The following is a 288,358-nucleotide window of genomic DNA, read 5'->3' as shown; positions in this document are numbered from 1 at the left end:
CAACGATGGAAGGGAGGGCAAAAGCAGTATTGCCTTGTCACCACGCTGGACGTTAAAAATGCCTTTAACACAGCAAATTGGAACAACATTCTTGCAGCATTGCGAAACTTTAGAGTCCCGGAGTATCTCACAAGAACAATGGAGGACTACTTCAGAAACAGAGTTCTGTACTACAGATCACACGGAGGGACGCATACTTATGATGTAAAAGGAGGCGTACCCCAAGGATCCGTTCTTGGCCCTCTACTTTGGAATGCAATGTACGACGGAATCTTGCGCATCCAACTTCCGAGTGGCGCGCGACTGGTGGGCTTCGCTGACGATGTTGCCATAGTAGTAGTGGCTAAATATCTGGCACAAGCCGAGGAAATAACTGCGCGTTCCATCGGAATGGCTAAAGACTGGCTAGCTTCTGCAGGTCTCGAGCTTGCAGTACAAAAGACGGAAGCTGTGCTAATAAGTAGTCGTAAAACGGTTGAGGTTGCCAACATCATCGTGGACGCCACCACGATTACCTCTTCACGGGCCATCAGGTATCTCGGTATACACCTGGACACGCGCCTGTCCTTCAAGGAGCATCTGGAGCTTGTTGGAGCCAGGGCAGCTGAGTTGGGACGATCACTTAGCCGCATCATGCTCAACAGCAGAGGCCCAAAACAGGGTAGGCGCCTGCTGCCTCCACTATGCTCTATGGGGCACCAGCCTGGGCTAATGCCATGACGGTCAAGACATATAGGAGACGCCTAGAGACCACATACCGTCTTGCGGCGCTGAGGGTCTGTTGCGGCTTCCGCACAATATCAGACGATGCAGCTCTTGTTATAGCAGGTATGACGCCCATCGACCTGCTAGCACATGAAGCACAACGCATCTATGCCACCAAGATGGAGTCAGCGCCGAGTCCTGCTGAGCTAAAGGTTGTCAAGGCTGCGGCACGTCAGGAAAGCTGGGACGCTTGGCAACTTCGCTGGACGAACTCGATCAAGGGCAGGTGGACATTCAGGCTTATTCCCGATCTGAAAATGTGGCTGCAACGGAAGCATGGCGAGGTAACTTTCGAGCTGACACAGATACTCAGCGGTCATGGATGCTTTGGGGAATATCTCTTCAGATTTGGTCACCAGGCGAGTGCGGAATGCACTTGGTGCAGGAACGGTGAGTCGGAGAGTCCTGATCATGCTCTCTTCGCATGCACTATGTTTGCGACAGAAAGGCAGGCGGCCGAACTGCTGTGTGGTGAGCCATTATCTTCACAGAATCTGGTTCCACTGATGACGTTAAACCAACGAAATTGGACAGCTATTTGCACCTTTGCGAAACAGGTGATCAGCAAGCTTCGCGCGCGCGAAAGGCAGCGCAATACAGGCGGGGTCTGAGAAGCCCACATCCCCCCTCCCCCCACACACCCTGCGATGCAATACCCCCAGGCGGTCCCGCAGTCTCCTATATCTTCAATCTCCCACTTTCTTCTCCTTCTTTCGATTAAACCTATCTTTCTTGGTTGCCAACTGTATTCTTTTTTGTTAACCTATTTGTAATTCCTTTTTTACCAAATAAACGAATTTAAAAAAAAAAACATATGTACATATGTACATACATATGTAAATCGCAAAAGACTTTTTGCATCGTTGTTCAGTACCAAACGGTCTGTGAACAAGACGAGCAATAGAGAACGAAAAAAACGGTCTTCGGTTGAGAGCGAGCAAAGTTCTTATGTGAACAACTCAATCGGTTGCTGTGGGACTTTTTGCTCAAAGTCTGAGTGAAAAACTCTTATATTGCGACCGCACGAAACGGTTGACAGTTATTTGCGAGCTCTGGTATAAAATAAACAACCTAAATTGTGTGGATTTCCACATGCTTAATTCTTCAAGACTTCGGGGTTTTCAGTGGAACTCAGACGGAACAAATGCTGCTATTGAAAGGCTTCGCCTAATAATTTCTACTTTATGCTCACAAGAAAAATTGCAGTCTTTGATTGAATTACTATAAAACTTCAAAACTTTGTTGGTCACTCCCCAGTCTATCATACCAATACCTAGTTTCTCTAAAAACACTTCGTTTGAAAGCAAATAGTTTTGGTGATGATCCACATACACTGACGAGCAAAACTGTAACACAGACTCAATGTTCTCACTTCATCGGTCTATATTATCTGTTCTACTTAATGCATGTTCAAGATCATAGTCTTGTTTTGTTAGGCAAATATTTGGCTATCTTAACTACAAATTATAAGTCATTTGATAAGCTGGAAGAATTTTACCAATCATAACTGTAAAAAAAGTCAAATGTTACAGTTTTGCACTTGCAAAAATTTTTAAACAAATCTTTTTATTAGTTATTTTTTAATAACGGGTCCACAGCCCTTTTGATTTTTTAAGGTTGTCTACACGGTTTGGCATAATCTGCGTGTAGCATCGCACCATTTCAGGTGAAATCGCTTACCAGACGTCCTTTGTTCTCTCCCACAACTCCATCATGCCATTTGGAGGGACCGCATATTTCGCAAGCTGCGATTTGACATGGCTCCATAGGTTCTCTATAGGATTCAAATCCGGGGACTGCAGTGGTCACTTCATCGTTTGAAATTTTGGGTTTGATAACCAATTTTTAACCAAATGGCACCAAATGTGTGCTTTGGGTCATTGTCTTGCTGAAAAATGCATTTTTCAGCAGCAAGACCCATGTTGCCAATGACTTCTGCCAAATTTTTTTACAGAATTTTTAGATACTGCTCCTTACGCATTATTCCATCGATTAATACTAAGGGCCCAACTCCATTTTTGGAAATACAGCCCCAAACCATTATGGACCCACCACCGTGCTTAACAGTTTGCCGCACTGTGTTTGGCGATTGGACTGTGGGATCCCTAGTCCAATACCACGACCGTCCGTCTGATTCAAAACGATTAATTTTGGTCTCATCTGACCAAATGACCTTAAAAAAAATATTTTTAGCAACTGTCTAAACATTTTATTTCTGACTTACGGCATCCCAATCTGACGAGACTGCGACGGACGGTCCACTCACTGGCATTCAAATTCAACATGTTAGCCGCTTTTATTGGCGTAATATCCTGATTGGTGGTAACTACATATGTTAGCCACGTGGCGCGTGTCACGTTCGCTTAAAACTCGTGATCGGCCTCCTATATGTATTAATTTTGATATTTTCTGGACAGTTTTTTTTTAAACGCTGCACTGTCATGTGGCTAACATCAAATTTATTTATTCAAATTTAAAGCTTCCTAACGGATTCACCGGCTATTAGTAATTCGATTATTTTCTTTTTAGTTTCACAATCCATCATAATTTTTTTACAACTCGACTAGAAATGATCAATGCTTAGCGATTTAAACGAAAACAAATAAGCTTTAACGGTAAAAAATCATAAAAACCCCAATAAATAAGCTCCCTTGCATATTTATAAAGTCACTTGAAAAATAGCAATATTTCCAAAACTACTAACTGTAGTTCAATACGGTATATTAAGAAAATGAAGAGGAAAAAGAAACAAAAATAATACAAAAACAATTGGCTTAATCCAAACCAACGGTATTTTTAAATATACACTTAAGCTAAGTCTTAATGTTGCATATTTATTAAGTCACTGTTCTTATTTTTACTGTAGTTTAAAATTAACTGAAAAAAAAATCAAAGAAGCTAACATCGGCTATGCCGAAGTTTGTATACCCTTGCAGTCCTTGGTAATAATAATTTTACATGTTCAAAATTTGTTTTCTGCAACTCAATTCATCAATATACAAACAAAACAATTTTACTCTCATATTATCACATATGTAAATTTCATAGCATACTTGATTTTTATGAAAATGTTTCTTCTAGTTCTTCTAGAGCTATATGATATAGTGGTCCGATCCTTATGGTTTTCATACTTTATTTTTTCCGGGTAATAAAAACCCCCGAAAAGCCCGATAGCTCTTAAGACGGCTGAGTAAAACGCGTACGCACAGACGGACGGACAAACGGACATGGCTATATCAACTCAGCTTCTCAGGCTGATCAAGTTGAAAACTGGCGATTTTCGGCATATACTCTCCGTGTGAGTATCCTCCATAGATTCTCCATGGGATTTAGATCGGGAGAACAGGCAGGCCACTCTAAAACTTTGATTCCTTTGGAGGAAAACCATGCTTTAGTCTCCCGACTGACATGGACTCTCGCGTTGTCCTGCTGAAAAGTATGTCGTGCATAGCCATTTTCATCTAAAAATGGTACCAGACTACTTTCCAAAGTACGGATGTAATCAACGCTTTTCATTCGTGATGATCCACTTCTAATGAAAGGACACCACTTATGGAAAATGCTCCCCACACCATAATGCTCCCACCACCAAAATTTCTCTTGGCACATTGAAGTGGTTTCTTCCGAATATCATGCCAATAGCTTCGAAATCCATCTGGACCATCCAAATTCCATTTTTTTTCGTCAAAAAAAAATTATCTAAAAAAGAACTGCTTAAAATCTGTCGAGTTTAAAATATCCTTGATTTGGGGTTACCTCATTCCATATTGTACTCAAATTGCCTAATGCAAAATTTAATCTGGCAGTCTTATGACGTGCCAATAGATTGGGGACTTGCTTCATTTTTTCATACCGGAGTATTCCGGAACGTTGAAGAGTCTGGGAAATCGTGGACAGCGATACATTAAGGCCATTTGTCGAACGCAAACGTGATAGTGACATTGAAAAGTTGCTGGCGTTTCGCACAATTTGCCTTTCCTTTTGCTTGTCGAGATGCCTTTTACGTCCTGTTCTCTTTATAGAGCCATACGAAGATGGATTTATTAAAAAGTTTCGTACAACGGATTGACTACGCCCAATTTGACGAGCAATACCTCGATCACTGACACCACTATCGCTTACGGCTATAATCTTGCACTTTTCAATATCACTTAGAGATTGTCCACGAGGCATTTGCGCAAATTTATGGTTTTCTTAATTAATTCGTCCAAACTCCGCCAAATCTAATCTCAAACTGCATCAGAAAGCTCTAATTCTAAAGGTGACTTTATAAATATGCAACAGTGAAAACTCGCGACCATTCGATAAACAAAGTACCGTTAGTTTGGATTAAGCCAATTGTTTTTGTATTATTTTGGTTTCTTTTTCCTCTTCATTTTCTTAATACACCGTATTGAACTACAGTTAGTAGTTTAGTTTTTGCATTGCAAGTGCAAAACTGTAACATTTGACTTTTTTTACAGTTATGATTGGTAAAATTCTTCCAGCTTATCAAATGACTTATAATTTGTAGTTAAGATAGCCAAATATTTGCCTAACAAAACAAGACTATGATCTTGAACATGCATTAAGTAGAACAGATAATATAGACCGATGAAGTGAGAACATTGAGTCTGTGTTACAGTTTTGCTCGTCAGTATATATCCTTGACGTGTAGTCACTATCAGTTATTTTAACGCCTCTGCTTGTAGAATATGCTATAAAATTTCAAATTTGAGTGCCTACTTGCGTGCATTTCATACATCCATTGAAGGATGAATGACCTTTTAATCCGCATATAAACGATTTAGCGGGGGCATCACATTATCCGATTTCAATGAAAAATATGTCATTCGACGGGAAATTCAATTCACTTTCTTCACAGAATAAACAAAAACAACCCAAAGCCAACCAAATTTTTTTACTTTATTTCTAATAAAGTTCTTAACAAATCCATATAAAAAAATAATTCGATATTGTTCACGCGTTGCCATAAGCTCTCCAGGTTTGTTGGCGCTGTTTTATATTGTCCCAACCATATCACAATTGACCATAAATTCTCAATTGGATTGAGGTCAGGACTTTGTGCTGGCCACTTCATCAGCTTGAATTCTTGGTTAGATAACCAATCTTGGACAATTCTAGCTGTATGCTTAGGGCCATTATCTTGCTGAAATGTAAGATCTGTTGTACCATAAGCGCAATAAAATTGCCAAGATTGGTCTGCAAAATGTTTAAGTAATCTTCCTTTCGCATTATTCCATTAATTTTGGCTATTTTTGCAGAACTCCACCAAGTAAAACATCCCCATGCCTTAACGTGCCCGCCTCCGTGTTTCACAGTTTCGCTGACATGTCGCCTTTGAATAGTTTCTCCGGGCCTTATCCAGCAGTATTCCTTTCCTTCGGACTGATATCGGTTAAAGTTGGACTGGTCTGACTAAATAACCTTATTCCAGCCCTCAATGGTCCAATGCCGACGCAAATTGCAGACGTGCCTTAACATTTTTCTCGGACAGTGCTGGCTTTTTTTGTACCATACACCCATAGGGTGAAATGGTATATTAAAGTTGCCAAAATGTACAGTTGTGTTCAAAAATATAGTAGCGCATCACCTTAAAAAATTTAAATTAATTTTTCGACATGTTAAACATTAAAAATTAATTTTATTTTTTTTTCAAAGAATAGGATATAAAGATGAGAATATGACTAGATTCCGTTTGTTTTACATTGGTTTTTATAATATTTTAATGACTTTTGCAAAATACACCAAAAAGTACCTGTTCAAAATAATAGTAGTGGCTACAAAGGAGTAAAAAAAAACAGTTTAATTTAATTCAAAAGTGATTTTTTGATTTATTCTTACTTAATAATGTATAATACTTTGTTGTATAGCCTTTTTTTCAAATTCCGGCATCGCATCGCCGTATCATTGACTCGATGAGGTCCTGGCAACGCTTCAAGAGGATTTGCGACCATGCTTTCCCAAAATAATCCTAGATACACCACAAACAACAGTTAGGCATCGTGACATGAGCATAAGACTAATTAATCTTATCTACTTCTAACAAACTACCAAATTTTATTGAAATCGGATTAGAAACATGCAAAATATGCGTATGAACGTATTTTACTAAGCGTTCCACAAGGACAGAATTGGCCGTTGGCTAGTGGCGGAGCTAGAGTGGTCGTATGTTTGTAGAGTGAGCGAGATAGCACATAGTATGAAGCATGTTAAAACAATTTAATAGACATATGTACATTTGGTTTTCGAAATTTGAAATATTTGTTTCACTTGGTGTATGGTATACCCACTTTGAACAGTCGAAGCAAAAGCAACAGCATAAAATTAAGTAAGTAAGTCGACTCGCTTTTTTTTTTTTTTTTTTTTTATTATTTTTGGCTTTTTTAAAAAGATAGAAAAGAAGTCAATTAGAGACAGGTCAATTTATATACATATATATGCATTTACAAATAAATTTAAAAGAAAGCAAAAAATTTTGTTGTTAACATGTATACATGTATATGATTTTATACATATGTACATATATAAATTATCTCAAGGCTCGAACCCTAGCGAAGGATACATTCTTTTTGGTATAAGAATTTCTTTTTTTTGCTTCTAATTTCTTTCTCGTATTAGAGAGAGCTTTTTTTGTAATTGTGTAAAATAATGTGTCTCAATAATAATAGAAATAAAATACAAAAAAACAATGGTGATACAAATGGTCATACACTGGTGCAAGCCTTATTTATTTGCAGCAAATTTGTTTGCAATTGCACGACCATATGTATATATATACATAAAACCAGATTTAACAATTAAATATTTCATTAACTTTATTTAAATTTTCTAGTCTACATAAGTATATATTATATCTTGAATCTTATTTGTCAAAAATTCTTATTAACTAAAATCACAATTTATTGGTGCAGTCGTACCACTATACCAAACGCCCTATTTAAGCGAACCTGTATTTGATTGATCACCCTATCTCAGCGATGCTTGAGCGGCGAAATGTTGGAAACATATTTTCCCGCTGTTGGTACCCCTACATTTTGACAATTTTCTCGAAAACGTTACGCTATTGGGTATTGGGATTATAACAAGCATATTCCAAATAGAACTCCAACAAAGTCAGCCCAATTTTTCATACAATTTGTGTAATCAAAGATTGTCATTAAAAACTTTGGAGACTAGGGTTGACGTAATGGCGAATGTCCTGAAAAATAAAAATGGAATTTCGTTATATACATTCTACTGCCAGAGTTTGCAAAGTCATAGACTCGACCTAACAGATGTCGTTTGTGAAATGAGTTACATATATTCTATTACTAGCCGAGACGTGGATGAAAAACGATAATGTAATAGATATTCCGAATTTCAAGTGCATTGTGCATTATAAACGACCAGCGGTTCGAACTGGAGGAGTAGCAATCTATGAAAATCGAAATGATACAGTTACCATTGTCACAGCAGATATGGATATAATCATGAGGAGTAATACAGATTCATTGTGGCGAAGTTCAAGTATCGGGGACATTTGTGCCGCCACATGCAGAATGGAGGACGGTACTGAACTAGTTATAGTAGTCCTTTACATATCGCCGGGTAATAGACTTGAGCACATAACTTTGTTCATCCACCGAACACTTCTGGAGTATACTGAGAAAGGTTCTCGTCTACTTGGACAAAATTTTCATAAACTCCCACTGATTTTGGCTGGAGACTTTAATGTCAATTTCGCAGATGAAAAGTCTGCGCCGCTGAAAACTTTTCTTTTCGAAGAATTAAATTTAACAATGAGCAGTAATCCTGCAGAATCTACAAGATATAACACAACCATAGATGCTGTTTTTTCACGTTTTTTAACCCACATCCAATCACAAGCATAAATTTCATATTTTAGTTACCATAAACCAATCATTTCCGTGATAGAGTATGGGAACAATTACATAGGTTCAACGAAAATATTCGGGAAAATATCTTTGTGAAAAACTCTCACTGTTAGAAAAAAATTGAATACTCCAACGAGTCAAAATTTAAACGAAGATAAATATTATTGCTTTCATGTTTTGGTCATGTGCAAGTTTAATAAAAATATGTACATATGTTTATCAAAGAAGCCACTGTAAATAAAGCATTGTAATACTGCGATGAGCTGAAATATACTATGTATTATTTATCAGAAAAATACTATTGCTTTCATTTGTTGTTCATGTTTATTCATTTCTGTTATTGTATATGACTGTAGTTCATCGTTTACTCGACGAATTCCTAGAGAGCTTCGCTCTACCCGGGTGTCCTGTGACACCTCATTGCGTTTTTTTTGTTATTCTTTATTCCAACATCAAAGCTAACTGTAGTTCTTTTGTTTCGGACAGCCGATGCTTATGATCAACGTCTCTCTCTTTCTAGCTACCGTCTTGGTGTGGCTTCAGCGTCGACGCGTCGCGGAGAGGACAACCTCTCGACAGCGGACGCTACGCTGCATGCCGACACTAAGGAGACCATAAGAAAATCAAAAGTGAAAGAGAGGGACGGCGATCGTGATGCGTACCAAAGCACAGAGGCATCGTATGTTTTTTTCACCGTTAGGATCTAAGTAGGCAGAGCAAGGGTGGGTTTGAACACAGATTGAATTAGAGAAAAATCGGTGGCTCAATGGAGACCTACTAAAACTACAATTCTGTTGTGCTCGAGTTCGAACCCCGACATAGGTGGAGTTTCCCCCCGATGAAGCATTACTGAAAGGTACACCCAGCGACAAAAAAAAAAGCCGCACCCGGCCGTTTTGCAAATTGGTGTGTTCTTTGCTCAGAGATTCATATAAATTTCAATGCATTGATTAATTTAAAATTTTTTTTGGATTAATCAATCAATTCCACATACATTTTTAAAAATTTAATTTTTTTACGTCTTTTATCCAATTAAAAAAAAACAATTTTTCTAAAATCACACAAATTAATTGATTTTTCACTAAGTTGGTCCTCTTAAGTAAAAAAATTATTAAGTAAAAAAACAAAGAATTTTCAACAAAAACAAAATTTTTTCATATTAATTAAACTATTTGCTGTTAATATAAATTATAATATAGTCCAAAATATTTCATTCTGAATTTTTAAATTAAATTATAAAGTTATCAATATTTGGTAGTGCCACCTTTGGCCTTAATAACACATTTGACCCTATTCGGCATGGACTCGTACAAAGTCTCCAGATACTCCGCCGTTATATCCTCGAACCACACTTTTTCAATCGTTTTCATTAATTCCTGTAATGATTTTGGCTTTTCCTATCGTATTTTGGCACTCATAAGGGCCCAGACATTTTCAATAGGATTGAGGTCAGGACTGTTCCCTGGCCAATCTAATGACTCAATACCAAGTTCTGACTTCAAAATTGATATCTGTGGTTAGCGGATAGTTAAAGTTTATTAAAAAATGATCGGTATGACTAATTCTTGAAAATCCACTTACATAGCGCGCCCGATGACAAGGTGCAGAATCGTCCTGGAATATGGGCTCTTTTTCTCTTTCAGTAATCGACTCTGCATTCACCATCCCTTGAAGCATAATAAGTAATTCTGTTTTGTATCATAACATAAGGCGAATGCTTAACAGTGGCAACACAGCAGTTTTCCGAATATCGCTCTCCGTTTCTGCGCCGAACTTTCAAGCAGCCATCGGGTCCAATAAGATTAAATTTGGACTCATCAGAAAATATGATCCGTGACCATTCAAATTGACCCCAATTTTGCTTATTTTTCGCCCAGTTTAAGCGAGCTGTCTTCATTTTCTGGTTGAGAAGAGGTTTTTTGGCTGGTGTCCTTGCTATCAAACCCATCTCCTTGAGCCGACGTTGAATAGTCCGAGCCGAAATTTCTTTCGTTAATCGTTGCTGCACTTCAGATGCAATTTCGACGGCATTTTTGAAGCGATTCTGGAGGCTCGTTCTCATAATAACGCGATTCTCCCGTTCATTTGTGCAATTTTTTCTGCCTGATCCTTTCGTCCTCCCCAATTCCTCCGTCTCACGATATTTTTTCAAAAAAGCGTCGAACTGAACTTTCATTAAAATTAGTTTTATTAACTATTTCACGATTCGACACGTTTTGCTGAGCCAAAGCAATAATTTTGGCCTTTTCAGTGAGGGTCATCTGTTTTCCTTTAACCATATGTTCACGCCACCGGGTGAACAGCAGTGAGCGGCGAAGAGCAGTGAGCGGTGAGGAGTGAGGAGGGTTTTTTGATCCTCGGCATCTACGGTCACACCAGGAGGAGTGACTTGGTTTTTCCAATGGGCACCGCCATTTATTCTGAATCGAGCTTTTCACCCGAACACCCGTTCTTTTTCCTGATTCTTTTTCTTTTACGATTTGTCATTTTTTTCAACCCGAACCATTTCGTGTGTGTCGGGCTCCCTGTGAATATTAAAGCATAAGTTTTGTTTAACCGAAGTTATCGCGCGTTATTAATTCACCACTTGCTCACCATATCCAGAAGAAATTGGCACCCGCCAACTACTTGTATATTATTTGGGTCCTTCCGACCCTCCACGAACATTGGTCCTTCGAGCCGGATATCCTTCCGCTCCTCCAGCTTGCATCGGCGGAATTCCTGATAAGTACAAAATTTCATTATTCATTTCATCATTCATTTCATTTACATACTACTAAAAGTGTGAGGTTTTCCCGCTTCTCCATAGCGACCTACACACTTTTACATATTGTATGTACATACCTGACCTGTTCCAAGGTTACATGGTAGTTCCTAATCCTTAGCGTGATTGTCCAACGTTCTCGTTTTACATTCCACGATTATCCATTTTTATTTATGTTTTTTCCTCGCACTTGTCCAAATCCACTTTTTTACATATGCATATCTACGTAGTACGTACATACATACATCGTCACCTGTTGATGTACGCGCATATGTACATATCCATATACATATAATCCCTTCGCACATTTACCACAACACAAAAGGCAAAAAAAAAAAAAAAAAATATTCTTTTTAAAATAGCACTTAACGTATGCACCGCGATTTCTTGCGCGTTCGAATTAGGTGCGAAATTAATTTCCTCACGCGCGTCTTTGGATACCGGTACACTTGCTTACATACGTACATACATGCTTACATAGTCATACATTGCACATACATACATATGTACATATCCACAACACATAATACATTTCGGTGTCGCGCATTGATTTAACACAACCCCACATCCAATTAAATTACCATTACTTACGTTTTTTTGTTGTTGTGAACAACGCGTGTGCATACTTATCTATGTATATACTCACCTGTGTACTTATGCATGTACGTACATACATACAGTGGCTCACAGCTTATTTGATACAGGGCAATTTTTTCAATTGCTTGTGTCATAACTCAAAAGCCTTAAAGAATATCGAAAATATTTATATGCCACATTAAAGAGGACAACTTCAAGTTTTCAAAAACAAAAACATTTAATTCAAAATATAGCTGTTCAACAGCAAAAACAAAAACAAAGCAAAATAACTCAAAAACTTTGCTCACTGCTTATTTGATACAGTGTTAGTAAAATGCTTAAATTGTTTACAGACGAAGATCTTTATGGAAGCGACCACTACCCCATACGAATTCAACTATTTCCGTCAGCCCACACTCACACAATACACAAAACACACAGATATAAACTTCATTTAGCAAACTGGAAATTATTTCAGGAAAACTTAAATAAAAATGCACAAGAACTAACTATAACAAATAATACAAATCAGTCAGCAGCCAGACTGCTAAAAATAGTCAAAACATCTGCTAACAAGTCAATACCCACCTCCAACCCCAATAAAATAAAGAAACACAGCGTTTACTGGTGGACCACAGAGCTAAACGAACTAAAAAGGAAAAGACTAGGTGTCTTAACAAGCTTAGAAAACACTTAAACACCGAAAATATGTTAAATTACAAAAAAGCGAACGCCAAGTTTAAATATGTAGCAAAAAATACACAAAGAACAGCCTTTACAAAATTTACGGAAGACATAAACCCTAACACAACAACAAAAGCTCTCTGGGACAAAGTACACTTCATCACAGGGATTAGGAAAAACACATACGTACATGCCATAGAAACGGAGACAGGAAACACCTGCGACCCAACAGAGATAGCGAATGCATTTTGTAAAACATGGTCCGACTACTCACAAGACTCAAACTTCTCAGAAGCTTTCAAACAAAACAAAAACACCTACCTAGCACAAACCACGTACAATCTCAGACATAGAGCCAAAATAATTGAAAAACCCATAACATCTATTGAACTCCAATCTTGCGTCAGTTCTCTAAAAGGATCTACTCCCGGACACGACAATATAAACTATGAGATGATAAAAAAATTTACTCCATCAGCATACAACAAGCTCCTAGAACTCTACAACAGAATACTAGATACCAGCATAATCCCCCACCAATGGAAAATTGCAACAATAATACCAATTAACAAACCTAACAAACCAAAACATCTGCTAAACAGTTATCGCCCCATATCCTTGCTTCCCTGTCTATCCAAGATCCTAGAAAAAATAATATCAAAGCGGATTATTTGGATGCTTAACCAAGAAAACCTCCTCTCTACTAACCAATATGCATACAAACAAAACCGTTCCTCCATTGATCCTCTACTAATAATGGACAATTACATCTGCAACAATTTGTCCACCAGAAATCACATATCGGTCCTATCAATCGATATGGAAAAAGCTTTTGACAGAATAGGCGCATACTGTATCTTACAACAACTACTTGAATGGAAGCTCGGCCCAAAAATAATAAACTTTGTACGCAACTATCTAAATAATCGAAGGATCAGAGTCAAAATTAACAATACTCTCTCAAAAGCTTTTGATTTAAAAAAATGGAATCCCTCAAGGTTCCCCGCTGTCTGTTACCCTTTTTCTTGTCGCTTTCAATAAATTAAATAAACTGATCAATGAAAACAAGTTTTTCTCTCACACCATGTACGCGGATGACCTCTGTCTCTTTTTTAAACCAAACGAAGGCTACAACACTCAAATAAACAATCTCTTTGCCAAAATCCACAATTGGTGTGACATTAGTGGCACAAAGTTGTCCGCCGAAAAATCTACCCATCTACACATATGTAAAAAACACAAATGCAAAAACATAGAAATAACAATTAATAATGTAAACATACCAAAAACAAAACACCTTAAAATTCTAGGTCTAACATTTGACAATAAGTATACCTGGAATGAACATGTAATAAGATTAACCAATACTTTAAATAATAGACTAAATGTAATTAAATGCTTAAGTAATTATAAGCTTAAATGTAACACCTCATCCCTCATTAACATAGCAAAATCCATTATCCTCGCTAAAATTGATTACGGCTTTGCCATTTATGGAAAAACCTCTAAAACAAATTTAAAAAAATTATCCACTCCCTATCACTCCTCTATACGACTTTCACTTGGCGCCTTCCGCACTACTCCCATCAAAAACATGATCGCAGAAAGTGGACTCCCTGACCTAAACAGTAGGCTGCAATGGAGCTTCAGCAGACACATTAAAAACATTATAAATGCAAAGGGATCTTCGCTACAAGACCCACTAACCAAACTACTGAGACGTAAGAGACGCATGAAAAAACCATCCAGTCTGGAAATTATAAGCAACAAAGCTGCAGATCTTAATATAATATGTCCAACGGAAAGAAAATACAAGGAAAGCCTCCCACCATGGACAATAAATAGCCAACAGCTCCATTCTGTTCGACCTTGCGCAACACAAAAAAGACACAACACCAAACGAAGTCTACAAAAAACGATACAACAAAATCAGAGACGAACACAACCTATGGACTTTTCTCTTCACTGACGCATCCAAATCAAATAACACAACAGCCTTTAGTGTAGTCACTGAGGACAACAGAATTATAAAAGAGGCAGTAACCCCACAATACACGTCAATATTCACAGCAGAAGCAGAAGCCATCCTCAGCGCGGTAGAGTTTGCAGTTAACGCAAGAAGAACAAAGTTTGTGATTTGCACTGACTCTCTCTCCACACTCTTGGCCGTTAGCAACCCAAACAAAAGCGATCCTACAATAACAAAAATTCGGGATAAAATCAACTCAAACCCCAAAAGGCTAAAACTACTATGGACACCTGGTCATATTGGTATCAAAGGGAACACACAAGCGGACACAGCAGCAAAATGCGCCACAAAATCTCCTCTACATCTGCATAACACTTACAACAAAAAGGACATCAACAAATTAATCAATTCAAACACCACAGCAGAGCTGAAGTCAACGTGGAATCACTACACACATTTCTACAAAACCATTAATCCAGAAATGCAACCAACTAACCTGCCAATAAAAAATCAAAGGAAACATGCAGTAATATATACACGATTCCGTCTTGGTCACACAAAACTTACTCACGAACACATACTAAACAAAACACCTCCACCCATCTGCCCGTACTGCAATAGAAATAACCTCACAATCCAACACCTTACCTACCAATGCCAACACATTATCAATATTAGCAAATCCCTAAATTGCCCACCCCCTAACATTCTCATCTCAGAGGCTAACCTCTCTAATATAAAAAACTTTATAAAAATAATTAATACATTAAATATCTTAGAATAATTGTAAAAAATAGTATAAAAACTCCAGCCTGAAGGCCTTTGTCGCTCTGGCTCAAAACTCATTGTAACCTAGAATTAATTCTTTTTTACAATTAAATAATAATAATAATAATAATAATAATGCTTAAATTTAATGTTAGTTCTTATTTTAATATTTGGTGTGCATCCCTTTAGCCTTAATAAGAGCCTGCAGTCTATTTGGCATCGAATCCACCAACTTTTGGGTGAAGCTAGGTGTGATTTTGGCCCATTCCTCCAGCAAGGCTTTTTTTAAGTCTTCCTTATTGGAAATCTTATGTTTCCTGACTTCTGTATCTAATTTGGCCCATAGATTTTCGATGACGTTCATGTCAGGAGACTGTGCCGGTGGTTTCATAACATGCGGGCAGTTCCAAATTAGCCACGTTTGAACGATTGCGGCCTTGTGTTTCGGGTCGTTATCCTGATAAAAACTGAAATTGTCCACTATTCCCAGCTTTTCGGCGGTTTGGAGCAGGTTGTTCTTTAATATATCGAGGTACTGCATTTTTTCCATATTTCGCTCTACGAAAACTAAATTTCCGACTCCCGCTGCGGACATACAAGCCCAAACCATCACGTGGCCACCTCCATGTTTCACTGTAGCTTTTATATTCTCCATTTGAAGCTCAGTGTTCGGCTTTCTCCACACATAAGTCATCCCGTCCGAGCCAAATATATTAAATTTGGACTCGTCCGAGAAAATTTCTGTGTTCCAAAATGAGCAATCCTTCAAAATCATCTCCTTGGCAAAAGAGAGTCGGCTTTGGACATTTTTTTTTTTGAAATGAATGGCTTCTTTCGAGCTACTCGACCGTGCCCAGTTCATCCTCCACCTCTGCAGCCAACTTTGGAGCGGATAGCTTGGGGTTAGCCCTTATTTTCCGGACTATATAGCGCTCGTCGGACTCATTAAAAATTTTATTTGGCGCTTTTCTGCCCTTATTTTCGATCCGATTTTCGTGTTTGAAGCGCTCTATTATATGTTGGACTGTAGAGGCACTTAAGTCCACCAGCTCGGCAGTTTTCCGGACGCTCTCTCCTTTCTTAAAGTGATGGATGACCAGCTCACGCTTCTCGATAGTTGTTCGTCGGCCCATTGTTAATCTCGTAGGTGAATTTTTTCCAAATCGCCAAAAAAACTTTTTCTATATTGACTAAACATAGCAAAATGCTACTTAGATTGAAAAAACTTTAAATTTGTTAATTTTACTTACATCAAAATGGCTGTATCAAATAAGCTGAGAGCACTAAATTTCACGTCTACCCGTAATTGTTGCCTTCCTCGCCAAAAACAGAAATTCCCGGGAAACCCATTACTTAGAAATAGTATTTTAAATACATACCTAGTCGAGTGCATTCTCAATTTATCGATAAACCTGCTACTTTCGATATTAAAGAGGTGTAAAGACAAAAAAATTGCCCTGTATCAAATAAGCTGTGAGCCACTGTAGATCAAAGCATTTGTCCATATGCATTGATCGTTTGTTTTGTTTGCCTTCGCGCACAACACTCGCGGTGTGTAAAAGCGTTCTTTTGTTCTTGGTTTTTCCGCACAACCACAAAAAAAATTATTAACATAATTAAACAACAAAATCAAAAACCAAATATATAAACAGCGGCAGACAGCTGTTTTCGGAGTAGTGGTGACACGTGAGTCGAGTCGTGATATCGATAGGCGGCTCAAGCGCGCCAAATTCAAATCACATTATTTCCGATTCTCCTTTTTCGCCTAATTATATATCCGCCCATATTTATAAAATAATACATATATATTTTTTTCCAGCACTATCGTGCCCACATTTATATATCCGTCCATATTTATAAATTATTTATATAATTTTTCCGGCCAACTTTTTGCGCTCATATATATATCCGCCCATATTTATAAATAAATACATATATATTTTTTCCAGCACTATCGGGTCCATATTTATATATCCGCCCATATTTATAAATGAATACATATATATTTTTCCAGCACTATCGGGCCCATATTTATATATCCGTCCATATTTATAAATTATATATATAATTTTTTCCGGCCAGTATTTTGCGCTCATATATATATCCGCCCATATTTATAAATAAATACATATAAATTTTTTCCAGCACTATCGGGCCCATATTTATATATCCGTTCATATTTAAAAATTATATATATATTTTTTCCGGCCAGCCTTTTGCGCTCATATATATATCCGCCCATATTTCTAAATAAATACATATATATATTTTTTCCAGCACTATCGGGCCCATATTTATATATCCGTCCATATTTATAAATTATATATACAATTTTTTCCGGCCATTATTTTGCGCACATATATATATCCAGATCCAGATTTATATAAAAACGTATTTTTCTTTTTATCCTATACATCTTTATTTATATATTTCATCCGTGTTTTGTTTTATACGTACTCCCATCGTTACTCACGAATCCATATAAACTTGTTTTGTAATCATTTCGCTTCGTCTACGTGTAATTTTCAATCCGCAATCGTGCGTTCGTATATTTTTCCGCATCTATCCCCATTAAAGGGGCTTTGTTTCCGAGACACACGCGAGAAAATTCTCCCGCAATCCTGCGGTGCACAGTGAGAAAGTTCTTGCGTCCCCATACAGTCCACTTCTCACTTCCAAAACAAAAAAAAAAAAGGGACGCGCACAAACGCGGTGTTCGTCGGTAAGGTCGTCCCCTGAGTATGTCCACGGAGCCGTCCAAGACTGCGCCGAAGTCCAACAGTCTTTCGTCTCCCTCTGCAACTCCGGAGAAGGTTCGGCCTCCGACAACTCCGGTGACCGTGAAGCGTACGGATATTTCGCGCAAGTTCTCGTCAGTTCGCAGCCGCAGCGAATCCCCAAGGTCCCGTCCGTCTTCGTCCAGCTTACCTGAGGGTCGCAGATTCTCGGTTAAAGACTCGAGTGAACACAAAGGTCGTTCCAAGCTTTCAACCCAGACCCAGATTCCGCACGTTGTTGTGACGCACTGTTCTGACGCTCCCGTCACCCGATCCGTATCACAACAGCGTAGAGAACACTCCAGAATGTCCCTCTCCGATTTCGTTCTAGCGTGCGACGCATTGACTCTGTTTGAAGCTCGCGAGAGTGAAGCTCTAACTTCTGAAGTGCCCTTGTTTTCCATTAAAATGCACTTAGAGCAGCTCAAATCCCTTTGGTCAACTGTCGAGATGGAATACTCCCGTTGTCACAAGGCCTTGACAATCCAAGCCGACGAGGAAAGCTTGGCAAACATAAGCCACATCAAGGCGAAGCACGATTCCGCTTACGCGGCGTATGTGCGATGCGGGGCGTTGTTCGGAGAACGCATCGAACAGCTCTCGGCACAGATGACGACTCTTAGGCGTCAGCCAACCGCTCCGTCAGGGCCACCGGGGCATAGAGTTCCTCCGTGTGAGGTAGAGACATTTGATGGCGACAGCCTAGCATGGCCCACATTCCGCGATTTGTTCGCCGCCATTTATATCGCCAATCCGTATTTGTCACAATTGGAGAAGCTCTATCACTTGAACGCCAAGACGCGAGGGGAAGCGAGAACCATCGTGGCTAAGTCCCCCCTGACGAATGAGGGTTTCCAGGCCGCGTGGGAGAACCTCACCGCACGGTACGAAAATAGCCGTCTGCTTGTCATGACTCAAGCCAGACAACTCCTTCAGATTCCCGCGGTGGCACAAGAGTCGGGCAAATCCTTGCGAGAGCTGCAGACCGCGTTTCAAGGGTGTCTTACCGCACTTGAGCGTTCGGGTGTTAGTACTGAGAATTGGGATGTCTTACTTATCCCAATCTGCACTAGTAAATTGCCGAAGGCCACAATCCTCCTGTGGGAGCAATCAGTGCCCAATAAGACTGTCGTCTCAACGTGGTCCGATTTGAACCAATTTCTTACCGATCGGTATCGTGTCCTGGATGCCACCGAAGAACATAAGTCGGCCCCAAGTGTCCAAGCCATCCCCATTGGTCCCCGCAAATCCTCTGCAACGATGAAGGTCCAAGCGTTTCCAGCGAAAGCTCAGCTCAAACCGGCGTCTTGCAAGCTGTGCCATCGGGAGAATCACCCAATACGGCTCTGCCCTAGTTTTCTTTATATGCCTGTTCAGAGGCGGCTGGAAACCATTAGACAGCAGGGACTTTGTCTGAACTGTTTTGCCCGCGGTCATCAAGTGAAGGGCTGCTCCAGTGCGCATAATTGCCATACCTGCGCAAGTCCCACCATCCAGCGCCACAGAGCGTCCGTCCACGAGCAACCAGCTCAAAAATGCTCAAAGTTATTTTGCATCTACCCCAGGCAGAGGCCTTTTAGGCACTGCGATTGTCACTCTGCACCATCCTGGTGTGGATCATCATATTCGGGCGTTGATCGACTCGGGGGCCGATTCAACTTTTATCTCCGAGCGTGTCTTCAGCATGGTCCAGCCCCCCTTCTACCCAGTAGACGCCGCGGTTACTGGCATGGGCCAGAGTGATGGAGGCTGCGCCGACAAGGTGTGTCTGCTAATGCTGTCTCCCCCGTGTGACAGACTGAACAAGATTGAGGTCTCCGCCCTGGTCGTATCCAAATTGTCAGGGGCCATTCCAACAGCTCCATTCCTTAATACGGTTCCGACACAGTGCCTCGATCGCCCCCTGGCTGACCCGTACTACAACAAGCCCGCGCCTATTGACATAATTATCGGTGTAGACCTGTTTCCCCACATCCTCGGAGAACGGATCAAAAAGGATATTGGTGATTTCGTCGGGCTAGAAACCATCTTTGGATGGGTTCTGTGTGGGGCTATCACTCCTGACCCTCCGGTGTCTCGATCCGTTTTCGCGGCACAGACGCGAGTTAGTCCAGAAGCAAAACTTGATGTACTCCTCACCAAGTTTTGGGAGGTGGAAGACCTTCCCGCAAAGCCGGAAAAGGAGGATGACGCATTCTGCGAGCGGAACTTCCAGGAGACCACCCAAAGGGGAAAGGACGGCCGATATGTTGTGTCCCTACCGTTCAAAGGTCCGAATAGCGTTGACTTGGGCCACTCAAGACCGATCGCGCTGGCTCAATTCCTGCGAAATGAAGCACGCCTTCTCAAGGATCCCGTCCTAAAAACGCAGTACGATGCCATTATTCAAGAGTACGAGGAATTGGGTCATATGATTCGGTTGACGCCGCCTCAAGATGGAAAAAACTTCTATCTCCCCCATCATGCGGTGTTTAAGCCCGATAGCACCACCACTAAGGTACGCGTGGTATTTAACACGTCGAGCCCCTCCACACGAGGCGTCAGCCTTAACGATGTCTTGCACACCGGGCCTACTCTTCAGGCCGATCTCAAGCTTCAGGTACTGAAATGGCGATTCGCTTCAACGCTGACATAACGCAGATGTATCGACAAATCCGAGTCGACCCCAGGCATACCCCCTTTCAGCGGATCCTCTACCGAGATCGCTGCGGCAATATTCAGGATTATGAGCTACAAACTGTCACGTTTGGGGTTAACTGTACGCCATTCCTGGCGATCCGAGTCCTTTTACAACTGGCACAGGACGTGCAAGCGATGTATCCTCAGGCGAGCGAAATCCTTCGGAACTACATGTATGTTGATGATGTCCTTGCCGGCGCTCACACTGAAGCCGACGCCCGTCTCGCCATACGAGAGCTTCAAGCGGCCCTCCAATCTGCGGGCTTCCCGCTTCGGAAGTGGACTTCCAATAAGAAGAAGCACTTCAAGCCATTCCGACAGAGCACCTGCTGCGAGAGGACTTTCTCGAGCTGAAAGACGCGAGCACTGCAAAAACCTTGGGCATTCGCTGGCAAGCTGCTGAGGACGTCTTCTTCTTCACCATAGCGGACCCCCCCTTGAAGGAGTCGATCTCCAAGAGGCAGGTTCTGTCCCATATCGCTAAGCTCTTTGACCCCGCTGGTTGGCTAGCCCCATTTGTCATCCGAGCGAAGATATTCATGCAGCAAATCTGGCTTACCGAACTGGGCTGGGATGATGTTCTGCCGCCTCTCCTGCTGCAGCAATGGCACGAATTCCTGCAGGAGTGGAGTCTCCGCGGCCGAGTTATCGGCCAGCAGCCTCTGGTGGCATGGGCCGGACTGGCTCCAGCGAGCCCCCGAGTATTGGCCAACTCCCCATAACGAACTCCCAGACACCCAGCTGGAGCAACGGGTCCAGTGCCACACCACCGCGACCACCCTACTCGAGGACGTCAGCGAACGTTTCTCGAATTATGGTAGGGCTCTACGAGTCATCGCGTACATCCTACGCTTCGCCACCAAGAGGATTTCGACGCCTTCCACGGTTCGCCTCACCAATGACGAACTTCTTTCCGCCGAGCGGTCCTTGATTCGGACCTCCCAGCGGCGAAAATACATCGCGGAGATACGGGGTGAAGGGCGACCCATCATCCAGCACGCTACTCAATTTAAACCCATTTCTCGACCAGCAAGGGATACTCCGCGCCTGCGGACGACTCCGGGCCGCTGAGTCCCTCCGGTATGATGAACGTCATCCTATTCTCCTCCCCTATAGCACTCATTTCACTCGCCTGCTTGTCGAATTCTCCCACCGCATCACGTTGCATGGCGGCTATCAACTGATGGTGCGGTATTTGCGCACCAAATTCTGGATCCCACGGATAAAGAACATGGTAAAGTCCCACATCAAGGGGTGCAAAGTCTGCATCGTTCATCGTCGACGACTACAGACCCAGATGATGGGTGATCTCCCTCGAGAACGCATCACGTACTCCAGGCCCTTCACCCACACGGGCATTGACTTCGCAGGGCCGTTCGAGATCAAAAATTACACCGGGCGTGCGTGTCTCATAACTAAGGGTTATGTCTGCGTCTGTGTGTGTTTCAGCACGAAGGCAATCCATCTCGAGGCTACCTCCGACCTCACCACTGAAAGATTTCTTGCAGCCTTCTCTCGGTTTGTCGCACGGAGACAATGCCCACAGCGCATTTACTCCGACAACGGCAAAACCTTCGTAGGGGCCTCAAAGGCGCTCGAAAAAGATTTTCTGAACGCCACCAAGCTTGAAATAATGAAGGCATTTCCCCAGCACATTTTATCCTGGCAGTTCATTCCGCCAAGCGCGCCCCATATGGGAGGACTGTGGGAAGCAGGGGTCAAAAGTTTTAAGACCCTGTTTTACAAGTCCTCGTCCACTGTCAAATACACCTTCGAGGAACTTTCCACTCTCCTGTGTAGGATCGAAGCGTGCCTAAACTCCAGGCCAATCTCTCCCATGAGCGAGGACCCAGAGGATCTGCTGGCCCTAAGCCCGGGACATTTCCTGATTGGAGGACCACTCTTATCCATTGCGGAACCGGAGATTCTGGTCGAGCCTATGTCGCTGATCAACCGATGGCAGCGACTGAAGGCAATCCAGCAGGCTTTCTGAGTACCTCAAGGAGCTCCACAAACGGAATAAGTGGAAGTCACCGACTCGCAGCATCCAGACCGGCGACCTCGTGATCGTGTCCGAAGATCATCTCCCCTCCAACGAGTGGCGCTTAGGGCGAATTGAGCGCACTCTGCCCGGGGCTGACGGTCTCGTCCGAGTGGCTGATGTCACCACCGCGCGTGGGTCTATCCGAAGACCCGTAGCGAAGCTCATTCTGTTGCAAGACAGCAGGAGTCCTGAGTCTAAAACCTTATCGTGACTCCCAATCCCTCTATGTTTCCTCCGAATGTCCTCGTCTCCGTGCATGTTTCTCGTTCCCGTGCATAAACTAATCCAATCCCCCTACGTAATTTCTTTCGTTACAGTTCGTTCAGCTCGCCCCTTCATAGCGACATGGCCCCCACGCGTCTGCCGCACCACCGCAGCAAACGAGCTCCACAGGGCACGAACGTGTACCGATGCCGGGTCTGTCGGGGGGTTCATGCACTCCGGCAGTGTCAGCGCTTCCTGAACCTCCGAGGGGAAAAGCGGCTTCGGGCGGTGCTCATCAATAAGTATTGTCCCAATTGCTTGGCACACGAGCATTCATCCGACGCGTGCCGGACTCGCCATGGTTGCCGACGATGCGGGCAAAGGCACCATACCCTGCTCCACATGGCCGACCAACCGCCGAGACAACGTGCCTCCGCCCGGCGTCGCAGCCAATCACCCCCTCCGGGCGTGCTGCACCCCCGCTACAACCCCGTTCCCGATCATCGTCCGACCGCTCCGCTTCCCCAGAAGGCGCACCCGAGATTTCTCTATCCTCCCTGCTCCACGCCAGGACGACGACTGTCCTGCCAACCGCAGTCCTCCGGTTGGGCAATGGCTCAAAATCCTTCGAGACCCGCGTCCTTCTCGATGCGTGTGCGGCTAAGAGCCGCATCAATCTCTCCTTTGCCCGGTCCCTGGGGTTAGCTGTGACCAAGGTCGGGGTCGACCAATCCGACATGACGTTCCGACGGAACGTTATATTCCGGGTCGAAGAGGACTTGCTCATCCGCACTCCCATCCGGGAAGTGGCGGCGCCGGTCCGGGAGAAGTTCGCCACCCTGATCCTGGCCGACCCCTATTTCTATCGGCCGGCGTCGGTATCCGTGGTGCTCGGGGCAGACCTCTATCCTGAGGTCATCCAACCAGGCTGTGAGCCCGGTCATAGCGGTACTCCCGCAGCCCAGAGCACCGTGTTCGGATGGGTCGTCTCCGGCTCCTGTGGGATCTAGGCGCTCCAGAACATTGCCGTCCCCCATCCTTTATATGTCCAGGGTGGCAATTGCAACATGTTGCAAGGGGGGCGGTATGTTCACGCCACCGGGTGGTCAGCAGTGAGCGGCGAAGAGCAGTGAGCGGTGAGGAGTGAGGAGGGTTTTTTGATCCTCGGCATCTACGGTCACACCATGAGAAGTGACTTGGTTCTTCCAATGGGCACCGCCATTTATTCTGAATCGAGCTTTTCACCCGAACACCCGTTCTTTTTCCTGATTCTTTTTCTTTTACGATTTGTCATTTTTCTCAACCCGAACCATTTCGTGTGTGTCGGGCTCCCTATGAATATTTAATAAAGCATAAGTTTTGTTTAACCGAAGTTATCGCGCGTTATTAATTCACCACTCGCTCACCATATCCAGAAGAAATTGGCACCCGCTAACTACTTGTATATTATTTGGGTCCTTCCGCCCCTCCACGAACATGTTTAATGTTCACCAAATTGAATCTCCGCAAAATGAAATTTTAGCAACCGACAAGTCGAAAATTTTGCAAAAAGTGAAGAAAACAATCGAGGGGATTCCCCAAAATAAAAGTTAAGCGACTAGAATACAATTTGGGGAAACCCCGAGCTAGAGAAGGCAAAAGTTGCAATAGACTTAAAGTGCGGCTTTTTTTTTTTTTGTCGCTGGGTGTAGTTCCGTCGGGGATAATGGAAACGATTGTGGATAACGAATAATTTTTTTTTTTTTATGTTAACAACAAAATTTTTTGCTTTCTTTTAAATTGATTTGTAAATGCATATAGATGTATATAAATTGACCTGTCTCTAATTGACTTCTTTTCTATCTTTTTGAAAAAGCAAAAAAAAAAAAAAACAAACAAAAAAGTTTCACCTCCGCTAGGATTTGAGCCCCTGTAGGAACGTATCATAAAATGCGCCCTAATAAAATTACCAAAAAAACAAATGTCCCGACACGGGTCCGAGCCTCCGCTGAACATTTGCTTTACTGGCAAGCTCTTAGCTATCAGCACCAAACGACCCTATTGTTAGTTTCTGCCGACAAATCTTGTTTTGCTCTTTCGTAATATTTGTATTACGCGCTGCAGATCTGACGTCTGACGAATTTTAAAAAAATTTCCTACCGCGACCGACCACCCCAACGTGCCTAAGAGAGCTTCGCTCTAAAAAGGGGTCCTACATGGCCGAAGTTGGATTTCAAAAGTAATGTTATTCGTCAGAATGTATAAGGCTCAGAAATAATAAACTAAAAATATCAAAGAAGGCAACCTCGGCTATGCCGAAGTTTTTATACTCTTGCAGTCCTTAGCAATAATATTTTTACTTTTTGAAATTTCTTTTTTTGCAACTCAATTCATCAAAACACAAACAAAACATTATTACTCCTTTTACTAAAATTTTTTCTTCCTTTTCCATCTTTCCCTACGCAACGCACGGCACGCATATACATACAGTTTATGTAGCGTTGCGTCTGTGTGTGTGTATGCATGTACTCTTTTGTTTTGATGATGACGTAGTAGGCAGCAAGCAGCGCTGCCGGCAGCGGTTGAACCGATTTATATTGACTGTAACGTGTGTTTTATTTACATATCCGATCAGATTCAAATTTTGGAATCTGAGTCTTTATATCCAATACTATCACGTAGTAAATTTCAAATTTCAATTTTCATACTTTATCTGCTCCGGGATATAAGTAGCTCAAATACCAAGTTTCATCTCGATAGCTCTTAAAATGGCGGCGTGAAGTTGATTTGCACATACGGACATGGCTATATCGACTCAGCTTCTCATGCTGATCAAGAATACAAGAATACTCAATTCATCAATACACAAACAAAACAATTTTACTCTTTTTACTACAATTTGTTCTTCTTCCCTCATTCCCTAAGGAAAGCAACGCACGCATACACATACAGTTCATGTAGCGTTGCGTCTGTGTGTGTATGCAGGTGCTCTGCTGATGACGTATGACGTAGTAGACAGCAAGCAGCGCTGCCGGCAGAGCTGGGAGCAGAGCAGAGATCATTATATTGACTGTAACTTGTGTTATATTTATCCGATCCGATTCAAATTTTGGGATCTGGGGTTTTATATCCAATATTATCACATATGTTATATGTAATTTTATAGCGATACTTCAATTTTTATGCAAATGTTTGTTCTGGAGCTATATGATATAGTAGTCCGATCCTGATAATTCTCATACTTGATCTGCTCCAGATAATAAAAAGCAAAGAAAAAAAATTCGGCCCGATAGCTCTTAAGATGGCTGAGTAAAACGCATACGCACGGACGAACAGACGGACAGACGGACATGGCTATATCGACTCAGCTTCGATATTTTCCTTGGGCAACTTAATACTAACAATCAATACTGAAAATACTGACTTACTTCTACCAATCGATACTTAAAATACTGACATCGATATATGTACAAACCATTAACACAATTCGTAAGTAACTGACATCTTACAACTCGGCCGTCCTGACAAGGAATCGACCTCGCTTCTAGTTGCTAAAAAAAGGGGTAAATAATCACATTAAGTGGCTAGTGTCGCCTTTGCTTGGATATCAGAAGTGCAGTCTTTATCAGGGGCTATCCATAGCGTCAGTTTGTAGGTGGAGGAAGCAGCAGGCGTGATGACTGTAGCGGAGGACGGCACGGAGGGCACTACGGCAGGAATGTCTTCCCATTGGTCAGCGGCCAAGGGAGTCAGAGTCAGCGACGGGTGCGGCAAGCCAGGCAGCAGTATGTACGGCGGCATGCATGGCATCGTGCAGAGCGGCAGGCGTCATCGTCAATTGAAGAGCAGGAGTACTACCGGAGGTACCAGTGGCGCGAATCGCGGACGACTGTACAGCGGGCAGGGCAGCGGTAGGCTCGGCAGCGGCAGTCGAGACAGCAGCGGGTACTGCAGAGGCAGGCATGTAAACAGCGGGCACGGCAGCGGCGGGTACGGCAGCGAAGGGCACGGCGGCAGCAGGTACTGCAGCGGCAGGCACAGCAGTGGGTACGACGGCAGCGGGTACAGCGGTGGTGGGCACGGCTGCAGCGGCCGGCACAGTGGCGACCGGTTTTGCAGCGGTAGGCACAGCAGTGGACACGTCGGCTGCGGATCCTGCAACGGCAGGCCTGGGAGGGCGGCTATGGAAGCGGCGGGTACATCAGTACCGGGGACAGCAGTAGGCACGGCAGCAGCAGACACACCACGGCAGTGGTACCGCAGCGGCAGGCACAGCAGTGGGTACGACATCAGCAGCGGGCACAATGGCGACCGGCACCGCAGCGGCAGGCACATCAGTAAGCACGACGGCAGCGGTGGTGATGCCCAAGGAAGCGTGCAGTCGGCGAATTTGCACGACTGAGGCTAACGGCGGCATCCCAACTCTGCAAGCGCGGAGAGCTTTCGTCATCTCGTCTTTGGTGATTCCCATTATGGAGCTGGTCAGGACAATTTGAACTGAAATGATCAAAACTTTTCAAAATTGGTGGCGTGTACAAAAATATGTATATTCCTGTTAGGGTTGTCAAAAATATATCTAAATATCGATATATCGGATATTTTTTTCAAAAAAAAATATATTTATATCGAGATATTTTTTTTTCCCAAATATCGAATATCGATATTTTTTTGTGATATTTTTTGATATTTTTGCTTTGGAGAATGAGTGCAGCGAGCGCGGATGTAAAAATGATGAAATCGAATTACTTGGATCTTAAAAATGGAACAGCCAAATGTAAACCAAGTCAAAATATTATTAAAACAAGTGGAAATTCAACAAACATGTCGCACATAAAAAACAAGCACTATGACACTTTTGTAAAGTGTATGCAAAAAAAAGGTAAGTACTTATAAAGTGCCGTCATTTTTCTGTTTGTGCGTGTGTGTAGTTTTAGAGCCCGCGTTTTCTCGAAATGCAATGGTGTGTGTATTTCGAGAAAACGCGGGCAATTTTAGAGCCACACGCACAAATTCTCGAAATATACACGCGATTGAATTTCATATAGATTATTTCGCAATTTCTAATTCTGAATTCTTATTCGTTTGACTAAATAATTAGGTTTCGATTAAGTTTCGTCAAAACCAAACAATTGAACAATCATTTCGAAACACTGAAGCTTTAAAAGGTAAGAAAAAGTGTGCATTCTGAATTTTATTAATTTGTACTTCATTTTAGAGAATGAACAGAATGAAATATATGAAGCAATTGTCTTCATGATTTGCAGAGACAACATGCCTGTCCGGTGCGTGGAGAAAGAAGGTCTAACACACCTTTTTAAGAAATGTGTGCCGCAATTTAAAATGCCTGGCCGGTCCAAGGCAAGTATTAATTTCGGTTGTTTTAGTGTATAGAATAATCATAAAATCAATACGCTTTTCTAAATATGCATACATCATTTTTTCCAGATTACAACAATGATCGAAGAAAAATACAGCAAATCAGTGGATGCTGTTAAAAAGATTTTAAGCGAAGTGGAGGATGTCGCATTCGTATTAAGAAAATGCGTGTAAAGAAAATCCGTATTAAGAAAATGCGTGTAATGAAAATCCGTATTAAGAAAATAAATTGTTATGTTATTGTGTAAATTTTAATTTATTTTGGGGGAAAAAAATATCTCAAATATCGATATATCGATATTTTTTAACGATATATATTAATATCGTATCGATATTTTTTCAAAAGCAAAAATATCATCGATACGATATTTTAAAAAATCCGACAACCCTACTTCGGAGCGACTTGCTTCTGCAATTAAATGTGTGTCTGTGACTCACGAAGTCGTATGACGGATACACATATAACAGAACGGGTTTTTTTTAAATCTTTAAACTCCAAATACTGGAGTTAAACATGCCTTTGAATATCCAAAATGACAAATTCCGTATTAAGAAAATCCGTATTAGGAAAATGCGTGTAAAGAAAATCCTTATTAAGAAAATGCGTGTAAAGAAAATCCGTATTAAGCAAATAAATTGTTATGTTATTGTGTAAATTTAAATTTAATCTGGGGGGAAAAAAATATCTAAAATATCGATATATCGTTATTTTTAACGATATATATGAATATCGTATCGATATTTTTTCAAAAGCAAAAATATCATCGATACGATATTTTAAAAATATCCGACAGCCCTAATTCCTGTGTAGTTATCTCACTTCTGAGATGTAAACACCCAATTATTTATTCTAAACGATATCCAATTCACGGATGTCGAAGGATTTATTTTTATCGGCAGGGTATGGTATGTGGTGCGTCTAGCTCGTTCAAGCTTCACCGGAAGAAGAAGGAGCCACTCTCCAGTGTGGCCTTAGGCCGCATATCGATATTTTCCCTGGGCAACTTAATACTAACAATCAATACTTAAAATACTGACTTCTACCAATCCATACTTAAAATACTGACTTCTACCAATCGATACTTAAAATACTGACATCGATATATGTACAAACCATTAACACAATTCGTAAGTAATTGACATCTTACAATAAAATTATGGAAATTTATAATTTACTTCAGTTTTTCATTCGGAATCAAATTCTTCCTTTTTTTCTTTTTTAGACTATCTTTTTTTTTGATCGACAGTCACCCCTCACTGTCCACACTAAACTCAATTTTGACCTAACCCTGCTAAGATAAGACGACTCATCGCCTTACGGCTTATCCCTTGGACCCAGAGCCTGGATCAACAGCCTTTTGACCGCTGGACGCCTTTCAAATTTAAAAATATCCCATTATAATTTAGATCTGTCCCCCCTATTCCCCGACTTACCCAATATTTTCTGCCCTTATTTGGTACTATCGATAGATCCCTACCGATAGCCTCAGGGCTGGCCATAACAAGTCATCCGTTTAGAGGGCTCTTAAGAAAACACTCCAATTATATTTATGTCCGTAAAGTTAGCGACGATGTTAAACTCGAGTTAGCGACGGTCCTCTGTTAACCCTATGTTAAATTTTTTGCAATTTTTAATTTTTAATTTTTTCTTTATTTACTAACTTTTTTGGATGAAATAAACTTTTATTTTGTTAAGCAAAGCAAAATCAATTGATTTAACTAGTTTTTGGGGGGTTTTAAAAGTTCTTAGTATTAAAAATTTGCACTGGAAAAATCGGCTCCCCACATTTTGGAGCATAGCTCCACTCAGGGTCAGCATCAAGCAATGCACTATACGCCAAAATGAGCGCCACATATTCAAGAATGTCTCCAGAAAATTTTATTAACATCTACTGAGCAGTTTTTGAGAAATTCGCTTATCAGTGGAGCAACCCATGATTTTGCCCCATACAAAAATCGTAAATAAAATTACATTCATATTTGAGCTCGAATATCTCGGCCCAGAGCCAGCATCAAGCAATGCACGGTAGCTTGTTCGATTGGGGGATATTTCAAGAGTGTGTCATAAAAGTTTTATCAACATCTACTGAGCGGTTTTTAAGAAAAAGCCCCAAAAGTGTGGGTGCCTTTTTGTGTGCAAATTTATTGATAAGGCTGGCGCGAGCTCCGGAACTGGAACCAGTTGTCGGAACCAATGAACCAGTAAACTTAGCACTAACAAGTTCTAAGGGCCCAATCGAATTGGCTGCCCTCTCTGAAAATCGTCGGGTAAATGTTTACTATTACTACTCGAGATTTCAGTGTTGAAAAGTGGAAAAATCGGGTAAAGCTAGAGTTCAGTGTTGTCAAACGCTATTTTTTATTTGGCGCGCTGTTTGACTGCCCTGGTAGCCAAATATTTTAATCTAAACTCAAAAGTCGAGGAATATTCGGCTGCTCTGGCAGCCGAATATTGTATTCTAAACTATATTTGTTCTATAAAATCAAGAAATATTGTAAACTCAACAATATTTTCGTTTGTTGAGAATAGTGCGAACAAAAGATTCAAAAAGCCCGCGTATTCGAGTATCCAAAATTCGGCATTTGGCAACACCATCTCAAAATTGAACAGCTTTTTCTAGCCGGAAACAGCTACTTTTAGCTATAGTCCCGCCAAAAATATTAATTTTCTTTTGTTAATTACTCAAAAACTACGAAATAAATCGCCAAGGCGCACCTGAGGTCGTGCTCGTGGAATTTTTCTCTTTCGTTTGATACCAAAATTATGTAGTTTAAGCGCGTTTTGGGCCCGAGTAGTAATAGTAAACATTTACCAATCGTCGTTATCTCTCCCAGCCAGGATCAAGAAATGCACGGTATCTCATTCGATTGGGCATAAAATTGTCTATATATGGGCGAAGTTTAATCAAAATCTGCTGAGCAGTTTTTGAGAAATTCGCAAAAGGAAAATTTAAAAATTTTCAAGATGGCGGTTGGTGCATATCGATATTAAAAGGCACGTTGATCGATGTATTTCATCGTATTGGCTGCCCTCTCTGAAAATCGTCGTTATCTCTCCTAGCCAGGATCAAGAAATGAACGGTATCTCATTCGATTGGGCATAAAATTGTCTATATATGGGCGAAGTTTTATCAAAATCTGCTGAGCAGTTTTTGAGAAATTCGCAAAAGAAAATTGAAAAATTTTGAAGATGGCAGTTGGTGCATATCGATATTAAAAGGCACGTTGATCGATGTATTTCATCGTATTGGCTGCCCTCTCTGAAAATCGTCGTTATCTCTCCTAGCCAGGATCAAGAAATGAACGGTATCTCATTCGATTGGGCATAAAATTGTCTATATATGGGCGAAGTTTTATCAAAATCTGCTGAGCAGTTTTTGAGAAATTCGCAAAAGAAAATTTAAAAATTTTCAAGATGGCGGTTGGTGCATATCGATATGAAAAGGCACAGTGATCGATGTATTTCATCGTATTGGCTGCCCTCTCTAATCGTAGTTTGGAACAGGGCGTAGCTTAGGGGGTGTTTCCATGTGCTCACCAAAGGGGATTTATGGGCAAATATTTACCCCACAAACAGAACATGAATTTGGTGTGAAAGATTTAGATATCTTCATGTACAAATGCATATATGCATGTAATATATGCATAAAAAAAAATAAACCAAATAATTCATATATATACGTATGTACATACATACAATGTCTGAAAAAAAAAATGTACAAAAGCGTACTTACATATGTACATATGTATGTATACAAAAATGCATGCACACTTTCGGGCCGAAAATGTATGTACATATGTACATAGATGTGTGTACGCATTTTCAAGGCCAAGTGTAAAAATTATTCGTTATCCACAATCGTTTCCATTATCCCCGACGGAACTACCTTTCAGTATTGCTTCATCGGGGGAAACTCCACCTATGTCGGGGTTCGAACTCGAGCACAACAGAATTGTAGTTTTAGTGGGTCTCCATTGAGCCACCGGCCAAGTGTGCACAAACATATATGTAAATATGTATGTACATATGTTCATATGTACGAAGAGCGTAGGTTAAAAATTTTAGGGGGGTCGCCGAAGTGTAGCTAAATTTTGGTAATACATTTCGATTTGAAGTCTCACTAAATTGTATGTATGTATGTATGTACCGACATAGATATATGTATGTACATATACATACATATATATAAGTACGTATGTATATCAACGTGAAACTTTATGTATATATGTACATATGTAACTTTATTATATGTATGTATGTATGTACATACATATGTTATCATTACTATTGAATACGTATGCGTACATACATATTCAAATGTTTGTACCCACTTGGCCTAGTAAACGCATGCGTCCACACATTTTTTTTATGTACATCATACATACATATGTGTGTATGTATACATTTTCGGCAGGCAAGTGTGCATGCATATTAATGTATGTACGTACATTTGTCAATGTCATTACTAGAGCTGGGAATCCATCGATAGTCTCCCCCTCGATGGTTTTTTAAGCGATGGAAAAAAAAATCGATAGTATCGATGGTTTGGTCTTTTTCCATCGATGGATAAAACCATCGATATTATCGATGGTTCCATCGGATTATTATTCAAATAAAATACAAAATTGTTATTTAGGTTTTTAAATTATTTAATTAACATTTGAAACAAAAAAACTTCAACTTCAACTTCAAACAAAAGCTTCAACTTCAAACAATAACAAAATTCATTAAGATTTTCAGTCTCAACTGGATAACTTAAAACTATAAAAGTCTTTTACACATACTTATTGTGAAACAAAAGCTTCAACTTCAAACAATAACAAAATTCAATAAGATTTTCAGTCTCAACTGGATAACTTAAAACTATATAAGTCTTTTACACATACTTATTGTGAAACAAAAGCTTCAACTTAAAACAATAACAAAATTCATTAAGATTTTCAGTCTCAACTGGATAACTTAAAACTATATAAGTCTTCTACAGATAGTTATTGTGCTAACAAGCAAAAACACTTAATAATACGTTAAATTACTTTCGAAATTAATATGAGAAAAGACAACGACATTCGACTTAGTGGTTAAGAAGCCATTGGTTTTTATTCAAAAAAACCAATGTGTTCACCTGCTTTGGCTTTAAGCACGCTCTTCGGTCCGATACAATTGCTCCTGCCTTACTAAAAGTTCTTTCAGATTCCGCTGAGCTTGCTGGTATGCATAAATGTTTAACTGCACATTGGCTGAGCTCTGAAAATGATTCCTTGTTTATCTGGAACAGGTAAAAATGTAAGAATAATGGGGTAAAACAGAAAGTTATATAGATTACCTGCCAGTATTGTAAAGGATCCACGTCTTCTGGTGAATTGCTTTGCTCCAAGTATTGCTGAATAGTTATGATTGCATCCGCCCGTGAAGATTTGTGTTTTTCGTCGATTTTTTTTCCGCCACATTTGAATAAAAATGAAGTCTTAGCATTTTTTGGCGATTCTGTTATGATAGGATCTGCAATATCCTTCAATAATTCGTAAACCTCAGACTCCAAAGCCAACGCTGCCTGTTGGGCATTAGATGGGTTCTGAAAACCATCTTTTTTTAACCGTGGATCCAGAAGTGTTCCTAGGCGTGGTCCAGATCTTCCTTCATACACAAAAAGCCTCTTTTTCACACTGTTTATCAAAAATTCGCATGTTTGGCTGCCCACATCCGTTAACATTTTTTCAGTAAGCTCTTCCAAGCTTTGAGTGAGAGCAAAAGTTGCTGGAATAATCAGGGAAATGGAAACGGACTTGGCAGCCGATACATGTTTTGTTGCTTTGTCGAATGGCTCTAAAAGCAGGCACAAATCCTGGATTATGCGAAAGTTATTCTCTGTGAGCGGAATCGGCGCATTGTGACATTTCAAAAGAGTGGCTATCAGAGGATCCCGAGTCAGCAATACCCTTTGCAGCATGTAATACGCTCTGTTCCACCGCGTTGAGACCTCTTGCAGCAGGGAGTGCGGTTTTTCTGTCCCTTGTGCAATTTTAAACTTAGCATAGGCTGTAGCGCTGCTTTTAAAAAACGAAACAATTCGTTTAGTGGATTTTAATATACCTTGCACATCTTAGCTTAGCTTACTACCACTGGGCCCTGATATATTCTCGACGGCCCTGACTATCAGGGTAAAATACTTACTGGTGGTATGTAAAAACTTCTCCATTTAAATTGCCAAGATCAAAACGCAGCTCCTGAAAATCCTTGCCAAAAATCCACCTGCTCCTGCGACCACAACCAGCACTGCACTTTACCAAACACGTGACCACGCACAAATCAAGTTCGATAGATCGCCATCGAAAAATTTCCATCGATCTATCGCACTTTTTAATTTCCATCGATACTATCGATGGAGCCATCGATGGATTTCCCAGCTCTAGTCATTACTAATCAACTTTTTTTCACAGGTTCTTCTCGTAGCAGCGGCTACCTAGGGTCCTCATCAGCGCATGCTTATTTTCTTTTTCCTTTAAATTAAGTTTTTTTAAACATATTTAATCTTATATGTACATACATATATGTACATACATATGTAAGTTCTTAGCTATGTACATACTCATTTACCTGTAAAAACTATGTGTGCAAATATACATATGTATGTACATATGTATGTATGTTTATATGTACGAACAAGAGCGTGTTTGTGCACACTTGGCCTTGAAAACGCATGCGTACACACATCTATGTATGTATGTATGTATGTATGTACATACATTTTCGGCCCGAAAGTGTGCATGCATTTTTGTATACATACATATGTACATATGTAAGTACGCTTTTGTACATTTTTTTTTTTCAGACATTGTATGTACATACGTATATATATGAATTATTTGGTTTATTTTTTTTTATGCATATATTACATGCATATATGCATTTGTACATAAAGATATCTAAATCTTTCACACCAAATTCATGTTCTGTTTGTGGGCTAAATATTTGCCCATAAATCCCCTTTGGTGAGCACATGGAAACACCCCCTAAGCTACGCCCTGTTCCAAACTACGATTAGAGAGGGCAGCCAATACGATGAAATACATCGATCACTGTGCCTTTTCATATCGATATGCACCAACCGCCATCTTGAAAATTTTTAAATTTTCTTTTGCGAATTTCTCAAAAACTGCTCAGCAGATTTTGATAAAACTTCGCCCATATATAGACAATTTTATGCCCAATCGAATGAGATACCGTTCATTTCTTGATCCTGGCTAGGAGAGATAACGACGATTTTCAGAGAGGGCAGCCAATACGATGAAATACATCGATCAACGTGCCTTTTAATATCGATATGCACCAACTGCCATCTTCGAAATTTTTCAATTTTCTTTTTGCGAATTTCTCAAAAACTGCTCAGCAGATTTTGATAAAACTTCGCCCATATATAGACAATTTTATGCCCAATCGAATGAGATACCGTTCATTTCTTGATCCTGGCTAGGAGAGATAACGACGATTTTCAGAGAGGGCAGCCAATACGATGAAATACATCGATCAACGTGCCTTTTAATATCGATATGCACCAACTGCCATCTTCAAAATTTTTCAATTTTCTTTTGCGAATTTCTCAAAAACTGCTCAGCAGATTTTGATAAAACTTCGCCCATATATAGACAATTTTATGCCCAATCGAATGAGATACCGTTCATTTCTTGATCCTGGCTAGGAGAGATAACGACGATTTTCAGAGAGGGCAGCCAATTCGATTGGGCCCTTAGAACTTTTTAGTGCTAAGTTTACTGGTTCATTGGTTCCGACAACTGGTTCCAGTTCCGGAGCTCGCGCCAGCCTTATCAATAAATTTGCACACAAAAAGGCACCCACACTTTTGGGGCTTTTTCTTAAAAACCGCTCAGTAGATGTTGATAAAACTTTTATGACACACTCTTGAAATATCCCCCAATCGAACAAGCTACCGTGCATTGCTTGATGCTGGCTCTGGGCCGAGATATTCGAGCTCAAATATGAATGTAATTTTATTTACGATTTTTGTATGGGGCAAAATCATGGGTTGCTCCACTGATAAGCGAATTTCTCAAAAACTGCTCAGTAGATGTTAATAAAATTTTCTGGAGACATTCTTGAATATGTGGCGCTCATTTTGGCGTATAGTGCATTGCTTGATGCTGACCCTGAGTGGAGCTATGCTCCAAAATGTGGGGAGCCGATTTTTCCAGTGCAAATTTTTAATACTAAGAACTTTTAAAACCCCCCAAAAACTAGTTAAATCAATTGATTTTGCTTTGCTTAACAAAATAAAAGTTTATTTCATCCAAAAAAGTTAGTAAATAAAGAAAAAATTAAAAATTAAAAATTGCAAAAAATTTAACATAGGGTTAACAGAGGACCGTCGCTAACTCGAGTTTAACATCGTCGCTAACTTTACGGACATATTATATTTTTAGTTTTTCTATAATACAAAACCAATTCTGTTATATAACACTATAAATCACATAAACCTACATAAATTAATGTAGGAAATGAAGTGTCAGGCATAATCATGGCAATCGCGCAGTAGCTAGTGAGCGAGACAGAACGACACGATGTTTTTATTGACATCGATATTTTGCTAACTTCGATACAGCATCAGATCTTCGCCCATATTGTGTAGTTGAGAACAAGGGGTTTCGGCATTTCGTTGAAACTCTTGATCCACGCTAACAGCTGCCATCGCGAAGAACATTGCGCGATGTCTACATCCCAAAGCTGTTTATTGAAATGATGCAGAAATTACGTGAGATTGTTGATTGAATTCTGGGCTATTACAACTAAGAGCAGTACCATTGCCTATGTTAAATTCAGAGATGCTCAAAATAAGGGTAAAAACAAGATTGCCCAACGAGATAAAACAGTGCGTATAACATGGTGCAAAGATTTCTGGAAACCAAAGATACCATTTGCAAGGTGTTACTCAAAACTCCAAAGGCATTATCGCCCTTAACTGCTGATAAAATTGCCATTTCGGAAGACTTGGATAAGGTTTTGTTTCTTTTTGAACACGCGACTGTAACCACATCATTGAGCAACTTGGTCAGCGTGTCGATGGTCATTCCTGTATGATGTGGCCTTCTTCATAATCTTAAAAATTTTAAAGGCAAGCTGGCTACAGAGGAGGGTGAGTTTGCTTGTACGACTTAAATAAAGGGAACAAAAGACAGATTACTTAGGGGAGAGTGGGGCTAATCGGCGCATGAGGCATCCCGGCTCAGTTGAATTATCTTGAAATATAATAGCACGATCCAAAAAGTGATGTGTCCCAAGATCGCATTCTGGTAGGCTATATTTGGATAATAAACTTAGACGTATCCAATTCGTAGTATCCGTAATTTTTGGGATTATGTAATTTTTAACCTCAAAAATAAATTTTTGTTCGCCAAGAAAACGTTTCAAAAACATTGATTAAATTTTAATTTTGATCGATGTTAACTAAAATAGGTTCCGAAATGTATTAACTTATGATGTGTAATTCGATTGTTTTATATAAGTAACACAATTTTAAAATTTTTAGTTTTTAAAGTTAGAAGCTAGGGTGGGGCAAAATGGCGCATTTGGTGATGGGGTAATATGGCGCGGTACTTTTACACATGTAAAGATCAGCCAAATAACTAAAATCACGAGAGTATAAATTTTTTACTGTTATTAAAGATTGCATATAAGAAAATGAAAAAAAAAATGGATGGAGCGATGCTTGAGCAGAGTCGTCGCTAAAATTTGACACTCAAGGGGAGAAGTAAAATCTGCACGCTTTTGAACATTTTTCTAATACATTTCCAATTAGCTCTAAAATGAGTTTTTTTTGGTCCTCGAGATATCGTTTGGCGTCCATTATTACGTTAAGCCGCCCCCCTATTTTCACTTTAAGTTTGGTACGGCTCTGGATAAGTAAATGGTAAGGCACTTCTATTTTTTGAGGTGTTTGTAAAAAAAAATACCAAAGAAGTTAAATTCGACTATGCCGAAGTTTATATACCCTTGCAGTCCTTGACAATAATAATTTTACATGTTCAAAAAAAATTTCATTAAGTACAAACTAAACAATTTTACTTTTCATACTACAATTTGTTCTTTTTCTTCCCTCATTCCCTAAGCAAAGCAAAGCACGCATACACATACAGGTAATGTAGCGTTGCGTCTGTGTGTGTATGCATGTGCTCTGTTGATTTGATGATGACGTAGTAGGCAGCAAGCAGCGCTGCCGGCAGAGCTGGGAGCAGAGCAGAGATTATTATATTGACTGTTACTTGTGTTATATTTATCCGATCAGATTCAAATCTCGGGTTTTATATCCAATATTATCACATATGTAAATTTCATAGCGATACTCCAACTTTTATGAAAATGTTTGTTTTGGAGCCATATGATATAGTAGTCCGATCCTGATAATTCTCATACTTAATCTGCTCCAGATAATGAAAAGCACAGAAAAAAAATTTCCGCCCGATAGCTCTTAAGATGGCTGAGTAAAACGCATAAGCACGGACGGGCATGGCTATATCGACTCAGCTTCTTATGCTGATCAAGAATATATATACTTTATGGGGTCGGAAACGGCTCCTTCTGTGCGTTACAAAGATCTGACCAATTTTATAATACCCTCTGCAAGGAGTGAGTTAACTTTTCCCCATCTAAAATTCGAGTCCTCGGTCGACGTATGACTTACTGACATCAGGTCTGACGGTCTGGTTGGACCCTTAAGTGATCCAAGGGAGGCGAGGACGCCAACGATGTCGATTAGAGTCAATCCGGACCACCGTGCTTCAGAGTTAAATCTTGTCGACAATCCTTTTTGAAGTTGAAGATGTGCCTAAGACTCCTCGTTGACAGCCGTTAAGAGTATGACGAACGGTGTTATTTCACGATTGCTCATGTTTATGAATTTTGGGTTGTTACGATGCAGATGCCGAACATATTTTGTCGTTGCTTCCAGGACGTTCTCCTCTGCTCCGCATCTGTGACAGCCACCAGTTGGTGTTATTTACGGAGGTATTTGACGGTTGCTCATGTTTAAGAATTTTGTGTTGTTACGACGCAGATGCCGAACATGTTTTGTCGCTGATTCCAAGACGTTCTCCCCGCATCTGTGACAGACATCAGTTGGTCTTGGTATGAGCTGGACCGCTTTAGGATAACTGTGATTGCCACACTAGCTGAATGCATGCGTGCGTGGTCGTCAGGTCGTAGGATTTGATGATGGTAGTTTTCCGGCGAGTTATGAGAGCCAGAGTTTAATTGTTGGTGTCGACCACCACAAATTGGGCTTGCTCGAACATGTCTTCACGTACGGCAAGGAATTTCAAAACCTTTGTGTAACACATTTTGACTCGAGAGCGTTCTTAGTAATGGAACAATAACTGCGCTTAGAATCTTAATACTAGACATTGCTATATTTTGATCTATCTCCCTGTGAATTTGTGGCAATCGCAAAATTATCCTTTTACGTGAGATAGAAATTTATAATTCTTGTAATCCTATATAGAGTATTACATTTATTTATTGACAACAAAATCTCGGAATCTTGTGCTGCATTCATGACTGTTATTGTTTTTGCATTCACTTCGGCATTTTGTTTTTATTCTGCAAAAATTCATAAAGATTTTGTTGGTGTTTAGCTTATAAAAATAATATAACACTAAGACAATTATATTTAATATAAAACAAAGGAAATGTAGTCAAAATAAGTATGTAACCCGATTAGATAGCGATGGCTCATAGTCATAAGTGATCTGATATGGTCAGCAGTAACAAAAACCTGTTAATTAAGCTGTTATGGTGTAGCGATTATCAAAAAAAAAATTTTTTTTTTTTAATAAAATTTTTTTATTTTTTTTTTTTTTTTTTTTTTTTTTTTTTAAAAAAAAAAATTTTTTTTTTTTATTAAAATTAAATACTAATTGTAGCTACATCGGGTGTACATCGCTGTGTCTTTGGCCCCATCTCTACCTTTGTAATCTCACTCCGAAGTCCACCCAATTTATGTGTTGATTGCGACAACCTTGAGTCACTGGTTTATATTTAAATAAATAAACATTTAATTAATTCAAGAAATACTAACGTCTTTCATTGAACAGATTTATTAATTGGACTCATGTGTTAATGATAGTTTTCATATTGTTGGATTAAGATAGATTGTCAACTATAACTAATGAAAACGTAGCTTAAATATTTAAGCCACGAAAAAGAAATGTACTGCTTTTCCATTTGGGACCCTATCTGAGGTTGTCTTTGTACACCATCCTCCCACTAATAAAAAGGCATTTCCCCATGTCTGCTTTAACAGTTTCTTTAACATACTCCTGTTGACTTTCACGAAAACCTTGTCCCCAAAATTCCAAACATTGCTTTGCCTATTTCTGTTGACCCTTTCGCGCCGTGTCACCTGAGCCCTGTTTATCATATCCTTAATACCTTTACTAGCATCCGATGAAGGACAAAAAATCTGGAACGGTGTTTTTTGTTGAATTGAAGAACTGTTACGGTAACTCTATTGTGGCTAACAAAATTAAACCGACAGTGTCCACAGTTTCCCTTCGAAGCTTAATGCATCTTCCGATTTCGGTAATCGTGCTGTGGAATCGCTACACTTGGCCGTTAGATGAGATGTGCATCGGCGTCGTGTTGGCTGACTCTGCACCGGAATTGTTTTGTAGAAGGGTTTTGATGGTCATAGAAATTATGGAAGGTTCATTGTCGCAATAGATAATCTTTGCTTTGGGAAAGAGACTCATCAACTGAAACAGGAAGGGTTTTAGATCCTTAATTGTGCACGAGACTATGGGCTGCACGATATCAAAAATGTCAGCAACGATCTGTTTACAATAATACAATTTTGTGGCAGGAAAAGCTTTAACCAACTCGTGCTGGACGCGAGCCAAGGTAGGCAAATCACAATGGATTGCGTTTACTACGTTAGGATTAATAGCGGCTTTTGCCTCTTCGAGGAGGGTTTCGTTGTTCGAAAAATTGATAAGGTGTCTGATTTTTTGACCGAATAGAATAAATTGCCTTTTTTAGCGGGAAACGCGCTTGCTCTAAAATTAATTGGTTTCTATAGCAATTTACAGGCTTGTCTGATGAAGTAATTGTGTAAGACAGCGACGCCTCGCTATGAATGGTGGCCAAGTCAGACTCACAGTCATCGTCGCTTAGTGCATTAATATTTTGTCGCGACAGCGCGTCTGCAACGAAATTTTCCCTACCTGGTTTATATAAAATTTTTGCTCCCGTTTCGTCGATACGGGCCTTCCAGCGCTTGATTTTTGCATTAGGATTGCTATCAGATACCGCAAAGGTCAGCGGCTGGTGGTCGGTAAACACGTTGATGTCTTTTACCCCGTAAAGGTACTGCCGCAATTTGCTCAAGGACCAAACAATGGCTAGAAGCTCCCGCTCGTTTGTTGCATAGTTTATTTCGCACGGCTTGAGCGTTCTGGAAATCATTGTAACGGGACGACCGTTCTGCGACAAGACTGCTCCCTATGCCATCGGCAGATGCGTCAGTTGTCAAGTCGAAGGGTTTCTTGTAATCAGGGTACATCAAGGTAACGTCTTCGGACGCCAGAATGTTCTTTAATTTACGAAAAGAGTGAGATTGTAGTTCATTGAACTGTATAGGGATGCCTTTTGATTTGTATTTACTAATTGACCCGTTTTTTCCCTTCAGGATGTTTGAGATCGGTCTTGCTATTGAGGCGAAGTCTTTTATAAAACATCTGTAATAACTTGCGAGGCCTAAGAATGATCTGACACCGAATAGAGTTTTCGGCTCGGGGTATTCTGTTATGGTTCTGATTTTTTCGGGGTCTGTTCTCGCGCCCTCGCTAGTGACAATAAACCCAAGGTACTCGACGCTTGTCCTAAAAAACTGAGATTTTTCTTGGGCCACACGCATGTTCGCTTCAAATAGCCGGTTTAAAGCCCAATCTACATGTTTAATGTGAGCCGTCTCGGATTCTGAAAAAATAATGACATCATCAACATAAACATAACAAGTTTTCCCAATTTGTTCTCTTAAGACGTCGTCAATAGTTCGCTGAAAAATACTGCCTGCATTTTTCAGCCCGAACGGAAGCCGACAGAATTCAAATTTGCCCCCATTTACAGAAAATGCTGTCTTTTCGCGGTCTTTCTCAGCCAAAGTTATTTGGTGATACCCCGACTTTAAGTGGAGAGTTGTAAAGAATTTAGACTTCCCCAAATTTGCTAATATCATATGAATGCTGGGCATGGGATAGGTATCCGAAATAGTTTTCTCATTTAGCTTTCTAAAATCTATAACTAGTCGTTTTTTCCTGTTTCCCTTTTCGTCAGTGCCTTTTTTGTCCACTACCCAAATCGGGTTGTTATACGGGGATCTAGATTTTCTTATGATGTCATTCGTTAATAGGTCGTTTACCTCTGCGGGTACAAAGTCTGCAACACCCATGGGATACGGATAGAGTTTTGAGAAAATATGATTATCTGTCGTGGTTCTAATGGTGGCAACGACAGCGGTGTTGTAGGGGAGTTTTTCGTTTGGGCTTGCGAATGCTGCGGCCCTAGATTCCAACATTTTAATAAATTCGTTTTTATATTGGGGTGCTATTTGCTCGCCAACTACGTTAGTAAAATTGACATTCGGACATTTAGCATAAAGAAGCAGTTCCGATTCTGAGCCGACTGTAATTCTATTTGATTTAAGGTCTAATGTGGCATTTGCCTGTTTCAACAGATCGAGGCCGATGATTCCGTCGAAGTTTGACAGACCCGGTAAAACAAAAAATGTTGAATTTATTCCATATATGTAAATTTTGCACTTTTGGTCTATTACGGTTGAGCCGTGAATGGACGTAACGGAAAAGGGTTTCTCAACCGGGCAAACACCTTTTAGCCAAGATAGAGGCTTAACATAATTCTTAGCAGCCCCCGTGTCTATTAAAAACCTTAAGATGCCGCCTGCTACCTTTTTTTGCACGAACGGGAGAAGGGATCTTCCCTTCAAAACATTGACATTGTCTGTGTCTACTTCCAATTCGGAATCGTTTTCGGTTGCATACTCAATGTCGCCTTGACAGTCGGTGGCAGCAGCGCTGCCGTTTGCGATATAATCGTAGTTTTCACTCGTGCCACTTTTTTGAATCAAATTATTGATTCTTTGCGCCCCTTGACCCGAAGTGCGTGCGGACGAGTTTTTCAGCTTTCCGCTTTGATATCCAGATCTGGAGGAGTCCGCCCGACTCCGATAGGCTGTCGGTTGCCTTAGCCTGGACGAGGATGGATCGATATCCATTGGTTCTGGGGCCTGGTGTGTGGTTTCTTTATTATACAACCTTTGTTTGGCGGATCTATTTTGTTGGGGCTTCCTATTCTGATAGTGTGGACTATTCCCCTGATGGGCACTTTGGTACTTACTAGACCAAAAATCGGACTGACGGCTGTCTTGGGATTTTTGAGTGGAAAATTTTTGGTTCTTATCTCCCATGGCTTTCGCGTAATCCTGATCCTTTTAGACAATCATGTGTCGCATCGAGGCTTAGATGTTTTAAGCTACTGTAAGGAAAACGGAATCCATGTGCTGTCCTTTCCAGCACATTGCAGCCATCGTCTACAGCCACTTGATGTGAGTGTGTTTTTTCCCTTTAAGAATGCTGCAAATCAACTATGTGCTGACTGGATGAAAACAAACCCTGGACGAGTCATGACAATTTTCGATCTTCCTCAAATAAATTCCCAAGCTTTCAAAATCTGTGCAAATGAAAAAAAATATAAAGGCTGGTTTCATCAACAGTGGACTTTTTCCGCTAAATCGGCAAGTATTTGATGATATCCACTTTTTACCCAGCGAAACAACAAACCGCTCTTTCGTTCTTGAAGGAACTGAAGACAAGGATCTGATGTTGGTCTTATGCTTAAAGAACTGAACAATCTAGGTGCATCACAACACATCTTGGTTGAAACAATAAAGCCGTTTCCGAAAGCGCCACCTCGCAGCCCTCAGCGAAAAGGCCGAAAGCCTCAAAAGAGTGAAATATTAACAGGAGACGTTTGCTGCAGCGGCTGCTGCCAAAAGAGAAGCGGCAACGTTAAAAAATCTCAAAGTTAAGGCTAAGACTTTGAAATCATTTTTGTTAACTTTTTGAAATATCCAATTTGTTTCATAGTTTTAAGATGTTTTTCTTACTTGACATAAATTTTTGTATTAACTTTGTTTCTAGGAACTGGGTTTCTATTTTTGGCTGAAAAAATTGATTAATTTAAACAAAAATCATAAAAAAAAATAAACTACATTTTCCATTGGATTTTGCTAGCATTATTTTCTTAATTGTACTTAAAACAGTTACAAACTTAAGTGCGCCACATTACCCCGCAATTTTTGAAATCAGCAATTTTGGATATGTTCGGAAAAAACGTTATAACTTTTTAACGGTAAATCAAATCCGAACGTATCATTTACCAAAAGTAAGACAATGAATTAACCTTTCATTTAATTGCTCATATGAAAGGATACGAGCTCCCGGATCAGGATATCTGAAGGATTAAAAAAAATGCGCCGATTAGCCCCACTCTCCCCTATATACACTACGCGTCATCAGGATAGCACACCTCATAAGCGCAATATGAGTGCTTCTAATTTTGTTGAAGTTAACATTCACTCCTATTTTTTTTTATTGTTCTGTTTCTTCTGTGCACTGTCACTGGCGAAAAAAGCACGCGAACACAATGTACCGTTATATCACTAACCATAGAATAAACAAAATAAATAAAAAATAAACAAAAAAAACCTTCGTTAACGATAACCGAGTTGGGATTCGAACCAGAGATATTCCCCGATCGCCAAGCGAGCACTCTATCGGCACAGCCACCGTGACACATACGAAGCTGATGCCAATATTTTCTGATATTCTTTTCACAGAGGCATTACCTATTCGCATTGTCGCTTTTTTGTCGAAAATCAAAAATTTTGGTTGAGGGAGCTATTGAAATGCGATGTTGTACAACTTCACGTCACACACACACACTACGAAGCCTGAGCATGTACCGACGAGTGTACGCATACATATGCAAAACGAGAACACAGCGACACAGACATGCGCTCATCGTTCTGCGATCTGTGGCAGACTGAATTATTTTCGATGTGTAGCGACACTGCGGCCGCTCTCTGGGGTTCTACGCTGTTCGGCTTTTGCCGAAGTTCTCTGGGGTTCCACGCTCAGGCTAGCATTTGTAATCAAAAAAACTTGAGTTTGACGCATCTATGTATTCTTTGGTTAGTGGTACGATGTTACAAACAAGCTCCTGTCGTCCAACTGAGCGCTTGCAAACTTTTGCTTGTATTCGCTGTGATTCCTTTGTACTCAGCCAATCAGACTCATATTGTAAAGGAGAAGATTTCTGACGTTTATAACGCATCCATAAAACAACAATTTTTTTACAAATGTACTTAATACGTTGAATAAGCGCATTGAATTCTTCTAGTAAGCCGTTGTTTTCAAAATTTCGTTGTACATCAGCAATTATTTCTCGTAATTTTTCAGCGTTTGTGCCTTTTTTGGAGCACCATAAATTAAAAATATATAGTCGTGCGAACACACATATGTATGTATGTATGTTGCCTAGCAAATTAAAAGTTAAAAATACAATATAAATTAATATTAAAAGGTACTGATAGAAATTGGATTCCACAAGAAACTACAAAAACAAATACAGAGGCTGGGCAAGTTGGACCTTGAAAAAATAAGATGTGATAGATAGATTGTTGGATATTTCACACACATCTGCAAGTTTCTGGAGCTAACTTTTCTTAAGTAAAAATTGGATTAATACAATGAATATAGACTCAACCGGGGAATCGCGGGGGAACACAACTAAAACTTTAAGTAAACATGCGAACCACTTTATATGGACTTTTGCATTAAATGTTTTTGCGTTTCCTTAGCTTTACTCTAAAAATGAACCCGTACGTTTCATGCGTTTCGTTCTATTTTTAGAAAGTCCCGTTATGTTTCCAGAAAAATCCGGGCTGCCATACAAAGTAATTTGAGAGTTACTGAACATCAATTGTTTTAATACTAAAGTTAATTACAAAATGGGTGAAAAATTAGATTTTAAAAGGGAAAGTGTGAATAATTGTTTTAAAGTGCATACATACATATGTATGTACATATATGACAGCACAAAGACCTGGCTTGCCCAATGTAAAATGTGAAATAACGCTCAACTTCTAGGGGTCGAAGCTATTTAGTTATCCGTCTGAAAGATTTTCATATTCTAAGAAAAAGAAATTGCAGGAAACGCTAGATAGTTACTGAGATCTTATTCGCCCTAGTAAATCTGAGTAAGCATCACCCATATAGAGGAAAACTAGGTTAAATACAATGGGACAGTTTGAGTTCTTCAGGATGCCAATGGGTGTCAAAACCTCCTCATGCAAATGTGAGGTTTAAAAATCAAAGAAGCTAACATCGGCTATGCCGAAGTTTGTATACCCTTGCAGTCCTTGGTAATAATAATTTTACATGTTCAAAATTTGTTTTCTGCAACTCAATTCATCAATATACAAACAAAACAATTTTACTCTCAAATTATCACATATGTAAATTTCATAGCATACTTGATTTTTATGAAAATGTTTCTTCTAGTTCTTCTAGAGCTATATGATATAGTGGTCCGATCCTTATGGTTTTCATACTTTATTTTTGTTGGGTAATAAAAACCCCCCGAAAATAAATTTCAGCCCGATAGCTCTTAAGACGGCTGAGTAAAACGCGTACGCACAGACGGACGGACAGACGGACATGGCTATATCAACTCAGCTTCTCACGCTGATCAAGAATATATATTCTTTAAGTTTCAGGCAAACAGCTCTACAACTGACTATGATATGGCCTTAAGAAAAGCGATAAACTGTTTTCCCAACGGCAACATTAAGTGGCTGTTGGTTTCATTATTGTCAAGCATTGAAGCGAAACAGTTTAAAAATACACACCTAATTTTCGAGCAACAATGAAAAATAATACTCTGTTATAAACGGTACAGAAGTTTTCTCAGCCTACCATCAATTCAGCCTTTGCAAATTACTGATGGGTTCACTATTTTGAAAGACGAATTGCCAAAAACTAAGCATGATGTTCTCAAATGATTTTTGAAATATTTTGATCTCATTCCATTATCTATTTTTCATCATTCAATAAAATATATTTTTTCAGATCACACCTGATGTTTTTTCTGTGCGCCCACAGCTTATGCGAACAACTTTAACTCTTTAGAATCTTTCAAATCGGTATATCAAGATAATTAAAGAAGCATGGCCGATTTATCAAATTTCTTAAAGTTATTCGAAATGAGGACTATGCTTCGTCCGTTATGATAGTCAGTGCTGGTGCATGTCATAAGGCCCACTCCAAAAGTAATATTGAAGAGTGTCTTAACGCCCGAACCGTTCCAAAAGTACCGTTTAATATGTTATCTCTTATGTTTTCACATTTTCGGCGCATTTGTTACGAATAATTGTCGCCAGCTGTTCATTAATCTTCAAGCAAAGCACATTTAAATTGATCTGCCCATATTGTAGACAAATAGTTGAGAGTCACATTAAAATATTTATAAAAATTTAATTGTATTGTTTTCTTATTTTTACAGCCCTTTTATAGTGTCTTAACGCCCACTCCAAAAGTGTCATTATGGCCATTAGCTTTATGACACAAAAATGTGTGTCTTAACGCCCATGGGATTTATGACACTGGGCGTTTTGAAATGCACCCGCCCGTGCTATTGATGGCCATATAACCGCTCTTAGCACAAAGCGCAAAAAGCAAAAACAATCAAATTAAAGACCTTCTCAAGGATTTTCAGGTCAAAAATATCTCCGTTGTAATTTTTTAGTTGTCTGTTAAACGAAAATAATGACTTAATTAATCGAAGTGGGACACCAGCTTCGAAGATGAAAAGTTGTCTTCAGTTTCTGAAGAGGAGGAAATTGAAAGCAATTTGCATTTCAGTCAAATGACTGATGCTTTAAAAAGAATAATTTGTCTTGACAAACCGAGAGATGTAGTGTTCTGCCTTGAGTGCCTCATAAATTTACAAAATCGAACTACTAACTGTTTATTGCTCTGTCCATATTGTAGACGAATTGTTGAGAACCACATCAAAGTTTTTTAATAAAATATTTTAAAAATGTAATTATTTTGTTATTTTTTTAAAGACCGCTTATCGTGTCTTAAAGCTTTATGACGCCAAAATGTGTGTCACGGGCCCAATAACACTTGGCGTTATGACATGCGCCCACCTTTCTCTGTCGACAATTTAATGCTCGACTATGAATGTCCGTATATGTATGTATATTAAATCAGCTTAAGTTTAAGACTTTCTCAAAATACTTTTTTCACGTCCGCACTACTTAAATTCCTGAGTGGTTTTTGGACCCTTCTATTCACCACGCCTACTCCTAAACTTCCCTGACCGCAACCTTTGAAAAGCCTAGTGGGCGCTTCCAAAAATTAAAAAAGAAATTAATCGCAAACTCCATTGAAGAATCCAAAGCAAATTTTGCGGTTTCAAAATTCAAGCAGCGCAAGCAGTTGAAGCAGGTAAAGCTATACGAAATTTGTGTTGCTCGCTTTTAGGGATGCAACGTTTATATATAGTTTTAGTTATAACAAAACTTACACAGGCTGACATTTTTGAAGTCATGGAAAAATGTTTCAAGTTTAATAGATATCCTGTATTGATTGGGGGTGCTGGTATCCTTGCATTATGCAAGTTGCACCTAACCAGTTGTTTATAAGTACGTTCAAATTTTGCTTCAAACGCAACACGTTTGTCATACAAATTTGAGTGTGGATACACAGCTTTAGTTAAGAGCACCTCTCAAATTATAGTCACCAAAAATCAAGGCCGCCTGTGTTATTCACGTTTGTTTTTTTTTTTCTTTTTTTTTTTTTTTAAATAAAACGGTCACAAGCGCTTTTACAAATAAGATAAGTCGTAAATAATAATTACACTCGTTTATTTTACATTTTATTTAAAGCTTTTCTTCTGTGATTCTTATGGAAAATAAATTAATTAAATAATAATAAATAATAAAATAATAAATTAAATTAAAAATAAAAAAAAAAAATTATAAATATAAAGATATTTATGCCTTCTTCATAGACAACACGACAACTTGCTATTGTTTTGTTTGTAATCTTTTTAGCGCCATATTGACCATCCAAAAATGAAAGAAAAATTGGACTTAAACTACGATTTTCGCTTTTAACTGTGTGGAAAAATAACATTGAAGAATAATAGGATGTAAAAAAAAAATTGTAAAGATTTTCATTTAACACAAATTTTTAAACTTTATTTTGCCTATAAAGTACTTGTTAATAATGATTCGTTGATATCAAAAAAAGAATGTTTTTGGATCTAACAGAAAGAATAAATTTATTTTGGAAAATGCATCAAAACGTGGAAAAAAATATACATATATATGTGGAATTCAGCCGAGAAAACGACTTAAAGTCAATCTTCACTTAATATGTACAAATGTGTTTTATCGTCTGAGTTGATGTTGTTTTTTTTGCAACATAATGGTTTTCAGTATGAGAAAAACTTGATCGCGTAATTCTCAAAACAATGAAGAGGGACTCCAGACAGAAGGAAAATAACTCATACTTTATTCGTTAAAAACATGAACTGATTTTATTTACAAAAGTGTTGTGTACGTAAATGAACTCTTAGACTGTAGGAGGCGACAATTGTTCTTAAAAATACTTAATGACCCATGTTTTTCGGGGGTTGAAAATTGTTTGTATTTCATACTCAGCGTCGGCTACTTGATACCGCGCCGTTGTTGCAATTTTAGGCGTTTTCCACAGAGTGGGGATGCATGTTTTGTTTGGTTTGAAGCAATAATTGTCGTATGATTCTCTATGACTTATTTTTGCGTTATGTTTTGGTTCCGTTTTGTATATTTCTTTGGTGCATCTGATTTGGTGAAGACATTTCAGATGAACACGATGTTTATTCTTAAACAACAACGTTGAACAATCACCTTGAAATTTTGTACACATGTTCTCAGAAGGTGTACCAAAAAGAAGACTAGAATCATTAAAAAATATTGAAAATTGTTCGTTAAAAAAATAATTAGTAGAAAAAAAGGGAAAATAAAGAACTAATAATACCATTTTTTGTCAACAAATAATAAACCGCTTCGCAGATATAAGCAATTTAGTGGTTCAAAATTTTTTTATATATACATATATACTTCAATGCTATGAGGCATGTAAAAAGAATTAAAAAGACCTATGTATGTATGTACATTAATTTCCATAATTAAACGTATTTCTGAATTATCGTAAAAATGCTGCATAAAGCCAGATTGCAATTGTTCATATAATATATACATTTATGATTTTTTTTCATATTATATGTATGCATACACATAAATAATCTCCCATATATACATACATATGTATGTAAGCATACTCAACTGCGATAATTGCAGTGCAAGCAGTTTAGTTGCAGCAGAGTTCGAAGTCCTCATGTCTGGAAATTGGAAACATTTGTTGCTCGCTTATGTATGTATGTACATATGTATGCACATAGTATATATGCAAACTTTCGCAAAGAAATGTATTTGTGAATGTGTGTGTATATATGTATGTGAATAATTACATAAACTTCGGAAACAATCATGACTTTGTACATAGACCGGGGTTACTCATGGCTTTGACAAAGTTTTAAAATAAAGAGCAGACAGTATTGCAACTTCAACATAAGCGCATGAACCAGGAATAAAAATTGGATTATTTTAATATACCTATGTATATTTCTGGCATCTGCCAGACTGTATTTTTTTAGTGATAAATTAAATAATCAACTCAACCAAAGTGAACATAAATTTTAGTGAAGTGTATATGTGTACATATGTATGTATGTATATCACCTTTTTCCGTTTTATTTTTAATTTATTTTATGCGGTTGAATTTATATGCAACTCTAGTGAATCTTGGTTAAAAATTTAGTTAATTCTATCGATCGTAAATTAATCTGTCTGTTGGAATGGGTAAATTAATTGATGAGATTAGTGCAATTACTAATAAATGAAATGAATTCATCTATACAACAAAAATGTTTACGTCAACAAAAATGAAACAACCAACTACATATGTAAATATTTAAATAACGCAGAAATTTATTTACTTGAGGAAAAAGTTGGAAATTATCAATTTAAATTTATATTTGTGCACAATAAAACAACAAGAAAAACAATTTTCAAAACTGTGACTTAAATGCTGAGAATTTCAGCCCGAAAAAAGTTATATTGTTGAAATTTTCATTTGAAAATACATATTGAATCGTGGATACCTGGCCAAAAAATAAAGTAAAAAATGTAATGCAAAAATAAATCACCTATTAATGACAAATCGTTCTCTTTGATAACATGTTTTTATATGAAATTGTTTCAAAATACAAAAATTAGATTTTCGGACAAATTTTTAATAAAAATAAAAATAAGACGCATAATATGAATTTTATTTAACTTTATATAACAATAATGATCGCCAGACAATAATTTAATCTTTTGCATGTGGAAAATTTTAGTCGGATTTATTTTTATTTTTAAAACATTTTTCTTATACTGATGTTACAGAATCAGAATAGCCCAACTGGATATAACTGCAAAATAAAAATAAAAAATATTCAAGATAATGTAAAAAGAATTATATCTGTCTAAATATTATGGTGGAATATCTTAGCAGGAAGTACAAAATTTTAAAATTTAATACAAAAAAAAAATATATATATTGGAAAAAGTTGGCAATAAGTGGAATGATTAAAATTTTAGCATTAGTTTGCATTGCATTTAATAATGTTTTTTTTTTTTTAAATGACCTAATTTTAAAGGAAATTAAATTCAATGTCAGTATAAGCTTAATAAGCTTAATTTTTCAGAATCTGAGTATTTATGTAAAATCAGAATGCTGCCAGGTGCTTCAGTTCAATTTGGAATATGTAAGCCCTCACACACCAAAACAACGAAAAATCTTTCTGAGTTGGAGAAATAAACAAGCTGTCAGTGTATTAAAAATCAAATTTTACTATTTAATTAAATTTGATGAGACAACTTAATTCGGATGAGCTTAAGCATTTGATACATTTTAAATGGACTTGAATATTTAAGTTATTGAGAAAGCTGTTAGAGTAGGCCAAGCAACATGAATTGATAACCTTTATTTAATTTTTTTATCAATAACTAAATCTAAAAGATCAACCTTTATAAACGGATTTGCACCGATTAAGCTAAGTATTTAGCTAAACGTTATGGACATGAATAATAGATTGTAGATCAGCTCGATCCAATATTGAGTTTCATCTATAGTACCTGCAAGAAGTGGCGTCCGGAAATCTTTTGTATTATTCCCCAAATAAAACTTTGTTAGGAATTCGGTTATTACGGTTATTAATGGATGAAGGTACACGAGAAATGAAATGAAGTTCAGCTCATTAAAGCTTCATAAAAATTTAACTGAACAAATCTATTCACAACTTCAGCTGCCTTAATTGGCTCCAAAACACAAGGTGCTGACACATCTTCATTTTCAACTTGGATTTTTTTCTTCACTGTTCTGACCAATACATTGTTAACAATGTCCTCGAAAGGTTCCCCCCACAAATCGCCATACCATTGTTAATAGGAAAATAGAGCTCTTACTAACCAATAGGGGAATGGCGTTATCGTTAATGGTAAGTGAGAATGAGTTGCTGCTACTACTACCCTTGCAAAAAGGCTATATTAATTTTGACCAGAAGTGTGCAACACATTAAAGAAAGCATCTCCGAACACATAAAGTATACATATATATTTTTGATCAGCATGACGAGACGAGGTCAATTATCCATGTCTGTCAGTTCGTCTGTCCGACCGCCTCACAGTGGTTGCGCCCATAGGCCAAAAATCAAAAAATCCATCGCAACCAATTTTGACAAAACCCAAACAAATTGTCTCGTAAATGTCTAAAGTTTAGACTCTAAACTTCTTAATGGCAAACGGTTTTTTTCTATACTTGCACCGGTACTTTCTAGAAATAGCATTGAAATCCCGAACACATGTTCATTTTCGCACAGCTGATGCGCTCAGTAAGCTTTTTTCTCTTTAGCGTTGCATTTCAAAGTGGTCAGACGTCATATTAAGTGGTCCAGATTAATTTTTTTAGAATGGATTTTAAAGTACAATGTATTTACTCTAATTTCTAATGTAAATAACTAATCAACTAATCAAATTGTTATTGTGAAATTAATTTATTTGATTAAATATTTTTTATGTTTGTTTTTAAGCGTCTTTTTTTATGTTTAGGTGGAGTTTTAGTTAGGATCCCACAAAATCCCACAGATATGTTGTCTGACTTTTAAGGTAATAAATGTGTTTAGTTTAGGTGCCCAAATTTGACCATGCATTTGTCAACTTGAATAATCTGACGGCGTCTCCCATCAGCTGGGCCCTGCGAAACAGGTGACTGGCGTATTGTTTTGTTGTTGTTGTCTCTGTTTTCATCGTTTGTGGTTATGTATGATTTTGAAAATTGTTTATTCTTTTATTAATTAATCATTTTTATTTGACTTGGTTGATTGAATTTCATAGACAATTTTTATAGGTGTGTTTTTACGCGCCTATATATTTTTGATCTTTGGTGCACAGCAAACGGAACCAATGCAGAAAAACTAAGGAAAGTGATATAATTTGTACACATTGAAATTAAAAAGAGCGGTTACATTGTCGAGCTGGATGATTTGTCAAAGCGTATTTCGTACATTTGCAAAAGAATCGCAACTCTTTGGCAAAAGCACAATCGTACAAAAATTGCAATATCAAAATGTTTGGCTTAAAGAAAAGGAAACAATTTCATTGCGCTGTGACCACCAGATGTCCCAATTAATAGCCAAATCAACTGTTCGTAGATTGTTACTTAGCTCAGACCCTTTCATTACTGGTCAAAGAGAGTTACCTTGCACAAGAAAAACAAAATTATTAAACAGTACATTCCAGTTATTATTAGATGAGTAAATGTATGTAAATATAATCTTAGAACTTGATAATATTTGTTTTTATTATATAATTTTAGTTTTTCTTACTGTTTGCTTTATTTATATATAATAAATCTTCTGTTTGCTCTAATGTTATATTTTATTCATTTTTTTTTTTTTTGAGGTTACGTATTAGGGGGTGGTGTAGGGAGCTGGTGGGCTATACGACTTATTTAGGCATGCTATATTACTTATTATATTTTTATAGAATTTTGGAAAAATTTTTATAATTTTATCTCCACTAAAAGTATTTTTGGCCGCTCTCCCCATACAAGCGCAACCACTGTGCAATGGTGTCTACTATTACCCTATCAAAAGCATGTATGGGAGTTTCTGTAATAACTAAGGGTGTTTTTATGTGCTTTGTCGTTTTTGACTTTAGCCATTTTTCACATTTATTAATGTAGTCATTTACATGACGTGTCATAAAACATAAATCGTGTGTTATGCGCAGGGTCACTACTTTTCGTACATCATCATTGTAGAGTATTTCATGTATTTTGGGCTTAGAAGCATCATTAGGTACTTGCCTAATTTTTTTTTTTTTTTATCATCTGGCCAGAGATTATTTTGTCTACTTTGCTGCCTGGTAGTGACTTTCAGGACATTTGTTTTTGTGTTTTTTTTAGTTCTTGTATTGTAATGCGGGATAATGCATCCGCAATAAAATTATCTTTTCCCTTCAGATATTCTACTGTAAATTCATATTCCTCTAGATCAAGTCTCATTCTTGTTAATTTTGAACTCGGATTTATCATAAAAAATAAATACGTTAGTGGTCTATGGTCTGTTTTGACTCTGAAGTGTCTGCCATATATATATGGGCGAAAGTGTGTAATAGCCCAGTGTATCGCAGCTAGTTCTTGCTCAGTAGTACTTTTATTACTTTCACCTTTAGTGAACGAACGGGACGCGTATGCTACTGGCAACTGCTTATCGCCATAAGTTTGAGTTAGTGCTGCTCCACATGCATATTTGCTAGCATCTGTTATTATGCAAAATTCTTTGCTGAAATCTGGATACTGCAGCAGCGTGGGTTCTATTAAGGCTTTTTTCAGATATTCAAATCCCCTTTGGCACTCTTCAGACCAAACAAATTCTACGTTTTTCTTACACAGTTGTGTTATCGGACGTGCATGTTCTGCGAAGTTTTTAATAAAACGTCTGTAATAGTTACAAAAGGCTACGAATCTTCTAGCACTATCAGCATCTGTTGGTACTGGGTATTTTTCAATGATGTCATATTTTGTGTCATCTGGCAATATTTCTTTGTCGGTACACTTGTGACCTAAGAATGTCACTTCGTGCATGAAGAATTAACATTTCTCTGGATGCAGTTTTAGGTTGTGTTTTCTGCATATTTCAAAGATATCCTTTAGGTTTTTGAGCATGTGTTTCTCAGAACAGCCGATGACTATTAAGTCATCCATGTAAAGGAATGCTTGTGACGGATTTAATCCAGAGAAGGCAATTGTCATCATTCTTTGAAAGGAATTTGGTGCTATTTTCAGACCATACGGTAGTCTAGTAAACTGATAAGATCCATTGCTGGTGGAAAATGACGTAATACTCCGCGATTTTTCTGTTAGTTCTATTTGGTGAAAACCGGACATTAAATCTAGACATGAAAAATATTTGGCTCTGCCTAGTTGATCAAGAATATCGTCTATTCTTGGTAATGGGAATTTATCGGACAACAATTTTTTGTTTATTTGACGATAGTCTATTACCAATCGCCATCGTTTCTTTTCTGATCCTGGTAAACCCTTTTTCGGTACCAGTAATAACGGACTATTATACTCGGACACTAATGGTTCAACTATTTTATCTTTAATGAGTTCATCGACTTGTCTAGTTATTTCTTATTTATGCATGTGTGGTATTCTGTAGTTTTTTGTGTATACTGGCTGATTGTCATTCAATCTTAGTTCTTGTTTATAAAAGTTGTTTGTAGTAATTTGGTTTTTAGTTTGGTTTTAGTTTTTGTATTACTGATTGACTTCTTGGGTCATCAGTTGTCTGTACAATTTCATAATTCTTTAATGATTCATATTTTATGGTTTTTAAATATAAAATTTTTACTGTTTTCGTTGTGTTTAAAATTCGGACAAATGTTTTGTTCGGACTGCAGATTGAATTTCCAATAAATATTCCATTTTCGACCTCTTGATTTAAGATGACGATATTTGATTTTTCATTTGGAATATTTATTTGCCGGATTACTTCAGATCTTGGTGGGAGGATTGTGGTATTGCTGTCACAAGTGTGTAATATTGGGATATTTATTGCAAAATTTAAATTACTTGGTCTTAATAATAGTGAATCGTTTGGTTCACTGAAATCCAATTGACAATTGAATGTTTTGAAGAAATCTAGTCCTAAAATTCCATCAAATGGAATCGGAAAACTTTCGTCTACTAGTATATGGAAGTTGTGTGTTGTTCATTTTGTCTTACAATTAATTCTATAAGGATTAGACCTTTGGAAGTAATTGAACCTTCACCAATTCCTGATATTTCAATTGTGTTTGAAATATCTATATGTTCAAAAGGATCTGTTTTTTCTTTTATAATTGATACGTCTGCACCTGTATCTAACGAGAAAGTATATGTGTTGTATGTATTTTCATTTTTAATTTTGATAAAAATACTAAGGCTAAGATTGAAAGTGTATAGAGTAACAGTTTCTTATGAATATCTGCAGGGATCTATTGATTTTTCGAATTGCTTTGAGTAAGTCGTACATTACCATTTCCGTTGTTAGAGCTACCTGGGTTGGAATTACCTCGGTTCGAGCTGTTACGGTTGGAATTATTTCTTCCTCGGTTGTTGTACCGTGAGTTACCACGATATCCGCCGGTATTATTATTATTCCTATAACTGTTATTTTGGTAATTACATCTACCTCGGTAGTTATTTTGTCCATTTCTTTTGTATTGACGGTAGTGCATGACAGGGTTCGCCTGTCCTGTTTCTGCTGTACTACTCTCTACGAACTTTGTTGTCAGTTCGTTCATGTCACGGAAAATACCTGCTTTTAGTACGTTACGTACTTGGTTGTTTATGCAGTTCTTTGTTACTGCCTGTGTAGCGACTGAAGGTGTATACTTTTTAGCTAGTTCGACAGATGTGCCGTCGTGTATAAAGGCACCTTCCAGAGATTCAGTAAGCTTTTCAACCTCTTGGGCATTCTGAGTTGTTGTTTTGTTTCTCTGGGGTAGGTTTTTAATTTTTGCCGTTATTGAAGCTACTGATTCCGTTTTTACATTAGTCGCAATACTGTTAATAATCTCTTCTATTGTCTGTTCAGAGGTTATTAAATTTCTTGTGAGACCTTTTAGTTTTGTTTTTTATTAGGCACACTGCTGTTTCCTCATGGTCGCCTTTTAGTGAATTTATCAAATTCAATGCGTCCATGAAGCTCTGAAGATTTTCTCTTCTGCCATCAAACTGAGGAATATGGTTTGCGGCCATCTTTAAAAAATCAGTGACTGTTTGAGTCATTTTTGCGTTTCCTGGCGAAATGGCTGGCTTATTAAGAGTTATTTTTGTGGTTTCTAAACTCACTGATGGTTCTTCTTCATCCATCTCTTCTTTGGCCGTTAACCTGGTTTTATCTTCTAGTGACATTGAACTTTCCAAATCAATTGTTTGTTTATATTCAATATTATATCTTTTCAATGCGGATTTTGCCTCTTTCTATCAAGTGGGCTATCCCTGATTTGAATTTTCTATTATTCACACCCCAGTATTTAATTTCCTTATATTTTGGATTGGTTTCGCCTCTGTTAAAGAGGAAGCACTAACCATTCTATGGTTAGTGGAGGAAGTCTAAGAATGGAACGTATTTGTTCAAATATTTAAGTTCTACTCGACCCATTTTTATACTGTATTTAGGCCGTCTGCTCTACTCTGATATTTTTTCTTGATTATTTTATTATGCATTGCAAATAATTCCAATGCCAGATTTAAAGCTACTAATATTAGAATGGCTAACAACAATATCCCTATATATTCTAAATTTTCCCTGTGATCTACTATTTTAACGCTATTAACGACATTATCCGTTGGGTGGTCTATTTTGGATTCCTGAGAACCCATCTTTCTAGCAAAAAAAAATTTGTTTTTCTTAGTCGTTTAGACCTGTTTTCGATTATTGAGAAAAATGTTTTAAAAAAATCTTTATGGATTCATTTGTTTTTCTTTTATTTATATGTTACTTGAAAGAAACATTTTTTTTTTTTAAAAGAAAAATTATCTCAACTGTGTCTTGCGCAGTGAGCCAGAGACGTGGAAATATAGAAGAGTAGGTGCGTCCCTTTGTACGGTTGGTACAGCCGTCAGGAAATCCAAGTCCTCTGGATGTGACGGTTCGGTGCTAGTCATCAGCACTGTCCTTTTTTTTTTTTTTTGATTGGTAATTTATATTTTGTGTGTATGTGTGTGTGTGTTCTTTTTTTTTTTTATTCTGTTTGTATATAAAAAAATTTTTTTTGTTTTATTCCATCAAGTAGAAATGGAAAGTACCTACTGCATTTGTGTAGCAGCATATATTGGGTACACTCAACAAGACACACATTTGCATTCTTGTGTCCCCTTTTACTGGGAATTTATCTTTAGTTTGTTCCGAGTATTTTGTTCTTATTTGCACTACAGTTAACGAGCTTTGAGGGGAGTGGCTGTATTGGCTCCTAAATACCTCAATAATATTTTCTATTAAGCCCGGGTTCCGTCTGGTAACTCTTTGAAAGTAGTTATCCATCGTTACCGCTTCTCATTTTCATTTTGACACTCACGTATACAGATACAGGTGCAGGTTGTGTTTTCCAAGTGCTCCGTAGTTTGATCGCGACAGTGCCTAGAAATCCAAGTTTATATTAACCAGGGGAGAGACTCTGTGCCACACTACTCACCCGAAGCAGTTTTCTTGTGGCGGCGACTTGCCATAGCCAGGGCCACTAGCGTATAGGCCTTGTGACTGTTTCAACCAGTTTTCATCTTGGTGGTGCCCCCGGTGGGGATTTGGCGCCTTTTGTCTGCCCACCACTGACTCCTTCATTGTATTGGTGCGTAGAAATCCTCTCTATTATCCAGCGACCTCTCTGTCCTGGACACATTACCACTTGTTGCAGCGAATAAAAACAATAGAGTTGCCCCGTAAAGCGCCACTGATCAGCTGTGCGACCAGTGTTGCATAACGCAGAAAGGCTTTGGGCGGTGCCCAGGGCTGCATCCGCCAGGTGGCGCTCAAGTGTCTTTCTTGCTTGGCCGTTAGATTTGAAATCCAAGCCGGGTTACTAAATATCAACGCCAAAATAAATGGACAAAATTGCAGCGTCTATGGATCAAGCACGCTGGGACTGTGCATCTAGTGACCCAGTAGGCGAGAAGGCAATTTTCGGAAAGTCCCACTGTGATGTCGGGCATACCGGCGTTAGATGATCTTGGCAGCCTCCTCTGTCAGTTGGAGAATACCTTCAAGAAGAAGGATGATGGTAAGCCGCAGGTCCGGCATGTAAATCAGAACACAATGCAGGACATACGGCGGATGATAGAGCTGCAAATTGTCATTTGCCACAAACTACTCGGTGACAAAAGCCAAGCAGCATGTAAGGTTGAGATGGCCACGCAAACTTCGCCGGCCACCGTCAACGCTCAGTACGTTGGAGCCACAGTTAGCCATGCTGACAGCCCAAAGCGGCAAAGAGAAGATGCAGTGGCGCAGAGAAATACTCCGCCAAAAAAGCAACGTAGCAGCGGGCAGACGTATGCATCCAAACTAAGAGGAGGCGCGACTCGGCCAAACACAGCGAGGAATCATATCACATAGAATGCGATAGCACCAGTGCAAGAATCTGCAGGAAAAGATGATTCTTTCGCAGAATCGCAAATGGTAGGCGCAAAGCGCAAGTCAACTTTGCGCAGAGGCAGGCCTGATGCCATAATAATTAAGGCGGACGAGGGGACTTCTTATGCGGACATGCTCAGGATGGTCACCAGGCGTGAAGATGGGCGGCTAAGCTGCGTTAAAGATAGCGTTGCAAGGGCCAGAAAGACTCAGAATGGCGACCTGTTGTTGGAGTTAAAAGCTAAGGATGGAGGCAACAAGCTACAAGAAGAACTGAGCAGTGTACTGGGAACAAGCGCCAAAATTCGCAAAGTCACTGATGTGACACATCTCAAGTTACGCAAACTGGACTGCCTGGTAACAAAAGCAGATATTATTGCTGCTATAACCAGGGCAACTGGCACCGGCTCAAGCCAAATAATGGTGAAGGCGTTGAGACCCACATTCAACGAAACCCAGATGGCAATTGTTTGCTTGCCACAGAATAGTGCGGCAATTCTCCTGAAGATAAAGGACTTTGTCGTTGGCCTGTTTAAATGCCAAGTTAAACAGAGAACAGCCACACAAAGGTGTTATAAGTGCCTAAACTTTGGACACGTTGCCGCTGAATGCAACAGCAGCATAGATCGAACAAACTGGTGTTTTAAGTGTGGACAGACAGGCCATAAGTCAGCGACATGCAACGAAGCCCCAAATGGTTTTAACTGCGCAGCGATAGATCGCGACCCCAGAAACCAAATTGCTGGTAGCAAAGAGTGCCCCCCTGGGCAAAACAGGAGAGCAATTAAACTGTCTATAATGGTTAAGTTCATGCAGTTGAATCTTAATCATTGTGCAGCTGCGCAAAAGCTTGCTTGCGCAAATGGTGAGGGAATTGGATGTAGATGTCGCTATTCTTAGTGAGCCATATAGAGCAGGAGCTAGCAGCCTGTGGGCATCGGATATAACTGGCAAAGCGGCTATTTGGACCTGTGGCAAAAACCCACTGCTCATCCAGTCTGTGCAACGAAACAACTGTTTTTTGCGGGCAAAAATAGATGATGTATGGCTCTACAGTTGTTATTTGGCACCAAGCCTAAACATACGTGAATTTGAGGCTGTGCTCGATCAACTTTCTGTAGACGTGCGTGGAAAGACCAAAGTAGTTGTTGCCGGCGATTTTAATGCTTGGTCTGAGGAATGGGGCAGCAGCTCAACAAACGCGAAAGGCCGCACTGTACTCGAAGCATTCGCTACCTCAGATCTGGTAGTGTTGAATACAGGCAGCGAGTTCACATTTAACAGAGCGGGCTACGGCCCGCATTAACATTTAACACAGCTAAGTGGGAGCTTTGCAGCCATTATACAGCCAGCGACCATACAGCAATCATGTGCACTATTGGCGACAGTCCAGCAGCAGCTGCAGTTACACCGGACAAACCATAAATGTACAGGGTGGACACACTTAATCCGGAAACATTTGCATCGACATTATGCTTTCCAACCATGGTAGGAGATGCTAATGATCTTTCTAGGAAATTAATGGCCGCCATCACTGCAGCATGGCCGTACGCAGGAGCCATAGCAGGCACAAAAGGTCTGTTTACTGGTGGAATGCTGGAATTGCTGAGGCCAGGAATAGATGCCTGGGGGCGAGACGATGTTACCAGAGAACCCGAGGACAAGGAAACTGCACCAGCCTGCAGCAAGAATATGCTTATCGCCGCAGATCACTCAACAGGCTAATCAAGGATAGCAAGCGTAAGTGCTTTTTGGACCTGTGCAACGAGGCTGAAACTGACATCTGGGGTATGGCATACAAGCTAGCCATGAAAAGCTTAAGGCGATAAAGCCAGCAGCTACGTTAGAACAACATATGGAGCATATCGTTAAGACGCTGTTCCCAAGTACGTCAACGGTATTGCCAAGGAACGACAGTCCCACATTAAGCGAATACAGCCCGGTAACTACAGAGGAGGTGCTATTGGCAGCAGGGCACCTGCAAGACAACAAAGCCCCTGGCCCCGATGCAATTCCTAACAAAGCAATTAAGCTAGCTGCCCGCTTGCAGCCGGAAAAATTTGCAGATGTATTTTCCAAATGTTTCAAAGAGTGTACGTTTCCCGAAATTTGGAAAAAGCAAAATCTGGTGCTTATTCCGAAGCCGACCAAGCCGCTTGAAGATCCTTCTGGCTACCGACCACTCTGCAAGCTTGACGCTGAGGCGAAAATGCTAGAGAAAATTATCAGCACAAGGCTGGAAGCCGCCATCTCACAGGCTGGAGACCTTTCGCCCATGCAATTTGGATTCAGAAAGTCCAAATCCACTCTGGATGCACTATCGACAGTAGTCGACATAGCGGAGAAGGCGATTGAAGGGCAACGGTGGAAAGGTGGCGGGAAAAATACTGCCTTATAACCACACTCGACGTTAAAAACGCTTTTAATACGGCCAACTGGACAAAAATAATTGATGCACTTGGCAGATTCCAAGTACCGGAGAACCTCATATTCACCATAGAGGATTACTTCCGGAATCGTGTATTAAATTACGACACTCGAAATGGAGTACGATCCTATGAAATCAGGGGAGGCGTACCGCAGGGCTCAGTACTTGGCCCGCTCCTGTGGAACGCCATGTATGATGGCATACTGCACATAAATTTGCCCCCCAGAATGCCACATCGTAGGATTTGCTGACGATGCAGCGCTAGTGGTCGTCGCAAAACATTTACGTGAGGCTGAGGAGAAAACGGTGGTGTCCATGGGCGCAGCAAAACAGTGGCTTTCTGATACAGGGCTGACACTAGCGAACCACAAAACAGAGGCTGTCCTTGTAAGCAACCGAAAGACGGTGGAAGTTGCCAATATCGAACTGGAAACGTGTACCATACAATCTAGCAGATCGATAAGATACCTTGGTGTCTTACTGGACACAAGACTTTCTTTTAAGGAGCACCTGCAACATGTCAATACAAAGCCAGCAGAAACATGTAGAGCATTGAGTCGCATAATGATGAATGCAAGGGGCCCACGGCAAGCACAGAGAATGTTGCTTATGAACGTTGTCAAATCGACCATACTTTATGGTGCACCGGTATGGGCAAAAGCGATGCAGCGGAAAACGTACAGAAGAGGACTTGACTCTACATACCGTCTTGGCGCTCTGCGTGTTTGCCGTGGCTTCCGGACCATTTCCGATGACTAGCTAGTCATTGCAGGGATGACACCGCTTGACATACTGGCGAAAGAGGCTCAAATGATCTTCCAGCAACGGCAGGGACAAGTATGGACCCCCACGACCAGGCGAACAATTATCAAAATGGCGAAAGAAGCCAGCCTGGCAGAATCGATGGGCAGGCTCAACAAAAGGTCGGTGGACCCACAAGCTGATACCCGATATAAATGCTTGGATAAATAGGCGTCATGACGAAGTCACCTTTGAGTTTACGCAGTTCCTTAGTGGTCATGGCTGTTATAGGACATATCTGCACCGTTTTGGACACGAAACCAGTAATGAATGCACATGGTGCCAAGAAGATGTGGCGGAATCACCGAAACACATCATATTCGAGTGCCCAAGGTTCTAGGAAGAGCGACGGAATCTGGCGGTGGAAATGGGAGAGACACCCACAGTCGCCAATTTGACAAAAAACATGATGAGAACAAAACGGTCATGGTCAGCAGTGTGCAACTATGCATTAGTAACTATGAGCAAGCTGAGGCTCCTTGAACGAGAACGTCACGCTGGAGGGGCATATCTGATGCCCGCCATTATCCCTGCGACGCAATACCGCAAGGCAGGTGCGCGGGATTCGCATGGCAGCATTTTTCTCTCTCCTTATCTCTGTACTCTTATTTCTACTTATTTAACCTATGTTATCACCTGTCCTATTCATTGTTAAAACTTGTATTACTTACTACACTACATCTTCACATTTTAAATAAACGAATTAAAAAAAAAAAAAACACTAAATTTTGTTTGTATTCGATGTCCTGGGTCCCTCGATGTCCTGAGGCCTTGTCTTGGCCTATTGGCACGGTCGCCATGTGATGACCGGGTTCCACTTTGATTGATTTAATGAAGAACGAACACGTCAGTGTTGGTTGGTGGTAATATTCTGATTGATTTTTATTCCAATAATATTATTTTGCTTAACCCTTCAGTACCAGATTGTCGCCGCCGACAATGTCGACGCAAAAAAATTGGGTTTTTTTTTATAATGGGGGGGGGGAAGGGGACCGAAAGAAAAAATTTTTTTTTTTTAAACTCAAGCCAAAAAAATATTTCATGGCTGTGTTGTTGTTGTATATTTCTGTTCGAGTCGTTTTGTACTTTGCGTTTTTCGGAGCACGCAGTGGTAATATATTATATTAGTGTTTTCTGATTAATTTTAGATACAATTAAAGGTAAGTGCTATTTAATATGATGTTTAAAATACCAAATAGTGAATATTAATTTTGTTGGCAAAGTGCAATTGAATGCAAGTAAATAATTCTCACTCGAGAAAATGAGTAAAACATATGAGAACATAGAGTGAAAGGAAAGCAAAAAATTTTGCCAACAAAATTAAATGCGAGTTCGACCCCGGGCCGTGCCAAAAGAATACTTTTTTTTTTTTTGTATTAATTTAATTTTTTTTTCTTAAAATAAAAAACCATTAACAACCGAATTTTTTTTTTTTTTTTTTAAAACATTGGTAACGTTATAATTTTATTTAGCTTCGCTTGATTTACTTAGTTCTATGTCTAAGACTAAGACTGCCCGCTCTGTCGAGCGTGGTCCTTTAAATATACCACGAGATGCCCAAAGGGCGCTGGCTGCGGCGTCGTGCCGCTGGCAGCGGCGTTGGGATCGTGTCAGAAGTGGGTCGCCTCTTCCGGCGAATTCTGCTTACCGGCAATATACAAAGACTGGCTAAAAGTGCTTATGCTAGGAAAAGGGAAGTGAAGTACCTAGTGTGACCACGGGGGTCGTCTTGGGTCTCATATTTTGCTAGGGTCGCATAAACACTAGGAAACATAAGTTGCTTACTTGGCTAATTGTGTTTACAGGAAATAAAAGACGTAGGTAGCTTAGTTGACTAAAGGTGATATGAGTCGCGATGCACGCGTGCTGTTTCTTTTATTTTGGGTGGTCGGTTGGTGTTCCTAACATGTGTGAATAGGTATGTGTATGGTCAAGGGATGGTGTTACTTAGGGGGTAGTTTGCCCGATGCTCGTTTAGGCGCTTCTGGTAAAGCGTGTTGATCGAGTCCCGTTGTGATAGAAGAAGCCGGGGTGCGGGGCATGGTCTGGTAACTGAAGGACGAGGCGTCCCTGGGGTGCTGGTTGTATGAGAGGAGGCCTCACGTGAGGATGAGTGTGCTAACTCCTCCCCCCTCAAAAATCGACGTCCCGGAGATCCCCTGTATCTGTGGGTGGTGACTCTGGGGGGAGGGTGGTGTTTCTGGTTGTTGGAGTGTCTTCTTCAGAATCCAACCTATGGAGATAGCGAGAAGTATGAAGATGGCGCAGCCGGCCGTGATGGCGGTCCCTTTTGTTAGAGTGTTGAGGCGTCGTAAATTGTTTATGTGCAATTTGTGAATGTATTCCACATTTAGTCGGTGCCCTTCGTTGACGACTTCCGACAAGGTAGAGGGTATTGCCACCATCCTTGTAACCGTCTGGCTTCTGAAGGTTTTGTTGCCGATTGTTATTGATTCGTTCGCAAATTGAATGACAAAGGTCCCGTTTAGGTTAGATTCTACAACGCCGTTCGTCATCTTTCCTCTAAAGTTGGTCGTAAATATGGTGCCATCCTCCAGTAACTCAATGAGGCTTGCCGTGTTGGTTATTGAATGGCATTTTGCGGTTCCTCCCTTCATTAGTCTTGGCAGGCAAGACTCTTCATCCAAGTGAGTGAGGTCTGACTCCTTACAAATGGTGATATTGCCCATGGTCTGGCAGTTCTTGGATATAATGTACGTGTCTCGTGGTCCTACCAAAATTTTTCCCGAGGGAATGTCGAGTTGCTGATTATTCGTTATGGTTGGCCTGATGATCTGCACTGAATACTCCTGTTGTAGTACCCGTGGCATCGCTATATTGTACAGGAGTAGGGTACCGTTCACGAAGATAGTGGGTTGGGCAAATTCGATGGCCTCTATGATGTTGTTATAAGGCAGGCTTGGTGTGGTGTTGATGATGTCCTGCAACTCGTCTATGTCCAGCAGGTTTGAGTTAACCACGCCGACTTTAGCGAGTTGGCATGCTCGCACAATTTCGTCCAGCTTTCGTTCAAGTAACAAGATTTTGTTCAGTAGGGTGGATAGTTCGGAGTTGTTATCCTTGCTTATTGTGTTCAGTGCTCCTGAAAGTTCGTTTATTTTGTCGAATGCCTCCTGGATGCCGGACAGGAATTGTTTATTTATGGTGAATTGTTGGTTATTTTCTCTAATCAGAGAATCATGGGATTGTAGAATCTGGTCCCAGTCAGCCGCGTCCGGTGATCCTGCTACCCATTTCCAAGCTGAGCCTAACCATCTGATAGAACGTCTAGTCCTCTTGTTGGAAACCGTGAGTTCCTCGATTTTTGTTTTTAGATCTTTGATTTTGAGAGTGGCCAATGTCTTCAGGTCACAAGAGGGGTACTGATTCAGGCCTAATGACAAGTTCTCAACAAGGCCCGCGAAAGAGTCGAGAGGGATTACATGTACCAGATTTGAGTGTCCTTCAATTCTCCATCCTTTTCCTTGTTGTAGCGTCACGATTGGGGACTCATATTTAAATACCTTGTAGCTCTCCACCGATGAGAGGCACAAAATGAGGGGGGCTTGTATTGAAAGTAGAAAGGTGTTATTTAGTGTGAAATTAATTTTAGCTTAGTGTCTAGATGTTTAAAAGTTATGTGTATAAGTGTATTTTTATTTGATATGTGACTTGTGTAGATTTTTCCCTGTTTGTGTGATTACTGTGACCTTTTTGTCCTGAGCGACCTTTTCCTGGAAAAATCTTTTTGCGTGTTTTCCCTTGATTTGTTTGTTGGCTACGAGAATCTCTTGGTTGACCTCATATGACAAAGGGTTCTCCCTCTTCAAATTCTTGGCCCTATTTGTAATTGTTTGTTGGTGTTCGAGCAATCCTCTAACGTTTTCCAAGAGCGTTTCTCTGGGATTGGTGTTTTCCCCTACCCCTTGAGCCGGTGTTCGATTGAAAAAAAGGTCGGCTGGTTTCTGTTTGGTTACGGAGTGTATGGTTTGGTTGTATCTAGCGACCGTTAGTTTCGCTAGTTGAGCAGCACTCAACTTCGGATGCTCTAGGCGTAGGCATCGGTATATTTCCAGGAATGTCGAGTGAAACCGTTCTACTTGTCCATTTACTTCGCTTTTCTGTGAAGGAGTCCGGTAAATTTCAATTTGTAATTCGTGCAAATAGTTAATGATGATGGGACATAACAATCCTCGCTCGTTGTCCATGACTATCAATTTGGGCGCTGAGAAGTATGCTACGACGTCCATAAGTTTCTCCTTGAGGTGTATAGACGACCTGTTCTCGATAGGGAACAACATTGCGTACTTCGAGAATTTGTCAATACAGGACAAAAACCATAGTTTCTCGATTACGAAGAGATCGATGTGTAAAATTTCGCATGGCATGCAAGGTATCGGTGTCGGCTGTAGATGTGGCTTTTTGGGTCGTCGGTTGTACTTTTGAGTTCCACATATAGTACATTTTGACACATAACTTTTGGTTTTTGCTGCCATTTTTGGGAAATAGTACTTCAAGAGAATTTGTTGCTTATTCTCCAAGTGGCTTCTATGGGCTCTTTGGTGTTCCTTTTCGATTATGTCCTGAATTCGATCCTCTGAAGTTATGTCCTCTACTATTTCTTGCGCTAGACGGATTTTATAGTTGTTGAAGTGTTCCCAGATTATGGGTTGTATTTCAGAAACAGTGATTTCCGGGATCTTAATTCCATTTGTGTGAACTTTGGAAAGTGCTCCTTCCAGTGCAGCTCTAGTTATGGCAATGTCTTGGGTTAGATTTATGTGAACAACATGTCGCTGAAAACCAGGGAAAGGTTCGGTGGAGGTGTCAATACCTGACCCTACGACTAGGATTATCTGGTTTCGAAAAGTGTTAAGTGGGGTGTCGACCCTGTGAAGTGGGAGGCGGAGTGTTTGTCCTGCTGATTGCGTGAGCCTGAGAGGGTTGAGGTGAGAGGTAATGCGTGACAAGGCGTCGGCCACAGCATTAGCTTTTCCAGGCTTATAAAACAACTTGCAATTATACTCCTCGATCCGGGCTTTCCATCTTTTTAGTTTGGCGTTTGAATTGCGGTTTCCTAGAGCGAAGGTCAAAGGCTGGTGATCGGTGTATACCCTGATTTCCTCTGCTCCATACAAATACGAGCGCAACGTCTCTAGACCCCATAATATTGCTAGCATTTCCTTTTCGTTTGTTGCATAGTTTTCTTCCGTTCGTGATAGTCCCCTAGAGATGAAGGAGATCGGTCGATCTTTCTCATCCTGTACCTGCGATAGGACACCACCTAATGCCTCGTTGGATGCGTCGGTCGTGAGGTTGAATGGTTTGTTGAAATCAGGGAAAGCTAGGACCTCGGAGGAAACCAGTAATGCCTTAAGATCTTCAAAGGCTTTTAATTCATTTTCAGTCAAGGTGATTTGTACCTTCTTTGATTGACTTGCTTTAACTTGACCCAGGTCCCCTCTCGTGAGGTTGGTGAGGGGTTTGGCTACTTTGGCGTAGTCCTGGATGAATTTCCTGTAATACGATGTCATCCCCAAGAAGCTCTTGAGCTCCTTTAAGTTTGTTGGAGGGTTTCATTGCGGTGACGGCTGCCACTTTTCTCTCATCGGTGCGTATTCCCTCACTCGACACCGTGTATCCTAGGAAATTTACCTCGGTTTTCATGAAAGTTGTCTTCTCCAGGTTAACTCGAAGGTTGGCTTCCGAGACTTTTTCGAAGACCCTTTGAATGTCGGCCATATGCTCCTCCTCGCTCCTGCTGAATATTATGATATCGTCAATGTACACATAGCAGCATACTCCGATAAGATCACGAAGGACATCGTCTATCATACGTTGAAATATGGCGGGGGCGTTTTTTAGTCCGAACGGGAGTCTTAGGAATTCGTATTTTCCGTTTAGGACAGAAAAGGCGGTTTTCGGTATGTCTTTCTCGCGCATCCGAACCTGATGAAATCCCGAAGTCAAGTCCAGAGTGGTGAAGAATTTAGCCTTACCTAGGCTGGCCAGCGTAGAGTTAATGTCCGGAATGGGATACCGGTCGGCGATAGTAACAGTGTTCAATTTCTTGAAATCGATTACTAGTCTATATTGCTTCTCGCCGTTTGGTTTTGGTTTTTTGGGTACCACCCATACCGGAGAGTTATACGGGCTTTTTGATGGCCTAATGATTTTGTTGTCCAGTAACTCGTTGATTTGCCTCTTAACCTCTCCCATCATTGGCGCTGGGAAAGGGTAGGTATGTGTGTAGACGGGTTCCTGGTCCATGGTGCGGATTTCCGCCCTTACCTCCGTTGCCACTGTTTCTGACTCAATTAAGGGTCCAAAAATGTGGCTGAAGGAATGGATTATTTCATCAAGCTGGGGTGTATATGATTTTGGGGTGGTCATCATGTTTGCTGCGGTTGAACTCATCATTGAAAGTGGGATTTTTACGCCTTGTGCCATAATAAGTTGGTTGGTGGAGCGGTCCAATACGGCTCGTATCTTGCGTAGGGTGTCATCTCCAATGATCCCGTCAAAGTCGACCAGGTTGGGCAGGACATAAAAGGTGACAGTTGTTTCGTTCCCGAAAGGCTTAAAAAATTGCCCCTCTATGTAGTGGGTAATCTTCATGCTTCCACCAACGGAAGAGGTGTAAAAAGGTCGTGGCATCAGTTGGCCATGGGGGGCGTGTCGCTTCTGGATGTAATTAGCTGCGGCCCCAGTATCGATGAGGAAGGTGAGACATTCCCCATCCTTGGTAGCGTACTTTAGGTACGGAACTCCGGTTCGGCTGAGTTCAAAAAATTTTCAGCCGTTTTAGGGCTTCGTCGGTCAGCCAGTTGCTGAGACTCACCCTTGGAATTTTCAGGGACATCCGATCCTTCCATGGTCAAGTGATTTAGGGATTGTCTTTGGCGGTGCGCATGATCCTCAGGTTTCCTTTGATCAGTTTTATTGCCTCCGTGGTGGTAGCCGTTGTTCCGGCCATAATTATTTTCCCAATTGGTTTTCTTATAGGAATTTCGTCCCCTGAAGTTGTTGTGCTTGTAGTCCTTATTGGATTTGTAGTTTCCCCTGAAAGGGTTGTCGTTGTTTCTATGATTCTTATCGGAGAGTGGGGCCCGATAGTCGTTGCCACCCTGGCTGGCGCTTGTCGTATCGATTTGGTACTCCTGCATTCTATCGACAACATCTAAAGCGGCACGGTATGTGGCGCTTAATGTAGTCGGGGCGAAGTGTACGAGATGTATCCTTATTTCCATGGTTAGGTTGCGAATAAATTCGCTAGAACTGTTTATTTCTTGTTGACGAAGCGTGGATTCTTTCAGTTCGGGCGATAGAGGTCCTCCATTAATTTTTTCCACGTATAACTTGTGCAGCGCTCGAAATTTTGTGTAGTAGTTTTCTACCGGGTCACGACCTTGTTTTAAGTTTCGCATAGCAGTCAGGATAGCCTCTGGGCGGCGTTGGTCGGAAAAGTGTTTTCTTAGGACGCGTTTAATGGCTTCCCATGACGTGTGGTCCCCCTCTTCTTCGTAGTAGATATCAGCGGCTTCATCGGTCAACTTTAGCCGCACCCGCCGCATCATCATTTTGTACGCTGTTTGGTTCCCACCTGATGTGACCTCAGCCAGTGCTTCTTCAATTGAGTTAATCCACCGGCCGAGTTTGGCGTGACCTCCAGAATAGGAAGCCAAACCGTTGCACAAACTGTCTATATGGGCATTCAAATCGGAAGTGCAGGGAGGAGCGGGGGCGTTGGAGTCGAATTGGCCGATTGACTCTACTCTAGATCTTGGTTCACTATGGGTCACAGGAGTATTTGCAAGTGTTTCGTTGTCTGACGTGACGTACGCGTTATCCCCGGTGGCTGCCGATTGCTCGCGTTGGGCATCTCTTTCGGCCAATTGATTGATGACCTCTCGTAACCTTTCAATTTCGGCAGCCAATTCCCCGATTTGGGCATCCCTTTCGGCTACGGCATTTATGGCATCCTGTAGTGTAACGCCCATGTTTTCGTTGTCACTCATTTTGTTTTATAGTAACCCTTTTACCAAATTTTCAGGTAGTTTCTATATTTCTTAATGTAGGACGTGGTGTTTGTTTTTTATGAGTGGAAGACTCTTGAGTGTGTATGTGTGTGTTGGGTTTTTAGATCTCACCCGTCGTGTAGCAAATTTTACAATATGTGATACTCACAATAATATCTGTAAGAATGGAAAAATACAAATTAGGATACCATATGTTAGATAGCCATCGGCCAGGTAGCTCATTTACGCTGTCACCATTCCTCAATTCTTGGAAGGGGCAACAGTTTTTTGCTTTTCGCGTTATTTCTGATGAGCGTGCATAATAAAAAATGCGTTTCTGCATATATTTCATATTTCTCCTTTCACCCCTTTTCTGTGCCTTGATTCTGTCCAGCATTGTCATTTTTTAGGGATTTCTGTTTTTCTTCTTTTTCTTTTTGACCGTCTGACTAAGCATATTTTTGCTTTAAAACCCATAGTGCTGGTGCAGGGCTTAATTTAGTATCAACCACGAACATGGAGCGATCGGACGAAAACTGCAACGCGACTATGCCAACGGAAGTAGTTTACTGTGACTCTTCTTCGGATGAGGAGAGCATGGAGGAGGAAATTATAGTTGTGGATTCAAGTTCTGAATCCGATGAGGATTCCACCTTTGAATTTTTCCCTCGGTTCACCAGAGGCGGGTCACCGAGCTTCGATCAGACTTATAATTTATTGGAGGATAATTACGACAGTTCAGGAATCATTGTGCCTAGACCGGATGATGATGAGGAAACGATCCCTTTCCCCTTTCCTAAGCCGGTCAGGGTTCCTGAGATGATCATTCAGAAATATCTGGACTATCCCCCATCATGCGAGGAATCGATCACCATTATACATAGGCTGAAGACGCATTCTTTAGAGTCGGTTTTCCGTTACGAGGAAAATAGAAGGCGAGCTGGGTGTCCCAACCTGAGGAGTGTACTCAAGTGGAGGCACCCTACTCCTATTCGCAGACGGCCGAGATAACCTGAATAAACTGAACGACAGAATCAAGAACAAGAGTTTAATATTTATCAGTTGGGGTATTATTTTTGGGTTTTCAACCGAATAGTATACGAATGTATACTTTTACTTTCAGCAGTTCCTTTCTCAGAAGGAAGGTTTGGCCTTTTAGTAAATTTTTCCGCCCTCTCTGCAGGAGGACTTGGTTTTTCAACCAGTCATTCGGCCAATTAAACGACTCTTTCCGCCCTCTCTGGAGGAGGACTTGGTCTTTCAACCAGTTATTCGTTTATCAAGAATGAACTCTTTCCGCCCTCTCTGAAGGAGGACTTGGTCTTTCAACCAGTCATTCGAGGAATGAACTTTTTCCGCCCTCTCTGAAAGAGAACTTGGTCTTTCAACCAGTCATTCGCTTAACAAAACGACTCTTTCCGCCCTCTCTGAAGGAGGACTTGGTCTTTCAACCAGTTAATCGTTAATCAAGAATGAACTCTTTCCGCCCTCTCTGAAGGAGGACTTGGTCTTTCAACCAGTCATTCACTTTCTGCAAGACACCGGAAGGAGGAGTTAGATTTCATGCCCCCACATAGGGATCATTGAACCACCTCACTGCATGTGGTTATTTTTTATAATTTGTTTTCCTCTCTTTTTTTTTTTTTTTTTTTTTTTAAAAGGCCCGTTGCCAGACACGGGAGCGTGTCATTTCCCTTCCGGTTTTTTATTCATATGTTAGCGCCAAAAATGCAAGAGGCGCAAAAATTTTCCTTCGTTTTTGCTAATTCCGCTTTGCCTGATTCTGCCGGCGTCAGAATGCGGTCTTAGCAAAAACGCGTTTGGGGCGTTTACCTGAAGAGTCAGCAGTTTTATGCAAGCCGAGGCACGCGTTGGTCTCAAATAACACCATTATCTGGTGAAGCATTTACGTTGGTCAAGTGGCCTAAATTATTATTTCCGTATTTGTGTTTTTTTTTTTTTTATTTGGCATAGGTCAGGGTTGTGACTGAACAATTATTTTATTTTACTACGCGTCTTGCTGACATGGCTTGCATTCAACTGTGGGGCTCTTCCTACTATCGTCTAGACCCGTAATGTTTCTAGATTTCCCCCGAAGGGTGGTTAGCGCTATCATGGCTTCTAGAAAAATTACGGGTCCCTGCTCGGGCGCCAGTTATGAGGTTCCATTTCCCTTATAGGGGAATTCTTACCATTTCCTTCCTAGGAGTTGAAGGATGGGACTTAGGAAACTCAAGATTTTCACAGTGAGATACAAAACTTGATTTGGTAACGTTATAATTTTATTTAGCTTCGCTTGATTTACTTAGTTCTATGTCTAAACTAAGACTGCCCGCTCTGTCGAGCGTGGTCCTTTAAATATACCACGAGATGCCCAAAGGGCGCTGGCTGCGGCGTCGTGCCGCTGGCAGCGGCGTTGGGATCGTGTCAGAAGTGGGTCGCCTCTTCCGGCGAATTCTGCTTACCGGCAATATACAAAGACTGGCTAAAAGTGCTTATGCTAGGAAAAGGGAAGTGAAGTACCTAGTGTGACCACGGGGGTCGTCTTGGGTCTCATATTTTGCTAGGGTCGCATAAACACTAGGAAACATAAGTTGCTTACTTGGCTAATTGTGTTTACAGGAAATAAAAGACGTAGGTAGCTTAGTTGACTAAAGGTGATATGAGTCGCGATGCACGCGTGCTGTGGGTGGTCGGTTGGTGTTCCTAACATGTGTGAAAGGTATGTGTATGGTCAAGGGATGGTGTTACTTAGGGGGTAGTTTGCCCGATGCTCGTTTAGGCGCTTCTGGTAAAGCGTGTTGATCGAGTCCCGTTGTGATAGAAGAAGCCGGGGTGCGGGGCATGGTCTGGTAACTGAAGGACGAGGCGTCCCTGGGGTGCTGGTTTTTTTGGGGGGGGGGGCCCCAGTGAGGAGGGTTTTTTTAATTATTTTTATATTTGCACCTAGACAAAAAACCAGGGACTAAGGGTTGTCCCAACCAACACATAAATTGGGTGGACCTCGGAGTGAGATTACAAAGGTAGAGATGGGGGCCAAAGACACAGCGATGCACACCCGATGTAGCTACAATTGGTATCTGATCTTACTAAGATATTATTATTTTTTTTTAAAGAAAAAAATAAGAGATCTCACAGTGCTTATTTTTATTTAGTTTTAGGTTAGCAAAATTTTTTTTTTTTTTTTAATATGGTTTTTTTTGTTTTCTTGTGACCATATTAGACCTTCTTATGACTGATGAGCCATCTATATCTATAATCGGGTTACATACTTCATTGACATACATTTCTATTTGTTCTATATTATAATTGTCTTAATGTTAGCTTATTTTATATAATCAAAACACCAACATACTCCCGGCCGTTGAAACCCCTTTTAACCTTTTTCCAACGTGGCCCGAAAATTGCTGGGGGCTGGGCTTACTGCAGCAGGAGTCGGTATGGGATTGACGATCCCCCCCGGTTTTTTCCCTTGGGCCTTTTGGGTTTTGGGGGCCGGGGGTTTTTTTTATTCCATATACCATCACAAGAACCAATAGTATTATTAGCGCTATGTAGGAGACTATAACATGATGAGCCGGCTGGCTGGGGTCTTCTGGCAATTTCCAGTTTTGCTTAGTTTCCAGTTTTCCTTGAATGTTGCTTAGTTCATCGTAGCTTAGATGCATCTTTGTGAATTGTGTTGTTGTTGGCGCTATTTTTGTTGGGCCCATGCTGAAGTTGCCAAATCGGACATAAGACAATTTCATTGTGTCTGTCGTAGTTATACGGTGACCTGTTATTCGTATACCAGAACTCCTAGCTGTACACGTCGGGTCTAGAGTTAACAATCCAGTCTTCTTAATAGTGACACCTTGTATATTATCGTCACAGGTGACTGCTAGTTCAATTGGTCTAGTGGTGGCAAAAATCCACTGATTTTTGTGATACATGTCGTACCACACGAATGATCTGTTTGTGTGTTGTATTTGGCAAGTTGATGATTTTGTGTTTTTGAATAGCTGGAACTCACAGTTGCTATTAGCCGAAAACGTCGTTTGTTTATCAAAACAAATATATTGCTCGTTGTTGAGCTGATGGCATTGTTCCAAATCGGCTCTTGAGAGCCCAATGTATTGATTCTGTTCCTTGTTGACAGCAATGATGGGAATTTTAATGTTCATGATTACAATCCCATGAGTTCCAATTGCTGGAATGGGTACCAGGTTATACAGTTGAACTGCCTGCGTTGCCACTAATGGAAATGTGACCTTAAATATCACATGATTGTTTGCGATTGTTCCTTGTGCCTTCATTAAGCCATATAGTTGCAAGACGTCGTTATCTGGAACTGGCAAATCCAAACCAAACGGAAGATGTCTCTTCAGTTGGTTCAGATGTTCCCGAAGCTGGCCTGGTGATAGAAGTAACGGGCTTATTTTGCTATGATGGGCATCTGTAAATACTCGGGAAATTTCGGTTTGAATTCGTTGCAAATTCCCTGCAATAACTGTCATCTGAGTAGTTAGCGTGATATACCATTGCAACGCCTTTACCGCATTGTCCTGGACTTTGGTCATGTCGTTCATTTGTTGTTCCATTAGTTTCATCTGATTTTCAATTGTGGCTTCATCTCGCTTAATGATATTTATCGTTGAATCAATTACAGATGTCTGATTTTGCAGCAAGTTCAATAAGTAATCTTCGTTTGATTTAACCTTTCTTATGGTGCCTGACATCTCTGTTGCATACTTTGAGTCCAGCACACCAAATAAGCCGTTCGCAATGTTCCCAATGATATCTAAAGGCGATCGTCGTTGGCGTTCTATGTGAAGGAGATCATTTCCTGTCCGTAGTTCTGAGTTGACATGCTCGAAGTGCCTCTGCATTGCGGTGCATGCCTCTGGAACCTTCATTAATACGCATATTTCTCCAACCTTTACTACTCCGTCTGAAAATGTCTTCAGGTCGGCCCAATATGGTTCGAGATTGTAGAATGCCACAATAGTCCAGTCAGACGTTGCCATCCTTCCTGTGCCAATACTTTCATAGTATATGCCTGGTTTGGGGTTGAATCGAGTTATATTAGTTCTTTGAGCAAATGCTATAGGCAATAACAACAGCATTAGGCAGATCGTCATTGCCAACGGTGGCAGACCGATCGATAAGCGTCTTTTTTGTTTTTGGTGCTGCGTTGTCCTCGATACCAGGGTCTTCTTGGGAATTCGCTTCTGTGTCATCTGCCTCGATTTTACGTTTTGTTGCCGTCTCTCTAAGCAAGGGGGCCAATTTATGGATAGCCCGCTTGTAGGTGCCTCTGGCTGTTTTAACGTCTACCACGCGGACGTAACCATCCAAACCTGGATATAACTTAACAATTCGTCCAATTGGCCACTGCAAAATTGGCACATTATCCTCCTTTAGAATTACCATCATGCCTTCTTTGACATTGTTATATGGTTTTTTCCACTTGGATGTACCCTGCAATTCTTGTAAATACTCTTGAGACCATTGTGTCCAGAATGTATGCTTAAGCCGTTGCACTAATTCCCATTGCTCTGGCTTCGATCGCTGTGTTATTGGTTCTGCATCTGGTTGGGCTACTAATGGTTCTCCGATCAATAGGTGGCCTGGGGTTAGAGCTGTTAAGTCGTTGGGATCGTCTGAGTTCGGCGTTAACGGACGAGAGTTCAGCACTGCTTCAACATTGACAATGATGGTAGACAGTTGTTCGAACGTTAAGTTTGCTGTCGATACGTTTTTCAACAGTAAATGCTTAGCGGACTTTACCGCAGCTTCCCATAATCCTCCGAAATGTGGAGACCGTGGTGGTATGAACTTAAATTGCACTCCTTTTTGATTGCAAAATTCCTTGATACTACCTGCTGCCGTTTCTGAGTGTATTGTATCGGTCAGTTCCTTAAGTTGGTTGTTTGCTCCAACAAAGTTTGTTGCATTATCGCAGTATAATGTCTGGCATCTTCCTCTGCGCCCAATAAAGCGCTGAAGCGCGCCCACAAATGAAGAGGTGGACAGGTCTCCGACCAACTCCAAGTGTACTGCCTTGGTTGCAAAGCATACAAATACTGCAATGTAGGCTTTGTCGGGACGTTTTCCTCGAACCTTATGGTGGATCCAGAATGGTCCACAATAGTCTACTCCGGCATTGAGAAAGGGTCTATTCTGAGATACCCGATGCTCAGGTAAGTCGCCCATGACTTGTTTAAAGAACTGAGGCCGGTACTTGGTGCATACTACGCAGCCCTGAATCACATTCCGGACCATCGGTTTCACCTTAATGATGTGGTACTGTTGTCGAGCTATTCCGCGTAGTGCCTCATGTCCACAATGAAGATTATCTTCATGAAGTTTCCGTAGCATCATTTTTACCACCGGATCATTATACGGCAAGAGATATGGATTCCTTGTTTCCGTTGATACTGGTGCTTGTTGTAGCCTAGTTGCTACTCGTATCATTGAATCTTCATCCAGTATTAGTGGCAATGTTGCCACCGTGCTTTTGCGATCTAGCGGTTGATCAGGTCGTTTCTTTAAGTGCCGTAATTCATATGCAAATCCTGTTTCTTGAATTTGCTTAATGATCACTCTCCGTGCTTGGTCTAACTCTTCCAACTCTAACTGAGCCGTTGGTTTCCTGCTCTGCTTGTGACAAAACCGTAGCACATACGCCACTATTCGCTGTAGCCGGTAAAACGAATTTTTGTGATTTACCGTATATATCCATCCACTCTTGTTGTTTGCCGTGGCAGTCACCATGCTGAATACCTTGGTTTTCTTCTCAGCGGTATCCATCGTGTGCTCTGTAGGCTTAAATGGTGCTGGCCAGCCACGTTGTGGTCCATGCAGAAATAGTGGTCCATACAACCATAATGTATGTGTGCTAAGCTGAACTGCTGATATGCCTCGAGACAGAACATCAGCTGCGTTGAGCGCTGATGACACATGCCGCCATTGCCTTGGATGTGATACTGCGTGTATTTTTGTCAACCGATTAGCCACAAACGTGTGGAAATGTGATGCCCGTGAATTAATCCACGAGAGTACTACTGTTGAGTCTGACCAGAGGAATGATTCTACACTTTCTGATCCGAATTGGAGATCCTGTCGAACTCTATCCGTGAGTTCAGCTCCAAGTACAGCTGCACATAGTTCCAGCCGGGGCAGTGTCTGTTTTTCCAGGGGAGCCACTCTCGACTTGGCGCACAACAATCTGACCGAAATTTGTCCATTTTTATAGGTTGATCGGACATAAACTGCCGCACCATACGCCTTTTCTGATGCATCAACAAATGTATGCAATTCCTTTGTAGTGGGGACCTTGCCATCAAAAATATGCCTTGGAATTTTCATGTGGTTTAGTGCCTGTACATCCTCTCGGTAAGCTTCCCATTGCTTCTCCAAATACGGCGGTAGGTCACCATCCATCTCAATTCGTTCGGTAGCAACATGTTGAAGAAACATTTTTGCTCTTACCACTACCGGTGCGAACAGTCCTAGAGGATCAAAGATTTGACCGACTTCGGATAGCACCACTCGTCTGGTTATTCCTTTTGTATGTCTTTGAGCCTTTCCACATAATTGGTCTTCTTTGGGTGCCCATATGATTCCCAATGTTTTGACACTTGTTTGTTCCAGTGTGTCACCGAGATTGATGTCAGCAATCGTATCTTCCTTTGGAATTTCCTTTAGAAGTTGACTGCTATTTGAACACCATTTTCGTAAGTTGAAACCCTTAGGTTTCAAGATTTCTAGAAGCTCTTGTCTTATTTGCAGGGCTTCTGGTAAACTGTCTGCTCCTGTGAGACAATCATCAACATAAAAGTCATTTTTTAATGCTGATGCTCCAGACGACAATTTTTCAATGTTTTTCAGTGCCAAATATTCCAGACACTTCGTCGCTAAATATGGGGCTGACGTGGTTCCATAAGTTACCGTTTTTAAACGATAAAACTTTAGTTCTTGACTTGGATCCTCTCTCCACACAATCATCTGATTGAATTGATCGGCAGGGTTTATCCAAACTTGACGATACATTTTTTCAATATCTGCCGTGAACACATATTTGTGTGTCCTGAACCGCAGAAGAATTGAGAAGAGTTGACTCTGTACAACTGGTCCAGGATATAAAATGTCGTTCAGTGATTTTCCTGATGATGTTTTGCATGAAGCATCAAATACCACTCTTAGCTTGGTGGTGGTACTTTCTGGTTTTAGTACACAATGATGCGGTATAAAGTAATGGTTCTTGGGAATTTGTTCTACCATTACTTGCTTCATATGTCCAAGCTGTTCATATTCTGACATAAATTTTACATACTCCTTTTTTATGTCAGGGTTCATTCGCCTCTCTAACGACATGAATCTTCTTATGGCTACTTCCCGAGATTCTCCAAGAGATGACGCCTCTTCAGCAAATGGAAGTTTTACAATTAGCCGATTGTCCGCCGCCGTGTGTAGGTTATCGAGGAAGAATTTTTCACAATACTCTTCCTCCGGGCTCCTGTACCTTTTTATTGGCTCTAGTGTGTCTAGTTGCCAGAATCTTTCCAGCGATTCCTCTGGATTCGTCATGCCTACCATGCATGTGATTGAAGCTGACGTTGACATATTAATTCTGCCAGCAACAATCCATCCAAACTCTGAGTTTTGTAACGTTGGACGGTTTCGATTGCCCCGTCTCCTTTCTGGTAGCAGTATAGCATAGTGATCATCAGCTCCCAACAGCATATCAATTTTTCCGGGTTTATCAAATGTTGGGTCCGCTAATTGAATGTTGTCTGGTAATGTTACTTTCTGCGTTATTTGTTCTGTGGGTTGGTCACCTATTATGTGTGGCAATACAAATGCCTCAACTAGCATTGCGAACTTGTTGTATCTTGACCTTACAACCAAGCTTACTCGCGCCTTGCTTATCTGTGGTTGACCACCCACTCCATTTATATGAACATGAGTCTCGCTAATTTTTAATGATAACTTCTTTACCAGTCTCTCTGAGACGAGATTTACTTGAGAGCCGCTATCCAGGAGTGCTCGAAATTCTCCTTTCCTTTCATTGATCCCCTTTACCACTACCTTGGCCGTTGCCAACAGGGTGTATTTTCTGCCAATTCCATACGCAGAAGCTGCAGAAGCAGATGTAGCAATTTGGTTGCCTGTTTCTAAATGCAACATTGTGTTATGTTTTTTATCGCATTTAAAGCATCCCCTCCAAGAGCAATTTTTTGCTATATGGTCTGGCTTGAAGCAATTGACACACAATTTGTGTCTCTGCACCCAATTAAGCCGCTCTGCTGCGGATTTGATTTTGAACTTTTCACATTGGAAGAGTTTGTGCTTTGCTCTTTCGCAGAAAGCACACAGGGTACTGTTTGTCCCAGATGCTGTTGCGCATGTCTTCCTTGGACTTGGTTTCTCAATGCTGCGATTTTCGTTTCTCGGTTTCCCAATCGCCTCTAATGTTAGGAAGCGCTGTTCCAAGAAGGATAAGAAGTCCTTTACTTCCTGCAGATCCCTTGTGTTGGAAAGAGATTGCTCATATAGTGCGTGGTTGAATCTATCCAATTTTCTTGTCATATGAAACATTATGACAGCATCTGACGATTCCATATTGACGCCGATATTTTTTAAGGCTTGCAATGATTCAAAAATGTTATCATGCAAATTCTTTATAGAAGCTGCGTCATTTCCCACATTTGGGTGATCAAACAGCTTTGCCAGTATGGCTGTTACTAGGACTCGTTTGTTATTAAAACGTTCCTGCAACACTGACCAAGCAGTGTTGTAATTGGCTTCTGTTAATTCCAGGTGCCGTATCAGTCTCTCTGCTTCTCCAGAAAGGTTTGATTTTAGGTACCACATTTTCTCTATCGTGGATACATTTGACTCATGAACCACCTTTTTATAGATGTCATGAAATTGTTGCCATTTCAGATAATCCCCATCAAATTTTGGAATGGGAATTTTGGGTAGTTGCAATGATTGTATCGATTGCAATACAGGTGGTGATTGTATTACTACATTTTCTGCTGGTGCCACACAGAATTTCAGCATTGTATTTTCTGCGGCCACAAACGTAGCTATATTATATCCGGCTTCGGCTGGATTTTCAGCTAGCCGATGAATCTCATAATGGATTTCTTCAATTTGCATCCATAATTTGTCGACTACCGATTTGTAAGTCATTTTTTCTTCAGGCACAATTTGTCTTAATGTCCTGGACAATGACTCCAGCAGAGCACTTTGCTTACGAACCAGTGGTTTGACCATGACTCGCTCTTCCTCTCTTTGGCGAGCTTGTCTTTCTAGCTTTATTTTTGCCAAATGGTCCTTCCAATCTTCCACCATATTAGATACAACCGTCTTCATTTTGCTGAAATAGTCCGTTATAAAGTAGTCATCTTCAGTTGGCACGTTATTTAATTTGTCCATCAACTCCTGATGACCTTTCTCGAAGTTCTCCCACATGTATTCCAGGAGCTCAAGTTTCTCCTCGAAATAAGATGGCTTCGTTTTCCTGGCGAAAGAATCTTTTTTGCTATTCCGAATCAAGGCCTGGATTGCCTCTCCTCGTTCTGTCTGCTGTTTATAAAATTCCTCCATGTTCTTTTATATTCTTATGTAATTGCTTGTTTGTACTAGTACTTGACCCGATGGGAGTTTATTTATTTTGTCAAAGACAGGGAACGCTCCGACTCGTTCCTAAAAATGGTCAAGTGTAGCACAAATAAGAATAAGAAATAAATCGAAGTTGCCTTTTGAATAGTGTTTTAACAATAGTTTTATTTTTATTTCCAATATACCTATTCTTTTACACTGATAACTGCCACGACAGTGAAACCAATTTTTGGAGTTTCTTTTCTTTGTTTAAAAAAAAATTGCGAAATGCCGAAATCTATACTCGTGCGTACTACCTGGGTTACTGACCGAGTTAACTAGGTCAGATATTGCTGACGCCAGGGAATGCAACAGAGTTGAGTTGATCAAACTTTATTTTATACAAAAATAACTTTTTATGATTTGATTCAAAATGATTTATGATTTGGTCGCCTCGTTGACACAAATCGTTGTTAAATGATTTTCATAAGGTGATCGCCTAGTTGATCAACTTTTATTAAATGGGTATGCACTGCTACCCCGTTGCGGAAACCAACTCCTAGTTTTCCAGTAACTCTTTTTTATTCGCCAAGGTGGCTACGCAATGATTGCCAAGTTAATCAATTGCGATGTTTTTAGTCGGGACCCCAGATTGATGTGAGATGTTCATCAATTTGTGCCCTCGCTTAGGATTGTCGTGTCCAAAGCGTGCAAAGAAAGTAGTCGCCTAGTTGACCAGTTTCCTTTTTGTTGAGAGATTGGTCGCCTGAGTTGACCAAATGTTCTCGCTTGATGACGGTTTCACCAAGTCTGTTATTCTTTTAACTTGGAGCCGCCAATGTCGGGGTCACCAAAATGTTCAATGAAAGACGTTAGTGTTTCTTGAAGTTATTAAATGTTTATTTATTTATATATATATCTAGGCACTAGCACATAAACCAGTGACTAAGGGTTGTCGCAACCAACACATAAATTGGGTGGACCTCGGAGTGAGATTACAAAGGTAGAGATGGGGGCTAAAGACACAGCGATGCACACCCGATGTAGCTACAATTGGTATCTGATCTTACTAAGAATAATGCATTTCTTTTATAGTACAAAATAGCGAGCTCACCAGTGCATAGTTTGACATAGTGTTAGGTCAGCAAAATACGTTTTTATTGATTAACTAGGTCTTTATTGTTTACTGCTGACCATATCAGACCTACTTATGACTGATGAGCCATCTATATCTATAATCGGGTTACATACTTCATTGACATACATTTCTATTTGTTCTATATTATAATTGTCTTAATGTTAGCTTATTTTATATAATCAAAACACCAACAAGCCATGTAAGTATACAACTGTTATATGAAAATCCAAAAAAATTGAAATACTTTTTTTATATTTACAGACATCTCAAATGGCTCAAATGGCTCTCTCTTCTGATAGCCTAGTCGGTGGCTCAATGGTGACCTACTAAAACTACAATTCTGTTGTGCTCGAGTTCGAACCCGGATATAGGTGGACTTTTTCCCCCTAGCAATACTAAAAGGTAGTTCCGTCGGGGATATAGTGGAAACGATTGTGGATAACGAATAACTCTCTCTTCTGAAGAGCCACAACCCGGATACGAAAAACCAAAGGTTGAGCCTTAGAACCTATCTAAAGGTTTTACTCGGTAAGTAAGATTAATTGTTGAAAGCTAAAAAAGCGTTAGTTTTTGATATTACAATTCATTTCATTTCTAATAATATCTGCACTTTTCTATTCCAGAAGCAGTTCCCCGGGGCAGCCAGAATGGGCTTTAGAATGCGATGGCCTAAGTGAAAAATAAGGACAACAACCCAAAAAGCAGAAAATTGAGCAGCAGCTGCCAAAATTATCTAAATAAAAAATAAATTAAAAAAAAAAATGTAATTATTTTTTTTTTTTTTTTTATGTAATTTATGTCCCTCTAGTCCCTAGGACAAACTATCGATATTGTCCCTATCGTCCCTACGACAATCTATCTATTTTGTCCCTGTGGTCCCTACGACAACCTAGCGATATTGTCTCTCCAGTCGCCGGCGACCAGAGCGAAAAATTTCACAGTACCGGCGACTAGAGGGACAATTATCGCTCAATCGTCCCGTTCACAAGACCATTGAGCGACATTTGTCCCTCTGGTCGCCGGGCTGTCTACTAGTCGCTCTGGTCGGCGGCGACTGGAGGGACAAATGTCGCTCAATGGTCTTGTGCACGGGACGATTGGGCGACAATTGTCCCTCTTGTCACCGCGACTAGAGGGACGAAAGCGACAAAACGGCGACACAATGCTTGTTTGTCCCGGCGTTCGGCAAGACATTTCGACATTTGTCTTGGCGACTGGAGCGACAACTGTCGCCGGGTTGTCGTTCCAGTCTTAAAAGCTAGGACATGCAATGTTAAATGTCGCCGCAATTTAAATGGGAGTGTCGCCGCTTTGTCCCAGGGGACAAGCGACATGTCCCCGTGGAATCCCCGGGGACCGGTACTGAAGGGAACCTATTGTTGCATAGATATTCTTATGCTGCTACTTAGGCGACAGCTACAAAAGAGAGGGAGAATGTCAGTACATACATACATATTATTTAGGGCGCTTGCGTCAAAGTGCTTGGTTAGCGTTCACACGCTGGCTTGGCCCTAGCTCATGTTACGCCTGTGCATTGCTTGCCTTACACTGAAAAATCAGTATAGCAAAAAGAAATATTTCTTGGTGAACAGCAACTGATTTGTGTGTTGCAACAAACACGAAGTCCGAAACTTTTATTTTAATTTATTGTATAATAACCTACTTTAAAAAAACTTGAAAGCAAATAACGCATTGCACATCGAATTCATATTGTCAATCAAGAGAAAACTAATTTTTCCATTTGTCAACAAACATTTTTTTTTTTTGAGGTTTGGCATGTGGTCCAAGTTTTTTTTTTTTTTAAATCATTTTTTTTCGGACAAGCACGAGTCGAATTGTTTCCGAAGTGCCATTGCCGAACCTACGCGAGCATTTACAGTGTATGTGAGACGACAGCGCTGCGGCAGAGCTAGGCCCTAGTCCGGGGAATGGGCCGTGCCGACCACTGCTTTAAATTATTAACGGCATTAGAGGTTCTGTTACCGTAAATGAAACTTAGATACGTGAACTAACCGTAAAAAATATAAAGAGAGCCGTAAGAGTACGAGTTTACCGTAATTTCGCTTATTTGTCAAGTCATTGATCCAGACGGACCTACGGACATGGCTAGTTGAACTCGTCTCGTCGTGCTGATTAAGAATATATATACTTTGTATGGTCGGAGATGCTTCGTTCTATGCGTTGCACACTTCTGACCAAAATTAAAGTTAACTCTCTCATTATCAGGAGAGAGATTACCTCACGATTTCGTGAGGATTTATTCGAAATATTATTTACCCAAATAAGAATCCTTGTGGATTGCAAAACAAATAAATAAATAAAGACAAATCAATAGTACGTTATTAGTTCTTTATCAAAGCAAATTAATTAGTGGTTCTTATCCTCTTGATGGCTGCTACCAGAATGTTTGTTCATGCTGCCGCCCAGAAGCGCCAAAGCTCCCTAGCTGGCCCTGAGTTGCTGACGCAGCGCGAATGACCGTCCAACAGTCACACGCGCAACCGGTGTCACCGCTTTGGCTCTTGCGCAAGCGGTTGGTATTTTCGCTACTCCCTCCTTTTTGCTGAGCCAGCAGTTTGTGTGAGGGGCAGTGTGGCCTGATGTTTGTGGGCAGAGTTCATGTTGTTAACTTTAATATACCCTTGTTGCAAGGGCATAATAATTGTTGCTTCTTTAAACACTTCAACCTCAGGTGCGGACACTGTTGCTTTCCTAAACTCCTTTCTCATTTCATCCATTTTACTTTCAAACACTTGCGCTTGATTTTGTAATGCAGAATTTACCGCATACTACACTACTTACATTTTTTGTGTTACAAGCTATGGTTTTTAACTATGTAAGTGGTTGTATCTCTCCTCCATTTTTATTGTTTTTTCGGTTCAACGATGTCGGTGCTTGTAGTGAGCAGGTTTGAACCACTGTTGGGCGCCAGTTATTATATATTCCCGCAGCACGAACAGTAGCAGCGAAATAACCTTGATCTTGTCAGTTTATTGGTCAAATGCATACTTAAAATCTAAATGACGAAACATTTTTACATTAAGCTTGCCCTGGCATAGAATCGCTGCGTCAGCGATTATGCTGAACGGATCATGTTCAACGTCGCAACAGCGCATGGAATGTTGGCTGTAGCGTGGTGTGGATTTTAGCATAGTTGGCATTTAACATTGTTGCAGCTTTGCTGATCATGTAGAACTGCAGTCGTTCACTTTGTCTGACCGGATGTGATAACTTGTACATCTTTATTTTCCCTTAATTTGATATTGAGTAGTTTCTCTTGCTTGGCCTTCAAAGCAGTAACTCCCATTAAGGTAAATCATTCAGACTTACTTCTTATGGAGTATTTTGAAAGTCGAGCTTATACTTATAAGGTTTCTCCAGTATATTCCAGTGTACCAGACAACATTTAAGCCAGATACATATCTTTCATCTTCTATTGTTCCATGTGTGGTGACTTTTCTTTCATTTGGATAATTGCAAACAAGCCTATCAAAGTTGACTCGGAAGCAATTCACAATTACCCCCGTCAACTTTCAACTTTATACAGTCAAATTTCCTTAGTCTGAGAAATACTGCTACTGTGCTTATATGAATGCACATGTGCATTTCCGGAAAAAGGTCAACCACAGGACCCAAATATAAAGTACCAAATATCCGTCTTTTTTTCATTATATCTTATTAAGAAATGTTCAAATAGTACATTTTTGAATAGAAATAGTGAAAAAAAGTTCAAATGTACAAAATATTTGTAAGAAAAGTTGAGTTTGTGTTTTTGGTAAACTTGCTACATTTTTAAGAGATTACTCTTTAAATCAGGGGTCGGCACGCATACAATCAAAAATTAGGTTTTGCATTTGTGTGTGTGTCAACAAACTTTTTCTTGCCTTACACTGAAAAAACAGTATAGCAAAAAGAAATATTTCTTGGTGAACAGCAATTGATTTGTGTGTTGCAACAAACACGAAGTCCGAAACTTTTATTTTAATTTATTGTATAATAACCTACTTTAAAAAAAAAAACTTGAAAGCAAATAACGCATTGCACATCGAATTCATATTGTCAATCAAGAGAAAACTAATTTTTCCATTTGTCAACAAACATTTTTTTTTTTTTTGAGGTTTGGCATGTGGTCCAATTTTTTTTTTAAATCATTTTTTTTTCGGACAAGCACGAGTCGAATTGTTTCCGAAGTGCCATTGCCGAACCTACGCGAGCATTTACAGTGTACATATGTGAGACGACAGCGCTGCGGCAGAGCTAGGCCCTAGTCCGGGGAATGGGCCGTGCCGACCACTGCTTTAAATTATTAACGGCATTAGAGGTTCTGTTACCGTAAATGAAACTTAGATACGTGAACTAACCGTAAAAAATATAAAGAGAGCCGTAAGAGTACGAGTTTACCGTAATTTCGCTTATTTGTCAAGTCATTTTTTGTTGTCGTGTGAGTGACCATAAGTGCATACCCTTATATATATTTGTTTGTAAAGTTATTGTTATCGTTTTTTTAATTGAAATTTAGATGGAGAAAGAAAATATAAAAAACCAGAGAGCCGGGGCTAACTTCGACCGCGTCAAAGTTTGTATACGCTTGCAACTTTTTTGGTAACTCTTTGTGGAAGAACTTTTTATCTAAAAAGGCTTATGTTTGCAAAAGAATGGCCTACAATCATAGGAAATAACGAAGATATTGATCAAAGTCACTGTTTTCCACCGATCGTTCCTATGGGAGCTATATGATATAGTCACCCGATCATTATCAAATTCGGCACAGTCTGTAACAGATATATTAAATAAAGAAATGTTTAATTTGAAAGCAATCGCGTTAAAAGTAACGAAGTTATTTACAAAAGACACTGTTTTCGACCGATCGTTCCTATTAGAGCTATATGATATAGTCATCCGATATTGATCAAATTTGGCACAGTAGTTTATATGCGTAATAAACTTTCTAATATTAAGTTACACCAAATTAGCACAGAAAATAACGAGAAAAGTCACTGTTCGTGACTTTGGGGTTTGTATGGGAGCTATATGATATAGTGGTCCGATTCGGCTGAATCCGAGATATACAGACGGACGGACGGACATGGCTATTTGAACTCGCCTCGTCGTGCTGATCAAGAATATATATACTTTGTATGGTCGGAGATGCTTCGTTCTATGCGTTGCACACTTCTGACCAAAATTAATATACCCTTTTTGCAACCAAAGGCGGTATAGGCAAAAATAAAAAGAGACCCACTAAAACTTGCGGAATACAAAGAAAAACAAAGACGATTAACCCGAAATTACAGGAAAAAAGGCAGAGAATCCAATTGACGTCGAAAGTAGGTTCTTTTTAACCTAAGGGAATATGACACCGAAAAGAAAATAAAAGTGGGCCGAACTTCCTATTCCCTTTCTTATTTTGGTTTGTATTAATAGCTGAAATACTAATAAATTAACTAAAATTTTCTATGAAAATGCATTGAAAACTGTACTGGAAAAAATGTCGTGTGAGTGGTGGCGTGTGAGTGACTCAGAAAAATAATTTTTAAAAACAGGTCGAGGCCAATATGGAAAAATCTTAAGTCTACAAATAAAGCTTAACATTTCTAATATATGCAAAAAATATTCAAAGTTTAAAATTCTCACACGGTTCGCAAAGTTTGGCGGTTGTTAGCAATGATGTATAATCTCATGTATATTTGATGTCGTGTGAGTGACCGCTCTTTTGGAGCTTTTTTCTCAACAGATAAAAACAGGAGGCCGAAAATTTGTATTACGATTAATAGTACCCTAAAAGTACTTTAAAAAATTATTAGTGATTAATTGTAAAAAATTTGATTTTCTTGAGTGATTTCGGAATCGCCCACATACATATATGAATGAACATACGGATCTGGTCCCTGGTCATGAGTCTTATCCCTGCACTGGCGTCAGTTAAGAGTCTTCTGGTCGGACTGTGCCCTTACTATGATCCTTCTAATACACATGGAATATGACACACACGACTCTTGCTTTGGCCGCTAGTTTACCATGAAACTGATTACACCGAAGTTTCATCGTTATGATTTGTTTATTAATCACTTGATTGTACTTCTGGTTTCGAGGACAAACTAAAACTAATTGTAAGACTGACAGCACTGTTCTTTTGACAGTTTTAAGATCTCCCCAAAGTATTGTTAAAGTAAACTTTGATTATTTTTTGATCGAATTGCATTTAAGCAATCGCTGAAAACAAATGTCATTATTTTATACTTATTTTTTTACGAAAACGTTTCGGAAAAAATGTAGCAGATTTTGTTTAATTTTATCGCTTAATTTTTTCTTTTCTTACAGCTTAAAATGCCTCTCCCAGCCTTTAGATTCCGGTTTCTTTCTTTAATCTACGGAAACCGCCCCAAACTCCGTTCACGTGCAAGAAGGCCAAAAAACAATTCTCAACGGTTTTCCGCTTTGGTATAAAACGCAGAGCTCCCGTTCGCAACGCTCTCAGCCACCAGATTTGTTGGTCTCCTGGTTTTGTTTGTCGATGCAAGGATTTTAGAGAATTTCATTTTACATTTTTTTTCTCTTTTTTTTTAGAACTCATTTTGGATGATTTATTTTTTTTATGAATGGATTTTGAAGCGATCCCTGCGTGGGTGCCAGTTAGCATCTTAATTGGGTCTTTTTATAGTCGATCCTAGGAACTAAATTCTAGAGTTACAAAATTAATTACTGTGTGTGGTATTGGGTATTGTAAATTAAATGTGAGTGAGTGTGGTTGGAGTTGCACGTGTTTAAGACATATTAGTAGATGAGATGTTTAAAAGGGAACTCGTGGAACATATTTGTGTCTGGGGTAGTTTTTAGGAAAGATGTTAATGTTTTAATAATAATTAGACGTTGAGCTTCTGCTCATTTGTAAGGTTGGTTATCGAATGAATGGCATGCATATGTTATGTATGGGCTGACCACTAGAGCTACAAAGTGCATGCGCAGCATTTCCCACGCGCTGAAGGGTAGTTATGCAACACTCGAAAGTTAAGTGTAGATGTGGATGATGATCGCACTAACTTTTATTTGTATCAGGTTATTAGTTACGCCCATCTCTGACGTTGTGGTTTTCTTTGTTCTCATATTACCCCTGCAGAGGGTATTATAAACTTGGTCAGATGTATATATTCTTGATCAGCATGAGAAGCTGAGTCGATATAGCCCTGCCCGTCTGTCTGTCGGTGCGTATGCATTTTACTCAGCCATCTTTTACGAAAACGCTTCGGGATGAAACTAATATTTTGAGGTATTTATAACCCGGGTAAGGATATATAAACTTTGTCCCAGTCGAAGTTAGCTTCTTTGATATTTTTGTTGTTCTTTTAGTTATGCTTTCAACTGTAACTCTTCCTGATCGATCTTTACCGCATCGTTCAAAGTAACGGTAGATCCGGATTAAGGATCCCTTGCATTTCGTGCAGCCAAGGTTATGCCTTACATTGCAATCATAGCTTATGCATAGGGGCTGTTTGCAAGCCAAAATAATTGGCCGCCTTGTAATGAATATGCTAATGACCGCGCGAGTTATCTTCCTTGTATGTAGGAAGTATGTCCAGTTTTGCAGAATACTTTAGTTGTTGACTACCTCTTTCAGATTTTACGCTAGGTATATTTAGATCATTTTGAATGTTGTCGTTCCGTATGTACCACGGATCCCCCGTGATTGATCTTAAAATCTTCGACTGTGCCCCTTGTATAATGTCGACATTGCTGGTACTTGAATGTGTACAGCAGGTAGAGCAATGGACCGAGTACACTGCCTTGCGGTACACCAGCTTTGATTTCGAAATCAGCCAAGACGGAGCCATTACATCTAACATCTGAGTTTGTGGGTGTACTGTGAGAGTTTTTGTCGGACTTTGAACAGACCCTCCAGCCAAACTCTATCGAAAATGGGCAACATCGAGAAAGACAGCCGCACAGTCTTCTTTTAGTTCGAATGCTGTTCGTATTTCGGATGTTATGCGATTGACTTGTTCAATTCAACACACCGAACTGGTGTGAAGGGTTTGTGTTCTCCGATGCCAGAAATGAGTTTAGTTGGAGCTGCAGAACCATTTCAAAACGCTTTCAAAGACATGGTAGCAAACTAATTGGTTTTAAGGATGATGGCTGGGTTTTGTCCTTTTCCCCTTAAGGAATCATGATAATAGTGGACCTTTTCCACGCTCTTGGGAAGTAGCCGATTCTTATTATACCGTTGAACAGTTTGCAGATGTATTGTATGGCAATGATAGGGAGTTCCAGGATCATTTTCGGTGTGATTAGGTCATGGCCAGGGGCTTTTTTTGGCTTTATGTGGTTTTTAATAACTGCAGAGATCTCATCCGATTAAAGTTCCGAGTACTCACTATCCGTTTATGTGCTCGAAGGGGGAAGTACAAATGAGTTTAATGTTGTAGTTGCGTGGAAAAAGATTTTAAGATGTGGGGCAAATACGGATGCCCTCTCTTCGTCACTGTGGGATCGGTTGGATCCCTTATCGGTGAAACTGTCTCTGTAGGAGCGCTTGAAGTTGGGGGGTGGGTTTTCCACAGAGAATGGTGCTGGATGGACTGAGCTTTTCTATGTAGTTCCTTTGAGCCCAGCTTTTCTCTTGTTTTAACGCCTAACGCCTTGGAGAGTTTTGTTGCTGATGAGCGAGTAATCTGCCATTCTCTTCTTAGACGTCGTTTTTCCGTTACTAGTTCTTCTATCCGCCGGCTCGTAGGACTGTCAACAGGTTTAATGTAAGAAGAGGCAGGTGGAGTAGATACTCTTGCTGCAGCTCCCAGTATTGATTCAAGTGCAGAGACGCACATGTCAATGTCCTCTGATGATGATGTTTTGTTAATAGTGTGAATAGCAGCGCAGTGATCCGATTACGAGAAATCGTCTTGGTTACTGCAAAATCAATCAAGTCAGGCACTTGCTGTAGGACTGTGAGCCAGTAAGAAGGCCTACCCGGCGAGACTCAGTTCATCTTATTGAGTGGGTTGTGTAAAAGGTAGCAAGGACCGGGTTCCATTAGAACCTGGTAATTTTGAAATAATAAAGGCGGACACGTCAGTGTCAGTTGATTGTAGTTTTTAGATTGATTCTTTATTCCAAAATTATTCTTTTGCTTAAGCTAAGTTTACATATATATTCTAATGTTGCGACTTATGCGACAGCTGCAAAAGAGAGGGAGAGTGTCAGTACATACATACGTATGTATGTACATATTGTTAGAGCGCTTGTATCAAAGTGCTTGGTCAGCGTTCACACGCTGGCCTGGCTCTAGCTCGTGTTACGCTTGTACATACATTGCTTATGTGAATATATGTATGTGCATATACAAATGCACATACATATACATATGATCATGCTTAGCTGTAAATTTATGTGAATATGTTTATGTACATACATCAATGTATATGTATATATAAACATATTCAAGTGCATATACAAATGCACGTATATGTTTAATTGTTTATACTTACAACAAAGTGTTACAAGTTGAGCTCATTGTATTGAATGATTATTTGTATGAATATACTACACCTCCCCTTTTAGAGAATAACGTAATATTATGGAGTTATTAATAATTATTAGATAATTGAGTGAAGGTAAAATAAAGGTAAGGTAAAGGTGTATGTTAGGAAAATTTTTTTGTTTTAGTTTGTGTCTGGTCAGACAAATTTTCTTTCTCTTTTGTTTACGAAATCGTAGGAATATATTTTCAATAAGACCTTGTTTCCTATTTCTATTTTAAAATCTGATACCAATCAGTTTTATCTACTGAAATATATGTATGAACGAATGTACTCGTTCAAAGTTCTATGACTTTTTTCAACAGTACCTAATGTCTGGTGATGGTGTGGATGTAAATTGAGATAATTTTTTTTACAGAGTTTGAAAACATCTGTTAAATTTTTATGTAGTTCAGAACAACCAATAACAATTAAATCATCCATTGCTTATGGATCTTATATTTAAAATTATTAAATAAGGCAAGTTAAGGCTTGCGCATTTCTGCGGCCCCCTTGCGTTTCTTCGCTCTTTGGCGAAGGTCAGCTTTTATTTTATCGATACGCTCTATACAGCGTTGTCGGTCCTCCACCGTCTTCAGGGTGGCCAGGAAGTCTACTTCCAGCCTCTTCTTCTAGAGTAGCCTCCCTGCAGTTCGTGTCTGCGGAGACTCTCCGTCGAGTTTCCGGGGACATGTCCGATGTCTTGGGGGACATAGCGGCGACAAGCTCATTTAAGTTGCGGCGACATTTAACATTAGATGGCCTAGCAATAAGGACAATCGGGACAACTGAGCGACATAGTCGACGGTATGTCCGCGGATGGTTTTTCGAAAATGTATTGAGGGACATTTGCAAAGAAATTTCCTCTGAACGTCGACGGTACGTCGGCAGGTCTTCTTTGCGTTCGTGTCAGAGGACGTTTCATCGACATTTGCTTTGAATGTCGACTGTTGATCGACGGATCTTCTTTGCATGCGCGTCAGAGGACGTTCCATCGACAATTGCGTTAAATGTCGACCGTTGGTCGGTGGGACTTTTTTAATGCGCTTCAGAGGACGTTCCATCGACAATTACATTAAATGTCGATAGTGTTGTCCATACAAAAATAAAATACAAAATACAAAATTTTCTTTTTATTAATTTATTCATTTATTAAATTTTTATTTAACAGCAAGGGTATAACAATAAACATAAACAATAAATTATGTATCTTCTAATGCCGCTGGCTGTACTCCTTGAGACATCTGCAACATAAAAAATTAAAATTTGTCACTTCTATTTTTAAAATTTAGAAACTTTATTTGAATTATTTTGAAATGCATGCAAACTTACCTTTATAAATTTTTAATAATTTAAATATTTTCGCTGTAATCTTTCACACTGAAATCTTTGACAACTGTCTTGTACGCAAATTTAAATCAAATGCAAAGAGAAACGAAAATTACAAAGCGACGCGTGCCGAAATGGTAAATGAAAACAACAATGCAATGCCCCGTTTGAACTTTGTTCTTTTTGTCTTCCTTTTTGTGGCGTGCCGAAAACTCAGAGTATGCTTGGCCATAACCGACGATGCATGTAAAATGATGTGAAATTTACATATGTTTCACATCAAAAAAACATGCTTATTTAATGATCAATTTATGTATAAGTAACAAGTTATTGACAAATTATGTATACATATATAAAAATAATATGTACATGGTAAAAATGTTCAAATTTTTCCCTCATCCATAAGTAACAAGGGTATGGAAAAGCCGTCATGAAAATAAATATTATTTGATGCTGCATTTTTCCTATTCTTGCCTTTTTTTTTGTGGCAATTTTTTTCAAGAAATTGGTAGCCGAAGTGTTTCGATGACGACATTGGATAGTTCGGGCACCGTCGGCTGGTCTTTGCGTGTCGACGCCGGCAGAATTTAATTCTGCCGACTTCGGTATAGTCGACGATGCGGCGACATTGTCGACCGGGGACATTTGGTACTGGAGGGCTACGCACCTGGCCTCCTCATTTTGTTGGTTCCTTTGTTTGTGTTGAATTTTGGTTGCGAGCCCGGTACTCAGCTATTGTGAGTGGGCGCAGTCCATCGTTGTGATACAATTCTAACGTTCCTTCTAGCGTTGGTGCATCCCTTTGCTGGATAGGAGCAGATTCCGCAAAGGGAATATCTTCACTGCTGTTCATTCGGGTTTTTCTTGTTCGTTCATAATTTGTTTGGTTGTTTAACCGGTGACTTCGTTAAGTATGCTGTTTCTTGTTGTTAAAAATTATGGTTTTTTTTTTCCATTTTTCCATTTTTTTTTTCATTTTGCTGCTGTTGTTGTTAATAGATGCTGCCGCTTCATTTTTTTTTATATATATATAAAATTATGTTATTATAATTTATATATTTTTGAATGCAGCTTTTTGTTTCATCCACAGATGCTTTCTTTAAATTTATGTGAATATGTTTATGTACATACATCAATGTATGTATATATATAAACATATTCAAGTGCACAATTATATTTTAATGCGTATATGTTTAATTGTTTATACTTACAACAAAGTGTTACAAGTTGAGCTCATTGTATTAAATGATTATTTGTATGAATATATTACAGTTGACTATTGTGTTGTAGAACAATGAAGCGATCTCCGGGATAAAGAAATCGAAAAATTGAGAGAGATTGAGAAGCGTGGTAGGCAATACAGGGGCAACCAATGTAGTGTTGCCGCAGCTGGTTTGGACGGTTATAGCAGTTGCTTGTAGGTGCTGTGTTTCAAATCTGTTGAGGAACGAGTGTTTTATACGGTTTTTGATTAGGATACCAGTCCCGCCATGAGCTTTTCCGTCTGGATGATTTGTTGCGTGGAAGGTATATTTTGGTATTTAAAAATTATTTTTTGATGTTAAAAGTGTTTCCTATATCAGCATCACTTGAGTCTAAGAATAGTAGCAGTTCATGTTTGTGCTTGAAAATGCCGTTAGCATTCCAAAGGCATATACGAAGGAATAACACTATTTATTATTGACAAGCTTCTGAATAAGCAGGTTTGGATTCCGCATCAGTTCGTGCATACATTTTTTCATGAACGTCATAACGGTCATGTTTTGATTCAGTGAGATCAATAGGGCCTCTAAGCCACTTGGAGTTTGCTGGCCAAGTTCTGGTGCGCTAGGTTGCGGATTCTGTAGATGGTGGAGTGACGGGGTCTCTTTCGCGGGCTCCGTCTGTCCAGTTCGGAGCACACTAGCGAAGGATACACTAGGACTGTATGTAGCAGGCATGTTAGATGATCTAACAGCCTTGGCGAAGTATACCTCCGGTGTAGTTTTAGAGGCGTTGACGGTGATTTTTGGTCCAGCTCTGTAGTTGGCCGTGTGGTTCCCTCCACAGTTACTGCATAGTCTTAGTGCGACTTTGTTTCTGTCCTTGGTGCAAATGCCATCTTTATGATGTTCGCCACAGCCAACATACACTGACCTGAGATTGCAATTGTTAGAGGTGTGGTTGTATTCCTGGCAGTTTTTACACTGCGGTGGTTGGTATCTCTTATGGGGCTCCTCTACGGTGATTCTTCTGTGCAATAGGAGCTGAAGGTTGTAGATTGGGTGCACTTTATTTGGCTTTGACCGCTTTGCATCTGGTTGGAGCTCGATTTTAAAGAGCGGCTGTGCGACTTTGTTCCTGTTGATGATGTTGACAACAGACTTAACCGCAAAGTTTTTTTCGGCCAATGCGTCTGCTATTTCTTGGGTTGGGACCCCTTTAACACAACATGGAGCCCTTTTACTGCTTTTTAGTTGGTAGGTATAGAAGTTGATGTTAGCATTACGGAGGTACTTTTCGATGATGCGGAAATTGTCCTCAGTTTGGGTTTGACATTTAATTTCTTTTTATGTTACCCCTATTGATGGGGTTACAACAAAGTTATTTGCCCCTTCTGTTTCCACTAGCATTGAAATCAGGGCGCTGCAGTTGGCTCCACGGATGTATAAAGGGTCTAGCGAATTTAACTGTTTCTACAGCGTCGGCTTGATCGTCTTGCTGATCGGCAAGAATTTTAAAACGATTCCCGGCTAGGGGTGCTACTCGTTCATTAGGTTTGGTTATTTTCGGCGTATTGTCACTTTTTTTCTTTTGCGGGCTTAGCTTCCGCTTAGTTATTTTAATAAATCTATCCATTCTTGTTTGAACAGAAGGCGTTGGGTTTATTCCTCTGGCTGACTCTGCGCGACTTGTCGGTGACGGCTTGAGGCAGGTCAATACTTCGGCAGACGTTGCAGTAGTTGCTGTCAACGAGCTGACGGTGCTGGTCGGTGCAATCGGTGACCCAGTTATCGATATTGATGGAGAAGCGCACTGCTCTCTCCCACGGTAAATTTCTGTTGGTTGATAAGTGGCTTGCATTTTCGATGCTATTGCTTACGGTAGCATTGTTTGGGCCCGAATTGGCGGTCATGTCTTTTTCAAGATTACGCAGTTTGTTGTTGCAACTTACTATATATTACTATTAGGCAAGCCCGAGGGGGTTTTGGTGGAGATGTGGCGGAACCGTTAACGGTAACACGCGCGGATTATGGCTTTACTTATTAAAAAAAAAACCACAACCACAAACATCTAAAGATTTAGATGTTCAAAAGTAAACTAATCATGATATTTAATTTGGCATGTGTTAATGCTTGTCTGGCTTTCCTTGTTCTTGCCACTAAGTAGTTATGCATAAGTAACGAAAAATAACGTTGACGCTCCTATGCTTATGCTTTGTCATGCATAAGTAAAGGAGATGACGGATGATGGTTATGCTTTACATTGACTTATATGTATGCAAGCAGTTTTGAACAATTATGCTAATTTCGACTTTATTATCATTCTTAAGCAAAGGTATGTTATATTGTGTGACTCGCGTGTGTGTACTTTGTCATAACCCTACACCGTTGCTCTATGTATAAATAGTACAACCTTTAAGAAAAATCGGTTGGTTATTATAATATTCATTGTTCTTTACACATGAAGTCATAAAGTTTTATCTATAGTTTCCCAAATGTTTTTTTTATTTATTATTGAATTGTTTGTATGATTATAGTGTATTGTTTTTAACTCATTTCTTTTTTAATTCATTTCTTGTATCTTGTCTTAAATAAGAGCTTCGCAACAAGCTTAAGGGCGATCGAACAATTTCCCAAGTTCACCTTCTTCCAATCCCTCATAATGGCTATGATTAAACTTGGCCAACTTACGTGACCGTGGAGTAACAGATTCATCATAAGACGTTTTTGCTCAAAATCTGGACAATCGTTAGAGCCCAGAAAAGCTGTTTAAGTGAAAGGTTTACAAATATAGGGCTTATGCTACGAGTGTCTGTGTAGGGAGTGAAATTGAGTGTGGTGTGTGAAATTCTGTTGTTTGAGTGTGATATGTTTAGGAAGAGAGTTGTGTCTTGATTTGTTTGAAACGTTCTTTGTCTAATATGTTAAGTGTGGGTGTAATAAATAAGTAAGCGAGTCCTAGCGTCGGGACTCTGTCTTTTCGTGTTTCTTAGAAATTGGCTCACAACACTAAGGAGTCTTCCTTTAAAGCGCTATTATGCAACAAAACAATACGTACGATTTGTTGTGCTTACATCTCCCTACTTAAGAATCGACATCCTGGAGATATTTCGTTTACCCCGTTATGGATTTTACATTAATTTTTCACATTAAAGTTGTGTCCTTCATTTATGATTTCTGACAGCGTTAGTAATATTGCCAAATTTTTCGTAAAGGCATCGAAGTCAAAGTGATAGGGTTAAATTTAAATTGAATTACAAATTTTCTTGTAAATTCGTTGTCTGCCAGAACTTCAACGAACCTTGCGGTGAAGGTGATTGAATAACATTTGGCGATTCCTTGTGATTCGTCGATTTTTAGAATGTTGATGACTTCATCTAATCTTTTTTTTTTTGAGGAGCATCTTGCGTGGTTGAATTGTTTGTTGATTTTCCTCGCGTATGAGCGAGACCTGGGATGGTAATATTTGATCCCGTTTGATACGTCTATTGAAACACCTGGATGCCTTGATTTTCACATTGAAATTCCTCAATTTTCAGAGTCGTTAAAGTCTTTCAGATTCATATTCGAACACCTGATACCCTAGAGCATAGTCCGAGGGTTGGTATTGTTCGTGTTTTCTAAGAAAAGCTTAGGCTAATAGTGTATGTTTCTTCTGTGTGGGTGAAAATGGTGATGGAGTTAACCTGCCTTGGATATGTTACTTAGTTTATTACTTGTGAACTTATTCTATGATTACCTTATCATTTTGGCATTCTTTTCCGGGAAATATTGCTATCTGTTTACTTGCGAGAAGTAACTCTTGACCAACTTCATATATTTCAGGGACATTTTTTTCTTAATTTCTTGCTCTATTAGTCACATCCTATCTATGTTCCAGTAATCCTTCGATGCGTTTTGAGATTTGATTGAAGAACAGAATAGCGTGTTTTTTTTTTTAGTCAGGGAATGTATTATCTGGTTGTATCTGGCCATTGTAAATTTCCCAAGTTGCGGTGAATTTAGATTTAGAAACTCTACTCGCAGGCATCGATATATTTCCAGTAATGTAAAGTAGAAACGTTCTACTTGTCCATTAACCGTCCTTTTTTTAACGGCTTTCGATTCCCAGGTAGTGCAAATACATAGTTGAGAATTGTTATGAATAATATGTAAGGCATGGCCGTAGCTTGCAAAATAAGGTTTTTTTTCCGGTTCCCGGAAGTGGTACACTACCCGGGCTGTCATTCTTAGGAAATAATATATTAGGAGGTTCTGCTGGATGCTTAACAGTGTTAAGGATGGAACCGTCTCAAGGATTTTTCTGGGTAACTCAGTACCCTTGGATTGCAGTTCTCGCCCATTCCAGCCTTTTCCCGAGGGAGTATCGTTTGCAAGCCAATCTTATAAGTTGAAAAGCGGTCACTTATTACCTCCAAATGTGAAGGGTGCTTGGAATTTCGACCAGAATTTTGTTTTCAGCTCTTAACATGAGGGGGGCCCTTAATTTCCAACCGGCCAAAATGATTGTGAAAGTGTTAAGTGTCAAATTTGCATATGGTGTATGTATATGATAGCGAAGTTGTTGCACCCGTGCTCAATTTTTTCGCGCTTTGTGTCGATTATCGCGCTCCGTGTTAGTCGGCCCGCAGATGCAGGGCTTTTGAGTCCTCAAAGTCTTAAAGTCTCAAAATTAACCAATCAGCGTCCAATACCAATACCAAGCATCCCAGTAGTGGATTTTTGAAATACAGTATTGAATATGTAAAACTGATGCCGACGATACCGTCATTAAGGTGCAATCTAGTATCTGCCTTAGCATGTCTAAAAACATGTCTGCCCCAATGGTCTGAAGAATAGCTGGCACATGACGTGTGCGCAAAGAAAAAGAATGCAAGGGACGCGCATCACACCGGTCACCAATCGCATTTGGTGCCGCGGATAAACAATGGCCTGGTAACCAAATTGGCGACCGTGAGAAGCTACGCGAGTGGGGCACAACTACTAGCAATTCTACTTCTTATTACAGGCAAAATCGCCCAGAGAAGCACTTTATCAGCAGAAAAAACCGGGCGGACGATGACGTAGGGTTTTCATTTTTTTGAGTAGGTTGAACGTTTATGGTATTTGCGCATTTGAGTTGTGCTCTTTGTTGTGTTTTGGTAGAAACAAGGAAACGGGAAAGAGTTATTACTGATCGGAATAAGCGCTAGGTTTGTTGTCTTATCTGAGGGAAAAAAGGAAAGAGTAAAGGCCGATCGCCCGATCGTTCGGGAATAATGAGCTATGGATAAGAGAAGTAATAATAGTACCGCACCTTTGATTAACTTTACCTGGTTTAGCTTAAAGTAGGATTTGTGAAATTGTATGCTTAATTTCGTTACTTACGTGAAAGTCCTATCGTGAGTGACTTTTTCTGGGAGGGACTCTCTGACCTGCTTACCCTTAAATAGCTTGCTGGTCACTTTAATATTAACTTCATGGGTTTTTTAAACTACGGCTAATGTTTGTTCTCTTTAGTTTCCGATGCGAGAATGTGCTTCATCTGCCTTAAATTTACTTTTTACTCCTCAATTTCACATGATAGCTATAGTTTGGGCAAGAGATAATGCAGAAAGCTCAGTTTTCTTACCGTTATTAAATGTATGTTATTGTCAAAGCGAACCGTTCTCACACCCATGGATTTTGGCGAATGCCGTCTGATATCTTTCTACTTGCCTGTTCGTTTTACTACATTTGTGTAACATATAACACAAATATATTTAACTAAAATGTATAATAATACAAAATAAAGTACAACAATTTTTTGGAATATATCAGAGTTGTTAACAAAAGTCACCGTTGCCTAGGAGAGCGATACAATATAGTCGTCCGATAGTGTTTAAATTTAGCACAACTGTCAATTAATATTTTTAGCTCGCAAATATTTAATTTGAAAAATAATAAACTTATTTCCATTTCGATTGTTTTAATATTTAAAATCTGAAATGTGAGTGAAAATGTAGACCCAAAGTTATTATGAAAAATATTGTTTTTAGGTTACGTATATGAGATTCTATAACCAACTATCAAATAGATTAATATATATGTAATATTGTACGTTTAAATGGTCTTATTAAGCAGTAAAATTAGTATAAGATGATTTGAAGAGGCTACAACGAATTAAAGGGATAAACGTGCGAAAGGTGGAATATCCCCAGATTGTGTTGAGGCTGTGTGAAAACTTATACGACTTTGACCGAACAAACATGCAATCAAATAAAGATAAGGACGTCCCGACGTTGGCCCAAAAGAGATAGTCAATTGCCGGGCAGAAACGAGCAACAAACACCCTTTCAACGCATTTAGGGAGGTGTCCTGAAGTCAAGAAAATTCCCAACGAAAGAAAACTAAGCGTATGAGTGATGAGGAAATCCAATCAATATCAAAATGAAAACAACCTCTAATACTCAAGCAAATCTAAAAAATGACTTATTTTTTCACTGGGACAAAAAGAGCCATAACGACTTTAAGGACGAAAACAAAAAAATTTAACTTTAGTAGATCCCAGAAGGAGACAAAACGACCAAGTCGATTTTCGGCACAAAAGTGATCTTAACTGAAAGAGACTCATTATTGGCTCGGCAATTAAGTTGACGAAAATAATAAAGTACATCCACATCGTACAAATAACGATACCAGCGATCAAATGATTAAATATGGCACTGCTAAAACGCACTGCAGTTCTAAAGGCCGAATTACTTGTAAATCATTCTTTGCAATAAAATTCTCTTTGGTGATATCACTAAGATCATAACTAATGGCAGAGAACCAGATAACTTTGGAACCTCAGAGACAGGACACACCTGAGCAGACAAAAAGTAGTAGGTACTGCCCGAAAGTGAATCTTGCTGAGTGCGCAGCGAGACAGCGAGGAAAATATAAGGAACGAAGGAATCATTGGTAACAATTTCAGTCGACTTCCTAGGATCATTGCCTGATTACTGATTAAGTGATTTTCGAAATCGACCGAGCTGCTGAAACAAATGTTCCAGCAAACACAGAAATACAGCTGATGCTTAATTTAAGGAGAATGAAAAAGTCACCATAATAGCACCATAAACATAAAAAGAAAATCAAATTATCTTAGCAAGTGACTTTCATTAGGTCGCAATAAACTCACACCAGCGATAAAGACTTTAAGCGAAAATAAAACACAAATATTAAAACAATAACGGGACCGTTAAAAATAAATTGTGTGTTAAAATTTAGAGCCAACTGCTCCGGATTGAGCAGGCGTTAAGTATGGAGACCAAGCCTGTGAGACACAGATTGGGCATAGGAATATTATCAAGTATAACAATAGATATTGCAACGAAGTTAGCACCAAGAAATTGAAAATTTCTTTTGAAAAACTAGAGAAACATTTCCGTCGATTTGTAAACTACAGCAAATAAGAAGAGTCCATATCAGCCAATGCAGACAGCAAAGCCAACAAATATAAACTAAAATGTCGGAAGTCAAAACATAAAAGCAAGATCACTACAATGTTTTCCAAAAATTTTAAAAAAGTTGTGCCTAAATTTAATCAAATTTAAACATTAAAGAAATACAAGGAAAACCCAAACCTGAACTGCTCAAGTAAAGAAGAAGTGAAATGGTGTACTACTTACGCTTGCAACTGTCAGTCATTGTCATCTCATCGTATATGCAAATCGATAGGACACGAGGATATTAAAAAGGGTGAAAGTAGCTATTAATTTTAAGTGAAGGGCGGGGTATTTGGATAGAGTATGTAAAATTAAGCAAAATAATTAGTGGATTCATATAGTAAGACAATATAATAAAATTAAATAATAAGAAACAATAATGAAGATTTATTTCAATAGACAATAAATTAAAGTAATCTAATTAAATTTAACCATTAGAAAAAAAAGGGGGAAGAAAAAGATGCGAGACGAACCACATACATACACAACAGTGAAAATGTATGAAAGTAGAAAAGAAGTTCCAATCCGCCAAAAAATAAAGAAAAAATACTCAGTAAATCGTCAATAAGTAAAAGAAGGCAAAAAGCCCAACAGAAAAGAAAAGATGCGACCTGGGTTAAACAAATCGTGAAAAAAGATTAAGGTGTTGCGAAAAGCGTGGCAATAGTAAATTCCTTCTATACACCTAATACAGGCAGGGAGAATTTTAAAATAAATTTAACAATTGTAAACAAAATAGAAACAGATGATGGTAATTAAAACGGCAGTAACAGAAATCATTTTGAAAAGTGCAATTTTAATGAGTTAACTCATATTAAAGTAAAGTGGAAAGAGAAAGAAGTTTGACTTAAATCAACCAAATTGTTTTAAAATTTTATTCAAAAATGTGTTTTTTTTTAAACTTTCTATGTAGAACTTGCCTATGAACTTGCCGAATGACTATCTTATATAGCTCCACTAGATACTAACTAATGAATGTAGTGACTTTTATCAATAACTTCATTTTAAGAAATTCATACATCTTTCTCTCTTTTTAATATGTTATGGTCATATTTGTATTCATTTTGATTAATGTGCAACTGTAGCAAGAACGAGCACTAAGAGTAGAATGGTTTCCTTTTTGAAATATAAGCTATGATTTACTACAGGGTGGGCCATTTAAGGTGGAAGGATTTGTTTTTGCAATAGCAAAGTAAAAAGTGAAATTTTTAAAATTTTTTTGTGAAATTCATTTATTTAGGTCCAAGGAGATTTGTTCTAACTACTTTTTAAATATGATATCTCGTAAATGACCGCCTTGGCCTTGACCGCAAAATGTGCCCTTTGGATTGCCTATTGAGAAAAGAAAATTTTGAATAAATCGTTTGAACAATTTTCTTTATTCACTTAAAAATTGTAAACTGAGTGTTTTAAAACATTAACGTTGTTTAACTTTTCAAAGACAATGGGGTTAAATATATTTAGTTGCTATTCTTTAATGCTTACTCTAGTGACAGGAACCGAAATGAGCCGATATGGGTTCTGGTATACTTCATATGGCGTGTGTGTGGTCAATATGTGGTCAATAAGTGGTCGGAGTGCCTCAGAACGGAGGCGGGTATTTCTTCCGGGAATCGAGGTGCAGGCCATTCTTCTAGTTATAGAGAAGGTGACGTCCCGAGTGGACATGAGTGTGGTAACATGTATTTACAGATTAGGGTATGGTTTTATAACCAAAAAAAAAAAAAAACACTTTTTTAATCATTTTTTGTGAAGATACGAATAGTTAAAGACTATGTTTTAAATACATCTGGATTATTGACATTTATTGAAGAAATTTTAAATTCCATATAAATATTGTAACGAACACGCAGGTGTCGGAGAGAATGAAGACAAGGATAAGGAATAAAGCACTACACTGAAATAGGGATTTTCGTGTAGAGGTAATGGGTGTTATTCGAAGGAACTAGATGTCATTGCCTTCTCTTTACCCACCAACCTTGTAAAACTGTAGGAATCTCGGTATTACCCATATTTTGGCTGTTAAATCTCTTACGTCAGGTGCCCAAATAAACTAACTCAGCAATTCATCATTTCATACACATATTCAATTTAAAGACAAAATATCAAAGAAGCGAACATCAGCTATGCCGAAGTTTATATACCCTTGCAGTCCTTGGCAATAATAATTTTACATGTTCAAAATTTGTTTTCTGCAACTATTCATTAATATACAAACAAAACAATTTTACTGTTTATACTACAATTTGTTCTTCTTCCCTCATTCCGAAAGCAAAGCAACGCACGCATACACATACAGTTTATGTTTTTTTATTTCATTTAAAACATTAATAACATAATTACAAATAACAGATCCATATACATATCATCATAATTACAATTAACAGATACATACATACATACATACATGTACATACATATCATATGTATATCAGGTTACACAGGGGAAAAAAACTAACGAAGTCGGGTACTGCGGGACGACTTGTCGGTATTGCATCGTAGACCGTGTACTTGTTTAATTCGCCGACCTTCCCCCGCTCTAACTGCCTAAGCTTTTTCATCACGTGGGTGTGAATGAACACGTCAGTTCAGTTTTGTAGTCATATTCAGATTGATTTTTATTCCAAAAATATTCTTTGGCTTAACCTATTGTTACATAGATATTCTTATGCTGCGACTTAGGCGACAGCTACAAAAGAGAGCGAGAGAGCGAGTACATACATACATATTATTTAGAGCGCTTGCGTCAAAGTGCTTGGTTAGCGTTCACACGCTGGCTTGGCCCTAGCTCATGTTACGCCTGTGCATTGCTGCTCATGTGTATACATATATGTATGTGCATATATAAATGTACATACATATATGAACATAGCTGTATATTTATGCGAGTATTGTAGTAGGCTACATATAAATCCCCTGGTCTAAGTATGTATATAATACTTATTTACTTACTTCAATAATAACGCTAATCCAATACATATATAAAAGAACCCTATTGTATAAGCGATAACCTGTATTATGTAGCGATTAAGTTATATCGATATCAATGTTGTGATATCGATGACCTTTAAAGAAGACAACGCTGATACGTTCTTCCTATCTGAAAAGCTTACAGCGACCAGACGTGCATTTGAGAAAAACATAAAAATATTAATCCATCCATTGTGAATTGATATTAAAGCTGAGAAAATAATAAACGATTATAACTCTTACAATCTCAGAAGTGGTTCTTACTCGCCATGAACGAAGTTAACTTTAATTTGTGCTCCGTAGTGTTTTTAAAACAGTGGTTACAGAGTCTCGGTCTGCCTACAACGGGCTCTAGAGCCGAAATTATGGCCCGTCTGCTTGAAATTCCACCAGAGCAGCGTGGAAGTCCACCGGAGTCTCAGCAAGCTGAAAACATTGAGCAGCAAGGAAACCGTGATCAGCCCCTAGCTCAACATGTGGATGCTGAGCTACCGCATGATGAGGAGATTGAAGCTGTCGAACAACAAATCAGCGCTCAGCCAGAGCAAATGGAAGCATTAAACGATGAAGCTGTAACATTGGTACAGTTACGTGGAGAACTCAATGCTACCAGAGCCATGCTACAGAAGTTGTGTCTCGAGGTTTCAGATCGAGCACATGGCAATCTTACAGTCGATTGCCTTGACAGCATTAATGACGTCAACATCCACAGTGGCAACGCTCTAAAAGACACCAACTGCAGTGGCAACGCTGGAAATATCAACGACCACATTGGCACCGCCAAATATGGTAGTGTTGAACAGCGATCCAACCAAATGATAAACAAGTTATTGGATTCACCAGCAGCAGCTCTGTCGCTAGCAAAGGAAGTTGCTATGGATTATAATGGGGACACTTGTGCTCGCGCTTGGATTTCTCAGATGCAAAATATTTCGCAAATATATAACTTGGATGTTGTATGCATGCGGATGCTGTTTATCGCTAAGCTAAAGGGTAAAGCACAACAGTGGCTGCACAACAGTGCGACACGTATTCTCGAGCCGGTCGATCAGCTGTTTGATCAACTTTACTTGGCATTTGGAAATAAAACATCGAAAGCTGAGGCTAGAAGCAAATTTCAGAATCGCAAGTGGCTAGCCAGCGAGAATTTTGGTACCTATTTCGATGAAAAGATGAGGCTGGCTGATGACATCAACATCGATATGGAGGAGCTGTTGGAGTGCATCATTGACGGGATATCATCAAAAAGTTTGCGCGATCAAGCACGTATCCAGTGTTTTTCGGATCCAAGGCAAATCCTTCAGGCGTTTTCATCAGTGCGTCTACCGGAGTTAAAGAAACATCCTATTCCAACACAATCGGGCAGAGAGTCTTATAACAGCGTCTATAAGGATGTGCGTTGCGTGAATTGCAATTCCAAGGGTCATCTAGCAATTGATTGTCATAAACCGAAAAGGGAGCGAGGATCTTGCTACGCTTGTGGTGCTTTTGGCCATTTTGTTGCCCAATGTCCGGAGAGGAAGAGTGCGACTGGCAACCAATATGTAAGAATATTCAATATATATTTTTGTCAAAAATCTAGATCTCCATTAATTGCAGCGTGCCTCCTAGACTCTGGAAGCTCTATTTCTTTTGTTAAAAAACGTCATATATCAAATCACCTAACACTGGAGCCAGTATTGAAAGAATATTTCGGTTTAAATCAAAGCCAATTAAACATATTTGGAAAAACCTTATGTTATGTATTGAAAGGATCAATAAAATGTTATTTTTATTTAAATGTAGTACCGAATGAGTCTATGAGTCACGATGTAGTTCTTGGAAGAGACTTTTTAGCGGCATGTAATTTGAAATTTAATCTAAGCGCACTGAAATTGGTTACAGTACAAAAAATGGAGATTGAAAACAGAGAAGATACAAATAATTCTAACTTAAAATATAGTAAACAGTTAGATGAAACAGTTAGTAAACAAGTAGATAAAATAGTAAGTAAACAGTTAGATGAAACAGTTAGTAAACAAGTAGATAAAATAGTAAGTAAACAGTTAGATGAAACAGTTAGTAAACAAGTAGATAAAATAGTAAGTAAACAGTTAGATGAAACAGTTAGTATAGAATTAAATAAAACAGATAACACAGAGTTAAAGGAAAAAGATAGGATACAGTCTGATAGGACGTTAAATGAACAGAGACACGAAATACTTACTATTCAATCAAATAACAAATTTATTGAGGAAGAATTAGAAAAAGTCGTCAATGACTTATCAAATATTAATTACACTGAAGACACAATTGAAGATTTTAATTGGGACGAAAAACTGAATTATGATACCAAATGTAAACTAAGACAAATAATTAAAATTTATTCTTTAAATGCGACAATCCCAGAAGAGCCAATGACTAGATGTGAAATCAAATTAAATTTAGAAAAATCGAAACCCTTTAGTTGTTCTCCCAGACGCCTTTCATATACAGAAAAAGATCAATTGCAAATATTATTAGATGATTATTTAAAAAAGGAATTATACAGCCGAGTGAGTCGGAGTACGCGTCACCAATCGTGTTAGTAAAAAAGAAAACAGGAGATATTCGTTTGTGTATCGACTTTAGAAAACTAAATAAAGTTTTAATTAAAGATAATTATCCATTACCACTGATAGATGACCTACTTGACAAATTAGTAAATAAAACGGTGTTCACAAAATTGGATCTTAAAAATGGATACTTTCATGTGCATGTAAATGAGGAATCTATTAAGTACACCTCGTTTGTCACTCCATTAGGGCAATACGAATTTTTAAGAATGCCCATGGGATTAAAAAATTCGCCAGCTGTGTTTCAACGCTTTATAAATAAGATATTTTGTGATATGATTAAAGACAACAAGTTAGTTGTGTATATGGACGATATCATGGTCGCCAGCAAGGATATAAATGAACACTTAGAAACTCTAAAGGATGTTTTTATAAGATTAGCTAAGAATACATTAGAGCTACGTTTGGACAAATGTGAATTTATGAAGTCCTGTGTCAAATATTTAGGTTATCAAATATCAGGTGAAGGTATAAAAACAGATGATAAAGGAATGGAAGCGATAAAAAATTTTCCAATACCTGAAAAGGCACAGGCTGTTCAAAGTTTTCTTGGGTTATGCTCGTACTTTCGTAGATTTATTAAAGATTTTTCTATTTTAGCGAAACCGTTATATGATCTTTTGAAAAAAGAAAATGAATTTGTGTTTCAAGAAAAAGAATTAAATTGTTTTTTACTGCTCAAAGAAAAACTTATAAGTGCACCGGTGTTAGCAATTTACGATTACAAGGATGAGGTTGAATTGCATTGCGATGCCAGTGCTTTAGGATTCGGAGCAGTGTTACTTCAGAAAAAATCAGACAAATTGTTGCATCCTATATCCTATTTTTCAAAACGAACAACCGGAGCAGAAGAAAAGTATCATAGCTTTGAGTTAGAAACTCTTGCAATCATTTATGCTTTACGCAGATTTCGTATTTACCTTCAAGGTAAACGCTTTAAGATTATGACAGATTGTAATTCTTTAACACTGACATTAAACAAAGTTGAACTTAACCCTAGAATTGCTAGATGGGCGTTAGAGCTTCAAAACTATGATTATGAATTGATTTATAGGCCCGGAAACAAAATGCAGCATGTAGATGCTTTGAGCAGATGTACAAATGTTATGGTAGTTGAAACAACAAGTTTTGAAGATAACCTAATAATTTGCCAATCAAAGGATCCTAAAATTCAAAACTTAAGGAAATTATTAGAGAAGGCTGAACACAAATTGTATGAGATGAGAAATGGAGTGATTTATAGAAAGGCAAATGATGGTAGACTTCTCTTTTATGTTCCAGAAAATATGGAAGATCATGTGTTGTATAGGTATCACAATGAAATAGGACATATAGGGAGAGACAAAATGATTAATTTAATTAATAAAAGTTACTGGTTCGCAAACCTCAAAGACAAATGTACTAGTCATATTGAAAACTGTCTTAAATGTGTTGCCTATTCTCCAAGATCTGGAAAAGAACAAGGTTTCTTGCATTGTATACCTAAAGGCAATAGACCATTTGAATTGATTCACATTGATCATTATGGACCAGTGAGTGCTGGTAGAGCAAAAAGCATATATTCGTGGTTGTAGATGGGTTTACGAAATTCGTACGATTATATACGACGAAAACAACCAGTACTAAAGAAGTTTTGTCAAGTCTTAAAGATTATTTTAGAACATACAGTAAACCAAAGTGTATTATTTCTGATAGAGGTAGTTGTTTTACTTCAAGTGAGTTCGAGGAGTTTATAGAAAACTATAACATTAAACATATTAAAATCGCGACCGGATCTCCCCAAGCAAACGGACAGGTAGAAAGAATTAACAGAAGTCTAGGCCCGATGATTGCAAAATTAGTTGAACCTGAGAAAGGATTGCATTGGGATTTAGTGGTAGAACAGGTGGAGTATGCAATAAACAATACACAGCATCGAAGTGTAAAACAATTGCCAAGTGTTATGTTGTTTGGAACGTCACAAAGGGGGCGAATAGTAGATGAATTAAAAGAGAAACTAGAAATGATAAATCAAGACACCAAGCAGAAGAGTTTAACAGAAATCAGGAATGAGGCAATTGAGGCTCAAAATAATGCTCAGTCCTACAACAAAACTTATTATGATAAAAGCAAACGAAAGCCAAAAGAATTTAAGCAAGGAGACTATGTTATGGTAAAAAATTTTGATAGCACAGTTGGTACGTCAAAGAAACTAATTCCAAAGAATAAAGGACCTTACCGAATAGAAAAAGTTTTAAAAAATGATAGATTTTTACTTAAAGATGTGGAAGGTTTTCAAGTATCTCGTAACCCATATCAGGGCGTGTGGAGCATTCAGAATATAAGACACTGGATCAAAAAATAAAGATCAAATTTAAGATGTGAAGAAAAATATAAAAATATTAAATGTATTACTATGTTACTTAATAATAAGAAAATATCCATATGTATCAATGTATAGAAATAACTTAAGATTACGTGATCAGGAGATCCAAATGTCAGAATGGCCGAGTTGTAGTAGGCTACATATAAATCCCCTGGTCTAAGTATGTATATAATACTTATTTACTTACTTCAATAATAACGCTAATCCAATACATACATATATAAAAGAACCCTATTGTATAAGCGATAACCTGTATTATGTAGCGATTAAGTTATATCGATATCAATGTTGTGATATCGATGACCTTTAAAGAAGACAACGCTGATACGTTCTTCCTATCTGAAAAGCTTACAGCGACCAGACGTGCATTTGAGAAAAACATAAAAATATTAATCCATCCATTGTGAATTGATATTAAATCTGAGAAAATAATAAACGATTATAACTCTTACAGTATGTTTATGTGAATATATATGTATGTATTAATGTATACACATAAACATATTCAAGTGCAAACTTATATTTTATTGCGTACATATTTGATTGTTTATACTTGCAAAAAAAGTGTTGCAAGTTGAGCTCGTTGTGTTGAATGATTTTTGGTATGGATGTACTACACCTCCCGGCCAAACAAATTTTCTTTTTAAAATATTTTTTGTATGTACATATATACTTTTGATTAAATGAAGTAGTTATAGTAGTTGAATCCATACAAATTTTTTTATATATTTCTTTTCGTTTTTTTTTTTTTTTTAATAATTTTTGCAAATTTTTAACCTATCCTTATGTACTGTTTGTATCTTATTTTTATTGTTCCTAATTTGTACGTTGTTGTTTTTAGATATTTCTACCACTTCGAAGGATCCTATATAGGCTGAGTCAAGCTTATGACCAGCTTCGTTTTTTAAGAAAACCTTATCTCCTATATCTATTTTAAAATCTGCTGACTTATTGTCATAAAAATGGTAAATATTTACTATTACTACTCGAGATTTCAGTGTTGAAAAGTGGAAAAATCGGGTAAAGCTAGATTTCAGTGTTGTCAAACGCTATTTTTTATTTGGCGCGCTGTTTGACTGCTCTGGTAGCCAAATATTTTAATCTAAACTCAAAAGTCGAGGAATATTCGGCTGCTCTGGCAGCCGAATATTGTATTCTAGACTATATTTGTTCTATAAAATCAAGAAATATTGTAAACTCAACAATATTTTCGTTTGTTGAGAATAGTGCGAACAAAAGATTCAAAAAGCCCGCGTATTCGGGTATCCAAAATTCGGCATTTGGCAACACCATCTCAAAATTGAACAGCTTTTTTAGCCGGAAAAAGCTACTTTTAACTATAGTCCCGCTAAAAATATTAATTTTCTTTTGTTAATTACTCAAAAACTACGAAATAAATCGCCAAGGCGCACCTGAGGTCGTGCTCGTGCAATTTTTCTCTTTCGTTTGATACCAAAATTATGTAGTTTAAGTGCGTTTTGGGCCCGAGTAGTAATAGTAAACATTTACCGCCCTCAGCATAACTTGTGTTGCGCGTGTTAACTCCTCCCGGGTTTAAGTTAAAGGCGTCCTCGTCTTTTCTTGGAGGGGTCACTCTTTCAGGTCGCTTGATATTTTTTATAAGTCGTCGGATCCACCAGATTACAACATAGCAGATGGTGACGACAGCGAAGGTCACACAGCCGCTTAGCAAAGGCCTCGTGATTATTCTGGACCTTAGTTGATCAATATGTTGTAGATTTTGAAGACTAAGGTCGCGCAAGAAAGGCAGGCTCAGGTGTTCCCGATGCTCGGTTACGTTGATCGGAGTTGTCGCTGAGACGGCGGGTTTCTTCATTAGCATGCCACGATGGTTAGTGTATTGGGTGCCGTTTAGCCAGATGACATCTTGCAGGAAGTGGTGCTGGTGGTGGCGTCGCAGTTGGTGACCGCAAATGTTTTTGCTCCGGAGTCGGCTACAACGCTATTATTATCTAAATCGAGTACTGTTTTATTATGTTAAACGTGGAAAATATTAATTTTTTTACAGGACAGCTTTGGTTTTGGATACTTAATTAAAAAATGTAGGATGTTCGAATTTTGGAAAGCTCTAATGTGTGAGACCCCTAAAATGTTTGTTACACTAACATTTGTGAAATGCTCATTTGCCAATTCTTTGATGTCTACGCTGTCCAGGATAAGAAGGCTGATTAGATTTACTTTAGCCAATGTTATTGATAAAATTAAACCCTCCAGATTAGTAATTATTATTCTGTTTTTTGCTAAAATGGATTCAAGTAAATATTCGGATTCAACACTGTTATTTTTATGAATTGAGTTAAGGCCTACTGTTACTTGATTATTTCGTTCTTGGATTTTGAAGTTAATTTCTACCTGCTTATTTTCTGATTCGATTAGCTGTCCCTGCTTAAACTTAATTCGTTCCCAGTCGTCAAAGTCCGGAGTGCCGGCTATTACCTTCAACGCGCTTCCGAGCATGTTTATGCTGCGAGCTTGTCGGTAATGCACCCTTACCGTGTCCACTAATGTCTGTATGTGTCCTAGGTCAGTGTCAATAATTTTTCGTATGTTGGGATTGTCGAATAAGTCAAGTGTTTTTCTTGTTTCGTCCACGTAAGTTATGTTCGTAGTGTGTCCGATATACCCATATTCGTCACAGATAGTCACGTCACCGTCCGTAATGGGTATGTAGTCAGTGTGAGTATATTCATTAAGTCGTGAAGGGACTTCGTCAAGGTGATGGCAGTTAGAGCCGATATAAATGAAAATGCTAGCGTAAAAGTGCAAATAAGAATACAAAATATAAAATAATGGATAACATGATAGTTGTAAAATGAACTTAAGTTTTAAGGCAAGGTTATTTTATATTGTCCTTATGGACCACCCTCCCCTTTAGAAGAACTGTTGTGCCTAGGTCTGCTTCAATGGCAACTTCTGAGCACAGCGGTGATAGCTTGTTTCCAAGTCTTTTATTGGACTTGAGACATACTTTTTCACCTACTTGATAGGTTTTATGGACTCTGTCTTTGTTAACCTCCGTCAGCTTTTTATTTTGTGCCGACAGGATTTTGTCTTGTATTTCTACTGACAGCTCGTCGGGAAATGCGTTGATAATTTCCACTGTTTTTTTCCCGGTTACCGAGTGAATCGATCTGTTATATTTTGTTGTTGCTAAAAGAATTATGTCGACTGTGTCGATCAGCTGTGAAACCTTTCCACCTGACCATTTGAGGTGCTGTGAAGTGGTGGGGCATTGGCCACCTCGATGTCAAAGTTATTTTTCAGAATTGATCGAATGGTTTCTGAGTTTAACGACTTCTCGTTGTCACAGTAGATAATTTTTGTTCTTGGAAATAGGTTTATTAACTGCAACATAGGTGCTTTTATATCGACTATGGCTCGTGATGCGATAGCTTGAACGACAGCAAATTTAGAGAACTTATCAACACAAGTTAAAAAAAATTTCCTATCAGTGGAATAAACATCCACATGCAGTATTTCCCCAGCGTACGATGGTACAGGTGTTTTTCCCATTGTTCATTTGGTTGGATGTCTCTTGTATTTTCACATTGCACATATCTTGCAGTTGGTCGCAATTTCTGCGGCAAGTTTGCTCATTTTTGGAAAAAATAATCCTGGAGAATTTGTTTGACATTCTCTTGTGCAGCGCGATGAGCCCTGTTGTGCTCTGTAGTTGCGATCTCTCGTTGTTCGGTAGTGTCAGTTATATCGGTAAAGACTTTTTTACAATACCTGAAGGTGGTGGTTGGGAATGCCTGTATTAACTTATGCTGGATAAAGGCGAGAATCGGTAGCTCGCAATGAATTGCGTTCACCACGTCCGATTTTACTACTTCTTGCAATGTTTGTAAAATACATAGTATCCCTATCATTGAACATGACAATATGCCTCGTTTTTTCTTTAAAAAATATGAATGTTCTGACCCGGGGAGACGGACCTTCCTCAATTATTATCTGATTCCTAAGCAGTTAATAGGCTTATCAGTCGTGTCTATCGTGTACGTCAGTGATTCTTCACTATGTACCGTAGCCACGTCGGAGTCAGCTGTATCCTCGAAAGCATTCACATTCTGCCGAGAGAGAGCATCCGCAACTAGATTTTCGTTATCTGGTTTGTAGATTATATTCGCGTTGTGTTCATCAATAAACGCTTTCCAGCGTTTAATTTTTGCGTTTGGATTTTTATCTGAAACCGCGAATGTTAGGGGTTGGTGGTCGGTAAAAATGTTCAGATTTTTAACCCCATAAAGATAGTTCCTTAGGTTTTTTAAGGTCCATACGATGGCGAGAAGCTCGCGTTCGTTAGTGGCAAAGTTAACCTCGTTGTCACGTAGTGTGCGTAATATCATTGTGATAGGTCGCCCGCCTTGTGACAGTACTGCTCCTAGGACAAAACCTGACGCATCGGTTGTTAGGTCAAATGGCTCTGTTCAATGAAAGACCTTAGTATTTCTTGAATTAATTAAATGTTTATTTATTTATATATAAATAGGCACTAGCACATAAACCAGTGACTCAAGTTTGTCGCAACCAACACATAAATTGGGTGGACTTCGGAGTGAGATTACAAAGGTAGAGATGGGGGCCAAAGACACAGCGATGTACACCCGATGTAACTACAATTGGTATCTGATCTTACTAAGAATAATGCATTTATTTTATAGTAAAAATAGAAAGCTCACCAGTGTATAGTACGACATAGTGTTAGGTCAGCGAAATACGTCTTTATTGATAACCGCTAACCATAACAGCTTAATTAACTGGGTCTTTATTGTTACTGCTGACCATATCAGATCTACTTATGACTGATGAGCCATCGCTATCTATAATCGGGTAACATACTTATTTTGACATACATTTCCATTTGTTCTATATTAAATATAATTGTCTTAATGTTATACCAACTAAACACCAACATACTCCCGGTCGTTGAACACCTGTTCAACGTTATCCAACGTTGACTGCAAAATTGCTGGGGGCTGGGGTTGCTGCAGAAGGAGTCGGTATAGGATTCGCGATCCTCACGGTTGTCTGCTCTGGACCATTATGCCTTGGCGGTTGAGAGCATCTCTTTATTCCGTATACCATCACGAGAACCAATGGTGTTGTTAGCGCTACGTAGGAGACGATAACATGGTGTGTCGGCTGGCTGGGGTCTTCTGGTAACTTCCAGTTTAGCTTAGTTTCCAATTTTCCTTGAATGTTGCTTAGTTCGTCGTAGCTATGTTTCATCTTCGTGAATTGTGTTGTTGTAGGCGCTGCTTTTGTTGAGCCAATGGTGAAGTTGCCAAATCGGACATATGACAATTTCATTGTGTCTGACATAGCTGTACGGTGACCTGTTATTCGGATCGCAGAACTCCTTGCTGTACACGTCGGGTATAGGGTTAACAATCCAGTTTTCTTGACAGTGACACCTTGTATATTATCGTCACAGGTCAGTGCGAGTTCAATTGGTCTGGTGGTGGCAAAAATCCACTGATTTTTGTGATACATGTCGTACCACACGAATGACCTGTTTGTGTGTATTTGTATTTGACAAGTTGATGATTTTGTGTTTTTGAATAGCTGGAACTCACAGTTGCTATTAGCCGTAAACGTCGTTTGTTTATCAAAACAAATATATTGCTCGTTGTTGAGCTGATGGCATTGTTCCAGATCTGCTCTTGAGAGCCCAATGTATTGATTTTGTTCTTTGTTGACAGCAATAATGAGAATTTTAATGTCCATGATTATAGTCCCATGAGTTCCAATTGCTGGAATGGGTATCAGGTTATACAGTTGCACTGCCTGCGTTGCCACCAATTTTTTTTTTTTTAACGTTTAATATATATTTGTTGAATCTACTCTTAAATTAGAGCCTAACAACAAGTTTGAGATATTTTTCTTAATCTAGTACTTAAGATAAATCCTGGGGATATTGCAGGCGGCCCGAATCACTTGTTATTGGGTTGGTCTGTCATTTCTTTTAAGACGAGTTCTATTATTAGTTCGCGTAAGGGAATTGGCAAGAACATTTGGGTGTGCATCCAGTTTCGCAGAATACTTTAGTTGTTGACTACCTATTTCAGATTTTACGCTAGGTATATTTAGATCATTTTGAATGTTGTCGTTCCGTATGTACCACGGGGCCCCCGTGATTGATCTTAAAATTTTCGACTGCGCTCTTTGTATAATATCGACATTGCTGGTACTTGCCTTCCCCCATAGTACGGCTCCGTAAGTCCAGATGGGTTTCAGTACGGTGTTGTATAGGAGGACTTTATATTCCAGACGTAGAGGGGACCGAGCATTAATGATCCAATGTAGGCTACTTGCTTTCAGTTTAAGCTGTGACTTTTTTTGCTTCGATGTGCTTGCGCCAAGTTAGTCTTCTGTCTAGGTGGATGCCAAGGTAAGTGACATCCTCGGCTTGAGGAACTGGTACGTTGTTTAGCATTAGAGCTGGACAGATTCTTTTGTTAAGCGTAAATGTAACATGTTTGCATTTCTGCTCGTTGACCCGGATACGCCAGGTTGCTAGCCATTCCTCTACCACCTTGAGGTGTTCCTCTAATTTTGCAGAGGCTTGTATTGGGCATTTGGATCTGCTGAGGATTGCCGTGTCATCGGCAAAAGTGGACGTTGTAAGTCCTAAACTCGTTGGTAAGTCTGCAGTGTACAGTAGGTAGAGCAATGGGCCGAGTACACTGCCTTGCGGTACACCAGCTTTGATTTCAAAATCAGCCGAGACGGAGCCATTACATTTTACAGCGAATTGCCTATTGTAAAGATAAGATTCCATGAGTTTGTGGGTGTACTGTGGCAGTTTTTGCCGGATTTTGAACATCAGACCCTCCAGCCAAACTCTATCGAAAGCCTGGGCAACGTCGAGAAAGACAGCCGCACAGTATTCTTTTTAGTTCGAATGCTGTTCGTATTTCGGATGTTATGCGATTGACTTGTTCAATTGTACCATGTTTTTCGCGGAAGCCGAACTGGTGTGAAGGGATTGTGTTCTCCGATGCCAGAAATGAGTTTAGTCGGATCTGCAGGACCTTTTCAAAAAGCTTCGAAAGACATGGCAGCAAACTAATTGGCCTATAGGATGATGGCTGGGTTTTGTACTTTCCCACTTTAGGAATCATGATGATAGTGGACCTTTTCCATGTTCTTGGGAAGTAGCCAATTCTTATTATAGCGTTGAACAGTTTGCAGATGTGTTGTATGGCAATGATAGGGAGTTCCAGGATCATTTTCGGTGTGATTAGGTCATGGCCAGGGGCTTTTTTTGGCTTTATGTGGTTTTTAATAACTGCAGTGATCTCGTCCGATTGGAGTTCCGAGTACTCACTATCCGTTAGTGTGCTCGAAGGGGGAAGTACAGATGAGTTTGATGTTGGATTTGGCTGGAAAACCATTTTAAGATGTGTGGCAAATACGGATGCCCTCTCTTCGTCACTGCGGGCCCATCCACCGGTTAGACTCCTTATCGGTGAAATTGTCTCTGTAGGAGCGCTTAAAGTTGGGTGGGCTTTCCACAGAGGATGTTTGGTGCTGGTTGGTCTGAGCTTTTCTATGTATTTTCTTTGAGCCCAGCTTTCCTCTTGTCTTAACGCCTTGGAGAGGTTGCGATTAGCATGCCTTAGGCGAAGTTTTGCTGCTGGTGAGCGAGTAATCTGCCATTCTCTTCTTAGACGTTGTTTTTCCGTTACTAATTGTTCTATCCGCCGGTTCGTAGGCCTGTCAACAGGTTTAGTGTAAGAAGAGGCAGGTGGAGTAGATACTCTTGCTGCAGCTGCCATCATAGACTCAAGTGCAGAGACGCACATATCAATGTCCTCTGCAGCATCCAGTTTCGGCGAACAGTCAATGTGGGCACTCATGTACATTTTAAATTTAAGCCAATTTGTTTTGTTGTTTGTAAGCCTATATGGGCGATCAAGTACTTGAGGTCTTGTTAATAGTGTGAATAGTATTGGAGAGTGATCGGAAGTTAGATCTAGCAGTGTATCCGCAGTGATCCGATTACGTGGAATCCTCTTGGTTACTGCGAAATCAATCAAGTCAGGCACTTTCTGTGGATCTGTGGGCCAATAAGTAGGCCTACCCGGTGAGACGCAATCCATCTTATTGAGAGGGTTGACTATTGTGTTGTACAACTGCTTGCCTTTAGGATTTACCAGGCGAGATCCCCAGTGCGTATGTTTGGCGTTATAGTCCCCTGCTGCAATGAAGCGATCTCCGAGTGTGTTAAAGAAATCGGTAAATTCCTTTTCAGAGATTGAGAAGCGTGGTGGGCAGTACAGGGCAACCAATGTAGTGTTGCCGCAGCTGGTTTGGACGGTTATAGCAGTTGCTTGTAGGTGCTGTGTTTGAAATCTGTTGAGGAACGAGTGTTTTATACGGTTTTTGATTAGGATACCAGCCCCGCCATGAGCTTTTCCGTCTGGATGGTTTGTTGCATAGAAGGTATATTTTGGTATTTGAAAATTATTTTTTGATGTTAAATGTGTTTCCGAAATCAGCAAAACGTCGATTTCACTTGAGTCTAGGAATAGTTGCAGTTCATTTTTGTGCTTGGAGATGCCGTTAGCATTCCAAAGACATAGACGTAGGGAAGCCATTATTTATTCTCGATAAGCTTCTGGATAAGCAGGTTTTGATTCCGCATCCGTTCTTGCATACAGTTTTGCATGAACGTCATAAAAGTGGTCATGTTTTGATTGAGTGAGATCAATAGGGCTTCTAAGCCACTTGGAATTTGCTGGCCAAGCTCTGGTGCGCTAGGTTGCGGATTCTGTAGATGGTGGAGTGACGGGGTCTCTTTTGCGGGCTCCGTCTGTCCAGTTCGGAGCACACTAGCGAAGGATACACTAGGACTGTATGTAGCAGGCAAGTTAGATGATCTAACAGCCTTGGCAAAGAATACCTCCGGTGTAGTTTTAGAGGCGTTGACGGTGATTTTTGGTCCAGCTGGGGGTTTGCGCCCGTTTAGGTGAGATTTAAGATCCTTGAAGACAGGACATCCTCTGTAGTTGGCCGTGTGGTTCCCTCCACAGTTACTGCATAATCTTAGTGCGACATTGTTTCTGTCCTTGGTGCAAATGCCATCTTTATGATGTTCGCCACAGCCAACACACACTGACCTGAGATTGCAGTTGTTAGAGGTGTGGTTGTATTCCTGGCAGTTTTTACACTGCGGTGGTTGGTGTCTCTTATGGGGCTCCTCTACGGTGATTCTTCTGTGCAATAGGAGCTGTAGGTTGTAGATTGGGTGCACTTCATTTGGCTTCGACCGCTTTGCATCTGGTTGGAGCTCGATTTTAAAGAGCGGCTGTGCGACTTTGTTCCTGTTGATGATGTTGACAACGGATTTGACCGCAAACCCTTTTTCGACCAACGCGTCTGCTATTTCTTGAGTAGGGACCGATGGCTCAATCCCCTTCAACACAACCTGGAGCCCTTTACTGCTTTTTAGTTGGTAGGTATAGAAGTTGATGTTAGCATTACGGAGGTACTTTTCGATGATGCGGAAATTGTCCTCAGTTTGGGTTTGGCATTTAATTTCTTTAATGTTACCCCTATTGAGAGGGGTTACAACAAAGTTATTTGCCCCTACTATTTCTACTAGCTTCGAAATCAGGGCGCTGCAGTTGGCTCCACGGATGTATAAGGGGGGTGGTCTAGCCGATTTAACTTTATCTACAGCGCCGGCTTGATCATCTTGCTGATCGGCAAGAATTTTAAAACGATTCCCGCTAAGGGATGCTACTCGTTCATTTGGTTTGGTTATTTTCGGCGTGTTGCCACTTTTTTTCTTTTGCGGGCTTAGCTTCCGCTTAGTTATTTTAATATATCTATCCATTCCAGTTTGGACAGAAGTCGTTGGGTTTACTATTGTGGCTGACTCAGGGCGACTTGTCGTTGACGGCTTGAGGCAGGTCAATACTTCGGCAGACGCTGCAGTAGTTGCTGTCAACGAGCTGACGGTGCTGGTCGGTGCAATCGGTGACCCAGTTATCGTTATTGATGGAGAAGCACACTGCTCTCTCCACGGTAAGTTGCTTTTGATTGCTGAGTGGCTGGCACTTTCGGTGTTATTGCTTACGCTAGCATTCAGTGGGGTCGGCGACACCACCGAAAAGTACGCGTTGTTGCGTTGGACCGAGAGTCGACGCTCACGTTGTTGTTGTAGAATTAGTTCTTGTAGCTGTTGCTGTTGGGGATCGAGAGAGCTTGGGCCCGAATTGGTGGACATGTCTTTTGTAAAGATTACGCACTTTGTTGTTGCAACTTAGTATTTATTGCTATTAGCAATTGCTATTTTAGCAATCTAATAGCAATATGATTGTAAATAGGCGTCTCTGGGGCGACTGAGAGCCCTACACAAATTTTTGCAAACGCGGTCTTTTTTTTACACTCAATTTTTGCGGAGTGCATTAAGAAACACGTCTGTACACGGCGGCAGTTAAATTAACGTGAATTTTAATATCACATGATTGTTTGCGATTGTGCCTTGTGCCTTCATTAAGCCATATAATTACAAGATGTTGTTATCTGGAACTGGCAAATCCAAACCAAATGGAAGATGTCTCTTAAGTTGGTTCAGATGTTCCCTAAGCTGGCCTGGTGATAGTAGTAACGGACTTATTTTGCTATGATGGGCATCTGTAAATACTCGGGAAATTTCGGTTTGAATTCAGTCACTGCAGTCACTGTCATTTGAGTAGTTAGTGTGATATACCATTGCAATGCTTTTACCGCATTGTCCTGGACCTTGGTTATGTCGTTCATTTGTTGTTTCATTAGTTTCATCTGATTTTCAATTGTGGCTTCAACTCGCTTAAAGATATTTATCGTTGAGTCAATGACAGATGTCTGGTTTTGCAGTAAATTCAATAAGTAATCTTCGTTTGGTTTAACTTTTCGTATCGTTGCATACTTGGAGTCCAGCACATCAAATAAGCCGTTCGCGATGTTTCCAATTATATCTAATGGTGATCGTCGTCGGCGTTCTATGTGAAGGAGGTCGGTTTCTGCCCGCAGCTCTGAGTTGACATGCGCGAAATGTCTCTGTTCCAGAGGCTTGCACCTTTATTAACACGCATATTTCTCCAAATTGTAATACTCCCTCTGAAAATGTCTTCAGGTCGGCCCAATGTGGTTCGATATCGTAATATGCCACAATAGTCAGACATTACCATCCTTCCTGTGCCAATACTTTCATAGTATATGCCTGGTTTGGGGTTAAATCGAGTTATGTTAGTCCTTTGAGCAAATAACAACATCATTAGGCAGATCATCATTGCCAACGGTGGCAGATCGAAAGACAAACATATTTTTGTCTCTGGTTCGGCAGTGTCCTCGATACCAGGGTTTTTTTTTGGGAATTCGATTCTGTGTCATTTGTCTCGATTTTACGTTTTATAGCCGTCTCTCTAAGCAAGGGAGCCAATTTTTGGATAGCCCGTTTGTAGGTGCCTGTTGTAACGTCCACCACACGGACGTATCCATCCAGGCCTGGATATATTTTAACAATTCGTCCAATTGGCCATTGCAAGATTGGCACATTATCCTCCTTTAGAATTACCATCATGCCTTCTTTGACGTTGTTATATGGTTTCTTCCATTTGGATGTACCCTGTGATTTCTGTAGGTACTCCTGAGACCATTGTGTTCAGAATGTCTGCTTAAGTCGTTGCACTAATTCCCATTGCTCTGGAATCGATCGTTGTGTTACTGGCTCTGCATCTGGTTGCGCTACTAATGGTTCTCCGATTAATAGTTGGACTGGGGTTAAAGCTGTGAAGTCGTTGGAATTGTCTACGTTTGGCGTTAATGGACGAGAGTTTAGCACTGCTTTAACATTGACAATGATGGTAGACAGTTGTTCAAACGTTAAGTTTGCAGTCGATACGTTTTTCAACAGTAAATGCTTAGCGGACTTTACCGCAGCTTCCCATAATCCTCCGAAATGTGGAGACCGTGGCGGTATGAACTTAAATTGCACTCCTTTTTGGTTGCAAAATTCCTTGATAGTACCTGCTGCCTTTTCTGAGCGAATTGTATCGATCAGTTCCTTTGTTGCATTATCGCAGTATAGTGTCGGGCACCTTCCTCTGCGCCCAATGAAGCGCTGAAGCGCACCCACAAATGAGGAGGTGGACAGGTCTCCGACCAACTCCAAGTGGACTGCCTTGGTTGCAAAGCATACAAATACTGCAATGTAAGCTTTGTCGGGTCGTTTTCCTCGAACTTTATGATGGATCCAGAATGGTGCACAATAGTCTACTTCGGCGTTGAGAAAAGGTCTATTCTGAGATACCCGGTGCTCAGGTGAGTCACCCATGACTTGTTTAAAGAACTGAGGCCGGTACTTCGTGCATGCTACGCAGCCCTGGATCACACTTCGAATCATAGGTTTTATCTTAATGATGTGGTACTGTTGCCGAGTTATCCCGCGTAGTGCCTCATGTCCACAATGAAGATTCTCTTCATGAAGTTTCTGCAGTATCATTTTTACCACCGGATTATTATACGGTAAGAGATATGGATTCCTTGTTCCCGTTGATACTGGTGCTTGTTGTAGCCGAGTTGCTACTCGTATGATTGAGGGTCATCCAGAATTAGTGGCAATATTGCCACCGTGCTTTTGCGATCCAGCGGTTCATCAGGTCGTTTCTTTAAATGTCGTAATTCATATGCAAATCCTGTTTCTTGAATTTGCTTGATGATTATTCTTCTTGCTTGGTCCAATTCTTTCAACTATAACTGAGTTGTTGGTTATCTATTCTGCTTGTGACAAAAGCGTAGCACATACGCCACTATTCGCTGTAGCCGGTAAAATGAATTTCTGTGATTTACCGTATATATCCATTCACTTGTGTTGTTTGCAGTGCAGCCACCATGCTAAATACCTTGATTTTCTTCTCAGCAGTATCCATCGTGTGTTCTGTAGGCTTAAATGGTGCTGGCCAGCCACGTTGTGGTCCACGCAAAAATAGAGGTCCATACAACCATAATGTATGTGTGCTAAGCTGGGCTGCTGATTTGCCTCGAGACAGAACATCAGCTGCGTTGAGCACTGATGACACATGCCGCCATTGCCTTGGATGTGATTCTGCATGAATTTTGGTCAACCGATTAGCCAGAAACGTGTGAAAATGTGATGCCCGTGAGTTAATCCAAGATAGTACTACTGTTGAGTCTGACCAGAGAAATGATTCAACACTTTCTGATCCTAATTGGAGATTCTGTCGGACTCTATCTGTGAGTTCAGCTCCAAGCACAGTTGCACATAGTTCCAGCCAAGGTAGTGTCTGCTCTTCAAGGGGAGCCACTCTCGACTTGGCGCACAACAATCTGACCGAAATTTGGCCATTTTTATAGGTTGATCGGACTGCCGCTCCATACGCCTTTTCTGATGCATCTACAAATGCAGTAGTTCCTTTGTAGTGGGGACCTTGCCATCAAAAAATATGCCTTGGGATTTTCATGTGGTTTAATGCCTGTACATCCTCTCTGTAGGCTTCCCATTGCTTCTCCAAATACGGCGGCAGGTCATCATCCATCTTAATTCGTTCGGTAGCAACATGTTGAAGAAACATTTTTGCTTCTATCACTACCAGTGCGAACAGCCCTAGAGGATCGAAGATTTGACCGACTTCAGATAGCACCACTCGTCTGGTTATTCCTTTTGTATGCTTTTGAGCCTTTCCACATAATTGATCTTCTTTGGGTGCCCATATGATTAACAATGTTTTCACACTTGTTTGTTCCAGTGTGTCACCGAGATTAATGTCAGCAATCGTGTCTTCCTTTGGGATTTCCCTTAGAATTTAACTGGTGTTCGAACACCATTTTCGTAAGTTGAAACCCTTAGGCCTAAGGATTTCTAGAAGCTCTTGTTTTATTTGCAGGCATTCTGGTAAACTGTCTGCTCCTATGAGACAATCATCAACATAAAAGTCATTTTTTTAATGCTAATGCTCCAGACGACAGTTTTTCCATGTTTTTTAGCGCTAAATATTCCAGACACTTCGTCGCTAAATATGGGGCTGATGTGGTTCCATACGTCACCGTTTTTAAAGGATAAAACTTTAGTTCTTGACTTGGATCCTCACACAATCATCTGATCGAATTGATCGGCAGGGTTTATCCAAACTTGTCGATACATTTTTTCATTATCCGCAATGAACACATACTTGTGTGTCCTGAACCGCAGAAGAATTGAGAAGAGTTGACTCTGTACAACTGGCCCAGGATATAAAATGTCATTTAGCGATTTTTCTGATAACGTTTTGCATGATGCATCAAACACCACTGTTTAAGAATAAACAACGTGTTCATCTGAAGCGGCTTCACCAAATCAGATGCACTAAAGAAATTATAATACAACTGTACTTTTGTCACAAACAACTAATCTAGCATATGACTAGAATTACAATCAGCCACACACATTGTAGAAAAACACTTGTAATTCTAAACTAACCCAAAATATCACAACGGCAGGATGTCAAGTGGCCGAAGCCCTGCCCAAAATAATAATAATTTTCAACCCCCGAAAACGTGGGTTTGAGTCTCATTAGAATAAGATATTTTAAGAACAATTGTAACCTCCTAGAGCCTAAGATTCCCTATATAAACTCCATACTTTTGTTAATAAAATCAGTTCATATTTTGAATTCAACGAATGAAGATTGGGTTATTTTCCTTCTCTCCGGAATCCCTATTCACCACTCTTACCTTGGTTGTGGTACTTTCTGGCTTTAGTACACAGTGAGGCGGTATAAAGTAATGGTTCCTAAGAATTTGTTCTACCATTACCTGCTTCATATGTCCAAGCTGTTCACATTCTGACATAAATTTTACATACTCCTTTTTTATGTCAGGGCTTATTCGCCGCTCTAATGACATGAATCTTCTTATGGCTACTTCCCGAGATTCTCCAAGAGATGAAGCCTCTTCAGCAAATGGAAGCTTTACAATTAATCGATTGTCCGCCACCGTGTGTAGGTTATCGAGGAAGAATTTTTCACAATACTCTTCCTCCGGACTCGTTTACTTTTATATTGGCTCTTTTGTGTCTAGCTGACAGAATCTTTCTAGAGATTACTCTGGATTTGTTATGCCTACCATACATGTGATTGCGGCTGACGTTGCCATATTAATTCTGCCAGCAACAATCCATCCATACTCTGAATTTTGTAATGTTGTAACGGTTTCGATTGCCCCGTCTTCTTTCTGGTAGCAGTATAGCTTAGTGATCATCAGCTCCCAACAGCATATAAATTTTTCCTGGTTTATCAAATGTTGGGTCCGCTAATTGAATGTTGTCTGGTAATGTGACTTTCTGCGTTAATTGTTCTGTGGGTTGGTCACCTATTATATGTGGAAATACAAATGCCTCAACTAGCATTGCGAACTTGTTGTATCTTGACCTTACAACCAAGCTTACTCGCGCCTTGCTTATCTGTGGTTGACCACCCACTCCATTTATGTGCACATGAGACTCGTTAATTTTTAACGATAACTTCTTTACCAGTCTCTCTGAGACGAGATTTACTTGAGAGCCGCTATCCAGGAGTGCTCGAAATTCTCCTTTCCTTTCATTGATCCCCTTTACCACTACCTTGGCCGTTGCCAACAGGGTGTATTTTCTGCCAATTCCATAAGCAGAAGTTGTAGAAGCGGAGGTAGCAATTTGGTTGCCTGTTTCTAAATGCAACATTGTGTTATGTTTTTTAACGCATTTAAAGCATCTCCTCCAAAAGCAATTTTTTGCCATATGGTCCGGCTTGAAGCAATTGACACACAGTTTGTGTCTCTGCACCCAATTAAGCCGCTCTGCTGCGGATTTGATTTTAAACTTTTCACATTCGAAGAGTTTGTACTTTGCTTTTTCGTAGAAAGCACACAATGTACTGTTTGTCCCAGATGCTGTTGCGCATGTCTTCTTTGGGTTTAGTTTTTCAATGCTGCGATTTTCGTTTCTTGGTTTTCCAATCGCCTCTAATGTTAGGAAGCGCTGTTCCAAGAATGATCCCTTGTGTTGGATAGAGATTGCTCATATAGTGCGTGGTTGAATCTATCCAATTTTCTTGTCATATGAAACATTATGACAGCATCTGATGATTCCATATTAACGCCTACGTTGTTATCATGCAAATTTTTTATAGAAGCTGCGTCGTTTCCCACATTTGGGTGATCAAACAGCTTTGCCAGTATGGCTGTTACTAGAACTCGTTTGTTATTAAAACGTTCCTGCAACACTGACCAAGCAGTGTTGTAATTGGCTTCTGTTAATTCCAGGTGCCGTATCAGTCTCTCTGCTTCTCCAGAAAGGTTTGATTTTAGGTACCACATTTTCTCTATCGTGGAGGCATTTGACTCATGAACCACCTTTTTATAGATGTCATGAAATTGTTGCCATTTCAGATAATCCCCATCAAATTTTGGAATGGGAATTTTGGGTAGTTGCAATGATTGTATCGATTGCAATACAGGTGGTGATTGTATTACTACATTTTCTGCTGGTGCCACACAGAATTTCAGCATTGTATTTTCTGCGGCCACAAACGTAGCTATATTATATCCGGCTTCGGCTGGATTTTCAGCTAGCCGATGAATCTCATAATGGATTTCTTCAATTTGCATCCATAATTTGTCGACTACCGATTTGTAAGTCATTTTTTCTTCAGGCACAATTTGTGTTAATGTCCTGGACAATGACTCCAGCAGAGCACTTTGCTTGCGAACCAGTGGTTTGACCATGACTCGCTCTTCCTCTCTTTGGCGAGCTTGTCTCTCTAGCTTTATTTTTGCCAAATGGTCCTTCCAATCTTCCATCATATTAGATACAACCGTCTTCATTTTGCTGAAATAGTCCGTTATAAAGTAGTCATCTTCAGTTGGCACGTTATTTAATTTGTCCATCAACTCCTGATGACCTTTCTCGAAGTTCTCCCACATGTATTCCAGGAGCTCAAGTTTCTCCTCGAAATAAGATGGCTTCGTTTTCCTAGCGATATAATCCTTTTTGCTATTCCAAATGAAGGCCTGAGTTGCCTTTCCTCTTTCTGTCTGCTTCTTTTAAAACTCCTCCATGTTCTTTTATGTTCTTATGTACTTGCTTATGTACTATTACTTGACCCGATGGGAGTTTATTTATTTTGTCAAAGACAGGGAACGCTCGTTCCTAAAATTGGTCAAGTCTCGAACAAATAAGAATAAGAAAGAAAATAGAAGTCGCCTTTTCTTTAGTGTTTAACAATAGTTGATTTTTTTTCCAATATACTTATTCTTTTACACTGATAAACGCTACAACAGTGATAACAATTTTATTTCAGTTTCTTTTATTTGTTATATTCAAAAACTGCTGACTGATGCCAAACTCGTGCGTACGACAGAGATTGCTGACGATAAATTTTTTAAGGGAGTGCGACAGAGTTCAACAAACTTTATTTTATATAAAAATAATTTTATGATTTGGTCGCCTTGTTGACACAAATCGTTGTTAAATGGTTTTGGACAAAGTGATCGCCTAGTTGATCAATTTTTATTCAATGGGTATGCACTGCTACCCCCTTGCGGAAAACCAACTCCTAGTTTTCCAATGAATTGTTTTTAGTCGCCAAGTTGGCTACGCAATGATTGTCAAGTTAATCAATTGGGATGTTTTTCGTCGGGACCCCAGATTGATGTGAAATGTTTATCAATTCGTGCCCTCGCTTAGGATTGTTCTGTGTCCAAAGCGTGCAAAGAAAGTAGTCGTCTAGTTGACCAGTTTCCTTGTTGTTGAGCGTTTGGTCGCCTGAGTTGACCAAATATTCTCCTTAATGACGGTTTCATTAAGTCTGTTACTCTTTCAACTTGGAGCCGCCTATGTCGGGGTCACCAAAATGTTCAATGAAAGACGTTAGTATTTCTTGAATTAATTAAATGTTTATTTATTTATATATAAATAGGCACTAGCACATAAACCAGTGACTCAAGTTTGTCGCAACCAACACATAAATTGGGTGGACTTCGGAGTGAGATTACAAAGGTAGAGATGGGGGCCAAAGACACAGCGATGTACACCCGATGTAACTACAATTGGTATCTGATCTTACTAAGAATAATGCATTTATTTTATGGTAAAAATAGAAAGCTCACCAGTGTATAGTACGACATAGTGTTAGGTCAGCGAAATACGTCTTTATTGATAATCGCTAACCATAGCAGCTTAATTAACTGGGTCTTTATTGTTACTGCTGACCATATCAGATCTACTTATGACTGATGAGCCATCGGGTTACATACTTATTTTGACATACATTTCCATTTGTTCTATATTAAATATATTTGTCTTAATTGTCTTAATGTTATATTATTTTATATAATCTAAACACCAACAGGCTCTTTGAAGTTTGGATACGCTAGTATCACATCTTCAAAAGCTAGTACCTGTTTTAGCTTGTTAAACGCTTTAAGTTGATCTATTGTTAGTTCTATACTCACTTTTCGTGAGTGAGTTGCGCTAATTTTGCCGTACTCACCCTTCAAGATCTCCGTTAGGGGTTTTGCGACTGAGGCGAAACCGTTTATAAAGCACCTGTAATAGCTGGCTAACCCCAAAAATGATCTGAGGCTGAACAGCGTTTTTGGAGGGTGGAAGTGTGTATTCCCCCTCTGGTCACTGTGAATCCCAAGTACTCCACCCTCTTTCTGAAGAACTTGGATTTTTCTTGGGAAACCCTCATGCCGGCATCTCGTAGGCTGCTTAACACCCACTCAATGTCACGAACATGGTGTTCTTTGTTTTTGGAAAAAATGATTACATCATCAACATAGACGAATCAAGTTTTTCCTATCTGGAAAAACCCGCTGACCACCACTGTATACTCGTGTATTATGTACATATATAGAGTTAATTGGAATTTTGACCACGCCCCCTTACGCCCCCAGGAATCACATAAAACTGTTTTTCTTAAAAAAGTATAATAGCTAGAGACATCAAATTTGGTATCCAGACTAGAAACTGGCTATTTAAAAATTTTGCCACGCCCACTTTTGCCCCCGCAAATTAAACAAAACTGATTTTATCAAAAACAAACAAAGCTAAAGTCACCAAATTTAGTATGTATACTAGCTTAGTATGCGCGCAGAGTATATATATTTTCATATTTTGCCACGCCCACTTCCGCCTCCATAATTAAGAAAAAAACGATTTTCTCCTGTGGTTTTTTGACTATCGCATTCAAATTAGGCAGACTAATTAATCTTATCTATTTCTACAAAACTACCAAATTTTATTGAAATCGGACTAGAAACATGCAAAATATGAGTATGAACGTATTTTACTAAGCGGTCCACAAGGCCAGAATTGGCCGTTGGCTAGTGGCGGAGCTAGAGTGCTCGTGTCTTCGTAGAGTGAGCGAGATAGCATATAGTATAAGACATGTAAAAACAATTTAATAGACAAACATTTGGTTTTCGAAATTCGAAATATTTGTTTCACCTGGTGTATGGTATACCCAAGTCGACGAGTCGACTTACTTGCTTCATTTATTTTGAAAAGACAAAAAAGATGGGTGCACAGAGGTCTTACGTTTAGAATTAACAAAGTTATAAAATTGTTTAGGGTCGGAAGAAAACTGAAGCTTACACCGCTGAAGATAATTCTTATAGCATTGAGTATTAAGCATCATGAATTTTGAACGAGCGACTGTATACAGAGCATAATCTGATGAACGACGTGTTTTTTGAAACTTCTTATAATATCGTGTCTTCACATTTTTCAAATTGGATAACTCACGAGAGAACCAGGGAGGTTTGTTAAGCCGCTCCAGCCTACCAAGAGGCACACAAATATCAAAGAGTGAATTCAGAGTATCATAGAAAACACGAACAGCTGAGTTCATATCTCTACAATTGTACAGATAAGACCAATCGGTAGTAGCAATGTTTTCATTAAGGCTGGCAAAGTCAGTCTTACGAAAGCACCTAGTTAGAGGTATCTCATTTGAACCAAGTAATGGTGAAAGCAAGGGCAAATCATATTTTAAATTTAATGTAGGATGAAATTTGTCTTCTGGAAGAACAAATGGTTCAATCCTAGAAACATCACAATAAGAAGAGTCCAATACAAAAATAAGATCTAACGATTTTCTATTAGAATTTAAGACGGAATTGACTTGGGATGAAGATAAGCCTAGAAGGCCATCAATAAAGTCATGTGACAAAGAGGGCAGCAACGTGGTAGATTCATCTGTTAGTGACCATGCTAAAGCGGGTAAATTAAAATCACCTACAACTATGAGCAAGTCTTGACTGGAAACTAAGGAGGAGACAAACTGAATTGCCTCTAAATGATTTAAATAAACCACCATGTCTGACAATGGTGGAATATAGGAACAAGTAATAAAAGCATTAAAAGATTAAAACTCAATCTCCTGGGTACTAGAAAATTGAATCATTTCAGATGATAATGCAGCATATGTTGTCTTTGATCCCAAACTAATGCCTTCGCCCCGTTTTTCACCCTTTTCCATTAATTTGATAATATTCAGGCAAGTTCGAATTTTGTCATAAAGAACTCATCGATATTTAATGCAGCAACAATCGAGAAATAAAATCTGTATCAGAATGGATCTACAGTAAAGTCAACAATAACCATCTGGAATACGAAAAAATAAAAGAAATAGATAAAAAAAAAAGGTAATTTTGAATCATTCATTAAAAAAAACCTATTGAAATGCAACCAAATGTTGGAACGATTTATGTCCAAGCATTCTAAATGGCTGGAATCTAAAATATCAATAGTTGTTAATGAAAATTGTAAGACACCAAAGACAACAGGACGTCCACCTTTATCTTATGCAAATGCAATGCAAATTACAATGCCGGCCCGTGGGTATAGAAGTAATGGAAACTACTGCTGAAGTGTCCTTACAAAATCTTTTAAATCATACTGCTCATCGAATAATTCAATTGCAGTCTGATGTTTTCCAGCAGTTTCCTGTTAGTTCCAAAATCAAATTAATTTGCAGCTATGGAATTGATGGTTCAACTGGTCATAGTATATACAAGCAGAAGTTTGGAAATGAAGCAAATGGCGAACAGCTATCAAATCATTCTCTTTTTTGTAACTTCTGTTATTCCCTTAAAAATTATTGACTCCTGTTATTGGAACATCTGGACTCCTCAGTCCATCAGATATTGCAGACCGCTCAAAATTGAACTAGTAAAAGAAACTTCTGCTCATACATATGGAAAAAATAATTTAGATTTTCAAATTGATAACCTCAAACCGTTTGTTTTTAAATTGGATGAGAACTTCGACATATCAGTTACCTATGAAATGCATATGACACTTATTGATGGCAAGGTTCTCAACGTACTAACTGGAAATAAATCTACTCAATGTTGTCCAATATGTGGTGTCATCCCATCTAAAATATTGGAAATTACTGATTTCAGTTCAGAAACCTTCACCCCAAAGCTTGATGCATTAAAATTTGGGGTAAGTCCACTTCATGCATGGCTCCGGTTTCTAGAATTTGTCCTGAACGTATCATACAGATTAGAGATTAAAAAATGGCTAATGAAAGGTGACGATAAGATTAAAATGAACATACGGAAAAAATACATTCAGGAAAAGATTTGGAATGAAATGGGTCTACGAATAAGTATGCCAAAGACGAATGGCTGCAGCAATAGCAATGATGGTAATACCGCAAGAAGAGCTTTTGAGAATAGTAAAATACTATTATCCATAACCAGTATTAGCGAGGCCCTTTTAAATAATTTTCACATTATTTTAATAGCAATTTCATGTAATTTTTATTTAAGTTCGGATAAATTTCGTTCCTTTCGTGAGAGAACTTTTTGCTTATATATGCATATTTATCCGTGGTATCCAGTGTCACCCATAGGGTGAAATGGTATATTAAAGTAGCCAAAATGTATGGCACAGGCAGAAGGAAGCTTCTCTGACCCTACAAAGTATATACATATATTCTGGATAAGGATCAACAGCCGAGTCGATCTAGCCATGTCCGTCTGTCCGTCCGTCCGTCTGTATGAACACGCAGATCTCGGAGACTATAAGAGCTAGAGCCACCAAATTTGGTATGTATACTCGTGTATTATGCAAATGTACAGAGTTAATTGGAATTTCGGCCACGCCCCCCCACGCCCCCAGGAATCACATAAAACTATTTTTCTTAAAAAGTATAACAGCTAGAGACATCAAATTTAGTTTGTATACCCGTTTAGTTAGCGCGCAGAAATTAATTGTTCAAACTTTTTTGCCACGCCCCCTTACGCCCCCAGGAATCACATAAAACTGTTTTTCTTAAAAAGTGTAATAGTTAGAGACATCAAATTTGGTATGCAGACTAGTTTAATAGACGCGCAGAAACTGGCTATTTAAAAATTTTGCCACGCCCACTTCCGCCTCCGCAAATTAAACAAAACTGATTTTATCAGAAACAAACAAAGCTAAAGTCACCAAATTTAGTATGTATTCTGGCTTAGTATGCGCGCAGAGTATATATATTTTCATATTTTGCCACGCCCACTTCCGCCTCCATAATTAAGAAAAACCGATTTCCTCCTGTATTTTTTTGACTATCGCATTCAAATTCGGCAGACTAATTAATCTTATCTATTTCTACCAAACTACCAAATTTTATTAAAATCGGACTAGAAACATGCGAAATATGCGTATGAACGTATATTACTACGCGGTCCACAAGGCCAGAATTGGACGTTGGCTAGTGGCGGCGCTAGAGTGCTTGTGTGTTTGTAGAGTGAGCGAGATAGCACATAGTATAAGACATGTAAAAACAATTTAATAGACATACATTTGGTTTTCGAAATTTGAAATATTTGTTACACCTGGTGTATGGTATACTCAAGTCGACGAGTCGACTTACTTGCTTCATTTTTGACTATAACTTATTGGTCTAATTTTTTAAGCCTTTTGTTTTGTTAGCAGACCGTAACGAAAAAAACGGTCAACTGTTATGCAAGCTAAAAAAACAAGAATTTTGCTCAATGCTTCGAGAGCCTTATTCAGCACACACACAAATAATCCAACGAGCCAACCGAGTAGCCTTCAAGTGTGTCGAAATTGTGAGCTCGCCTCTAATCTCTGACGTTCTCATTGGCCATAGGGGTATAGCCTCCCATACCGCATGGTTCCACCATGGCTCCATCAGACGAGCTGCTCTGATTCAAAAACCTTTTTAACCTATTTTCAATTTTGATTTTAGATGGGCAACGTTCCTGAAATGCTGAAAGTTGCAAAAAAATCTTCCAGCAGTTTCGCACATTCTTAAGACGAAACGACCAAAACGAACGGCCTGGTTTCTGGTAGAATGTCCATGTTAGGGGGCCGCCGTTTGTTTTCCTCTCTGGGTTCCATTTCGATTTCTAATTGTTATTCGACGGGGCGCGGTCAGGCCTTTATGTCGCAGCCTCCCATACCGCAGGCTTCCACCATGGCTCCATCATAGGAGCTGCTCTGATTCAAAAACCTTTTTAAATCTATTTTCAATATCGATTTTGGATGGGCAACGTTCCTGAAATGCTGAAAGTTGCAAAAAAAAAATATTCCAGCTGTTTACAATAATCTTTCGCACATTCTTAAAACGAAACGACCAAAACGAACGGCCTGGTTTCTGGTAGAATGTCCATGTAAGGGGGCCGCCGTTCATTTTCCTCTTTGGGTTCCATTTCAATTTCTAATTGTTATTCGACGGGGCGCGGTATTGCCTTTATGTCGCAGCCTCCCATACCGCATGCTTCCACCATGGCTCCATCAGAGGAGCTGCTCTGATTCAAAAACCTTTTTGAACCTATTTTCAATTTCGATAGGCAACGTTCCTGAAATGCCTAAAGTTGCAAAAAAAATCTTACAGGGGCGCTGTATTGCCTTTATGTCCCAGCCTCCCGTACCGCATGCTTCCATCATGGCTCCATCAGACGAGCTGCTCTGATTCAAAAACCTTTTTGAACCTATTTTTAATTTCGATTTTAGATAGGCAACGTTCCTGAAATGCTTAAAGTTGCAAACAAAAATCTTTCAGCAGTTTACAATAATCTTTCGCACATTCTTAAGACGAAACGACCAAAACAAACGGCCTGGTTTCTGGTAGAATGTCCACGTAAGGTGTCTGCCGTTCGTTAATAGTTGAAAACTATATATGCTTTGAACTTCTTGGCCCCTTCTTTTGGCACAATGTGAACTAATCTTAATTTTCTATGTCGAACGCAACTTAAAAAAGTAGGCTAAAAAATGAACTTTAATAAATAATATACAATATAAATAATTATTACATAATAAAATTATATTTCGGATATGAATGTACACAATTATAAAAATACGACTCGAGCTGTTGAGGGGTGTAGAAATTCAGGAAAAGTAACAGCCTTGTATCCTTCTGTTGCGTAAATTACATCCAGCACACACTCTTTGGTGTTTTCATCTGCTGCAGCAGCGTATACGGCTATAGAATTTCATTTTATTGTAGAACGGGAGTTACATTATTCAACTCTAAGAATTTCAACAAATTCTGCTGCACCATTGCTTGCTTCTATTCCCATCTTGGCCCATTCCGCAAGCATCTTCCAGGGGCAGGTTGAGTTTTTCCCATTTTTTACACTTACCTTTTGCTCTCCAAAAGAAAATCATTATCCATCTTCCTCTGACGATCTTGGGTTAATAGAGAGTTGTCCAGCGATTCGTTGCTCTAGTCCGAATTCTCTCAAAATCCTGACGAACCGTTGCTGACCGGCAAAAACTCTTTGCCCTTTTCGAGTACAACAAGCCGACCCACTAAATATCGATATAACCGGTCGACCGTTGTTTGAATCGTTGAATGTCGTTAATGCCTGACTGAATTTTTCCGATTATAAACTGCGAGCTGTGAGCATGAAAAGAAGTCCCACCGACCAACGGTCGACATTTAACGCAATTGTCGATGGAACGTCCTCTGACGCGCATGCAAAGAAGATCCGTCGATCAACGGTCGACATTCAAAGCAAATGTCGATGGAACGTCGAGTCTCGCTTCCTCTCGCTTGCACCTTCAGAATCCTAAAGAACAAATTTGTCAGCTCTCTCTCCTTGTCTTGATAACTTGCTACATAGACTATCCATATATAGAGCAATCAGAAAAAGAAAGACAACGAAAGCCGTCAAAGTATGCGTGCGCTGGCTTGCGTGCGTGGGCTGCTTTACACTTCGTTTACTTCTATGCATATTTTCTATTTTATGAATAACTTTTCATGCAAAGGAGATCTTCTAAATGGCTTCCAGTAATTCAGTAATTTTAGAATTAAATCTCTAATTATGTAATGAGGCGCGCGGATCAAAATCGAGCGGCGAATTGCCATTGCTAGAGCGAAATTTATATCTTCGAGGCACCCTTACATTTATGCATTTTTCTCAAAAACCTTTCACACATTCTGAATGAAACTCCATGCACATATTCTAGAAAGTCCATTGATCATTCTGGCATTTAATCTTTATTGAGCTGTGTTCTTGAAAACTTGTTCTAGCAAGTTAAAATCAAAGCATTTTTTTGCATATTTTGTATGGGAAAATCATGGGTGGTCAATAAAAATGCAATTTTCTCGAAAACTGTTCACACGTTTTCACTCTTGGGGATAAAAATAAATATTTGGGGAAAATTCTGGCATTTAATTGTCATTCAGCTGTGCCTTTGGAGCTGTTCTACACGAATACGTAAAATGGCCAATTTCATAGTCAAATTGTAAATATTTAGAATGCTCAAAATCCCCCAAAAGTAAATAAAAACAATAAATTATTATATTTTTTATCATATTAAATTTTATTTCATTGGAAATATTTACTAATTCCCTAGAAAATTGAAAATTAAAAAGCCTTAACAGTGGGTTAACAGAGGCTAACTTTACGCACATACTTAAGCTACCCGAGATTTCCGTGTTGAAATTTGGAAAAATTGGCTAAAGCTAAATTTCAGTGTTGTCAAACGCTATTTTTATCTGGCGCTTTGTTTGCCCGCCCTGGTAGCCAAATATTGGACTCTAAATTATAAATTCGAGGAATATTCGGCTGCTCTTCCAGCCGAATATTGTGTTGTGAACTATATTTAATCTATGAAATAAGGAAATATTGTAAACTCAACAATATTTTCGTTTGTTGAGAATAGTGCAAAAAAAAAAAATTCGAAAAACCCTACGCGGGTTTGAGTATCCGAAATTTGGCATCTGGCAACACTATCTCAACAATTTGACAGTTTTGTTAGCCGGAAAAAGCTACTTTCAGCTATAATCCCGCTAAAAACATAAATTTTCTTTTGTTAATTACACCAAAACTACGAAATAAATCTCCCAGGTGCGCCTAAGCCTGTGCTCGTGGAATTTTTCTTTAGTTGGCCCGAGTAGCTTAAATAAATATTTACCTCGAGCAGAAATTAGAAATGTTTACATTATTCAGCTTTAAAGTGACCAGATTTCGCATCAGCTTGGGCATAATTCTAACTGAGAACAGACACACTGTTTACGCTTACAACTCTATCACTCTAGTAGGCTGTGGCAAGAATTTTTGACTAAATTGTCGCTTTACGCTTTAAGTTTCCTTAGGTGTTAGCCTTCGATGAGGTAACATCTAATCACATTTTCCTTTTTAACTTTTTATACCATACACCCATAGGGTGAAATGGTATATTAAAGTCGCCAAAATGTATGGCACAGGCAGAAGGAAGCTTCTCTGACCCTACAAAGTATATACATATATTCTGGATAAGGATCAACAGCCGAGTCGATCTAGCCATGTCCGTCTGTCCGTCCGTCTGCATGAACACGCAGATCTCGGAGGCTATAGCCACCAAATTTGGTATGTATACTCGTGTAGTATGTAAATGTATAGTTAATTGGAATTTTGGCCACGCCCACTAACGCCCCCAGGAATCACATAAAACTATTTTTCTTAAAAAGTATAACAGCTAGAGACATCAAATTTGGTTTATATTTTCGTTTAGTTAGCGCGCAGAAACTAATTGTTCAAACTCTTTGCCACGCCCGCGGAATTTACAAAAAACAGATTTTCTTATAAACTATGACAGCTACCGACATTAAATTTTGTATGTAGACTAGCTTAATAGACCCGCAGATATTGACTATTTAAAAATATTATATACATATGGTATACCCAAGCCGGCGAGACGACTTACTTACTTCATTTTTATACCCTTGCAGAGAGTATTATAAAATTGGTCAGATGTTTGTAACGCACAGAAGGAGACGTTTCCGACCCCATAAAGTATATATATTCTTGGTCAGCATGAGAAGCTGAGTCGATATATGTAGCCATGTCCGTCTGTCCGTGCGTGCGTATGCGTTTTACTCAGCCATATTAAGAGCTTTCTGTGCTTTTTATTATCTGGAGCAGATCCAGCATGTATTAGGATCGGACTACTATATCATGTAGCTCAAGAACAAACATTTTCATAAAAATTTGAGTATCGCTAAGTATCGCTACATATGTATGTACATATGTGATAAGATTTAAAATAAAACCCGAGATCCCAAAATTTGAATCTGATCGGATAAATATAACACAAATAATAGCAGCGCATATAAGCTCTGACTTTAAGATTGAAAAAAAAAAAACATCATATTGACTACAGACCAAAACTTTTTTTTAATTTAGTATTTAATTTAGTGTTTAATTTCAAACAAAATTAGTGTGTTTTTTTTATCAAAAACTTGTTTTATTTACAAATTTAAGTAAAAAATTATAAAAATGCCGAAATTGCCCTGTTCAAAATCGAAAATGTTAGATGTGTCAACTAAATTTTGTTTATAACTTCATATATTATATAGATTGGAGTCTACACGGGAGTGCATTTTTTTATATGTACATACCCTGCAGTTCGTGTCTGCGGAGACTCTCCGTCGAGTTTCCGGGGACATGTCCGATGTCTTGGGGGACATAGCGGCGACACGCTCATTTAAGTTGCGGCGACATTTAACATTAGATGGCCTAGCAATAAGGACAATCGGGACAACTGAGCGACATAGTCGACGGTATGTCCGCGGATGGTTTTTCGAAAATGTTTTGAGGGACATTTGCAAAGAAATTTCCTCTGAACGTCGACGGTACGTCGGCAGGTCTTCTTTGCGTTCGTGTCAGAGGACGTTTCATCGACATTTGCTTTGAATGTCGACTGTTGATCGACGGATCTTCTTTTCATGCGCTTCAGAGGATGTTACATCGACAATTACATTGAATGTGGATAGTGTTGTCCATAGAAAAATAAAATACAAAATACAAAATTTTCTTTTAATTAATTTATTCATTTATTAAATTTTTACTTCACAGCAAGGGTATAACAATAAACATAAACAATAAATTATGTAACTTCTAATGCCTTCGTACGGCGATTCTTCATTTTGTTGACTATTTTTGGTGCAGCCGATGGCATTTCGGACTATGTACTTTCTCCGCCGGCTGTACTCCTTGAGACATCTGCAACATAAAAAATTAAAATTTGTCACTTCTATTTTTAAAATTTAGAAACTTTATTTGAATTATTTTGAAATGCATGCAAACTTACCTTTATAAATTTTTAATAATTTAAATATTTTCGCTGTAATCTTTCACACTGAAATCTTTGACAACTGTCTTGTACGCAAATTTAAATCAAATGCAAAGAGAAACGAAAATTACAAAGCGACGCGTGCCGAAATGGTAAATGAAAACAACAATGCAATGTCCCGTTTGAACTTTGTTCTTTTTGTCTTCCTTTTTGTCGCGTGCCGAAAACACAGAGTATGCTTGGCCATAACCGACGATGCATGTAAAATTATGTGAAATTTACATATGTTTCACATAAAAAAAACATGCTTATTTAATGATCAATTTATGTATAAGTAACAAGTTATTGACAAATTATGTATATATATAAATAATATGTATATGGTAATAATGTTCAAATTTTTCCCTCATCCATAAGTAACAAGGGTATGGAAAAGCCGTCATGAAAATAAATATTATTTGATGCTGCATTTTTCCTATTCTTGCCTTTTTTTTTTGGGCAATTTTTTTCAAGAAATTGTGTTTGCTCAACTCTTTTCGGTAGCCGAAGTGTTTCGATGACGACATTGGATAGTTCGGGCACCGTCGGCTGGTCTTTGCATGTCGACGCCGGCAGAATTTAATTCTGCCGACTTCGGTATAGTCGACGATGCGGCGACATTGTCGACCGGGGACATTTGGTACTGGAGGGTGGTGTAACCGATGCGACTCAGCTATATACCCATTAAAATGGTCAAGACGACTGCCGTAAGTTGGTACAACCGACTCTGCGTCTCGCCACATTCTCTCGATGTTTTCGGTGAGCAGATGCACATCTGTGTCAGGATCATCAGGGTTTGTAAGAGTGGTTAATGCTATGATGCACGTACCCCTTATATTGCAGGCAATCCGACATAATGGACATGTTTGGCTTTATGTTATTTTGAATTACCTTAAGCAGGGTTTTTGCCGTGCGGTTGTGGACAGCGACAAGAAAGCATCGCTGTGTTTCCCTTTCAACCACGAAAACCCACTGGCCTTCAATAACTCTACGTCTGTTATATTTCCGCTTCCCGAATTTAGCTTTGTCGATTTCAACGATTCGGCCTTCACCCCCCAATGTCTTCTTTATGTCGTCTTCGAACATTTTTAGTTATACTGTAACGATCCTTTTTCGTCCTTCAGGATAATTTCAATCTTTAGGGCGAGGTTCGGCACAAAAAATTTTAATTCGTGCCCCAGTGAAATCACGACACAATAATTTATCTATATATATGTGGGAATGGGTCGAGAGACGAGAAGCGGTCGATTGTACTGAACCAGTTCAGAGGTGCATAATTTAAAGTTTATCAACGATATCGATGACAAACCATCGATATCAATTGAGAAAAGAGTTTTATGGCGTCAAGTTGTGTCGACCGGTTGTGTTCCTCGTGGCTGCTCGAATAAGAAGAGTGTAGTTATGTGGTAATTAAGTGATAAATGTATAAAGAAATAATGTAATAATGAATAAAAAACTGATTGATTGTGAGAAAAAACGGCCTAGAAATTCGGGAGGAAAAAGTGGGATTGCACTAACAGTCCCACAAATTGGTGTCAGAAGTGAGATATGTACATTTACATAGTGCATCGAACTTACGTGCAGTTAAAAGATGTTGTTAAATAAAGAACACTAATAATTAAAACAAATCGTTCGAAGCGAAAAATTCATTAAAATTGAGTCGCCAAAGACAGAAAGTTCGAAAAAAAATGTACAAAGAGCGGTAAAAAAACCCACATTGATGAATGCTTGTATGTTAGAGAGAGACAGCGAAACGTCCAAGTTCAAGTGAGAGTGAAAAGTGTGGAGGTGCGAACAGTACAGAACCCTGAAGTTTGCGTGGCAAAGAGGCTGAAAACGCAAAGAGATTGACGATCGTTGGAATTTTGCACAAATTTACGTGGCAATGAGGCTGATATAGCGTAATTTTGGTAAATGTGTTGGAGTATCGTCGTGGGAACTATTCACTGAGATGGTAGATTTATGTGGCAAATGGCCTGGAACATAGAATCTATGTGGTGAGCAGCTGTACCTAGAGTGGGAAATTCTTGAGAATTGGCGGCAAGAGAAGCTACAACAATTGGCGGCAAGAGCGAGAAAGCATTAGACGCACAAGTTTGGCGGCGTCAGTGGAAAAAATTTGTACAAGAGCGAGGCATCGGCATTGGCGTCACGAGCGAGACATCGGCATTGGCGTCACGAGCGAGACATCGGCATTGGCGTCACGAGCGAGACATCGGCATTGGCGTCACGAGCGAGACAGCGTTAGTGAGAGCATTCGTGAAAGATCGGCATATCAGCAGAATTGGCGCGAATAAACGGCGTTGGTGAGTCAACACGAGCGAGCGAGAAGGCAACATAGTGGTGAGCCAGATGTTTATGTTAATTAACAGTATGTTAACAGAACGAAAAATGTTATAATTTAAATTGAGTATTAAAATTAAGTGATGCAAATTGAGTCATTAAATTAAATCAAGATAAATTTATGTCAAAATTATAAATAATAATTTAAAGATTGGCTTGAATAAAAGTAAAGTAAATTAATGTTGATTCAAAAGTAAAGTAAATAAATTTGGAATTCAAAAAAAGTAAATAAATTTGGAATTAAAGAAAAAGTAAATGTTAAAAGAGAAATAATTATATTTTGAAATTGCTAAAAGAAGAGAAAATTAAATTACTAACAATAGAGTAAGATTATACTTTTGTAAAATATATTGAAATTTCAGCTGTAACGAGTAAGCTACGACGAATACAAAATGAATAGAGACGAAGTATTAAGTTTAAATGTAAATGAGCTCAAAGCAAAGTTAGCCAGTTTGAATTTGGCAATAACTGGTAGAAAGCAATCGTTGCAAGATCGTCTTCTCGAACATTTCGGTTTGGTGGCTGACGAAGTCGAGGTTGAATCCGAAAGTGATGATGCGGGATCATTTCAGTCTACGGCACCAACTGTAGTTAGAAATAATTTTACTTTGCGCGACATTGAGGATTCTCTTTCTTCGTTCAATGGGTCAGGTCAACCGTCTATAGAAAATTGGTTACGGGATTTTGAAGATAATGCAGAAGCAGTTCAATGGAACTCTTTACAGAAATTTATCTATGCGAAGCAATTATTAAAAGGTGCAGCAAAAGTTTTTGTGCGTAGTGAGCGAGGAGTGACTGATTGGATATCATTAAAAAGAATTTTGTTAAGCGAGTTCGGCGCAGAAGTATCAGCAACTGAAGTACATAAATTGTTGCGAAATAGACGTAAACGCCCAAATGAAGATTTTCGTGAGTACCTTTATAGTCTGAGGGAAATAGGCAGTTCCATAAATTTAGATGAAGCTAGTCTTATAGAATATTTCATAGAAGGAATACCTGATTCAAAAGCTAACAAAAGTAACTTGTATCAGGCAAAGACAGTCATTCAGCTGAAGGAACAGATTACAATTTACGAAAAGGTTTACTTTGGTCACCCTCAAGTGGTAAATAGAAATAGAAATCATAATGAGAAGGATGATAAAAAAGCGGAAATATCTAAACAACCGAGAAAATGCTATAAGTGTGGCGAAGTATCTCATTTGATGAGTGAGTGTCCGAAGATTAAGTGCTTTAAATGCGATCAGATAGGGCATAAAGCATCAGTATGCCCGACACGTAAATTAGATACTAAAAAGGAATACAGTAGGGCTAGTACAATGTCAAAAGAAATCAATGTAAAAGGAAAAGCTATTTTCAAAACAATATCATGTGGAAACGTTGAGCTGTCTGCACTCATAGATACAGGATGTGATCTATGTTTAATAAGAGATGATATTATCAGAAAACTTAATGGTATAGAATTAAACGATGAACGAAACCGTTTATTGGGAGTGTGTAAAAGTGAGTTAAATACTATAGGTAGTTTTAAAGCGCAGGTGACTATTGATGGTCTTCAATGGCCCTTAACGTTCCACGTTTATAGAAAAGATGATATTGACTACGAAGTAGTGATTGGAAACAACATTTTAGAATTAGCTAATTTGGTTATCACAAAAGGAAATGCTACTTTTAAGCCTAGAGAAGTAGAAGTGATGCCAAACACAGAAGCGAAAGAAACTGTACACAATGAAGAAGTGAAAACTCCGAAGGGTATGTTACAGGAATTTGAGAGTTTGTGTTTATTAGCTGAAGAAGAAAAGAGTGAAATAGATTTGTGCCATTTAACTAAATCGGACGTCAAAGAAGTCAAGCAGCTTATTCACAGTTATGTACCACAGTCTTCAAAGAAGAGTCCAGTCGAAATGAAAATTTTATTAAGTGACGAATGCCCAGTATACGAACGGCCAAGGCGTTTATCTTTCGTTGATAAAGGTATCGTGGACTCAACAGTAGAAAAATGGTTAGCCGAGGGTATCATTCAACCAAGTACATCAGAATATGCGTCTGCTATAGTTCTTGTTCCAAAAAAGGATGGAGGAAAAAGACTTTGCTGTGATTATAGACGTTTGAATGCTAAGATTGTAAGAGAACATTTCCCAATGCCACTTATAGATGATGTAATTGAGAGATTGCAGGGTAATACAGTGTTTACAACCTTGGATCTTGAAAATGGATATTTTCATGTTCCTGTGGAGCCCAACTCAAGGAAGTATACTGCTTTTGTGACACATAGCGGTCAGTTAGAATTTTTGTATGTCCCATTTGGAATTTCGAATTCCCCTCATGTGTTTTCCCGCTACATCTTTGCAACATTTATTGATTTGATTAGAGATGGCACAGTCGTAACATATATGGATGATCTAATTATTCCTTCAAAGGATATTAAAGAAGGAATTTACAAGCTGAAATGTGTGTTAAAGAGGGCATCTGAGTTTGGTTTGCGCATTAAATGGCAGAAGTGTCAGTTCTTAAAAGAAAGTATAGAGTTTTTGGGATACATTGTCGAAAAGGGTTCTATAAGGCCTTCTAAAGCAAAAACACAGGCGGTGAAAAATTACCCAAAACCACAGAATTACAAGAGTGTACAAAGGTTTCTTGGGCTAACTTCATATTTTCGTCGTTTCATAGAGTCTTACGCATTGATAGCGAAACCACTGTCAGACTTGTTAAGAAAAGATGCAACGTTTGTGTTCGGTGACGATCATCAAATCGCATTTGAACAGCTAAAGGCAGCCTTGATTAGCGCACCAGTTTTACGATTGTATAACCCAAAGGCAGTAACTGAAGTACACACTGATGCGTCCATGTTTGGTTACGGAGGAGTTCTTCTACAAAAAGATAGCGATGATCAGTTATTCCATCCAGTAAAATATCTCAGCCGGAAAACCAAGCCGGCGGAAGAAAAATATCACAGATACGAATTGGAAGTGTTAGCAATAGTGGAGGCGTTGAAGAAGTGGCGCGTATATTTACTAGGAATAGAATTCAAAATCATAACAGATTGCAATGCTTTTGCAATGACAATGAAAAAAAGAGACATTCCAGTAAGAGTTTCGCGTTGGGCTTTATTTCTTCAAGAATTCAAGTATGAAATTGAACATAGAAGTGGCAGGAAAATGAAGCATGTAGATGCTCTAAGTCGAATGTCCTGTTTAATGTTAGAGGATTCAATGCATCACAGACTTAAAATAGCTCAAGCTAGTGATGATTGGATTAGGGCAGTGACAGCTGTTTTAGAGCATCAGACTTATGAAGATTTCTTTATAAAAAACGGTGTTTTGTACAAGGATCCCATTAAGGATTTAATTGTAGTCCCATCACTTATGGAAGAGGAATTAATTAAGATTGCACATAGAAAGGGTCATTTTTCGGCCAAAAGAACTCAAGAGGAAGTTGAGAGAAAGTTTCACATACCGAAGTTGTTCCAAAAGGCCTCTGAGATTGTAAAAAATTGTATCGAATGCATTGTTTCGGAAGGTAAAGCAGGCAAGAAAGAAGGTTTCTTAGCTCCAATAAATAAAGAAGTTAAACCTTTAGGGACTTATCATGTCGATCATGTAGGACCTATGGATCCGACAGCGAAGAGTTATAACTATCTATTTGTAGTTGTCGACGCGTTTTCGAAATTTGTGTGGCTCTATCCAACAAAAAATACGGCATCAAAAGCGGTAGTAGATAGACTCAGGCGTCAAGCATCAGTTTTTGGAAATCCAGGGCGTATTATATCAGATAGAGGTGCAGCATTTGTTTCTCACCAGTTCGGAGATTATTGTAAAGAGCAAAACATTCAGCATTTAATGGTGGTTATCGGAGTACCTAGGGGAAATGGTCAAGTTGAACGTATCCATAAGATAATTATTCCTATGCTAACAAAACTTTGTTATGAAAAACCGACTATGTGGTATAGGTACGTTGAAAGAGTGCAGCAAGCAATCAATAGTACCCCTCCTAGAAGCACAAAAGTGTCGCCATTTAAATTATTAACCGGGGTTGAGATGAGGACTAATAGTTTCCCTGAGTTACAAGAACTTTTGGAAGAGGAAGCCATAGAAGAGCTAGAAATTGAGCGAACTAACTTTCGTCAGGAAGCTCAGCATAATATTGAGAGAATCCAAGAGGAGAATCGTAAAAGTTATAACAAAAAACGCAAAAAGGTAGTTGAGTATAAAATCGATGATTTGATAGCAATAAGGCGAACGCAATATGGTTCAGGATTAAAACTTAAGGCTAAATATTTTGGACCGTATAGGGTGGTGCAAGTTAAGTCTCATGGACGCTATGACGTAGAAAAGGTAGGAGATCACGAAGGTCCTGGGAAAACCTCAACTGTCGCAGAGTATATGAAGTCGTGGAATGGTCAAGTGAATTCATCAGACGATTCAACATTCGAGGCGAATGATAAGTCAGTCCGGCCGAATGTGGGAATGGGTCGAGAGACGAGAAGCGGTCGATTGTACTGAACCAGTTCAGAGGTGCATAATTTAAAGTTTATCAACGATATCGATGACAAACCATCGATATCAATTGAGAAAAGAGTTTTATGGCGTCAAGTTGTGTCGACCGGTTGTGTGATTGATTGTGAGAAAAAACGGCCTAGATATTCGGGAGGAAAAAGTGGGATTGCACTAACAGTCCCACATATATATGTATGTTGGAGTTTATTTCTATGTTTTGTGTTTTTGGTTAAATGTTTAGATATGATTTTACACTGATTCGGGTTGATGTTTTGTATTGGCTGTGTACTTGTTGTAATTATATTTAGATTTTTGTGGTTGTTTAATGAGTCTATAAAGTTACCCGTAAGGTGTTATAACTCGATGACTTGCTCGCACTCGTAGATTGCTAGGCGCCAAATATTCTTAAGGTTACTCGTAAAGCCAAAAGAGATTTGTTGCTTCGCTTGTTGTTGATCAGGACTCGATGACTTGATTGCTTGATCTTGACTTGACGACTTGATAAATGTCCTGACTTGATGCTCGCCTTATATAGGCCTCCTGGGCCTCCAGAATTACTTGGTGTGATACCGCTATACAGCCGGTGAATTTCCATCGGCCCATCGCTTTCATCCACGCTGTTGCTATGCGTGGTAAAAATCCCGTACAAGTCCTTTGCGCAGCCGCATCCACTTTCTGGCTGCTGTGCGCCCATTAAATTCCTGTCATTGTTCCTCCGCTCAAATGCCCAAATAGCGCCTCTGTTGCTATGCGGGCTTTCATCCTTTTCTAGTTTATTGCTCTGGTCGCATGTCCTCTCTCGTTGCTAGGCGACGCTGTTTTCTCCGATGTCCTTCTCCTTGTGTGCTCGTTCTCTCAATTTTGGGCATGGTTTATTTTCTATATGGCCGTTTAGTTTATGTAAACAACATATTGATTTTCGTTTATTTGGTTTTAGTTAATTTATTTCAACATTAACTAAAATCATTTGTCTACGTCATCAATACGTTATTCGCCTCGTAGACAGAGCTTCTCCAATACCCAATTCCCCCTTTCTTTGGCTTGCACATACCCCCCTTTGCTCATCGGGCTTGGTCGACGTTATTGGCTCAACTTGATATGCACACAGCTTGATTTTTCTGTTCTCTGCCTCCCACGCATCTTCCCGCTGTGACGAAATTGCTGTTGGTCGTATGTGGTTTGATCGAACAATTTACATCGTAACGAAATGTTGCGTGTTTTAATTGCAGCAACATGTTGCGAAACATGATCTTTGGCAACATGTTGCCGGGCATCATGCATCCTTGGTTTTACATTGCTTTTTTTTGTTGTTGTGTGAAACATTATTGTCATCCTTGGTTTTACATTGCGTTCTTTTTGGTTATTTCCATGTTGTTGTGTGGAACATTATTGTCAAATATATGTATGTTCCTCACACTTCCCCCTTCTTCTGGAGCGAATTGCCCCGCCTCCTTTTTTTTTTTTTTTTTTTTTTTTGGTTTTGGTTTTCTTTAGACTCAGGTCGCATCTTTTTGTTGGCCTTTTGGCATCTTTTTTCATGTTGGCGATTGCTGAGTAATCTTTTCTATGTATTTTTGGCGGATTAGGGCAGCTTTTCCTCAATGATTTGTTTTCCTTTTATTTTGTTTTTGTTTTCGTGGGCCCGTTCCGCATCTTATTTTTACCTTGTATATTTTTCTCCTTTATTTTCTTTAATTTTGGTCCCACCGCATCTGCTCCTCTATTTCGCGGTGGTACCACGCCGCCCAGTTCTGCTGTTGTTCTTCGTCCTCGATCTCTCTGGCCTGCCGCTGCACTTCCATATCGTTGGCCACTGCCCTTGCCAGCCTCGCGTTGAAATCGGGCATAGCCCCGTCCTGCCATCCGTATCTCGCTTCTCTTTCCGCCTGCTTCATAACATCATCGACTTCCCGCCACAGTAGCTCGTCGAGTGCCCCTTGCTCTCCGTTTTCTATGGCCGAGTCAGTGGCACTCTCCTCGCTACTGTAACCGCTGTCTCCTGTACTCCATTCGTCCACATCTTCATCCAAGGAGATGACGATGAACGGGTCCAGCACAACCGGCCTCTCGTCACCGGACTCCTCATCGGACACATAGCCGTAGGCACCGTGCCGACCACCACGTGCCACTCGTGCCCGTAGTGCCACACCTCGAACTACGTCTTGATCCTGGCCATTATTTCCATTGAGATGGTTCATTTTGCTTGTTAAATATTTATTATGATTTTTGTCTTTATGTGACGTTTACTCGGCGACTGTTTCAATCTGAGTAATTGGGCCGGTGCTGTTTGAGTCCATGGGAACCTCGCATTTTTGGTGCACTTTCCCAGTACCGTTATCCTGGGTCTGATTTCCCCGCTTGCTTCCATGTATTGCTCTTTGTGTTCGGCAGAGAGAGAGAGTCTTGGTGGTCAACTCACTACCACTAACATGTTGTCCATTTGTTGTTGTATTTGGAGCTCCTTGATCCCGTTGTTTTGTCCTCGCTCTTTTCATTATCATTTCCTTCAGCACAAAAAAAAAAAAAAAACGATATGTTGATTGAATATCGTTGTCTACGATATTGTGTTTGGTCGGCATTCTATGTTGCGTGTTGTTTGCAACATTGTTGCTTGGCTCCGTTCTCGTTGTTGGGTACATGTTGCTTGGTGTTTGGTACATTGTTGCTTGGATATGTTTCTCGTTGTTGGACACCTGTTGCCTGCTGTTCTGTATTTAAATCCTCTGGTTGTTGTTTTAGCTGACTAATGTGTGCTTGTCTAATTTTTCCTGTGACTTCATGTCGTAGCTTGCATATGACTGGGGATATGAACCCTTGAACCGTGTATGGCCCTCCAAATTGGGGTGCTAATTTTGCAGCAAATCCTTCTGCTGCGTTTGACAGGTGATGCTCCTTTGCCCATACCGTAGATCCAATCGCCGGTCTCCATTCGCGCCGTCTCAAATTATAATGACGTGCCTGATCTTGTGCCGCAGTCTCCATGTTCCTTCTGATGAGTTCGCAAAGTTCTTTCATCTGGTTAGCTTTTTCCTCTGTTGTTGCATGCGCTTTTCCTGTGCCATTTGTGACGCTGTCATATATGGCTCCCGGCATTCTTGGTTCTCGGCCTTGCACCACATATGCTGGCGTGAATCCAGTTGCTTGAGATTGGCTTGTGTTTATCGCCAATGTAATTTCTGGCCAGCACTCGTCCCAATTCCGTTGGTTGTATCCTGCATATTGGGCAATCATTGTTTTGACAGTTCTATTTACTCGTTCGGTTGGGTTTTCCTGAGGCGTATATGGCGCTGTTAATTGGTGGCTGCTTCCCCATCCGTCTAGCATCTTCTTGAAGATCCTGCTCGTGAATTGGACTCCATTATCCGTTATAACTATTTTTGGTGTCCCGAATCTTGATAAAATCCTTTCTCTGAAGGCCTTTACTAAGTTCTCCGCCGTTGCCTTGCGCATGGGTATGATTTCTGTCCATTTCGAGAAACGGTCTATAATCACCAGCAGCATCGAATTTCCGTGTTTTGATCTGGGCAATGGCCCAACGAAGTCCGCGCATATTGTTGCCCATGGTTCCTCCGGTACTTGTGTTAGCAATTTTCCTGCCGCTTGTTGTTGATTAGGTTTGAATTGTAGACATGTCATGCATTTCCCGACGAAGATTCTGATGTCTCTTTGCATTCCCGCCAGTAGTATCTTGCGGCGGTCCTAGCAATTGTTCGTCGACTGCCCGTATGCCCGGCCGTCGCTGACGTGTGGTTTTCCTCCATTATTTGCTGTCGTAGACTCTTTGGCACACACATTTTCCATACCACTACTTCCTCTTGTCCTGCTCTGTGTGGTATGTTTCTGTATAGTTGGCTGTTTTCCATCACATAGTCTGGATGTTTCTGTGGCTGTTGCTTGATTTTTTCCATCATATCCTGAATCCATTCACACTCCTTATTGGCTTGTCGTAGTCTAGCGCCGTTGTCTGTTATGCGGTTGCATCTCTCCATTGGTTGCCTCGACAGGGCGTCTGCTACTATGTTCAGCTTGCCTTTCCGATATGATATTTCAAAGTCGTAGTGCTGTAGTTCCAATGCCCATCTTGCTATTCTGCCTGTGGGACTATCTATGCTGTTCAGCCATTTTAGTGCCATGTGATCGGTCACTACTTTGAAATGGTATCCTTCCAGGTATGGCCTCAGTTTTCGTACGGCCCATACTATCGCCAGACACTCTTTTTCAGTTGCCGAATAATTTTTCTCCGACGAATTTAGTTCTCTAGACTAGGACCCTCTCGCCTTCTTCGGTGTTTTGTATGAGGATTGCTCCTAGTCCCATGTTGCTTGCGTCTGTCTGTAGAACAACCGGTTTCGTGAAGTCCGGGCATGCTAACACTGGTCCATTCCTTAGCTTTTCTTTCACTGCGTTGAATGCTTCCTGATGGTCTTCATTCCAGTGCCACCTTGTTTTTTTCTTCAGTAGTGCGTTTAGAGGATGCGTTAGAGTTGCAAATCCTGGTACGAATTTTCTGTACCATGACGCTACACCCAGATATTGGCGTAGTTCTTTCACATATGTTGGCGGTTTTAGCTGGGCTATTGCTGCTACTTTGTCCGGGTCCGTGGCTATACCATTTTCTGTCACTACATGCCCCAGAAACTTTAATTCCTTTCTGAAGAATTGGCACTTCTCTGAGTTTATTCTTAGGTTTGCCATTTTTAGTCTTCTGAAAACTTTTTGCAGGTGTTGTTTGTGATCTTCTATTGTTTTGCTCACGATTACTATGTCATCTTGGTATGTAAATGCGTTCGGCATCATCTCTGGGCCAATCACTTGGTCTAGTGCTCGTTGAAACATTGCTGAAGCTGAGTGTAGACCGAAAGGCATTACCTTCCATTGGAATAGTCCTTTCCCTGGGACTGTAAATGCTGTCATTGGCCTGCTTCTCTCCTCCAGTGGTATCTGCCAATACCCGTCTTTTAAGTCCAAACTGCTTATGAACCTTGAATCACGCAATTGATTTAGTATATGGTCGATACGTGGCATCGGATATGCATCCTTTATAGACTTCGCGTTGATTTGTCTAAAATCCACGCATAGTCTCCATTTGCCCGTTTGCTTTTTCTTTACCATTACTATGGATGAACTGTATGGGCTTTGTGATGGTTCTATGTATCCTAGATTCAGCAACTCATCGACTTTCGCATTGATCTCCGCTTGCATCTTGGGGTTTCTCGGATAATATCGTTGTTTTATTGGGATGTCGTCCTTCATTGTGATCCCTACTTTTCACGGTTCCTTGATTTTCGCCAACTTCATCATTTCGTGTTCTAGAAACGTGTGTATTTCTGCTTACTCTTCCTTCCTGCCCTGCATCCTTCCTTCCTGCCCTGCATCCTCTTTACCGTTGGAATTTTTATCCTGTGGCCTCCGCATGCTATTTCGGTGTTCATCAGACTTAAGAAATTCCATCCTAAGATTAAGGCATCTATTCCGTCTGGCATGATGAGAAATATTATGTTCATTTCTTTATTTCCGAATCGAACGTATCCTGTCCACTGCTCGTTGATATTTCTGACCTTCCCGTCTGCCATGTACACTTGCTTGTTAGTGGTCTCTCGGTCTCCTTTGTTTCTTAGAGTCTCCGCCATCTGTCGGCTCATGAAGTTGCTTGTGGCTCCAGAGTCTATTGTCGCCTTGATTTTTATTCCTGCTACTTCTATCATTGCTGACAGTTGGTCCTCCTCCTCTATTAGCTGTCCTATCAATTTTGAGGTGCTGGTTGGCTTGGTTCCTGCTCTGACCTCATAGGCTGGAACCGACGCCCGATTTCCAACAGCATTCTTTCGTTCTTGTTCCAATTTTACCGCATTGCCAGCAGAAAATTAGTTGGTTATTGTTGCATTCGCCGGCCCAGTGTCCTGCCTCACCGCACCTCCGGCATGCTTGGTTCGGACTCATGACTCTAGTTTTGTGTTCTGGTATCCTGACATCTTCTGCATTGAGCTCTGTCTTTTCTGGCATCGCCCTTGGCATCATATCCAGTTCTATGCCGTACATGTCCGCTGACCACTCTATTTGTTCCAGAAATTCTAGCAGTTTCGAGTTGCCATCGAACTTAAACGTCCACTCTCTTACTTGTTTAGCCACCTTGGTATACTCGGTAGTCCTTTTTGCTGTGTTTTGCGCCATTTTTGTGGGTTCAATTGTTTGTCTTCTTTGGTTATTTTTCTCTCCAGTTTTGTCCAGCGTTCCTTCACTTCCCCATCTTGGTGGTACGAATGGGGGAATCGTCAGAGTAGCCATGTTTATTTTGTGGAACGCCTCGGCCTCCTTGCTCTCACCATTCTCGCCTGTCTGTGCTGTGCTTGTTCCTCATTTTTGCTTGGACATTTTTGTGAACTTGTCTTCTAATCGGCTTATCTTTTCTTTCCATTCTGGATCAGACTCGTTGTTGTTTACCCATTCGACCAGTTGTTTTCTCATCTCCTCCACCGTGCCGTTCATGTTGACTCCGATTCTTTGGCCTGTCTGTAGCAGATCCTCCTTCTTCATGTGATAGATCCAATTTCTACCCATTTTTGATTTTGGTATACACTTTTTATTTTTATTTCGTTTTAATTTTCACCAGTATAGCACGTTGGGCGTCAGTTGTATCGATCCTTTTTCGTCCTTCAGGATAATTTCAATCTTTAGGGCGAGGTTCGGCAGAACAAATTTTAATTTGTGCCCCAGTGAAATCACGACACAATAATTTATGTATATAACTGCCTTAGACTTTTTTTTAAATGTTTAGATATGATTTTACACTGATTCGGGTTGATGTTTTGTATTGGCTGTGTACTTGTTGTGATTATATTTGTGGTTGTTAAATGAGTCTATAAGGTTACTCGTAAGGCCTTATAACTCGATGACTTGCTCGCACTCGTAGATTGCTAGGCGCCAAATATTCTTAAGGTTACTCGTAAAGCCAAAAGAGATTTGTTGCTTCGCTTGTTGTTGATCAGGACTCGATGACTTGATTGCTTGATCTTGACTTGACGACTTGATAAATGTCCTGACTTGATGCTCGCCTTATATAGGCCTCCTGGGCCTCCAGAATTACTTGGTGTGATACCGCTATACAGCCGGTGAATTTCCATCGGCCCATCGCTTTCATCCACGCTGTTGCTATGCGTGGTGAAAATCGCGTACAAGTCCTTTGCGCAGCCGCATCCACTTTCTGGCTACTGTGCGCCCATTAAATTCCTTTCCTTGTTCCTTCGCTCTGCCCAAATAGCGCCTCTGTTGCTTTGCGGGCTTCCATCCTAGTTTATTGTTCTGTTCGCATGTTTTCTCCGATGTCCTTCTCCTTGTGGGCTCGTTCTCTCAGTTTTTGGGCATGGTTGCTTTTCTATATGGCCGTTTACTTTATGTGAACACCATATTTATTTTCGTTTATTTGGTTTTAGTTAATTTATTTCAACATTAACTAAAATCATTTGTCTACGTCATCAATACATTATTCGCCTCGTAGACAGGGCTTCCCCAATACCCAATACTCCCTTCCTTCAGCTTGCACATACCCCCCTTTGCCCAACGAACTTGATCGACGATATTGGCATTACTTGATATGCACACAGCCCCCCCACTACCCCCCGTTGGACATGCTTCGCCATCACTTTGGCCTTTTGTGTCTCTCTGCTTGTTCAGCCTCATAGAGCGCGCTCCATACACCGGTACCCGCTCTTAATCGGCATACGCATAGTGTCGGTGTGCTGCGCCTGTATTGCTGAATTCTCAATGTTCATGCATACTCTCTCTTAATCGGTCCATGCCCTTTTGTGATTGGAGCATCGCAGCCCTCTCTTGTGCGCATGCTCTCCAGCCGTTGATTTTTCTGTTCTCTGCTTCCCACGCATCTTCCCGCTGTGACGAAATTGCTGGTTTGATCGTATATGGTCCGATCGAACTTGTTGTATCGTAACGAAATGTTGCGTGTTTTAATTGCAGCAACATGTTGCGAAGCATGATCTTTGGCAACATGTTGCCGGGCATCATGCATCCTTGGTTTTACATTGCGTTCTTTTTGGTTATTTCCATGTTGTTGTGTGGAACATTATTGTCTATATGTTCCTCACAATACTTCCCGAATAAATTTTTTCCATTAGACAATTGTCCTACTGATAATCCTCATTGAACTTCTGCTACATATTAGCCGTTACCAAAAGTGCTATAAGGTAGCAGATCTTTCTTAATTTAGATTGCCCAAAAATCGTGTCTTTCCTAAAACTTTCGAAAAATTTACACCTATTAAGCATTTGCCGACGAGTCTGTACGAATCTGTATTGATGTTAACATCGAAAATTGAATTCGTCAGTCATTGTGGCTGGTCAGAAGTGTGCAACGCATAGAAGGAAGCATTTCCAACCATACAAAGTATATATATTCTTAATCAGCACGACGAGACGACTTCCGTCTCACTGGTTATAGCTCTTTTAGTCTGAGATCTACAGTGGTGAGCCCATGCGGATATGTACATGTTTCGATACTGTGACTTTGAGTGGCTTTTAAAACCCAAAATAATACATTAATCGATTCCACATTTTTAACAAAAATCCATTAATAATATAGACAACGAAAACCAAAAACTTCATTAAAACTTCATTCATTACCCTCCTCAACTCGAAAAAACTTTAAAATGAGTATCCACTTTTGCTCTCCATCACCGTGACATTAGCCGAGCTTCGCTTTACGTTAGCTGTAGAAGGGCAACTGGCGCATCGGGCCTTTTCCTAATAGGTGACTTTAATGTTCCAACTAGATTTGGAGCTAGAAATGTTCAAACTGAGCTTGTAAAGCTTCGAGGAGATAAGGCTTTGCATACGCATTATGAATGCATCATAAATCGTTCGGCATCTGTCACAATTTACTACCACAATGTTGAATCTATCTAGCCAACGAACAAATTATTTCTTATGAATTCTTGTTTTGGTAAAACTTAGTATTTTGCAAAATGTGGAATTTCTTTTTGAGTCTCCATCTCTCCATCAATTTTTTTTCAATCCGTGCGAATTTAATTTAACTGCCGCCGTGTACAGACGTTTTTTTTAATGCACTCCGCAAAAATTGAGTGTAAAAAAAGACCGCGTTTGCAAAAATTTGTGTAGGGCTCTCAGTCGCCCCAGAGACGCCTATTTACAATCATATTGCTATTAGATTGCTCTAATAGCAATAAATACTAAGTTGCAACAACAAAGTGCGTAATTTTTACAAAAGCCATGTCCACCAATTCGGGCCCAAGCTCTCTCGATCCCCAACAGCAACAGCTACAAGAACTAATTGTACAACAACAACGTAAGCGTCGACTCTCGGTCCAACGCAACAACGCGTACTTTTCGGTGGTGTCGCCGACCCCACTGAATGCTAACGTAAGCAATAACACCGAAAGTGCCAGCCACTCAGCAATCAAAAGCAACTTACCGTGGAGAGAGCAGTGTGCTTCTCCATCAATAACGATAACTGGGTCACCAATTGCACCGACCAGCACCGTCAGCTCGTTGACAGCAACTACTGCAGCGTCTGCCGAAGTATTGACCTGCCTCAAGCCGTCAACGACAAGTCGCCCTGAGTCAGCCACAATAGTAAACCCAACGACTTCTGTCCAAACTGAAATGGATAGATATATTAAAATAACTAAGCGGAAGCTAAGCCCGCAAAAGAAAAAAAGTGGCAACACGCCGAAAATAACCAAACCAAATGAACGAGTAGCACCCCTTAGCGGGAATCGTTTTAAAATTCTTGCCGATCAGCAAGATGATCAAGCCGGCGCTGTAGATAAAGTTAAATCGGCTAGACCACCCCCTTATACATCCGTGGAGCCAACTGCAGCGCCCTGATTTCGAAGCTAGTAGAAACAGTAGGGGCAAATAACTTTGTTGTAACCCCTCTCAATAGGGGTAACATTAAAGAAATTAAATGTCAAACCCAAACTGAGGACAATTTCCGCATCATCGAAAAGTACCTCCATAATGCTAACATCAACTTCTATACCTACCAACTAAAAAGCAGTAAAGGGCTCCAGGTTGTGTTAAAGGGGTCCCAACCCAAGAAATAGCAGACGCATTGGCCGAAAAAAACTTTGCGGTTAAGTCTGTTGTCAACATCATCAACAGGAACAAAGTCGCACAGCCGCTCTTTAAAATCGAGCTCCAACCAGATGCAAAGCGGATGTTCCAATTTTACCGCATTGCCAGCAGAAAATTAGTTGGTTATTGTTGCATTCGCCGGCCCAGTGTCCTGCCTCACCGCACCTCCGGCATGCTTGGTTCGGACTCATGACTCTAGTTTTGTGTTCTGGTATCCTGACATCTTCTGCATTGAGCTCTGTCTTTTCTGGCATCGCCCTTGGCATCATATCCAGTTCTATGCCGTACATGTCCGCTGACCACTCTATTTGTTCCAGAAATTCTAGCAGTTTCGAGTTGCCATCGAACTTAAACGTCCACTCTCTTACTTGTTTAGCCACCTTGGTATACTCGGTAGTCCTTTTTGCTGTGTTTTGCGCCATTTTTGTGGGTTCAATTGTTTGTCTTCTTTGGTTATTTTTCTCTCCAGTTTTGTCCAGCGTTCCTTCACTTCCCCATCTTGGTGGTACGAATGGGGGAATCGTCAGAGTAGCCATGTTTATTTTGTGGAACGCCTCGGCCTCCTTGCTCTCACCATTCTCGCCTGTCTGTGCTGTGCTTGTTCCTCATTTTTGCTTGGACATTTTTGTGAACTTGTCTTCTAATCGGCTTATCTTTTCTTTCCATTCTGGATCAGACTCGTTGTTGTTTACCCATTCGACCAGTTGTTTTCTCATCTCCTCCACCGTGCCGTTCATGTTGACTCCGATTCTTTGGCCTGTCTGTAGCAGATCCTCCTTCTTCATGTGATAGATCCAATTTCTACCCATTTTTGATTTTGGTATACACTTTTTATTTTTATTTCGTTTTAATTTTCACCAGTATAGCACGTTGGGCGTCAGTTGTATCGATCCTTTTTCGTCCTTCAGGATAATTTCAATCTTTAGGGCGAGGTTCGGCAGAACAAATTTTAATTTGTGCCCCAGTGAAATCACGACACAATAATTTATGTATATAACTGCCTTAGACTTTTTTTTAAATGTTTAGATATGATTTTACACTGATTCGGGTTGATGTTTTGTATTGGCTGTGTACTTGTTGTGATTATATTTGTGGTTGTTAAATGAGTCTATAAGGTTACTCGTAAGGCCTTATAACTCGATGACTTGCTCGCACTCGTAGATTGCTAGGCGCCAAATATTCTTAAGGTTACTCGTAAAGCCAAAAGAGATTTGTTGCTTCGCTTGTTGTTGATCAGGACTCGATGACTTGATTGCTTGATCTTGACTTGACGACTTGATAAATGTCCTGACTTGATGCTCGCCTTATATAGGCCTCCTGGGCCTCCAGAATTACTTGGTGTGATACCGCTATACAGCCGGTGAATTTCCATCGGCCCATCGCTTTCATCCACGCTGTTGCTATGCGTGGTGAAAATCGCGTACAAGTCCTTTGCGCAGCCGCATCCACTTTCTGGCTACTGTGCGCCCATTAAATTCCTTTCCTTGTTCCTTCGCTCTGCCCAAATAGCGCCTCTGTTGCTTTGCGGGCTTCCATCCTAGTTTATTGTTCTGTTCGCATGTTTTCTCCGATGTCCTTCTCCTTGTGGGCTCGTTCTCTCAGTTTTTGGGCATGGTTGCTTTTCTATATGGCCGTTTACTTTATGTGAACACCATATTTATTTTCGTTTATTTGGTTTTAGTTAATTTATTTCAACATTAACTAAAATCATTTGTCTACGTCATCAATACATTATTCGCCTCGTAGACAGGGCTTCCCCAATACCCAATACTCCCTTCCTTCAGCTTGCACATACCCCCCTTTGCCCAACGAACTTGATCGACGATATTGGCATTACTTGATATGCACACAGCCCCCCACTACCCCCCCGTTGGACATGCTTCGCCATCACTTTGGCCTTTTGTGTCTCTCTGCTTGTTCAGCCTCATAGAGCGCGCTCCATACACCGGTACCCGCTCTTAATCGGCATACGCATAGTGTCGGTGTGCTGCGCCTGTATTGCTGAATTCTCAATGTTCATGCATACTCTCTCTTAATCGGTCCATGCCCTTTTTGTGATTGGAGCATCGCAGCCCTCTCTCTTGTGCGCATGCTCTCCAGCCGTTGATTTTTCTGTTCTCTGCTTCCCACGCATCTTCCCGCTGTGACGAAATTGCTGGTTTGATCGTATATGGTCCGATCGAACTTGTTGTATCGTAACGAAATGTTGCGTGTTTTAATTGCAGCAACATGTTGCGAAGCATGATCTTTGGCAACATGTTGCCGGGCATCATGCATCCTTGGTTTTACATTGCGTTCTTTTTGGTTATTTCCATGTTGTTGTGTGGAACATTATTGTCTATATGTTCCTCACAATACTTCCCGAATAAATTTTTTCCATTAGACAATTGTCCTACTGATAATCCTCATTGAACTTCTGCTACATATTAGCCGTTACCAAAAGTGCTATAAGGTAGCAGATCTTTCTTTAATTTAGATTGCCCAAAAATCGTGTCTTTCCTAAAACTTTCGAAAAATTTACACCTATTAAGCATTTGCCGACGAGTCTGTACGAATCTGTATTGATGTTAACATCGAAAATTGAATTCGTCAGTCATTGTGGCTGGTCAGAAGTGTGCAACGCATAGAAGGAAGCATTTCCAACCATACAAAGTATATATATTCTTAATCAGCACGACGAGACGACTTCCGTCTCACTGGTTATAGCTCTTTTAGTCTGAGATCTACAGTGGTGAGCCCATGCGGATATGTACATGTTTCGATACTGTGACTTTGAGTGGCTTTTAAAACCCAAAATAATACATTAATCGATTCCACATTTTTAACAAAAATCCATTAATAATATAGACAACGAAAACCAAAAACTTCATTAAAACTTCATTCATTACCCTCCTCAACTCGAAAAAACTTTAAAATGAGTATCCACTTTTGCTCTCCATCACCGTGACATTAGCCGAGCTTCGCTTTACGTTAGCTGTAGAAGGGCAACTGGCGCATCGGGCCTTTTCCTAATAGGTGACTTTAATGTTCCAACTAGATTTGGAGCTAGAAATGTTCAAACTGAGCTTGTAAAGCTTCGAGGAGATAAGGCTTTGCATACGCATTATGAATGCATCATAAATCGTTCGGCATCTGTCACAATTTACTACCACAATGTTGAATCTATCTAGCCAACGAACAAATTATTTCTTATGAATTCTTGTTTTGGTAAAACTTAGTATTTTGCAAAATGTGGAATTTCTTTTTGAGTCTCCATCTCTCCATCAATTTTTTTTCAATCCGTGCGAATTTAATTTAACTGCCGCCGTGTACAGACGTTTTTTTTAATGCACTCCGCAAAAATTGAGTGTAAAAAAAGACCGCGTTTGCAAAAATTTGTGTAGGGCTCTCAGTCGCCCCAGAGACGCCTATTTACAATCATATTGCTATTAGATTGCTCTAATAGCAATAAATACTAAGTTGCAACAACAAAGTGCGTAATTTTTACAAAAGCCATGTCCACCAATTCGGGCCCAAGCTCTCTCGATCCCCAACAGCAACAGCTACAAGAACTAATTGTACAACAACAACGTAAGCGTCGACTCTCGGTCCAACGCAACAACGCGTACTTTTCGGTGGTGTCGCCGACCCCACTGAATGCTAACGTAAGCAATAACACCGAAAGTGCCAGCCACTCAGCAATCAAAAGCAACTTACCGTGGAGAGAGCAGTGTGCTTCTCCATCAATAACGATAACTGGGTCACCAATTGCACCGACCAGCACCGTCAGCTCGTTGACAGCAACTACTGCAGCGTCTGCCGAAGTATTGACCTGCCTCAAGCCGTCAACGACAAGTCGCCCTGAGTCAGCCACAATAGTAAACCCAACGACTTCTGTCCAAACTGAAATGGATAGATATATTAAAATAACTAAGCGGAAGCTAAGCCCGCAAAAAAAAAAAAGTGGCAACACGCCGAAAATAACCAAACCAAATGAACGAGTAGCACCCCTTAGCGGGAATCGTTTTAAAATTCTTGCCGATCAGCAAGATGATCAAGCCGGCGCTGTAGATAAAGTTAAATCGGCTAGACCACCCCCCTTATACATCCGTGGAGCCAACTGCAGCGCCCTGATTTCGAAGCTAGTAGAAACAGTAGGGGCAAATAACTTTGTTGTAACCCCTCTCAATAGGGGTAACATTAAAGAAATTAAATGTCAAACCCAAACTGAGGACAATTTCCGCATCATCGAAAAGTACCTCCATAATGCTAACATCAACTTCTATACCTACCAACTAAAAAGCAGTAAAGGGCTCCAGGTTGTGTTAAAGGGGTCCCAACCCAAGAAATAGCAGACGCATTGGCCGAAAAAAACTTTGCGGTTAAGTCTGTTGTCAACATCATCAACAGGAACAAAGTCGCACAGCCGCTCTTTAAAATCGAGCTCCAACCAGATGCAAAGCGGTCGAGGCCAAATGAAGTGCACCCAATCTACAACCTACAGCTCCTATTGCACAGAAGAATCACCGTAGAGGAGCCCCATAAGAGGTACCAACCACCGCAGTGTAAAAACTGCCAGGAATACAACCACACCTCTAACAATTGCAATCTCAGGTCAGTGTGTGTTGGCTGTGGCGAACAACATAAAGATGGCATTTGCACCAAGGACAGAAACAAAGTCGCACTTAGACTATGCAGTAACTGTTGAGGGAACCTCACGGCCAACTACAGAGGATGTCCTGTCTTCAAGGATCTTAAATCTCACCTTAACGGGCGCAAACCCCCAGCTGGACCAAAAATCACCGTCAACGCCTCTAAAACTATGTACACCGGAGGTATACTTCGCCAAGGCTGTTAGATCATCTAACATGCCTGCTACATACAGTCCTAGTGTATCCTTCGCTAGTGTGCTCCGAACTGGACAGACGGAGCCCGCAAAAGAGACCCCGTCACTCCACCATCTACAGAATCGGCAACCTAGCGCACCAGAGCTTGGCCAGCAAACTCCAAGTGGCTTAGCCCTATTGATCTCACTAAATCAAAACATGACCACTTTTATGACGTTCATGCAAAACTGTATGCAAGAACTGATGCGGAATCAAAACCTGCTTATCCAGAAGCTTATCGAAAATAAATAATGGCTTCCCTACGTCTATGTCTTTGGAATGCTAACGGCATCTCCAAGCACAAAAATGAACTGCAACTATTCCTAGACTCAAGTGAAATCGACGTTTTGCTGATTTCGGAAACACATTTAACATCAAAAAATAATTTTCAAATACCAAAATATACCTTCTATGCAACAAACCATCCAGACGGAAAAGCTCATGGCGGGACTGGTATCCTAATCAAAAACCGTATAAAACACTCGTTCCTCAACAGATTTGAAACACAGCACCTACAAGCAACTGCTATAACCGTCCAAACCAGCTGCGGCAACACTACATTGGTTGCCCTGTACTGCCCACCACGCTTCTCAATCTCTGAAAAGGAATTTACCGATTTCTTTAACACACTCGGAGATCGCTTCATTGCAGCAGGGGACTATAACGCCAAACATACGCACTGGGGATCTCGCCTGGTAAATCCTAAAGGCAAGCAGTTGTACAACACAATAGTCAACCCTCTCAATAAGATGGATTGCGTCTCACCGGGTAGGCCTACTTATTGGCCCACAGATTCACAGAAAGTGCCTGACTTGATTGATTTCGCAGTAACCAAGAGGATTCCACGTAATCGGATCACTGCGAATACACTGCTAGATCTAACTTCCGATCACTCAGTACTATTCACACTATTAACAAGACCTCAAGTACTTGATCGCCCATATAGGCTTACAAACAACAAAACAAATTGGCATAAATTTAAAATGTACATGAGTGCCCACATTGACTGTTCGCCGAAACTGAATGCTGCAGAGGACATTGATATGTGCGTCTCTGCACTTGAGTCTATGATGGCAGCTGCAGCACCTACTCCACCTGCCTCTTCTTACACTAAACCTGTTGACAGGCCTACGAACCGGCGGATAGAACAATTAGTAACGGAAAAACGACGTCTAAGAAGAGAATGGCAGATTACTCGTTCACCAGCAGCAAAACTTCGCCTAAGGCATGCTAATCGCAACCTCTCCAAGGCGTTAAGACAAGAGGAAAGCTGGGCTCAAAGAAAATACATAGAAAAGCTCAGCCCAACCAGCACCAAACATCCTCTGTGGAAAGCCCACCCAACTTTAAGCGCTCCTACAGAGACAATTTCACCGATAAGGAGTCCAACCGGTGGATGGGCCCGCAGTGACGAAGAGAGGGCATCCGTATTTGCCACACATCTTAAAACGGTTTTCCAGCCAAATCCAACATCAAACTCATCTATACTTCCCCCTTCGAGCACACTAACGGATAGTGAGTACTCGGAACTTCAATCGGACGAAATCACTGCAGTTATTAAAAACCACATAAAGCCAAAAAAAGCCCCTGGCCATGACCTAATCACACCGAAAATGATCCTGGAACTCCCTATCATTGCCATACAACACATCTGCAAACTGTTCAACGCTATAATAAGAATTGGCTACTTCCCAAGAACATGGAAAAGGTCCACTATCATCATGATTCCTAAAGTGGGAAAGTACAAAACCCAGCCATCATCCTATAGGCCAATTAGTTTGCTGCCATGTCTTTCGAAGCTTTTTGAAAAGGTCCTGCAGATCCGACTAAACTCATTTCTGGCATCGGAGAACACAATCCCTTCACACCAGTTCGGCTTCCGCGAAAAAACATGGTACAATTGAACAAGTCAATCGCATAACATCCGAAATACGAACAGCATTCGAACTAAAAGAATACTGTGCGGCTGTTGTTGGCCAATTTCTCGGCCATATTAATAATCTGCTACTATTTGGATTCGATGAATCAAAACCTTCCCTTGCCACAATCAGATTAGCCGACGTTAGTATTTTTCCATTTATTATGCGTCCGTCGCATTCGAGTTCTCTTGGTACAGTAAATTCTTCAATTCTTATATGCTACGAGAGAGTGTAATACAAAGTAAAATGTAAAGGGAAACGCAAGAAGAGAGCCACCAGTGATGCTAGATTGAACTCTCTTTGAGCTTGCGATATATCAATAGTTTAGCTATTTAACCCAATGGTTAAAATTTCAGAATAATTAAATTAATGAATTTAGATTCAGGAGTTTTCCTCCAACATGCTCCCCTTGTTGAAAGAACCAACTTTCAAATAAATGATTCTAGAAGCGGAGCGATCTTGTGAATTGGCCTTTTGAAGATTCCTTTTGCAGTCCTAAGTTCGACTACTCGAATTTTGTCATCAGGTCCGGCATTTACAGACACTACTCTTGCTAAAGGCCAATGTTGGGCCGGCACGTTGCCTTCATGTACTATAACTAGTTGTCCTAAGGCCACATTTGCCTTTTCGTAAATCCATTTGCTGCGTTGTTGTAAGTTATGAACATAATCCCGTGCCCACAGTGTCCAGAATTGTTGTTTCAAATAGGTCACTCGCTGCCATCTATCCAGATACCGAAGTTCCTTTCCGGGAGGGTCCGTGGAATGGTAAAGTAATGATTCTGGTACTGACGTTAATTCGGTTCCAATCAGCAAATGCCCAGGAGTGAGAGCATTGAAATCGTTGTGGTCATCTGAAGTGGGTGCTATTGGCCTTGAATTAAGGATAGCTTCCACATCCGAGAACACAGTGAGTAGTTCCTCGAAAGTAAGAGATGCGTTTGAAATATTCTTCAGAGCCAGTGTCTTCGCTGATTTTACTGACGCTTCCCAGAGGCCGCCAAAGTGTGGAGCTCTAGGGGGAATAAAGCAAAAGTTAAATCCTTTAATTGAACTATATGTTTTTATGTGATCTATGACGTCTGAGTTAAACAATTTTGACTTAAACTCAGCTAGCCTTGTAGCAGCGCCAACAAAGTTTGTGGCGTTGTCGCACACCATGCGCAATGGTACACCACGGCGAGCTATAAATCGACGTACACAAAGCAGAAATGCATTTGTTGACAATTCGGAGACTAATTCAATATGAATCGCCTTTGAAGCAAAACATACAAAAATTGCCGCATATGTCTTGTACGGCGGCTTTCCGCGAATCCTGTAAGACGTGAAAAATGGGCCGCAAAAATCTACTCCTGTTACTAGGAATGGTCTTTCAGCTCGTAGTCGATCAGCAGGAAGATTGCCCATCAGTTGAGACATGAGGCGAGGTTTAAAGTGAAAGCAGCGGATGCAGCTTCGCACAACTTTTCTAATCAACGCTCGTGCGTTGATTACCCAAATTCGTTCTCGTAAAAGAGATAAAATTAATTTTGGGCCAGCGTGAAGATTTTTGTTGTGTAAGAATTCGATGTATAACTTGGTAAAACGATGATTTTGAGGTAGTAGGGCCTGGTGCTTGGCGTTGAATGGAAGGTCTCCGTTGTCGAGACGTCCTCCGACTCTCATCACACATACTGCAGTTTGTCCGAATGTCATTGTGTGCATGAATGGTGTCAAACGCTGTAGACACGGTGTTAAAGGTTGTTTGTTTTTTAGTAAAGATATTTCATCAGAATAACATTCTTGTTGTATTAGTGCAACAATTTTCCAAAACGATTGATACATTTCTGTCTCAGTAATGCGAATATCGGCTATTGATGATGAACTTAGAGTGCGATCAGGCTTCACTTTGTTCACGCTGCGATAGAGGTATGAAACAATTCGAACGATTCGAATATACGATGAAGAATTATTTATGATCATGTTTAGAATAGATTGTGAATTAGCGTTGCTTTCTCTGCTACAAAGAAGTGCTGACTTGGTTCTTACTTCGATAGGCGGCGGAAGTGGTTCCCTAAGAATTGGCCATTCGGCCTTAGACAATTTTAAGAATGTTGGCCCTGTTATCCACATGCTTGCTTGCAGCTCTGATGTCCGACAACCACGAGAAACAATGTCTGCTGGATTCTTGTTAGAAGGGACGTGCTTCCATATTATTTCTTCCGTGTGTTGTTGTAACTCTGATACTCTATTTGCTACAAAACAATTTAGTGTTGATGCATGAAGTTTCAGCCATTGCAGAACAATTTTTGAATCGGTCCAAAAGTATACCTTGTCGATGTATAATTTTAATGTCCTTTCGAATTTGCGCCAAGTCCGACTGAGCAACAATGCTCCGCACAGTTCTAACTTAGGCAATGACTGTGTCTTGGTAGGTGCTATCTTTGATTTCGCAACGAGTAAAGTGACTTTGACTCCACTCGGGAGATCTGATCGAACATAAAGACAGCATCCGTACGCTCTTTCGGATGCGTCAGCGAATCCGTGTATTTCGCATCGATACGTTTTTGATGTGTTCACATATCGTGGTATTTGTAGATTTGATAAGTCTCTAAGATCCTGTAAAAGTTCTTTCCTTAATCCGACCATCGACAGGCTCATCCCAATCTAGGCCCTTGAGTGTCAAATCTTGCATAAGAATTTTGCACCGAACGATGACCGGACTTATGAATCCCAGCAAGTCAAACATTCTTGCTACTACTGAAAGAATTGATCGTTTGGTAAATGGTTCTTGGTGGTCACAAATGTATCGAAATGTATAGATGTCACTGCTGGGCATCCACGTCATTCCCAGAGTTTTGGTAGTGTCTTGATCGTCCATGGCGATAAATACTTCGTCCTTTGAAGTTTTCGTAATTTCCTTGCAGTTGCTACTAAATTTTGTAAGATGCAATCCAGCCTGTGCTAAGATGTCTACTGTATCATTTTTAATGTGTTGAAGCTCGGTTACGCTATCAGCTCCGGTTAGCAAGTCATCCACGTATAAGTCGTTGCGTAATGTTTTAGCTCCTATAGGATGATCATGTGAGTGCAAATCGGCAATATGGTGAACGCCTCTGATAGCTAAGAAGGGTGCAGCTGACATGCCATATGTCACGGTGTTGAGCTCGTAAGTTTTTAGTTCTTCTGTTTTTGTTGGTCGCCATACAATGCGCTGAAATCTCCGGTCTCTTGGATCTATGACAAATTGGCGATACATCTTGGCTATGTCGCCTGTAAGTGCAGACCTGTTCAGACGAAATGATAGAAATGTTATAAATAGGTCTTGTTGAATTGTGGGGCCAATCATTAACAGCTCATTTAATGATTTTCCCGATGATGTTTTAGCCGAAGCATCAAACACAACTCTAAGTTTCGTAGTAACGCTTTGCGGACGCAACACGCAATGATGAGGTATGTAATAATGCGGTTCGTTGTGGCTTGCGACAGTTTTGGTAGACATGTGGCCAAGTTTTACATACTCGTTGATGAAATCTACATATGCCTTTTTTAGTTGATCGTCGCGGTCGAGACGATTTTCTAAGGATTTGAAACGCCGTACTGCGTTGTCGTAGGAGAATCCTAATTTCTCTGGGGGTTCTTTAAATGGAAGTCGAACTAGAAGTCTTCCATCCGATTTTACAATTGCATTTTTACAAAAATGGCTTTCGCATTCCTGTTCTTCTTTGGTTTGTCGGTTACCAACAAACTCACAGTCTTCAATTTCCCAAAATCTTTTAACTAGAAGATCAAGTGATGGGTTGACATGTACCAATAAACATTGTTGTCGAGGCCTTTCGTGTGTGGTTTCCAAATTTCCACCAACTATCCATCCATATTCCGTGTTGATTAAATATGGCATGTTTTCGCCCAAGCCTTGCTGACCATCGAGGATTGCTGCAAACAGCCCATTCGTGTTTATTAAAATGTGTATCTTGTGGGGCTCGTTGAAATACGGATCGGCTAGATTAATATCCGTAGGTATGATCCAATTTGATGTATCGATGTGCTCGTGTGGTTGCTGAGCACAAATTTTCTTAATGACGGCAAAGTTGGCGGACCACGTAAATGATGAATGCCTAGAACGTATTGTGGCAAACGCATTGTGTTTAATGCCTTGACTGCTTCCGGTAATGCCGCTGAATTCTTGAGATACCCGAGTCCTATCCAGATTTAGCCGCTTGGCAGTCTCTTCTGTAATAAAATTAAGTTCAGAACATGAATCTAAAAGTGCCCGTACAGTATGTAATTGGCCAGACTTATCCATTATATGAACCAATGCTGTAGGAAGCATCCCTTTTTTTATCAGTGTTCGTTAATAACGAAGTGCTTTGTGAATTAGTTATTGGGTTAACAGATTGAATCGATGATGATAAGTTTTTCATCGGGGTGGGGGCGAATTGATGCAATAACGTATGATGAGCCGATCGGCACACCTTGCACCGGGAGAGTGAGGGACAATCCTTGACGCGATGTCCCGTTCGCAGACAGTTAAGACATGCATTGGTCCGTTTGACTGTTTCGAACCTTTGTTGTAGCGATAATTCTCCAAATGATTTACAATTACTAACATAGTGTGCCGTCGAATGGCAGTGTAAGCATTGAGAGTTAATGTTGAGGAATGCCTTTGACGTTGATGGTCGTTTTCCTCCTAGTGAACTATTGAGCTGACCGAGTTGACCTGTCTGATGACTTTCTAGGAACTGGCAGCGGCGATGAAGAATTGTGCAGAATTCCTCCCACGTTGAAAGCTTGTCGAAGCTTTGCTTTTCGTCGTAGACGCCTTTGGTCTCGGCATCAACCTTCGTAAGAAGTATGTGAATCATGATGTTATTCATTATTTCGTCAGTTGATCCTAGTGTAAGAAGTGATCCGCGTATAGCGGACGCATTATCGATGAGCTTCTGCAAAAGTCTTGCTTCTGGTTGCTTGACTAATGGTAAATTGAACAGACTCGATATACAATCATGGAAGATTAGAACGTCGTTGTCGTAGCGAGCTTCTAATCTTGACCAAGCTTGATTGTAGTTTTGTTCGGTGACTTGGAACGACTGCACGACTTCCAGTGCAGGTCCCGATAAACATTCGAGAAGATAATTGAACTTATCAATTATTGGTATGTGGTGATCGTTGTGAATTAGATTCAGGAAAGACGATTTGAATCTCTTAAACGCTGAATATTTACCATCGAAACTGGGTAATTTCAGTTTAGGTAATCGTTGACTGTGAACCACTGTAGGAGACATTGAAGAACTCATAAAACTCATATCCGATGTGTTGACTGGTCCCGTTGAACGTTTCCTTTGTAAAAGAGACAATAAATGTACCTTGACCTTTATGTACATTTCATCTAAATTACTGCGCTCTTTATCAATTACGTACAAATTTTCAATTTGTGTTTGAATGTGAGTAATTTGCCTATAATGAGATTCAAGTATTTGAAGTCTGCAGTCTAGTGTATCGGCATCTTTTTGATCGCTAGTAGCAATGATCTTTTCATGTAAAGTTCGAATATGATTTTCAAACTGAATCCGCTGGGATCTAAGATTTGTTAGTTTGTCTGTTCCCTTTGAGCTTACGGGAGTGTTTAAACCGTCTTTGCCCATAATGCTTCAATAAACGCCAGCAACACCTCCAAGTAGCAGAACCAACGCGAATGTTGAATAGTTATATGTGTATGTTCGCAAACTTAACTGTTTTTTGATGTACAGTTGGCGCAGGCACTCACGCTTGTTCGTGTTCGATATGTAAAGAGTGGAATGACAGCCGACGAAAATATAACTGTTCGGTTTTCTTATTGGACATGTGCGAGTACAGCAATTGTTTGATTGAATACTTGCGGTTTTATTCCAATGACTATACTGCAGTATGTGGAGAGTTTAACATGGTATCATATGCATTAATGATGTCGACCTTTCTTCCTAGATGTCTCAACGGGTGTTTGATGATTGATTGCCTCTTGCAATCCTTTTCGGAAACTTGTGGTAGCTTAAGAAGTTATGAAACAACGAGTCCAACTTAGTTGCATTGAAGCAAAACTTTTTTAACAGCAAGTTTAGTGTCCTGTCACGGTCGCCAAAATGTTGGCCAATTTCTCGGCCATATTAATAATCTGCTACTAGTTGGATTCGATGAATCAAAACCTTCCCTTGCCACAATCAGATTAGCCGACGTTAGTATTTTTCCATTTATTATGCGTCCGTCGCATTCGAGTTCTCTTGGTACAGTAAATTCTTCAATTCTTATATGCTACGAGAGAGTGTAATACAAAGTAAAATGTAAAGGGAAACGCAAGAAGAGAGCCACCAGTGATGCTAGATTGAACTCTCTTTGAGCTTGCGATATATCAATAGTTTAGCTATTTAACCCAATGGTTAAAATTTCAGAATAATTAAATTAATGAATTTAGATTCAGGAGTTTTCCTCCAACAGCTGTCTTTCTCGACGTTGCCCAGGCTTTCGATAGAGTTTGGCTGGAGGGTCTGATGTTCAAAAATCCGACAAAAACTGCCACAGTACACCCACAAACTCATGGAATCTTACCTTTACAATAGGCAATTCGCTGTAAGATGTAATGGCTCCGTCTCTGCTGATTTTGAAATCAAAGCTGGTGTACCGCAAGGCAGTGTACTCGGCCCATTGCTCTACCTACTGTACACTGCAGACTTACCAACGAGTTTAGGACTTACAACGTCCACTTTTGCCGATGACACGGCAATCCTCAGCAGATCCAAGTGCCAATACAAGCCTCTGCAAAATTAGAGGAACACCTCAAGGTGGTAGATGAATGGCTAGCAACCTGGCGTATCCGGGCAAAGAAACAACGAGCAGAAATGCAAACATGTTACATTTACGCTTAACAGAAGAAACTGTCCAGCTCTAATGCTAAACAACGTACCAGTTCCTCAAGCCGAGGATGTCACTTACCTTGGCATCCACCTAGACAGAAGACTAACTTGGCGCAAGCACATCGAAGCAAAAAAGTCACAGCTTAAACTGAAAGCAAGTAGCCTACATTGGATCATCAATGCTCGGTGCCCTCTCTACGTCTGGAATATAAAGTCCTCCTATACAACTCCGTACTGAAACCCATCTGGACTTACGGAGCCGTACTATGGGGGAAGGCAAGTACCAGCAATGTCGATATTATACAAAGAGCGCAGTCGAAAATTTTAAGATCAATCACGGGGGCCCCGTGGTATATACGGAACGACAACATTCAAAATGATTTAAATATACCTAGCGTAAAATCTGAAATAGGTAGTCAACAACTAAAGTATTCTGCGAAACTGGATGCACACCCAAATGTTCTTGCCAATTCCCTTACGCGAACTAATAATAGAACTCGTCTTGAAAGAAATGACAGACCAACCCAATAACAAGTGATTCGGGCCGCCTGCAATATCCCCCAGGATTTATCTTAAGTACTAGATCAAAAAAAATATCTCAAACTTGTTGTTAGGCTCTAATTTAAGAGTAGATTCAACAAATATATATTAAACGTTAAACAAACAAAAAAAAAAATCCGTGCGATAGACTGCTCCATTCCGCTTGGACTCGACTCCAAAGCTCGTCCATTGTCCTTGGCCGAGTATCGTAGCGCGACAGTTGCTTCTTTTTCAGAGCCGGCCACTATATCCTCAGAAGTTTTAGATTTTCAAGCCATTCCTTTACAATTTTGACCGTGTGTTTCGGATCGCCGTTCTGTTGGAAAATGACTATGCTCTCTGGATTCGCACTCTCATCAACAAAATCAGGAAAATTTGATTTCAAAATATGTAAATAAGTTTCCTTGTTCATAATGCCATTTATATACCATTTGACCCTATGGGTGCATAATAATAATGCAAGTGCTGTTTTGGATAACCCACTCAGTGGCAACAACAACGACTATCTGCTAATTTTCTGATTTTTTACCAATCGGGGAAGTTTATTTTTTGATGACTACCTGTGAACCTTTGACTTGACCCGTTCTTTCTATTAAGCTATGAATTACATTGTAAAGTTTCTCCCTTATAAAGCGTTTACAGCGCATTGAACAACCTGTGTATTTTAATTAAACTACGCTTTCATTTGTGGTTACATAAGCACATGAATTTGGTACTTTAAACAACAAATTTTGTTAAATCTTTTAAAATTATAAAAACAAGTGATTTTTAGATAATATCCATATTTGTTTATATTCGTATCTATTTTCCTACCCTTGCAGAGGGTATTATAAAATTGGTCAGATGTTTGTAATGCACAGAAGGAGACGTTTCCGACACCATAAAGTATATATATTCTTGATCAGCATGAGAAGCTGAGTCGATATAGCCATGTCCGTCTGTCCATCCGTCCGTCTGTGCAAATCAACTTCACGCCGCCATCTTAAGAGCTATCGGGATGAAACTTGGTATTTGAGCTACTTGTATCCCGGAGCAGATAATTGAATATTGTCAGGATCGGACCACTATATCATATAGCTCTAGAAGAAACATTTTTATGAAAATTGGTGTATCCCCATGAAATTTACTACGATGATAGTATTGAATGTAAAAACTCAGAAATTTGAATCTGATCGGATAAATATAACACAAGTTACAGTCAATATAAATCGGTTCAATCGCTGCCGGCAGCGCTGCTTGCTGCCTACTACGTCATCATCAAAACAAAAGAGTACATGCATACACACACACAGACGCAACGCTACATGAACTGCATGTGTATGCGTGCCATGCGTTGCTTAAGGAAAGATGGAAGAAGAAGAAAGAATTGTAGTAAAAAGATTAATAATGTTTTGTTTGTGTATTGATGAATTGTGTTACAGGGAAAAAAATTTCAGAAAGTAAAAATATTATTGCCAAGGACTGCAAGGGTATAAAAACTTCGGCATAGCCGATGTTAGCTTCTTTGATATTTATACCCTTGCAAAAAGGGTATATTAATTTTGGTCAGAAGTGTGCAACGCATAGAACGAAGCATCTCCGAACATACAAAGTATATATATTCTTGATCAGCACGTAGAGTTCAAATAGCCATGTCCGTTCATCTGTCCGTACGTCTGTCCGTCTGGATCAGCGCAAACTTCTCCTAGACCGTAAGAGCTACAGAAATTTTGCACGTAGGCTTGTATATACTGCAGGGGTTGTATGACTCGGATTCAGCCGGATCGGACCACTATATCATATAGCTCCGATACAAACGGCAAAGTCACGAACAGTGACTTTTCTCAATAACTTCGTTATTTTCTGAGCTTCTGTCTTGAAATTTAATATTAGTGAGTTTATTACAGTTTTACAAGACTGTGCCAGATTTGATCAAGATCGGGTGACTATATCTTATAGCTTCCATAGGAATGATCGGTCGAAAACAGTGACTTTGATCAACATCTTCGTTATTTTCTATGCTAAGATTGTAGGTCATTCTTTAACAAACATAAGCCTTTTTAGATAAAACGTTCTTCCACATTGATGGCTAATAGGTAAGGAAAGAGTTACCAAAAATGTTGCAAGGGTATACAAACTTTGACGCGGTCGAAGTTAGCCTTGGCCCTCTGGTTTTTTATTTTTTTAAGCGCTGAATCCATACATACAAAAATAGTATCATAACAACACAAACAGATGACATACAAAAAGGACCAAAACCTCATTGGTATACCCAAGAGGACTATTAATTTTATTGTTGGTGTTGCTTATGTAATAGTTGCGTGTAAATTTAAATAATAATTATCCGACGCATATTTGAGTTTATCCAAACTATCGAGTGCGATCAAAAATATGAGGCGAATTCATAACCGTTTATAGTAATAATGCATTTCTGTAGAAGCTTTGCAGCGTAACCGCAGCTAACTCCATAAAGGGAAGGCTTTGAGAATAGAAGGGAAAGGGTATATAAGAACCTTCCACCCGCACTTCTCTTTTCATTATTCTGGCTAAACGACGAATTGCTTTCGTTCCCCGAAGAATAAAGTGAACAGTTAAAATTTTTTTTGTGAAAATAACCAAATAATTAAAATTACTCGGGTTAAATAAAATATTCGTAAGCCCAGCAACAAACCAAAAAGGAAAAGGCAGCTGGAATAATTAAATTTTGTTTGGATACCAATCTCGACCTAGAGGCATAGGAGGCTGGTGTTAAACATCAGTCAACAGTGACGTCATAGTTTGGCCAGTTTGAATGTTAGCTGTCACAAGGCGAAAAGTGTGTGAAGTGTGTAAAAGGAGTAAAAAAATTATAAAGTGGTCATACAGAAAATTTTTGTTTGTAAATTAACATACTCAGTTACAAAAATTGTTGGAAAAAAAAAAAATATTAATTTTAGTTGTCGGGGTTGTAAACGAAAATAATTGTAATTGCAGAAGAAACGAAAATCTTTATTGAAATCAAAAGTGTCAATTCTAAAACGGATAGAAAGATACCCTTTTTCAGCGCACCTATGTTAGAGTCAATTTCTTTGTTGTGAGTTTGTGTGTCGGTATTAAGCATTTAAAACACTAATGGAATCGTATAATTCGTTAAAACAAAACCATAAAAAGTATATTTAAAAACATCAAAAACAAACACATGATCCAGCTGCTGAAGGCCTTCATCGGTGGACTTTCCAAAACGTAAGTGTATTCTTTTTATCACTTTAACGTTTTTACCGCTAGAGCGCATAACATATGGTGATTAAGAGTAAAGTGCAAAAGAAAAAAGGTTTGACGACCACATATACCTATGTATGTTATGCTGCTCACTCGCTATTATTGTTTTCTTTTATTTGTTTTATGCATTCTAAATTTTATTTGCCTTTACCTCACATACAAACTACACTTACGAACGATCATGAAATTTTGAAGCAATTAAATTAAAATTATTAAAAGATATAAGTGCTATCTATCATTCGGTGTAGCAATTAATTTTTTGAATAACCTTGTAAAAAAAATTTTAAATATTATAATGCATCAGTCTAGATGCGGGGAAAAATCTATTCGTTTATATAGTTTACAGTAATCATAAAAAAACAAAAATTAAAGAAAGCAACAAAAACATGTAATACAATAGTTAAAAATGAAGCGTAGATTTAAGTAAAGCAGTGGGAGAACTTACATATATACGGTGAAGAGGAAAAAAATGCCCTTGGCGAATGAAATTGTTTTTGAAGAATAAGTAAATAAGAAAAATGTATTTTGAATAGAAGTCTAAGTTCCCACAACATGATTATATAAAAATGATGAAATAGAATGTGCATTTGGGGTCCTTTAACATTTCATAATTTTTGTCTTTTGTTATTGGCCATGGACGGAAGGGTATAGATGCATAATGGCAGCCAACATCTAAGCCATACTAGAGCTAGACGTAATACATTGGGAGGAGTTCGCGTTAGATAGCTAGTTGATTAACTTAGCGGTATTTTTTTGTCCTGTTATTTGCGACATTGAAAAGCCATACGTTTGATCATTTTTCTTTTTTTTTTTTTTTGAGAATGCAATTCTCTCTTTTAGTTTCATTAGGGACTCTATAATAAATTATATGTAGCGAGATGTTTCGAAAACTGCAGCAACAACCCATCCCAACCGGAAGAGCTACGGTTACAAATTAGGGTCCCTATCCGCTGAAAGATCGTAATATCCTGGTGTCAGTTTTTTTTTTGAGAGCCGACACTACCCTGCTACTGTACACTTAGCTAATATGTTTGGCGAAGCCCATTCTTTTTAGAGGCTTGGCAGGGAGTAACCGTCTTGCGAGGATACTGCGGTGTCTATTAAGCCGGTCGCTATATTTGCTGGTGTGTCTACCGATCTGCTCCTCCACTGTGTGCAGGTTGAGGTCACGGTGTAATGTGGATCCACGCACATACCATGGGCAGTTCATTTTTTGACGCTCAGCGCGATTTCGAAGCACCTGTATGTAGTTGGATTTAGCCGCAATTCCCCAGCTCTGCACGCCATACAGCCAGATTGGAGCAATTCAGTGCACGTATACTGCTCTTTTGGCCTGGGCGACATAGTGCTTTTCCTATTAATCAGCCACCTTAATTGTTGCATTCTTTGGCCACAATCAATTATTGCATGAATTCCTATCCTATCGCAAGCCTTCTCGAAATCGAGGCTTATAACCGAAATATGGTTTTTAGTAGATAGGGCGGAGAAAGTCTCATAGTCTAACAGGTGATGTCTTTGAGTGGCTCTTGTTTAAGCAAAAGGATGTGCTGAAGTTCTGATCGGAGGATGCTTCAGATCAGCAGGATGCAAATGTCTGTGCAATAACAAATTTGATTATACATAGACGTTTGTAATGAGTCGAATGCGGAGGTTATGCAGTGAATTTCGCGTGTTACTTTTTACCGCAGAATGTATATATGTTATGCAAAATTTTGGATTACGTTGATCTAGGGTTAATTTCAGCCGTGAAGTTCAGCAGGGATATACGTTTGGACTCTCCAAATTCCTTTCTAAATAAAGGCTTGGCACTTCTAAGCAATTTAATGTTGTCAGTGCTAATGTTTCTTTTGAATAAGTTCCATGCTCTATTTTTAGTACTTTTTTAGTTTTTCTAACTTACTATTCCACCAGGGGACAGTATACTTTTGGCGGAGTCTAGGATTGGATTGAGGTATGGCCATGTTCGCGCTTTGCCTAATAATTTTAATAAACTAATTTCCTTATTAGGTTCATTACTGTTTTCTCTCTCTAAGTGATACTGCTAGTTCCGTGAATACCGGCCAATTTGATAAATCTAACTTGAATCTGGGTGGTCTACTCTGAGTCTCGGAATTCAAATTGTCAAAGAGGGATATGTGGATGGGAAAGTGATCACTTCCGTGAAGGTCCTGATCAGTTTTCCATTTGACATGGGTTAGTAGATTCGGTGTGGTAAACGTAAGATCAATATGGGTCATAGAATGCTGAGTTGAGTAATGAGTTGGTGACTCGTCGTTTACGGTGATAAGATTGGATCTATTTATGAACTTGAAAATAATGTTGCCTTTGTAATTATTCGTTGGGGATCCCCAGCTTTGATGTTGATGTCACCCGTTATAATTCTGTTATTGTGTGAGTTACCAAACACATTTTCTAAATTTTGGATGTTGAATTTCTGAATCTTAAGAGCTATTGGGAAGAAACTTGATATTCGAGCTACTTAAAACCCGGGTGAGATAAAGTATGAAAATTGGTAGAAAATTGGCCATATAGTTGTATAAGAAAAATAGGTGAAGATGTTGGAGTACCCTATGAAAAAAAATTTTTGACTAATATGTTAGTTTTTTTTTATAAATTATCAGATTCCGAAATTTCAATCAGATCGGATAAATAGAACACAAGTTACAGTCAATATAAGTTGGCTCTGCTCAAAGGCTGCTGACAGCGCTGCCAGCAGCCTACTACAGCACGCATACACACAGCCGCAACGCTTCATAAACTATATGTGTATGCGTGCCAATCGCGACATGCATGTTTAAGGTGGAAGAAAAAAAAGAGAAGAAACGAAAATGATATTTGGAGGTTTTGTGCACTGATGAATTCAGTTACAGAAACACAGTTTGGAACATGTAAAAATATTATGGCCAAGGACTGCAAGGGTAAAACATCGATATAGCCTAAGTTAGCTTCTTTGGCACCCAAAAGTATACTATAGAAAATTAAGGATTTTGTTTTGCACATTGCACACTGGCCCAGATGCCGAAAACTTTAACAGACACTCATTTTTATACCCTTGCAGAGGGTATTATAAAATTGGTCAGATGTTTGTAACGCACAGAAGGAGATGTTTCCGACCCCAATATATGTATATATTCTTGATCAGCATGAGAAGCTGAGTCGATATAGCCATGTCCGTCTGTGCAAATCAATTTCACGCCGCCATCTTAAGAGCTATAGAGATGAAACTTGGTACATCCCGGTACATTATATCCCGGAGCAGATAAAGTATGATAATTGTCAGTATTGGATATAAAAACCCAGATTCCAAAATTTGAATCTGATCGGATAAATAGAACTCAAGTTACAGTCAATACAAATCGGTCCAACCGCTGCCGGCAGCGCTGCTTGCTGCCTACTACGTCATCATCAAAACTAAAGAGTACATGCATACACACACACAGACGCAACGCTACATGAACTGCATGTGTATGCGTGCCATGCGTTGCTTAGGGAAAGATGGAAGAAGAAGAAAAAAATTGTAGTAAAAAGATTAATAATGTTTTGTTTGTGTATTGATGAATTGAGTTGCAGGGAAAGAAATTTCAAAAAGTAAAAATATTATTCTCAAGGACTGCAAGGGTATATAAACTTCGGCATAGCCGAGGTTAGCTTCTTTTATATTTTTTGAAGACTTCGTTAAAAACAATATATTTTTCTAATAGAGTAAATGTCAGCGGCATCTAGAAATCTGGAAATATACCTCTGTTCTCTGTTTAAAATAAGGCAGACTTTAAATTGCTAAATATATAGGGACATTAAGTGAATCAAAATGGAAAATGATCTTGAAGGTGTCCTGTCTTAATTGGTTGTATCGGTTGTATTGTTGCTGTTTGTAATGTTTTTTTTCCCCCATACAGAATACAAAATTCCTTTATTGACTAAATAGGTATAGATATATACAGCAGAAGAAAAAATGTCATGAAGGGAGCTAGATTCTAGGGGACTTCCTCGTGAGAATTGCTTCCTAAGGTCGGTTGCTCTCTCTATGAAGTTCCAGCTCTCATACGTTCGGATTGTCGAAGATCCCGCATTACGTAAGCTGCAAAGCTGTTCACAGCTTCCCAGGTTTGTGGGCTGCCAACCATCTCATCTACCAAGTTGTGCATCGTTAATCCGACTCCTGCAATGTTTTCTAAGCGCCTTCTTTGGGGTTCATAGCGCCGACAAATGAAGAGAATATGTTGTGCGAATATGTCGCTGCAGACTGTGCACATATGCGATTCTTCATGCCCAAAACGATGGAGATATTGCCTAAAGCGTCTATGGCCGCTTAGTATCAGGGTTAGATACAAATTTACTGACCCATGCTTTCTGCCTATCCACTTCTCCATATTTGGGATCAGCAGGTGGGTCCATCTACCCTTCTGTGACGCATCCCCATCTTCTCTGCCATGTTATTAGGCTTCTGCCCCTAGCCTGTGCGCGGGCCAGTTTTTTCGAAAGCTTGTCTCTAGCTGTTGCAGCGACGGCTGTGACTTTGTCCGCCTGAATGTCAATTGGCAGCATCCCAGCTAACACTAATACTGCGTCGTCAGATACAGTTCTAAACGCGTAGCAGACTCTGAGTGCACGTAGTCTGTGGGTTGACCGTATGCCCCTGCTGTAGCTATCTACTAGCAAAGCCGATTTCCAGATCTGGGCCGCATAAAGAACAATGGAGCTGTGTACTGTCATCAGCAGCTTTCTTGTCTCCTGTTTTGGGTTTAAAAGAATCCTTGACAACGAACTCACGCATACAGATGCGTTCTCCTGAATGTTCGCTAGGTGTTATCGAAAGTTTAGTCGAGTGTCTATCCACACGCCAAGATAGCGGATAGCTCTTTTGAACTGGACCGTAGTCCCCTCAACAGTAATTTGTGCTGTCTCAACAAGTTTTCTGCTGGAAATTAGAACGGCCGCTGTTTTTGTGCCGCTAGTCTAAGTTCCAAGGAGCCGAGCCAATCTACTATCTTTTTGTTGGCCATATTTGCTGCATCCTCTGCTTGCTGTAACTCTTTTTTAACAACGACTAGTGCGACACCATCTGCATAGCCTATTAGTTGACAGCTATCAGCGAGTGGCAGCCTCAGGACGCCATCGTACATTTTATTTCATAGCATGGGGCCCAGAACGTATATTTGGGGAACCCCGCCAGTTATGGAATGCAGCACGCTTCCAGCATCGGATATACTGCAGCTGCCTCCTACCGATGTAGCTCCAGATGATTGCGTGAATGTGGGCAGGAACTCCAAAATTTTGAAGCGCGTCAAGAATAGCTCCCCAATCGGCCGTATTAAACGCGTTCTTTATGTCCAGGGTGACCAACAGGCAATATTTTTTGTTCTTTCTTTCCACCGCTCACCTTTAATTGCTTCAGAAGCAATATCGACCACTCTTAATATGGAATAAGTTGTAGACTTATCATTTCTAAAGCCGTATTGATTCGGTGATAAACCGCCGCCCTAACCTAATGGCTGACTCTAGCCTCGCACATATGATTGATTCCAGATTGATAGATTAGGCATATTGGCCTGTATCCTGATGGCTCATCTAGGCTTTTGCCTGGTTTTGGCAGCAGGACCAACTTTTTATCTCCTCATTTGAGACTTCATCAACGGCAAAATGTGTCTGCATCGGTCTTCTGCACGTAAGTGCATCCCTTCTGGCTGGAAACAGAGATTGTACTATATCCCGCAGCTGCTCCGGATTTGTTGGTGCAGTTTTTTTATTTGCATACACACGCATCACTACAATCTTATAGGCCTTGCCCCAGGGGTCCTTATCAGCTGAGTCACACAGCTCAAGGAAGCATTCCCGTTTGCTGGAATGTATGGCCCGTTTTAATGCCTTGCGAGTTCTTGCAAAAACTATATGAAGAGATGGCCAATTGCCATCATTCCTTTTTCGCGCCCGTTGGTAACACCGTTTTGCCCTAAAGCAAGCCCGTCGAGCTTCTGCAATGCTATCATTCCACCAGAATACCGATCTATGGTGGCCTCGGTAAGCTTTACGTTGCTGCATGCTTTTGCCGCACGCCTCGTCTAACTTTCGAGCCAGTTGGTCTGCCATGCTCTGGGCTGACTCCATTGCCAACTCTACTCCAGTGATAGCAGTAAATTGGGGAACATTCGGTGTATCCGCCTTGTAGGTGTACTTGCCACCGGATGCGCATCTCGCTGACGGATTGATCCTCCGATATCAAAAAAAATCGCCTAATGGTCGCTAGCCGTGTAGAATTCGCAGATTTTCCAGGAAGAGCGCCGAAAAATGCTGCTGCTGACAAAAGTGAGGTCGATAACCGATCCTACACCCTCTCGACTGAATGTATTTTGATTGCCATTGTTTAGCAGGGCAATATCAAGTGGGGCAAAAGCCTACCATAAGGCACAACCTCTGGAATTGTTTGAAACGCTACCCCACACTAAGGACCACGTGTTGAAATCGCCTGCTATAATGAGTAGGCTGTGGCATCTTGCATCGGTAGCCAGCTTATCCAGCGCTGCGCAGAATTCTTGGTGATTTATACTAGGTGGCATGTAGCAGCAGAACCGGTCTATCTTAGCCCTTACAAAATGTGCAAAAGCCCGGGCTTGAGACATTTGCAGCGGTCGCACACTTGTTAGCAAAATCACCGCTTTTCGTTGCGTGCTGCAGGACCAGTTGTTGCCGCTATGGAGTCTGTATGGCTCGCTTACGATGACTGCATCAATATTTTTTCTCCCTTGTCGTTTGCTTCAGGGTGTCATGTGCTGCTTCACAGTGGTTCAAGTTAATTTGCATGAACTTAAGCATAATTAACATTTTGTACGAGAGCGTTCTGGCCACATCGAGGCCCATAAGGACATCGCTGGCTTTCGGCAACATGACCCGCTTGCTTTATGCCATTTGCAGTACATAGGTAACACTTCGGTGGGTTTTTACAGCATCTGGCTTTATGCCGCTATTCGCCGCACCGAAGGCACCAGTCTTATCTGTTTTCTTGGCAGTTGCATTTTTCTAAAACATGCCCGAATTCGTGGCATCTGAAGCATCTAACAGGCTGATCTTGATTCTGCCCACATTGAGCTGCCTGAACGCCCTTTGGCTTGGGCTGCCTGAACGCTAATGGTCGGCCGCTGTGTACCAGCGTATGCTGGTCGAAAACTCTTTATCGCCAAAGTAGTCATTTGGACGCTAAACTGAGTCGAAATTTCAGCCGCTAGCTCGTCCTTAGACACCATCTCATCCAAGTCTCTGACATCGAGCTTGATGAAGTCTGAAAGGGCTTCGGCCTTAATCTGAGCACCTAGAGCTACTTCAATATCTTTCGTAAGCTTCTGGAGGTTTTCAGCCATCGGCTTGTTCATCTCCAGTAAAAGGTCGCCTTGCGCTGTGCGTCTTGCCTTGCGTACATTAGCGCCGATCGAGCGCACTTTCTCATCTTCACTCAGCGTTACCATTTTTAGCGTATCGGTATTTGATAAGTTGGCTTTATTTGCTAACAACATAGCGTCTGGCCGATGGCTAGGGAAATCCTTCTGGAGGTTTTTTGTCCGCTCGTCTGTACGAGACTTGTTGCCATTCCTGTGCTGGATCGCGCTCATTGCCTACATGCCGTGGGGTTAATGTTTGTTCCCGCATTATTTGTTCTCTGGGAATTGTCCTCGGTGTTTTTTTTGGGGAAGTATTTCGACTAGGTATTATGTCTTCTCTGCGGCGCTTTGCGGAGTCACGATCACACCCCATTATAGGCCTAGTTGGCTTAGAGACCGATTTCCCTGACGTAATTTGCGTGCTTTTGTCGCTGTTATGCGGGGTTTTGCGAAACTCACCCGCAAGCACTCTGAGGCAGAGCAGTTCCTGCAGCTCCATCATTCGCACAATGGCTTGTTTAGTGCCCATGTTCACGTGCCGGACTGGCTTTCGTGGCTTATCTTCAGCCGAGATGCCTTGGTTAAAGGTGTTGTCCAGCTGCCATATCAGTGATCCCAGTTCATTCAGCTCTGGAATGTGTGAGACCACTTGAAGAGTGGGCCATTCGAAGCCAAACATGGACTGTCTGTCATAAATCCAGGCTCTGCAGCCGTTGGTGGTACGCTACATGGAGGTGTTGTCATTGACGGTGCACATAGGTAGATTTTGCAAAAATAGGCGACCAAAAACATATTTTCAATAGAATACACTTTAAATGGTAAAATAATTAAAAATTATTGTTTCCTATCAAAATACATTAATTTCCTATTAAAATACATTAATTTAATTTTTTTTAACTTAATACTAAAATGGCAAAGTTTTCTATTGAATATGGGCTAACTTTAAATGAAACATTACAAAAGTTGGGCTTATCTATTAGATTATATTATTATTTTTAAATTCAGAGTTACAAAATATTATTTAAAAAAAACGAATATGTTTATTCTGCTTCCGAGTCCAAATCGTGATGCTCAGCTTTATCATTTGGCTCAGCAGGAATGAGCATATTTATGGTTTTTTGTTGATTTCATACAGCTTATGAGTCGGTCGGAAGTTAATAACAACCTTTGAACGATGTCGCGATTGCATTCTTCCCTTGAAAACTTTCTTGCAAAGTTGAGATGGTATGACCGGAAATGTTTGTTGCGCGCTTCTGCTGCTTCTTCGGATAGTTGTCCAATTGGCAGCAATGCATTGCAATGCATTTTCAATTATGCTAGCTCCATGTAATAGAATTTTATGCATAGTGGGGGTCATAGGATGCCAAGCATATAACTTTATATATAGATTTGCAGTTTCTAAGGCATATGCCTCGTATTCGACAGTATCAATTTTGAAGCCACTGGAAATGGCTTCTAAAATAACTCTAAATCTATATATAAGTTCATGGGTTATTCCTGTAATGTCAGATGCCAAATAAGTGTTTTCGAAAAACCGCCTACTAGTATTTCCATCATTTGTGTTGCCAAAGTTGGCTTTAGGCATGTCTACCAATAGTCCAGTTTCTAAGCGAAATCGTTCTTGTATTATTATACCCTTGCAAAAAGGGTATATTAATTTTGGTCAGAAGTGTGCAACGCATAGAACGAAGCATCTCCGACCATACAAAGTATATATATTCTTGATCAGCACGACGAGACGAGTTCAACTAGCCATGTCCGTCCGTCCGTCCGTCCGTCCGTCCGTCCGTCCGTCCGTCCGTCCGTCTGGATCAACGCAAACTCCTCCTAGACCGTAAGAGCTACAGAGCTGAAATTTTGCACGTAGGCTTGTGTATACTGCAGGCGTTGTATATCTCGGATTCAGCCGGATCGGACCACTATATCATATAGCTCCCATACAAACCCCAAAGTCACGAACAGTGACTTTTCTCAATAACTTCGTTATTTTCTATGCTATTATCGTGAAACTTAATATTAGAGAGTTTACTACGCCTATAAGCGACTATGCCAAATTCGATCAAGATCGGGTGACTATATCATATAGCTCCCATACAAACGGCCAAGTCACGAACAGTGACTTTCTCAATAACTTCGTTATTTTCTGAGCTATTGTCGTGAAACTTAATATTCGAGAGTTTACTATGCCTATAAGCGACTATGCCAAATTTGATCAAGATCGGGTGACTATATCATATAGCTCCCATACAAACGGCCAAGTCACGAACAGTGACTTTCTCAATACCTTCGTTATTTTCTGAGCTATTGTCGTGAAACTTAATATTAGAGAGTTTACTACGCCTATAAGCGACTATGCCAAATTTGATCAAGATCGGGTGACTATATCATATAGCTCCCATAGGAACGATTGGTCGAAAACAGTGACTTTTGTAAACACTTTCGTTACTTTTAACGCGATTGCTTTTAAATTAAACATTTCTTAATTTAATATATATGTTAATGACTGTGCCGAATTTGATAAAGATCGGGTGACTATATCATATAGCTCCCATAGGAACGATCGGTGGAAAACAGTGACTTTGATCAATATCTTCGTTATTTCCTATGATTTCGCAAGCATTAGCCTTTTAGATAAAACGTTCTTCCACATTGATGGCTAATAGGTAAGGAAAGAGTTACCAAAAAAGTTGCAAGGGTATACAAACTTTGACGCGGTCGAAGTTAGCCCCGGCCCTCTGGTTTTTTTTCTCTGTTCTTCTTATGTATTTTCTTAAATTGTCTTTCTCGCTCTTTATTTTTTTATTGGCAATTTATATGCCAGAACATACAACATTTTTGTTACTTAAATCATTTCTATACCATACACCCATAGGGTGAAATGGTATATTAAAGTCGCCAAAATGTATGTAACAGGCAGAAGGAAGCTTCTCCGACCCTATAATCTAGCCATGTCCCTATGTCCGTCCGTCCGTCTGTATGAACACGCAGATCTCGGAGACTATAAGAGCTAGAGCCACCAAATTTGGTATGTATACTCGAGTATTATGTAAATGTGCAGAGTTAATTGGAATTTCGGCCACGCCCCTTTACGCCTCCAGGAATCACATAAAACTGTTTTTCTTAAAAAGTATGATAGCTAGAGACATCAAATTTAGTTTGTATACCCAATTAGTTAGCGCGCAGAAATAAATTGTTCAAACTTTTGCCACGCCCCCTTACGCCCCAGGAATCACATAAAACTGTTTTTCTTAAAAAGTATAACAAATAGAGACATCAAATTTGGTTTATATACTCGTTTAGTTAGCGCGCAGAAACTAATTGTTTAAACTTTTTGCCACGCCCCCTTTCGCCCCCCGGAATTCACATAAAATTGATTTCCTTAAAAACTATGATAGCTACCGACATTAAATTTGGTATGCAGATTAGCTCGATTGACGCGCAGATGTTAGCTATTTAAAAATTTTGCCACGCCCACTTCCGCCCCCGCAAATTTAACAAAACTGTTTTTTTCGAAAACTAACAAAGCTAAAGTCACCAAGTTAGTATGTACACTGGCTTAGTATGCGTGCAGAGTATACATCTTTTCATATTTTGCCACGCCCACTTCCGCCTCCATAATTAAGAAATAACCGATTTTCTCCTGTTGTTTTTTAACTATCGCAATTAAATTCAGCAGTCTAATTAATCTTATCTATTTCTACCAAACTACCAAATTTTATTGAAATCGGACTAGAAACATGCAAAATATGAGTATGAACGTATTTTACCAAGCGGTCCACAAGGCCAGAATTGGCCGTTGGCTAGTGGCGGCGCTAGAGTTCTCGTGTGTTCGTAGAGTGAGCGAGATAGCACATAGTATAAGACATGTAAAAACAATTTAATAGACAAACATTTGGTTTTCGAAATTTGAAATATTTGTTTCACCTGGTGTATGGTATACCCAAGTCGACGAGGCGACTTACTTACTTCATTTTTTTCTCTGTTCTTCTAATGTTTTTTCTTCAGTTGTCTTTCTCGCTCTACATTTTTTATTGGCAATTTATATGCCAGGTGTGATATGCTTTCAAAGAGTCTTATCCTGGCGTGTAATATTAAAATTCCAAATTCTAATGCTTTAGGACATACAACATTTTTGTTACTTAAATAATTTTTTTTTTCATCGGCGCGCAAAAACTTTGACTAACTATATTTCGTGAATAGGTGGCTATAGGTGGCCAACTATAACTTCATATAATTATTGAAACTATGCATAAATTATTAAATTAAGAAATATTACAGGGACGGACAGGGAAAGTAGTTATAAGCCCCTTTGAAATTTTTTTTTTTTTTTAGATAAATCTGTCTCAAAAAATGTGGTCTTTTGTAACAATGCTAATGTATGCAAAACATTCTTAAAATTGGTGAGTACTACATAACACATAAAGATACATATCTGGACTATTGATATCCATCATAATTACTTTGATAGCAACTTTGCAAAAATAAATATTGACTTTGGAAAAATGTATCACTGAAAACGGCGAGAATTAAATATGAACACTGTGAATGATAATAGAAGTTTGGCTACCTGTAATTCGGCGCGGGCGCTATTTTGAAAGGTGAGAATGATGAGGTTAGTTTCTCGGAAGTATCTCCTAACAATGTGCATCAATAGTTTGTTCTTAAAATGATTTTTTTTTTTGACTTTTGGCCGCCTAATTTTGCAAAATCTACCTATGTGCGGTGGCGATCGCATAAGCAGCGGTCGTTTACCAAAAATCGTCTCTTCGGTTATAGCAGTGCATGGAGAATCTTCACCCATGCGGGATTGATGCTCCAAGGATGCAGCGAACTTATCCATGGGGACCGGCTTGGAACAAATCCAAGTTTGAATTCAGATTTAAAATTTTAAATCCAAATTTAAATCTGCTGCCAAGTATGCCCAGAGGCGCCGCCTGCCGAATCATACGTAGGGGCTCCCCTTTGCTCTCCTCGTTAACCAACACTGGCACGATGAGCTGTGCTGCTGCAGTTTTGGCTAGGAAGAAGTTGGTGCAACAACAAGACGCACAAATTCTGGAATAATTCGGATAAAAAACTCTCACCCACACCAGGAAATATTTGTCGATGAGAGGCGTGCAAAGGAGAAAAAGAGGCAAGTAGCCGTCACCCTTCGCCCCCGCCATCACCAGTGGACCGGCCTGCCGTAGATGCAAAGATTGCTACTGGGCCGACCATTGAGGGCTGCACCGGGGCTCCAACGACGTGGTATGTACGCAGGCTCCCTAGGAATCAATCTGACTCCTTTTTCGACTTTTCAGGTGTTCCGGACACCAATTGATAAAAGTTAAGACGGAGCAAAAAATATACAGACATTACCGCGGTTAGTGCTTCGTATGTGTGTATCCCTTGTATATATGCTAGGGCATGTATCTGTGGGAAGCAAAAAGGCGCGAGAGAACCCGGTACATACAATAATTTTTTCACAGGCACAAAAAAAATAACATGTAACACGTAGGACTTACACAATGCACAATTAGGAGTTTTTCGACGAAATTTAAGAAAACTAAAAATTGATCACAGTTGCGGCTAGTTGTTTTAATTATTTATCACAAGTTTTTATTGTTTATCTTGTTGTTTTCTGCTTCTGTTTTTTCTGTTTCTGTTTTTTTTTTTTTCAGTTTAATACAACACGATTAAGTTGTTCAGGGGTTCCGTGACCTTGCTTAAATCCAAACTGCCTCTTTGGAATGGTCTGAGTAACAAACTTTAAATTCATTACATGGTTAAGTCATTTTGCCCAACGCTGAGAGCAGACTTATTAGTCTGTAACTACAGACTTCAGAATGCAGCTTTTCCAACTGTGGGACCATGGTGATTAAAGCAGTCTTCCATCGCGGGGTAACGACTTATCATCTATATTCCTCTGTTTGATTTTTGCGAGAACCTTTTGCACGGTTTGATAATCTTGTGCAGATCTAATGGATGCGATCATCACCTGTTCTCGCGTATTGCTTTCTTACTCGTCTTTTTAGGCGTAAGAGCGCGTCAGCACTTGCCGGGAGAGAACCTTTTTCTTTGTCTTGGTGGGCGTTAATTGGGTGGTGTAGCATTTAAAGCAGCGGTTTTTATGTTTTTCATGTCAATAGAGATTGCATCTTCTATATCTTCTGGGCTGTTGATGTCGTTGTTAAGGTGGATTTTACGTTCCGATTCATCTTTAACAGGCATGCACCACGAGGAAGCAAATTTAGCTTTCTGGTTCTAGCTTGATGTAATGTTGCTATGATCGGTAGGTAATCCGAAGAGAGCTCATTCTTGGTTTCAAGTATAGCTATAAAGAAATCCTGAACAGATGATGTTAGCCTTGTATGATATGAAAAGAAAGTTGGCTAGCCAGTGGCTAAAATTTGCTTTCCTCGACTGCATGTTCTTGTGTTACCACACCAGGGGTGTTTTGCATTAAAATCACCACCCGCGATGAACTTGTCGCCCAGGCCAAGAAAAAGTTTCTCAAAGTCAGCTTTATTCCAAGGCTGGTTGGAAGGCAGATAAATGGAGGAGATTTTGATGCATCCACCATTGGTCGGCACACTTACGCTTGCAGCTTGAATAGTAGGACTCAACGTAGGTTCGTTTTGAATATGAGAGATATATGCTCGTATGAGAACAGCAGATCCCTTTTTGGAACTTTCACTATGATGATTAGCATAATATTGGTCGAAGCCTGGTAAGTACATATATTCGTATTTACACTTATAAAAAGTCGGAGTTCTTTGATGTTTCTGACTTGTCCTCGTGCGTTCCACAATCCAAATTTTAGATTCGTGTTAATCATTTTGATATCAGCTTTTGAACCAAATCACGAAAGGCTTTGTTTTTTATGGCTTTTTCCAATACTAGGAATTTACTGAGAAGGGGTTGATTTTTAGGAAAATTTGCCAACCTGGTTCCATCCTGCGTTATGTCTAGTCACGTCAGCATAGGAAAAGCCACTCCTTAGAGCTGTATTCGACTTGTGTTGTGTTTGCATTACAAGATGCTTTTCCGGGAGTCTTGCAACTGGCTTAAACTTTATGGTTAGGTCGAGCCTGAACCAGCATTTTTTGTAACTGGCTGGGTTGTCCTCACCGCAGTTAGCACAATAAGCTTTAACGGCCTTTATATAACAGTTATTTTTCGTGTGGCCGAAATCTTGACATTTAAGGCATTGAACAAGTTCTCTATTCCTTTTTCGACTTTTACAGGTGTTCCGAACACCAGTTGATGAAAGTTAAGACGGAGTAAAAGATATACAGACAGTACCGCGGTTTAGTGAGTCGTGAATGTTACGCGGGGTAACGACTTAAACGTCGTTTCAAAACGTCATATCTCCGCCGGTGATCTGCGCGGAGAATAATGTCGTTTTGAAACGACATATCTCCGCGCGAAATTATGTCGTTTCAGAACGACATTTCTCCGCGCGGAGATACATACATATGTCGTTTTTCTAACGGCGGAGATATGTCGGCGGAGATAAGTCGTTACCCCGCGATGGAAGACTGCTTTAATCACCATGGTCCCACAGTTGGAAAAGCTGCATTCTGAAGTCTGTAGTTACAGACTAATAAGTCTGCTCTCAGCGTTGGGCAAAATGACTTAACCATGTAATGAATTTAAAGTTTGTTACTCAGACCATTCCAAAGAGGCAGTTTGGATTTAAGCAAGGTCACGGAACCCCTGAACAACTTAATCGTGTTGTATTAAACTGAAAAAAAAAAAAGAAACAGAAAAAAACAGAAGCAGAAAACAACAAGATAAACAATAAAAACTTGTGATAAATAATTAAAACAACTAGCCGCAACTGTGATCAATTTTTAGTTTTCTTAAATTTCGTCGAAAAACTCCTAATTGTGCATTGTGTAAGTCCTACGTGTTACATGTTATTTTTTTTGTGCCTGTGAAAAAATTATTGTATGTACCGGGTTCTCTCGCGCCTTTTTGCTTCCCACAGATACATGCCCTAGCATATATACAAGGGATACACACATACGAAGCACTAACCGCGGTAATGTCTGTATATTTTTTGCTCCGTCTTAACTTTTATCAATTGGTGTCCGGAACACCTGAAAAGTCGAAAAAGGAGTCAGATTGATTCCTAGGGAGCCTGCGTACATACCACGTCGTTGGAGCCCCGGTGCAGCCCTCAATGGTCGGCCCAGTAGCAATCTTTGCATCTACGGCAGGCCGGTCCACTGGTGATGGCGGGGGCGAAGGGTGACGGCTACTTGCCTCTTTTTCTCCTTTGCACGCCTCTCATCGACAAATATTTCCTGGTGTGGGTGAGAGTTTTTTATCCGAATTATTCCAGAATTTGTGCGTCTTGTTGTTGCACCAACTTCTTCCTAGCCAAAACTGCAGCAGCACAGCTCATCGTGCCAGTGTTGGTTAACGAGGAGAGCAAAGGGGAGCCCCTACGTATGATTCGGCAGGCGGCGCCTCTGGGCATACTTGGCAGCAGATTTAAATTTGGATTTAAAATTTTAAATCTGAATTCAAACTTGGATTTGTTCCAAGCCGGTCCCCATGGATAAGTTCGCTGCATCCTTGGAGCATCAATCCCGCATGGGTGAAGATTCTCCATGCACTGCTATAACCGAAGAGACGATTTTTGGTAAACGACCGCTGCTTATGCGATCGCCACCGCACATAGGTAGATTTTGCAAAATTAGGCGGCCAAAAGTCAAAAAAAAAAAAATCATTTTAAGAACAAATACATATTCTATGGTTAGTGCTAGCACAAAGCAGAAATTTGCAACGCATGTTAGTTGAGTACAGCACTTGCGTGCCAAAAGTTTGTTGCCTAGGACTGATATTTTCAGTATTAATAGCGTTTGGAAACATTTTGATTAAATTGTTTGAGCTGTGTGAGGCATTATGGACTACGCAAATATACAATAAATCTCCTAGCTCAGCAACCGAAGTACGTACAGCTTTTGAAGATGAAAATATTATGAAACTCTTTGGTACGACCAAGGGAAATTCTCCAAAATGTTTTTTCAAAAAAGTATACTTGTCAAGCTCTTTCGCATACTGCGTATTTGCATCAGACAAGGTTATCGCTTTGATGCAAGCGAACATTCCGGAGGAAAATAGACATTTTTTGATTGATGCCACATTTAAAGTATGCCCTTTTGGAGAATTTAAGCAACTCTTAATAATATACATAAAACATTTGCAGAAGGTAAATATCGTACAATTTTAAATATTATTAAATAATTAAAATGTTTTTATATTTAGATAACTCCTTTTATATTTGCTCTGATGTCAAGAAAAACAGAACTTTGCTATCAGCATTTGTTCACATACATTGACTCCAATATTTGCTGTTTAAATGGTGCATCTTTTATATCTGATTATGAAAAAGCCATGCGCACTGCTTTGAAAAACTTGCATCCTACCATGAACTTCTATGCTTGCTGGTTCCATTTTACACAAGCTTGTAAGAGAAATGCAAGAAAATGTATTGGCTTTGAGAATGTGCTCAAACGCAATAAACAAGCCTACATACTTTTTCTGAAATTTTTGCATTTGCCGCTATTGCCACATTATAAAATTCTTGAAGCATTTAATATGTTGGAACTTCAAGCAACTGCTTTGGACAAGAACGTTTTTTCTCCTTTTTTAAAATATTTTAAAAAAGCAGTGGATTTTGAAGGTATATTAACTTTTTTATTTATTCGATTCGATTTTTAATTTATTATATACAATTTATTACTATTTATAGGAGGGTGTTTAAGCGTTCAACTAGAACTACTGGCTCTGTTGAAGCATACAATTTGAATTTAGGGAACAAAATTCAAGCAAAGGGGCATTTTTTTAAATTTGTCCAATGTATTATTGATGCCGAATATGAAAAAAGTCGCGAATTTAATTTACTTTTTCAAAACGGTGGTATTGGTAACCAGCCAGCGTCAAAAAAACTACGTGTAAGTTGACTGGAGATGAAATTTCTTATTGCAGCTAAGAACTTAATATCCTCATTTTTACAGGACCGTGCTCAAAAAATTATGGACGCTATGGATCTTTTAGACAAGGGAGATATCGATATTTTTGTGTTTCTGACGCGTATTGTGGCCCTCAATGAGAGATTTTCGAAGCAGGACCTATTCAACAGTGTGGACAGTGAAACAAATTTATGTAAGCTGTCGCCTGAACTGAAATCTTCAACGTCATCGCTGTCTTCGGATGCTTCCAACTTAAGTCAGCTATCAGATGAATCAATTGTTCAAATGAACCCATGCAATGTATGCTTAACAAACCCAAAGTCAGTTTTGCTGCGTCCATGCAATCATGTAAATATTTGTGCCATGTGTTGGGATCAAATTCTTTCCCACAACGAGGGCAATTCAAATAGGAAACCTAAATGTCCAAGCTGTAACCAAGAAGTCATTGAGGCAATTCTCAATGTATTCATTTATAATTAAAAAAAAATAAAAATTTTTCAAAAAAAAAAAAAAAGTAAACCAAATATAACATCGTTCATAAAACGGAAAAAAATGTAAAAATGTAATGTAAAATGAACAAATAAATTGAATTTATAATTTCTGTGAAAGAATTGATTATTCTGATTTCAAACTATCTCTATAGTTATTAGGAATGCATATGTACGTACTCGAAATAAGTTCGAGACGATAGTTCATTTATCGATTGTACATATATACATAATTTCGCGCCTAGATATGTGGTTTCAAAACGTCATATCTCCGCCGTTAAAAAAACGACATATCTCCGCGCGAAGATATGTCGTTTTTCTAACGGCGGAGATATGACGTTTTGAAACGACATATCATCGCCGGTGATCTAAAATTATAAAATATAAATTATAAAATTTTATATTTTTCGTAGACATTTGAAGTTTCCCATACCCGGTGTTGCATATAAGTTGAGTATTAAAATATCAAAGAAGTTAACTTCAGCTATGCCTAAGTTTATATACCCTTGCAGTCCTTGGCAATAATAATTTTACATGTTCAAAATTTGTTTTCTGCAACTCAATTCATCAATATACAAACAAAAAGAATTTTTACTCTTCATACGGCATAGCGACATATCTCCGACGACATATCTCCGCCCAGTACATTTTTCTGGCGGAGATATGTCGCTTTTTAAACGGCGAAGATATGACGTTTTGAAACGACATATCTCCGCGCAGATCACCGGCGATGATATGTCGTTTCAAAACGTCATATCTCCGCCGTTTAAAAAGGACATATCTCCGCCAGAAAAATGTACTGGGCGGAGATATGTCGTCGGAGATATGTCGCTATGCCGTATGAAGAGTAAAATTCTTTTGTTTGTATATTGATGAATTGAGTTGCAGAAAACAAATTTTGAACATGTAAAATTATTATTGCCAAGGACTGCAAGGGTATATAAACTTAGGCATAGCTGAAGTTAACTTCTTTGATATTTTAATACTCAACTTATATGCAACACCGGGTATGGGAAACTTCAAAATGTCTACGAAAATATAAAATTTTATAATTTATAATATTTTTAATCATAGGCAGCACAAAAGGGAGGTAGGTTTTCTGAATAGTTATTTCAAGAACCAGCAAATTCTATCATCAGCAGACTAAGCTAAAGAATCCACACTACATGAAGCGAAAAAAATGAATCTTTAACCATTCCGCACACGAGAAAGTTCGACCGCTTTGGTATAGCATTTCCATTAAAATACGTATTTGCTAAATTTAAATGCAACAAATTTTTCAATGGCACGGGAAATAACTTTTTGAAAACAATCTTTCAGCAGGAACTGCCGTTTCAAATGACAGTATCCTAAAGATCACGAATACAGCTTCGGATAAAATGTTTTTATATCCTTCCAAGAAATTAAAACGTCTTGTTTCAATCAAACGACAGGGCGAATTGTCGAATAAAACTGGTCGACGCCATTTAATCGACTTTTTTGAAGATGGTGGACTATAGACGATTTTTTTCTAGTCGTTTCATCGATGCGCCTTCAGAAAACAATTAAAAGCACGAATGGCAACAAGGGATGTAAAATATTATCAAAATTAAGAAATTCATAATAACTCTAAAAATTATTAAGAAAATTAAGAAATCATATTGAAGGAAAATCAAGACCTTGCTACTTAATCGCAAAAATGTCTTACTAAGGAACTTTTACTTGGTTAAGTACAGTTTGAAGCATTTTTTATAGCACCAATCAATTATTTGTTGCCGCGTAGGTGGAAAAAGATCTAACAATAAGACAAAATAAAAATAAAGTAAGTCGACTCGCCGACTTGGATATACCATACACCAGGTGAAACAAATACATACCAAATTTGATGTCGGCAGCTATCATAGTTTTTAAGAAAATCAGTTTTATGTAAATTCCGGGGGCGTGACAAAAAGTTTGAACTAGTTTCTGCGCGCTAACTAAACGAAAATATATACCAAATTTGATGTCCTCTAGCTGTTATACATTTTAAGAAAAACAGTTTTATGTGATTCCTTTTTTCCTATTCCTATTTTTTTCCTATTAGATTGCTCTGATAGCAATAAATACTAAGTTGCAACAACAAAGTGCGTAATTTTTACAAAAGCCATGTCCACCAATTCGGGCCCAAGCTCTCTCGATCCCCAACAGCAACAGCTACAAGAACTAATTGTACAACAACAACGTGAGCGTCGACTCTCGGTCCAACGCAACAACGCGTACTTTTCGGTAGTGTCGCCGACCCCACTGAATGCTAACGTAAGCAATAACACCGAAAGTGCCAGCCACTCAGCAATCAAAAGCAACTTACCGTGGAGAGAGCAGTGTGCTTCTCCATCAATAACGATAACTGGGTCACCGATTGCACCGACCAGCACCGTCAGCTCGTTGACAGCAACTACTGCAACGTCTGCCGTAGTATTGACCTGCCTCAAGCCGTCAACGACAAGTCGCCCTGAGTCGCCCCAATAGTAAACCCAACGACTTCTGTCCAAACTGGAATGGATAGATATATTAAAATAACTAAGCGGAAGCTAAGCCCGCAAAAGAAAAAAAAGTGGCAATACGCCGAAAATAACCAGATCAGCAAGATGATCAAGCCGGCGCTGTAGATAAAGTTAAATCGGCTAGACCACCCCCTTTATACATCCGTGGAGCCAACTGCAGCGCCCTGATTTCGAAGCTAGTAGAAACAGTAGGGGCAAATAACTTTGTTGTAACCCCTCTCAATAGGGGTAACATTAAAGAAATTAAATGTCAAACCCAAACTGAGGACAATTTCCGCATCATCGAAAAGTACCTCCGTAATGCTAACATCAACTTCTATACCTACCAACTAAAAATCAGTAAAGGGCTCCAGGTTGTGTTGAAGGGGATTGAGCCATCGGTCCCTACTCAAGAAATAGCAGACGCGTTGGTCGAAAAAGGGTTTGCGGTCAAATCCGTTGTCAACATCATCAACAGGAACAAAGTCGCACAGCCGCTCTTTAAAATCGAGCTCCAACCAGATGCAAAGCGGTCGAGGCCAAATGAAGTGCACCCAATCTACAACCTACAGCTCCTATTGCACAGAAGAATCACCGTAGAGGAGCCCCATAAGAGGTACCAACCACCGCAGTGTAAAAACTGCCAGGAATACAACCACACCTCTAACAATTGCAATCTCAGTCAGTGTGTGTTGGCTGTGGCGAACATCATAAAGATGGCATTTGCACCAAGGACAGAAACAACGTCGCACTAAGACTATGCAGTAACTGTGGAGGGAACCACACAGAGGATCATCTACAGAATCCACAACCTAGCGCACCAGAGCCAGCAAACTCCAAGTGGTTTAGAGGCCCTATTGATCTCACTCAATCAAAACATGACCACTTTTATGACGTTCATGCAAAACTGTATGCACGAACTGATGCGGAATCAAAACCTGCTTATTCAGAAGCTTATCAATAATAAATAATGTTATTCCTTCGTCTATGCCTTTGGAATGCTAACGGCATTTTCAAGCACAAACATGAACTGCTACTATTCTTAGACTCAAGTGAAGCTGATATAGGAAACACTTTTAACATCAAAAAATAATTTTCAAATACCAAAATATACCTTCCATGCAACAAACCATCCAGACGGAAAAGCTCATGGCGGGACTGGTATCCTAATCAAAAACCGTATAAAACACTCGTTCCTCAACAGACTTGAAACACAGCACCTACAAGCAACTGCTATAACCGTCCAAACCACATGCGGCAACACTACATTGGTTGCCCTGTACTGCCCACCACGCTTCTCAATCTCTGAAAAGGAATTTACCAATTTCTTCCACACACTCGGAGATCGCTTTATTGCAGCAGGGGACTATAACGCCAAACATACGCACTGGGGATCTCCCCTGGTAAATCCTAAAGGCAAGCAGTTGTACAACACAATAGTCAACCCTCTCAATAAGAAGGATTGTGTCTCACCGGGTAGGCCTACTCATTGGCCCACAGATCCACAGAAAGTGCCTGACTTGATTGATTTCGCAGTAACCAAGAGGATTCCACGTAATCGGATCACTGCGGATACACTGCTAGATTTAACTTCCGATCACTCTCCAGTGCTATTCACACTATTAACAAGACCTCAAGTACTCGATCGCCCATATAGGCTTACAAACAACAAAACAAATTGGCTTAAATTTAAAATGTACATGAGTACATTGACTGTTCCCGAAACTGGATGCTGCAGAGGACATTGATATGTGAGTCTCTGCACTTGAGTCTATGATGGCAGCTGCAGCATGAGTATCTACTCCACCTGCCTCTTCTTACACTAATCCTGTTGACAGGCCTACGAACCGGCGGATAGAACAATTAGTAACGGAAAAACGACGTCTAAGAGCAGCTTACTCGCTCACCAGCAGCAAAACTTCGCCTACGGCATGCTAATCGCAACCTCTCCAAGGCGTTAAGACAAGAGGAAAGCTGGGCTCAAAGAAAATACATAGAAAAGCTCAGCCCAACCAGCACCAAACATCCTCTGTGGAAAGCCCACCCAACTTTAAGCGCTCCTACAGAGACAATTTCACCGATAAGGAGTCCAACTGGTGGATGGGCCCGCAGTGACGAAGAGAGGGCATCCGTATTTGCCACACATCTTAAAATGGTTTTCCAGCCAAATCCAACATCAAACTCATCTGTACTTCCCCCTTCGAGCACACTAACGGATAGTGAGTACTCGGAACTCCAATCGGACGAGATCACTGCAGTTATTAAAAACCACATAAAGCCAAAAAAAGCCCCTGGCCATGACCTAATCACACCGAAAATGATCCTGGAACTCCCTATCATTGCCATACAATACATCTGCAAACTGTTCAACGCTATAATAAGAATTGGCTACTTCCCAAGAACATGGAAAAGGTCCACTATCATCATGATTCCTAAAGTGGGAAAGGACAAAATCCAGCCATCATCCTATAGGCCAATTTGTTTGCTGCCTTGTCTTTCGAAGCTTTTTGAAAAGGTCCTGCAGATCCGACTAAACTCATTTCTGGCATCGGAGAACACAATCCCTTCACACCAGTTCGGCTTCCGCGAAAAACATGGTACAATTGAACAAGTCAATCGCATAACATCCGAAATACGAACAGCATTCGAACTAAAAGAATACTGTGCGGCTGTCTTTCTCGACGTTGCCCAGGCTTTCGATAGAGTTTGGCTGGAGGGTCTGATGTTCAAAATCCGGCAAAAACTGCCACAGTACACCCACAAACTCATGGAATCTTATCTTTACAATAGGCAATTCGCTGTAAAATGTAATGGCTCCGTCTCGGCTGATTTTGAAATCAAAGCTGGTGTACCGCAAGGCAGTGTACTCGGCCCATTGCTCTACCTACTGTACACTGCAGACTTACCAACGAGTTTAGGACTTACAACGTCCACTTTTGCCGATGACACGGCAATCCTCAGCAGATCCAAATGCCCAATACAAGCCTCTGCAAAATTAGAGGAACACCTCAAGGTGGTAGAGGAATGGCTAGCAACCTGGCGTATCCGGGTCAACGACCAGAATTGCAAACATGTTACATTTACGCTTAACAGAAGAAACTGTCCAGCTCTAATGCTAAACAACGTACCAGTTCCTCAAGGCGTGGATGTCACTTACCTTGGCATCCACCTAGACAGAAGACTAACTTGGCCCAAGCACATCGAAGCAAAAAAGTCACAGCTTAAACTGCTCGGTCCCCTCTACGTCTGGAGTATAAAGTCCTCCTATACAACTCCGTACTGAAACACATCTGGACTTACGGAGCCGTACTATGGGGAAATGCAAGTACCAGCAGTGTCGATATTATACAAAGAGCGCAGTCGAAGATTTTAAGATCAATCACGGGGGCCCCGTGGTATATACGGAACGACAACATTCAAAATGATCTAAACATACCTAGCGTAAAATCTGAAATAGGTACAACTAAAGTATTCTGCGAAACTGGATGCACACCCAAATGTTCTTGCCAATTCCCTTACGCGAACTAATAATAGAACTCGTCTTAAAAGAAATGACAGACCAACCCAATAACAAGTGATTAGGGCCGCCTGCAATATCCCCAGGATTTATCTTAAGTACTAGACTAAGAAAAATATCTCAAACTTGTTGTTAGGTTCTAATTTAAGAGTAGATTCAACAAATATATATTAAACGTTAAAAAAAAAAAAAATGTTATTCCTGGGGGCGTGGCCAAAAGCAGGGCCTGATGAGCGCAGAAGGGGAGATTGATGCATGGCGACGCATCGTATCGTCACGTGTACTATTTGTCCATTGTGGCATATTTGAGTGCCGTGGTAGTAAATCCTATTAATGGGTACACGCCACGTAAAACAAATCAGACTTACTGTAGTTTTTTGACTATCGCAATCAAATTTGGCAGATTAATTAATCTTATCTATTTCTACCAAACTTATTGAAATCGGACTTGAAACATGTAAAATATGCGTATTAACGTATTGTACTACGCAGTCCATAAGGGTAAAATTGGCCGTTCGCTATTTGCGGCGCTAGAGTGTTCGTGTGTTTGTAGAGTGAGCGAGATAGCATATAGTATGAAGCATGTAAAAACAATTTAATACATTTGGTTTTCGAAATTTACAAAAAGTTTGTTTCACTTGGTGTATGGTCGACGAGTCGACTTAGATACTTCATTTTTTTATACCCTTGCAGAGGGCATTATAAAATTGGTCAGATGTTTGTAACGCACAGAAGGAGACGTTTCCGACCCCATGAAGTACATAGATCAAATATGAGAATTATCAGGATCGGACTACTATATCATATAGCTCCAGAGCAAACATTTTCATAAAAATTGGAGTATCGCTATGAAATTTACATATGTGATAATATTAGATATAAAACCCAGATCCCAAAATTTGAATCGGATCGGATAAATATAACACAAGTTACAGTCAATATAATAATCTCTGCTCTGCCCCCAGCTCTGCCGGCAGCGCTGCTTGCTGTCTACTACGTCATACGTCATCAACAGAGCACAATGCATACACACACAGACGCAACGCTACATGAACTGTATGTGTATGCGTGCGTTGCTTTGCTTAGTGAATGAGGGAAGAGTAAAATTGTTTTGTTTGTATATTGAAGAATTGAGTTGCAGAAAATAAATTTTGAACATGTAAAATTATTATTGTCAAGGACTGCAAGGGTATATAAACTTCGGCATAGCCGATGTTAGCTTCTTTGATATTTTAAATTTGAGTGGCGTCCAGCGGTGAAAAGGCTGTTGACCCAGGCTCTGGGTCTAAGGAATAAGCCGTAAGATCAGGCGATGCGTCGCGACGCGTCGTCTGATTTCAGCAGGGTTAGGTTAAAAATCAGTTTACTGTGGACAGTGAGGTGCGGTGGTCGATGAAAAAAAAAAGGAAAAAAAGGAGAGAAGTGAAGTGAATTATAAATTTCTCTAATCTTATGGTATATTCATATAATAATAGATAAAATTAAACCAGAGGGCCGGGGCTAACTTCGACCGCGTCAAAGTTTGTATACCCTTGCAACTTTTTGGGTAACTCTGTCCATACTTATTAGCCATCAATGTGGAAGAACGTTTTATAGAAAAAGGCTTATATTTGCAAAACAATGGCCTACAATCATAGGAAATAACGAAGATATTGATCAAAGTCACTGCTTTCCACCGATTGTTCCTATGGGAGCTATATTATATAGTCATCCGATCTTGATCAAATTTGGCACAGTCGTTTATACACTTTCTAATGTAAAGTTTCGCGATAATAGCACAGAAAATAACGAAGTTATTGCGAAAAGTCACTGTTCGTGACTTTGGGGTTTGTATGGGAGCTATATGATATAGCGGTCCGATCCGGCTGAATCCGATATATACAACCCCTGCAGTATATACAAGCCTACGGGCAAAATTTCTCTGTAGGTCTAGAAGGAGTTTGCGTTGATCCAGACGGACGGACGGACATGGCTATTGGAACTCGTCTCGTCGTGCTGATCAAGAATATATATACTTTGTATGGTCGGAGATGCTTCGTTCTATGCGTTGCACACTTCTGACCAAAATTAATATACCCTTTTTGCAAGGGTATAAAAAGCTCCTCCCATCGAGACGAAGAGCTCAAGTTTGGGCACAGGGGCCAAAGAGAAATATGTACTACACTAGGCGGCATAAATATTTTGACGAAATCGTTTTGTGCCTCTTGAAGCTGTCCATGCGTAGTACCGTTAAATAACGGTGCGAAAATAATTGTCAAAACAAAGAATCTATTAACAGCTATGTGCATGCCAAATTTTAAGTTCTTTAGCTTTTGCATTCTCTTTCTGCTTATAAGAATGCAAGCGAACATCAAATTTCTGCGTGGCATAAGTATTTTGACGAAATCATTTTGCACATGTGATTTCAGTTTTGAGCGCGTTTGAACCAAAAGTCGTATGAATTTAAATTTAATAAATATTTAAGATACTGAAAAAATAAAAATTTAGAAAGGCATATTGTAAACTATGGGTAAAACGGCTGAATTAAGTTTGGAGGTTAGATCGGCAATGGTGGCTAAGTTTCACGCCGGAAAAAAAAATAATGGACATTGCCAAAGAGTACCACGTGTCTCGACAAAAGGTGCACTACCAAATAAATAAGGACAAAAAGTTTAACCCGTTGAAAAACTTAAAACGAAAAAATACCCTGACTGATGAGCGAGTCCTACTACGGAAATTTAAAAAAAACGTATTACAGAAGCCTCAAAAGGAGCCGATTTGCTGAATTTGACAGCCAATAAGTCAATCAGCGAGAGGACAGTCAGACGGCGCTTGAAAGAAGGAGAGTTCGGAACATTTGTAGCCAAGGACGTGCCTTTCATTTCAAAGGCTAACAAGTTAAAAAGGTTAGCATTTGCAAAGGAGCATATAAACAAACCAAAGGAGTTCTGGAGAAGTGTTTTGTGGACAGATGAATGCTCCTTTGAGTATAATTTAAAAAAAAAAAAAAGTATTTGTAAAGCTGCCCATCGAGCAAAGACAAAAGAGACGGCCCGTTTGTCAAAAAGTGAGCCATGGTGGGGGCTCTGTGATGTTCTGGGGATGTGTGGCATATAATGGGCTGGGGGATTTCATTCCCATCTCTGGTTCGATGAACCAAGGCCAATACCTGACCACCCTCAATGAAAATGCCTTTCCTTCCGGAGATCGGCTCATCGGACAGTCGTTTATTTTCCAGCAGGACAACGCCCCATGCCATAAAGCCCAGATGATAACCAACTTTTTGAAGGATCTGGATGTTCCAACGCTAACCTGGCCCCCCAAAGTCCAGATCTAAATATTATAGAAAACGTCTGGTCTCCTTTGAAGCGCAAGAAACCAGAAGCGTTAAACAAAAGCAGAGAAGAAACGATTTCTGAGCTCTCTTATGGGAAGAGATATCTCCAGAAATCCTTCACAATTTAGTGGATTCTGTGCCGCGACGCCTCCAAAAAGTAATTGAAGCTAAAGGAGGTTATACATTTTACTAAATATAAGCTAGTTAAATTAATTTTGTTAATCCTAAAATATGTTTTTTAAGTATGACAGAGCTTGTCAAAATACTTATGCCATACTCTAAAATATTAAATGAATTATAATTTTGTTAAGTTTGTTTCAAAAAAATGTTGTTTTCCTATTTTTAAGTTTGTATTAACCATACACAATACGGAAAATTAAATATTCATTTTCTATAAAGAAATTTAAAAGTTAAACAACAAAATGCGCAACTTTTTCTTCGTCAAAATATTTATGCCGCCTAGTGTATATATTCGTGAGAAATTGTGTTTAACCCGAAGGCGCAGCGAGGTGTGACCGGACGTAAAAGTTTGGTAAGAGTTCGATAGCCCATGGTAGTTAGGGACTTCTTAAATTTCCGATCACCCCCAAATAGGCCGGTTAAATTGAGCTGCGCAAGAGCACCCGCCGCCCCTGTCCACCTTAATTTATTTGTACCTGCCCCCAAAGAAAAAAAATGATGGTTCCGTCTGCCCATTGGACACCAAAAAGAGAGTCAAGAGAGCCACGTCTAAAAGAACAAATTCCAGGCCTGAATCAAGGGAGACGTTTTTTATACCCTTGCAAAAAGGGTATATTAATTTTGGTCAGAAGTGTGCAACGCATAGAACGAACCATCTCTCTCAGGATTCAGCCGGATCGGACCACTATATCATATAGCTCCCATACAAACCCCAAAGTCACGAACAGTGACTTTTCTCAATAACTTCGTTATTTTCTATGTTATTATCGTGAAACTTAATATTAGAAAGTTTATTACGCTTATAAACGACTGTGCCAAATTTGATCAAGATCGGATGACTATATCATATAGCTCCTATAGGCACGATCGGTCGAAAACAGTGACTTTTGTAAATAACTTCGTTACTTTTACCGCGATTGCTTTCAAATTAAACATTTCTTAATTTAATATATCTGTTAATGACTGTGTCGAATTTTATAAAGATCGGGTGACTATATCATATATCTCCCATAGGAACGATCGGTGAAAAACAGTGACTTTGATCAATATCTTCGTTATTTCCTATGATTGTAGGCCATTCTTTCGCAAACATAAGCCTTTTTAGATAAAACGTTCTTCCACATTGATGGCTAATAGGTAAGGAAAGAGTTACCAAAAAAGTTGCAAGGGTATACAAACTTTGACGCGGTCGAAGTTAGCCCCGGCCCTCTTTTTTTTTTTTTTAATTTTACCCATCGCCCAGCATAGGAGCAGCAAATTTTCGGCGGACTGGGGAAAAGAATTTCGCACTCATCTTCGGCGAATTTTTACGCGCACTGCTCCGAAACCCCAAGTCATCAGCGAACTCCACCTGGTTGAAAAATACAATTACTAGTCTTTTATTCTTTTTTTTTATATGTAAATTTTGTTAATTTATTTATTTATTTTTTTTTTGCAAGTTTAAATATTTATTCACTTATCTCCTTATTTATTAATTTATTCCCTTATTTATTTATTTATACATTTAATTCCTTATTTATTATCTTGTTTATCTTTAAATACTTATTTTGTCCTTTTGTTGCCCATGGGCGCATTCCTTTTTTTATTCTATTATTCCTAAGTCTTATACATGTGTTCCAACAAATAATAGTCTGGTGAAAATAGAAAAAAGCCCAAGTCGTTCATGACCTTTGGTGTGGTTTTGCCAGAGAATACCTAAAGAAAAAAAAAGGTGAAAAGAAAACCATTAGAAGGGATAATTTTTCTTTCGATTTCGCCCCCCTAAAAGAGGTAGGAGTCGGGAAGGGGAATCATTTCTATATAAAAAATGAACCATTTGGACAACTCTGTAATTATATTGGCCTTCAGCTGCAAGGCTCCAATTCACCAGCGATGCAAATTTCTCCCGAAGCTAAACACACTTCGAACTCGGTCAGATGCTTAAAGCCTTCGCCCAATGTATAGTTGACCATGGCATTGACTCCGCAATCCGGATCGCTGGCTGAGACCTGCAAAAGAGAGAGAGATAGAGAAAGAATGAGTAAGATGCAGGAACAATCACAAATGAAGTTGTCAGAAATATTAATTTGATTTACAGGCAGTGGCCCCCGAGGGGCTTATCTCAGGGTTTAATTTGACCAATTTGTTATGCTCTTGCCCCCGGGCGAAAACTAAAGACACAAAAAAAAAAAAAAAACCCAGACTGAAGCTGCGGTTGCGCATATCAGGGAAATGTCAACTTTAATTTTGGACACCCGCACCGAGAGTTGAGCTGCTGGTCATGATTCTTACTTACAGAAACCGGAGCAATAACCTCAGCTATTCCTATCCTACTCCTTAAATTTCATTTGCCTGCCAATTAACCGAGTATTTGCATTTGGCAACTGAGAACAACGTTGAATATCGGCAATTAAAACTATCATTATTTCACTCTAAATCTAAGGCGAATACCTCAAAGACCCTTCCTAAAACCCGACCAGACTTCCCACCGACCATCTGTCCGACCATCTTCCCTTCGCTTCCGTTCCAGACTGATATGCATTTAAAGCAAAACGTGTCCGAATCGTTACTCACGTCGAATAGTTAAATTTTACGCTGCCCTTTGGAAAAATTTGATTTAAGTTAGTTGAATTTTGTATAGAAATTTAAATAATTTGCAGTTGATTGATAAAACGAAGCAAAACTAACGATAAATGATCTAAGAAAATAATACAAAATTTTTTCTTGCCAATAGAGTATTTTCAGGGTCATTTAGATATCATAACGAAAAATTGTACATCGTAACCCTGGAAAATTAACAGGGCCTTAAAGTCAGGACTTCAAATTTCTATATATTCAAATTTTTAATTGAGTCAAAATGGAAAATGACCTTGGCGGTAAACAACAGTTTAGATTGATGTAACGCAATTATTGTTTCATGTAATGTAGCTTTGTTTGTGTGCGTTTTGTGAAGTCATATTTTTTGCAGTTGTAATCTCAAATCTGGTATGGTATATTGTTGCGTATTGTTGTAAAAAATTGCGCAGTCTTATTATAAAGAAGAACGTTGCAAATTTCGTGGCCTATGTTAACATCGATTTAAAGAAATGCTATCAAATAGTGTCCAGATTTAAATTACAGCACCAAAGTTGGTTGGCCTCCCGAATGCAAAATCAGTTTGAATCAGGCAATTTTGCTAAAGAATCTCATAGACACGAAGGTCGTCCACGTCTATGCTATGATGAAGGAAGTTCTCAATTGAAAAGGAAAGTAGCTGCCCAAGATTCAGCAGAATGTGGATAAAATCCAAATCTTGTGGCCCATGCAGCAGCGGTAGCTGTGAAAAAAGTCGCCGGAACCTATACCCTTTACTTTAGAAGAAGCCTTAGAGTATTTATTGGAAAACAATTTAACAAAGAAACAGTATATCAACATTCGATATCAAAATAAAAGTCGCAATTGTGATATTTTGCCCGAGCTACATCAAAGTGATTGCTGCAAAAGAAAAATGTTGACCTAAAGAAATGGCTATCACAGAGTTTTCTGTGAGTGTTCCATGACAAAACTTATTGAATCACACTGCCGAGCGTATAATGTTGTTGCAAAATGAGGTACTTCGAGCATATTCAGAAATTTCCGAGGTGACATTGATTGTTAGTTATGGATTTTCCCCAGTCTATTCGATATTGTAGAGCTCTAAATATTGAGATTATAAAGAACACAAAAGCTGACATACATATTAACAGAGAAAGGCAATTTGGACTTACAACTACAAAACTTGCTGCCGTTTCAGCTTATTAATGAAAATAGAACGAGATACAAAATTGAATTTGAACTTAAGATGCCATTAATTGATGGAAAAGTGCTATATATTTTGACAAATACAAATTGTACTCAGTCTTATGCCTACTAAAAAATTTTAGTTAAATTTTATTAATTTTATTATCTATTATCCATTTAATGCATCGTAATTTTAATGGAAAAACAAATAAGTTATCAAGTAATAAAAAAAGATTAAAAAAAAAAAAAATTGCAGAAAGAAAAAAAATCAAAGACTCCATACCTTTAAAAATAAATTATCGGTATATTATGTTCATGTCCGCACTTTTCTATCACTTAAAATTTAATCATGGCATGCAACGGATGTGACCTGACGCTCTTCAACTTCGACAAACTAACGGATGATGACTTGCATGAATTTTTGGTAAATATTTACTACAGGTGCGCCTTGACGATGTGTATTTAACAAATGAAAATTGGGTAAATGTTTACTACTACTACTCGGGCCCAAAACGCGCTTAAACTACATAATTTTGGTATCAAACGAAAGAGAAAAATTCCACGAGCACGACCTCAGGTGCGCCTTGGCGATGTGTATTTAACAAAAGAAAATTGAACTTTTTGCGGGATAAAAGCTAAAAAGAGCTGAATCTAGCTGTTTCCAGCTAAAATAGTGTGGCCAAATATTACGACAACTTTGGAAAGCGCGCCAAATGGCGTTGCCAAATTTTCTGGTATAACATTGGCGCCATATTTAAATTTTTGCGGCAAATTCAAATGGATTGTTGACAAAAAAAATTTGTATTTTTACAAAAGACAATTGGCAGAAATTGATGTATGTATATGTTATTTGCTATATTTCAGTGCAATTAGGTTTAATGGGCAATGACGTAAACTTAAAGGTTGAAGATGTTTAACTACATATATATTTACCTAAATGGAATATTGAATTTAAATAAGAAAAAATAGGGAATAGAAAACAAGCCTGGTGTTTAAGAATAAACATCGTGTTCATCTGAAATGGCTTCACCAAATCAGATGGAACAAAGAAATATACAAAACATAAAACAAAAAAAGCTGATACAGATTTATATATCAAGTATGGCTCAAAAACCAAACAAAACATGCGTCCACACTATGTGGAAAAGCATTTAAGATTGTAACAGCGGCGCGGTATCAAGTAGCCGACACTGTGCATGAAATATAAACATAATAATAAGCATTTTTAAGAACAATTGTCGTCTCATATATTTAAAGATTTCATTTATATACACAAGACGTTTGTTAATAAAATCAGTTCATATTTTGAATTCACCAGATAAAGATGGTGTTTTAGTTTGCGGTGCTGAAATCCTCTTCACCCTTTTTTATTACTTAAACATTCTTATTACTTAAACTCCTGTTAGAATGACCAGAGAAGTGCCCAGGCAACTAAATTTTCGACTTTATTTTGATGATTATTTCAATTCATTGCCTCTTTTAAATATTTGGCGGTTAAAGAATTTTAGCTTTGGGTACTATTCGAAGAAATAGAATCCCAAACAACAAGGCACTTGATTACTTTAATGAAACATCCACGGGGTATGTCGGTTGAGTATGTCGCAGATTTCGACTGTGTTGACATATCACTAACATCGTGGTTGGACAATAAAATCATTTCATTAGCATCCACCTATGGTGGTTGTTGGAGGAGAAATCCTGAATTTAAACTCATTCATTTAATTATTCTGATTTTCTTGCTTTTCCCTTTACATTGTACTTTGAATTACTCTCTCTCGTAGCATATAACTTTAAGAATTTACTGTACCATGAGAACTCGAATGCGAAGAACGCAAATAAATGTACAAACGGAATAACGTCGACTTATCTTTTCGGGGAAAATTGCGGAACTATAGGCAAGGGAAGTTATGAAGCATCGAATCTCCTAACAAGGAAACAATTTAGCAACTGGCCGAGAAATTGGGCAACAGTGGGATACTTCCCAAGGGCAAAGTTTGTCGATTCAACAATGCCAAAAAAGAATATGTTGAAATTGACCGTCCCTTTGCGGGTGCACAATACAATAGGTACATGGGAGGCGTTGATTTAATCGACAGCGTAATTGAAAGATATAAAATTTTACCAAGAAGTGGTAGGTTTGTATTTTTCACCATCTACTAGAATTGGTTGTCAGCAACGCCAGGCTTTTATATAAACGCGTTCGCAAGGATGTATTACGCATTAAACTTTATGCTTCTTCCGACTTTTGGCTATATATTGTCGATGTTGAAATACTAACGAAGCTTGAAACCTAATCAACAGGTGCGGCAGGATGAAGTTGGACATTGGCCTATCTGGGCAGAAAAGCGAAGAGGGTACAAGTACCCAAACTTCACGGCATTTCCACAAGTAATGTGCGAGTAATAAATAATAAATAAAACCATTGTTTTTAAAAGGTTCATCATTAAACATAATTCAACTATAAATTTATGTTAAATACTTTGAAAACATCCACATTAAGAAAAAAAACGTCCCTTAGAACTGTAGGCATTTTTTCAGCCAACACATGTTTGATGCATTCATGCAACAAATCCTTAATTCCGAATAAAAAACGTTCTAAATCCAAAATTTGAAAAATTAAAAAATAGTGTATTTTTATACCCTTGCAAAAAGGGTATATTAATTTTGGTCAGAAGTGTGCAATGCACAGAACGAAGCATTTCCGACCATACAGAGTATATATATTCGACGAGACGAGTTCAACACAAACTCCTCCTAGACCGTAAGAGCTACAGAGCTGAAATTTTGCACCTAGGCTTGTATATACTGCAGGCGTTGTATATCTCGGATTCAGCCGGATCGGACCACTATATCATATAGCTCCCATACAAACCCCAAAGTCCCGAACAGTGACTATATCATATAGCTCCCAGAGGAACGATCGGTTGAAAACAGGGACTTTTGCAAATAACTTTGTTACTTTTACCGCGATTGCTTTCAAATTAAACATTTCTTAATTTAATTTATCTGTTAATGGCTGTGCCGAATTTGATAAAGATCGGGTGACTATATCATATAGCTCCCATAGGAACAATCGGTGGAAAACAGTGACTTTGATCAATATCTTCGTTATTTCCTATGACTGTAGGCCATTCTTTCGCAAACATAAGCCTTTTTAGATAAAACGTTCTTCCACATTGATGGCTAATAGGTAAGGGAAGAGTTACCAAAAAAGTTGCAAGGGTATACAAACTTTGACGCGGTCGCCCCGGCCCTCTGGTTTTTATATTTAAGTGCTACAGCCGAAGGTGTCTTATAATTTTGACACAACTGAAAATACTGCATTTTCTATTTTTTTGAAAAAAAAAAAAAAAACCATTCGTTGTTAAAATATTTGAATAAAATGTGTTAAAACGCTTTTCTGTTGCATTAATTAATATTTTCATAAGTTTTTTAGTCCAGGAGGTGCCTTAATTTTAAAAATATTCAAGAAAAACCAAGTGTCTTATCATTTTGATACGCACCTTATGTAAAATTTTTTTTAAGAACCTTGACTCTCTTTATGCTTGCCGCTCAGTTTCTCGGCTCATAAAATGAATTCGTGTTGATGTCGACATACTGACCAAAAGAACCGCCTTTTTGTCTCTTTTTGATGAATTGGCTCAATCATAACGCATACACTGACACTTTTGAATTGGAGACTTTTTGGTCAGCGTATGCGTTATGATTGAGTCAACGCATACAATATTTTCTACATGCAAATAAGAGCGAGTGAAAAAGAAGATAATAGAATTTCTACTCTCCCAAAAACATTCCGATCGCTTCTAAAAATTTTTCAATCACTTTAAACTTAACGATGGCATGCAACGGATGTGAACTAACACTCTTCAACTTCGTCAACTTCCGATGTCAACGTCAATACCGATTCGTACAGAATCGGCGGCAAATGTTTAAAAGGTGTAAATTTTTTGATAGTATTAAGAAAGACACGATTTTTGAACAATCGAATTTAAGTCTGGGGAAAGATCTGCTACCTTATAGCGCTATTGGTAACGGCTTATATGGAGCAGAAGTTCAATGAGGATTATCATGGGATGTCCAGTAGGACAATTGTCCAATGGAAAAAATTTATTCGGAAAGTATATCTAAAAATGGTCGAAGACGACATAAAGGAGACATTGGGGGGTGAAGGCCGAATCGTTGAAATCGACAAAGGTAAATTCGGGAAATGGAAATATAACAGACGTTGAGTTGTTGAAGGCCAGTGGGTTTTCGTGGTTGAAAGGGAAACACAGCGATGCTTTCATGTCGCTGTCACCAACCGCACGGCAAAAACCCTGCTTGAGGTTATTCAAAATAACATAAAGCCAAACATGACCATTATGTCGGATTGCCTGCAATATAAGGGGTACGTGCATCAAAGCGTTAACCACTCTTAGAAACTCTGTTGATCCTGACACAGATGTGCATCTGCTCACCGAAAACATCGAGAGAATGTGGCGAGACGCAGTGTCGGTTGTACCAACTTACGGCCGTCGTCTCGACCATTTTAATGGGTATATAGCTGAGACCCATCGGTTACACCAGATATTCACCGCAATTCCAGAGACTGTTCAAGCTACATTTCCGGGGCAGCGCTCCGCAGTGCACTGGCCTGTGCAAAAAAATACAGCGAATAAATCCAAAAAGCAGCAGCTCCCGACATAATGTAAGAAAAAGAAAGAAAAAAATTAAAAAACATTTATTTCTAAGAACTGCTGCAAAGGTATATAAACTTCGGCACAACCGAAGTTAGTTTCTTTCATATTTTGAAATGAAATGTTGGAGTCACAGGGATCACTACGATTTGATTTCTGGTCACCCTTTTCGGTCCACTGTTACAAATAGAAATATCAGCTGTCACGATAAACGATAGCTGCTATTTCGATTGTCAATGTCGAGTTTTTCAACTTAACATTTTTAAGAAATAAATAAACTTGCTAATAAGAAATAAAAATGAACTTGTTTTTAAGAGTTCTAAAGACTATAATTAATACTAAAAATATTAAAATATTTACCGCCCTCAATATTGTTGCAGTATTGCAGCCGGTGTATTTGCTTTACTTCTTAAGAGAAGGCAAGTGTAATAGCTCCACAAGATTTATTTTACTAACAAAAACTATATTTCCTTTAGATTTGCTTCAATTTGCTTATTTACTGTTCTTCTTTAATGTTCTTAATTCTATAACAATGTATGTATGTACATATAAGGCTGCCGAAGAGTCGCCTTGGGAGAGAGAGAGAGGACTTATCATGTTCACTTGGTAACGCCAGCAGAGCAGCGGTCTACTTATGTATGTATGTATGTATAAGGCTGGCGAAGACTCGCCGAGGGAGAGAGAGAGATGACGTATGTACATATGTTCACTAGGTAACAATGCCGTCATACATGTTAAATACGCCGACTTAACACTGTACAGTCCAGGCACGCACACAATCAGAAATAAGGCTTTGTGTGTGGCAACAAACAAGAAGTACGAAACTTTTTCTTGCTTAATATTAAGTATTAAATATTCCGAAAATTTTCGTTTACCTCCTTTACTATTTCAGTGTACAACTTTATTTTGTCTGAGCTATTTTTATTTAATTCTAACTGTCAAATTGGGTCCTTTATATGTCCTATCTAAGCTTGGACGTCATTTCCAACGGTTTCCAAAAAGTTGGTGACTTTTCTTAAATTGAAAAGGCGCTCCAAACATTTCCCCCTACTAAGCCAACGTACTTCCGTAAAAAATACTTATTCCTTAAACTTTGTGTGGGTTTTATTTCGTTTATTATACGCACAGAAATATTCATGTAGGAGTAGACGCATCAACAGCAACGAAAGACTTAGATTTGACAGATGTAGAGGTTACAACAACAAAACTCGAAGCATCACCATCTATATTATAAAATAACAATCAAAAAACAGACACTTGAACCTTGCATATTAGTTCTATGCTTACTTGATTGCTTTATGAACTTTCTTTCTCCGAAAAAATAGCAACTCCAAGCTATCTATTAAATATACATACATATAATATTTTTATAATTAAATTTTAATTTTTTTCCAACAAAACTTTTCTTGGCGCCAGAAACCAAAAAATTATCGAAATTATCCTCAGAGACCAAAACCATCGATACTATCGATAGTCTCCATCGATAGATTTGCAGCTGTAGTGTTAACCACTGATATAAACAAAAATAAAAGAACTAACAATTAGAAGAATAAGTACAGTTTGCACGAAGTCACGGAAAGTTAGGCCTATACTGCTTTTTCATTATTTATTTTGGCTTGTGAACTCACTCGCTATTTTTCTGTTCAATTAAATTGTATGTTTATTGATATAAGATTTTTAAGAATAGGCGACTCGCGGTACTTTTATTTTGTTTTCAGTGTTGCACGAATTGAAATGACTTCCTTTGATGCCAACTATTTTTTTGGCTGCTTCCTATTTTTGGTTCATTTTTGATGTTTTTACTAAGTCGTTTGTTTAAGAGAAACATAGATTAACCAGTGCACTATGAACAGAAAGTCGGATTTCTTGGCATAAAGTCCAATTTAGACTAGAGCCTTGAAATTTGGTAAATACAGTGGCGAGCACATGTGGATACATGTTTTGATACAGTTACTTTGAGTGTCTGTAAAACCCATGAAAATGCATTAATCGATCCCAAATTTGCAACAAAGATCCACTAATAATATATAAAACGAAAAACCAAACATTTTATTCATTATCTCCTGCTTAGCTCGAATTATCCATAGCTCGAATTTATCCAAACTTATAGATTAAGGAATTTTTTTCAATATTTGGTCCAAAGGCCCTTGGCTGTAATCACACTTTTAATGTGTCTGTGCATACTCTCCACCAAGTTTTCTATTAATCCGTGCGAAAGAGTTCTCCATTCCGCTTGGCCTCGACTCCAAAGCTCGTCCATTGTCCTTGGCGGAGTATCGTAGCGCGAAAGTTGCTTTTTTAGCAGAACCCATAGGTTTTCAATCGGATTTAGATCTGGGCTTTGATCCGGCCACTGCATCTTCTGAAAATTTTGATTTTCGAGCCATTCCTTAACAATGTTGGCCGTATGTTTCGGATCGCCGTCCTGTTGGAAAATGACTTCTCTCTCTTGATACGCACTCTTATCTGCAAAATCAGGAAGATTGGATTCCAAGATATGTAAAAAATCTTCCTTTTTCATAATGCCACTTATTCGGACCAATGGGCCAACGTTCCACCACAATAAACGGGAATGCTATATGCACAGAATCTATATACAAATTTCTTGATACATGGGGCGCGCAAGCTGCGAATGTAATATAATTTAATAAATTATACATTTTTAGTTCCTAAAAACAAAATTTTTTTACTCATTCCGAACTGAGAGTACATACTTTGTATTTGGTGGCAAACTGTAAACGAGTCTAGATAGTAACTCCGGTTTCATGTGTTTTTGAATTTTCTGGCCAGCGTGTGACCTTTGAAATGAAAATGAGTCGCAAAAAGTATATTAGACAAGGAGATTAAAGTAAACAAAAACTCAAACATAGTTTAACTAAAAAACGTAGCCTTGTATATACTGCAGGGGTTGTATATCTCGGATTCAGCCGGATCGGACCTCTATATCATAGAGCTCCCATACAAACCCCAAAGTCACGAACAGTGACTATATCATATAGCTCCCAGAGGAACGATCGGTTGAAAACAGGGACTTTTGCAAATAACTTTGTTACTTTTAACGCGATTGCTTTCAAATTAAACATTTCTTAATTTAATTTATCTGTTAATGGCTGTGCCGAATTTGATAAAGATCGGGTGACTATATCATATAGCTCCCATAGGAACGATCGGTGAAAAACAGTGACTATGATCAATATCTTCGTTGTTTCCTATGACTGTAGGCCATTCTTTCGCAAACATAAGCCTTTTTAGATAAAACGTTCTTCCACATTGATGGCTAATAGGTAAGGGAAGAGTTACCAAAAAAGTTGCAAGGGTATACAAACTTTGACGCGGTCGCCCCGGCCCTCTGGTTTTTATATTTAAGTGCTACAGCCGAAGGTGTCTTATAATTTTGACACAACTGAAAATACTGCATTTTCTATTTTTTTGAAAAAAAAAAAAAACCATTCGTTGTTAAAATATTTGAATAAAATGTGTTAAAACGCTTTTCTGTTGCATTAATTAATATTTTCATAAGTTTTTTAGTCCAGGAGGTGCCTTAATTTTAAAAATATTCAAGAAAAATTAAGTGTCTTATCATTTTGATACGCACCTTATGTAAAATTTTTTTTAAGAACCTTGACTCTCTTTATGCTTGCCGCTCAGTTTCTCGGCTCATAAAATGAATTCGTGTTGATGTCGACATACTGACCAAAAGAACCGCCTTTTTGTCTCTTTTTGATGAATTGGCTCAATCATAACGCATACACTGACACTTTTGAATTGGAGACTTTTTGGTCAGCGTATGCGTTATGATTGAGTCAATGCATACAATATTTTCTACATGCAAATAAGAGCGAGTGAAAAAGAAGATAATAGAATTTCTACTCTCCCAAAAACATTCCGATCGCTTCTAAAAATTTTTCAATCACTTTAAACTTAACGATGGCATGCAACGGATGTGAACTAACACTCTTCAACTTCGTCAACTTCCGATGTCAACGTCAATACCGATTCGTACAGAATCGGCGGCAAATGTTTAAAAGGTGTAAATTTTTTGATAGTATTAAGAAAGACACGATTTTTGAACAATCGAATTTAAGTCTGGGGAAAGATCTGCTACCTTATAGCGCTATTGGTAACGGCTTATATGGAGCAGAAGTTCAATGAGGATTATCATGGGATGTCCAGTAGGACAATTGTCCAATGGAAAAAATTTATTCGGAAAGTATATCTAAAAATGGTCGAAGACGACATAAAGGAGACATTGGGGGGTGAAGGCCGAATCGTTGAAATCGACAAAGGTAAATTCGGGAAATGGAAATATAACAGACGTTGAGTTGTTGAAGGCCAGTGGGTTTTCGTGGTGGAAAGGGAAACACAGCGATGCTTTCATGTCGCTGTCCCCAACCGCACGGCAAAAACCCTGCTTGAGGTTATTCAAAATAACTGTAGAAAATGTTCAGGTCGTGACGTGGGACAGCTCCAAAAAGGTTCGCGAGTCGAACATATACCCCGAGCCCTCTAACCAAACAATTAAACGCCGGTTTTGTGTTGTATTGCGCTATATTCAGTTGCACAATTTGTGGGCATATCGATCGGTTAGATCGGTTGGCTGAAATCTTTATTTCAATGTTAATTCAAATTTCTCACATGTTTCTATTTTATCTTACATTTGTGTTTTTCTCTCCTTTTCACGTCTTTCCTGCTTGCCTAATTTTCTGTGACTGGCGCGCCGTCATAGCGGGCCGCCGCTCTGTCATAAGTGCAAGCAAAGACAAAGTAAATTCTAACTGTTCTTCTTCGAATGAGAGAGAATAAAAACCAGGGGCGCGTTGGGTAAGCCTTTCTACTGGCGCGGGGCGGCAATTAAGCCTGCACCGCAACATTCCCCACCCCCGTAATTCACCAGCGTCTTCGTGCGGTGGATTACTCTCCAAATTCAGTACGGCCAGCTTCACTGTTGGTCGCGTCACAAGTCCATCTACTGTGCGAACGACTGCGCTTCGCACCTGTCCGTCTTTCCCACGATGAACGTCGATCACTCTTCCCTTTGGCCACGTATTACGTTTAGCGGCATCGTCTACAATTATCACCACGTCACCTACTGCTACCGGCTTGAGCTGTGGTTGGAACCATTTCGTGCGCCTTGTGATTGTAGGTAGATATTCTCTTAGCCACCTCTTCCAGAAACGGTCGGCAATTTGGCTGGCAACACGATACCCTTTTGCGAGTTGCGGCCCAGACTGTTGCAGTGAACCGCTCTCACGTAGGCCACTAGAACTGCCTTTTAGAAAATGGTTCGGCGTTAATGCTTCCGATTCGGCGCTTTCTAAAGGCACATACGTCAGAGGCCTTGAATTCAAAATTTGCTCTACGTCAGCAAACGCTCCTCTTAACACCTCTTCCTTCAGGCCGGCCTTTGGCAGTATTTCTGAAAGTATAGATTTAGTAGAACGTACCAGTCGCTCCCAAACGCCGCCCATGTGCGGTGAACTGGGAGGGTTAAACTTGAACTCCAACGTTGGATACTGCTGTTCCACAGCTGAAGTTGATATCCGTTCTATGTGCTCCTTCAATACGCGGCTGGCTCCTCTAAAATTTGTACCATTGTCCGATAGTATGGTACGCGGCACCCCTCTTCTGGCTACAAACGCCTTCAATACGCAGAGAAATGAGTCGGTTGACAGTGATGTAGCAATTTCTAGGTGTACCGCTCGGGTCGTAAGGCATGTGAATAACACACCCCATCTCTTCTCGTGCCTGCGGCCCACTGCGACTTCAAATGGGCCGAAGCAGTCCACTCCAGTAAAGGTGAATGGTTGTGTGTGCGGCGATAACCTCTCCTTTGGTAAATCGCCCATCTTTGGTGGCACTGGTCGGGCCACTCGTATACGGCACGCTACACAGGCGTTCGCGACTTTTCTCACTAAAGCGCGTAAGCCGGTTATCCAGTACCGCTGTCGTACCTCGTTAACGACAATTTCATTGTGCAAATGGTAATTCTTCCTGTGATAGTACTCCACAATCAGAAACGTTACTCTATGCTTTTGCGGTAGTATAATGGGTCGCTTAGTGTCCATATCTACTCCTTCAATTCTGTCGATTCGTCCTTTGATACGTAGCACTCCTAACTCGTCCAGGTAAGGAGTGCACTTAAATAGCTTACTTTTCCTATTTGTTATGCCATGTCCTTGGTTTAGGCATCTGATCTCTTCTGGAAACTCCTCTTCTTGGCATGCACGAATAAAAACTGCATCGGTTTCCACATCGCGGTTTATAGCCAAAATGTTCATCAGTTGTTCTCCGCAAGGCCTCTTACATATGCCTTGCAAAAAGTTTAGAACTCGCTTTTGTACCGCCCGTAGCTTTTCCAACGTTCCGAATCGTTCCGGATCAGGTGTGATGCAAGCCAAACTAGAGTTCCCTTTGACTTTCTCCTCGTGGTGCAAGATACTTTCACTCGTCTTGCTCGGGCCCTGCTCCATGCTAGGCCATTGTGTCTCTTGTTCATACAAGAATCTCGGGCCAACAAACCACCTTGAATTCCCGGTCATGTCTGGCATCTTTGTCCATTTCGTGCCATCGTCTGCAACGTTATGCTGGGTGGGCACCCATCGCCAAGATAGCACGTCAGAGTCTTCCAGAATTTCTCCAACTCGCAATGCCACAAATTGATTGTATTTGCGGGCATCTGATCTAATCCAGCATAAAACGTCCTTAGAATCCGTCCAGAAAATACGCTGACATACTGTTACTGAGAGTTCAGGTTCGATGAATTTCGCCAGCCGTAAACCTAAAACAGCAGCCATCAGTTCCATCCGTGGTATTGAGACTGGCTTCAAGGGGGCCACTCGTGTCTTAGACGCTACCAGGGAACAGTGGACTATTCCATCCACTTCTGCTCGCAGGTACACAAGCGCTGCATAAGCGTTGATGCTGGCGTCCACAAACGTGTGAAGTTGTACTCGTCTTGCACAACAAACCTTCGGCATGCACCTTGAAATCCTCACTTCGTTGATTTTGGGTAACAGCTTCACCCAAATTTTCCAGTCTGCTTGGTCCTCTTCCTGAAGAGACTCATCCCAATCCGTTCCTGCTCGCCAGATATTCTGCAAAATAATTTTAGCACGAACAGTGAAAAAGCCAAGCAATCCAAGTGGGTCAAAAATTGACATAACCACACTTAAAACAGTTCTTTTGGTCGGATAGTCTTTCGATGCTCTTTCAAGTAAATCCGGCTTGACTACATACGTAAGTTGATCTGTCACGGGCAGCCACCACATGCCTAAAACCTTATCTTGCGTTTTTTCAAGGAATCCCACCTCCCTAGGCACGTCTCCTTCTTGGTTCTTGAGCGCTCTCACTACGCTCGCAGAATTCGAGGTCCAGCGCCTCATGTTGAATCCACCCTCCAAGTGAATTCTCTGCACCTCCATGGCCAACTCCGTCATCTCGTCTTCGGTGTTTGTCGACTCGAGCCAGTCGTCGACAAACGTGTTTCTACAAATGGCCGCAACAGCTCTTGGAGATTCTTTTCTGAACCGCTCTGCGTTGCGATTCTTTATGTAATTAGCTAAGGCCGGCGAGCAGGAAGCCCCGAATGTCATAACCTGCATCACGTACGTTTCTGCCGCCTTAGCCGAATTTCCATTGCGCCATAGAAACTTCTGAGCCGTCTGGTCCTCTGGGCGCACTCTTACTTGGTGAAACATCTCACTTATGTCACCAGCCACTGCTACTGGTCGCTCCCGAAAACGTATTAACACGCCAACTAGAGATGCCAGTATATCCGGGCCCTTTAGCAAGACGTCGTTTAATGACGTGCCGTTGACTTTCGCAGCTGCATCCCAGACCAGCCTCGTCTTGTTCTTGTTTGGGTTAGTGACTGTAAATATAGGAAGAAACCATGAACTTTTACCCTTATTTAGCTCACTTTCTGTTAATCTCCGGATGTATCCCTTTTCTTCATAGCTTTGCATAATGTCCAACATAAAGCTTCTAAGATCGATGTCCTTTGCCATTTTCGCTTCTAAACACTGAAGACGCCTCATGGCCATCGAGTATGAATCCGGTAGATCTACTCTGTCGAACCTCCATAACAGTCCAGTTTGCCAACGTTTGTCAATCGGGCAATAACTTGTGGTCGCCTCCATAATCTGCAACGCGCGCTCGTCGTCTTTCGATCTTAATGGCTTACTTGGCACACGTGTTCCCGAGGACTCCATAGCAAAGTATTCTTTCATTGACGCATCCAAAGCGCGCATGCTGCTCGCTTCATTGCACTCACATATGTGCAATATGTGTGAGGACGCTGGAGCGGCGTCGCTGTGCCGGCCATACACAGACCAGCCCAATCTACAGCGCGCCGCGACCACGTCGTCTCCTTCGGACTCCCGTATCTCCAAAGGCACACAAACTTTCAAATTATCCAGACCAATAATTAAGCTTGCTTTTACGTTACAGTAACTTAAATTTGGTAAATACTGTAGATGCTTTCTCGATGTTACCAGTTCGTCGGTAACTGTTTGCGTAGGCAAGTCTAACTTACGTACCGTGCGCAAACTCTTGAGTTCAAATTGCGTCGCACCTTGACACATCGACGACACTCCGACACTCACATACTTGGACGCGCTTTCCGTTTGAGTGACTTGACTGGTCCACTTTAAGCACAGTTCTTCGGCCGGGCCATCTAGTCCTAACTCGTCTGCCAGAGTTTCTTCAATCAAAGAGCAAGCGGCTCCCTCGTCCAGTAAGGCATATGTCGCTAAATTTCGCTTCCTTCCGTATAACATGATTGGCATATATCTGAATAAAGCCTTGCTTGTTATATCTCCATGGAATAAGATTGGTGGATGAACTGGTTTATCATCCTCATTCGTCTGCCACTGCGATTTGCTTTCCTTGTAGTCCGCTGTCTCGTGGATCAACGAGTGGTGTATCTGCCTGCACCCATCGACACCACAACTTCTTTTACTTTTGCAATTCCGTATCACGTGCTGATCAAAACAACAATAGCAGAGCCTCTTTTGCCGCACGAACTCCTTTCTCTGCTTTATGCTCATTTCTCGAAAGAGGCGACAGTCTGCTACGTTATGACTCCCTGCACATTTGGGACACAACCGGATGCGTACTTCTTGTGTTTTCGATTCCTGACTAGATCCACTTTGCAATTCGTTGTGCAGAAAAATTCGCTCTTTGGTTCTCTTTGCTCCATCCTTAGCTGGAACTGTATACGGCGTAACCATTGAGGCACACATTGCAATGCCAAACAACCAATTGTCAAAGATAGACAAGTTAGCCACACATCCAATTAGAGTCATTCGGTGTCTTCCCCAATCGAGTTTCAATTCTCCCGGCAACTTCTCGACGAGCTCGCCTAGTAAAGCTGGATCGTGCAGATACTCTTTAAGCCCAATTGCGACCAGTGTCGCGCAATAGTTCTGCACTGCCAAGGCTAGCTGAATAACCGAATCCAAATTATTTGAGCGTGCCGCTGGTTCTTCTCTTAGTTTCCTTTGAAGGCTCAGTGAATAATCTCCGGTCTTCCATAAAGCATCCGTAACGTACCGATTGCATACGGCACCGTCTCTGGACACATTAGCTTTCCTCGAACGGCATCCCAAGCCGCTCCTTTTAAGCACTTTTGGAGCCGAATAAGATTCTCTTCGTTACTAATTCCACATCTTTCAGTAGATTGTTCGTAGTGGCTTATAAACAACAACCACTCTTCTGGCTTACCGGAAAACACGGGTAAGTCTTTGTTCAGTACTTGGCGGGCCGCTATCTGTTCCGATGACAATAAAGTTTTCTTGTGTCCTAAATCCGTAGAGTGCACTCCAGGGCTTAACGTCAAGTGTCCGGTAGCCGGCAGTTGGCTTCCAGGTCCATGCTGCATTCCACCCGCGTTACTCATTTGTCCTTGGGTCCACAATCCGTTATGAAGATTAGCTGTATTGGCCAGAAAAGGTAGACTCACTCCTTGAATAGTCGATTGCGCCAACGCAGGTACGGACCACGGAGCTAGATCAATTTTACTGGGCCGTTTAATTGCCGTACCGTTTCCTGCGTGACTCTCGAACATTCCATTAAGAATCGTTTGTTGCACTGACAAACCGTCGCCTCTGGATGGCGTTGACATCGTTGGTGTATCAGTTTCTTTGTCGCTTGAGACCGCTCCATTCTCAGTCGCCTCAGCGCCGTCTTCCTGACTCTCAGCGCTAGGTTGAACTGGTACTCTATCACTGTTGCTCATTGCATATGTTGCGTAACAATGAGGTTATGTTTGCCTGTTTGCACGTGGTTCACTATCTCCCTCTCTTTCCTCTCTCAGCCCCCCCCCCCCCTCTCAGCGAGCCGGCATGTAATCGTCTGCCGCGGTCGCTCTCACGAAGGAAGCTTCTGGAAGATTCCACGTTCACTATCTCCCTCTCTCTTCCTCTCTCAGCGAGCCGGCATGTAATCGTCTGCCGCGGTCGCTCTCACGAAGGAAGCTTCTGGAAGATTCCACGTTCACTATCTCCCTCTCTCTTCCTCTCTCAGCGAGCCGGCATGTAATCGTCTGCCGCGGTCGCTCTCACGAAGGAAGCTTCTGGAAGATTCCACTCCAATCCACGTGGTTCAGAGATATTCAGACTCTGCTAATATCTCTGGAGCCAAAGAAATAAATATTTCAGGATGTAGAAAATGTTCAGGTCGTGACGTGGGACAGCTCCAAAAAAGTTCGCGAGTCGAACATATACCCCGAGCCCTCTAACCAAACAATTAAACGCCGGTTTTGTGTTGTATTGCGCTATATTCAGTTGCACAATTTGTGGGCATATCGATCGGTTAGATCGGTTGGCTGAAATCTTTATTTCAATGTTAATTCAAATTTCTCACATGTTTCTATTTTATCTTACATTTGTGTTTTTCTCTCCTTTTCACGTCTTTCCTGCTTGCCTAATTTTCTGTGACTGGCGCGCCGTCATAGCGGGCCGCCGCTCTGTCATAAGTGCAAGCAAAGACAAAGTAAATTCTAACTGTTCTTCTTCGAATGAGAGAGAATAAAAACCAGGGGCGCGTTGGGTAAGCCTTTCTACTGGCGCGGGGCGGCAATTCCAAAACCCCAAAACCAAAAAAAAAAAAAAAAAACAAAAAATTATTTTTTTTTTTTTTTTTTTTTTATATAGGAATTAAAGGTTAAAAAAATAATAAAATTTTTTAAAATTTTTTTTTTTTTATATATTTTTTTACTTTAAATAAAAAAAATGAGGGGAGGGGGGGGGGGGGGTGTGTTGTTACTAGGTTCTGCCGGCCGTTGTTTTTTTTTTTTTTTGTATATAAATTAGAGCCAAACCGAAATATTAAAAAATATACCAAAAATTATTCTTTTTTTATTTTTTTTTCTGGGCGGGGGCGTGCTCCGTGGTGTGTTTAAAAAAAAAAAAAAAAAAAAAAAAAAAACAACCCCCCCCCAAAAAAAAAAAAAAAAAAAAAAAAAAAAAAAAAAAAATTTTTTTTAAAAAATGTTTTAAAAGGTAAAAAAAAATCTGCAAAAAAAAAAAAAGTTTTTTTTATATTTTGAAAAGAAATGGTGGAGTCACAGGGATCACTACGATTTGATTTCTGGTCACCCTTTTCGGTCCACTGTTACAAATAGAAATATCAGCTGTCACGATAAACGATAGCTGCTATTTCGATTGTCAATGTCGAGTTTTTCAACTTAACATTTTTAAGAAATAAATAAACTTGCTAATAAGAAATAAAAATGAACTTGTTTTTAAGAGTTCTAAAGACTATAATTAATACTAAAAATATTAAAATATTTACCGCCCTCAATATTGTTGCAGTATTGCAGCCGGTGTATTTGCTTTACTTCTTAAGAGAAGGCAAGTGTAATAGCTCCACAAGATTTATTTCCTTTAGATTTCCTTCAATTTGCTTCTTTACTGTTCTTTAATGTTCTTAATTCTATAACAGTCGCCATGTACATTGTAAAGCTAATGACCGCGTAGCTGCGCTGCCAGAGACGCAAGCAGAGCAGCGGTCTACTTATGTACACATGTATGTATGTACATATAAGGCTGCCGAAGAGTCGCCTTGGGAGAGAGAGAGAGGACTTATCATGTTCACTTGGTAACGCCAGCAGAGCAGCGGTCTACTTATGTATGTATGTATAAGGCTGGCGAAGACTCGCCGAGGGAGAGAGAGAGAGATGACGTACATATGTTCACTAGGTAACAACCCTACAAGCATTTGGAAGACTGTTTTAACAGAAATCGTCTTGATGAGTCTTTTTTGAGTCCCCTTGACGATTAAAAGACGACTAATCTCCTTGGCGATCGAAAGAAGACTCATAAATGACACTTCCAAATGCCCAAAGTATGATTGGTTTCAAATACAAATTTGTTTTAAAACGAAATGCAAAGCAATCGCCAAATGAGCATGCAGGTGATTAAAATATGATCATTGCTTGGTTTTGCTTTCTTACTATGCACTCATATTCTGCTTGCTTGGCTGATCCAAAAGCGATTCTTTTCTAAGCTTAGATCTAAGTTAAACGGCACTTTTTCTTCAGCACATGCCGAAATGTGAAAAATTTGTCATTCGATCGTGAAAGTGCAGTTGAAGTGGAAGTACAAAGTGCAAACAATATATCAATTATAACAAATAAAAAGGTGATTATGTCAGTGAAACAATTGCGTCGCGTGGCCAAAAGAGAGGCTTATAAACTATTATTTCCTGAAAAGAAAATAATGGAGAAAAATAAATTAAATGATCTTTTGGCAAACGAAAGTTTTGATTATAATCATAAGAGTGCTGAAAGTTCAAGCGACAGTGACAGTGGGTCTTGCGACAGTGACAGTCGGTCTTTTGCCAGTAGTAAGAAAAGTGAAGTTGATCTTTGTGAGGGACTAGCTAAATGGGCCACTGAGTTCAACATAAGTTTCATTGCAGTCAATGCGCTGTTGTCATTATTGCGAAACTGGGATATTTCAGTTCCGAAAGATGCGAGAACTGTTTTGCAGACGCCTTCCTCTGTGGTGGAAAGAAAAGTTGGAGACGGCACCTATGTCCATTATGGACTTAAAAGATGTTTGTCGGACTTCTTAACCGCTAATGATTGGAAGTTGCCAAATTTGATTTTAGACTTTGGCATTGATGGACTTCCATTATTTAAAAGCAGCAACACGCAAGTTTGGCCAATTTTGACAAGTGTAAGTTGCACAACTTATGTTGGGCTTGTTGGCGTTTATGAAGGGAACTCAAAGCCACATTGCGCCGTTAACTTTCTTGAAGAGTTCATCGCTGAACTTCAAATTCTTCTACGCGAAGGTTTTCTTTTTGGCAACAGGTGCTTTCAAATCATTATTCGCTGTATTGCTATGGATACGCCTGCGAAGTCATTTGTGTTGGGCACTAAGGGACATAGTGGCTACTTTTCTTGTGGGCGGTGCACTCAGAAGGGACAAATGGTCAAACATCGCCTAGTTTTTCCACCAGGTAGTGATACTACAGAGTTGAGAAGCAATGAATCCTTTAGAAATCGTGCGCAGCCGGAACACCATGTCAAGCAATCTTCACCAATAGAAATGCTGAACATTGATATAGTGTCCCAGTGCTGCCTAGATTACATGCACGTTGTTTGCTTAGGGGTAATGCGGACTTTATTGAAAAGCTGGGTTCACAAAAAAGGATTCGAGTTTTCCTTAGTGTCAACGAAAATAACATCAATTTCCGAGGAATTAGCTTTTAATAAAAATAATATACCGAGAGAATTTAAAAGGAAACCTCGAAGCTTAAAAGACATAGACAGATGGAAGGCAACAGAGCTGAGGCAATTTTTATTATACACTGGGCCTGTCGTGTTGAAAAAGAATTTGAGTCGGAACAGATATTGCCATTTTTTAAAATTATCGTTGGCCATGAGGATACTTTTGGACATACATGACTGCAAGTCAAACAATTCTGTTGCTGCTCAATTATTAGGATCATTTGTTGTTGACACACCAGAGTTGTATGACTTGTGTTTTTTAACATGCAATTTTCATGCCTTGTTGCACATCAACGAAGATGCCAAACTTTTTGGAGCCTTAGATGGGATAAGTGCATTTAAATTTGAAAACTATCTGCAGCAAATCAAGAGGAAAGTCCGAAAAGGAGGAAGTGTTGCAGTTCAAATCTATAAAAGGCACATTGAGAAGAGTTACCATTTGGGAAAGGAATTAGGGCAAGAATTAAACATATGTTTTGGGAAGATCATAAATGATAAAATATCAAGTATTTCTTTGAGAGGTGTCTTCATATCTTTGGAAGAGCCCAACAACTTTTGTTTGGTAAAGTTTTATTTATAATATTTATAATAAAATATTTAAAATAATAGAAATAAAGAAAAATGAGAATCTTCCAGTTTTTGTCGGGGCTGAAATACATGGATTGACACCACTTTTCGTGGAACCAATAATATCAAGCGATTTTAATATATATTGTGCAACTGACTTACGAACCTTCAATAATACAATTGAATTTTGCTTAAGTCAAATAAATAATAAAATAATATGTTTGCGAGATTCCTTAGACGGAAGCTATTTTTTCATACCGCAACTTCACCATGTCCTTCAATGACATAACTTCATCGGAATTGAATTATATTCCAAGTAATAATTTAACAACATGTAAGTAATATATTTTTATTAAAAAATTGCCAATATTATTTCTAATAAACACATCATTTTTAGTGACAAACTTGAGGATACCAGAGACCGGAAACCTCCAAAATCTTTTACAAGACTTGGTAGAAGAAATTAAACAGTTGAGGTCTGAGGTTTCTGAGATAAAACTCTTAAATTACGATTTGAAAGCAGAAATAACTGCTTTGAAAGAGTCAAATAAACGGGGACTCTTAAAGTTGACGGAGGAGGTTGTCTCTGTTAAAATGGAAAACAGAAAAAACAACTCAGATTTTGATTCTGATGTCCTATTTTCGGACATCCCAAAACTTCCCCTCAGTGCTATTAGTGAAGTAGCAGCATTTGACGAGGAAGTGCAAAAAAATGAGAGTCAACTTAGACAGTTCGTAAGTACTACAGAAACAGATATTAACATTTTATTTTATTTTAATTTTTTTCTATTCTTTTTAAATAATATGTTTAGAAACATCTAATATCGAAAGTTGGAGGAGATGGGCCCACACAATTTATTAGATCTGCGATCAGAAAAGTTTTTTCGGACAAGGTAGCTTCCGAATACAGCTGGAAGGGGACGAAAGTTAAACCCTCAGCAGAAAGGTGCTACATTGTATCCGTAATAAAAAGTATGTATTATTTTGGAAAATATTTAAAATATTTTTTACTAATTAATAGATTTTCCCTTTTTAGATATTACTAATGAAAAATATAAATGCACGGACAAAGAGTTGAATACGGTGCTACAAAAGCATTTTGTCCATGCCAATGACAGGCTGGCGAAGCGTAGGCGTTTAGAGTAGTGAATTTATATTACTTTTTTTTTTTTTTTTTTTTTTGAATATCTATGTTTTGTTTTGAATATCTATTTACTTTTTTTGTTATTTTTTAAGATAACATATGTTAAGTAAATAAAAATTATATTAAACAGAAAATTATTTTTGTTGCAAATTATTGAAAATTTTATTCGAATATGAGTCAGAAATGATTAAATTATGACTCGTGGAAGACTCTTTTATGATTAAAAGATGACTCGTGGAAGACTCTTTTATGATTAAAAGATGACTCGTGGAAGACTCTTTTATGATTAAATGAAGAGTCATAAGCGACTCATCAAGATGAGTCGCGGCTAGGGTACCATTTTCTCCCGACGAATGGGTCATTTATGATCAGAAAATGAGCGCATATATGACTATTTTCAATCGTCGCGCGACTCATAAAAGACTCAATTATGCTCTGTTAACTTCAAAAATGTTGAGTGGGTACATGCACACGGAAGACAAAGATCATTTCTGTTGAGTTTTTTGGTCAAACTGTCTTTTGTTGAGACTCTTTGTGTGATCAAAAATCGTATTACTCTTTACGCGACACTCATTTGAGAGCGTCACACGAATGAGTCAATGCAAAGCGCTTGACAAAAAACAATTTAAAACAAAACAAAGAGTGCCGCTCAGAGAGAGATCGTTTCTGGAGAATATTTTCGGTTTTGATCCGAAGCTGAGCATATGAGAAAAACGATCAACTGTCATTTGCGAGCTATGGTAAAAAACGTTCGTTTTGTTCTTTTTCCTCCGCACAACCACATAAAAAAATTTTATTAACATAATTAAACAACAAAACCAAAACCAAATGTATAAGCAGCGGACGACAGCTGTTTTCGGAGTAGTGGTGACACGTGAGCCGAGTCGTGATATCGATATGCGGCTCAAGCGCGCCAAATTCAAATCACATTATTTCCGATTTCCTTCTTTCGTTTAATTATATACCCGTCCATATTTATAAATAAAGATACATATAATTTCCTCCGGCTATTATTTTGCCCACATATATATCTGTCCACATTTATAAATTAAATATATAATTTTTTACGGCCAGTATTTCGCGCACATAAATATCCGCACATATATATATAAATCCATACATATATATTTGTTTTCAGCATCATCGTGCCCCTATACAACCGTCAATATTTATAAATTATATATAATTTTTTTCCGGCCATTATTGTGCGGACATATATATTTATATCCGCCCATATTTATAAATAAATACATATATATATTTTCCAGCACTATCGGGCCCATATTTATATATCCGCCCATATTTATAAATTATACATATATTTTTTCCGGCCAGTATTTGGCGCACATATATATATCCGTCCATATTTATAAATAAATACATATATATTTTTTCCAGCATTATCGTGCCCATATATATATCCGTCCATATTTATAAATCATAAATAATTTTTTCCGGCCATTATTTTGCGCACATATATACATATATCCAGATATCCTATACATCTTTACTTATATATTTCATCCGTGTTTTGTTTTATACGTACTCCCATCGTTACTTACGAACCCATATAAACTTGTTTTGTAATCATTTCGCTTCGTCTACATGTAATTTTCAATCCGCATTCGTGCGTTGGTATATTGTTCCGCATCTATCCCCATTAAAGGGGCTCCGTTTTCGAGCCACACGCGAGAAAATTCTCCCGCAATCCTGCGGTGCACAGTGAGAAAGTTCTTGCGTCCCCATACAGTCCACTTCTCACTTCCAAAACCAAAAAAAAAGGGACGCGCACAAACTCACAAAGACTGCGCCGAAGTCCAACAGTCTTTCGTATCCCTCTGCAACTCCGGAGAAGGTTCGGCCGCCGAAAACTCCGGTGACCGTGAAGCGTACGGATATTTCGCGCAAGTTCTCGTCTGTTCGCCGCCGCAGCGAATCCCCAAGGTCCCGTCCGTCTTCGTACAGCCTACCTAAGGGTCGCAGATTCTCGGTTAAAGACTCGAGTGAACACAAAGGTCGTTCCAAGCTTTCAACCCAGACCCAGATCCCGCACGTTGTTGTAACGCACTGTTCTGACGCTCCCGTCACCCGATCCGTATCACAACAGCGTAGAGAACACTCCAGAATGTCCCTCTCCGATTTCGTTCTAGCGTGCGACGCATTGACTGTTTGAAGCTCGTGAGAGTGAAGCTCTAACTTCTGAAGTGCCCTTGTTTTCCATTAAAATGCACTTAGAGCAGCTCAAATCCCTTTGGTCAACTGTCGAGATGGAATACTCCCGTTGTCACAAGGCCTTGACAGTCCAAACCGACGAGGAAAGCTTGGCAAACATAAGCCACATGTGCTATGTGCGATGCGGGACGTTGTTCGGAGAACGCATCGAACAGCTCTCGGCACAGATGACGAGTCTTATGCGTCAGCCAACCGCTCCGTCGGGGCTACCGGGGCATAGAGTTCCTCCGTGCGAGGTGGAGACATTTGATGGCGACAGCCTAGCATGGTCCACATTCCGCGATTTGTTCGCCGCCATTTATATCGCCAATCCGTATTTGTCACAAGTGGAGAAGCTCTATCACTTGAACGCCAAGACGAGAGGGGAAGCGAGAACCATCGTGGCTAAGTCCCCCTGACGAATGAGGGTTTCCAGGCCGCGTGGGAGAACCTCACCGCACGGTACGAAAATAGCCGTCTGCTTGTCATGACTCAAGCCAGACAACTCCTTCAGATTCCCGCGGTGGCACAAGAGTCGGACAAATCCTTGCGAGAGCTGCAGACCGCGTTTCAAGGGTGTCTTACCGCGCTTGAGCGTTCGGGTGTTAGTACCGAGAATTGGGATGTCTTACTTATCGCCATCTGCACAAGCAAATTGCCGAAGGCCACTATCCTCCTCTGGGAGCAATCAGTGCCAAATAAGACTGTTGTCTCAACTTGGTCAGATTTGAAGCAATTTCTTACCGATCGGTATCGTGTCCTGGATGCCACCGATGAACATAAGTCGGCCCCAAGTGTCCAAGCCATCCCCATTGGTCCCCACAAATCCTCTGCAACGATGAAGGTCCAAGCGTTTCCCGCGAAAGCTCAGCTCAAACCGGCGTCTCGCAAGCTGTGCCATCGGGAGAATCACCCAATACGGCCCTGTCCTAGTTTTCATGATATGCTCGGTATATGATATGATATATTCGGAAACCATTAGACAGCAGGGACATTGTCTGAACTGTTTTGCCCGCGGTCATCAGGAGAAGGGCTGTTTCAGTGCGCATAATTGCCATACCTGCAAGGAACGTCATCATACTCTGTTGCATCCTAGTGATGTGTCCGTGTCCGCGCCATCCGCTGCGCAAGTCCCACCATCCAGCGCCACAGAGCGTCCGTCCACGAGCAACCAGCTCACAAATGCTCAAAGTTATTTTGCATCTACCCCAGGCAGAGGCCTTTTAGGCACTGCGATTGTCACTCTGCACCATCATGGTGTGGATCACCATATTCGGGCGTTGATCGACTCTGGGGCCGATTCAACTTTTCTCTCCGAGCGTGTCTTCAACATGGTCCAGCCCCCTTTTACCCAGTAGACGCCGCGGTTACTGGCATGGGCCAGAGTGATGGAGGCTGCGCCGACAAGGTGTGTCTGCTGATGCTGTCTCCCCCGTGTGACAGACTGAACAAGACATCCTCGGAGAGCGGATCAAAAAGGATATTGGTGAGTTCGTCGGGCTAGAAACCATCTTTGGATGGGTTCTGTGTGGGGCTATCATGCCTGACCCTCCGGTGTCTCGATCAGTTTTCGCTGCACAGACGCGAGTTAGTCCAGAAGCAAAACTTGAAGTACTCCTCACCACGTTTTGGGAGGTGGAAGACCTTCCCGCAAAGCCGGAAAAGGAGGATGACGTATTCTGCGTGCGGAACTTTCAAGAGACCACCCAAAGAGGGAAGGACGGCCGATATGTTGTGTCCCTACCATTCAAACGTCCGAATAGCGTCGACTTGGGCCACTCAAGACCGAACGCGCTGGCTCCATTCCTGCGGAATGAAGCACGCCTTCTCAAGGATCCCGTCCTAAAAACGCAGTACGATGCCATTATTCAAGAGTACGAGGAATCGGGTCGTATGATTCGGGTGACGCCGCCTCAAGATGGGAAAAACTTCTATCTCCCCCATCACGCGGCGTTAAAGCCCGATAGCACCACCACCAAGGTACGCGTGGTATTTAACGCGTCGAGCCCTTCCACACGAGGCATCAGCCTTAACGATGTCTTGCACACCGGCACGTGCAAGCGATGTATCCTCAGGCGAGCGAAATCCTTCGGAACTACATGTATGTTGATGATGTCCTTGCCGGCGCTCACACTGAAGCCGACGCCCGTCTCGCCATACGAGAGCTTCAAGCTTCCCTCCAATCTGCGGGCCTCCCGCTTCGGAAGTGGACTTTTAATAAGAAGGAAGTACTTCAAGCTATTTCGAGAGAGCACCTGCTGCGAGAGGACTTTCTCGAGCTGGAAGACGCGAGCACTGCAAAAACCTTGGGCATCCGCTGGCAAGCCGCCGAGGACGTCTTTTTCTTCACAGTAGCGGACCCCCCATTGAAGGAGTCGATCTCCAAGAGGCAGGTTCTGTCCCATATCGCTAAACTTTTCGACCCCGCTGGCTGGCTGGCTCCATTTGTTATCCGGCTCGAAGGACCAATGTTCGTGGAGGGGCGGAAGAATGCAAATAAGCCGCAAGTGGTTGGCAGGTGCCAATGTCTTCAAGGGTCTGCTGCGTGAGTAGTAATTAAAACGCGCGAGAACTTCGTTTTAAACTAATTTATATTTATTGGTATTACTTTACAATATGTCCCGACACACACGAGATGGATGCGGGTTGGAAAATTTTACAATCGAAAGAAAAAAAGGCAAATCACAAGAGAAGAACGGGTGTTCGGGTTAAAATCTCGTATTAGATTAAATGGCGAAGCCCATGGGGAAAAACAAGTCACCATTCCTGGTGTGACCGTAGATGCCGAGGATCAAAAAACCCTCCTCACTCCTCACTGCTCTTCGCCGCTCACTGCTGTTCACCCGGTGGCGTGAACACAGAACGAAAGATGTTATAATTTAAATTGGGTTGACGAAATCATTAAATTAAATCAATATAAATTTATGTTAAAATTATAACTAATAATTTAAAGATTGGCTTGAATAAAAGTAAAGTAAATTCAAGTTGATTCAAAAGTAAAGTAAATAAATTTGGAATTAAAAGAAAAGTAAATATTGAAAGAGAAATAATTATATTTTGTAATTGCTAAAAAAAAGAGAAAATCAAATTACTAACAATAGAGTAAGATTATACTCTTGTAAAATATATTTAAATTTCAGCTGTAACGAGTAAGCTACGACGAATAAAAAATGAATAGAGACGAAGTTTTAAGTTTAAATGTAAATGAGCTCAAAGCAAAGTCGGCCAGTTTGAATTTGGCAATAACTGGTAGAAAGCAATCGTTGCAAGATCGTCTTCTCGAACATTTCGGTTTGGTGGCTGACGAAGTCGAGGTTGAATCCGAAAGTGATGATGCGGGATCATTTCAGGCTACGGCACCAACTGTAGTTAGAAATAATTTTACTTTGCGCGACATTGAGGATTCTCTTTCTTCGTTCAGTGGGTCAGGTCAACCGTCTATAGAAAATTGGTTACGGGATTTTGAAGATAATGCAGAAGCAGTTCAACGGAACACGCTACAGAAATTTATCTATGCGAAGCAATTATTAAAAGGTGCAGCAAAAGTTTTTGTGCGTAGTGAGCGAGGAGTGACTGATTGGATATCCTTAAAAAGAATTTTGTTAAGCGAGTTCGGCTTAGAAGTATCAGCAATTGAAGTACATAAATTGTTGCGAAATAGACGCAAACGCAGAAATGAAGATTTTCGTGAGTACCTTTATAGTCTGAGGGAAATAGGCAGTTCCATAAATTTAGATGAAGCTAGTCTTATACAATATTTCATAGAAGGAATACCTGATTCAAAAGCTAACAAAACTAACTTGTATCAGGCAAAGACAGTCATTTAGCTGAAGGAACAGATTACAATTTACGAAAAGGTTTATTTTGGTCGCCCTCAAGTGGTAAATAGAAACAGAAATCATAATGAGAAGGATGATAGAAACGCGAAAATATCTAAACAACCGAGAAAATGCTTTAAGTGTGGCGAAGTATCTCATTTGATGAGTGAGTGTCCGAAGATTAAGTGCTTTAAATGCGATCAGATAGGGCATAAAGCATCAGTATGCCCGACAAGTAAATTAGATACTAAAAAGGAATACAGTAGGGCTAGTACAATGTCAAAGGAAATCAATGTAAAAGGAGAATCTATGTTCAAAACAATATCATGTGGAATCGTTGAACTTTGAATGTGATCTTTGTTTAATAAGTGATGATATTATCAGAAAACTTCATGGTATGAAATTGGACGATGAACGAAACCGTTTATTGGGAGTGTGTAAAAGTGAGTTAAATACTATAGGTAGTTTGAAAGCGCAGGTGACTATTGATGGTCTTCAATGGCCCTTAACGTTCCATGTTTATAGAAAAGAGGATATTGACCACGAAGTAGTGATTGGAAACAACAGTATACGAACGGCCGAGGCGTTTATCTTTCGTTGATAAAGGTATTGTGGACTCAACAGTAGAAAAATGGTTAGCCGAGGGTATCATTCAACCAAGTACATCAGAATATGCGTCTGCTATAGTTCTCGTTCCAAAAAATGATGGAGGAAAAAGACTTTGCTGTGATTATAGACGTTTGAAGGCTAAGATTGTAAGAGAACATTTCCCAATGCCACTCATAGATGATGTAATTGAGAGATTGCAGGGTAATACAGTGTTTACAACCTTGGATCTGGAAAATGGATATTTTCATGTTCCTGTGGAGCCCAACTCAAGGAAGTATACTGCTTTTGTGACACATAGCGGTCAGTTCGAATTTTTGTATGTCCCATTTGGAATTTCAAATTCCCCTTATGTGCTTTCCCGCTACATCTTTGCAACATTTATTGATTTGATTCGAAATAACACAGTCGTAACATATATGGATGATCTAACTATTCCTTCAAAGAATATCAAAGAAGGAATTTGCAAGCTGAAATGTGTGTTAAATAGGGCATCGGAGTTTGGTTTGCGCATTAAATGGCAGAAGTGTCAGTTCGTAAAAGAAAGTATAGAGTTTTTGGGATACATTGTCGAAAAGGGTACTACAAGGCCTTCTAAAGCAAAAACACAGGCGGTGAAAAATTACCCAAAACCACAGAATTACAAGAGTGTACAAAGGTTTCTTGGACTAACTTCATATTTTCGTCGTTTCATAGAGTCTTACGCATTGATAGCGAAACCACTGTCAGACTTGTTAAGAAAAGATGCAACTTTTGTGTTCGGTGACGATCATCAAATCGCATTTGAACAGCTAAAAGAAGCCTTGATTAGCGCACCAGTTTTACGATTGTATAACCCAAAGGCAGTAACTGAAGTACACACTTATGCGTCCATGTTTGGTTACGGAGGAGTTCTTCTACAAAAAGATAGCGATGATCAGTTATTCCATCCAGTATAATATCTCAGGCGGAAAACCAAGCCTGCGGAAGAAAAATATCACTCTTACGAATCAGAAGTGTTAGCAATAGTGGAGGCGTTGAAGAAGTGGCGCGTTTATTTACTAGGAATAGAATTCAAAATCATAATAGATTGCAATGCTTTTGCAATGACAATGAAAAAAAGAGACATTCCAGTAAGAGTTTCGCGTTGGGCTTTATTTCTTCAAGAATTTAAGTATCAAATTGAACATAGAAGTGGCAGTAAAATGAAGCATGTAGATGCTCTAAGTCGTTAGAGGATTCAATGCATCACAGATTTAAACTAGCCCAAGCTAGTGATAATTGGATTAGGGCAGTGACGGCTGTTTTAGAGCATCAGGCTTATGAAGACCTCTTTATAAAAAACGGTGTTTTGTACAAGGATCCCATAAAGGATTTAATTGTAGTCCCATCACTTATGGAAGAGGAATTAATTAAGATTGCACATAGAAAGGGTCATTTTTCGGCCAAAAGAACTCAAGAGGAAGTTGGGAGGAAGTTTTACATACCGAAGTTGTTCCAAAAGGCTTCTAATATTGTAAAAATTGTATCGAATGCATTGTTTCGAAGGTTAAGCAGGCAAGACAGAAGTTTTCTTAGCTCCAATAAATAAGGAAGATAAACCTTTAGTGACTTATCATGTGGATCATGTAGGACCTGTGGATCCAACAGCGAAGAGTTATAATTATCTATTTGTAGTTGTCGACGCATTTTCGAAATTATTGTGGCTCTATCCAACAAAGAATACGGCATCAGAAGCGGTAGTAGATAGACTCAAGCGTCAAGCATCAGTTTTTGGAAATCCAGGGCGTATTATATCAGACAGAGGTGCAGCATTTGTTTCTCACCAGTTCGGAGATTATTGTAAAGAGCAAAACATTCAGCATTTAATGGTGGTTATCGGAGTACCTGGGGGAAATGGTCAAGTTGAACGTGTCCATAAGATAATTATTCCTATGTTAACAAAACTTTGTTATGAAGAAGCACAAAAGTGTCGCCATTTAAATTATTAACCGGGGTTGAGATGAGGACTTATAGTTTCCCTGAGTTACAAGAACTTTTGGAAAAGGAAGCCATAGAAGAGCTTGAAGTTGAACGCACTAACGTTCGTCAGGAAGCTCAGCATAATATTGAGAGAATAGGAGGCAGAGGAATCTTTTTAGGTCCTCTTTTTCTAAGATCATTTGAGTTGAATCGGGAGTCCCACAGGGGAGTCACCTTGGCCGATTACTATTCACCATTTTTATCAACGATCTCCCCACCGTTCTTTTAAATTTCAGAGTTCTTATGTATGCCGATGTTGTAAAAATTGTTAATCGCATCGTAGACTCTCTCTCATGTCATACCTTGCAAGCTGACCTGAATGCTTTTCAGGGGTGGTGTAGGGCTAACTTGTTAACTCTAAACTGTTCTAAGTGCAAAGCTATGTCTTTTTATCGAGGTTCTCCCCAATTTTTAAATAATTTCCCGTTAGAAAGAATTAATAATACTTGGTTGTAAGGATTTATTTTCTTTTGTTTTTTCTTTTTCGTGAGCCTTTCTCAGGTTTGTGGCTTTTTTCTCTTGTTTTTTATCACTTCTTTTAAAAAATGCACAAGTCTCTGCTCAGAGCTTGACGAATCGGTGTCAGATTCTAAGCAGAGAGAGGTGGAATCCTCCGATGAGGAGGATCGTCCGAATCAGTCTACTATTACATAAGCTGAACTTAGTTGGCTTTCCGGATGCTCTGCTTGCTTGGATTTCACAATATCTAAGCAATAGGAGGCAGAGGGTTCTTTTTAGGTCCTCTTCTTCTAAGATCATTTGTGTTGAATCGGGAGTCCCACAGGGCAGTAACCTTGGCCCATAACTATTCACCATTTTTACTTACAAACTTAGTTTTAATCAGCATATATCGACTACTGTTAGTAGGGCTAAGAGTGTTCTTGGCTTTATAAAGCGCTGGTCGAAGGAGTTCAAGGATCCATATACTACCGAAATACTTTTTACTTCTTTAGTCCGCTCCATATTGGAGTATGGATCTTGTGTTTGGTCTCCTCAATATGAGTTTTATCATTGACTTGATAAAGATTGACTCTTCCGAGCTGTTGAGCCAAATTAACATTTCTGTTCCATCTGGAAGGACCCGCAATTTCACACCGCTTATACTTCCCACTTGCACAACTAACTTTTCTCTGTATGAACCTTTTCGTATACCCGCTTCCGGGTATAAAAACTGCGATCTTGTCCTTCCTCGCTCGTAATTAGTACTCATCTTTATTTTAACCTATCCTGTTTTCTTTTTATATGTAACCTATTATCTTATTACATTTAATATTTTCTAATTCTTTAGTTTAATTTATGTTTATGTATGTAATACGCCTATGCCCTTAGGTCGAAGTGGTGGAGGTTGTAACATTAACTTTACTTAGGGTCATTCGTAACAGGCCCGGGCCTGGTGTCATATGGGCCACATGTTCGTACTGAGCGTCTATATAAAAAAATGAAGCAAGTAAGTCGACTCGTCGACTTGGGTATACCATACACCAGGTGAAACAAATATTTCAAATTTCGAAAACCAAATGTATGTCTATTAAATTGTTTTTACATGTTTCATAGTATGTGCTATCTCGCTCACTCTACGAACACACGAGCACTCTAGCGCCGCTACTAGACAACGGCCAATTCTGGCCTTGTGGACTGCTTTGTAAAATACGTTCATACGCATATTTTGCATGTTTCTAGTCCGATTTCAATAAAATTTGGTAGTTTGGTAGAAATAGATCAGATTAATTAGTCTGCCATTTGAATGCGATAGTCAAAAAAATACAAGAGGAAATCGGTTTTTCTTAATTATGGGGGGCGGAAGTGGGCGTGGCCAAATATGAAAATATATATACTCTGCGCGCATACTAAGCTAGTATACATACTAAATTTGGAGACTTTAGCTTTGTTTGTTTTTGATAAAATCAGTTTTGTTTAATTTGCGGGGGCGGAAGTGGGCGTAGCAAAATTTTTAAATAGCCAGTTTCTGCGCGTCTATTAAACTAGTCTGCATACCAAATTTGATGTCTCTAGCTATTATACTTTTTAAGAAAAACAGTTTTATGTGATTACTGGGGGATTACTGAACAATTAATTTCTGCGCGCTAACTAAACGTGTATACAAACTAAATTTGATGTCTCTAGCTGTTATACTTTTTAAGAAAAATAGTTTTATGTGATTCCTGTGGGCGTAAGGGGGCGTGGCCGAAAGTGCAATTAACTCTATATATGTACATAATACACGAGTATACATACCAAATTTGGTGGCTCTAGTTCTTATAGTCTCCGAGATCTGCGTGTTCATACGGACGGACGGACGAACAGACGGATGGACGGACGGGCGGACATGGCTAGATCGACTCGGCTGTTGATCCTGATCAAGAATATATATACTTTATAGGGTCGGAGAAGCTTCCTTCTGCCTGTTACATACATTTTGGCGACTTTAATATACCATTTAACCCTATGGGTGTATGGTATAAAAATAGCTCTTAAGATGGCTGAGTAAAGCGTATACGCACCGACGGACGGACAGTCGGAAACGTCTCCTTCTGTGCGTTACAAACATCTGACCAATTTTATAATACCCTCTGCAAGGGTATAAAAAGGGAATCGCACAAAATTTAATTCTTAAAATTTGTTAATGTAACTTTTGAGGGGGCGCCTTTTTGTCTGCCCACCACCGTCTCCTTCATTGTATTGGTGCGTAGAAATCCTCTCTATTATCCAGTACCCTCTCTGCGGTGGACACATTACCACTTGTTGCAGCGAAATAAAACAATAGAGTTGCCCCAAAAAACGCCACTGATCTGCTGTGCGACCAGTGTTGCATAACACAGAAAGGCTTTGGGCGGTGCCCGGGCTGCATCCGCCAGGTGGCGCTCAAGTGTTTTTCTTGCTTGGCCGTTAGATTTTAAATCCAAACCGGGTTACTATCAACGCCTGAATAAATATACAAAAGTACAGCGTCTATGGATCAAGCACGCTGGGACTGTCGGTCACCGGCAAAGCTCAGTACATTGGAGCCACAGTTAGTCATGCTGACAGCAAAAAGCGACAAAGAGAAGATGCAGTGTCGCAGAGAAATACTCCGCCAAAAAAGCAACGTAGCAGCGGGCAGACGTATGCATCCAAATTAAGAGGCGGCGCATCTCAGCCAAACACAGCGAGAAATCATATCGCAGAGACTGCGATAGCACCAATGCAAGACTCTGCAGGAAAAGATGACCCTGGCCCAGAATGGCAAATGAGGGCGCAAAGCGCAAGCCAACTATGCGCAGAGGCAGGCCTGATGCCATAATAATTAAGGCGGATGAGGGGACTTCTTCAGGCGCGAAGATGGGCGGCTAAGCTGCGTTAAAGATATCGTTGCAAGGGCCAGAAAGACTCAGAATGGCGACCTGTTGTTGAAGCTAAAAACTAAGGATGGAGGCAACAAGCTACAAGAAGAACTGAGCACTGATGTGACACATCTCGAGCTACGCAAACTGGACTGCCTGGTGACAAAAGCAGATATTATTGTTGCTATAACCAGGGCAACTGGCACCGGCTCAAGCTAAATAATGGTGAAGGCGTTGAGACCCACATACAACGAAACCCAGATGGCCATTGTTTGCTTGCCAAAGAATAGTGCGGCAATTCTCCTGAAGATTAAGGACTTCGTCGTTGGCCTGTTTAAATGCCAAGTTAAACAGAGAGCAGCCACACAAAGGTGCTATAAATGCCTAAACTTTGGACACGTTGCCGCTGAATGCAACAGCAGCATAGATCGGACAAACTGTCAGTTGTTATTTGGCACCAAGCCTAAACATACGTGAATTTGAGGCTGTGCTCGATCAACTTTCTGCAGACGTGCGTGGAAAGCCCAAAGTAGTTGTTGCCTTCGATTTTAATGCTTGGTCTAAGGAATGGGTACTCGCCACCTCAGATCTGGTAGTGTTGAACACAGGCAGCGAGTTCACATTTAACAGAGCGGGCTACGGCTCTGTCATCGACGTGACCTTCACCAGCAGGCAAGTTTTTAACACAGCTATGTGGGAGGTGCGACAGCAGTAGGGCCGTACGCAGGAGCCAAAGCAGGCACAAAAGATCTGTTTACTGGTGGGTTCCTGGAATTGCTGAGGCCAAGAATAGATGCCTGCGGGCGAGGCGATGTTACCAGAGAGCCCGAGGACAAGGTATTTCACCAGCCTGCAGCAAGAATATGCCGATCGCCGCAGATTACTCAACAGGCTAATCAAGGACAGCAAGTTTAAGTGATTTTTGGACCTGCAACGAGGCTGAAACTGACATTTGGGGTATGGCATACGAGCGAGCCATAAAGAAGCTTAAGGCGATAAAGCCAGCAGCACCGTTAGAACAACATATAGAGCATATCGTTAAAACGCTGTTCCCAAGTACGTCAACGGTATTGCCAAGGAACGAGAGTCCCATATTAAGCGAATACAGCCCGGTAACTACAGAGGATTTGCTATTGGCAGCAGGGCACCTGCAAGACAGCAATTCCTAACAAAGCCATTAAGCTAGCTGCCCGCTTGCACACGGAAAAATTTGCGGATGTATTTTCCAAATGTCTTAAAGAGTGCACGTTTCCCGAAATTTGGAAAAAGCAGAACCTGGTGCTTATTCCGAAGCCGAACAAGCCGCTTGAAGTTCCTTCTGGCTGCAGACCGCTCTGCATGCTTGATGCTGCGGCGAAAATGCTAGAGTAAATCATCACCACAAGGCTGGAAACCGCCATCTCAAAGGCTGGAGACCTTTCGCCCATGCAATTTGGGTTCAGAAAGGCCAAATCCACGTTGGATGCACTATCGACAGTAGTCGACATAGCGGAGAAGGCGATTGAAGGGCAACGGTGGAAAGGTGGCGGGAAAAAGTACTGCCTTATAACCACACTCGACGTTAAAAACGCTTTTAATACTGCCAACTGGAAAAAGATAATTGATGCACCATAGAGGATTACTTCCGGAACCGCGTATTAAATTACGACACACGAAATGGCGTACGCTCTTATGAAATCAGGGGGGCGTACCGCAGGGCTCAGTACTTGGGCCGCTTCTGTGGAACGCCATTTATGATGGCATACTGCATAAATCTGCCCTCCGAATGCCACATCGTAGGATTTGCTGACGATGTAGCGGTAGTGGTCGTCGCAAAACATTTACGTGAGGCTGAGGAAAAAACGGTGGTGTCCATGGGCGCAGCAAAACAGTGGCCTTCTGATGCAGGACTGACACTAGCGGACCACAAAACAAAAACTGTCCTTGTAAGCAGCCGCAATTGTACTGGAAACGGGTACCATTCAATCTAGTAGATCGATAAGATAACTTGGTGTCTTACTTATCACAAGACTCTCATTTAAGGAGCACCTGCAACATGTCAACACAAAGGCAGCAGAAAGATGTATTGCATTGAACCGCATAATGATGAATGCAAGGGGCCCACGGCAAGCACAGAGAATGTTGCTGATGAATGTTGTCAAATCGACCATACTTTATGGTGCACCGGTATGGGCAGAAGCGATGCAGCGAAAAACGTACAGAAGAGGACTTGACTCTACATACCGTCTTGGCGCTCTGCGTATTTGTCGTGGTTTTCGCACCATTTCCGATGACGCTGCACTAGTCATTGCAGGGATGACACCGCTTGACATACTGGCAAAAGAGGCGCAAACGATTTTCCAGAAACGGCAGGGACAAGTATGGACCCCCCTCGACCAGGAGAACAATTATCAAAATGGCGAAAGAAGCCAGCCTGGCAGAATGGCAGCATCGATGGGTAGTCTCAACAAAAGGTCGGTGGACCCACAAGCTGATACCCGATATAAATGCTTGGATAAATAAGCGTCATGGCGAAGTCACCTATGAGCTCTCGCAGTTTCATAGTAGCCATGGCTATTATAGGACATACCTGCACCGCTTTGGAGATGATACCAGTGATGAATGCACATGGTGCCAAGAAGATGTGGCGAAATCCCCGGAATACATCATATTCGAGTGCCCAAGGTTCCAGGAAGAGCGAAGACACTGTGAGGAACATTATATAGACAAGAATAATGTTCCCCACAACAAACAAGCTACAACAAACAATCTACAAAATACAAACACAGCCAAGACACAAACCAAACACACCGTATAAGACCAAGCACAGAATTGGTCATATAAGAGTGAAATCGGCTGTGAATGAGCAAACGTAGCGAGGCCGGCCGAACATGACCGAATCGAACCCCACGCAACCGCTGGCGATTTCGTACAAGCGGGAAGATGCGTGGGAGGCATAATGGAAAACAATTATACATGCATAGGCGACGGGCAGCCAAGTCCGACATGGCTCGATCGAACCGAATCGAACCCCACGCAACCGCTGGCGATTTCGTACAAGCGGGAAGATGCGTGGGAAGCATAACAAATATGAGTGGCTGTATAAGAGTAAATGAAGCCGGGCTTGGAGACACAATTGCATATGAAAAGGGGGCATTGGCCTCATTTATCAAATTAAGAGCATGGAGAGGCAAATAAATGCATGCATTAGCATACATATAGGTCACACGTACACTATGCGTGAGACGGCGAGAGAGAATACCGGTGGCCAATGGGCCGCGCTATGCATACGTCACGCTCATGAGAGCGAGAGCGGTAAATTGCAAGCGCCAAAAGAATTTCGTGAGCGAGTGAAAACGAAAGCGAGGGCCAAGCTAGCCCGAAAGACGGGTGCGGGGAATGCTTGGTACCGAAATGAAACCAAGTGAGGGCTATGCTTATGAAACGGGGAGTAGGGGGAGAGCCGAGAAATTGTAAACGAAAATGGTTTGTGGATTTGTGAGGGGAATATGCAAGCCGAAGGGGGAGGGATGAGCCATGGGGAAGCCCTCTATCTAATAGATACGAGATGCGTATGAAAGTGTTTGCGTGGGGAATTAAACAATAGTATATATTAAAGTAATCAGGCTAATTATGTTTAAACATTAATTTAGTTAATACCATTAGCATATATGTATGTAGATGATAATATTGAGTAAATGTGGGTGAATTTGGGTATGACGAGTGGATCAAAGGGAGCGGCGGGCGACGGCAGCGTTGGCAGAGAAAGCAGAGAGAGTCAACGGAATACGGAGGGCGGCCAATAGAAAGGCGACGCCAATGCGAGAAAGTGATGCAAGTCAAGATGTACGAACAAGAAAGACAAGGACAAGGCGTAAATGGGCGCTCAGCCACAAAGAAGGTGGTTATATGCGCCAAGGATTTACGGGACTTTCACCACGCATAGCAACAAGTGGATGCGTGGGTGAAAGCAGAGGGTCGATGGAAATGTACCAGCTGTATAGCGGTACTACACCAAGATATTCCTGAGGCCGGGGAATCTGCCTATATAAAGGCAATGCCCATCAAGCAAATCATCAAGTCGTGATCAAGTAACAAGTAATTAAGGCCTTACGAGTAACCTTAAAAACTTATCAAGGAAAACAAGGAGCAACAGAAACACTAAGAACTATACAGGCCTTACGAGTAACCTGTACAGTTTCATGCAATAATATCAAGTCATCAAGTCGTGATCAAGTAACAAGTAATTAAGGCCTTACGAGTAACCTTAAAAACTTATCAAGAAAAAAACAAGGAGCAACAGAAACACCAAGAACTATACAGGCCTTACGAGTAACCTGTACAGTTTCATGCAATAACATCCAGTCGACAAGTCGCGATCAAGTAATAAGTAATTGAGGCCTTACGAGTAACCTTAAAAACCTATCAAGGAAGCACAAGAAACAGCAGCAAAGTTAAGAACTATACAGGCCTTACGAGTAACCTGTACAGCTTCGTTCTATTATAACCAGTCCTTAGACAAGGATATCAAGCGCCGTGCCCAAGCCAAAATAAAGTTGAGAGAAGCAAAGCGATCTCAACAGATATAGCGGAAAGGGTACAAAGGCGTATCACAAAGCAAGCACATACGATACAGATCGAGTCAATAGCCAGTAACGGCTACAGAAACCAGAGGAAGACACGAACGAGACAACGAGGGACTCAAAGTGACTCACTAACGCTATCCGAGCCCGGCACTACCAGTGAGAAACCGTCATATCCAACCAACTCCATTAACAGCTTGAATAAATGTATAATTAACATCGGCAATTGCAATCGAGTGTGTTTAATTTCACCGGGGCACAAAATAAATTTGTTGTGCCGAACCTAGCCCAAGAGATATCGGAGATATCCCGAAGGACGAAAAAGGATCGTTACAACTGGCGCCCAACGTGCTATACTGGTGAAATTTTAACAAAACAAAAGTGTAAAATTGCAAAGAAAACAGATCGAGTCAATAGCCAGTAACGGCTACAGAAACCAGAGGAAGACACGAACGAGACAACGAGGGACTCAAAGTGACTCACTAACGCTATCCGAGCCCGGCACTACCAGTGAGAAACCGTCATATCCAACCAACTCCATTAACAGCTTGAATAAATGTATAATTAACATCGGCAATTGAAATCGAGTGTGTTTAATTTCACCGGGGCACAAAATAAATTTGTTGTGCCGAACCTAGCCCAAGAGATATCGGAGATATCCCGAAGGACGAAAAAGGATCGTTACAACTGGCGCCCAACTTGCAAAGAAAACATTAAAAATGGGGAAAGGATGGATTTACCACATGAAGAAGGAGGATCTGTTACAGACAGGCCAAAGGGTCGGGATCGAGATGACCGGCACAGTGGAGGAAATGAGGAAACAGCTAGGCGAATGGGTAGAAAAGAACGACACGGACCCAGACTGGAAGGAGGAAATAGATAGATTAGAGACAAAGTACTCGAAAAATCTAAAAATGAAAGCAAGCACATCAAAAACATGCGAAAATGGCGTAGACAAGGAGGCCGATGAATTCCAGAAAATAAACATAGCCACACTAGCAATTCCGCCATATTTACCACCAAGATGGGGAAGCGAAGGAGCCCTAGATAGCACAGAAACAAAGAGGGACATAAGGAGACAAACGATAGACCCCAAGAAAACGGTACCACAGGCAACAAACAGGACCACTGAATACGCCAAGGTGGCAAAACAAGTGAGGGAATGGACATTCAGGTTCGACGGCAATTCCAGACCACTAGAGTTCATAGAACAGATCGAGTGGTCAGCAGACATGTATGGCATCGAGCTGGACATGATCCCAAGAGCAATGCCAGAACTACTGAAAGACAAAGCACTCAAGTGGTACGTCGCAAACAACAAGCAGTGGCGATCGTGGAAGGAATTCGTTGAGGGCTTCAAGAAATACTTCCTGCCAAGAGGATTCTTCAACAAATTGGCGGATCAAGTGAAAAATCGTAAACAAAACAGAAACGAGTATTTTAAGGATTATATGATCGACATGCAAACAATGATGAGACCCCTCAAAATACCAGAGTACGAACAGTTGGAGGTTATATTAGAAAATTGCACTCCAGATTTGAAGATATTCGTTCGGCCGCACAGAGTCAGAAACCTAGATGAGCTGATGCAGTTGGCAGATGAACATGAGATGCTTGAACAAGAACGAGCAGATTTCCATCGCCCAAATAATGCTCAAAGAACACACAACAACCAATCAAGCCACAGAGGAGAAAATTACGGGCCAGCAGTCACACAGTGCCGAAGATGCCAAGACAACAGCATGGAGAACAATTCAAGACAAAGCCAAGAAAATAAAAACATCCAAGATGGAAAAGTCTTGAACCCGAACCAGGCATGCCGCAGATGCGGAGGAGCCGGACACTGGGCAAGGGAGTGCAACAATCAGAGACTCATTTTCTGTTGGCAGTGTGGAAAGATTGGGAAAAGAACAAAAGAATGTTGTTGGAATTCGGGAAACGAAAGGCGGTTCCAGCCTATCAGGGGCGAGCAGGAACCCAGCCAACAAGCTCCTCACCACTAATAGGCCAGCTAGTAGAGGAAGAGGATCAATTGTCAGCAATCATCGAAGTAGCAGGGGTCCAGATGAAAGCGACAATTGACTCCGGAGCCACGAGTAGTTTCATCAGCAAGCAGATGTTGGAAACAGTGAGGTATAAGGGAAAATGTGAGAACACACATAAACAAGTATACATGGCAGACGGAAAGGTACGAGACATTGAAGAGCAATGGACAGGATACGTGAGATTTGGGGACAAGGAAATCCACATGCCATTCCTGGTCATGCCAGAAGGAATGGATGCGTTGATACTAGGTTGGAATTTCCTCCGGATTATGAACACAGAGATATCGTGTGGAGGCCACAAAGTGCTAATACCGACAGTCAAGCGAATACAGGGCAGGCTGGTAGAAAGAATATCCATCATGGTCACTCAGAACAGTGACCAACAAGAAATACAAAGTTTCCTAAATCAGGAGTTGAAGGAATTAGGGAAAGTGAAGGGACTGTCAAAAGTGGGGATACATCGCATAACGATGAAGGATGATATCCCAATAAAACAAAGATACTACCCAAAGAATCCAAAAATACAGGGAGAAATCAACACAAAGGTCGATGAACTGTTGACAATGGGATGCATCGAACCATCACAAAGCCCTTATAGCTCACCCATAGTGATGGTGAGAAAGAAACAGACGGGCAAATGGAGATTATGCGTAGATTTTAGACAGATTAACGCAAAATCTATAAAAGATGCATACCCAATGCCACGCATCGACTACATCTTAAACCAACTACGTGAAGCCCACCTCCACGCGAGCCGATGAGAGAGAACGAGTCCGAACGTGCCATGAGGGCATGCCACCAATGGATGAGTTGGTGGCGCCAGCAGATCCTGCAGCAGCAAGAGGCGGAGAGGGATCTGCTGGCGTGGAGCAGCAGCAGCAAAATGAACTGGAAAGGGCCAGGGAAAGGCTGGCAGAGGCAAGAAAGTGGCAAGAGCAACAAGCCGAGCTAAGAAGGGCCAGGGAAAGGCTGGCAGAAGCTGCAAACCAACAACAACAACAGCAACAACAACAGCAGCAGCAACAACAGCAGCAGCAACAACAGCAACAGCAATAACAACAGCAACAACAACAGCAGCAACAACAACAGCAACAGCAATAACAACAGCAACAACAACAGCAGCAACAACAACAGCAACAGCAGCAACAACAGCGTCAACAACAGCAGCAACAACAGCAACAGCAACAGTAGATAGGGAAAGGAGGGTATAATAAGTAGGATAATTAGATGTAAGAAGAAAAAAAAAAGATGCGGAACGGGCCAAAATAAAAAAAAAAAAAAAAAAACAAAAACAATGAAAAGATGCCCTAATCCGACAACAGTTAAGAAAAGATACTCAGTAATCGCCAACATTATAAGATGCCATTTGGCCAATAAAAGATGCGAGCTGAGTCCCAAAGGAAAAAGGCACAAAACAAGCAAAATACAAGCCAAAACACAAAGAAGAACACAAAAAAAAAAAAAAAACACACAAAACAAGTAAAAACACATGCCAAAGCTACAAAGGCAAACATATTGAATGAACAAATACGAGAATGGAAAATATACATACAGGAAACAAAAACAAGGTACAAGGGACAGGGGAGGGCAAATCCCTCCCGAAGAAGGGGGAGTGTGAGGAACATTATATAGACAAGAATAATGTTCCCCACAACAAACAAGCTACAACAAACAATCTACAAAATACAAACACAGCCAAGACACAAACCAAACACACCGTATAAGACCAAGCACAGAATTGGTCATATAAGAGTGAAATCGGCTGTGAATGAGCAAACGTAGCGAGGCCGGCCGAACATGACCGAATCGAACCCCACGCAACCGCTGGCGATTTCGTACAAGCGGGAAGATGCGTGGGAGGCATAATGGAAAACAATTATACATGCATAGGCGACGGGCAGCCAAGTCCGACATGGCTCGATCGAACCGAATCGAACCCCACGCAACCGCTGGCGATTTCGTACAAGCGGGAAGATGCGTGGGAAGCATAACAAATATGAGTGGCTGTATAAGAGTAAATGAAGCCGGGCTTGGAGACACAATTGCATATGAAAAGGGGGCATTGGCCTCATTTATCAAATTAAGAGCATGGAGAGGCAAATAAATGCATGCATTAGCATACATATAGGTCACACGTACACTATGCGTGAGACGGCGAGAGAGAATACCGGTGGCCAATGGGCCGCGCTATGCATACGTCACGCTCATGAGAGCGAGAGCGGTAAATTGCAAGCGCCAAAAGAATTTCGTGAGCGAGTGAAAACGAAAGCGAGGGCCAAGCTAGCCCGAAAGACGGGTGCGGGGAATGCTTGGTACCGAAATGAAACCAAGTGAGGGCTATGCTTATGAAACGGGGAGTAGGGGGGAGAGCCGAGAAATTGTAAACGAAAATGGTTTGTGGATTTGTGAGGGGAATATGCAAGCCGAAGGGGGAGGGATGAGCCATGGGGAAGCCCTCTATCTAATAGATACGAGATGCGTATGAAAGTGTTTGCGTGGGGAATTAAACAATAGTATATATTAAAGTAATCAGGCTAATTATGTTTAAACATTAATTTAGTTAATACCATTAGCATATATGTATGTAGATGATAATATTGAGTAAATGTGGGTGAATTTGGGTATGACGAGTGGATCAAAGGGAGCGGCGGGCGACGGCAGCGTTGGCAGAGAAAGCAGAGAGAGTCAACGGAATACGGAGGGCGGCCAATAGAAAGGCGACGCCAATGCGAGAAAGTGATGCAAGTCAAGATGTACGAACAAGAAAGACAAGGACAAGGCGTAAATGGGCGCTCAGCCACAAAGAAGGTGGTTATATGCGCCAAGGATTTACGGGACTTTCACCACGCATAGCAACAAGTGGATGCGTGGGTGAAAGCAGAGGGTCGATGGAAATGTACCAGCTGTATAGCGGTACTACACCAAGATATTCCTGAGGCCGGGGAATCTGCCTATATAAAGGCAATGCCCATCAAGCAAATCATCAAGTCGTGATCAAGTAACAAGTAATTAAGGCCTTACGAGTAACCTTAAAAACTTATCAAGGAAAACAAGGAGCAACAGAAACACTAAGAACTATACAGGCCTTACGAGTAACCTGTACAGTTTCATGCAATAATATCAAGTCATCAAGTCGTGATCAAGTAACAAGTAATTAAGGCCTTACGAGTAACCTTAAAAACTTATCAAGAAAAAAACAAGGAGCAACAGAAACACCAAGAACTATACAGGCCTTACGAGTAACCTGTACAGTTTCATGCAATAACATCCAGTCGACAAGTCGCGATCAAGTAATAAGTAATTGAGGCCTTACGAGTAACCTTAAAAACCTATCAAGGAAGCACAAGAAACAGCAGCAAAGTTAAGAACTATACAGGCCTTACGAGTAACCTGTACAGCTTCGTTCTATTATAACCAGTCCTTAGACAAGGATATCAAGCGCCGTGCCCAAGCCAAAATAAAGTTGAGAGAAGCAAAGCGATCTCAACAGATATAGCGGAAAGGGTACAAAGGCGTATCACAAAGCAAGCACATACGATACAGATCGAGTCAATAGCCAGTAACGGCTACAGAAACCAGAGGAAGACACGAACGAGACAACGAGGGACTCAAAGTGACTCACTAACGCTATCCGAGCCCGGCACTACCAGTGAGAAACCGTCATATCCAACCAACTCCATTAACAGCTTGAATAAATGTATAATTAACATCGGCAATTGCAATCGAGTGTGTTTAATTTCACCGGGGCACAAAATAAATTTGTTGTGCCGAACCTAGCCCAAGAGATATCGGAGATATCCCGAAGGACGAAAAAGGATCGTTACAACACTCACAGTCGCCAATTTGACGAAAAGCATGATGACAACAAAACGGTCATGGTCAGCAGTGTGCAATTATGCATTCGTGACTATGAGCAAGCTGAGGCTCCTTGAGCGGAACGTCACGCTGGAGGGGCATAACTGATGCCCGCCATTATTCCTGCGACGCAATACCGCAAGGCAGTTCCGCAGGATTCGCATGGCAGCTGACCACATCGATGTTTCGATGCTTTTCAGAAAAAAACATCGATGGATCGATACTACATCGAAGTAATATAGTACATTTTTTGATTCTCTATATAATATATATATCTTTATTAAGGATAACATCCTTTTTCCAAACTTAAAACTATAAAGCAGAAGTTCAATCATTCAACTTAATACTATAAAACAGAAATTCAATCTTTTAAACTTAATACTATAAAACAGAAATTAAATCTTTTAAACTTAATACTATAAAGCATAATTCAATCTTTCAAACTTAATACTATAAAGCATAATTCAATCTTTTTCAAACTTAAAACTATAAAACAATCATTGCTGTTCAGAGATCCACTTGTTCCGATTGATAAAAATTAGCATGTCAACATGTTTAAACTGAAGCGAACTTCTTTTTTCGCTTACAACGATTCCAGCCTTACTGAACATACGTTCGCTTTCTGTCGAAGTTGCTGGAACGCAGAAATATTTTTTGCAGCAATGCTGAAGAGATCTGTAATAATAAAATTTAATTAATACACATATTTAAACGCTGGAATTGACAAGTAAAATACAACCTTCCAATAATCTAAAGGGTTGGAGTTTGATTCCAAATTGTCTAGATTAAAATATTGACGAATTCACAATATGGAATCCACTGTATTAGTTTTATGTTTCAAACTTTTGATTTTTTCCAAAAACTGAAAAAGGGATGTCTGCGATGTGGAGGTTGATGTTGGCAGGCGTGGTTCGGCGCAATGGCGAGACTTCTGAGCGTTGAAAGAAGAAAGGTCGTTTTCCAAGAGTTTTTGAGCCTCAGTGATGTTGAATGGTAAGTAAAACGCTTCTTTTTTAAACCGAAGATCTAGCAAAGTTGCCACTCGAGGAACATTGCGAATTTCATATTGAAGTAGCCTGGACCTTATGCCCTCTAATAAGCAATCGCAGCTTTCGCGACCTTCAACTGTTTTTAGGTCATTTTTTAACAATTGCAAATTATGCAGAAGTCCGCAAGTTATAGGAATTATTATTGATACCGTGACCAACGTTCGCGAAGAAGTTTGCAATGTTGCACATTCAAAAGGTTGCAATAAAATTTTTATGTCTTTTAAAATTAAAATTTCGTCAGCCGAAAACGGGGCAAGTCCCTTTGGGGTTGAAAGAAGAACACTGCTTATAGCATCATTTGTTTTAAGAATTCTTTCAATCATATGAAATGCGTCCATCTTGTAGGACATTCTTGCTTTAAACTGTATGGCTTCTCTGTATTTTGAGCTTCTTTAAAAATGGCGTAAGCTACTGTGCTTTTCTTAAAAAATCCCACAATACTTTTTTCCCATAATAACTTTTATTTTCTCTTGATTCAGGCATTGTTAAAATATTAAATTAATAATAATTAATAAGTTAAAATTATGGATCTATAAAATGGCAAGTTACGGTCAAATAAGCCTCGTTGGCTCGAGATGTCCAACAGTCGGTTGTCACAGCGCAATATTCCACTTCTTGCAAAATGCTTTTCAGTTTCATTCTCATGTTCATGAATAAATTATTATAACATGTTGAAAGCAATGTTGATCGTGAAGGCAATTCGTATCGGGGATCCAAAGCATTTGCAAATTGCTTAAATCCCTCGTTTTCTACAATGTAAAATGGACGTTAATCGGAGCAAATGAAATTTAACAATGCGCTGTCCAAATCTCTCTTCCGTTTCTATGAGGCTTCATATTTTTTATCCAAATAAGCCGCCATATGTTCTGAAGCCTTTGGCAACTCACTCACCGTTAACGTTGGGTGTACCACCTTTAAAAGTCTTGCCATGTTGGTGGTGTTTCCGCTAGTTTGATAAATTTTACCACATTTTAAACATTTGGCAGTTTTGCCATCCGAGGACTTATTAAAAAAATTCCACTGGACTGACCATATCGCGCTTTTTTTTTTCTTCCTCTTGCTCTTTTTCTTCAATGGTTGCCGCACTACAACCTACATACAAATGAGACAAAACACAGAGATTAACTTGTAAAGAAGGCATCATTTAATATATATATGTATGTACATACTAGACGTCTGCATGAATGCATTCAAAACAAAGCCACATTGAGTACATTCGAATTGAGTAAATTATGAGTGAGTGAAAAAAACAGAATGAGACGAATGTGTATAGTACTTGTTCACGCCACCGGGTGAACAGCAGTGAGCGGCGAAGAGCAGTGAGCGGTGAGGAGGGTTTTTTGATCCTCGGCATCTACGGTCACACCAGGAGGAGTGACTTGGTTTTTCCAATGGGCATCGCCATTTTCTCTGAATCGAGCTTTTCACCCGAACACCCGTTCTTTTTCCTGATTTTTTTTCTTTACGATTTGTCATTTTTTCAAACCGAACCATTTTCGTGTGTGTGTCGGTATATGTACCTTGTGAATTCAATAAATCATCATTAATTAAAACGAAGTATTTCGCGCGTTTCTATCATTCTACTCACGTACGAGACCCTGAAGATATTGGCACCCGCCAACCATTTGAGGCTTAGTCGGGTCCTTCCGCCCCTCCACAATCAGTACTGTTTCGCTAGACGAACATTTTGTGTTTCGTCTCGAAAAAGAGAGTATCACGAAAGGAGAGCAAAATGAAATGAAAACTTCGAGAACATTCGAACTACTCAAGTAGTTCGCAGAATACTTTGTGTACTCACTTTGTGCTTTGGAAAATTGTGTGCAGACGTGCGAAATGGAAGGCGAAGATGCAGAAAGAAATGTACATGTATTTGTCGGCAAATGCCACCGTGTTGTTTTGTTTATAGCTTGTGTTTCAGTATTACTAACAAAATGTGTAGTTGTGACCGTCTATAAATTATTTCTGTGTTGATATTTGCAGATTTTATATTTATTTGATTAAAATATATATAATTTAGGAGAGCGCGTTGCTTAAAAGCGACGAAATAAAAAAAAATTCTACAAAGTGGATTGTACAGCTTAACTGATAAAAGTGGGCGAAGCGAAGTGTGGCGATATTTTGCAAAAATCCAAAACGAATGTGGAATTGAGTTGAATGGGTTTCTTGCTTGCAAAATGTGTTTTTCGGTTTTGAAGTTTTCAGGTAGCACATCAAATTTGGTAAAACACAAATGCTACATTGTGAACGCCCGTAAAACAGAGAAAACTTCACTAATCGAAATAAATTCTGAAACAAAGCATGAGGCTGTTAATGTTGTTACCGAATGGGTAATAAAAAATTGTCGCCCGCTTAAAATTGTCGAAGATTCCGGACTCAAAAACTTTGCATCGTTTTTGATTAAAGTAGGAGCAATTTTTGGTAGTAATGTCGACGTCGAGAAATTGCTACCGCATCCAACAACTATATCAAGGAATATATGTGCAATATACGACACACACTTTGGCCCGATTCAAGATGAAATTAAAAAATGTAAGAGTTTTGGATACGCCATTACCAGTGACATATGGACAGACAATTTTTTGAAATCGTCTTCCTTGTCCTGTACCATACACTACATTAAGGATGGAGCTCTTGTTGACAGATTATTAGCCATGAAGTCAATGAAGGAAGTCTCCTGCACAGGTATGTATCTATATTTAATATGTACATATGTAAAAGTCTTAAATTTATTATTCTTTGTTTAGGTGCAAATGTACGTGCAAAAATCGGCTACATTTTAGGAGATTTTGGATGTGACCTCGAAAAGGACAATCCAGTTATTATTACTGATCGTGGGTCCAACATGGTTAAAGCCTTCTGCAACTTAGAAAAAATTCATTGTGTCAATCATTTATTGAACAACGCCGTCGAGAAATTAATTGAGTCTGTTCCTGAGCTTGCAAATATTGTATCACATTGTACAAAGCTGGTGAAGTATTTTAAAAAGTCTGGAGCTAATTCTTCTTTGGGTCTCTCGCTAAAAAAGCTTTTGACCAACACGCTGGAACACCGTATACTATTTGCTTAAGTCAGTAGATAGTAATTTGACGGAAATAATTTCAATTTTGAAAGGAAAAGGTCAAGAATATAGAATTGAAGGAATTAATAAGAACAATTTAGCTGCCATAGTCTGTCTGCTAGAAGCATTTGAAAACGTTTCCAAAAAACTAAAAGCAGTTAAACGCCCGACTATTCATTTGGTTCTACCAAATATATATAATTTAAAAAAAAAAATGTCAGTCCGAGTACAGTGATATTGAACTAATTGAATCAATGAAGTTTTCACTACGATCTCAAATTTTGGATACAATTACTCCAAATTTATCAAAATATCATAGCATTGCATTGTTTCTGTTTCCACCAACAAATAAGCTAAAGCAATTTTCTCAAAATGAAAGGGAAACAACAATAAATGACTGCAAAACTATAATGCAGAATTTTTTAGTAGAGTCAAGTTGTGAAACTTTTGAAACTCAAACAGCTAGCGATGAATTTGATGAGTTCATAGAAGCTGTCCAGGTTGACTCCAATACAGATCAGATTGAAATGGAAATAGCAGGCTATACAAACATAAATGTTCCATACTCAACCAATTTTGACGTTTTGGCCTGGTGGAACATGCACAAACATTTTTTCCCAATACTGCATAAAACAAGCTGCCAAATAATTTGTATCCCAGCCAGCAGCGCAGCTTCTGAGAGAACTTTCTCAATCGCAAGAAACTTAATAACAGAAAAGCGATGTTCAATAGCTTCTAATCCAGATAACATTAATAAAATTATTTTTTTAAACTCAAATATAAATTATATGTAATAAATATGTATATAAATTAAATAATTCACAACAAAAAATACATTTCTATATTTTCTTTATTTTTTCCTCTTTCTTTTAACAGATAACACAGCAGAAAACAGCTGTCAATATTCGAATGTATTCAATATACAACCACTAACCATAGAACACATAGATGGGACAAACTCATGTTTTTTTGATTGCAAACGCTAGCCTAGTCATGGAACCCCAGAGAACTTCGGGAAAACCCGAACGTTCGTACTCTCAATGAGAGCGTAAAGTGGGGAGAGGGCCAAGCAGCTACGAAAATAATTTAGTGTAGCACAGACTACAGAACGATGAAGGCAGGCCTACAGTGGCCGTCAAAAGTGATTCAATGTTTGCAATTTTACGTTTGAGCGTTCACAGAATAAACAAAAACAACCCAAAGTCAACCAATTTTTTTTTATTTTATTTCTAATAAAGTTCTTAACAAATCCATATAAAAAAATAATTCGATATTGTTCAAGCTTCTCAGCAAAAATTAATAAACAAAAATAATAACCATTGACTCAGTTTTGACTTTTTCAAACATTTTTTAAACTTTTTTTTCTTTTCTAATTTTCAATATTTTGTCCAAAGTCCCTTATGTTTTATTACTGCAGAGATTCGAGAGGGCATACTTTCCACAAGATTGTGAAAAATTTCCTGAGGAATCTTTGCCCACTCTTCCTCCACGCGTTGCCATAAGCTCTCCAGGTTTGTTGGCGGTGTTTTATATTGTCCCAGCCGTCTTTTCACAATTGACCATAAATTCTCAATTGGATTGAGGTCAGGACTTTGTGCTGGCCATTTCATCAGCTTGAATTCTTGGTTAGATAACCAATCTTGGACAATTCTAGCTGTATGCTTAGGGTCATTATCTTGCTGAAAAGTAAGATCTGTTGTACCATAAGCGCATCTGTCAATAAAATTGCCAAGATTGGTCTGCAGAATGTTTAAGTAATCTTCCTTTCGCATTATTCCATTAATTTTGACTAATTTTGCAGAACTCCACCAAGTAAAACATCCCCATGCCATAACGTGCCCGCCTCCGTGTTTCACAGTTTCTCTGACATGTCGCCTTTGAATGGTTTCTCCGGGCCTTATCCAGCAGTATTCCTTTCCATCGGACTGATATCGGTTAAATTTGGACTCGTCTGACCAAATAACCTTCTTCCAGTCCTCAATGGTCCAATTCCGATGCATTTTGGCAAATTGCAGACGTGCCTTAACGTTTTTCTCGGACAGTGCTGGCTTTTTTTTCTTTACAATCGCAGTGTAGCCGATATTTCGAAGTGCCCTTCTTGCAGTTGATTCACTAACCGGCTTACCAATTGCTTTGGCAGCATCCTTGGGCGTCATATGACCATCTTTTTTAATTTGGCTGATCATTAAGCGTGCATCACCATCAGTAATCAGTCGAGGGCGTCCGTTGGATGTATTTTGGTTATTGATTTCACGCCGTTTTAATACTCTAATGACTGTCGCTTGACTTATAGAGAGGGATTTGGCTATTTCTCGCGACGAGGATCCTCTTTCTGAAAGGCACACTATACTGTCCTCAACGGGTTTAGAAATTTTTTTCATTCTCGAGTTTTCAATCAATTTTGCAACTATTAGGTACCCGGTGCAAATTACAAATGACTTTACTTCTTCAAAATTGACTACAAATATGAATAAATCAAAAGCGAAAAACAATTCCCCAAAATAACTGTAAATTAAGATGCAGTTATTGATAAAGAACCTAAAAATAGGAATAGTCAAAAGTGAGTCAATGCATGTTGTTTTTGTTTTACATCTCCCTTTTCTGTTGTTTCCGCTCCTTCGTTGTCTAATTTGCATTATTTTATTAAGAATAATCTAAGTAACTGTAAAAATAAGTTTTGTTTCATTTGCTTGCTCTATATTCATACAGCAGCTGTTTAACTGCAAGAGTTGCAAACATTGAATCAGTTTTGACGGCCACTGTATGTCGCTTGTGATTTCGTTCTGTCTATGTATGTGTACACTCGTCGGTACATGCTCAGGCTTCGTAGAGTTTCAATAGCTCGCTCGACCAAAATTTTTAATTTTCGACAAAACAGCGACAATGCGAATAGGATATGCCCCTGTCGAAAGAATATCAAGAAATATTGGCCTCAGCTTCGTATGTATCCCGGTGGCTGTGCCGATAAAGTGCTCGCTTGGCGATCGGAATGTCCCTGGTTCGAACCCCAACTCGTACTCGTTAAAAAGGTTTTTCTTTGCCTATTTTTTTATTTATATAAAAATAAACAAAATAAAAATAAACAAAAGGGAAAAAAAACAAAATAGAAATAAACTCGATTATCGTTGACGAAGGTTTTTTTTCTATTTTTTTTTATTTTGTTTCTTTTTGGTTTGTTTTTTTTTAATATTTTTTGTTTATTTTTTTCGTTATGTTTTTTGTTTATTTTTATATAAATAAAAAAAATAGGCAAAAAAAAAACCTTTTTAAAGAGTACGAGTTGGGGTTCGAACCAGGGACATGTGAATGAATGTTGTTGTGTGCTGGAACTCATAACCAAAGTCACTCACTCGAGTGAATTCGATAGAATGAAGCGTAAAGCCGAGTGAAAACTTTGGAAATGCCGAACACACTCGAATTATTCTATTTGTAGCACACACATTTTGAGCATCGTTCATTTCGTTGGAGACAATTGTGGCAGGCATAATGGAAAACAGTCAAGCGGATGATGGTTTTGTTTTTATTGTTGTTGCTAGTTGTTATATACATATATGTATGTATGTATGTATTTATGTAGGTAATGTAGGTTAATATGCATAAATATGTTTTCTTTTTTGTTTCATAAATGATTATGTTTGTGCTTAGTTAATCAACTTGTATTTGTGACCTGTCCATAAATGTTTCTTGTGCGTTATTTTCCAGATTTAATTTAATGATTTTGAAATATATAGGTTATTAATATCCCAAGTGATGTTAAGGAGAAGCTTGAGAGTGGCCTGTATTCTTTGATTGAAAAGAGAGGCCGAAGCGAGGTGTGGAATTTTTTTTCTAAAATAAAAAATAATATGGGAGACGAGTTGCAGAGTTTTGTAGCTTGTAAGATGTGCTTTACTGTATATAAGTTTACAGGAAGCACATCAAACATTGTAAAACATAAATGCTACTTGGTTAACGCGAGTAAATTTAATGAAGCCGCCCCAATTGATGTTAACCCTGAAACGAAGCAGGAGGGTGTAGCAGTCGCAACAGAATGGGTTGTGACGAACTGTCGTCCTCTAAAAATCGTTGATGATTCAGGATTGAAAAAGTTTGCAGCCTTCTTAATTAACGTAGGAGCAACTTATGGAAAAAACGTGGACATAAAAAGGTTATTGCCCCACCCCACAACAATATCGAGAAACATTAAAACGCTTTATGAGTGCCATATCGGTCCTATTAAGATCGAGATTCAAAAGTTTAAGGAAATGGGTTACGCCATAACAAGTGACATATGGACCGACAATTATTTGAAAACGTCTTATTTGTCGTGTACTATCCATTATGTGAAGGAAGGTGTACTGGCTGACCGACTAATTGCCATGAAGTCTATGAAAGACACGTCGTGCACAGGTTTGTTTATCTACACTTGTAATCGAAAGGTTATTTTAATTTTCTTGTCTATGTTTAGGCCTAAATATTCGAGCAAAAATGGATGAAATACTCGAAGACTTTGGCTGTCAAATTGAAGTGGACAATCCCGTAGTTGTGACAGACCGTGGATCAAATATGGTGAAGGCCTTCCAAGATGTAGACAAAATGCATTGCGTTGATCACCTAATTAACAACGCTATTGAAAAAGCCATCAATGCTGTGCCCGAGATGGGGAGTATTATTACAATTTGCAGCAAATTGGTTAAGTACTTCAAAAAATCAGGAATGAATTCAGCATTAGGTTTATCTTTAAAAAGCTTTTGTCCCACTCGATGGAACACCGTTTATTACTTGCTGAAATCTATTGAAATGAATTCACTAATCACCACAAATCCAGAAAACATTAATAAGATTATGTTCTTACACTCTAACATACATTAATTTAATTATAATTAGAATATAATGTATACATGTATAATAAAATAATAAATATAAAAACAAAAATTTTGTTTTGCATTTTCCCTTTTCTTCTTCTGCTTCAAGCATGACAAAGCCAAAAAAAAATGGTTGGCATTCGAATGAATTCATTTGGCGTTGAAAATTTTTCGGCATTCTCACTCATTCAATTCGTCTATTGTCGGTTAAATGTCGTACGACCGAGTCTTTCGCGAGCGCTTTCACTCACTCAAATTCATGACGTTTCGCATTCAATTCAATTCAACTCATTTTGAGCGTTGTTAATTCGAATGTGCCTTTTTTGACATTCATGCAGCTCTCTAATATTTATCCATTATAACCACTGCCTGTCAACACCAATAACTCCAAAAATAACGGTCTAGCTTTTACTGCGTTGTTTTCTCAGTGATGGAAAAACTGGCAAAAACATCGAACATCGGAGAAAAAACATCGATGTTTTTTACGAAAGGAGAAACATCGATGTATCGATACTACATCGATGTTTCGCACAGCTCTACTATGGATGATTAAGAATTCGATGTCCGGAATTCACTATCAGTGTTAGAGATGAAAATAAACAATAGGGAAAATTGTAAGGGTGACCATGTTACCGTTAGAGGCGAACTACCGGTGTTGCCAAAGATTCAGGTACCCACATTTTCTGGAGAGGCTAGAGAATGGGACCTGTTTGTGGAGTTATTTACGGAATTAATTGAAAAAAAAGAGAGAAGATTTAAGTCTTGCTCTTAAGTTCAATTATTTAAAATCCGCGTTAAAAGGCTAAGCAAGGAGCATGGTAGCTCATCTTTTGTCAGGTTCAGCTGACATTATAGTGCCGCTTGGGAACTGTTAACCAAGCGGTATGAAAATAATCGGAGGGTATTTTCCGAGCAGATGATCAACAATGAATCCACAAAGAGTGTAAAAGGAGTGATTGACATAATTAATGAGTCAATACACTTAATTAAAATTAAAACAAAGGTAAATGTTTACTATTACTACTCGGGCCCAAAACGCGCTTAAACTACATAATTTTGGTATCAAACGAAAGAGAAAAATTCCACGAGCACGACCTCAGGTGCGCATTGGCGATTTGTTTCGTAGTTTTTGAGTAATTAACAAAAGAAAATCATTATTTTTAGCGGGACTATAGCTAAAAGTAGCTTTTTCCGGCTAAAAAAAGCTGTTCAATTTTGAGATGGTGTTGCCAAATGCCGAATTTTGGATACTCGAATACGCGGGCTTTTTTGAATATTTTGTTCCCACTATTTTCAACAAACGAAAAAATTGTTGAGTTTACAATATTTCTTGATTTTATAGAACAAATATAGTTTAGAATACAATATTCGGCTGCTAGAGCAGCCGAATATTCCTCGACTTTTGAGTTTAGATTCAAATATTTGGCTTCCAGGGCAGTCAAACAGCGCGCCAAATAAAAAATAGCGTTTGACAAAACTGAAATCTAGCTTTACCCGATTTTTCCACTTTTCAACACTGAAATCTCGAGTAGTAATAGTAAACATTTACCAAAACAAATTTATCCGATTAAGTTGACATAATATTTGCTCAACTTATACTTCAGAGAGGCTCTGATATTATTCGAGAGTCAGATTAGAAAAACAAGGCAGATACAATTGCTATCTGATGTCATGGAATACTTGGAGCAAAGATACTGCTCGCTAAGTGCCATGAGCAAAGAAGAGAAAAAACCATTAGAAAAAACGTCGGCTGTGGGGTTTAAAGATATTTGTTCGATCTGCAAAGGCCCCTGGCATAACGAAAGCTCTTCCATTAAAAAGGGTAAGCGTGGATATGTCAAAATGGCAATCCTAAGTACTTGCTGAGCCTACCTTTAATAAACCGGGTAAGGTTGATATAATAATGGGGGTAAACGTATATACCAAAATCATAAAAGAAGGAGTTACAAAGATTGATGGCCCACTAGGTCAAAATACTCAATTTGGTTGGATCGTCTCGGAATGCAACAAATCAAAAAGTAATCAATCTGTAGTGGCAACAATAATAGATGTCACAGCTTTAAAAAAACGTTGGGAAGAGAAGAAAAAAGGTAAATGTAAAAATAAATACAACACAGGTCCAAGCAAACTCGGGCCCCGGCAGGAACTCACCTTAGAGGTAATATAAAAGCTGACGTAAAAGAAATAAGTTTATGTCCCCCGGCAGGACCTCAGTTTGGAGGTAAAGTAAAATGTGGGGAAGAAAAAGTATATATCCCAGAGCCAGTACAAAATGAAAATATTCAGATGGCAAACGTTAAATTAAATAATGATCAACTAAAAAATAGCGTCAAAATAGATTCCGGTAACAAATTGTCCGAGTCTATAGAAAAAAAAGGCAGATATTGCAAAATGTTCATAAAGGGGCAAGATTTAAACAGAATAAACGCTCAAAGTTCAGCTATCAGCGAAATGTCAAAACAGTGGAGGAAGAGCCCAGAGGTAGAAGTAGTTGGTCTTCAAAGTCTCCACCATATAAAAAGGCTAGAAGTCAACACAGTAATACACATCAGGAGTGGGTAGATATCCCGAAACAAAATTTGTTAAGCATCGGGCGATATTAGTAAACCAATTTAGTAAATCATACAAAATAATAGAAAGTCAGCGTTACCTGCAGAATTTAGTGAAGAAGTACCGTGCAAAATTTCAATCGATTCGTCCAGTAGATTTTGCAGGATTATGTTCGCCGACTTTGAAAATGGTAACTTTTCACGAGAGCGTTTTAAAGTTTTCGACACCCAAAAATTTAATATAAAACGATCGGCCAACCTGCGTTCAACTGCCCATAACTTCTGAAGTTTTACCCGGATCGATATAAAATGTTAACACACTAATCTTAACCTCGGTAGAAAAAATCATCTCTTCCTTTTTTTTTAATTTGCTCACACAAATTGTGTGAAAAATGGGCTCATTTTGTTCGGCAAATACTACCTTCAAAAAAGATTGAATGCCAGAATTATTGAAGTTTTTTTTGGAATACGTTTGTTATAGTTCCAATACCCAATAGCGTAACGATTTCACGAAAAATGTCAAAATGTAAGGGTATCTTTTGCCGGCGAAAATGTGGGGTACCTTCTGCAGGCGAAATAGTTGCTGCGTGTAGTGTTGTGAAACGTTTTACATCCTATTATATGGCGCCATATAAAATCCAAATAAAATCTTTTAAATTTAATGGCCAAAAGCAAGAGATTATTAGACTGGTTCACTATCAATATCAATGCAAAATATTTGGACAACTTTCAAGATTACTTTCAATTAAAAATTCCGATTCGACTTAAAAAGTTCGATAACCAATCAAAATATCGATGGCTAAAGTATTGATAATATAGCTTTCGATAAATTGCAAGCATAGAGTGTGGCAACTCTAAAAACATTCAATCGACGATCGCCTGCCATGAACTACATATTCAAGGCATGATGAAATAAGTATAAGGTGGTCCCGTCGTGAAATCGTACGGTCCTATGTATCTTAACAATAAGTGCAAGTGAGAGGAACGTAGCTCAGGAAGTGTAAGAGAGATGTCAATATTGTGTGTTGCTTAACCCGTACGTGGCCTAAGGGGTTTAAATTAGCACAGTGAAATAGAAACACATTTTATTTTTAAAGTAATATTTTTAATAATTTAGAACTGCCAACTAAACGTTGTTTTTGCATTTTAATACATATTTTTTTGTTTAAGGCCTTAACTCTAAAGTAGATTCTAATTTTAAAATAAAATTTTTTTATATTTAAATTTAAATTTATGCAGGGATGCAGGCTTTAACAGGTTTTCCTTAACATTTTTTTTTTTTTATCTCAAAATTCTTGTTAGTGAAACTTTGAAATATGTGTTCCAATTTTTTTAATGTGTCTCGAAATTCTAATGACGGTATTATCAGTCCGCCATGCGAGACTTCATCGACATATGTAAATGACGAAGACTCGTCGCGAAACTTATGGGAAAGGTTCAGCTTTTTAATTATATTCAATGGCATCCTCCGTCAGCTCATCAACATCGTTGTCTCCTGGAAATTCTGATGTTACTGGCGACATCAAATGCTATGTCTTCAGGCTCTTTATTTTCTTTATTAGCCATCGAAGAGTAGTCTTAATTCAACCAATGGTCATCATTTTCGTGTTTAACATTTCCACTAACATTTAACAGATCTGTATTTTTAGCTAAATCAAATTAAGGTTTGGTTATAAATTATAATAGTTTAAGAAAAACATAAAACACAGAACATAGCTACCAACAATCACGATCAAAACATTGATAAAACATGAAGCTGCACATGAGACAATTATTATTATTAGTTTGAGTTCTTAATGTAATTTCTGAAATTTTATCATACCTGCAATATATTTTCTTAGCCTATACTTAAATTGGAGTGGGGTTGGATGGTCATACTGCCCACCCCTTGACCGCATGTTGCCAAAAAAATTTTCAACAATGTCTTGATTGAGCCGACTTATTAAAATATATTGCATTTTATATTTGTCACTTAAATAAACGTGTAGTTCATCCAGGGAGGCATTATTAACGATATTACCTTTTTGAAAAGGCAATCTGTGGGGTTTGTCAAACAAATTAGTTCTCATAATGTCTGACATTTTTGTCAAAATGTTTCGCTGAAAGTCAAGTTGTCTTCCATAAGGCTGTGATGATTTAATGCAGTTCGATGTTGATAATTTTGAATTAAATACATCAAACCAATCATTTAGAGTTTTGAAAAGATCAGAAGATTCACATGCATTCTCAACGTCATAGCCCAGCGAATAGCAACGTCTTATGGAGCTGGCAGTTGTATTAGAGAACAATTGCGTTGCCAAGGATACTTTCTGCTTTGCCGACGAACGAACATTAATGTGGTTTTCGTTTATCTTAAACGTTATTGACACATCTGATTTCGAACAATGGTTGATTGTTTGCTGGACAGTAGTCTTGGTTAATTTCTTTCCGTTGATAATAAATCCGGAACTGATGTAGTGGTTGCGAACCAACTTTTGTAAATGCGGTGTATCCGCAAAAACGAAAATTTTAAGTTGGTCATCCGCTGGATTACTAAACCAGGTTTTTGCTAGAAAGAATAAAAATATGACTTATGTTTCGTTAACCTCTTGTAGCACACTTACTTTCAGATATACCAAGCTCTTTCCAAAGTCTCTGGTTTCCAGGACCCAAATCACACACCATTGCTACAACAGGATATCCTTGTGTGTGGAGCTTTATAATTATTGTATATAAAGTATCCGCGTCCATTCGAGAGTTGAATTCAAAGAAAACAGGTTGCTTCCAAGATTTTTTCAAGCCACGAACAAAAGCCATTTGTACTTGGTCACTTGGCTCATACACCATGTCCGATGAGCTGTCATATTCAAAAGCAGCTGCAACGTTCATCTCGTCGAACGATAAGACACAAACTTTATCGGCCTCATCCATTTCTTCATTTTTCATGAGGTCAATGCAAATATCTAGGGAACCCGGATTTATTTCCACGTCTGCTAACCATCTAAACAGCGTTGAACGACTTGGTAACGGATATCCTTTTTTATACAGATGGTAGTACGCTCGAGGGCCTGCGGCATGTAGGCAAATGGCTGCAGAAATGTCATCGTAATTTAATATTTGGGTTGTCGTGAAAATTTTTGACAAGCTCTCTTTTAAGTGGCGACATTCCTCAATCTGCTTCCTATAGCCGTCTATTTCCTCGTGCATAGCACAAATCTTCTCCTTTAGGCTCTCAATTTCTATTGACATGCCATTATTTCTTTAAGAAAAATGTACATTGCGATTATTAATTTGTTTCTTTCCACATATAACAATAAATTAACTTACTCTGTTTGCGTGCCCGAATTAGCGTAGCCTTCTTTAACATTAGTCGGGTCTCGATACGGAACTGCACCACTTTCTAATCTTTGCCTTTTCAACGGGCGCCCGTTAGAAGTTTCAGACTTCACCTCAGAATCTTTAAAATGTTTTTCACAGACCTTTGAATAGTCACTGAGGCTGCACTGGAGGCTTTCTTCCCACAACTTCTTTTTTTCTTCATTTTTTCCCACGCGAAAAAATTTTACTTGTGGCCCATGACTGCCGCAAATAGCACAATACGATAATTTTGCGGCCATCGTAGGGTTAATTAAAAAAAAATACGAAAAAATTTGTCCCCTCACAACTTCACTTGTTCAAAGTCGAACGACAACTGAAATAAGACCTCGTCGTAAGCAGCGCTGCTGCCGATGGAACCACCTTATACTTATTTCATCATGATTCAAGGATTGTGTAAGTATTTTTTTTTTTTTTGTTTTGTTTTTTTTATTAGAAAATATGGATTAATTTTTATTGGTATTTATTTTCAGACCGTCAACATGGGTAGCCACAGGGTGGCCAGGGCCAAAGCCGGCCAAAGAAACCGGCAAAATTCCCGGGGCGCGGTGTAGCTAAGACAGCTGTTCACGCCACTGGGTGAACAGCAGTGAGCGGCGAAAAGCAGTGAGGAGTGAGGAGGGTTTTTGATCCTCGGCGTCTACGGTCACACCAGGAGGAGTGACTTGATTTTTCCCATGGGCATCGCCATTGATTCTAGTACGAGTTTTTCACCCGAACACCCGTTCTCTTCTTCAGATTTTTTTCTATCTCGAATTTTGTATATTTTAACCCGAACCATTTCGTGTGTGTCGGGCTCCCTGTGAATATTAAATAAAGCATAAGTTTTGTTTAACCGAAGTTATCGCGCGTTATTAATTCACCACTCGCTCACCATATCCAGAAGAAATTGGCACCCGCCAAGTACTTGTATATTATTTGGGTCCTTCCGCCCCTCCACGAACATTGGTCCTTTGAGCCGGATATCCTTCCGCTCCTCCAGCTTGCATCGGCGGAATTTCTGATAAGTACAAAATTTCATTATTCATTTCATTTGCCCCTACATACTAATAAAAGTGCAAGGTTTTCCCGCTCTTCCATAGCGACCTACACACTTTTATATATTGTACATATGTACATACCCCTGACCTGTTCCAAGGTTACATGATAGTTCCCAATCCTTAACGTGTTTGTCCAACGTTTTTGTTTTCCATTCCACGACTACACATTTTTATTTATTTTTGAAGTGAAAACTTCTTTAGAATCGTTGGGAGTGATTTGAGACTCGATGAAACGAAAAAGCGACACTAAAAAGAGACACATATAGATCTTATAGTATTTAGCCTGCGAGAGAATGAGATGCAAATATATAAAAGCCGCCCGATCGCCAAGCGAGCACACTAACTACAGAACTCGACGGCATTTTACAAAGTGTCGACGTGGCTCTGTTGTTAGTGTGCTCGCTTGGCGATCGGGCGGCCGGGGCTCGACTCCCAGCTTGGTCGAAGTTTTTCATAATGCTTTTTATTCATAATGCTTTTTATATATTTACATATTTTTTGTGATACATTTTTATTTACTTATTTATACGGGGCCAACACTATGCCGAGGGTTGAAATTCTTCGAACTAAGTGAAGTGATGCGACAAGCCAATAGAACTTTTTCAACAATATTAACGAAAATTGGTGATGGACAGCTGTTAGACGAGGACGAGTTGCAATTGATTGAATCGAGATTTTACTCTGAAGAAGAGGTTAAAAGACTTTGTCCAGACGGTATAAGATTATTCTTCGATAATCATTCAGTTGCTCAGTACAAGTAAAGTTTTGAATTCTGCAGTCGAAAAAGTCATTTCAGAAGCAACAGATGTATACATTGGTTGTCAAAGTGTCGAGCAGCAAACTTCCATGCGTCAAAAATTACACAAAATGTCAACTATTGATACAGGAGGTTTACCATACGAAACTACATTAGTTATCAATAAACCATATATCATCACCACTAATATAGACGTGTCAGATGGATTGGCGAATGGTGCAACAGGAAAGCTGATTTACATAGAATATAATGACAAAGGAGAGATAGGTCGGTTATGGCTGGAATTCCCTGGTTCTCCCAAAACTGTCGAAAAAATCCGAAGAAAGGCAGCGGCCTCCATACAACGACACAATCTTTCTCAACTGGCAGTACCAATTGATCGCAGAACATCTTCTATACCATTAGTGCCTAATAAATCAGTGATTGTGAAACGCAACCATTTTCCACTTGTTTCTGCGTGTGCCATAACGATTCATAAGTCCCAGGGAGGTACATTTGGTGAAATTGTATATGAATATGACAAATCCCACGCTCAACAGCTCTTGTACGTCGCATTATCACGAGTTACATCAATTCAAGGACTACATCTTGTTTCAAAAAAGAATGATAGAAAATTTTATCATGGCCAAAGAGGAACAGTATCTACAATTGAGTTGCAAGCTGAATTTCAAAGGCTACATCTCAATCGACTTGAAACAATTGGAACGTTATTAAGTGATTTTATAACAGCTAGGGAAGGGTTGTCATTATTTACATTTAATTGCCAAAGTTTGCGCGCTCATGTACACGATCTGCAGTTAGACAAAGTAACAACATCGTCAAATTTTCTAATTCTTTCCGAGACTTGGTTGGATAATGAAACCATTTTTGACATTCCCAATTTTGACATTGTAGTTCAATTTAAAAGACCACAAACGAGAGCAGGCGGTGTTGCAATATACCACAATCAAAATGACGGTGCTCGTATTGTAACTCCACAGATAGCGGACGTTGACGATACTATGCGCAGTACGTTCAAGTGGCCCCTACGACACCAGGACATAGCCTGTTACGCGCGAGCCCAAGCACCACCTCCCACCCGACCGACCGAGGGGTGCAGCCGTATAACGCACGGCACGAATCGCGTGGACAAGTACACAATAGAAAAAACAGACAAACAAATAATACTACAGCTATCTATTAACTAAATGGGATAGGATAGATGTTTTAAGCATATTAATAGAAAACTCTGAGCCGATTACAGGGAATAGAAGGTTGTAATCAGAGCAGAGGACCCTAAAAGGTTCATGCATAGCATAGTTAGAAGAACAACGACTAAGGGATAAAGGTATCAAAGGATGTCTACTCCGTCTACATGGTACCGACAGATTCACCTGAGCTAATAACTCAGGCGAGTCGATATCACCAATTAGGAGCTTGTGCATAAAAATGACACCAAGCATAATTCTACGGTTAGTTAGGGATGGAAGGTTAATCAAGAGAAGTCTACTAGAATACGAAGGCAAATTGACATTGCGATCCCAGCTTAAGCCACGAAGAGCAAATAACAAGAACTGCTTTTGAACGGATTCAAGTCTAATCTGGTGCGACTCATATTGAGGTGACCAAATGCAAGATCCATACTCTAAAATAGGACGGACAAGCGAAGTGAAAAGAACTTTAGTTGTATAGGGGTCATCAAATTCTTTTGACCATCTTTTAATGAAACCCAGGACACTCATGGCCTTTGCGACCGTGGTGGAAATATGGGTGTTAAAATTTAACTTATGGTCCATAAGTACGCCCAAATCATTCATATTATTTAGACGTTCCAGAGGGCTATTGTTTAGAAAATAAGTGACCAGTTGAGGAGAGTTACGGAAAAAAGTCATTACCTTACATTTGGTAGTGTTAAGATTTAGTAGATTAAACTGGCACCAGGATTGAAAGTTTTTAAGATCAGCTTGTAGCCGACTAAATGAATCTGTATCTTTATGAGTAAGACAAAGCTTGACATCGTCAGCATACATAAGCACACGCGAATGAACAATGACTGATGGAAGATCGTTAATGAATAGTGTGAAGAGCAGAGGGCCAAGATGACTACCTTGAGGTACACCAGAAGTCACAGGAATGGAAGCGGAAAAAGAAGACTTAAAAAGTACCTTCTGTTTTCTATTTGTTAAATATTCACGAACCCAAGAAAGGAAAAGGGGTGGAAACCCAATGTCGCTCAGCTTAGAAAGTAATAGGGTATGATTAACGGAATCAAAGGCTTTGCTAAAGTCAGTATATATTACATCAGTTTGTTTACCATTTTTAAACCCCTTGATAATTACTGATGTAAATTCTAAAAGGTTAGTGGTTGTAGATCTACGTTTCACAAACCCATGTTGGGATGGTGAAATAATAGAACTGCAAAAATGTTGCAATTGAGAAGTTATAATTTTCTCAAAAGCTTTCGGAATAGCGGACAATTTTGAGATACCCCTATAGTTAGAGGCTTCGGACTTTTTGCCATTTTTATGCAGAGGAATGATATACGACTCCTTCCAAATAGATGGAAAAGAGGAAGATTCGACAGACAATAGAAACAATTTTAAAATGGGTTTACATAATGCGTTTGCACAGAACCTGAGTACGCATCCAGGAAGACCATCTGGCCCCGGAGAATAAACAGGTTTAACTAATTTAAGTTCGCTAAGAATAGAACTTTCATCAATGACTGGATTGAAAATGCAATTAGCCTTTTTTAAATGATAAGGATACGGACTTGCTCGATATTCCGTTGAGGAATAAGTTGTTTTGAAAAAACTCGCAAACATATCGGCAATTGCCTGATCAGTGCTTGCTTTTTTATTTTGAAAAGACAAAAAAGATGGGTGCACAGAGGTCTTACGTTTAGAATTAACAAAGTTATAAAATTGTTTAGGGTCGGAAGAAAACTGAAGCTTACACCGCTGAAGATAATTCTTATAGCATTGTGTATTAAGCATCATGAATTTTGAACGAGCGACTGTATACAGAGCATAATCTGATGAACGACGTGTTTTTTGAAACTTCTTATAATATCGTGTCTTCACATTTTTCAAATTGGATAACTCACGAGAGAACCAGGGAGGTTTGTTAAGCCGCTCCAGCCTACCAAGAGGCACACAAATATCAAAGAGTGAATTCAGAGTATCATAGAAAAAACGAACAGCTGAGTTCATATCTCTACAATTGTACAGATAAGACCAATCAGTAGTAGCAATGTTTTCATTAAGGCTGGCAAAGTCAGTCTTACGAAAGCACCTAGTTAGAGGTAACTCATTTGAACCAAGTAATGGTGAAAGCAAGGGCAAATCAATTTTTAAATTTAATGTAGGATGAAATTTGTCTTCTGGAAGAACAAAAGGTTCGATCCTAGAAACCTCACAATAAGAAGAATCCAATACAAAAATAAGATCTAACGATTTTCTATTAGAATTTAAGACGGGATTGACTTGGGATAAAGATAAGCCTAGAAGGCCATCAATAAAGTCATGTGACAAAGAGGGCAGCAACGTGGTAGATTCATCTGTTAGTGACCATGCTAAAGCGGGTAAATTAAAATCACCTACAACTATGAGCAAGTCTTGACTGGAAACTAAAGAGGAGACAAACTGAATTGCCTCTAAATGATTTAAATATACCGCCATGTCTGACAATGGTGGAATATAGGAACAAGTAATGAAAGCATTAAAAGATTTAAAATTTACTTTAACACCGACAAACTCAATCTCCTGGGTACTAGAAAATTGAATCATTTCAGATGATAAAGCAGCATCAACAGCTATCAGAACGCCACCACCTATACGAGAAATCCGGTCACGTCTGAATATAGAAAAGTTTGTGGAAAAAACCGATGCATCAGCAATATCAGGTTTTAGCCACGTCTCTGTAAAAGCTAGAATGTTATGTTCAAAAGAAAGACTATCTACAAAGAGATTAGAAAGTTTAGATCTCAGCCCTCTAACATTCTGGTAACCCAGGTTAAGGGACGAAGCTAGTTTTTTGACACACCAGCAGATGCTGATGTGACAGGATTAGTATTAGTTGTTGTTGTTGGCAAGCGAATCGGTTTCCGATTTTTCTTTTTCACAGTATATTCCTTAACTATTATATGCTTTGGCCAAAAATCTTCTCGACATATAGTGTCGAAGATATTGGCAGAAACACTAATTTTAAAAGACGAAATGTCCCGAGAATAAGAAAATTTAAACTTCTCCACCGCAATATTCGAGACGTTAACTTTCTTCCGAATATAGGCTATTACATCATCAGATGTGACAACAGGGTCTAGCCTAGAAACAAATATATGTTTCTTTGGTGGTATGCCAACGAGAGGCCGCGGTCCCGAAGCGTCAGCCGCAGCAGTAACGTTGGACAAGTTACCCACTGCAGCAGTCGACTTGTTTACGGGGCCCTCGATACTTTTAGAACTATCGGCAATTTCCATTGGAATGGGTAATTGCCCGGACACATCGGACACTACAATAGGCATCGTTTTTAAGAGATCATTCCCAGGTGATACCGGTAATTCCTTACTAATAGCATTCACAACCGGGCTCTTAAACGAAATCAATTGCTGTACATTAGGAGTGGACGGTGCATGAGACCGGTCGGGGACGATAAGAGACGCTGGCGGGTCTACAGATGCAGAAACACCCCAAGGACTGGTCCTTTTACGTTTCGGAGACTCATTCATAAGCGATAAACTTCTGAACTGAGTCTCCACCGCAGTAAACTCCGCTTGGAGTTTATTAAAACCTGCCCTTAAAGTGTCAAAACTATCTCTAGTCCGCCTCATGAAAGAGCGCATCTCATTCTCGACCTCTCGGCAAGCATCACATCCATATTTTAAGCCACCACCTTTAGCAATAGACTCCTTGATTCTGCCTGTGTAACCTGCACACTTAACGTGAACCGCATTGTCACACAACCAACACAGAATATAATCATGGGAGTCAACCGCATTAGTGGCAACTATGCAATTATTTTTTGAGCAGACAACCATTTTATCAAAAAGTTTAATTTAATTAAAAAGGAAATACAAAAAATAAAAATTCTAAAGGTAAAAATTCTGTGTAAAGAATATACTGACCAGTTCTGACACAAGGGTTAATGTGCAGAGTAAGCCTTCACAACTAAAGAATAAAAAGAGATGAAAGCACAAAAACAAAAACACGTATCACAGAGTCGCGGGTAGGCAAAAGACGAGAGCGCAAATCAATCAAGAATAGGAAAGAGCGGGAGAGCGCGTCAAATTGAACACATGCAACAACAATTTGTACGCAAGAGCGCGAGAGTTAGTTAAAACGGTAAAGACAAAAGGCAAAAGAAATAAGCGAAACAACAACACCGCTAATGCAAGTATTGTTGTAAGTTTTGATTTTATTTAAATTTAAACAAAAGCGACAGCAAGAATTCGCGAAATGAAAATAAAATTCGGATGTTGAAATTTTTATTAATTAAACCGATAATGAATTTAATTTAATTTAAATTTGTAAAAGTAATTAATCGCGAGTAAAAAATAAAAATTGATAAGCGCAAAAAAAAACACGTCCGTCCTCTGCAACGAGTGAAAGATAATTCTGATAGATATGAATGCACAGCAACTAGAATCACTGTCTGTTCAGCTCTCTAAAGTGGGAGAAATATGTGCATGCGAAATCAGATTGAGCAATGGAAAAACAGTTTTAATTGTGGCAATTTATATTTCACCGAATCAATCAATAAATAGCATCACGGAATTCATTCATGAAAATTTAATAAAGTATACACCAGAAGTATCGCGCATACTTAGAAAAGATTACGATAAAGTTCCAATGATTTTAAGTGGCGATTTTAACGTAAATTTTGCATTGGACACAGCGGTTCCTTTAATTGACTTTCTCAATACAACATTCAGTTTAAATATCAAAGAAGTTAAATTCGGCTATGCCGAAGTTTATATACCCTTGCAGTCCTTGACAATAATAATTTCACATGTTCAAAATTTCTTTTCTGCAACTCAATTCATTAATATACAAACAAAACAATTTTACTCTTCATACTATGTACAATTTGTTCTTCTTCTTCCCTCATTCCCTAAGCAAAGCAACGCACGCATACACATACAGTTTATGTAGCGTTGCGTCTGTGTGTGTATGCATGTGCTCTGTTGATTTGATGATGACGTAGTAGGCAGCAAGCAGAGCTGCCGGCAGCGATTGAACCGATTTATATAGACTGTAACTTGTGTTCTATTTATCCGATCAGGGTCAAATTTTGGGATCTGAGATTTTATATCAAATTCTATTATATTGGTAAATTTCATGGGGATACTCCAATTTTTGCAAAAATTTTTGTTCCAGAGCTATATGATATAGTAGTCCGATCCCAAAGATTTTCATACTTTATCTCACCCGGGTAAAAAAAAAGCTCCCAAAAAAATTTCATCCCGATAGCTCTTAAGATGGCTGAGTAAAACGCGTACGCACCGACGGACAGACGGACAGACGGACATGGCTATATCGACTTAGCTTCTCATGCTGATCAAGAATATATATACTTTATGGGGTCGGAAACGTCTCCTTCTGTGCGTTACAAACATCTGACCAATTTTATAATACCCTCTGCAAGGGTATAAAAATGTGTAACAATTGCACTGAATCAACAACACGATCAAAAACAACAATTGACGCGGTATTTCAAAGATATGTTGACAACATCGAAACCAAAGCATTTGTATCATATTTTAGCTATCATAAGCCACTCGTATCATTTGTTGAAATTGAAAACATTGAGGATGAATAATAATAAAATGAAGAAAATAAAATATGACCTTTATAGCAATATTATAATGAACCTATAATTATCCCGCTCCTAATGCTGCTTTGGTCTCATTCTCTCTCAGTTTGTTTTACGGAAGGTTTCACTTCTATCGTGTCTAACCGTTAGACGCCCTCTTTTTTTTTTTCCTCGCACTTGTCCAATTCCACCTTTTTTACACATGTAAAACTCGTTTACACTCACATGTTCATGTATTTTCCACAGCTGTTTGCCAAGTCCGCGTAAAAGTTTAAAAGACAAAAAAATTATTAAATTGTTAAAAAGGAAAAAAAGGAAGAAAAACAGTAATCAAAGTGTTCACCGCGATTTCTTACGTGTTCGAATTATTTCCATTGCTCAATTACTTTCCTCACGCGCGTATCTACTTACATACATACATATGTACATCGCCATCTGTTGATGTACGCGCATATGTACATATCCATATACATATTAAGATGAAGGGTTATCCCACTAGATACTAAGTTTAAAGTTTTCATAAAAATAATGTTCCTTATAGTTAATAAGTTTATATTGGTTTGTAAGAGTACGTAGACTTTTGTTGAAGCAGATATTGAAGTTTCGTTTGTTTTGCACTAATAATATTATATCAAGTTATAAATCTTACTATTTTTTTTTTCATTATTTAAGAGAAAATATATTGTTTTGTTTGCCTACTTCAAAGTTTTTTAAATTTAGCAAAAATTTGGCCAAGTTACCTGGTGATTCGTGGAAATATAACAAGAGTACGGTGACTTTAGTGGCACACTGTACATATAATTCATTCGCACATTTACCACAAAACAAAAAAAGAAACAATTTTTAAATAGCAATTAACGTATGCACCGCGATTTCTTGTGTGTTCGAATTGGTTGCAAAATTTATTTCCTCACGCGCGTATCCGCAAACCGGTGCACTTGCTTACATATGTACATATGTACATACATACATCGTCATACATTGATTTCGGTGTCGCACATTGATTTAACAAAAAAGGAAGGGAAAGGAATCCAACACCCAACTAAATAACAAATTACTTACGTTTTTTTTAGAGGGAAGCTCTCTTAGGCCCGTTGGGGTGGTCGGTCGCGGTAGGAAATTTTTTTAAAATTCGTCAGATCTGCAGCGAGTCAGATTTTCCTTTCTCTTCGCTGTTCGTGAGAGATAAGGACCGACGACATTGAAACACCCGTGATTGGTCCGCCTATGTCTCTTTGTCTAGTCAGACAGCGACTACGTTTTTTTTGCATTGCCGTCAAGTTGGCGCCAATTGCAAAATGAGAAAGAGGAAATGTTGATAACAACTTTGTTTGTATAGAAAATTATTGGCACGCGCACAGCTGTGAACTGTATTTTTAGGTGTAGGTGGGCGGAGAGGACTTTTCATATTCAAAAAATTTATTTTGAAGGATTCAAAAAATTCACCTTGCAGCCGTCAGCGTCGGTTGTGGCCAATCAAAGCAAAAGGAGAGTTTCTCAATAAATTTATAGTTTTCAATAATCGAATTTGAATTTAAAATTGAACGAGGAATTAACCGACCGCACAACCGCTTACCATAAAAATAAAATAAAATTAAACATAACTTTAGCTTATTCACATATATAATTTACTTGCACTTTTCTCAGCTGATGTCAATCGATTGTTCAATATCTTTATCGATTATCGATAAATTATACAAAACTTGAGTCGAATACGAAAGATCCCGTTTTTAAGTTATTCGATAAGTTTTGTATTATGTATTGCCCGAATTAGAACTTTTCCTATTTGTTTTTTCATAGGTTAGGGTCATTCCACTTCTCGTAAATTCAAATTTTCAAAAATAAAAAATTTCTGATTTTAAAAATTTCAGTGTTTTCTAATTTGAACGTGAATAAGGACTGATTGCATCGTATTCAATTGCAAAGTTTAAAATTTTTGTGAATTTCCAGAATGAAATGGTGGTCGTATTTTCCTTTTGCCCTATACATCTTTATTTATATATTTCATCCGTGTTTTGTCTTATACGTACTCCCATCGTTACTTACGAATCCATCTAAACTTGTTTTGTAATCGTTTCGCTTCGTCTACGTGTAATTTCCGATCCGCATTCGCGCGTTCGTATATTGTTCCGCATCTATCCCCATTAAAAGGGCTCTGGTTCCGAGCCACACTTGCGTCCTCATACAGTCCACTTCTCTTTTTTGTTGTTTTTCCAAAACCAAAAAGCGCACAAACTCCGTGTTTGTCGGTAAGGTCGTCCCCTGAGTATGTCCACGGAGCCGTCCAAGACTGCGCCAAAGTCTAACAGTCTTTCGTCTCCCTCTGCAACTCAGGAGAAGGTTCGGCCTCCGAAAACTCCGGTGACCGTGAAGCGTACGGATATTTCGCGCAAGTTCCCGTCTGTTCGCAGCCGCAGCGAATCCCCAAGGTCCCGTCCATCCTCGTCCAGCCTACCTAAAGGTCGCAGATTCTCGGTTAAAGACTCGAGTGAACACAAAGGTCGTTCCAAGCTTTCAACCCAGACCCAGATCCCGCACGTTATTGTGACGCACTGTTCTGACGCACCCGATCCGTATCACAACAGTGTAGAGAACACTCCGGAATGTCCCTCTCCGATTTCGTTCTGCCGTGCGACGCATTGACCCTGTTTGAAGCTCGTGAGAGTGAAGCTCTAACTTCTGAAGTGCCCTTGTTTTCCATTAAAATGCACTTAGAGCAGCTCAAATCCCTTTGGTCAACTGTCGAGATGGAATACTCCCGTTGTCACAAGGCCTTGACAGTCCAAACCGACGAGGAAAGCTTGGCAAACATAAGCCACATGTGCTATGTGCGATGCGGGACGTTGTTCGGAGAACTCATCGAACAGCTCTCGGCACAGATGACGAGTCTTATGCGTCAGCCAACCGCTCCGTCGGGGCTACCGGGGCATAGAGTTCCTCCGTGCGAGGTGGAGACATTTGATGGCGACAGCCTAGCATGGTCCACATTCCGCGATTTGTTCGCCGCCATTTATATCGCCAATCCGTATTTGTCACAAGTGGAGAAGCTCTATCACTTGAACGCCAAGACGAGAGGGGGAAGCGAGAACCATCGTGGCTAAGTCCCCCCTGACGAATGAGGGTTTCCAGGCCGCGTGGGAGAACCTCACCGCACGGTACGAAAATAGCCGTCTGCTTGTCATGACTCAAGCCAGACAACTCCTTCAGATTCCCGCGGTGGCACAAGAGTCGGACAAATCCTTGCGAGAGCTGCAGACCGCGTTTCAAGGGTGTCTTACCGCGCTTGAGCGTTCGGGTGTTAGTACCGAGAATTGGGATGTCTTACTTATCGCCATCTGCACAAGCAAATTGCCGAAGGCCACTATCCTCCTCTGGGAGCAATCAGTGCCAAATAAGACTGTTGTCTCAACTTGGTCAGATTTGAAGCAATTTCTTACCGATCGGTATCGTGTCCTGGATGCCACCGATGAACATAAGTCGGCCCCAAGTGTCCAAGCCATCCCCATTGGTCCCCACAAATCCTCTGCAACGATGAAGGTCCAAGCGTTTCCCGCGAAAGCTCAGCTCAAACCGGCGTCTCGCAAGCTGTGCCATCGGGAGAATCACCCAATACGGCCCTGTCCTAGTTTTCTTGATATGCTCGGTATATGATATGATATATTCGGAAACCATTAGACAGCAGGGACATTGTCTGAACTGTTTTGCCCGCGGTCATCAGGTGAAGGGCTGTTCCAATGCGCATAATTGCCATACCTGCAAGGAACGTCATCATACTCTGTTGCATCCTAGTGATGTGTCCGTGTCCGCGCCATCCGCTGCGCAAGTCCCACCATCCAGCGCCACAGAGCGTCCGTCCACGAGCAACCAGCTCACGAATGCTCAAAGTTATTTTGCATCTACCCCAGGCAGAGGCCTTTTAGGCACTGCGATTGTCACTCTGCACCATCGTGGTGTGGATCACCATATTCGGGCGTTGATCGACTCTGGGGCCGATTCAACTTTTCTCTCCGAGCGTGTCTTCAACATGCCCCCTTTTACCCAGTAGACGCCGCGGTTACTGGCATGGGCCAGAGTGATGGAGGCTGCGCCGACAAGGTGTGTCTGCTGATGCTGTCTCCCCCGTGTGACAGACTGAACAAGATTGAGTTCTCCGCCCTAGTCGTATCCAAATTGTCAGGGGCCATTCCAACGGCTCCATTCCTTAACATTGTTCCGACGCAGTGCAGGATTATCGGTGTAGACCTGTTTCCCCACATCCTCGGAGAGCGGATCAAAAAGGATATTGGTGAGTTCGTCGGGCTAGAAACCATCTTTGGATGGGTTCTGTGTGGGGCTATCATGCCTGACCCTCCGGTGTCTCGATCAGTTTTCGCTGCATAGACGCGAGTTAGTCCAGAAGCAAAACTAGAAGAACTCCTCACCAAGTTTTGGGAGGTGGAAGACCTTCCCGCAAAGCCGGAAAAGGAGGATGACGTATTCTGCGTGCGGAACTTTCAGGAGACCACCCAAAGAGGGAAGGACGGCCGATATGTTGTGTCCCTACCATTCAAAGGTCCGAATAGCGTCGACTTGGGCCACTCAAGACCGATCGCGCTGGCTCAATTCCTGCGGAATGAAGCACGCCTTCTCAAGGATCCCGTCCTAAAAACGCAGTACGATGCCATTCTTCAAGAGTACGAGGAATTGGGTCATATGATTCGGGGAACGCCGCCTCAAGATGGGAAAAACTTCTATCTCCCCCATCACGCGGCGTTTAAGCCCGATAGCACCACCACCAAGGTACGCGTGGTATTTAACGCGTCGAGCCCCTCCACACGAGGCGTCAGCCTTAACGATGTCTTGCACACCGGCACGTGCAAGCGATGTATCCTCAGGCGAGCGAAATCCTTCGGAACTACATGTATGTTGATGATGTCCTTGCCGTCGCTCACACTGAAGCCGACGCCCGTCTCGCCATACGAGAGCTTCAAGCTTCCCTCCAATCTGCGGGCCTCCCGCTTCGGAAGTGGACTTTTAATAAGAAGGAAGTACTTCAAGCTATTCCGAGAGAGCACCTGCTGCGAGAGGACTTTCTCGAGCTGGAAGACGCGAGCACTGCAAAAACCTTGGGCATCCGCTGGCAAGCCGCCGAGGACGTCTTTTTCTTCACAGTAGCGGACCCCCCATTGAAGGAGTCGATCTCCAAGAGGCAGGTTCTGTCCCATATCGCTAAACTTTTCGACCCCGCTGGCTAGCCCCATTTGTTATCCGAGCGAAGATATTCTGTGCAGCAAATCTGGCTAACCGAACTGGGCTGGGAAGATGTTCTGCCGCCTCTCCTGCTGCAGCAATGGCACGAATTTCTGCAGGATTACCAAGGCCTCAGTCAACTCCGCATCCCCCGTTGGCTAAACACCAGCGATACGCTCTCGTGGGAGCTTCACGTCTTCTGTGACGCGTCACAGAAAGCGTATGGAGCAGCCCTATATGTGCGGGTTCGGTATGGCGATCAAGTAAGAATCCATTTATTAACGGCTAAGACCCGTGTGGCTCCAGTCAAAACAGTCTCACTGCCTCGGCTGGAGTTGTGCGGAGCGGTTTTGCTAGCCGATCTCTGGGCGTCGATCGTTCCTGAACTCCCAATCCCACCTGCAACCTCCCAGTTTTGGACCGACTCTACCATCGTGTTGGCTTGGCTCAATAAACCCCCGTGCAGTTGGTCCACCTTCGTGGCCAATCTGGTATCCAGCATCTCCAAAAGCACCAGTGGCCAAAGCTGGTCACATGTGCGCTCCGAGGACAACCCCGCTGATCTGGCAAGCCGGGGAGTCTCCGCGGCCGAGTTATCGGCCAGTAGCCTTTGGTGGCATGGGCCGGACTGGCTCCAGCGGGACCCCGAGTATTGGCCAACTCTCAATAATGAACTCACAGACACCCAGCTGGAGCAACGAGTCCAGTGCCACACCACCAAGACCACCCTACTCGATGACGTTAGCGACTACGGTAGGGCATTACGAGTCACCGCGTACTTCCTACGCTTCGGCACCCAAAGGATTTCGACGCCTTCCACGGTCCATCTCACCAATGATGAACTTCTCTCCGCCGAGCGCGCCTTGATTCGGACCTCCTAGCGTCGGGAATACATCGCGGAGATACGGGCCTTGGGCCATCCCTGCCATCATCCAGCACGCTACTCAATTTGAATCCATTTCTCGACCAGCATGGGATACTCCGCTCCTGCGAACGACTCCGGGCCGCTGAGTCCCTCCGGTATGATGAACTTCACCCTATTCTCCTCCCCTATAATACTCATTTCACTCGCCTGCTTGTCGAATTCGCCCACCGCATCACGTAGCATGGCGGCAATCAGCTGATGGTGCGGTATCTGCCCACCAAATTCTGGATCCCACGGATCAAGAACCTGGTGAAGTCCCACATCAAGGGGTGTAAAGTCTGCATCGTTCATCGTCGACGACTACAGACTCAGATGATGGGTGATCTCCCTCGAGAGCGCATCACGTACTCCAGGCCTTTCACCCACACGGGCATTGATTTCGCAGGGCCGTTCGAGCTCAAGAATTACACCGGGCGTGCGTGTCTCATTACTAAAGGTTATGTCTGCGTCTTTGTGTGTTTCAGCACGAAGGCGATCCATCTCGGGGCTACCTCCGACCTCACCACTGAACGATTTCTCGCAGCCTTCTCTCGGTTTGTCGCACGGAGACAATGCCCACAGCGCATTTACTCCATCAATGGCAAAACCTTCGTAGGGGCCTCAAAGGCGCTCGAAAAAGATAATAATGATGATAATGAAGGCATTTCCCCAGCACATTTTATCCTGGCAGTTCATTCCGCCGAGCGCGCCCCATATGGGAGGACTGTGGGAAGCATGGGTGAAAAGTTTTAAGACCCTGTTTTACAAGTCCTCTTCTACTGTCAAGTACACGTTCGAGGAACTTTCCACTCTCCTGTGTAGGATCGAAGCGTGCCTAAACTCCAGGCCAATTTCTCCCATGAGCGAGGATCCAAAAGATCTGCTGGTCCTAAGCCCGGGACATTTCCTGATTGGAGGACCGCTCCTATCCATTGCGGAACCGGAGATTCTGGTCGAGCCTATGTCGCTGATCAACCGATGGCAGCGATTGAAGGCAATCCAGCAGGCTTTCTGAGTACCTCAAGGAGCTCCACAAACGGAATAAGTGGAAGTCACCGACTCGCAGCCTCCAGACCGGCGACCTCGTGATCGTGTCAGAAGATAATCTGCCCTCCAACGAGTGGCGCTTAGGGCGAATTGAGCGCACTCTGCCCGGGGCTGACGGTCTCGTCCGAATGGCTGATGTCACAACAGCGCGTGGGTCCATCCAAAATTCCGTAGCAAAGCTCATCCTGTTGCAAGACAACAGGAGTCCTGAGCCTAAAAAACCATAGTGATTCCCAATTCCTCTATGTTGCTTCCTCGTCTCCGTGCATCGACTAATCTACTTTCCCCTCCGTAATTTCTTTCGTTGCAGTTCTTCAGATCGCCTCTCCATAGCAACATGGCCCCCACGCGTCTGCCGCACCGCCGCTGCAAGCGACATACTCCACCCGGGACGCACTCGTACCGATGCCGGGTCTGTCGGGGGTTCACGCACTCCGACAGTGTCAGCGCTTCCTGAACATAAGTTTTGTTTAACCGAAGTTATCGCGCGTTATTAATTCACCACTCGCTCACCATATCCAGAAGAAATTGGCACCCGCAAACTACTTGTACTACCGACACCAACGCCACCACCACCATCACAATCACCACCAACATCGCCAGGAATGGTAGAGTTGGAGGGAAAATTCAAAGAAAATAAAATCAATTAATAATAAAATTAAATATGTTAAAATTTTAATTTTTTTGGGCGGGCAAATGGAAAGGGAGAGACACTGCCGTAAGCCAGAATTCCCGTTGCCTTCAGTCAATTGTCTAGGGAAAATAAGCAGTCGCAATTTTGGATATGTCGTCAAGTCAACCAGAGCAGCATTTTCAGGAATTATTGAAAATTTTTACAGCTAAATTCACCAGACATATGGTATATGGATACAGCAAGACCCATCTAGCAGCAAGTTCAGATTTACAGTTCAGTTCGATGGTTGTATCTCAGTCTATTCTAACAGCACCACCTGCTAAGATGGAACATTGACCAAATAAGACTATTTCAAAAACAAAAAGAAAGCAAAACATTTCCGGCGTTAATTGTAGGCTATTTTGAAGAATGGCTTCAGCATTTTTTAACAATTCTTCTGTCTCGTACTTTAAACGACGTGGTACCCAATGCCATGAAATATTTTAAAGAAGATGGTTCAGTAAGTTTTAAATTGCCCGATCATGAAAATGCTGTTCCCAAAGATAGATAGCGTGAAAACTACTGCTGGCAATACTAGGTTACGAAAGCGTTTCAGGGATGTTTTAGACGATGTCATGAATATAATTTTTGAACTGCCAGAAGAAGAGAAGCAAAATATTTATTATGACTCCAAAATGGCACAAGTTGTTTTGAACAAGTACGTAGTATTTGCGCCGTTTTGTACCAATTTGATGGGTATTTTCAACAGACGACCCAGCAATGTTCCAATAGAATCTTTTTTAAGACGCTAAAACAAAGTGTATTTAAAGATAAGAGAGGCATAAAGCTAGGAAGATTCATTCGTAAAATGGATGAACTTTCCAATTCAGTGGCTAAGCAAGTCGAACTGGCTCGCTCCGATATTATGTATCCACCCATTGTGCACGGTTCTGTGATTAAGGCTCACATCGGGATTCACACATACGAAAGAAGGAAATGAAAATCTAAATGATTCCTTTGACTTATCGGTTCAATTTGATCATGCGTTTGCTCGCAAGGTTGAACTATTTGGAATAGAAGAAGCCTATAAGCAAATGCTTATAAGCCATTACAAACTTAGTATTTGCACTGCATATAATATAAAGTTTAACATTTTGCAATGCAAACCCCTTTTTGAATATATGCAATGCCCAAGGTTTCTTGTACAATATCGAACTAGACGATATTGCTACCTTGTAGGGTAAATCTTGGCTATCAAACTTTATTATTGATGCTGCTTTGACTGCAATTATCTTTGATCAGAACGATAGCATTATCGTCAATGTTCCATGACAATTCGAGCAAGCTGCATTTAACAATAAAATAACGATCAAAAATGCATTGAAATGCTCTTCAAACATTATAGTTATACCTCATTGTTATGAGAACCATTTCTATGTTTTGATCTTGAGTAAAGAAAAGTTGGAGTTCGCGTTCTTAAACGCTTTTGGAAAGGATTTTATAACTGCAAAGTTTATAAAATATTACCAAGGGTTGCTTTAAAACTATAGATCTCTTGAAATTAATCACGATATACAAACGGATTCTTATAATTGTGGTATCTTCATACTGCAATATGCAGAGTGATACATTCAAAATAAAGCTTTGACAAATTTGTTACCTCCTGCATTGTTTAGAGAAGACATTTTTAGAAAATTGATTGGCTGTAGTGATGCAATTTTGGAAACATGTCTGCATTGCTCACGCACTACATCTGACGCCCACTGCATTAGATGTAAAAGGCATATTTGCATTCATTTTGCGATTTATTTAGACAAGAAGCATATGGGTCAATGAATTCGTGTTGAATTCTATAAATGTCTGCAGGAAGGAAACTGACCGTAATTGACTGGCCTATCAAATAGTGCACCACGTTAAAAAAAAAAAAAAAAACTTTACCTCAAGGTGGTGCGGAAAAGAGTTGAAGGTTTTTTTTGTCAAGTCTTACAGAGTCTTAGTTTTACTAGACCTAAAACCTTTTCTTAGGGTCCAAAGGTGTACCATACATTTTTAAAAATTCTAACATTTTGTTTTTTTTTTTGCCAGGTCCGAATTTTGGGGCTTTATATCAAAATTCATTTTTTAAAAAAAACCGTTAGAGGTACGCCTACAAAATTTACGGACAGGATTTTTTCTCATCTGAAAAGACAACAAGTCGCCACTCCTTAGTCCAGGTCATATTCGATCGACAAAATTCAAGCCGCTGCTTCCTTCTATTTGCGTTTAGATAATGCGTTGCACAGTCCGCACACTCGACTTAACACCAGATTTTTGCTTAATTTTAGCCGCAGAGTCTCATGAGTTAGACGCGTTCCTTAGAATCAGTTGCTTGTCAGCTCTTACCAAAGAGGGCCGACCTTTCATGTTTTTCCCATAAAAGTGTTCGTTCTTCAAAAATGAGGAAATAACTTTACGGCTGCGCTTAATATTTCTTGATATTTGAGAGTCCACACTCTATGTAAGCCTTTATTCGACCTTTTTCTGCCTCATCTAACTGTTTTGCTTTTCCCATAATTAGGTAATTTCGATTTATTAAATTCAAAATTGATCAAATCTATATACAAATATAAAAATAAAACCCGTTTTCCTTGGTCACGGCATCACGTGTGAATTTCTGGACCGATTTAACTAATTCTTTGTTTGTTGTATTTGTTATTATTAGGAGAAGGTTCTTAAAAAAATTTTAAGAAAATCTTCGCAAGCGCGAATAAAATGGGCTTATACATACATATATTGGCTTTCCGTGTATCGAAAGCAGTAGGCGGGGTTAAATAATAAATTTCTTTAATTAGTCAGATCCGACAGCTTTCACACAAAAATCCACAAAGGCAAGTGTGCTATCGGCTGTCGCAGAAAAAGGCATGATTTTTTCATCTATTTCTAAGAAAAAATCAAGACAAGCTAACGGTAAACTTTCCATGATAAAAAAATATAAAGAACTTGATAGAGATTTACAGTTACTTGTTATTTTTATTTCCAATGAGAGGTAACAGGGTGTGCTAATCGGTTGTCGCGCAGTGTATATGTGAAAAAAGTGTAAATTACACGACGTGGTTGTTATATACAATTGGTAAGATGTTTGTTACGCATAGAAGGAGACGTTTCCGACCCCATAAAGTATATACATATATTCTTGATCAGGATGAGAAGCTGAGTCGATATAGCCATGTCCGTCTGTCCGTTTGTGCAAATCAACTTAACGCCGCCATCTTAAGAGCTATCGGGATGAAACTTGGTATTTGAGCTTCTTATAAAGTATGAAAATTGTCAGCATCGGACCACTATATCATATATATAGCTCTAAAAGAAACATTTTCATAAAAATTGGAGTATCGTAATAAAATTTACATATGTAATAATATTGGATCTAAAACATAGATCCTAAAATTTTAATCCGATCGGATAATTAGAAAACAAGATACAGTCAATATAAATCGGTTCAATCGCTGCCGGCAGCACTGCTTGCTGCCTACTACGTCATCATCAAATCAACAGAGTACATGCATACACACACAGACGCAACGCTACATTAACTGTATGTGTATGCGTGACGTGCTTTGCTTAGGAAATGATGGAAGAGGAAGAAAAAATTGTAATGTTTTGTTTGTGTATTGATGAATTGAGTGGCAGGGAAAGAAATTTCAAAAAGTAAAAATATTATTGCCAAGGACTGCAAGGGTATAAAAACTTCGGCAAAGCCGAATATCATTGAACACAAATTTCTGACATTTATATACATAGTATTCATCTTTAAATTCGAGTCAAATATAAACAAAACATTTAAATTTTAAAATCCCTTGATCATTTCATTTAATGAGCAAAGTTTAGAGTTGTCCCTTATTGAGACCATAACCAGTAACATATTTTCAAAATATGTATTAACAATGGAAATTTTCCAAATATTTGTACATATGTATGTACATACATAGGTACATTTGTATGTACTCCAATGAGAGTGTATGTGTTTTTTCAAGTGCGGTCGCGTATACCAGTCGCTCCTCAAATGAAAGGACACAATCGACGCACAATACCTGGAAAATAGAGGGGAAGGATTAGGATTAAGTGCAGTAAAAACAAAAATATTTTTATATTCGATATATTCAAAGTATTATGTCCAACAAGAAATTGCTTAAATACGATTTTGTTTCAACAAATTTTTTAGGTAAATGTAAAGTCACAGCGTATAAAACTGGGCAGCAGGTATAAAATCCAAAAAACCAATGGGAAAATGTCTGGAAAAACGTCGACTACTTCAGGTGGCAGCCACAGTTGTGGAAATCCACCCATGGTACAAGCCACGGCAGGGGCATGGATTCTGAAGGCCCCTACAACCGTTATCACCACCACTTCTGCACCGGTGGCAAACTTGGCCGATGCAGCGGACATAGCTACAAGCAGCAACAGCAGCAGCAAAAAGCATGGACTGGGCACAAATGGAGCCAATCCTTTCGCCAAAGGACGCCAGGACACCGCCACAGGCTCTTCACTCGGCCCCGCCAGCCGTTCGAGGAATACTCGTCTAAGCTGGGTGCGGAGAAAAGACACCCAAACGGGCAAGGGAAGCAAGCCTTGCAACACCGAAAGTGGAACCTCACCGAAGAAACTAAAAGGACCGCCGCAGGCACTAAACATGTTGATGGCCAAACTGGGCGAAATCTTAGACGAGATCATAGATGCCTCGGCTAATAAAAAAGCTCCCCCGACGCGTAACACAACCCAATGGATGAAGGAGGCACATCTTAAGATGAAATCCATTGTAATCCATTGACCTACAGGTAATGGAGCAGATGCAGGAATATCCGGTGAAGGCTGGACCATGCCTGGTATGCGCAACGCGCAATTTTGTCGCCAAAACCACCAAAGAGGTTACGAAAAGGAAGGATACGAGGACGGAAGACCCACCGACAGCAAATAAGAATGACAGGAGGAGGAAAAAGAAGTCGCCAATCCAGGAGCGGACTCCAAGGAACCGAAGCCCCGCAGCAACAGCAGTATCACTAGGACCAGTAGCAGCTGAATCAACACACGCAACGAACACCGCTGGAGGGAAATGGCACAAGGTGAAAAGCAAGCCGAGACCCATTAAAAAGAAGAGGCCAAACGTCATCATGGTGAAATGTAAAGTCCCAGCCAATTACGTGACGGTACTGAAGTCAGTCCACACAGACGCCGGAATCCAGCAGTTCAAGGAGAATGTATGTGCGGTTCGACGCACAGCAGCCGGGGAACTACTCCTACAGTTGATCAAGCCAGCGGACGAAGCAACTGTCAAACTGCAGCAGGCAGTGAAACAGGCACTTGGAGACACTGCTGATGTCAAGGCGATCAGCGATACGGCCATGGTCGAAATAAAGGATCCCCCAGAATTCCACACTGCAGACGATTTTCTGCTCGCCGTCCTGGAACTGATTGACGAGGATCTGCCGCCAGAATGTCACCCAAAGATGCGGAAAGCGTACAGTGGTGCACAGAACGCAACAATGATGATGAACCCGAACCTGGCGAACAAGCTGCTGCAGGCGGGCAAAATACGAGTAGGCATGTGCATATGCCGAGTACGCCTGAAGACGGAGCCGAGACGGTGGGCGGATTTGAGGCACACAGCAGCTCGGTGCAGAAGCAAGCACGACGCATCCAAGCTATGCTTCAACTGCGGTAGCAAGGATCACGCTTTAAAGCAATGTGACCAGAAAGCAGCATGCATACTTTGCACACGACATAAGCGGAGCAATATGGAGCATAACACGCTCAGCAGAGCTTGCCCTTTATTTGTAGAGGCTGGCAGTAACAGGAAGGATTAAGTTTCTACAGCTCAATCTAAACCACTGCAGGTCGGCACAGAACCTCTTCAAACAGACTGTACGGGACCCGAAAGTAGATTTCTCAATTTCGTGCGAGCCATATTCCCATATACAGGAACGCAGCTAGACGCAAAACCATCGATATGGCGCGGCAATTTGGAGCAACAGCAGAACACATCTGGAAAATCAGCACAGCGCGGACGGATATGTAAGGGCGAGGTACAATGGAGTATATGTCTACAGCTGCTACATAGCACCGAGCAAACACATCGACGAATTCTGCAGCATACTGGATGGACTAGTGGAGGACGCCAGAACTCACACGCCAACCATCATAGCCGGTGACTTCAATGCACGGCCAACGGAATGGGATACCTTAAGAACCATCAGAAGGAGCAGGGCCTTGCTGAACGCCTTTGCAATACTCAACATCAACTCAATGGGCAGTTTTGCCATAGTGTGCTCGGTCAAGAGCGGTCCACTTGCACACATACCATCGACGTTCTACGTCTGGGCTCCAAGCACGCTGAGCGAAGAATCGTTATTTACCATGATGACCCAATTGACAAGGAACAGCAGCACGGACGCGGACACCCAGGCTAACTACATGGGTGACACTCTTCGCAGAGGATTGTGGATGCCAGGAGGCAATGTCACCAGGTCAAACGACGACAGCAAGGTGCCCGCAAATTGCCCACGTCCCAGAGCTGCTTGCAGACTACAAGCGGAAAAGAGCCAACCTAAATATGGAAATCAAGCGAAGCAAAGCGGACTATTGGAAGAAACTGTGTGCAGATACAGATGCGCAGCCACATGGAACTGCCTATAAACTGGTTATAGGCAAACTCGCCAGAAACATAATGCCAACGGATCCAACCAAACTGGGTTATTTAGTAGCTACGCTATTCACATCAAGGCCGACTAGGAATTTAGCAGCTAGCGGAACGCCATGTGCACCGAAATTCACAAATGTTTGTAAAGTCATTAAAGCAGGGAAGAGTATAAACATAAATAATTTGTAATCAAACTGCTAGTTTGAAAATACACGTTGACGTTTGTGGAACTATTCAACACATGCATGCTGCAATGGGAGTTCCCAAAGAAGTGGAAGCTCCAAAGGTTCGTCCTGCTTCCCAAAGGAGATAAAATAGATGACCCATCAGCAAACAGACCTCTGTATCTGCTTGATGTGATTGAAAAACTCTTTGAGCGCACCCTTTGCAACAGACTGGAGCAACGTCATGGACTGTCGGACTGGTAATTCGGATTTAGGAGGAAGCGCAGCACTATCAACGCCATCAATTCGGTGGTTCAGATAGCCGTTAAAGCCATCGGAGGGCAACGCTGGAAAGGCGGCAGCAAAAAATACTGCCTTATATCAACGTTGGATGTTCGTAATGCTTTTATTTCGGCCAGCTGGGACTCTATTATTGCGTCTCTAAAAAAAAATGCAGATGTACACCATTCGATTTCCTGTTCCAATTCCAAATTGCCATACAAACGACTCTAGTCTATTGATAGAAGATCTAATTGTGGAGTTCGTCCTAATACCTAATAAGAACAACGAAACAAATTTTTGTTTTGTTCTTTTTTTTCCTCTCATTGTGTTTATTTCAGTTTTTAGAGATGTGGGCGCTTTCAAAAATTATCGATTTTGCCACTACAAAGTTTCCCATCGGCAAAAGTTTTTCCGTTAACTTTTTTATTTAAAAAACTAAATCCAAGCGAAAAGCGTGTCTTTCTTTGTGTTTAAGAATAAACATCGTGTTCATCTGAAGCGGCTTCACCAAATCAGATGCACTAAAGAAAACATAATACAACTGTACTTTTGTCACAAACAAGTAATCGAGCATATGACTAGAATTACAATCAGCCACACACATTGTAGAAAAACACTTGTAATTCTAAACTAACCCAAAATAACACAACGGCAGGATGTCAAGTGGCCGAAGCCGTGCCCAAAAATAATAATAATTTTTAACCCCCGAAATCTTGGGTTTGAGTCTCATTAGAATAAGATATTTTAAGAAAAATTGTTACCTCCTAGAGCCTAAGATTCCCTATATAAACTCTATACTTTTGTTAATAAAATCAGTTCATATTTTGAATTCAACGAATGAAGATTGGGTTATTCTTCTCCTCCGGAATCCCTATTCATTTTGGTCCTTTGAGAAAAAGAAACTCTGTAGTTTTCCCCCACCAGTGGTAAGAGACAGAGTATAAAATTAAAGCAAAATATTGCTTAATAAATAAAAAGTGCGTGCGACCGAGTATATAAAAGCAGTTTGGCTAGTCGAGCAACTGCAACAATTTCGGCGGCGGTAAAAAAAAAAGAGAACAATATAAAGTTCGTGTATGGCGTATTCGAAGCCCTAATATCGAAAAAAAAAGTGGCTGGCAGTGTATGTAGTTGCAAGTCGGCAACTACCAACAGCAGCAGAGCAACAAGATATTTGCGAAGAAGAGGCTGGAAAAGTGCCAGCATAAGAAAATCTGGTGCGAAATCCGGCACCGGTACCGCCTGAGCCCAAAGGCCCTGGACAACAGCTGAGCGACGAAACAGTAAAAAATAAAACGGCGATCTCTACCCATTGGCGGACAAGCAGCAGCGAACAGGATCATCAGATAAGATATAAATTAAAATAGTCATAAGTACTTACATCAACCTACATATTTTAATATTATCATTATAAATTAAATCGATATCCTCTAAGACAAAAATGTTCCCTACCAAAATCGAAAAATTATTAGCGAAGCAGCACGAGTTGCATAAAAGGGTAAAGAAGATAGAAGAAATAGACGCTAGTAAGTTCACTAGCAAAATTCTTAATGAAGTAAGAGACATACAGAAGCAATGGATTAGTTACAATAACCAAATGCTAGAGAGTGGAGCAACCGAACATATCTATTTTACAGATGGAAAATATGAGGAAGGCTTAAATATGATTAATAGATTAATAGCCAAAGGAGAATCAATCAGGCAGGGCACTGTTGATTCAGAAAACATTGAAGCAGATGCAACGATGTTAGAGGAGTTTGATGACAGCAGCGGAGAGTCGCGGGGAAACGCGACCTCCAGTAATGAGAATGCTAAGGTTAACCAGGAGAAGTTGCAAGAAAAGGTTCGTCAGCTGCAGGAATATTTGGACATGGTGAGCAAAGACTTACGTACGATAGACAATAGAACAGGTGAAATGTATGTTAAAAAAATAAAATTCTTGTTCAGGAAGGTACAGATGTGCCAAGCTTATACAGTTGAGTTTATATGTAATGATACGTGTAAAGAGGTCATAGAAGAATTGGAGTTCGACCTTCAGAATACCCTGGTAGCATTAGAAGAAAAAATAAACGATCAGAAAAATTTGAAAGTTGAGAATGTTCCCGTGAGAGGCGAACTACCGGTGTTGCCAAAGATTCAGGTACCCACATTTTCTGGAGAACCTAGAGAGTGGGACCTGTTTGTAGAATTATTTACAGAGTTAATTGAAAAAAGAGAAGATTTAAGTCTTGCTCTTAAGTTCAATTATTTGAAATCCGCGTTAAAGGGCGAAGCAAGGAGCATGGTAGCTCATCTATTGTCAGGTTCAGCTGACAATTATAGTGCCGCTTGGGAACTGTTAACCAAGCGGTATGAAAATAATCGGAGGGTGTTTTCCGAACAGTTAAATCGGATCGTTGATTTACCGATGATCAACAATGAGTCCGCAAAGAGTGTAAAAGGAGTGATTGACATAATTAATGAGTCAATACACTTAATTAAAATTAAAACAAATTTATCCGATGAAGTTGACATAATATTTGCTCAACTTATACTTCGGAAATTTGATAGAGACGCTCTGCAATTATTCGAGAGTCAGATAAGAAAAACCAGGCAGATACAATTGCTATCTGATG

General features: G+C 40.0%; 1 protein-coding gene and 6 long non-coding RNA genes across 8 annotated transcripts; 5 read left to right on the top strand and 2 right to left on the bottom strand.

The window, feature by feature from the left end:
- The first annotated feature begins 28,182 nt into the window (after positions 1-28,182).
- LOC137573091 (uncharacterized) lies at positions 28,183-28,683 on the top strand. The gene is made up of 3 exons (XR_011031814.1): positions 28,183-28,251; positions 28,302-28,444; positions 28,532-28,683. It is a non-coding gene; the product is annotated as an uncharacterized lncRNA (long non-coding RNA).
- A 22,535-nt stretch (positions 28,684-51,218) lies between these two features.
- Positions 51,219-191,788, top strand: LOC137573057 (uncharacterized). Its single transcript, XR_011031800.1, has 7 exons — positions 51,219-51,386; positions 185,473-185,540; positions 185,609-185,738; positions 189,990-190,342; positions 190,399-190,816; positions 190,886-191,087; positions 191,151-191,788. It is a non-coding gene; the product is annotated as an uncharacterized lncRNA (long non-coding RNA).
- Positions 52,474-84,081, top strand: LOC137573065 (uncharacterized). Of its 2 annotated transcripts, XR_011031804.1 has the most exons (4): positions 52,474-52,930; positions 53,010-53,201; positions 83,626-83,892; positions 83,988-84,081. It is a non-coding gene; the product is annotated as an uncharacterized lncRNA (long non-coding RNA). The 2 variants fall into 2 exon arrangements; XR_011031803.1 differs by having other exon boundaries at positions 52,474-53,201.
- LOC137573094 (uncharacterized) lies at positions 106,951-107,609 on the top strand. Its single transcript, XR_011031820.1, has 2 exons — positions 106,951-107,369; positions 107,425-107,609. It is a non-coding gene; the product is annotated as an uncharacterized lncRNA (long non-coding RNA).
- Positions 191,789-211,646: 19,858 nt separating the features above from the next.
- On the bottom strand, positions 211,647-219,758 carry LOC137572810 (uncharacterized). Its single transcript, XM_068284653.1, has 3 exons — positions 219,245-219,758; positions 214,413-219,146; positions 211,647-211,987 (listed from the first exon to the last, which is right to left on the bottom strand). Exons 1-3 carry the CDS (start codon positions 219,756-219,758, stop codon positions 211,647-211,649), a joined length of 5,589 nt encoding a protein of 1,862 aa, XP_068140754.1.
- Positions 219,759-224,308: 4,550 nt separating this feature from the next.
- On the top strand, positions 224,309-224,962 carry LOC137573128 (uncharacterized). The gene is made up of 3 exons (XR_011031828.1): positions 224,309-224,561; positions 224,639-224,798; positions 224,863-224,962. It is a non-coding gene; the product is annotated as an uncharacterized lncRNA (long non-coding RNA).
- A 38,068-nt stretch (positions 224,963-263,030) lies between these two features.
- On the bottom strand, positions 263,031-263,549 carry LOC137572737 (uncharacterized). Its single transcript, XR_011031732.1, has 3 exons — positions 263,364-263,549; positions 263,117-263,242; positions 263,031-263,042 (listed from the first exon to the last, which is right to left on the bottom strand). It is a non-coding gene; the product is annotated as an uncharacterized lncRNA (long non-coding RNA).
- Positions 263,550-288,358: the final 24,809 nt, after the last annotated feature.

Source organism: Drosophila tropicalis, unplaced genomic scaffold, assembly GCF_018151085.1.
Source record: "Drosophila tropicalis isolate 14030-0801.00 unplaced genomic scaffold, ASM1815108v1 contig_108, whole genome shotgun sequence".
Lineage (NCBI taxonomy): Eukaryota > Metazoa > Arthropoda > Insecta > Diptera > Drosophilidae > Drosophila > Drosophila tropicalis.
The sequence above is the reverse complement of the archived record's forward strand: the minus strand, read 5'-3'. Positions and strand labels throughout refer to the sequence as shown.

Excerpts from the sequence above, each read along its gene's own strand:
- LOC137572810 (XM_068284653.1), bottom strand. The coding sequence starts at position 219,758 with ATGAGCAACAGTGATAGAGTACCAGTTCAACCTAGCGCTGAGAGTCAG. Across the intron at positions 219,147-219,244 it reads AGACTTACCCGTGTTTTCCG|TGCTTAAAAGGAGCGGCTTG; the intron begins GTAAGCCAGAAG and ends CGGCTCCAAAAG. Across the intron at positions 211,988-214,412 it reads TCCACCGCACGAAGACGCTG|ATAAGAGTGCGTATCAAGAG; the intron begins GTGAATTACGGG and ends CTGATTTTGCAG.